This window comes from Megalobrama amblycephala, linkage group LG19 (genome assembly GCF_018812025.1).
Source record: "Megalobrama amblycephala isolate DHTTF-2021 linkage group LG19, ASM1881202v1, whole genome shotgun sequence".
Taxonomy (NCBI): domain Eukaryota; kingdom Metazoa; phylum Chordata; class Actinopteri; order Cypriniformes; family Xenocyprididae; genus Megalobrama; species Megalobrama amblycephala.
The window spans coordinates 3,734,475-4,010,006 of record NC_063062.1 but is presented as its reverse complement, the minus strand read 5'-3'; the positions used below and the strand labels follow the sequence as shown (position 1 = coordinate 4,010,006).

Genomic DNA, 275,532 nt, shown 5'->3' with positions numbered 1-275,532 from the left:
GGTTATTAAAGGGTCAGTTCACCCAAAAAATGAAAATTCTGTCATTAATTAATTCAACACCCGTAAGTCCTTCGTTCATCTTCAGAACACAAATTAAGATATTTTTGATAGTATCCGATGGCTTAGTGAGTCCTCCATTGACAGTAAGACAATTAACACTTTCAGATGCACAGAAAGCTACTAAAGACACATTTAAAACGGTTCATGTGACTACAGTGGTTCAACTTTAATATTATAAAATGATGAGAATACTTTTTGTGTGCCAAAAAACAAAACAAAATAACGACTTTATTAAACAATATCTAGTGATGGCCGATTTCAAAACACTGCTTCATGACGCTTCGAAACTTTACGAATCTTTTGTTTTGAATCAGTGGTTCAAATCAGCGTGAATCAAACTCACTGAAATTTACACTTATGATGTAACGAAGCCTGAAATCCCGTGACTTTGGCAGCTTTTGGGTGAACTAACCCTTTAAAGTACCCTTATTATGCTTTTTCGAATATATTACCTTTTTATTGCAGTGAAGCTGTTCGTAAATATAAAACGTCTACAAAGTGCACAACAAATTAAGTTAATGCCTCCTAAAAGCAAGAATTAATTCTGCAATTCTTCTTCTTCTTCTTCTTTTAGTTTCTTGGCAGATTGCATCGTTTATGTGTTGCATACCGCCACCTACTGTACAGGAGTGTGTAGAGTGTTGCAGTAAACCTTTGGTTATTCAATCAAAAAGGGGCAAAAAAAAAAAACAACTTTTCAATTCTTCTTAGTAAATCAGTCTTTAAGGAAAATAAATAAGGTTCTAATCCATCAGCAATTCAATTACAGTCTTCCGTATGTAGATTTTTTGTAACAAATTTGCATAATGCCAGCCTATGATCTTCATTGGCTGCCCACGAACATCGTCTACTTTGTCTCACCCTTAAACACTTTAATTGGTTAGTGTTGAATACATGTCAAAAATCGATGCCATCATTACTGTCCTTACATTGTGTACAATCGCAGAGAATTGAGGAAGCCTCTGGAGCTGAAATTCAGTTATGGTAATGTGCGTTTAGTTTCCGAGACTGGGTCGTATGACCAATCAGAGGAGAGTATGCTTGTGGGAAGGAAGGGTTTTGAGAGACCGAATCTTTGAACAAATTGTTTCAGACTCTTTCAAGCCCTGGTTTTTGGTTGATTTGGTTTTTGGTTGAGACACATTCCCGTTTACACCACGAGGGGAGAGAAGACGGAAAAACACAGAGCAGCAGCTTTCGTTTCTGCTTCAGGACCATGCCGAACGAACTAAGTGCATCAGGAATGGTGAGAGAACATTGTGCTTAGTAACGTTTTTAGTCTTCAAACCAAACTTAGGTCTTCTACATGTTTAAATCCCGTCTGGCTAGTGCACTTCCCATAATGTTTACGCATTAGTTCAGTAGGTGGTCTTTTGTGGCCGTTTGAACACATTCAACTACATGAGCATTTTCAACCTCCTCTGGAAGTCAAAAGTGGACAAGCTCAAAACGTTTTAAAGACTCTGATTACAACTGTATTTAGCATCATCCACTTGTGATCTGATTGACCAATGCATTTTAATACTACGTGTAAACAGGGCCTGAGAAAATAGATGATGCGCAATGGATATTATGAGAAAATTGTTTTTCACCATTGATGCATGTAAACTTATTGTAGGAGACCTCCAGAACAAAACTAGGAACCTTTAAAATAACATAATGGGGTGGTTTAAAATATTCTTAACACTAAGTGGGAAAAATATGCTCTTATAAGAACTATGCCATTCACTGAAAGGTTCTTTGGGGAACCAAAAATGTTTCGTCAATGGCATCACTGAGAAAACCCCATTTTGGCACTTTTATTTTTAAGAATGTAGTGACAGATTATTTTCAGGGTTCTAAAACCAAATAAATTCGCTACTATTTTCCCAGTCTGCTGTGTGATGATGAGTGATCATTCACATAAAATATTTCTAGAAAAAGCAAAGATGACAGCCTGAATGTTGCTTATTTCCAGAGGCAGACAATCAGACACTGAGATGAATGGAAATGCATCATTCTCTTCAGGTATAAACAGTAACACTGTGCTCTGAGGAAATGTCTCCATCTGGTGGACTATCTTAATCTTAGTGATTAACATGAGCCATAGATATTGACACGGAAACAAAGCAGGCTAATAAATAATACGGAATAAACTAAACAAATGTCTAGGCTTGAATTCATAACAGCCCATTTTGAGAGGTCAAGGCACTGTGATAAAACAACGCACTGAAAGCATACAGACATCCAACATAAAACAGGATAAAGAGAAAGCCACATGATGAAATCAAAGTTCATATCAAGTAAATACTAATATCTAGAAAGTGCACAGTCATGCACACAAATACAAATATCAAAATATCAAATGTAGGCAAGTATCACATGTCACATGGGGAATTAAATCAATTAACCAAATAAGTTTTTACTGTTGCATTTTTACAGTCAAAATCATTGTTTACATTGTATGCAGTTCTGTCAAACCGACCAACCTGTCACTTGGTCGTATGATTAGTGTGGAGGCAGATGTGTCCCACACACTGCTGGCATAAGAAGTGTCTGTTCTGTGACTCAAAAGGGACAGTGTTGGTGGACAGCAAACTGCTAGGCATGATGCCAATTGCATGACACACACACACACACACACACACACACACACACACACACAAAAGCAGTAGTTAAGGTCAGGTTTTTCTCAAGGCAAAACAGTGGAGTGTGCAGAGGCTTGGGAAAACTGCAGAAGAATGCGCGTTTGTGTACTCAGAAAAAAGTTGACCTAGTCATTTAGGTCACAACACAATGTAACTCGAGGCAGCCCCTATTATACAGCTGACGGTCCAGAGACCCACAAACTTAATTGAAGAGTAAATTACCTCTTATACAATACACAAAAAGACTCCTAGACCATGAGAGGCTCATTTACCTTCAACAGAAATCACTCACTGCGTGAGATTAAAGACAGTGAATGTATGAACACAAAAAGTAGGAAGAGCGGTTTATAATAGGTTTGTGAATGTACAGCCATAAAACAACCTATAACTCGAGAGTTTTACAAACAGGGATTTGCGAGCTGGTAAAAAAAAGCTAATCATGATTTAAATAAAAATGTAAAATTTTAAAATAAATTAAAAATAATTTAGTTAAAATAAAGACAAACTTACTTCCAAAAAAAAGAGCATATTTTAAATATTTTATATTTACCTGTATGATAGGTGATCATTAACAACATCAGCGAACTGTGAAAATGCAAATGTGTTGTTAACCCCTTAACCGTCACCACCCTTTTTGAGCATAGACTTGAAAATGCACTATCAAGACTTAAATTGGTGTAATTCAAGAATGCTTTGGTATATACATATAGTTTTTAAAGTCTTGTTTTAAAGAAAACATTGTTACAGCAGATTGTTACTCAAGTGAAAGCACTTTAAAAAAAAAAAATGAAAGTATGAAAGTTATAGAAGTTTAAATTTACTGTAAATCAAATGTAAAATACATAAAATATATTAAAAAAATATTTTTTACTCTAAAACTGATATAAAATCAAAGCCATATGTCTAACCAATTTGTGTTCCAAATTTGAAGTTGATATCACAAAAAGTTCCCATGAGATTTTTACCAAAAAAAGCCACCGGGTGTCACCCACTTTCCATTGAATTTTTTTTTTGATGCATACTCCTGTAATAAAATTAAAGTTCAGTACATGTAAATGACATACAGTGAGTCTCAAACTCCATTGTTTCCTCCTCCTTATATAAATCTTATTTGTTTAAAAGACCTCCGAAGAACAGGCGAATCTCAACATAACACAGACTGTTTCGTAACAGTTGAGATCATTAATATGTACGCCCCCAATATTTGCATATGCCAGCTCATGTTTAAGGCATTACACAAGGGCAGCCAGTATTAACGTCTGGATCTGTGCACAGCTGAATCATCAGACTAGGTAAGCAAGCAATAGCGAAAAATGGCAGATGGAGTAATAATAACTGACATGATCCATAATATGATATTTTTAGTGATATTTGTCAATTGTCTTTCTAAATGTTTCGTTATCATGTTGCTAATGTACTGTTAAATGTGGTTAAAATTACCATCGTTTCTTACTGTATTCACGGAGACAAGAGCCATCGTTATTTTCATTATTAAACACTTGCATTCTGTAGAATTCATAAACAACTTCATTCTTTATAAATCTCTCAAACAGTGTGTAATGTTAGCTTTAGCCACAAAGCACAGCCTCAAACTCATTCAGAATCAAATGTAAACATCCAAATAAATACCATACTTACGCGATTAGACATGCTGCATGACGAACACTTTGTAAAGAACAATTTTGAGGGTTATATTAGCTGTGTGAACTTTGTTTATGCTGTTAAAGGCAAGCACGAGCTCCGGGGGCGGGGGAGCACAAGAATTTAAAGGGGCCACAGCCTAAATCGGCTCATATTTAATGATGCCCCAAAATAGGCAGTTTAAAAAAAAAAAAAACACTTCACAGACACATTCAGGGGACACCTTAGACTTATATTACATCTTTTAAAAAGACATTCTATGGCACCTTTAATAAATTTCTATTCAAATATCACTTCAATCACAAAACAGACGCCAAATATGGAAGCTTGAGATTCAGACCTTTCCAACGATATGTTATGTCAAGATTAGATAAGTTGACTACAAAGTAGTTAAAATAAATTTTGCTTTAGTTTCCTTCTAATCTCTAACCGTTTCTCCTCCTAATCTCCTCCATAGCGCTTTAAAATACAGCATTCTTTGCAGAATTCAAATAGGTCCAATACGTTTGTGCTCTGTGCCAACATGTCTCTGGACCGGAGCAGACTGTGCTCGTGCTGCGTCAGTTCACGTGACACTAACGAGAAAACGGACTTGATTTGCATCAATGGAAAGCATAATTTACACTGTCTGAATCATTCCTTATGAATGATACCTACTTTATGATGATTACGAAAATATGTGATGCAAAAAAAGGCAATAAAAACAGCGCCAAGTGTCCTGTCAGCAGGATGGTGACAGTTAAATTATTGAAATCTATAAAATCGCGGAGGCACTTCAAGTAAATATTTTTATACAAAGAGGATCGACTGACAAAAACCATTTATAATCCCTACTATAACTGATTCATTTCATTAGAGAGCAAAATGTTTCTCATTCACCTTCATTATCTGGAGGTAATGGATTTGGAGTTTGAACAGCACAAATGAAAAAAGAGAGAATTCTTAGTAAACACTCACAAGTTGAAGCCTGAAGCTCAATAAATCGTTTACATCACGTACAGAGAGTGTAACGTAGACTTGCGTAGGCATGATCTGGGCTGCTTAAATTTTTACAAGGATTTTTGATTCTTTGATGTCAAAGGAATGATGGTGCCCTCATCTCCCTGTCCATAAGCCAGTTTGGCTGTAGACTGTCACTGAGATGAGAAGAGAAGATAACCTCCCATGAGCTTGCTGGCTTCTACTTCAAAAGGAGGAGTGACAGACAAGGACAACCACAAGTAACAAGGACTGGCACTGGATACTGTGCTCATACACTAAAGAAAGACACAGGCTCATGCCTGACATCTTCATGAACTATGGTGATTTCAGAGGAAATCATCGCTGCTATGACATCATGAACTGAATTTTTTAAATGCATGTGAAAAAGAGATGTGTCATGAAGTAGTAGACAGAAAAACCGTAGAAAAGGATGATATTGAACGAATTTTGCAAGCCCTTGCCTAACACACAAAACAAGCACTTAAAAAAAAAAAAAAAAAAAAGCTGCAATTATAGGTTGTCTAAGTTTTGCATTGAATTTACACATTTGACCAGCAGGTGCCGCCTCCCTGCAGTGTTTTTGGTGCACTTTGCATTATATTGGTTCAGTTTAAAAAAAAATAAAAAAATCTTTCTCCCATCATTACTCCAGTCTTCAGTCACATGATCCTTCAGAAATCATTCTAATATGCTGATTCGATCAATTTAACATGTTCTAAATCCTGACCCCAATAGCAGACTACTCAAACAGAACAATAAAGCAGAAAGTATACTTTTTTTTTTAAAATGCACAGCCTTGCAAAGTATACTTCACTTGACTCATTTACACGTACAGGCATTCGACGCATGCGCATTGCGACAAATTGCAATACCTCTACGAGTTACAACAACTTGTAAACATCTTAGTATCCTTTCATGCTAGAGTTGTATAAATGTGGGTACTTTCTAACCTCTTCGCACAATCTCTCGCTTGTGTACACCTGTATTGTTGCTGTAGCTTGCATGTGTTCCGTTCATGCATGTTTTCTTCGACTACCTTGTGAATCGACGTCACCAGGGCACGGTTGCCACCTTGTGGACAAATTAATTACTACAAAAAAATAATAATTGTAAATGCGCATGTACACACGGTTACAAAACTTTGGCGATGCTCGATCAGTATGCGTGTACTATTCTGATGCCGAAATTTTGAAGTGAAGTATACTTTGGCCTTAAAGGGATAGTTCACCCAAAAATGAAAATTATCCCATGATTTACTCCCTCTCAAGCCATCCTAGGTGTATATGACTATCTTATTTCAGACACACACAATCTGAGATATATTTAAAAATATCCTGGCTCTACAAAGCTTTATAATGGTAGTGAACAGGGGCCTCAGAATATTTTTAAATATATCTCTAATTGTGTTCATCTGAAAGAAGATAGTCATACGCCTAGGATGGTTTGAGGGTGAGTAAATCATGAGATAATTTTCATTTTTGGGTGAACTATCCCTTTTAAGAAAATATCTTGAAATAAAAAGGAAAGGACAAGCAGAATGCAATAAGTAAAACATTGCCATTTAATAAAAAACAAAGCTCCAGGTTCAATGTCTGGGGACCAGACTCTGGGTGCAATGCTTCAGAATACATAATTGGATTTAAAAAAAAACCTGCATACTTACAAACTCACCAAAGCCGACCATCTCAGAGAAGAGGGAATAAAAGTAAAAGGATAAAATGGAGGAGAAAGAGGGGGGGGAAAAAAAATAAAAACCTTTCCATTCACTCCTTACCTTGTATTGTGATGTACAAAACTAACTGGCACAGCTAGGCAAGTCACATTAAATAAAAACGTACTTTTCATGTCTGGACTTTTTTTTTCTTTGAATGGGTTGTGTGTTCTTCTTCTATTCAGCCATTAAACACCCTGAACCATTCCCAAAGGTCTCTAAACGCAGGCCTGTGTATAACTGGCATTTGTCATAGAAGTCGGATATATGCGAGTTATTTCTTTGCAAAGGAGATTTTCATTGCATTGCTCTGTGTGATCTTAAAGCCTTGCAAAGCTTCTCTGGCTGCACCCGCCTGCACCTCATTATCGAACTCCACAAAGGCGATGTCGTGACGACCGGGGACAAGACGGACTTCTTTGAATCCAGGGAACCTAGGAGAAGAAAGCAACATTGTAATTAGCAAAAGGAGATCTTATGTTTTAAAATGACTGAACTGAACAAGGTTCAAAAGGAGGGTGAAAGCAAACAAATTCTCACTGGTTGAACAGCATAGACAGCATGAGCTCGTTGGTCTCCTCCGGGAGATTGGTGAGAAACAGGATGTGGTTGGGAGGGTTTTCCGACACCTACAAACATAATGAATGTTGTTAATAAAGTCTCAAACCAAATATTGAGCCTTTATTCTCATCTTAATGCATACCTGCTGTGGCATCTGGCCAGGCATTTGTCCTGGCATCATCTGACCTGGTGGCATGGCACCTGGTGGCATCTGTCCGGGTGCCATGCCAGGTGGAGGCATCATGCCAGGCGGAGGCATGTAGGGAGGCTGACCGGGCATTGGCATCATGCGAGGAGCTTGGCTCATTGGTGGCATTCCCTATAAATGACAAAATAAATAAACAACAGCCTTAAAATAGGTCACAATGGAGCAAACACACCAATTCCCAAAGATGATCCCAAATATACTAACTGGCATAGCTGCAGGTACTCCGGCCATAGCAGGTGTGGCAGCAGCACCACCCTTTTTCCCAGCACCTGGTTCTGGGGCTTTAGGCTTTTTCTTCTCTTTCTTACGGTCTCGCTCCACATATGTGCCCTTCATTTTCGCAATGATATCAGAGTCCTGCTTTGCATACTGAATACGCTGTGAAGAGATTGAATTTTAAAAGCATTTTAGTGCATATTGTGGTTTAATTAAAGATAAATTATTTCAAAATATATAAATAAGATTTTGGTAAGATTTTTAAATGATTTTGAAAGAAGTGTCTTATGCTTTATTTGATCAAAAATAAGAGTGAAAACTAATATTTTTAAATATTACAAATTCATGTAACTGTTTTCTATTTGAATATATAGTAAAATGTAATTTATTCCTGTGATCAAAGCTGAATTTTCAGTATCATTATTCCAGTATTTAGTGTCACATGATCCTTCAGAAATTATTCTAATATGATGATTTGCTGCTGAAGAAACACTTCTGATTATTATCAATGTTGAAAACAGTTGTGCTGCGTCAGATTTTTGTGGAAGCCAATAAAAAAATATTTCAGGATTATTTGATGAATATAACGTTTAAAAGAACAGCATTTATTTGAAACAGAAAACTTTACTCTCACTTTTGAACAATTTATTTATTTTTTATACTGAGCCCAAACTTTTGAACAGTAAGGTAACAATACCATTGAAAGGTTTGGTGTGTACAGTGGAGGTCAATTTTACATACCCCTTGCAGAATATGCAAAAATGTTAATCATTTTAACAAAATATCATTAAAAGGATCATTAAAATTGCTTATCTTTTAGTACTGCCCTGAATAAACCATTTCACATAACAGAGCCCCTAACAGGACTCAAACACAAATATTAAAAAAAGGTTCAAATATTCACTGATGCTCCAGAAGGAAACACAATGCATTAAGAGTCGGGGGTGAAAACTTTTGAACAAGATGCACAAGTTTTTCTTATTTTGTTTAAAGATCATATTTTTTTCATTTAGTACTGCCCTTCGGAAGCAACAGAAGATACTTACATGTTTCCCAGAAGACAAAAAAAAAAAAAAAAAAAAAAAAAAAAAAAAAAGTACAATTTATCCTGTTCATCCAATTCAAAAAGTTTTCACCCCCGACTCTTTAATGAATCGTCTTTTCTTCCGGAGCATCAGTGAATGTTTGAACCTTTTTTAATAGTTGAGTTTGAGTCCCTCAGTTGTCCTCAGTGTGAAGAGACGGATCTCAAAATCATATGGTCACTGCTGGAAAGGGTTCAAATACACAAAAAAAAAAAAAATAAATAAATAAAAATAATATTGAAAACTGAAGAATTTGCAGGACCTGGAGGATTTTTCTGAAGAACATTTTAACTGTTCAGAACAAACAAGGGACTCATGAACAGGGTCTTTTTTATAAATGTAGCTTTTTTGTCTTGTGGACTTTATGTAAATATCTGTTATGTGAAATAGTTTATTCAGGACAGTATTAAAAAAAAAATAACATGCAGTTTTCATGATCCTTATTTTGTAATAATAAAATTAACATTTTTGCATATTTTGCAATAGGTATGTAAACTGTATAAACTATATAACAGTTCACTCAGTTTTCACACACACAAAACTAATATATATATATATATATATATATATATATATATATATATATATATATATATTTATTATATTATATTATATTATATTATATTATATATATACACACATACACATACACATACACACACACACACATCTCACAAATCATACCATGGGTTTATCATAAAAAGGGAAGCCTTGCATAGAGCGGAGTGCATTGGAAGCACTGTTGATCTCCTTGAAGATCACAAAGGCCTGACCCCTCATTTTCAGTGTAGGAGAAACAAGGATGTCCAGGATTTGTCCAAACTGGGAGAATATAGCATACAACGACTTTTTCAGTTCTATTAAAAACAGGAGAGAAGGAAAAGAGTTGCAACATGAACAACGTGCAAAAATCAATGCCAATGATAAACAAACAGAACAACAAAACCATACCATCTTTTTTGATCTTCTCATTCAAGTTGTTAATGTAAATAGTGTGGTTTAGCCGCATCTCCTGACCAGCCATGATTCTGGAAAGATAAACAGAGATAATAAACCATCTAAAAGAAACGAAATTTCAACATGTGCCCACACAGAAACTAGAAAGTGTGTAGAAACTTGGGTAAAGTTGGTTTTATATTCGCACATTCGGACATCCGTATTCAATAGCCTTGTTAATCACACTACATTGGACATTCAGTGGACATTCACAAGTAAATATGCCATTAAAACAATATTTGTCTATTTTGATCGACTGTGAAAAATGTTGTAACGTTAAGTTGACAATCGTTGGTTGTCAATATGTCGCTGCTTAAAATTCGCAAACATTAGTTTATTGCACATTTATTGGAAAGCCTGAAATTATCAGAAGTCCGAATGTGCGAATATAAAACCAACTTTACCGAAATTGTGTAGAAAGGGGGGGGGAAGCGCTTATTGAGCACGATGAAGAAGTCTGCGTGCCGGTAAAAGTCCTCAAGATGCAAAAAATACCTAAGCAAATTATTTATTTCTTAATGAACACTATAAAGCTGTGAATGACTGACCCACCTCGTTGTTTAAACGAGAGCTAGTCAGTTAGCATCAACTAATTTAACAAAGAATTACAGTGGAAAACACATTTTTATATAATAAACTAAGCCGTTAACAAGAACAAAACAATAAACATTAATATATATATATTTAAAAAAATCAACTTACAATTATTTGACGAGCTTCGACCGAATAAAAACCTGAATGAAAATCCACACGGGGGAAGAAAAAAAAAGAGCGTGCAACTTCCGCCTGAAAAACCGCCTTCTCGAAGATGTAACGATTCGATTGGACAGCTGGTCTCCCGACGAACCTACCAACACGCATTCTGATTGGATACTTTAGAGCGTTGATCGTGTTACGCTGTTTTCTGCTCGGGTGTCACGTCGCTGAATATAATCTAAAATGCCGCTTCTAATATTGATTTTGTAATCATTTTGATTTGTTTAATTAAAAAATATCGGCATTAAAAAATATGATCAATCGGGATATTTTGTATTTTGATTGACGTTCACGACCACATGACCTTATTTGGTATTCCCTAAGTAGGGAACACTACCCAGACTTCAACTGCAGTTCACAGCAGACAGTGAAATAACTTCTTGGATTTTCGAATGCTTATAAGACAACTTTTACAACATTGTTTTGATGGAGACAACATTGTAACGTATATGTACACACCATACTCAATATGTCTCACATGTTGTCATTTGTTTTTCATCTACTATCTCTTCTGTTGCAGCAGAATGTCAATGGAGAATATTGCAGCACCTCCTCCACCTCCTCCTCCTCCTCCTCTATCAGTGTCCAGCAAGAAGAAGCTTTACCAGGCTTTAGCAGAGGGACGGGCCCCTGTAGAGGGGGACCATGAAGAGGCGAGGATTATTATAGGACAGAGAGAAAGCAGGTGAGCACAAATAATGCACAAATAATACTCTCAGAAAACCTTCTCTCTCCAGTCATGTTTTCATCACAGCATTTCTCAATGAAGTTTTAGGAAGGATCTGCAGTGGTTGCTGTTCAATAAGTACGTGCCTTCACTCATTCAAGATGGTCCACAGTAAGTGTCCATAAAATTCCTATTAGTTGACTGATATGGATTGTTTGATGGTCGTTGCCGATGTCTTAGGGGGGCTTATTATTATTGACTATAAGGCTAAATATTATTGTACATTATATTTATTTATAAAAAGGAAAAACTTGATTAAAAATAAACCTGTAAAATAATCAGGTTTATTCTTAAAATGTGACCCTGGACCACAAAACCAGTCATACGTCACATGGGTATATTTGTAGAAATACAGTATCAAATTATCGATTTTTCTTTTATGCCAAAAATCATTTGGATTTTAAGTAAAGATCATGTTCCATGAAGATATTTTGTAAATTTCCTACCGTAAATATATCAAAAATGTATTTTTGTAAGTAAAATGCATTGTTAAGGACTTCATTTGGACAACTTTAAAGGTGATTTTCTCGATGTTTTGATTTTTTTGCACCCTCAGATTAATTATTATTGACTAAGTATTAGGCTAAATATTATTGGACATAATATTTATTTATAAAAAGGAAAATAAACAGGTTTATTCTTAAAATGTGACCCTGGACCACAAAACCAGTCATAAGTCACACTGGTATATTTGTTGAAATACAGTATCAAAATGATCGATTTTTCTTTTATGCCAAAAATCATTAGGATATTAAGTAAAGATCATGTTCCATGAAGATATTTTGTAAATTTCCTACCGTAAATATATCAAAAATGTATTTTTGTAAGTAAATTGCATTGTTAAGGACTTCATTTGGACAACTTTAAAGGTGATTTTCTCGATGTTTTGATTTTTTTGCACCCTCAGATTAATTATTATTGACTAAGTATTAGGCTAAATATTATTGGACATAATATTTATTTATAAAAAGGAAAATAAACAGGTTTATTCTTAAAATGTGACCCTGGACCACAAAACCAGTCATAAGTCACACTGGTATATTTGTTGAAATACAGTATCAAAATGATCGATTTTTCTTTTATGCCAAAAATCATTAGGATATTAAGTAAAGATCATGTTCCATGAAGATATTTTGTAAATTTCCTACCGTAAATATATCAAAAATGTATTTTTGTAAGTAAATTGCATTGTTAAGGACTTCATTTGGACAACTTTAAAGGTGATTTTCTCGATGTTTTGATTTTTTGCACCCTCAGATTAATTATTATTGACTAAGTATTAGGCTAAATATTATTGGACATAATATTTATTTATAAAAAGGAAAATAAACAGGTTTATTCTTAAAATGTGACCCTGGACCACAAAACCAGTCATAAGTCACACTGGTATATTTGTTGAAATACAGTATCAAAATGATCGATTTTTCTTTTATGCCAAAAATCATTAGGATATTAAGTAAAGATCATGTTCCATGAAGATATTTTGTAAATTTCCTACCGTAAATATATCAAAAATTTATTTTTGTAAGTAAATTGCATTGTTAAGGACTTCATTTGGACAACTTTAAAGGTGATTTTCTCGATGTTTTGATTTTTTTGCACCCTCAGATTAATTATTATTGACTAAGTATTAGGCTAAATATTATTGGACATAATATTTATTTATAAAAAGGAAAATAAACAGGTTTATTCTTAAAATGTGACCCTGGACCACAAAACCAGTCATAAGTCACACTGGTATATTTGTTGAAATACAGTATCAAAATGATCGATTTTTCTTTTATGCCAAAAATCATTAGGATATTAAGTAAAGATCATGTTCCATGAAGATATTTTGTAAATTTCCTACCGTAAATATATCAAAAATGTATTTTTGTAAGTAAATTGCATTGTTAAGGACTTCATTTGGACAACTTTAAAGGTGATTTTCTCGATGTTTTGATTTTTTTGCACCCTCAGATTAATTATTATTGACTAAGTATTAGGCTAAATATTATTGGACATAATATTTATTTATAAAAAGGAAAATAAACAGGTTTATTCTTAAAATGTGACCCTGGACCACAAAACCAGTCATAAGTCACACTGGTATATTTGTTGAAATACAGTATCAAAATGATCGATTTTTCTTTTATGCCAAAAATCATTAGGATATTAAGTAAAGATCATGTTCCATGAAGATATTTTGTAAATTTCCTACCGTAAATATATCAAAAATGTATTTTTGTAAGTAAATTGCATTGTTAAGGACTTCATTTGGACAACTTTAAAGGTGATTTTCTCGATGTTTTGATTTTTTTGCACCCTCAGATTAATTATTATTGACTAAGTATTAGGCTAAATATTATTGGACATAATATTTATTTATAAAAAGGAAAATAAACAGGTTTATTCTTAAAATGTGACCCTGGACCACAAAACCAGTCATAAGTCACACTGGTATATTTGTTGAAATACAGTATCAAAATGATCGATTTTTCTTTTATGCCAAAAATCATTAGGATATTAAGTAAAGATCATGTTCCATGAAGATATTTTGTAAATTTCCTACCGTAAATATATCAAAAATTTATTTTTGTAAGTAAATTGCATTGTTAAGGACTTCATTTGGACAACTTTAAAGGTGATTTTCTCGATGTTTTGATTTTTTTGCACCCTCAGATTAATTATTATTGACTAAGTATTAGGCTAAATATTATTGGACATAATATTTATTTATAAAAAGGAAAATAAACAGGTTTATTCTTAAAATGTGACCCTGGACCACAAAACCAGTCATAAGTCACACTGGTATATTTGTTGAAATACAGTATCAAAATGATCGATTTTTCTTTTATGCCAAAAATCATTAGGATATTAAGTAAAGATCATGTTCCATGAAGATATTTTGTAAATTTCCTACCGTAAATATATCAAAAATGTATTTTTGTAAGTAAATTGCATTGTTAAGGACTTCATTTGGACAACTTTAAAGGTGATTTTCTCGATGTTTTGATTTTTTTGCACCCTCAGATTAATTATTATTGACTAAGTATTAGGCTAAATATTATTGGACATAATATTTATTTATAAAAAGGAAAATAAACAGGTTTATTCTTAAAATGTGACCCTGGACCACAAAACCAGTCATAAGTCACACTGGTATATTTGTTGAAATACAGTATCAAAATGATCGATTTTTCTTTTATGCCAAAAATCATTAGGATATTAAGTAAAGATCATGTTCCATGAAGATATTTTGTAAATTTCCTACCGTAAATATATCAAAAATTTATTTTTGTAAGTAAATTGCATTGTTAAGGACTTCATTTGGACAACTTTAAAGGTGATTTTCTCGATGTTTTGATTTTTTTGCACCCTCAGATTAATTATTATTGACTAAGTATTAGGCTAAATATTATTGGACATAATATTTATTTATAAAAAGGAAAATAAACAGGTTTATTCTTAAAATGTGACCCTGGACCACAAAACCAGTCATAAGTCACACTGGTATATTTGTTGAAATACAGTATCAAAATGATCGATTTTTCTTTTATGCCAAAAATCATTAGGATATTAAGTAAAGATCATGTTCCATGAGGATATTTTGTAAATTTCCTACCATAAATATATCAAAAATGTATTTTTTGTGAGTGGATATGCATTGTTAAGGACTTCATTTGGACAACTTTAAAGGCGATTTTCTCGATGTTTAGATTTTTTTTGCACTCTCAGATTCCAGATTTTCAAATAGTTGTATCTCCTATCCTAACAAACCATACATCAATGGAAAGCTCATTTATTCAGCTTTCAGATGATCTCAATTTAAAAAACAATTGACCCTTATCACAGGTTTTGTGGTCCAGGGTCACAAAGAGAAATTTGTGTGATCATTTTATAGTATTTTGCACAAATGAAGAAATTGTTAGAAACAATAATATAAAAGTTCACTCAAGAATATGGTAAGTAATTTAAGCTAATTTTACATAGAGTACACAGTGAATATGACATGAATATTCTGACACTTGATTTCAGGTGTGGCCTTGTGGCCTTATGGATGGCGGCTCATCTGCTGAAGCCTCCTCAGACGCTGGTCCTGGAGACGCTGGTCCAAACCGCAAAAAACAACGGCTACACTGAACAAGGAGAAATGTTTTCTGGTACTAACATCTGCTTTTAAATCTAACTGTCATACATGTACAGATGATCTCAATTTAAAAAAACTGACCCTCATGACTGGTTTTGTGCTCGTAATGAAGGTGGATGTAATGAAAAGCAAAGTATTGTTTTGATGCAATTGCAGATTGTTCTTCTGTAAAGACCTCTGAATGCTATAGTTTGTTATACTAATGTATTTAATGTATTTTTTTTTTCTGTTTTGAATTAGCCAGTGACATGGCCAAGCTGGCGGAGGAAGTGTGTGGGTGCAGAGTTCAGAGGTTATCAGGAGGCATGATGGGAGAAAACGCCGCTGTCATTCTTAAACACCTCGCTGGCGGACAGCCTGTTCTTATACCGTATCTTTACTGCCTATATGTTTGATCAATGTTTTCTGAAGTCATTTTATTATTTTCTTTTATCACTTTTTTTATCACTGTTTTCTGGAGTAATTTTTATTTCATTTTATTTACCACTAGGATATTTTTTGATCACTGTTTTCTGAAATTATTTTTATTTATTTTATTTTTTTATCACTTTTCTGTTTTTTTATCACTGTTTTCTGAAGTAATTTTTTAAATTTTATTTACATCTTGGTTATTATTTAGTTTGATCACTCTTTTCTGAAATTTTGATTTTTGATCAGTTTTAAATATATATATATATATATATATATATATATATATATATATATATATATATATATATATATATATATATATATATATTACCACTAGATCATGGTTTTGTTTGAAGTGTACACTCTTGTCTGAAATTATTTTATTTATTTATTTATTTATTTTTTTACTGCAAGGCCAAATTTTTTGTTTTGCTCACTGTTTTCTGATGTAATCTTTATTTGATTTCATATTACTTTATTTACCACTAGGTTATTCTTTGTTTATCACTTAAATTATTATATTTTATTTTATTACTAATACTTTTTTATCACAGTTTTCTGAAATATATATATTTTTATTTTATTTTATTTTTACCACTAGGTTATTTTAAGTGGTATTTTATTTTTAGTTTAACCACTCTTTTAAAATTTAAAAGTTTATTTTATTTTATTTTATTTCATTTTATTTTACCACTAGGCTAATTTTTTTGTTTAGCTCAGTGTTTTTTTGATAATTTTTTTTATTTTATTCACCACTAGATTTTTTTTATCACTGTTTTCTAAAATGTTTTTTTTTTATTTTATTTTATTTTATTTTATTTTACTAGGCATTTGTTTTTTGATAATTGATCACAGTTGTCTGAAATATTTTTATTTTATTTGCTGCTAGGTTTTCTTATCATCATTTTCTGAAATTATTCTATTTAATTTTATTATTTCATCACTAGGATGTTTTTTGTTTGTTGATTTGATCACAGTTTTCTGAAATTTTATTTTATTTTATTTTATTTTATTTTATTTTATTTTATTTTATTTTATTTTATTTTATTTTATTTTATTTTATTTTATTTTATTTTATTTTATTTTATTTTATTTTATTTTATTTTATTTTATTTTATTTTATTTTATTTTATTTTATTTTATTTTATTTTATTTTATTTTATTTTATTTTATTTTATTTTATTTTATTTTATTTTATTTTATTTACCACTAGACCAGTTTTTGTTTTTCTCAGTTTTTCTGAAATAAGCCATATTTCTGACACTGTTGACTAGTTTTCAAATCCTCCAAACTGCCAACTATTTATGAAATTTCTGACTTAATCAAATCTAATGACACAAAGACACATATTCATAGTCATGTGCATATTACACATATAATTAAATAGACTGTATTGTGTCCCTGACTGCTCTGGTACAGATACGATGAGGATTTTAATCATGAGCCCTGTCTACGCAATGGTCACAAAGCCCACTGGGCAGTCATCTCAGGTGAGACTAAATAATCAAGAATGAATTAACAAACTCTGCAAGTTATATAAGGGAATAACTCTTCAATCTAATAATTTCTGTCATTTTCCCAGGTATTTTACTAGGTTTAAAACAGGGGTGTGTGGACAGCAAACACTTCCCTCCTGACGTCACACTCCCCTGGCTGCATCTCTCTCAGAACGAGGCGTCTGTCTCCTGGCCGATGGATGGCATTGAAGAGGTGTTTGTTCTGGCTAAGCAGGGAAAGAGTCTCCGTTACCAGCTGTGGAGGTTTGAGTTGGTTACACAGAGCAACAGCCAACTCAATGAAATGGCCCCTCAGAGAGCCAGCGACGGGACGCGTTACGTGCTTCCTGTTGGTGGCGTACAAGAAGGACTGGCAGGACAAGTGCTGCTGCTTCACACCGACACACAGATCAGCTGATCAAGAACACCAGAGACTCAGAGTCGTTTCTGGAGTGGGTTGCACACCTGTGTTTTCAGTCTTCATCCACTAGGTGTCCTTAAAGTTTGAGTGTTTGTAAAGCTGCTAAAGCTAAATATGAAGTGATCAAGTTACTTTATGTAAAACTAAGAAACTGATGCAGAATAACGTAATTATATTACATGCTCGTTACAGGCTGTGTGATATAATTTGACACCTATAATCTGCACACTTTATGAATGATAGGTGATCCTGGTCAAAACGAACTGTTATATAACTGTTTTTCAGGATTAATTTATGAATAAAAGGTTAAAAAGAACAGCATTTATTCAAAATATAAATCTTTTCTAACAATATAAATCTTTACTATCATTTTTTATCAATTTAACACATCCGTGCTGAATAAAAGTATTAATTTCTTTCAAAAAAAAAAAAAAGAAAAACAATTACTGACCCCAAACTTTTGAACGGTAGTGTATATTGTTACAAAAGATTTCTATTGTAAATAAATGCTGATGTTTTTTAACTTTTTATTCATCAAAGAGTCCTGAAAAAGTATCACAGGTTATAAAATAATATTAAGCAGCACAACTGTTTCCAACATTGAAAATAAATCATCATATTAGAATGATTTCTGAAGGATCATGTGACACTGACGACTGGAGTAATGATGCTGAAAATTCAGCTTTGATCACAGGAATAAATTACATTTTAAAGTATATTAAAATAGAAAACCATATTTTTAAATTGTAATAATATTTAATATTTAAATTTTGTTTTTTTCTGTATTTATTATGAAATAATAAATACAGAAAAAAACAAAATTTAAATATTAAATATTATTACAATATATATATATATATATATATATATATATATATATATATATATTTTTTTTTTTTTTAAATTTGAACACAAAAAAAGCAGCTCGAGATTATGGTAAAGGGTGTTACATTTCCGACACACGCTTGAGTTGATTGGTCAATCACAACACACTGGGTCAGCTGGCCAATCAGAGCATTTCAGACAGATGGGAAATAGAGGAAAAACAATGGTTTTATAAATAAAATCTGTCTGAAATGCTCTGATTGGCCAGCTGACCCAGTGTGTTGTGATTGACCAATCAACTCAAGCGTGTGTCGGAAATGTAACACCCTTTACCATAATCTCGAGCTGCTTTTTTTGTGTTCAAATTTAAAAAAAAAAAAAAAAAAAAAAATATATATATATATATATATATATAAATATAATGAGCGAGTACATCATGTATCCATTTTCCAAACCGTGAATCACTACGCTACACCTAATGTAATTATTTATATTCGGACTATTTTAGACTGGTTCGGGTCGTACCACTGCGGAGTAGCACAGTACCTGCGTGACTTGTCATAGACATAAACAGAGAGAAGTAGCTCCGGCTAGTGTTCTTCCGCAAGACGCATGCACTTCTGTTTATTAACCGCAAGAGCGCCATTAGTGACGGACTGCGGTTTTACCGTATCAGTTCGGATTCTGCAGATGCTGCTAAAGACTAAACTGTCTTTTCAACTTGTGGTTAAGATGCTTCTCTTTTCTAAATGTGGTATCTGCTGGCGCAAAACTTTGTGCAACAATTCAGTCTGTTTTAACTGTTGTGTTTGTTTAACCAGTGTGAGGTAATCCTCTTGACTAATCTGAACTTTAAGTTCCGTTCAAACAAACAAACTGAGCTGAGGAGGCCAGTCAGATGTCATACTGACGACCATTAGCGGTCGATGTCATCAGAGTTTTCAGAACACTTATAGTCATTTGTTGTGCAACTTTAGGAAGAACTGCTCTGAACAGGAAATTATGACAGAAGAAAACATCACTTGGCAGGAATAGAACATTCACAATAGAGAGCAGTATCCTTGTAATCCAAATAACTTCCTCCTGACGCACAGGAATGTTTTATTCAATTCAATGCATTTGTTTTGGGGTCAGTAAGTTTTTTTAAATGTTTTTGAAAGAAGTCTCTTCTGCTCTCAAGGATGCATTTATTTGATAAAAATACACATAATAGTGTGAAATATTATTATTACAATTTAAATGCACTGTTTACTATTTTAATATACTTTAAAATATAATTTATTCCTGTGATCAAAGCTGAATTTTCAGCAACAGTCTTCAGTGTCACATGATCCTTCAGAAATCATTCTAATATTCTTTAGTATTATTATTTAGTATTAGTATTATTAGTATTATTATTAGTATTATTTTTGGACGTACGTCGAATGCATATGGCTGTTGCACCGGAAGCTTATTTTAATTTATAATGTTTTAAATATAATGTTTTAAATATTAAATATTTGTCTTACACAAACTCATCGATTCACTTCAGAAGGCCTTTATTAACCCCCTAGAGTCGTATGGATTCATTTTTTTTAAGGATGAATGTTTTTTTGTTTTTTTTTGTCTTCAGAATTTGGGCCCCCATTCACAACCATTATAAACCTTGGAGGGCTACGGATATTTTTAAATATATCTCTGATTGTATTCGTCTGAAAGAAGATGTCATATACACTTAGGATGGTTTGAGGGGGAGTAAATCATGAGGTAATTTCCATTTTTTGGTGATCTATCCCTTTAAAGTCTCCCTGTAGTTAATTATTATATTCCTTAAAACTCATCTTTGATCACCAAAAATGACATATTTAAACATTTTTTTCCTGTGATGCCTTCATGCCTTAAAATAGCTTCAATGTAACTCTGCACTCTTCCCTCATTTAATATATGCAGATCAATGAATATGCAAATTAGCCCCGCCTCCACTCACTCGGTCAACTTACTGAGGTAAACGCTGCACAATGGTATCGCTCTTTACAACGTCAGACACATAACGGTAATTAACATGATTTGTCACCATTTGCTTGACTACGTTATCAACAGCTAATAATGTGTTGCTAATGTCACACAAAACATGTTTCCATTCGCCATCTGAGTCAGCTACCTTCTAACAATCAGCATCCTTCGAAACGCTTTAAACAACTCAGAACGTCAGTGGAGAAAGGCATATAGTTCATCATGTTGACGTGATTGGTTACAAGGTAGTTTGTGATGTCAGAAACACCAGCGATTTTTAGATCACTGCAGTTTTAAATAGAAAATACTCAGCAATGGTGTTGACCGATGAATTTGCACATGGTTAGTCTTAAAGCATATTAAAAACACCACAGGGGTCTTTAAGTAATGGTCAATCAGAAAATGAACAGGAGAAAAACAGTATATTAAACAATAACAGTTCCAGTTTATTGTATTGGCTTTCAAGACAACGATGATTCAAGGTGATGAGAGTACAAATGCTCAGCGTGTCAATTAAACTGCCGTCTCAAACTGTATTAAATGGGCTGAAACAACTCAAAAGGGCAACGCACCATCCAGTTCTCTTTCCAATATAAAACAAGTCATCTACAGTAGTTAGAAACCAATTTCAACAAATTGAACGATACATAATACTTTACATAATCTGTAAACAAGTAAGAGGATCTCCAGAGGAACGGGTGACACTTTATGTTCGCAGTCAGATGAGGAAATACTGACAGAAGGAATGCTGAGAGACACACCAACAGACCGTGTGCAGACCCGCCCGAGATGGAAAATACAATCTCTGAAGCTGTAAGATAAACACATACACACATAGTGGTAGAACATTGCGTTCTGTAAACTAACATCAACTCAAAGCGTCCAGGCGAGGTAATCACTTTAACACCATGTTTGTGATCTTGAAGAGGATATTATCTATATATGTCTATCTCTGAAATGAGTAAACATGAAGTGATGATGGAAAAAAGTTTGGTTTCTGTCTTTTTTTAAGCTGACCACAGCATCTAATTTGAGAACTAATGCGTTCCGGCAACAAGATGACATCAGTGGCCATAACTCATATAATCTGCTTATAGGCACCAACAGAAATTTTCCACCACAGTTTGCAAGATCAACTATCTCAACCTGTCAGATTTGTTCTTCGTGCATGCGATATGTCGTGAAGCTGCTGAACTCCACAGCGCCTGCTATGATGTGGAAAGAGCTGAAGGTCGGAGGTCATTCTGGTGTGGGAACCAATATAAAAGTTCAAAAAATATTCTATTTGTATTTAAAGAGAAAAAGAATCAGGTTAATGGTTGTTGGGGCAGATAAAGGAGTTTAACTTCTCAAACGCATGTTTGGCTAACCTAGAAACTAAACCATATGACTAGCACTGCAAACAGGTCAGTTACTGATGGGTTACCTTAAAAACCAATGAGGGAACACACAGATCAATCCATTCCATCAACACGTGTATATAAATATCTGTTACACTTACGTATATTTGTAACTGTGGCTAGTTTTAAAGGGACAGTTCACCTAAAAATAAAAATTGTCATCATTTACACACCCTCAAGTTGTTCCAAACCTGTATGAATTTCTTTCAATGTTCTTTAAAATATCTTCTATGGTGTTCAAACTCATACAGGTTTGGAACAACTCGAGGATGAGTAAACGATTTGACAATTTTTGGGTGAGCTGTCCCTTTAAGAAACACTGCATCTCATTCTGATCAGTAAATAGAAGAAACACAATCTTGGTAGAGTCTAACTATCCATGGTTAGTTGAGTGCAAAATGTTTGTGTCAAACTTTACCTCTGACCGAGCCAATCTGTTAACTCTTTTCAACTAATTAAACCTCTTCTCTATAGACTGAATGGTTTAAAAGAGTGGAATCATCAAAATATCACACACCATCAAGATTAGAAGACCACAGTGGGAGAAAAAAAGATGACGTTCTGCCTGTAGTTTGGCAGTTAGATCACCTTTCAGAAATAAATGAGGTACTAATTAGATTACAGAAACAAAATCAAAGCAAAAACCTAAATTATTATAAAAAAAAAACATTTAAATACACACTATTTACATAACCGTGGAACCCCAAAGAGAAATTTACAAGGGGAAAAAACATAAACCAAGGAAAGCACATTCTAGTGTGATAGTGTTATCATCAAACCTGTAGGTAAAAAAGAGAAAAAAGACTAGCAAATATTCTTCAAAGAATAATCATGGTTGTGCGTCCTTTAAAAAAATGATAGTCGCTTCTCATCTGTTGCTCCTCACCGTCTGTTTGGGTTCAGTATCAGTGTATTTTGACTGTTGTGGAGCTTCTGTGTATCTGTAAGACCACATGTCCAAAAAAGGAATGTCTAACGTGAGTTTGTGGAGCACCGAGTCAACAAAATGAGCTTGAGTTTTTCCACTCGTGCTTTGTTGGCTTTCCATCTCTCCCTCAGCACAATTTCAGGACTGATCCTGTTGCACACCTCCTATCAGAAGAAAGGATCCTTCCATCAACGTGTCCCTACACGTGACCCTTCGGGCATGTTCGGTGCATCCATCAGGGTGAGGTCGAGTCCTGCAGCATGTCACCAAAGATCTGAATGAGGTTGTCCAGACCCCACAGGTACCCGTCCTCACGGTTTCCTTCGGCCCAGGGCGTTCGGTGGTCCAGGGTTTGGGGTGGCGGCAGTGGGATGGTCTTACCAAAGTCAATCATCCAGACTCGGGCCAGGCCTGAAGCATCGTGCACGAACAGCAAAGAACTCCCAACCACCTAGAGAGAAACAGGGCGAAGTTTTGAGCTTATGAAACATGATTTGTTGTGTTCCAGAGATGACATTGATTTGGCCCAGGAAGGAAAGGATTTCACAACATGGAAAGAACAGATCCCTCACCTCGTGTGTTCTGAAGAACGCTGACGTCTCTAGAGCACTGCGCAGCTCCTCCAGTCTCTGCAGATAACTCCTCTGAAGAAACATACAACACACAGCTGTAATTATCCATTACCAGATCTCCTGGATTCTGATTGGTTAATACAGCTTTCCAGCTGTGCAAAAATACACAATATAGCAGTACTGCAGGAAACGACTATTAAAAGGTGCAGTAAGCATTGAAAGTGGATCGGACCGAGCAGCACAACACATTTGTAGCCAATCAACAGTAGGGGGCGTATACACTCATGATGGGGGAGGAGAGAGAATGAGTTAAACAGCAGTAGGGGGTGTGTTCTCATGATTGGGGAGGGGAGAGAGTGAGCCAATCAGCAATAGGAGGCGTGTCCACTCACGATGGGGGAGGAGAGTGAGTTAATTAGTAGTAGGGGGTGTGTCCTCATGATTGGGGAGGGGAGAGAGTGAGCCAATCAGCAGTAGGGGGCGTGTGCATTAATGATGGGGGAGGAGAGTGAGTTAATCAGCAGTAGGGGACGTGTCCTCGTGATTGGGGAGGGGAGAGAGTGAGCCAATCAGTAGGGGGCGTGTCCACTCATGGTGGGGGAGGAGAAAGAGTGAGCAAGAGCGAGATTTGAAGAAAGACTGTAGAAAGAGAGATGGCTGAGAGACATTACAAAAGAGAAAAGATCAGAGAAATATCACTGGAAAAAGAAGGTGATCAGGCAAGAGCTTTAGGACCCGCGTTAATATTAGAAAAGCTTTCCAGCACTGGCGAGACCTTGCTTTATTTTTATTTTTTCATTAAGCTTTATTTTGCTTTGCTTATGCTACGATAAAGAGACATCCACTCTTGCATTGCATGTTTGTGCATTTTGGGGGCGGAGCAATGAGGGAAGGGGCGTGTTTGTTTGGGTTGATTTCAAATATCAACAGTGTTTCTCAGAAATCGCTTACTGCACCTTTAACTTGTATTGTTTAAATAATATATAATATATATTTCCTTGTTTCAGTGTAATTACACATTTAAGTACTGAGTAATATTAATGAACTAAATGTACTCAGGGTTAAGGTTAGTTGCATGCAATTATGCATAATTTACTGTTATTATCAAAGCAAGTACATGTAACATGTTCAGACATGATAGCACTTTATTTTAGTCTTGTTCTGCAGATGTACTTATTTTAGTAATTATAATAACTAGGTACTAACCCTGAACCTACCCATAAACCTAACCTCAACCTATGTAGCTACCTTATTATTACCCAGTACCCAGTACACTTAAGTGCACATACTGTAAAAAAAAGTGCAACTAAAGACACTAAAATAAAGTGTTACCAATGTATTAATGTCAGAAAGATTCATAATTGTCTGCAAACATATAGATTTTAACAAAACCAGAGAAATTTGAATGATCATATAATAATGTAGAAGGGGCTCTTGTCATGTATTAAGGTCACTGAATGTCAGAACAGCCCTTCACAGAAATCTATTAGAAACCCCTGAGGACGAAATCAACATTATGGATTACAGGGTTCATGTTTTTATTGTTGTTGGTTTTGTTTTTTCACAAATATAATAATAAAATAAATCAGGAAAGCCACTGACTCAAGCTAATGAAATAAAACCTCCAGTGAAGTTAAAACAGTCCACTGAAACAACATACCATTAACTGTGTGTTTCCATCCACAAAGTCACCCAAAGCCTTCATCACCTGCTCCTTATGTTTGGTTTTTTTAAAGCTGGTGTTGCATGTGCCATCTGCCTTCTAAAATAAAACACAAAGTTAGTGAAAAGTTTCAGAATTCAGGATGATTCAGGATGAATAGAAAGTTCATCCTGAGTGACCAGATCAAGTAATATCTCTATTTTTTATCAGCACCCGTTTTGAGCTCCCACCTTGATGCCCTCTATGCGGAAGCCAAGAGTGGCGGTGGAGCTCAGCGTCTCCCTCCACTGCATGTATCGAGGTTTGAGAACGGCCTGCTGGGCTCTCTCCTCCGGACTGGGCGCTCCCGGGTCCACAGCCACCATTTTCTCATACATGTCCTTCCTGAGACGAGGACGCTCACGGGCTTTTACCAGCTCTTCCTCCAGGTATGTCCTGTGGTAAAACAAATTCACCAATCAGTCACACCATTCACAACCCATTCTTTTATGAAGACCTCACCAAGCCACATCCTGCACCTCATCATGTGGTAATGCACATGTGTACGATACATCTAGTTTGTTTGGTTTGGGCTGGTCTTTTGTTTCTCCTTCTCACCTGCTTCCCATCTTGCAATCCATGATTGAAGGAGAGTCGAAGTCGGTCAGCAGATCATCCATTAGGTTGTAATCTTGGTTGTTCTGCTGCACGACACCATAATAACCAGGTACAAACGGCCGGAGGTTGTCATTCATCAGCTTCTCGAGACACTGATGTTCACATTCACAATACTTCTTCAACAGTTTCCCATACTCTCCTGCCTGGAAACTACCTATGTACAAAGAGGCAAAAACCATGTTCATTTCATAAGTCCAAAATGATGGGTCAGATGCAAGTTTTTCTCCTCCATTCAGCAATGAGTTTTTACCTGCGTGGCCTGCAAGCTGAACCCAAGGATATATTTTCTTAAAGGAAACCACAAATGGAGAGCAATGCACCATGGTCTTTAACTTCCTCCACGACTTAGCCTGAAATGAAAGATCACATATGCTCAGATCAGATGAGATCAACAAATTGCAAATCATTTTTATCTCACGTAATTGAGGGACCTTTTCACAAGATGTAATAAGTCTCCAGTGTCCCCAGAATGTGTCTGTGAAGTTTCAGCTCAAAATACCCCACAGATCATTTATTATAGCTTGTCAAATTTGCAAATTTGACGAGCAAAAACACGCCATTTTTGTGTGTGTCCCTTTAAATGCAAATGAGCTACTGCTCCCCGCCCCCTTTCCAGAAGAGGGCGGAGCTTTGACAGCTCAACAACAGCAAAGCTGGAGAATCTCATGCAGCCAAAATGAGGATTGTCAATAACGGTGTTCAGCCTTACATTGTTCAAACCGGAGTCGACAATGATGGAGAGACTCAGGAAGAAGTTACAACTTTTAGACGTTTCTGAATGGTTAGTGGATAAATTTATGTAGTTGCTGTGGAGTTGATTCAACTCATCCACTAGCATGTGCCGTCATGTTCATCTTTTGTGCAAATCCAGCATTGAATTGACCCTCGTTTGTGAAGCAGTCCGGCGTAAAATGACGGCATGACAACAACACTCTACTACAACAACTCTTCCTCCATGTTCTCGGGGGCGGGGTTTATGTAAATTTTAGGGTTGTGATGTCACCAACCTGGGAAGAAGCTCGTTGAAGCCATTTGTTGTAGTCCTTAAAAAGCAATATCTGTAAAAGAAAATATCTCCCTTTGCATTGAACTTTGAGCGTCCCAAATTTGTCTAGATATATAAAACCAATACTGATCTGTAAAACAACCCACATCTGTTTTCTCTAAACAAACATAGACTGAGTTTCTGTAAAAACACTGACACCTTTCTTCTCAGACATGGGAACTAAAGTTCCAGAGGGACGACTTTATCAGCGACACAAGGTCAACACAGCAGCCGTGACGCACGCGGTCTACAGATTACAGGTTATTGATTAGAAAGCTCTGATCAATGAGGAATGTGTGAGTGTGGGAAATGACATAACTCAGCTGTTTGTGGGAGAAAAATCTCCTCATGACATCCTAGAATGCCTTTCACATTCACAACCACTGACAGCTTCCTTTCATAATTCCTTAGATGTTTTTCACTTGCTTTGACAGGAATACGGAAACAACATAATCCCTGCCCGGAACGAACAGTTTCCAGAATAATCTGTTTTTAGAATCTGACCTTACGTAACTTAAAAATATGACACCACATTGAAAATACGGTGCTTTTTCCCTCTTCATTTAAACCTGAAAATAAACAAGGTTTTAGATTATAATAATTATATATGATTATTATTATATAACTACAGCAACAATTTGTAGTCAAAAATGATTTTGTATTACATTAGAAAGATGCAGTATTTTCTCACTTTCAGGTCTCTTTTTCTCTTCTTCATTTCCCTGTATAATTCATACATTCATTCAGTTCTTCCAAACCATTCCCCCTTTTCAACATGCGCTCTGTGAAGTCGACAGCTCGCTCTCCACACTTAGATGTAATTCAGTCTGTCCTCTCTGTTCCTGACCCCCTTCGACGACACTATAGCCAGCAGGGGACAGACGACACCTCACAAAAGGCCCCTGTCTTTCTTCCTGTCTTTCTGCCTCGTTATACACACTTCTTGAAACTTCAGGAGAGAGGTATGACATTTCATTTCACTTTCAAAACAGGCACCATGTTCCCAAAACAGTACTACATATAGCCTATTTAGACACGAACACTTTCTGTCTGAAATGCCTTTATCTATTGAGAAACGTTAAACAGATGATATATCCACCACTGTTAAATAATTACAACATTGTTTAATTCTTACAATAATACCTCATATCTCAGTTGTGATTGCAACACATGCTACTGATTCACGACTGCCGCTCCTGTCCTGATCATTCTAAAATATGAACTGCTGTCATGGTGATGCCGGCCGAGCCTTGTGGAGTGTCATAATGAGATCCACTTATGGGTCAAAGGTCACACCCACCCTGGACAAACAGAGCCGCTGTATCTTCATGTCTGACTTATCTCAAGGACTTACACACACACACACACACACACACACACAGAGGGTTTAATATTTCAGGCTCATTTGTCAGGTGACCGCTGTTATTGGACCAATCTGCTTTATTACAGTAGATCTGACATATAAACCCCAGCAGATTTTGGGTCAATTTTCCAAATATTAGCAAATATGGTTTTTATTACTGTTGAAAAGTCTGGGGTCGGTGAGATTTTTAAAAATGTTTTTGAAAGAAGTCTCTTGTGCTCAGCAAGTCTGCTTTTATTTGCAGTAAAATGTGGTGCAAAAAAAAATAAAATAAAAAAAATATATATATATATAATAAAAATAAAATAATAATAATAATAATAATAATAATAATAATATTGTAATAATATTATATATATATATATATATATATATATATATATATATATATATATATATACACACACACACACTCACATATACAACATTATACATTTTTTCAGGATTATTTGATGAACAAAGTTTAAAAGAACAGCATTTATTAGATATAGAAATCTTTTGTACCACGATAAATGTCTTTATGCCACTTTTGATCAATTTAATGCATTCTTACTGAATAAAACTATTGATTTCTTTTAAAAAAAATTCTGACCCCAAACTTTTGACCAGTATTGTGTCTTACCCTCCAAAAAAAAAAATCTAATCAAATTCATGCACTGCAACTAATATGCAAAAAAAAAAGAAAACCAAAAACTGGCAAAAAAAAATCATGTGGTCTGACTCATTGATATTTATACATTAATATGAATTTATGATATGTGTAAGAAAAAAATTAAATAACAACATGAAACATGTATTCAGGAAGAATTAAGGAACATATGTTATTACATTTGACTTCATGGTTACACCACATGACATTTTAAAAAAATATTAAATCAACTTTCCATGAAAATAATGTAAAAACTTCAAAACATGAATCCAACATGAATACGAATTTCCTTTAACATGGACACTCTTATTTATCATTATCTCTTTTGACAAATCAACCCAACAGCATATGTGTCTGTGTGTATATATATATATATGCCTCCTACCTGGCAAGCAAAACAGCAGACAGTCACTAATTTAAAGGCAAAAACAAGCATGCACAACCACACACTTAAAACACACAAGTGTGCAGAGACCCACGACTCCCGCACTGCCCTGCAACCACACACGCATCCGGGAAGCAGACTGAGCCTCCACACACTGATACACTCACAGCTGAGACAACTCTCTCTCTCTCTCTCTCTGTTGATTCCAGATCTCGCTCACATGGACTTCTCGCTGTCTCTGTAACTCATCAGTCCTCTGTCTCTCTCATCAGTCAATGCTTTCTCCCTCTCATATGACCCCCTTACACACTCTTATCTCACTCCCCCTCCCTTGTCTGATCCTAATCCATCTTCTTTCACTAGCTCTCATGGATCACATGCACTCGTCCTGCCTCATTCACTCCCTTCTTGCTAAACACTGACAAGCTTATAAAGAAATGTCAGTGAAGAACACGTAAACAACGTCAAGACAGAATGTAATGCGGTTGGGTGTTCTGACTTCAAGGCAACCACTCATTGTGTTGTCAAAAGTACAGAGTGAAATTTTAAAAATGCAACGCTGTTAAGCAGATTCGTAAACACGTCTGATTGGCCACAGAGTGCTTACACGGATACACACGGGAGAGTTTGACAACTGGACGCCTGCTTTCAAATGCTTCCGCTCCCATTTTCAAAACGGTTTCAAATTCAAACACTTCTGTGTGCTTATTTTGATCATTGTAGCCATCACAGACATATCTGTTGAGGGTGTGAACACAAAGGCCAATCAGAGGTGTTTACGAATCCGCTCAACAGCACTCAAATTTTTAACATTTCATTACTGACTTGGTATGGTATCATGGTCAGTACATTTGACAACACCAAAAGAGAGCTCATATTTTCATGTACATTTGCTTTATTCCATATTTATGTCAATTGCAGAGAATGATTTTTAATAGTTATGGTTTTAGTTTCAGTTTAACTCAAGAGAACAGATATAAACGTTGTGATGCAACCCTCCCTACACATCTGTCAATCATGTGTTAAAACATAGGTTTTAAAGTTCACAGGTTTAAAAGAGAATTCCCATCTGAATTCATGGATTTTCTCCTGCCATGAAGATGCAAGAATGCAGATCATGTAAAATACATTCAATAAATCATTTTAATAAGAAATAATGATTTATTTTTAATAAGTAACAATGATTAAAATTGAATTATAATGGCGCTCGCCTCGGCAAACACCACTAATGTAATAAATGTGCTTTTCTGGTCTGTTTGTGTTTGAACACGCTGTAAAAACCCCACCCACCCCATCACCCACCTCTCAGCTATCCATTTTCCACTTCTCCCTCCCTCTCGATCTTTTCATCTCTCTCTCTCCCTCCTTTCTAAGAAGCTCTTAAAGCATTTACATAAAAGAGAAACCTGTCCAACGGCTTCACACCCTGAGAGCCACTAAAGTCAGAGAGACGGCTAGATGTCTTGCATTCTTCCTGTAAACTGTTTTCAAGTTGAAATCTTGCATGGAGTGTTTCGCTTTGTCTGAGAAGTGGTGGAGCAGGCTTATGAATGGTTTACATCGTCACAAAGTGCTGTGACATGAAAAACCTCCTGCAGGAAAGGAGTCAAGAAAGTATTTTGCACACACAGCTGTAAACAAAGCAGAGAATATAATCTGCGTCATGATCACTGAAGTAAGGCGCGACACAGATTAAGAAAGAGATGAAGAAACAGAAATGAGAAGCAACACCATATATGGATTCATGGTTACTTAGCGACAAAGGAACCGCCCACAACTCAGTTTTCCATGACACAGTGTGAGGCTAGTGATGGTTACGATGGCATCAGAGCGTGCGTCTGTGTGCACCGGCCTGTGGATGTCAGCAGCTGATGGAACAGGGTCAATCTGGTTTATTCAAAGAAACTGACATAAATTTGAATATGCTGCTCAGATGACTTTAATGTACAGCAAACGCAAAGGAAAAAGACTTCTAATGATAACACACTAAATAAAGCCTGACAGGGGGATCAGGATCTTTTTTTAGGGCTTATTACAAGGCGACTTATCAATATTTTGTGCCATTTATTTGGAATTATTTTATTATGCAAGAAGACTGGGGAGTAATATGTACAGAAGCTTGTTTGCGCCATGAAATAAAAAATAAAAAAGGTAATTGAGACATTTTATCTAACAATTCTGACTTTTTTTCTCAGAATTGCGAAAGAAAGTCAGAATCTTAATAGTTTATATCTTGCAATTGAGAGAAAAAAGTAAGAATTGCGAGTTATAAAGTCAGAATTGTGTGATATAAAGTCAAAATTGTTTATATCTTGCAATTGCAAGAAAAAAGTCAGAATTGCGACTTTATATCCCGCAATTCTAACTTTATAACTTGCAATTGTGAGAAAAAAATTCACAACTGCGCAATAAAATTCATAATTACCTTTTTTATTTTTTATTTGGTAGTGGAAACAAGCTTCCATAAATATGAAAGACTAGCACAGCGTTCAAAAGTTTGGAGACAGTAAGATCTTTTTTTAAAAGAAATTAATACTTCATGCAAGGATGCATTAAAATATAGCAAAAGTGACTTTTATATTGACTTTCAAAAGATTTTTATATTGTTACAAGAAATTTCTGTTACACTTTTGGTCCAATTCTCACTATTAACTATGACTTTTGCCTTAATAAACTCCTAATTACTGCTTATTAATGGTAAGGAAGTCAAGTTAAGTTAAGGTATTGGGTAGGATTATGGGATGCAGAATAAGGCATTAATATGTGCTTTATAAGTATATGCATGGTAATAAGCAAATAGTTAATAGTGAGAATTGGACCATAAAACTAAAGTGTTCCCAAAATTTTTATTTCAAATAAATGTTATTCTTTTAAACTTTGTAATATCAAAGAATCCTGAAAGGATCCTAAAAAAAAAAAAACCAGCACAACTATTTTCAACATTGATAATCATAAATGTTTCTTGAGCACCAAATCAAAAAATAATTTCTGAAGGATCATGTGACACTGAAGACTGGAGTAATGATGCTGAAAATTCAGCAATGATCACATTATAAATATATTACAATAGAAAATTTATTTTAAACCATAATAATATTTCACAATATTACTGTATTTTATTACATAGTATAATGTACTTTTGATCAAATAAATGCAGCCTTGGTGAGAATTAGAGACTTTCAAACATTACAAAACTCTTACACATACCAAACTTTTCAAGGGTAGTTAAGATCAGATGTATGAAGGCAAAAAAAGAGATCCGGAAAAACAATTAGTGCGGGAAAGATGGAAGGATTATAAGGAGCCAATGAACTTCCTGACAGTCATTCTCTCCGGACTGATTCATCCTGATTCATGGATCAGACAGACATACACAAAACTAGCCGTAATCATTTGGATAATGGGAGATTGAGTGGGAAATTGGAGATTAGCACAGAACTGCTGATGAAATGCCCACATATGCCTAAGTAATGTACAATATCAGGCTGTTTTTGCTGACTCTGGTCATGGTTTTGTTCTGCAGGGACATAAAAAGCAACACCAAAACACCCTGTAGACACATATCAAGGTGTAAGTCACACTTATTTTATTCAAACTGACTCAAGGCACATTCAAAGTAGAATATATTTTATCAGAAAGTTTGTTTAAGTCCATGACCTTGGTGTTGCTACTAGCGTCATGCTTTAGAAGGCATTTAGTTTTGGCTTTTTATGTCCAGCCTACTCTGTGCACTGATCGCTAGGTCAGGCTGTGAACGAGAGTTTCTGTTCAGGTCAAGGTAAACAAATGTCTCATCAGAGATATGGAGTCACTCAAAGCTTCAGCCTGAAACAGAAGCAAGTAAACGCCACCCAGTTTCAGACAGATTATTCATTCAGACCAAAACTGGCTGAGCACATTGTCTAACCAAGATTGAGGTGGCAGACACTCGGGATTTGGGGGATTTTTCCAGCTTGGAGTCTCTGATATTATCATTACAATGAGTTTGACTCCGCCGTTAGTCATCTATGCATGACTACAGTGAGTGTTTTATTAAATCAATCAGTGACCTTTGGAAATAATGTCACAATTCTGTTTTTCTAGTTTCCAGAAATTAGAATAGTTTCTATTCTTCAGCGTTTCGCTCATACTTAAAAAAAACCAACAACAACAAAAAAAAAAAACATCCCCATTTACATTAGGTTTATCTTACTCACTTTTGTCTCGAACACCTAAAAGGCAAATATATTGCGTAGTTACCAACTTTCCACAGAAAAAAAATACAAAAAAAAAATCACTCCCATGGGTCTCAGCAGTCAACTGTTCCAAGAGCCAACAAATACACCAACATTATGAGTCTGAAACTGAAAGTCTGCCACACTAGAAATTCTTTGTCACAAAGAATGAAACTACAATATTTCAGTAACCTTTTTGTTAATTTCTAAAAGCCCGATGAGTTATATATAAAATAACAGATTAATTGTGAAGTTGGAGTTATACAGATACAAAGCTAAAAATAGTTGTAATTTCTAATAAATAGTTTCACTGTGACTCAGTGCTCAAGCATCCTCATAATCTTCATTCTTACATGCCTAATCAAGCTTAAGTATCACTTTACTGTAGATCAACAACAACTCAAACACAACAAAGCTGTAAATATAATGCTGAGAAGTTCCTTACTGGAAAGCATAAACTCCTAATCAATGCATTTAAAGGAACATCAGTAGATAAAAGCAGCACATGACCTCATGTCTTGCAGTTATAAAGTTTTGGTGCACAAACACTTATCAAGAGCCCTTCCCCTAACCTTTGAGACATGCCCTTTGAAAAAGAAGTACACTTTAGCATACTTATTACACTTAAAGAGAATATATTTAAATGCAACCTGAACACTTTTTGGACACTTAATTGCATGATATTTGGATTAAGAGTGCTTTTATTGACATTCTTAAGTAGGCCTTAAGTACATCTTTATATGTAATTTCATAATTTGTTGTTTTTTTTGTTTTGTTTTTTGCAGTGACTCCAAATTTTGTTTGATTCTTACCAAAATTGTCAAACAGAAATGGCTTAAGAGAATTTTGATATTCCTTAGTTTTTGTCGAAAAGTTATGAGGATGTGAAATTAGCAATGTTAACTCAAAATTAGATTAAATGCAATATTTTGGCAATAGTTTGCTCAATCAGAACGAAACTTGGTACACTTTGTTAGAAACATGATTTGAGGGTACATGCCAAATTTGGGAATAGCGCCACCAACAGGTCATGAGATGATCTGAAAAGATTATTCTGTTTGCCAGAAAATCGTAATGCCTACAGATTTCTTTGTGTCATGCCGAATCTATCGATACTGATTTTGTCTGCCATTTTGAAATTTGTCGTAAACTGCAATATTTTTTATACATTGCAATATTTTTTTATACATTTTTAAATGCTTTGACACACTTTGACAAATGCTTTATAAGCACGAACATTGGTGTACATCATCATCAGCATATCCTGAAAGCACCTGAAACGTTCAAAGACAACACCACCTAGCATTAAGATGATATATGGATTTTAACAAAAATGGTTGTGGGTCCCCTATTGTTGTTAATAGTCAGGGGCCAATTACAGAAGGTGCCGTTTTATTTTTTTATTTTTTTAGCTACTCTTTAAACTCACGGAACCCTTGGCCCCATTATCGCTGCTTGCAGCTATATTTACTTCTTTTGCCATTGAAATATGTTTAAAGTGTACTATTTTAATGTCATTTGTACTGAAACGTGCATGTCATGAATATAAATATATTTGTAACTTACACATGTAATAATGGATTTGCAATTTAGTACACTGAAAATATATTAACTTTAAATGTAATATTGGTTCTAAGTTAAAATCAAAATCAATAAATTTATGTTTTTTTAGTAAAAGTCAGTCAACAACACGTCAAAATAAGTGTACAAAAACGTAATGATTTAAAATATTTAGGTTTGTTAAGAAACAGCCATTAAAATGTGCTCTCATAATTAAAGTGTAATTGATATTACATCACCTGCAGGTCCTGTATACTTCTATTTAGTACACAACAAGTGCACGTTCAAAACAATTAAAGGATTGGTTCACTTTCAAATTAAAATTTCCTGATAATGTCATCCAATATGTTCATGTCTTTCTTTCTTCAGTCGAAAAGAAATTAACGTTTTTGATGAAAACATTCCAGGATTTTTCTCCATATAGTGGACTTCAATGGAGCCCAAACGGTTGAAGGTCAAAATTACAGTGATACCAGACAAGAAATAAGGGTCTTATATAGAGAAACCATCGCTCATTTTCTAAAAAAAAAAAAAAAAAAAAAAAAAAAAATTACAAATTGTATACGTTTTAAACATAAACGCTCATCTTGAACTAGCTCTCTTCTTCTCTATTAGAATTCTGGCAGTGTAGACACTGCTAAGTGTATTACTGCCCTCCACAGGTCAAAGTTTGAACTAAATTGTCATATACAACATGCTAGTGCAAGTATATAACAATTAGTTTAAACTTTGACCTGAGGAGGGCAGTAATACACTTAGCAGTGTCTACACTGCTGGAATTCTAATAGAGAAGAAGAAGAAGAAGAGAGCTAGTTCAAGATGAGCATTTTTTTTTTTTTTTAGAAAATGAGCGATGGTTTCTCTAGAAAAGACCTTTATTCCTCGTCTGGGATCATGTAGAATGCTTTGAAGCTGCAATGAAACTGTAATTTTGACCTTCAACCATTTGGGCTCCATTGAAGTCCACTATATGGAAAAAAAAATCCTGAAATGTTTTCATCAAAAACCTTAATTTCTTTTCGACTGAAGAAAGAAAGACATGAACATCTTGGATGACATGGGGGATGGGGGTGAGTAAATTATCAGGAAACTTTAATTTGAAAGTGAACTAATCCTTTAAGTGCACTACCCAGCATGGAAAAACACATATGCAACATGTAAATCTATATAGTAGGATCTCAAGAACTTAATAAAGACTCAAATAAAGCATTTCAATTGGGAAAACTGGACACCTACCCCTGCAAGTTCATCAGGACTGCCGAACATACTAGGGGACAGACTGGTGGGCTCAATATCACTGCCTGTGAAATCATCCTCAGACTCCTCAAACGATGAAGCAGAGGATAATCCAGCTGAAGAGGAGCTGGAAAGTTTCCTATGGAACAGAGAGGGCGCAGGCGAGCCTCCACAGCCGCTGTCCGAGCAGGGCGAGTCCTCATCGGGATGCAGGTCCAGCGAAAAGCCGCCCATGCTCAGCGTCAAATCAGTGATGTGCGGACTGTCCTGACCAGGACTTAGATCATCATGGGTGACTATTAGTTTGGGAATAATCCTAGGGAACGGGTTTGAAGCTTGTGGCTCCCCTTCTCCACCCCGCCGATCAGACAGAGAGGGTTTCAATGCACTTTTAGTCATTTTGTGTGTAGCTAACGGAGACGAACAACTGAAGTCTGCTAGAAAGTCTGGCGTGTTCAGGCACTGGGTCACATTTTCCTCCGAAACTCTGCCAGGAGTCACGGCACCTTCTGACACTCTCTCCATGTCCCACGGCGAGACGCAACACTCATGGTTCTCCTCACGCACTTCTTTCTGTCCGCCTCGGGAATCCGAAACTTGACTCTCGAAGTCCGTCGCGCGACTCAGAAATATCAAGTTTTCAGGCGCATGTTGATTACCGGAAGAACTCGCGTTTAAAATCAGCTTTTTCGGCTCACGTACTCTTGCATCCACAGACGTCTTCCCCTCTTTAAAGTCGTCCCTCCAACACTTCTGAACAGTCGGCAGCTCCTTAGTTTTCATCGGATTCTCGTCTAACCTGTCAGCGGTATGTGGCGAACAAAAAACTCCTCGCACGCGCGTTCGTGTGCAGCTCGCGAGTGCTGCGCTGTTACTGCAGTGTGAAGAGCTGCTGCCGCTGCTGGATGTTGATTGGCCCATCCTGCATACCGTAGAGATCACTCACGCAGCCCTTTAAATGCCACGCCCACTACTGAAGGCAGCTGCTCTGGCCAAGGCAAGGTCTTTAACCCTGTAAAGCCTGACATATAAAATAATAATAGACAGAAAAATATGTTTTATGTGATACTTCAAGCTTTTATAGCCCATATAATATCATATTAGAGAAAATGGAGCTCAAACTCCAGGAGGAAAAACAGTTTTTGTGCAGATGTTGTTATTCGTATAACTAAAAAGTAAGATAAAATTTTGATAGCTTAATGTAAATTATGATATTTTTATAATCGTATACCAGTTATCACTCAATATCTCCTAAAACTAGCCTATGTCTTAGTAAGATGATATTTAAATGTTTTGTTTTATGATCAAAGCTCTTTAGTTTTAATTGTGGGGGACAAAACATAGCTATAATAAAATGTAATACAATAAATACATACATAAATACAAATAAACATTCCTCAAAAGCATGTTGTATCACAGCCTAAAGTTGCTTAAGTCCAGTAAATGTTCATCTTGAAATATTAAAGGTGCAGTAAGCAATTTATGAGAAACTCTTGCTAGTATAGTACTCTTGTGTACTGTATGTTATCGTCACTTTATTTTTCGCACAGCATTATTTTGCTTCGCTTCATCTATGATAAAGTGACTTGGGCTGCATTTAACTCCACTTTTATGGGGCGTTCACACCAGATGCGACTTGCGCGAATAAATCGCACTATTCGCACGTAGTTTGGCGCTTGAACATTTTGAGTTTACTCGCTTCATTCGCGCGTGAAATTTACTTACTGGGAATATATGTGTCCCTCAGACTCTTCCACTTCTTTCTGCACACTTCCTCTGAATAATCGCATCAACTCGTCAGCGGAAAAGTAGTTGTAAAATACTGCGAAAAAGCTAAATTTACCAGCTTTAGCTAGCTTGTAGTCTCAGTATGTATATATATAGCTTAAATTGAGTAAAGAGCGTTTTTTTACAACTTACCAGATTGTCCGACCTTTCTTCCAAGCAAGATCCTTTTTAATCCTGTTTCTATAAAAGTACGAAGATGTATCATACAGCTCCTGGTATCCACATACAGCGACAATAATTTTGTCCTCCATTGTTGTTTCGGATTTCTGCCTCCGCTCACTACGTCGTAATCACGTCACTACTAGAGCAAGCTCCTGATTGGTTAACGTGGCGCGAATATTCGCCAAAGTTCAGATTTTTTTTTTTACTCGCTCGAATCACGTTACGCACGTCAATCGCCCGAAACGTTCAGTTCGCGCCACCTCATTCACGCGAATCACGCCGCAGGATGTCTATTGCATCTTTGCATTGACTTAACATGTAAATCACTCGCGTTTAACGCTTCATTCGCGTCTGGTGTGAACGCACCATTAGACATACACTCCCGAACTTCCCTAAGCACTTTCCCTCAGGGGAATCAAGCCCAAAGAATACTTCACTTTTTACACGTACGTGAGGGTCAGCAAACAGTGTGTGCGTGATGCGAATTTCATCATCAGAAGAGTACACGTGTACTGTACACGTACCGCCAGATTTTTGTAACCGTGTGTACTTTGAACGCGCAGGTTGCACATGTGCATTTAATTTTTTTTTTGCAGTAATTAGTTTATCCACAAGGTGGCAACCGTGCCCTGGGGTCGTTGATTCACAAGGTAGTCGAAGGAAAAACTGCATAAACAAAACAGACCGGAACACATGCAAGCTACAGCGACAAATGAGGTTAGAAAGGGCCCTCATTTGTACAACTCTAGCAAAGATAGAATACAAAGATATTGACATAGGTTGTAACTTATGGCGAGAGTTTGCTGTGCATGCGTTGAACGCCTGTGTACGTGTACAAATCAAATGAAGTGTACTTTGCAAGGCTGTGAGTTTGACTGCGCGAACGGGAGCTTATGCGTAAAAAACAAAGTATATTTGGTCTTCAGCCATGCATTCTTGCATTGCGTGTTTGTGTGTTTTGGGGGTGGAGCAATGAAGGGAGGGGTGTGTTTATTTGGGTTGATTTCAGATATCAACAGTGTTTCTCAGAAGTCGCTTACTGCACCTTTAAGGACAATATAATGTAAAAGTATCATGTTGATAATTAAGAGGCCTTAAAAATATAATGTATCAAATATGATGCAGTAGGATAGGGTTAAAGTGAGATTCTGTTGAGGGAATAAAACATTTGAACAAATCATGAACAAGGAAATAATTACATGGCTAAGAAAAGATCTCAGATGTGCTCATTTTGATCACCTTAAAAACATGTACACATGGACATAGCACATACTTCTGCTGTCGTTATTTTTTTAAACACTTCTTAATAAAAATTATCATAGCTTTACCTAACCATAAAAGAATATTATAGGCAAATGAATCCCACCCCCTGTACACACATCAATAAATGTCAATCAGTCGATCATAACAAGCATGCTAAACAAGGTTATAAAGTTTAATATGTGACTTATAAGAGATTCCATTACTTACCAGAAGTGCTCTTCTTCAATAAAAATCACATATAAATCATAGAGGGAAATGTTTAACTAACATGGTCATTTGATTCAACTAGATAATGACTGTGTTACTGTATGGTAAACATTTTTGTGTCTTACTCTGCGTCTCAATCAGCTCCCTAGCTCCCTAGGTTGTGAATCAACATATCGTGAAAATGACTGTGGCTGATTCCTGAACTAGGGAGCTGATTGAGACGCAGCCCATTGTCTTAGAGCTTTTGTTCTCCCAACACATGGATTGTCTCCCTCCAGTGTTTAAAGAGGGAAAGTACAGCGTCTGAAGCTTGAACAAATTTAATGATAGCATTTTATGATTTTGTTCTCCCACACAGAAGAAAGAAGGTCATATAGGGTTGGAAACGACGTGTGGGTGAGTTAATAATGGTGGAATTTTAATTTTTGGCTGAACTATACCATTAACTAAACAGCATTTGTCAAAAGTTTTTACAAAAACACTATACTGCAGCCTAAGATTATTTGGTTTGCTCAGCTTTCCAACAAACTGTTACAGTAAGTCTAACAAAGCATGACACAATGACCACATGACACTGCTCAAGACAAGACCACATTCACCACAGTTACGAGCTATTCAGTATAAACCACAAATAAGCAAGAATTGTTGCATTATTAAAGATGTTAAGTTTACTTAATATTGAACATTAACAAAATTAAATTAAATGGAGTGAAAATCAGATTGTACCAAAGTAAAGAGTTCGGTAAGCACTGATATATACAGGTATAAGGCTGTATTATTGTGGCACAACATACAGGATACAGGAAGTGTGATCTTAAGTGACAACAGCTCTTGCTTTGAGGCTGCAAGACAGACCACAATGGTGACGAGCCATTCTGCATTCTCTATGTCTGATGCTGGTAAATAAGAACTACATAAGAAGAACTAAATAAGACTACATCAATCAAGTATTTCTGGTCTGATAATCATTGAGATCTTTTACCCTCATCTTTCCTATTTAAGGAATTAGCAAATAAAGAATAAATTAAAGGGGACCTATTATGCCCCTTTCACAAGATGTAATATAAGTCTCTGGTGTCCCCTAAAATGTGTCTGTGAAGTTTCAGCTCAAAATCCCCCACAGATCATTTATTATAGCTTGACAAATTTGCCCCTATTTGGGTGTGAGTAAAAACACAGCGTTTTTGTGTGTGTCCCTTTAAATGCAAATGAGATGCTGCTCCCAGACGCTTTCCAGAAGAGGGCGGAGCTTTAACAGCTCAACAACAACAAAGCTGGAGAATCTCACGCAGCCAAAATGAGGATTGTCAGTAACGGTGTTCAGCCTTACATTGTTCAAACCGGAGTCGACACTGATGGAGAGACTCAGGAAGAAGTTACAACTTTTAGAGTGAAACTGGACGTTTCTGAATGGTTAGTGGATAAATTTATGTAGTTGCTGTGGAGTTGATTCAACTCATCGACTAGCATGTGCCGTCATGTTAATCTTTTGTGCAATTGATCCTCGTTCGTAAAGCAGCCCGGCGTAAAATGACGGCATGGCAACAATACTCTACACTCTCTTAAAAAGTGATTTCTGTAAAAGAAAATATCTCTCTTTGCATTGGACTTTGAGGGTCGTAACTTTGCAGATGTTGTTTATGCTCAAACAGCAACATTACACACTAACTAAAGTTAAAAAAGTGAAATCATAATCAAGGACCCTTTTAATACAAGGATGCATTAAATTTAACCGCAAAAATATTAAGCAGCACAACAGTTTTAAAATGTCATAATAAATGTTTCTTGAGCAGCAAATCAGCATATTAGAATGATTTCTGAAGGATCATGTGACACCGAAGAATGATGCTTTGATCACAGGAATAAATTACATTTCAAAATATATTAAAATAGAAAACAGTCATTTCACCATTACCGTTTTAACAGTTTAATGTTACAAAACAATCTATTAAACACTCATTTTGAACTTACCGGTTTCACCAATATCAGACACTCCTCCTCAGTGTGTTTTCCAGTATGAAGGCTGAAGTTTCTTACTCATTAGTATTGAGTCACAAAGCTCGACTGAAACACACCCTTCTCAACCTTTGATTTAAACAGGAAAGAACTGGACACCTGAATCATTTTGAGGTTTATGAACATTTATGAGCTTAATAAAGTAAAAGGTTACTATAGGAGAAGAGAGTGAATGAAGCAGTCGCTGATGAGGTCTGCAGGCCTGTTTTAGCATGTTTGTTTACTTCTCATTGTTGCTATTGTGTCAGGATGAGCTCATGGACAAAATGAGAAACTGTTAGGATGAATTTTGTGTGATGATTACAAAAACTAAACTAATGTGGAAAATTTCACAGGTTATGATAAAGTGGACCACACCTAGATGATTAAACAGTATTTTAGGGATTGAACAGGTGCGTAATTACAATGATCCCAAATTGCTCAACAAATACAGTCATCAAAATAGAAATGACTAATGGAGGATGATAGTCATACAAATGTGACATGAACCTATTATTTGGTGATACTGTACATTGTACTTCCTCAAATAAGTACTGAGATATACTAATGGTAACATGTTAGTATAGTACATATAAACTATTAACTAACTTTTCTGTCCTACGCCTTCCCTATTCTACTTACGGAACGAACGCGGCGCCAGTTTCGTTTTTTTCCGTAACTTGAATAGGGAAGGCGTAGGACATTCAGCGTAAGCGTTATGAAGAATGCGGAAGCGGAAAGTACGTTCAAGGCGATATTTTGTTTATAAAGCATAAACGGTTGTATTTTTTCCGAAAATGACCGATCGTTTCGCTAGATAAGACCCTTATTACTCATCTGGTATCGTTTAAAGCCTTTGAAGCTGCACTGAAACTGTAATTTTGACCTTCAATCTGTTGGTAGCCATTGAAATCCACTGTAAGGAGAATAATCCTGGAATGTTTTCCTCAAAAACCTTCATTTCTTTTCGACTGACGAAAGAAAGACATGAACATCTTGGATGACATGGGGGTGAGTAAATTTATCAGGAAAAGTGAATTTAAAAGTGGACTAATCCTTTAATATGTGCTTAATAATTACTAATAAACAGCCAATATTCTAGTAATATGCATGCTAATAAGCAACTAGTTAAAAGACCCTAAAATAAAGTGTTAGCATATTAATTAACTACATGTACTTACTATAGATTTAGGTTACGGTATTCCTGATATTGATGACAAGAATTTACAATAATATTAGTATTAATTTATAATATGATTTTATGAAAATTAATGAACTATTTGTTTCATCTTTGGGGTGTTTAGAGTGAATGTACTGTAGAGTATCTGTTCATTCACAAACACCTTCACTTTCCACAGTGAAAGCAGATCTGAAAATCAAAGTGTGGGCTGAAGTGGTGGGCAGTATATGCACCAAAGCACCTGGAAAGTAGAACCAGGAGCAAAACCGAAAAAGAGATGCTGAATAATGTTGTTCCACAAATGAATCACTAAATGATAATACATGTTCCGCTGAATCACTGAACTATGAATAGTTTAAAACGTATCTGGTATTAGCAAAGCCATGCCCTTCTCTGAGATACAGTGAGAAAATAAGCACTGACATGTTTGAGGCATTTGTTTCTTCAGGAGCCCTTTGGGAAGATTTCAGAAAGGCTTGTCCAAATCATCAGTTTGATTCTTTTATTGTTGTCATGAGTCAGCGAGTTATATAACAGTTTCAACACTATAATGTAGCTATAATAGACAACATTCCCCAAAATATGTGAATGTAAAACAAAGTAAAACCTTCATATGCTGAGCATTTGGTTAGGACCAGCTAGCAACACTGAATAATATTATTTATACTATATTAACTGACTTATGACATGTGGTGTGATGGTATAATAATATACTTAAGCAATATCACACAAGCATGATTTGGCAAGATAATTCTTTTTATATTCAAATCAATAAACATGAAGTTAATATTAAGTAACGTATTTCCGCCAATGAAAATAGTTCCAAACGAAGCACCAGCAGAATCATCAATTCATCATTTCATACAAAGCAACACACAGTAGTGGTGGTGTTTTATTTCTGAATGAATCGGTGGGTTTGAACAAATTGGTTGAGTGAATGATTCAATGACATACTCATTAACATGGGCACTTGTTTTGTTCCCGAATGAATCAGTGGGTTTAAACAAATAGGTTAAGTGGATCATTCAACGACTCGCTCCTTAACAGTCACTTACATTTGTTTCTGAATGAATCAGTGTGTTTGAACAAATCAGTTGAGTGAATGATTCAGTGATTCATTGATAAACACAGTCACTTGTTTTGTTCCTGAATGAATCACAGTGTGTTTGAACAAACTGGTTGAGTGAATGATTCAATATTTTGTTCCTGAATCAGTGTGTTTGAACGAGTTGGTTGAGTGAATGATTCAATGACTCAGTATTAAACACACGCTGAATTCGGATATCGTATACTAACATACAGCTCTTACTACTTTTGCCATATCTTTCTATGGCAAAAATAGTAAAAGTAGTAGTAACAACAGTGGCAGTGTTCAAAGTACTCAGAAATATTAATTCTGTCCAAAGAGACATATTTAAGTCATCTGATGAAATTGTCAATATCACAATATATATTGCAGAAAAACAAAATATTGCAATGTCAGTTTTTTCCAATATCATGCATCCCTAGTTTCGAATTAAGAAACAGTCATTTGATTTGTTCCTGAATGAATCAGTGTGTTTGAACAAATAATGAATGATTCAATGACTCAATCATGAAGACAGTCACTTGATTTGTTTCAGAATGAACCAGTGTGTTTAAACGAATCGGTTGAGTGAATGATTCAATGACTCACTCATGAAGACAGTCACTTGATTTGTTCCAGAATGAACCAGTGTGTTTAAACGAATCGGTTGAGTGAATGATTCAATGACTCACTCATGAAGACAGTCACTTGATTTGTTCCAGAATGAACCAGTGTGTTTAAACGAATCGGTTGAGTGAATGATTCAATGACTCACTCATGAAGACAGTCACTTGATTTGTTCCAGAATGAACCAGTGTGTTTAAACGAATCAGTTGAGTGAATGATTCAATGACTCACTCATGAAGACAGTCACTTGATTTGTTCCAGAATGAACCAGTGTGTTTAAACGAATCAGTTGAGTGAATGATTCAATGACTCACTCATGAAGACAGTCACTTGATTTGTTCCAGAATGAACCAGTGTATTTAAACGAATCGGTTGAGTGAATGATTCAATGACTCACTCATGAAGACAGTCACTTGATTTGTTCCAGAATGAACCAGTGTGTTTAAACGAATCAGTTGAGTGAATGATTCAATGACTCACTCATGAAGACAGTCACTTGATTTGTTCCAGAATGAACCAGTGTGTTTAAACGAATCGGTTGAGTGAATGATTCAATGACTTACTCATGAAGACAGTCACTTGTCGCCACCTACTGGTATACTGACACTACTATACTCATCCATATAATTCTGTAAATACCTTTAAAATTTACAATGCATATTAATTAATTGCACAGTAGTTGATAGTTATTGAAGAGATGTATTTTACAGTAATGCCTAAAAAAAGCATAAAATATAAGAACATACAAGCACTGATCAAGCACAAAAGACACAAAGTTAAAGGGATAGTTCACTCAAAAAATGAAAATGCTGTCATCATTTAGTATGAATGTTTAGTATGTAGTAGGATAAAAACATACTATGGAAGTCAATGGGGTCCATCAACTGTTTGGTTACAGACATTCTTCAAATATCTTCTTTTGTTCAACAGAAGAAAGACATTCATACAGGTTTGAAACAACCTGAGGGTGAGTACATGATGACAATTTTAATTTTTGGGTGAACTATCCCTTTAAGAGAGTAACTTTCATGGTAAACAAAATAGAATTCAGACAAAAATGCTCTTAAAATATTGGAATCTGTTTAATGTGCATCGAAACACAGGATTCAGCCTGATACACAGTCAGATCCAGACAAGTTGATTACTTTCCTCTGCGAGCTCAACAAAAGACCTCGACACACGCTCTTAATGTGCAGAACACACGAGGTGGAACATGCATGTGTGAGTTTGTCTCAGTCTCTTCAAGACGTCTGATGCACAAATATCAGATACCTACGCCTACACACTTCGTCTATATTCAACAAAAATAAAGTATGAGATTTCGCCAAAAAGAAGAATAAAAATCTAAAAGGCAAAAACACATCGTCTTTGTTACCTCTACGTTAACTTAATCTATCTCACATTCCGTTTCCACTTTTCTATTAAATTCTGTCCTAAATCCCCCTCACCAAAAAAAAGTACATAATAAATACTCAGTTGTGACACGATGAGTTCAGAGTATCTTAATTATTTGGAGCTCCAACAAAAATATATCATCTATGTATTTAAGTGGATAAATTAAGTTGCAGTCTTGCTATCTGAACGACACAGCAAAGTTCACGTCAAGGTCTTAAATGACAGAATAGCAACAACAATATTACTGTGTAATATTATTACATATAGACACGATAGTGCTTCTTTCCATAATCAGAGTGAAAGGACATCGTCTAGTAAATCTAGAGAGGACATTTTCAATAAAACTCTCTTCACCTCTCTATATTTGTAATACAGCATTATGTAGAAGTGTGTGCTTGGCATAGATACAGCATCCCATTATAAGACTCTAGAGTGCAAAACAGGTGGTTTCACATTTTTACAAGGTTAAAAGTTCTCATGAGACCATTTGTAATTCTCTGAAACTTGAAACAGAGGCAAGAAAGAAATCTTGATGTTCTAATACTTTCCTCTGGAGAATAAAATGGTATTAAGATATTTCGGTTGCACGCATTCTCACATTCGCTCGATATACCAGGGAAAAAGCCTGGCTTGATATTTGTCAAAATGCTCTATATATAAGTCACAGAGCAGGATGCGCCCGCTCGTATGGCTATATTTCTGTGGTGTACGTGAATAAATAAACATAATATTAGATCTAGACAGCTACTCTACACATAAAAAGATCTATCAATAACTACACATAAAAAAACCATCAATAAAATCATACTTAAATCCTCACCATACTGTTAAGATTCAACATTAGGCACTGAGATTTTTTTAGATTCATAGTGACACAGACAAAACAGAGAGGAAAGGAAGGCTTTGTTTAGGGGTGTTTGTTCGTTTTGGCTTGATTTGATTCAAAAAAGTCCTTAGTGGAGAAATAAAGGCCATGTAGTGTATATATACAGTTTAAAATACTTTCTTCTAATGAACGATGTTTGCTCATTTCTCTCTCGTTTAGTCAAACACGGGGAAATGAAAGGTTTTAAGTATTATAAGCGAGTTTGTCTGATCTGTTGACTGAAGACGAAGGTCGTGAGAGTCAAATCAAGGCTACCGTCGGTCGTTTATCTCTTGTTCCCTTCTTTTGGCTATTTTTCACAATTTTCTCTTTGATCTTAATTCCAGAAATGATACTCTTACACACAAACACACACTTTCCAGGCTTCAGAATTAGCTAAGTTGATCCTCATACTGCTTCCTGAAACAGTCACCAGCAGGGAAGAAGTCCCAGCATCGTTCCTGATACATTTTCCATACATATGACTCCTAGAAAGAGAGAAACATCTAATGTTGTAAATGTAAATTGAGCAAAGTATTAAAAAGTGAAAAATATTTAAATTAAAATTACTATATATACACACACTTTTTTTATATAAACACAATTGCAAGTTATAAAGTCAGAATTGCATGATATAAACTCGCAATTCTGACTTTATATCATGCAATTGAGTTTAAATCTCGCAATTGTGAGAAAAAAAGTCTGAATTGTGAGATAAAAATTCGCAATTACCTTTTTTATTTTTGTTTCATGGCAGAAACGAGCTTTTAGATAACTCAATTTCTTATGTTGTTACAGTTTATTTTTTACTTTTATTTGGATAAGAAAATAAGAATAAAATGACACTGACCTGTCCTGTGTGCTCCGTTTCGTCTTTATTGATTAAATACATCAGGAAGAACCTGCATGGTGTAAAAAAAGACACAGTTTCAAAATAAGGAAACAAAATATTAGCTTGCACTGTTTCTGAATAATAAAAAAAAAAAGTACAGTACACTTACATGTAGTTGGCTAAATTGTGCTCCTCCATCGTATGCGTTTCGAAGCCATGCGGAGTCGAGTCAAAGTAGTCACTTCCAATTCCACAGATGAAACACTTAGTCTTTGGAAAAACAACAAAAACATCATATCATGTGTCAGACTGTAATCCATAACGCATAACCTGATATTGTTGAGTTCAAATCATTGAACTCAAATCAACCAATCAGATTTCAGGGACAAGTTTACAGATTCTGTCAAGTTTAGGCTTAAAATCATGAATTGGTGCTTCTACATCAGTGTTATTCATCTAACATTTCCCTCTGATTTTTGGGATAACTCATGGGTAGGGTTAGGTTTAGGGGTAGGAATAGGGTTAAGACTAAATTTTCAGACTAGAATGTTGTTCCAGGATCAACAAAATACGTTGACCCAGGAACGCATCTAACTCAGCAATATCAGGACGTGCAATCCATAACACAAGTACACATTGCAGTCTCAGGATTGTCAGAAGGGGGTGCTGTGGCAAACATTAGCAAAAACTTCTTCACCAGTTTTCTCTTTGAGGTCAACCACTGTCATGGTGAAGCAACAGTTTGAAGAGGATCTAGTTGGGAAAGCTAGTTAAAGTTAATCCCAGTGTAGCCAGATTAAGTGGGTTCCCACCCAATTGGGCTTCTTTTGAATGGGTTGGACCAGAGAAAAAGACATTGGGTGGGTCTACAAAATTTGGGCTGTTTTTTACAATAACTTGCATTTTTGCCCCCTTTGTTTTTATGTTTAGTCTTGTTATTTTAATGTTATGTTAGAAATATGTATAATAAGGAAAGTATCACAGAAAAATAATGTGTAGTGTACATTTTTTTTGTTGTCGGATTATTGTACAGTATGCATCATTTTTGGTGTGTGCATGAACGTGTGAAATGCCTGCTAATTACATGGCTTTTTCCAATCACTTATATTGGGCACTTTTTGTGCTTAAATTGGCTTATTCTTACTGCTGACATTGAAAATGATGCATTTGTTTTTCCGAGTGTTAAAGTCATCTGTTAATTCCTTTATTTATTGCCATTTTAACATAGTTTCAACCTGGACATTTTAGTCATATTTGCTAATTCTCTTTAATGTATTTGTAATGTAATGTATTTTGATCCATTTTGATTATTTTAGGGATTGTCATCATTGTTTTGTTTTAAGGAGATAAAAATGGTCCTTATCAACCTTGATTGACATGGTAATAATCACATTATTTTGGCTGTTAATGTTTTAGGTGGGTTTGTCTTTGAGTGGGCAGGTTTTGGTGAACTTTTCTGGAAATCGTGGACACAATCTGGCAACACTGGTTGATCCCTATATCTGAATATGCTACTTCCCTACTACAAAGTAGGCAAAAAACTGTGTGTGAAATGAGTAGTATCCATAAAAAACAGCGGAAAAAGTATCTTGATGACCTACGACTTCTGCCAAGATTCCAAAGTGCACATCTAATGGACGCTTTCCTATCCCATGAGGCCAAAGGAGAGAATTTCTGAAGCGACGCAAATGAACAATGGACGATTCTGTCCAAAAAGTCCCCATTTAGCAACAAAGAGAATTGATTTACACATAAAGTGACCTGTCATAGTTTGTTTTGTTTCTACGTTCCATTTAGGGGTGGGCTTATGTGAAAAAGATTATACAAAAAAACCCCAAAGAAACCCCGAGGTTGGTTACTGCCAGCGCAAAAGATCTGAATGACATTTTGCGTACTTGAGTGAAGTATGCCAATATATAAAGAGCAGTTGTACCTCCATGTCCTCTCGGACCTGCTCCTGCTGATCTCTCAGCTCACCAAAGGCATCAATGATCAGACCTGCACACAACACAAACATCATTTCATCATGACATAATATAATGTCGAAACCTTTCAAATATTACATTTACAGAGTACTAAATTGCCCACAGGGTCTAAAAACACAATCCTCACCTTGAATGATGGCCAACAGGATTACAATGACAAAAAAGAAGAAGGTGATGTCAAAGACCACACGATACAGTTCATACTCGTCTCCAGCCGGATCCTCGATCTCATCTCCAATACCGCCACCGGCTCGCACACCCACATACATGTGGAACAGATAACACTGAGAGAGAAGACGTGATCACGGTCAGGCGTGAAATGAGAGAGCGTAATTCAACCAAATGAGACACTTACAGTCATCATGTCGTCACACTTCATGTCCGGTTCATCTTCATCCTCACTCATGTTGTAGAACTTTCGGAAGAAGTTGAAGGCCAACACGGTGTAGAGGTAGACCACCACAGCCAGCAGACCCACCGTCATCAACAGCTAAACCACAGTCACCATCAAGATTAATATCCAGAACAGATCGTAATCACAAATACGATGATCTCTGAGAGCTGTACCTGTTTTCCATTGTGGGTTACAGAGGACAGGATGGTGCGCAGGGTTTTGACGCCCATGGCGATGTCCAGCAGATGACAGGCGAAAAAGAAGTTGTTGTAGTGGCCAAGCAGTGACATGACTGAATACCAAACCAGATACAGGAACGTCTAAGAGCAAAACAGAATCCAAATGATTGATCGTTGTTATGAATATCCTCAGCGTGATGAAATATATATACAGAAACATCAGTTTTGTCTTTACTGAAACTCACATTATCAGTGAACACCACTCCAAACTTCCAGATCTGGTATTTGATGTCGATAGATGTCAACCTGTGGATTCATGATATTTTATAATGCAAAACAGAATCTCCATTCTATTATACCATCATGTTTATGAGTAGTTCGATTCTCAAACAAATGACTCTTATGAACAGGTTCATTTAGGGAATTAAAAATAAAAAGTAGTATAGTCCAACCGATTCCCAAAATGAATAACTTTAATGAGCTGTTGTGAACTATAGCTCTAGTGAATCATATATATATATATATATATATATATATATATATATATAGATAGATAGATCAAAGATTTAAATCATGTAGTCATTATTTTTTTAAATCATGTCGTTCCAAACCCGTAAGACCTCCGTTCATCTTCAGAACACATCGCTGCTGATGTAAGACGCTGTTGACGTGTTATCCGGTGCGCCTGAGCTTCGTTTACAGTCTGAGGGAGACGCACGCTGTATTCAAGCTATTCTACATTGTTTGTATTTTGGTATTTCTATATTTTTTAAAATGGTGCATAAGTGTGCATGTCGTGGATGTCCTAATCGCCAAAAACAACCACGGCGACGTAAAAGTGCATTACCAACGCCGACAGATGAAAGGATTCAATGGAATCAATTCAATGGAATCAGTTCAATGGAATCAATTCAATGGAATCAATTCAATGGAATCAGTTCAATGGAAAGGATTCCGGTAGAGAAGACAATGCCGAATAAAGTCGTAGTTTTTGTTATTTTTGGACCAAAATGTATTTTCGATGCTTCAACAAATTCTAACTGACCCACTGATGTCACATGGACTACTTTGATGATGTTTTTATTACCTTTCTGGACATGGACAGTATACCGTACATACATTTTCAATGGAGGGACAGAAAGCTCTCGGACTAAATCTAAAATATCTTAAACTGTGTTCTGAAGATGAACGGAGGTCTTACGGGTTTGGAACGACATGAGGGTGAGTCATTAATGACATCATTTTCATTTTTGGGTGAACTAACCCTTTAAATTTACATTATAGGTTTTATTATTAAAATGAATAAAAATATGTTAATTTCTTTGTTTATTTGTTAATTTCTATGCTAATTTATTGCATTTTTTGTTTATTATTGTTCTTAAATCTATTTACTGGATATATTAATCCAATCTATTAATCTAATTATGGGATTGCATCTAAAAAAGACTGTAAAAAGTCATTATAACATCTGTGTAAACACATAATTCATTTATTACTTTTTACGTTTATTTATTATTTAATTTACTGTCTCATCATTTGCATTTTCCAAAACACCTGCATCAAAAATCATCAATGAAACTGTAAAAGGGATAGTTCCCCCCAAACTTTTAATTCTGTCATTATTTAGTCACTCTCACTTATTTAGTCACTCTCAACAACACTCTCACTCTCAGTGACTCATATTTAGTCACTTCCAAACCTACCCTTTGACATATTTGTTTGCTGTGGTATTGAATCAATTCTTGTTACTTTATATTGAAATTTTGGTGACTTATGAGTGTGTCTTGCATCTTTCTGTACCATGTGAACATTGAAGGATCAGGCTGAGGCTTCTTCTCGTGTGTCATAGCGCTGACATCAAGAGACGCTAGATCCATGCCCAGCAGCTCAGCGATTCTTTCTCTACCGTAGATATCACCATACTTCTCTAGCACCTGCAACACAGACACACCATAAACACGCTCAGACTTCAACATCTCTCAACAGACGAAGGGAAACATCTGCACACACAAGTATAGCACGCCCCTGACCTTTCTCTTCACAAATTTATCCCAGTAGTTGTTCGGGAAGCTCCTAAGTGTAAAATAAAAGGGAATGGCATTTCAGATAACAGGGATACATCTTTATACATTTATAAATAATAATAATAATAATAATACAGTAGTATTACGGTGTATTGAGGACAAGTCTGTCCCACTGGCCCTTGATGTCATCATCTTCTGGTTGTTCAGTTACATACAGACCGTCAAACTCCAGTTTACGGGCCAGCTCCTTCTCTCTCTTAAAGATGACCAAAGGAACCTGGACATGCACAAACAATGTTAGCAGCTCACACTAGCTCAAACACCTCTAAAAAGGAATATTTCACAACAAAATTACATTTCTGTCATCATTTATTCAATATATGGATGAAGGGAAGGATTTCAGTGAAAAAAATTTTGATCTGTTCCTCATACAAAGCTGTGCATGGCTTCAGAAGACTTCTAGAATATAGTGCAAGACTCATATGCACCACATTTATGATACTTTTATGGTGCTTTTTGGTCCTTTTTTTCATGCTTTCACTGGAAGAGCAGCGTTGACATTCTACTAAATATCTCACACGGGTTTGAAATGACATGAGGGTGAGTAAATGAGCCCCTGACCTTCAGACAGTTGTAGCCGATGATACAGAGGAAGGAAATGATGGTGTGTAAGATGGAAAAGAAGGTCATAGCAGGCTCCATATATCCAGTGCTCTCCTCCAGGAAGTAGTAGACGAACCCTTCTTCCTCCTCTTCTTCTTCAGCAGAGCCCTCAAACACGCCAGAGCCCTCGAACACACCGGAGCCTTCAAACATACCAGATCCCTCAAATACACCAGAGCCCTCAAACAGGGCTGAACCCTCAAACTCCTCCTCCTCCTCTCCAGGCAGGCTGTCGGACACCTAAAGGAGGAAACAGCTGACTTGAGTCAAATTTGTTCTTGAAACAAGTTATTGCAGCAAATCACATGGCTGTCAAGCGGAGCTACACAATTCTGGATAAATTGAGAATCACATTTTTTGTGTTTAAAATAGAGATCCTGACTCTCCTACGATTCTGAATAGACAAAATAACGTCATTTATAACGTCATAATTGCTGAAGTCAATTTAAAATTAAAAAAAGGTCTGAATGAATGATTCAATGACTCACTCATAAAGACATTACTTATTCCATTACTGTATGAATCAGCATTTTTGAACAAATCTCTTGAATGAATGATTCAATGATGAATATATTTTTTAACAGCCACTTGTCGCCACCTGCTGGTGTAACGATGTAATTGATACAATCTTTATTTGAAGCATCAAGTTACTTTCAAAAGGTGATTTACTCTATTTTGATTGCTACCGTAGACATCAGTGTTTATATCTGAACTAAACTTTTACCCCAGTACTTCTGTGATGATTTGAATTATTGTAAGACATTGTTTGTGAAGCTGTTTTATATCTATATATGAAAACAGCTCTGTCTGGGTCAAACAGCAGATCTGAATGTTCACTGTGATCGTACTTGTCAATAGACATAGTCGAATGGTTGTCAATTAGGAATAAGATCGTGTGGGCATTTGAATCGAGATTGCAATCTATTAACGAAAGATCTACTGTCAGGTATTGTATTGCAGGGGTTTTTGACTTTTTAAAGGGTTCGTTCACCCAAAAATGAGAATTCTGTCATTTATTACTTACCCTCATGCCGTTCCACACCCGTAAGACCTTCGTTCATCTTCGGAACACAAATTAAGATATTTTAGTTGAAATCCGATGGCTCAGTGAGGCCTGCATAGGGAGCAATGACATTTCCTCTCTCAAGATACTAAAGATACAAGGTACTAAAAACATATTTAAATCAGTTCATGTGAGTACAGTGGTTCAATATTAATATTATAAAGCGACAAGAATATTTTTTGGAGCACCAAAAAAACAAAATAACGACTTATTTAGTGATGGCCGATTTCAAAACACTGCTTCAGGAAGCTTCGGAGCACAAATGAATCAGTGTATCGAATCTGCTGTTCGGAGCGCAAAAGTCACATGATTTCAGCCGTTGGCGGTTTGACACGCGATCTGAATCATGATTCGACACACTGATTCATTTGTGCTCCAATGCAGTGTTTTGAAATCGGCCATCACTAAATAAGTCGTTATTTTGTTTTTTTGGCGCAACAAAAATATTCTCGTCGCTTTATAATATTAATATTGAACCACTGTACTCACATGAACTGATTTAAATATGTTTTTAGTACCTTTATGGATCTTGAGAGAGGAAATGTCATTGCTCCCTATGGAGGCCTCACAGAGCCATCGGATTTCATCAAAAATATCTTAACGGATAATGGAACGGCATGAGGGTGAGTAATTAATGATGGAATTTTCATTTTTGGGTGAACTAACCCTTTAATGCCAAGGACCCCCAAATATTATGACCCCCTTATGAGGGACCCTTTTCCTAAAATACAAAGACAGTTTTATATTTTCATGTATATGAAATGTGTGAAAAAATAAGTGTGACATTACAAAAACAACCAAAATAATAAAATTAGTTTCCAAAATTAAATAACTGTCATTGTACTCAAGCATGTTTTTTAAATTGTTTGGAAAATATTTTGTTTTTATTCTTTTGACAGCACATATGAGATTAACACAAAAAACTATTGCTGTCAGTAGAATAAAAAAAATCTCACAATTAATCCCATGATTAAACAATCCTTACAAAGCAAAAAAAAAAAAAAAAAAAAAAAGTAATATCAAATTTGGTGAATGTTACTGGGGGGAAAATGAAATACGTTAAAATTATTTCAATAACATCTAAAGTGCACACATTGACTAAAAGCACATTTTGTAAAATGTTTTTAAAAAAATATATTTTCACATACCACCCTTGTGGCCCTGTGGGGGTCCCCAGACCCCAGTTTGAAAACCCCTGTTTTATAATCATACTGACCTTGTAGAAGAGCAGAATAAAGTTGAGTGCAAAGGAGACAAAGAGAGCCAGGAAGCGCAGGTTGTAGAAATTACGAGACAGATAGTTCTAGAAGAAGAGAAAAGTATTTTTAGATGCAGTTAAAATCAAAAGTGATGAATTAATAATATAATATAATATAATATAATATAATATAATATAATATAATATAATATAATATAATATAATATAATATAATTTCTATATCTAACTGTGAATGATCAGAAACAGTGTACCATGAATTTGATTCTTTGGATTTCAAGCTCATTCCAGAGTTCAAAGCCTCCTTCCTCTTCCTTCTTGCCTTTCTTTGCTTTAGCCTTTGCTTTTTTCTCCTCTAGCTCTTCTTCTTGTTTTCCCTCAGGCTCAGGTTCTGCTTCCTTCTCGGCCTTCTCTCCGTTTTCAACACTAGACAGAAGGATAATCAAAGAAACAACAGCATGGTGTTTATATTGTGATGAATATGACTTTACAGTTGTTCTCGAGTGAAAAACTTTGATCATTTGTTCTCCATTACTCACTCAGCTTTTTCGGGTTCTGGGGCTGCTTCTTCCTCTACTTTCTCCTCTTCTACTGCTTCTCCCTCTCCTTCTTCGGTCAGCTGAAATAACAATGAGGAGAAAACAGAGAATATGTAAGAATATGTAGATAAAGAGATTTAGATTATGAGTCTACAAAGCAATGGTGAGAAGTACCTGTAGTTTGTATTCGACAAACTGAAGGAGAATGATATGGTTTACACAAAAAACATGGTAAGGAACAATCCACATGGATTTTCACTCTTAAGGCCCGTTCACACCAAGAATGGTAACTATAAAGATAAGCGTCCACACCAGCGGACGATATTGTTCTGTTTATTCTAAGTGCGTTCTGTCACTTTAAATGCTCAAGCTTATTACAGTAGCATGGATTCTGATTGGCTGTCAATGTTTTTATCATTCATCAGCTGGAGACATTTTTTATCCCTCAAGCGAAATTCCTGACTGCATGGATTCATATTGAAATGAAATTGGACTTTTCCGGTAAAAATATGCCGAACAACAATTAAAAAAAGAATCAATAAGCATTAAACTCTTTTACTCACCAGTTTCCTCTTCAGCAGTGGGCTGCCTTCTGGAGTTGGAGGCTCCTCTGGCTCAGTTTCTCCCATGTCTCCAAGACCACCATGAGGACCAAAACCAGGCCTTCCACCATCATCCTCTTCTCCCTCTTCTGCTTCCTCATCTCCTCCTCCTGCTCCCTCCTCTCCCTCACCAGCTCCACCGGATTCTTGTACTTTTCTTGCTCCTGGCTCTGGAGGAAGGTCACCGTGCACCTCGTCTTGAGTTGGGTCGGGCATGCTAGTCAGAATCTCTGTCAACGTCATCTTCTTTGCTCCCTCCACCAGACCTCCTCCAAAGAGGGTGTTCCAGATGAGCATGAAGAATCCTCTGCAGACGCTGTAGATGAAGTGCAGGATGCCAAAGAGAACAGTATAAAGGAACGTCACCAAACCGACAATCATTTCCTTTATGGTCATCTTCCTGACTTTGCGGTAACGGCGTCTGAGATTGCGGAAAGTGAAGAGGCTTATGAAGTTCACTACGCTCTTGATGAAGTCAGCAAAGGCTGAGCTGGATTCAGGTGGTGCTTCTTCTCCATTCCCTTCCTCTCCTTCTCCCTCTCCATTTCCTCCACCACCGCTCTCCTCCTCATTTTCTTCATCCTCATCTTCAATCACCTCCTCTTCCTGCTCGGAGATCTGTGAGGCGATGTTCATCTCAAAGATGGTGTCCTCGCAGAAGTTCACAAAGAGCTCCATCTTCTCAGATTCACCACCCTCATTGACAACATCAAAGATGAACTGCCGCTTTGACTCTCTGACCTGGGGCATCTCCCACTGGTTGCGGTTGGCTTCGCTGATTTCAAAGTATATGCGCTCGATCCTCTTGCTGGCACCCATGATCTCGATACGACCCAGGAAGGGGCGGAAGTAGTTCAGCACGCTCTCAGCTTGCTCCAAGAAGTTCTGCAAGCGGGTGTCATGTGGAACATGCTCCGAGAGGTTGGTGAGTAGCACGGCAATGTTGAAGCCGATGTCTTTGGCTGGCTCTTGGAAGCGATCGGCGAACTCCTCAAAATTGATCATCTCGTTCTCATCAGCCTCAGAGCAAGAGAGCAGGAACTGGATCTCAGATGGCGTGTACTGTTTCTGACTGTCCATAGCCTTGGAGAAGTCTTTCTTGGAGATGAGGCCACGAGGGTCCGTCACATAGTCACGGAAGGCATCCGATGCCACAATATCCTTCAGTTTGAGGAACATGTCGAAGAACTTGAGAATCATCTCTACGTTGCTGGATGACTCAACCAGCATGTCAACCATCTGGCGAGCAATTGTACCATTCACAACATTGCCTGTAAAGGGGCAAAAAAACAGATAGTACATCATGACTTGAGTGTCTTTACAGGTTTGTAGGTCACCTGTGAAAGTTAAAACTAGGGATGCACTGATACCGATACTAGTATCGGCCCGATACCAAGCTCATGTACTTGTACTCGTACTCGTAAAAATACCCCCGATACCAAAGACCGATACCTCACGTGATGTAACCGACAGAATTGTCCGTGCACAGAGACACTGGCGGCAACAGAAGAAACAATGTCAGCCTCAGAGGTGTGACATATAGGAAATATAGGTCTTGGCACCTGATTAGCTGGGAGAGCGCGGTGAATGTTTTAATTAGCCTCAGAGGTGTGGAAATACTTTAAAATGAATGATGACAACACAATTCGTTATCGATTAGTGAATGACACAAACCAGAAGCGCTCACTCTCTTTCTTGCGCGCGATCAGTTCTCCTCGCGCTTGAATGGTCAAATGCGCACATAGTTATCAAAATGTCCATCCTATGGAGTATCTCACATAAATACAGTCGGTTACAGCTTAGGTGGACCTAAACATTTGGGTGAAAACAGGATATGTGTCAGTATCCATGGATTCGGTCTTAAAGGGACCGTAGCCTATATTTGTCATTAATGTTAATAAAACAAAATATGTTAAATAAATGTATGGTAACACTTGAAGGGGTGTGCATAAGACTGACATGACACCTTCATAATCATGACATGACACATGTCATGAATATGAAGGCGGTTTTATGAATGTTTATGACAACTGTCATTAAGTGTCATTCGCTCAATTATGTCATTTTTAATGCAAAGATGACATTGTTTGAGATGCCCGAGTTATGACAACTTGACATAAACCAATACATCATAACCTGTCAGTGTCTTTGTCATGACAACTTGACATCATTTAGCTTTATGGGTTAACATTACATTAAACTGTCATGTCGTTGGTTTTGACATTGGCTGTCATGAGGCCATTATAATAGTGTCATAAATATGTATCTTGAGCTCAAGTACAGTGGTACAAATTGAACTTGTCATTAAAATGTCATTAAGTGACAATACTCTGACAAATAATTTTATAACAGCGTCATGACTATTTTTCATTTCATGTTTTTTTTTTTTTTTTTTTAAGTTTCCTCCAACAGAAGGTCAGATAATAGACAATTTCAAATTTCGTAAAAAAAGATGACACTGTTATAAAATAATGGTAACACTTTATTTTAGGGTCTTTTAACTAGTTGCTTATTACTATTAGCATTCATATGGCTAAAATATTGGCTATTTATTAGTACTTATAAAGCACATATTAATGCCTTATTCTGCATGATCTTATTCTACATTCTTAATCCTACCCAATACCTAAACCTAACAATTAACTACAATAAGCAGTAAATTAGGAGTTTATTGAGGGAAAAGTCATAGTTAATCGTTTATATATGTGTTCCCTATACTGAAGTGTTACCAAAATAATGTAATGTAATGTTAACCCATAAAGCTAATTGGTTTTTTAAGTTTGATAATTAATTGGCTATGTCATGTTTATGACAGGTTATGATGTTTTGCTAATGTCAAGTTGTCATGATAAAGACACTGACAGGTTATGATGTGTTGGTTTATGTCAAGTTGTCGTAACAAAGACATCTGAAACAATGTCATCTTTGCCTTAAAAATGACATAACTGAGCGAATGACATTTAATGACAGTTGTCATAAACATGCATAAAACCTCCTTCATATTCATGACACGTGTCATGTCAAGATTATGAAAGTGTCATGTCAGTCTTATGCACACCCCTTCAAGTAAAGTGTTACCAAATGTATACATAGGTTAGCCACTAGAGGGCACTCCAACGGACTATTGCTTCACCACTTTTGGACTTCATTTCCCATAAACCACTTCCCGGACTCATTATCCCGTAATTGCATTCAGCTGTTTTGTGTTTGATCATTTGTGTCTGTCTATTTATACCTGGGGCCTGTACCATGAAGCCGGATTAGCTGGTTAGCCAGGTAAGTTTCAGATTAGTTTGCGCCAATCCTGGGTTTTGGGTACCATGAGAGTGACTTGGCTTTTAGCGGTGTTCATCGCCATAGTAACTTACACTCCACGGCTAACCTGCTCCGGGGCAAGTTATGTTCTGGTTTAGAGATCTCAAATTTGAAATTGGACCAATCAGATGTAAGCTAAGTGACACTGACACACCCAACACAATAAAGTCACTCCCCCAGTTTATCTTCCTCCAAATTAAAGGGCACTATACAGTAAAAACAAATATTTAACGAAGAAATAGTCTAGTTTTAATGATAATTACTTAGAAATATTTTATGATTTATATATGATTTGTTTAATTATATGATCTATATTTTTATTAATCCATTACACACACACATGTTTAGTTTAACAGTTGTTATTAAGTATTTAGTTTCAATTAATATTAATATATATAGATCATATGTAATATAAATAAGGTGTAAATATTAAATATGACTACATGTGACCTTATATGTTTGAGTCTATATCGCTATATTTTATCAACTATATAAACTAACGTCACAACTTTCACCTGCACTGATAGAGCAAGATCATTTTATTTGTCCTCTTTCACAGACTAGTATTTCCCATTAGTGTAAATGTGTTTAAATTCTTCATTTTCAGCAAAGGAGTTTTGAATCACACTGGCTCTCTCGCGAGAAGTGAATCATAGTTTCTCTCTGTTGCAAGGCATGTGATTGGCTGTTCACCACTGATGTCACGCATTCATGTGCACGTGCTCCACAAACTCAGGATCAAAGCCTGAGTTGACAGAGAAAGTTGATGATCAGCATCATGGTACCAACAAAGCCGGATTGGAGGGGTTTGGTTTTGTCAACTCGAAACTAATCCTATAACCCTGAGTTTGTTCAACTACCATCATGGTACAGGCCCCTGGTTTGTTTCTGCTTTTGTTACTGAGGTTTCATTTATGGTCACTGGCTTTTGTTTTGTTTTTCTTGTGTTGTATGGACTGTTCTGTGGATTCTGACCCTTGCCTGGCTGTGACTACGATTTTGGATTGCCCAATAAAAGCTGCATTTGGATCTTACCTTCTTGTCTCTGTGCCATCCGTGACAATTTGTTGTATTGTTTGTAATTTGTACATTTCTTTTTTATATAACAATTATATATATTTGTAATTATGCCCTTTGAAGGTTATTGGACACTGTGAAATTTTTGTTCTTTAAGTTTGTGAAAAGCACGTAAAAAATATTACTTTTTTCATTAGAGTAATAATAACATTCATTAGTCTCACTGTGCTTGGAAAACTGCAACATCACCAAAAAAAAAATAAATAAAGAGAGAGAGAGAGAAATTAATAAATGTATAGCCATCGGTATCAGTGAGTACTAGAAAAAAAGTATCGGTACTCGTACTCGGTCCTCAAAAAATGAAATTGTGCATCCCTAGTTGAAACTGATGGACAATTTCTCTTACCCTCCAGTAGAGAGAGAAGCATCACCACCATGTCCTTCTGCAGATCAAGAAGCTCCTTCAGCAGACCAATTTGACTGGAGTCCTGTGTTTACACAACCAATTCAGACACGACAAAATAATAAAGCGTTATCCACAAAATGTTTCAAACTCTCACTTTCATATAGTAATAATAAATACCTTTGGATTCACATATATTACACATAGTTGTTTTTTTTTTTTTTTTATGATATGCACCATGAGACCAAGAAAAAAGTATCCTGATCAGGCATAACTGATTTCAGTGGCATAACTAGCATCTCTGGCATGAGTTGTGTTTTTAGGGGGACGTTGGAAACAGCACTACTGGGAAAAAAGCCCACCTACTCTCAGCTTACCTCAGAATGTGTTCTACTCCAGAAATGATCCTGGGTTTGCGTTTATAAACAGACACAAACATAGCATCACATACTGTATCCTATCATCTAACACAGGGACAGTACAGACGGATATGTAGATTAAAAAGCCAGAGAAAGACGTCAGATCCTGGCATAGTCTTTGGCATTTGCAAAATAAAATAATTTCTAATTTTATCATTATATTTCCAGGTTCTTTGCAAGTACATTTTATATGTGCTTAGCTGATGGTCTAAGCATACTGTGAAGGAATGCCAGCAGACACATAACAGTCTTTCATAGTCTTTCAATGTCACACACACACACACAGTACACTTACTAACATATATAAAGACAAAAGAGCACAAAGACCTGCACATATACATTAAGAAATATTGAATGAATCTCACAAAACCTTATTAAGATAGCCTTAGATAGCCACAAAACCTTATAATAATAAGAAAGCTTACTATTATAATCTAATTTAATATATAATTCTATTTTATATATACACTTGCATCACTCAGTTGTTTCTGCCAGATTTATACAGGCAGCCTTTCTCACAGCGAGCGTCAATGGTGGAGGAGCAAACCCACTATAATTTTACAAAAACTACTCTTATTGTGTCATGGAACCACAAATATGTGATTTATATATATATACATAGCGCCTATTTGAAAATCTGAGATGTCATCAAACAAAATATATAACACAATATTTTCTTTTTAAAATATGACTCGGACATGATCTTAGCAGGTTTTGTGAGATTTGCACAGTACTGTACAGATTTTCTTGAAGAATGTATGTGTGTAAGAAAAGCATGATATGGTGCAGGTCGAGGGAAATAAATTTCCTCTAGAAGTGAGCAACAGCAGGAACAAGGCATAGTGACACCTCCCTCAGCTCCAATATATCAAAATGAACCCAACAAGGTTACGAATGCTTTCAGAAATTCAACAGTGATACAGTGAGAACAGAGGGGATGTCCATGACAAGAAATTGCAAATGGTCTAATAAGAATCTCAATAATCTGACTAAATAATAAATGATTCCTGCTAGAAAGCAATATATTGAGAAAACATTTGGAAACGTGCCGACACATTAGCAATATGGCGGAAACAGGAAGCAAATAAGAGACAGTACTGTGTAAGTGTGTGGAAAGCAGTGCAAAAGTTCTAAGACTGAAGCAAAAACAAATATGCTTACGCCATTTCGGAGTCCTTGGTCAGGGTGCATCTGGCAGGGTTACACATCAGAATAAAAATGTTACCCATCAACATTTTTAATACATTTTTGTATTTGATCTCGTCTCCCACTCTGTTGGACACATCCAATCATTCCGTGTTTTAATTAGTATCTCACTTCTGCTTATGCACACAACCAGGAGCAAATTTTTTTTTATATTCAAATTAAGTTTAGTTTAAATACAAGCTCATTGCAGTTAAGATGGCCTATTTTAGCCCTCGCCAAACTATGTCACGTTGATGGTTACGAACCAACTTTGACAGATGGGCACTGATTTTTCAACAAACTGGAGACAACTAAATGTTTCATTATAATCATATTCTCTGAGTTTTGAGGCCTGAGAGTGGGAGAGATTCTCAATATTGAGAAATACAAAAATGCAGTACACAGGTACCAGATGTGTAACAAGTATTAGAACAAAATCAAACCCCACAGCAGAGAGGTTAAGAGAAATAACACTTGATTAGAGATCACTAGTGCATCAACATTCACATCACACTACGAACTTGTTCCACATTCATGGATTAGTGGCAATATTGGACTAAAGATTTATTTAACAGAATGACTACAGAGTGAAATAAAATTGGTTTTTGAAGGAACCAATTACTCAAATATTACACTGTGATGTAAATACTAACACACCACCACAATCAGACGATTAAATTTACAGCACAATTAAAATCTTAATTATAATTTAGAAAAGCTTCCCATAAAATATATGAGACTTCCAAATAAATTCATGTTTTAATAATTCCAATAAGGTTTCTTCTAAATGTATAATTCATGATATGAAGAGGCAGAAACTGAATCAGGGGGTTAATAACACAGTCAACACCAAATTAGAACATGGTCAGTAACTTCTACAAAAAATAAATACTATAATATAATATAAAATAAAATATAAATAGGTTATGCATAGTTACAACTAAGCATTAGTTCTGAGAAGAAAAAAAATGCAAACTCCAAGAGAAAATATTCTACCGTGATCATACTTATATAGAGTATATAAGTATGTACATGTCTGACATGCGTTTGAATTCTATTCTGTTGCACGAATTATATGATCATTGCAGATGAAACATTATAAAAAAGAAAATTTGGAACATCTGGGAAAAGCTTTTACTTTCAACTGATTTAACATCCTATATACCTGATCTTACATGTCTTTGTGCACAGCAATGCTTAGTGACGACTACAATTTTCTTTTTGAATTTTTTTCTCTGATTTTCTCTGAAGTTTGTGAAATTTTGTTTTGCTTTTAAATTAGGAAAACTAAATGGCAAGTATTTCAATGTTGAAATAAAACAACATACAGATGATAGAGTTTCAGTGCTGTTGGAACCTTTGCTGGAAAAATCCGGGGTCTTCTAGATGCAATAAAATCGATCAGCATGGTAAGATTTATCAGTCATGTTAAGGGTTTGTGTGCGCTCAACGTGTGAGATCCTACCTGTGCTAGCTTCATCATCATGTGTGCAAACACGTGCAAGAAGCCCACCACGGCATCCCACAATCTGCTGTGAGCCAGAGACTGCTGATTACCGGTGCAAGGGCCCTATGGTGGAGAAGCAAAAAACCATGTTGGAGAAATGTGCATGTCTGAAAGAGCTTGACTTCACATAGCGGTGCCATCAGTACCTGGATATATTCTGTCAGGCTGTTGAAAACCTGTTTAGCAACCGTCATGGCCTTTGAGAAGTTCCTCTTGCCTGGTTCATCAATGATATCCTTCCCAGAGTAATACCAGTAGAAGTCACTGATAGACTCCTGAGAGCAAAAAGAGAAGGAGAGACCACAGAGTGCACTTAGAGTCAGTATTAGGGATACACCGATACCGGTAACGGCCCTGATACTGCGCTTGAGTAATCATACTCATTATATGCTCTGATCCCAAGCAGTGTTTGTGTCCAGACAGAGAAACACCAATAAGAGAGCAGAATGAAGATATCAGAGATTAAGGATGTCTATGAAGTAAATGTATATCTAATTAATAGCATATTAAACATGAATTAAATAGTCACGCATATATAGCTTAAGTGGATTATGCATCCTTTTCTCACAGACATCGCTGAAAAGTTTGTTTGATGGGATAATTCAATAGCAAAGAAAGTAAAATGAGGCACATATTACTAATGTTAAGTGAAGGTAAGGTAGAGAGTACGTGTAGCTGTACCTGCAATCTGAGCAGATAGTCAACAGTGCAGATGATGATGTTGATCGTAGTTGTGCTGCCTGTCTGTGTGCGCAGATAGTTCTGGAAATCTGAAAAGAGATGGTATCTCAAAGCAGGCTGTTCTTTTAAATAATTATTTTACAGATTTACACTACTGTTCAAAAGTGGGGTCGGAAGAAGGCTCTCATTCCAAAAATTATGTCTCTTAAGACAAAAGGTTGTACATAGTCTTCATCCGCTGCATTTATTTGATCAAAAATACAGTAAAACAGTAATATTTTGAAATATTATTACAATTAATAATATATGTATATATATATATATATATATATATATATATATATATATATATATATATATATATATATATATATATATAACATTCGGAGAATGTTTTTCCTGAATAACCGTTGGGTGTGAATAGTGCTCAAAAAAACGTCACCTCATCTTCTCTGACAGGCACCCTGCACGTGCAGCTGACATAAGCCACACTTTCAGTAAACAAAAAGAAAGTCCTATCCAGTGGTGAAGTGTTTTCTGTGTTGACAAATCTTTTGCGATGTCCTAATAACAGTCGCGATTCGCACGCAACGCGTCAACGTCTGCTAATGTCCAATTTGCGACCTAATGACTCATTTGAACAGATTCATTTTAATGAATCATGACAACAACTGATCTGTCCACACGGTCTATAATGAATCATTTACTCGAACAACTCTGAAATGAGAACATAAGTGTGCTTACCCCATTTAGCAAGAGTGGTTAGTAAAATTAGCCTTAATAATCCACAGTATTTTCAGGTTATTTAAATGACAATGTGTAGTAAATTAGGCCTACCTATAAAATCAGTTAGTTTAGACTGGAGTGTGGTGAAACCAGAACAAAGCAAGTTGTTGTTAGCTAGGTGCATTCAATTGTATATGGTAGAAAATTATATTATTAGTTAATATAACTTCTAAATGCTACTTTTTAATATTTTTCAGATTTAGCAAAAAAGCATCTTCTCACAAAGCTATAAAATCAGTTTTGGTTTTTTTGCAAAGAGGGCAAGAAAGAATTACAGTGAGAGTGACGGGTACTTTATTGTCAGTATCGGGCTCGCAGATCACATGGGTAGGGCACTTTTTACTGTCTGTGTGGATGACCATGTCTGTCTTAACCCAGGAAAAACCCTGCATTGATTCATTTGAATTGAAATATTTAATACTTCCACAGCAAAAATTATGTATGCGATTAATTTAGATTAATTAATCACAGAGTATGTAATTAATTAGATTAAAATTTTTAATTGATTGACAGCCCTAATATATATTTATATATATATATATATATATATATATATATATATATATATATATGGGAATATTATATAATATGCAATAAATATATATTTAATAATGTAACTTATTTTTGTGGAAACCATGATTTTTTTTCAGGATTCTTTAATGATTGGAAAGTTTAAAAATTCTAAATTTATTTGAAAATTATTGTATTTGAAAATTGAAATAGAAATCTTTGCTGTCACTTTTGATCAATTTAATATCAATTTAATGTGTCCTTGCTTTTTAAAGTTTATTTCTTTCTTTCAAAAAAAAAAAAAAGTGATAACCCAAAACTTTTGCTTTGATTTTAGCTGAGATGTTCTTATTTTTGCAGCATATCTTTTTATTATTCTCTGCCGTCTTGTGTTGTTCAAACACTAGAGAGAGTACACAGAAGTGGTGGTAGAAGTATTCAAAAGCATTTATGCAGGAAGCTCACCGTTGTTGTGGCCTTCACAGAGAAGCTGCAGGAAGCGGAAGAGGTCGCAAGTGAATTCATCATCTGCCATCACTTTCTCTTCTAAACAGGGACACACACAAAAACAGCATGAATGTGGGGAAAGAAATCCTGTACAGCGCTTTACTGTGTGCGAGTGTGAATTACATTAGACTTCGAAATACAAAGTTAATTATTAGACAGATTTATTATTTTGAAAGATTAAAATGGTTAATGTGTGAAAAACAAAGATTAAAAATAGCTTGTTTTACTCACCCCAAACTTTTAAACAGTAATGTACATTTATCAAAACGTACACTACAGCATATACAGGTTTGGCACGACACAAGGGTGACTGAATAACACCATTTTGAATGAACTGCCCCTTCAGTATTCAGGGTGATTAGGGTGTGTTTTCCATCAACACTTTCTTACTCTCAACTCATCACATATAACCCCCCCCCAACCTCAGAACCCCTTGGCATCACTTTTTAATGCACAGAGTAACTCTTTACCGTCATTTTTCGACAAGCAGGGTACGCCATTGCTTTCAATGAGAAACCTTTGGCATCATACACTCTAAAAAATGCTGGGCTAAAAACAACCCAATTTGGTTTGAAAATGGACAATGTTTTAACCCAGCGGTTGGGTTAAATGTTTGCCCAACGTGCTGGGCAGTTTTATTTAACTATTGTCTAAAAATTACTGTATTGCTTGCTTAAAATGAACCCAAAATATGCTGGAAATTAACATTTATTAATATGTTTAATAAATAAACATTTATTATTAAGTTTAATGAATAATAATTAAACAATACACATTATTAAATTGCTTATTAATAAATGTTTACCTTCTGATTATTATTGTTGCATCTAATAATTATGTGTCTGATTTTTAAGCCAGCCATATAGTGATTTTTAAAGAATAGTTGAGTTAAATAAAACTACCCCGCAAGTTAGGCAAATATTTAACTCAACCGCTGGGTTTGTCCATTTTCAACCCAATTTGGGTTGTTTTTAGCTCGTTTTTTATATTGTTGGGAAATGGTGAGATTTAGGCTAGGACTGGGAGTAGGTACTTCAAAATATCTATGAAAGTATAAATATTTATAAAATCATTTCTGCTTTTACAAATGCATGCAAAGAATTAAATGTGTCTTGATCTGTCGTAGCCGATAGCCTCGTGGGCAGCACCGCCATATAGCTCCATTGTGGTTCGGGTCACCCGAGTTCGAGTCCCAGCTCACGGACCTTTCCTGATCCCGTCCCTCTCTCTCTCTCTCCCTCTTCACATCCTGTTTGCTTACTGTCCTATCATAATAAAGGCAAAAACGCCAAAAATAAATCTTAAAACAATTGTGTCTTGATCTGACACATAAGGCAAACAACTGAAAGCAAGAGAACCCTGCATTTCAAAAAATGTGATTAAATTAAAATGTGATGCTAAGGGGTCCTGACCAAGTGTCAATATGTGATGAATTGCGAGTGAGAACTTGTTTATTCTGCGAGTTTAATCACTTCATAGCACTTCAGCTCCCATTAGCATGTTAGTAGAGCCACAAAGACCAGCTGTGGCACATCTGTTTAGTTGTTTACTGCAGAGCAGACCATGGAAAGATGGAAAGGGGAGGCAGAGACCTGACATCCACACTGAATCCACAGATTAAAGGGTAACACTTTATTTTTATGGTACATTTTGTTGACTATAAGTAACGTTGCACCTATGGCCCTGTTTACACCTGATATTAAGATGCATTTTGGTCGATCGGATCACAAGTGGATGATGGTAAATACAGGTGTAAACGGGGTCTAAAACGTTTTGAGCTTGTCCACTTTTGACCACTTCCAGAGGTAAAAGCTGCTGCTCTCCGTATGTTTTTCCATTGTCTCCGGGCATTAGATCCGAAGATTTGAAAAAACTCATACATTTACCCGCCCCATAGATGCTCCACTCGAATAATCAGGACAGAAGTGGTCAAAAGTGGATGGATTAAAACATCAGATGAAAAAGGGAGTGTATTTCCCTCATCTACTTGTGATCTGACTGACCAAAACGCATCTCAATACCAGGTGTAAACAGAGCCTACGTGTCGATTACCAGTCATTAGTAGACTGTCTGCTTAATATCTGCTAACACTTTACTTTGATGGTCCCTAACAGACATGCTACTGACTATAAGTAACTTTGCAAGTACGTCAACTTATTGTACTAACCCTAACCGTACCATTCTACTAATGCTCTACTAATACTCTAATGAGAGTTAGTTGACATGTAGGTGCAACGTTACTTATAGTCAACAGAATATTTAAAGGGGACCATCAAAATAAAGTGTAACCGATTAAAGCCCTCCCCTCTCCCAGAATGGCAACACTAGTAGACACATGAAAACACACACATAGTCTGATAGATCACACATTGATGGCACAACCACTATGAAGGGACAAACATTAATACACTGACTGAAAGAAAAACATCAACGTGTACAGAAATGTTCAGGGAACACAGACATGAAACATTGATAAATAACACAACTGACATTGAAATGACACGCTTCACTGTGAGATCTTCATGGATGACACACATGGAGAAGAGTTTTGACAAGACCTTGACAAAAAAACAACACACAGACACACAATCATGCATAACAGATCTACTGCACTCCTAGAGACATGGAAGAGGAGGGGAGAGATGAGCCAGAAGAAGTTGGGGCCTTGGTGGATTATGGGTAATGTGCTATGAAGTATTTGTAATGGAATAAGATGCTATTTGACAAGAGTAAAGCTAAGAAAAAAGAAAAAGAAAAATATCATTGTGAGGAGAAAAAAAGGTAAAATCCTATATAAATAAAGCTGCTTTTTCAGAATAAAATACATACAAAGATATTAAGAAATGGGAAGAAATACATATCACACAAGTTTAGAGCACAATATATATCAGTCCGATAGTAAGTATCTGGAAATGAGGTTAGCTAAAAAGAATTAAACAATTAAAATAAAAATATGAAGTCATTAAAACACAATACAAATTATTACCATATCCAAATGTATAATTTATAACATTATATACAATTATTTAATTAGTTTATCATGACTTATATTAATAAAAATATTGTTTTGTCACAGAAATCATGCATTACTTTTTGGCCATCTAGTTTTAGGATGCACTGAAGTAGGATAATAAGCACTGTGACAAAATAAAGCATGAATGAATGTTTAATTAGTAAGTTGTTATTTTAAGCTTACTTCCATTTACTTGTAGAGCTGTTTAAAGGGGGGGCTGTATGTAGAATTCAGAAACCCTTGCTATTACTGACACCGGTGGCCGTTAAGTGAACTGCAGTCAGCAAATTATTCCTCGCACTCGTGCACACGTAACGTATACGAGACTGAACGTGATTCAAAGCCTCGATATACTCACAGCAAAGTTCTTTTTCATTCATCGCTTAGAAGTAAAAAGAAGTTTGAAAAACATTTACAGCGATATACTGTTAATGAAAATCCGGACGCCATCCACGCTGCTGAGAGCAACGTTTAGATGAATATGTAAACAGCAGTTAAGAAAGCATCTGATCATAGCCATGTGAATTTGTTTGCACCAACTCTGCAATTCAACTCTGCAATTTAAAATTACACTGTAATGATAGTTTGATTATAGAGTATATTTGAGACTACAGACTAAGTGAGACTATAGTTTGAGTGAATCACTGTTTTTTGCATGACACATTGATATTACAGTACATTTCATGTGTCATTGAACGAAAGACAGGCTTTCGGAAGCGCGAGTAAATGTCACATGCCTTAGATTTTCCCAGCAAAAATAAGCTCTTCACATAAAAATGCATCTACAGGCTTTTATAGACAACCTAGGAAGTCGGGGAAGGTCTAATTTTTAAGATATGTTACAAGCCGTTCACACGTTGGCAATAAAAAGTGATTAATACATGAAAATTCTTACATATAGCCCCTTTTACCCTTCAAGGTGTTCACCTAGAAATGCTCTCCATTTCAAAACTAGATCCCTCCATTGGGTTTTGTTTAGTCAGTGTTATTAAGCAGTTGCTATAATGGCCGGATTCACAAAATTCCTCGTAAGAAAGAAGTTAAAGATTTTTTAAAAAAAAATGTGCCAAAGTGCAATTCCTGAAAAGTCCTTTAAAAGTTCTCAAATATGTTCTTACAAACATTTTATAATTTTTTGCTTAAGAAGAAATAATAATAATCATATTTTTTTCCATTGCAATGTAGTTTAGCACTCTGCATCACATTTTTTATTGTGTTGCATATTTTAAATAGTTATTTTTAAAGAGCCTATTTCAAGATGGAGCTGTCATTGGTGCTACTTCTTTCTTGCATGATCGAGTGAATGCATCCTGTGTATGGGCGACCTCAGACTTTTTCATATTTTCCGTCATAGCGTTCTCTCCATATTTATGATTCTTTGCAGCCTTTATCCACTGCCTACAACTTCACTGGAAACTGAACTCACTCCTGCTAAACGTTTACTCTTTGAATTCTTGCACCATTACATGTCAACACCATTATGACTAAAAGTTTGCTAAGAAGTACTTCCTACTAAAGCATGGAGGTATTTGACTCTGGTAAGAGTATCCATAGCAGACTGGTGGGAGTGGCCTTGGATGGCAACATGCCCAGTGCATTATGGGTGTTGATGTTTTCCTACTTGTTTGACAACAGCCTTTTTTAATGCATATGCATACAAGTTTTATTAAAAGCTAGGGGTGTAACAATACATCGATATAGATCGATACATCGATCTAATGTCTATCGATCCGATGCATCGATGCAATGCGTAAAAAATCGATACCTGTGGGCTAATTATAGAGGCACCTTTGTTTTAACACTCTCCACATTTTCACACAATATCAGTCTATGCATTATCGCCAACGCGTGCATTCTCATTTAAACTACCTTTCAGAACTTGTGAAAGACACTCGGGACAGTAGATGGAGCTGTCACTGAAAGAATATGATCAATAAACTGCCGCATAGGAGCGTCGCGCGCTGTGACTCTGTGTTGCTTCAAGCACTTCATTCTGCACACGGGATGCACGCAAGTGCTTTGCGCCGCTCTGTATTAGAGCCTTTATAATACATTTGCACAATGAAAGAATATTAATAGCCTGTCTTGTTTTGTCCTACCTATAATATGTTGTTGCTTCATTAAAAATGTGTGCTATACATGTGTGTGTGTATATGTATTCCCTGTTTATCAGTTTTTTGACATTACACATTTTTTTGCACAGAACTAAAATACTTTCTTGACTGTTGTCATGTCATAAGCTGTCATTAGATTACTGTGTGAATTTTTTATTTGTGGATGTCCCAATCAGGGTTCAGGATGTGAAATTTTGAAATAAATGTTTGTTATATATTTTGGTTGCAGTTGTGAGTTAATAAAAATTTAACTGGTTGTCTAAAATAGGCTCAAAATATCGAAATATTGATCGAATTGAATCATAATCGTATCACAGAACTTTTTGAGGTATCAGAAAATATCGAATCTCTGGCTATGAGAATCGATATTGTATCGAATCGTGATGAACTGTCCGATTTACACCCCTATTAAAAGCCCATTTTGCCAGTGGTGAAGTACACTTTGAAGAATGTTTCATGAATCCGGCCCCTGGAAGGATCTTAGTAGGTTGCAAGATAGTTTCTAGGGTATTTTTGGTGGTAGCTATGTGGCTCAGGTGAAAACTTGAATTGAATGTCCATCATGCAAAAGTCTGTCCAATTCACAAGTCTGATTACCTAAATACCTCTACTCGAAAAGAAACATGATTTAAAGTATAATTTCCAAATATCATGTCTAATAGTAACAGTGATGTTTGCCTTAGCAACCAACACTAAAATGGAGAGCAAATCTGGGCAAATGTCATAAAAATGAAATGGAAGATGTGTTTTGTTGATGTTATTGATGACCACTAATGAAGGTTAAAAACTACTCTACAAACTAGAAACTAGATCATTTCTATAGTGTACTACAACACTGCCATGTCAGACACTTTTGTCCTTCTAAACATGGCAGCTCATTATTTGAGGGAATGGTTCAAATAATGCTAGATGGCTCATTTCAGTGGATAAAAAAAACTTTGGGGAATTTTCTGAATCTGCAAATCATTTCATGTTTTTGGTGACAGCGGTCACCACAGTTCTCTGTGATCTCCTCAGAGAAAACTGATCAGAAAAGAAAGGACAAATGTCTTTCTTTGCTCTCAATCAGTCAATGAATGTTGGAGTTACAGTAGATCTGTGACAGAGCACTCAAGGGCAAAGTGCAAAGAAACTTTACAGCCATTGCTGACATAAAAGGACAAACTGTATCAAGAAAACAGATCATAAAAATGTTTCATAATGTGGAATTGCTTTTAAAGAACCGTAAAGGAGTTGGCTGCCCCAAAACCTTTGCAATGACTGAAGAGTTATCTTTTAATTTCCCTTGAGTGCGAAATGAACTGCAGGTAAACTACACGCCAACGAAAGGAGAACTTCACAATGTAAGAGGTGGAAAAAGGAGGAAGACAGCAGGAGATGGGACAGAAGGAAAGAGAGAGTGACGATAAATATATAGAGGCAAGATTATTTACCACGTTCTAGCTTCATGTCTGAAAAACAAGAAGGAGGAAAGAAGGAGAGGAGAGGCATATACAGGGAGGTTGGGGATGGAGTGATGGTGGTGGGGAGAAAGAGAGAGAGGCAGTGAGTTGGACACTGTAGGATTGTAGGTTTCCGGCATGGGAAACGTAACAGACTAACATGAACAGATAAACTTTGACGGTTCTGTAAGAAACAAAGATAATGCACATTAAACACTCTTACACGTACAGAGTGGAAACATCCCCTGTGGGACAAAAAATTGTTATGCATTTGCATGAGTACAAAAAAAATAAAAAATTTCTTAATCAGAATTTTGTATTGATTTCCAGTAAAAAATCTAAATAAGATCTTAAAATAAGATACATTTAGAAGCAAAACTGAAATAGTAGCATTTGTTTTCAATTTTTCTTATAGCAATGGCAAATTGTTTTTAAGAATAAACCTCACTACATTTTGTTAAATTTATGCTTAAAATAAGTTTTAAAAAACTACTTTGCAAAAGTGAACTATATGTTCAGAAAACAAGTCTTCAATTTTTCTTCTCAAGTTAGATTTTTACTAGAAATAAGACTGATTAAGAAACTGATATATTGTGGCCATATGATAATCCAACAATCTTTACAATAATTGTGAAAACATTTTACTGCATTTATGAAAATAAGAACATTTAACACACATACACATATACACACACACACATTCACACACATACTGGGGTTGGGTACCGTTCACATTTTGTCCGGTACCGGTACCAGTATCAGTACCTGGAATTCGGTACCGGTACCCAATGGTACCTTTTTTCGGTGCTTTACTCTCTGTATAATAACAAAAACACTTATTTCAGTGAAATAAGTCCAAACCTCTCAATTTTAACATTTTCTAAAATTTATTTAGCAATTTTACACACTAGGCAAAATAAACTGTTACGTGAGGGCTGTAGTTTGCATGAGATGCTTTCTCAGGTACCGAAATTTGGCACCGATTGATTTAATGTATGGGCCCCTTAATATATATATATATATATATATATATGTATATATATATATATATATATATATATATATATATATATGTATATATATATATATATATGTATATATATATATATATATATATAATTATTATATTTTTATCTTATGTCACACGTTTTTAAATAATAGTGCGCAATTATACACAGAGCACTCACTGATAGAAAAACAGTTGTACTATATATCATGTAACACTCTTGTGTTTGAATTGTGCTATAAATACAGCACCCAGACATAAAAATGACAGTTTTTTGTTTTATTAACAGACATTGTGCCTTGTATTCCAAAACATTACAATCTTTCTAAATTATTTAACATTGTAGGTACCTCTACAAGCATGATGAACACAGGATTGATATTATCGTGAGCCATATATTAGGCTACATGTCTGATATTATGCTATTATAATATGTGTACAGTTTAAGAATAGATGCTGAATAGTATACATGGTAGAAATAATGACACTTGTGATATTACTTTAATCTTCCATGACTGTTACTGAGATGGCCAATTTTTACATATTTTAAATATTTTTTGTCATTTCTGTAAATGTTAAAAGTATGTTGGATTTGTAAAAAATAACTGCCTGGATCTTGTGATGAATTTTGTGAGTGTTAATGTTTTTAACTGTTTTTGATATACATTTTTTTTTAGTTTATTATCATCACACTATCTTAAAATTATATGACTAAGTTTGCTCATATTAATATAATGCAAGATACACATAAACATCATTTACATATTGTTTTCCATATTTAGGCTACAATTTATTTCTAAAGATTTGTCACACACTTTTCGTGTTACTTCGGTGTTTAGAGTACGATAAGAGCGTTTATTACCGGCTTAGAAACAAGTTGTTTCTCATTATGTTGGAAAAGGCAGACTCCTGTTCAGCAAGCATCTATTTACACAACGCCATCTCCTCGCTCGAACAATATAGGTTCTCACTTGGTCTCTTTGGAAAAAAAATTATAAGGAATTGTTTTCCCTTACTGTTTACTTTTTGCCTGATCTTAGCTTGAGCTGCAGCGCGATTCGAAGATCACCACACTCCCTCACAGCCATTTAGCGCTTGCAACGTTCCTAGACAACCAATCAAATCATGCGAATTGCGCAGTCACAGTATATATGCGCACAATTTCAGGATCGTTGAGGGCCCCTCACACGCCAGGGCCCTATGCACTCTATCACACTTTTCCCCCCACTTACGACTTACACATACATACATACACACACACATACTTGCGCATACACATACATACACACACACGCATACATACATACATACACACACACAAAATGATGTAGCCTATGAATAAAAAAACCCCACAACAGATCGCCATAGTGTTTCCATCCACCTTTTTTATGGTCATTTTGGGATATCGCATAAAAAAACTGCATGGAAATGCCAAGATGTGCATAAATTCTAAAAAATGTGCATAAAACACGTATGCAGTCAATTATCCAATAAGAATACATGTGCATAAACTATGATTGATAGAAATTTACCAAATAAATCCCTCGATGCGCAACAAAACACATGTGACTGGATTACTGGACTAACCAGTGGACCAATCGCATCACAGCATCTCAAATGATCATTCTGAAATGCCTGAGCTTAAGTATGCCATCAGAATGATTTTGTTCTCTTGAACACAAGGGATGAAAACGCTGCTTTATTCGCAAATGTTTTATGCGACATTCTAATTTTGCACATAAGTTAAATGTGCAACTTTGGATGGAAACATAGCTATTGTGAAGGAGTTTATATATTTGTTTGAATTTCAAATCTTTTCATTCATTTTTTCATGCTGAAAAGACTTGGTGTGAACAGTCTTAAACTCAAGGATATTTTTCATTTTTAAAACATGCTGTCAAGAGACACGAGGACGCAAAGGGGAAGTGATTTTCTGGCGTGTGAATAGTGACTCACTTGAGCCTTCCTCTGACACCATCCCAAGACCCTCAGCCTTATTCTGCCTCTCGAATGCATTCAGGTCCAGAACACTGTCAACAAACAAAACACCATATTTATGTCATACTGTAGATCTGCTATATAGGTAGCACAAATATTTCAATAGTTCAACATAATTGTGAAAGAAATAATATATACATATATATTTCTCAATTTAACAAAAAAAAAAAAAGAAAGTGATGTCCATGTACCTGCAGGTTTGCATTAAAGCCTGCAAGCTCAGGAAGAAGCCTACATCTTTCTTGTCCTTCAGGTAGTCCAACATCCTCTGTCACAAAGACATGAACAGAGTGTTGTCGATGTTGCATTGAGTTAAACTATCTGTTCATGCAATAAATTGTAGCCTAGCAACATTGTTTATGGAATTAAACAGATACATTATTTGTCAGCTGACCTGTTGAACATCACTGTTGCCACCGTTGAGGATGGAGATGCCAAGTTTGAGAGTAGAGGACACCATGACTCCTGTTTCACCTGAGACAACACATTATGAGGGACAATTATGTTTGACCAAACTTGTGTGATTGTTTGTCAAACTGGTAAAGATATTGATATTCTTTTTTAAAGAAGTCTCTTTTTCTCATCAAGGCTGCATTTGCTTGATTAAAAATACAGAAAAAAGTAATATTGTGAAATATTATTACAATTTAAAAGAACTGTTTTCTATTTTAGTATATTTTGAAATGCAACTTATTCTTATGATGATAAAGCTGAATTTTCAGCATCATTACTCCAGTCTTCAGTGTCACATGATCCTTCAGAAATCATTCTAATATTCTGATTTGCTGCTCAAGAAACATTTCATATTGACATACTGTATATTAACATTTATTTATTTTTCTTCATTTTGAAAACAGTTGTGCTGCTTAATATTATTGACATATCTTTCAGGATTCTTTGATGAATAGAAGTTCAAAAGAAAAGCATTTGTCTGAAATAGAAATCTTTTATAACACTATAAATGCCTTTACTGTTGTTACATCCACCAGCTAGAGTGCCCATGATCACCACCAGAGGGCACTCCTCCTGTCTCCTTTGTTATCTCATCATGAACTACATTTCCCATAACCCAATGCCTGGACTCATTATTGTCTGATTACTTCCACCTGTGAGTCATTTTCTCATTTATGCCTGCCTATATAAGCCCTGTGTGTTCACTCACTCTTTGCGAAGTCTTGTATGTGTTACACTGCATTTCTGGTTTTCCATGTCATGGTTTTGATCTTCTGCCTTTCTTCCTGGATTGCCTGTGTCTTGGACTCACCTTTGCAGGCACTAATCATCTGCAGCACCATCTCAGCCGCCCCGCGGTCATGCAGGCGGGATTGCTGGTACAAAAGCCTCTGCTTTTCCATCTCCTTCTCCTGTTAGATAGAAATAAACAATCCTATCACAATGATGCCCGACTCTAAATACCCCTGCCCCACGATCATCCAACACACACACACATTCATACACCAAGCACTATACTATATATGAGAAGGAGGACCATGAAAATCTTATCTAGTAAAGATGCTGTTATGCTATTTAGAGTTTATGCTATTTACACCTGAGAAAATGTCTTAAAATTATTAATGAAAAAAGTAGTGTACTTACTGCTGTTTATACAAGTTCTTACTTCATTCATCTACATTCACACATCTCACACACTCTTTTCATCCACAACATAAGTGCTATTAGTCATGTGTCCGTTATTTGAGCCGTTCACGTTTGCTGACTGGCACAAACGTTAGACTACAGCAAGCAGACCTGCTCTCCCTGAACGGTGAGACACATCTGTATGATTACACTGGCTCTTCCCTCTGCTTTAACCACATTACACAGCTGGGTGCCGCACTTTCTCACAAACCCTCACACCACGACTGCTGCATCAGCTCTCGACAGCAGGGTGTGACATAAGAGAGGCGTTTTCAAATTTTAATTAAAAAGTATAATAATATGAAAAATACACTACCGTTCAAAAGTTTGGGGATTTCAATGTCTTCAGGCTGCAATTTTTTGATCATAAATATAGAAAAACAGTAATGTTGTGAAATATTATTATACATTTAAATAACTGTTTATTTAACAGTCATTATTCTAGTCTTCAATATCACATGGTCCTTCAGAAATCATTCAAATATGCCATATTCTTATTATTATCGATGTCAGATAAATAGAACATTAAAAAAACAGCATTTACTTAAAATCTTTTGTAACATTATAAATGGTTTTACTGTCTCTTTTGATCGATTGAATGAAAAAAATCTTGCTGACCCCAAAACTTTTGAATGGTATTAGTCTATAAAAGATTTGTTAATATATAATAAATAGGATATAATCGTCCCAGTGCAAACCTGAGCTTCAAAAATAAAAGCATAAGAGTATACTGCAGTATTGGCTACTTTACTGTATTGCGAATTCTTGTCTGAGATCGTTATTATTGTCAATGTCTTAGGGACTATTTAGGATATTGCATTAATGTAACACATTGTTACGGCAACAGCATATTCACAATAATAATATATCTCACAATAAACTGAAGAAATTGTTCTCTGTAGTGTTGAACATTTATCGAAGTAAGCCATTTGAAATTTGGTGGTGATGATACCCTGTTGACAAAAAGGATTATACAAGTACATACAATGCATGAAGCGCGCTGATTTTTAAGCTGAACCCACCCCTAAAAGCACCCAAGCGTCCCGCCCCCAAACCCCAGCAAGAAGCCCCACCCAATCCCACCCCGCCCTGAGAGCCAGGCCATGTCCTATAACATATGTGACTTAATAGTGTATTAAAAATCTTTGTAATGAATCACGTTTTTCCTGTTTTCTTTCATTTTAAATGGAAAAAGTGTGTTCTTTTTGTAATGTGAAGTTGTGTTTGTGTGTGTGTGTCTGTGCAGGCTTTTACTGTAGTCTTTAGTGAGTACAGAGAAAAAGAAACCAATTCGAAACAAAGACATGGAGACACTTTTGGAGACATACAAGGTTATCACATACTGGCCTGATCTAAATCCAGAAATTTATAAAACCTTCACCATACACATATTCAAAAATCTGGCATAATTTAACTGCTTTGTTTTATTGAGCTCTCTTCCAAAACCTACTGAGCCTACATAGGCACCTTTAGAATTTAGAATTGTGTTTCTATGAACTCTATTAAAGGGGTCATGACATGAGAAATCAACGTCACATGTGCAAATACGTTTGCATATGACCGCTTCCAGAGCAATACATCGACAAATAGTTATACATCATTGCATCATAGGCCCCGCCCACTGGCGTTCAGTCACTTAAAGGATTAGTCCACTTTTAAATACACTTTTTCTGATAATTTACTCACCCCCATATCATCCAAGATGTCCATGTCTTTCTTCAGTCAAAAAGAAATTAAAGTTTTTGATGAAAACATTCCAGGATTTTTCTCCTTATAGTAGACTTCAATGGGCACCAAACAGTTGAAGGTCAAAATTAGTTTCACTGCAGCTTCAAATTGTTCAACACGATCCCAGATGAGAAATAAGGGTCTTATCTAGTGAAACCATCGCTCATTTTCTGAAAAAAATTGAAAATTATATACGTTTTAACCAGAAATGCTCATCTTGAACTAGCTCTCTTCTTCTTCTCCTCTATTTCCAGCAGTGTAGATGCTGATAAGTGTATTACTGCCCTCCACAGGTCAAAGTTTTGAACTAGTTTTTATATGCAATATGCTAGTTCAATAGTATATAACAATTAGTTCAAACTTTGGCCTGTGGAGGGCAGTACTACGCTTAGCAGCATCTACACTGCTGGAATTCTTATAGAGGAGAAGAAGAAGAGAGCTAGTTCAAGATGAGCATTTAAGGTTAAAACTTATATAATTTTAGATTTTTTTCAGAAAATGAGCGATGGTTTCACTAGATAAGACCCTTATTTCTCATCTGGGATCGTGTTGAACAATTTGAAGCTGCAGTGAAACTAATTATGACCTTCAACTGTTTGGTGCCCATTGAAGTCTAGTATAAGGAGAAAAATCCTGAAATGTTTTTATCAAAAACTTTAATTTCTTTTCGACTGAAGAAAGAAAGACATGGACATCTTGGATGACATGGGGGTGAGTAAATTATCAGGAAAAGTTTATTTAAAAGTGGACTAATCCTTTAACAGCTGACATTTGCCTACACTGGATGTGAGCGTCGTGTCGTGTCATTATAATCACTGACTCTGTCTACACTGATACAGTATACAGATGTGTTTTCAGTTTCTGACATACTCCACACACTTAAGTCTGTCGACAACAGGACAAATGGAAAAGTGAAAGAATGTTTACTTTGACAAATCCAGTTTAAACAGCGGGTTTGTGTCTCTGTATAGACTTCTGAAGGATCCCAGCATTGAAAACCAGTGGATAGTTTATTTTAATGGCGTCCTGGATTACGTTGGGAGGATTATTTGTTTGTTCGGAGCATTTTGTTTTGTAAACGAGGCTCAATGTAATGGGGAGTTCGCAAAGAAACTTTCGTTGAAAGATGAATCCATTAATAATAGTTGGTTAATTATAGGGATTATTAAACAGAAATATTACAAAATAACTGCTTACATTTTACAACTGAAGCCACTGCCGTTTTCAACCCGATCTCACAGGAAAACATAAATATTTTATTAGGTGGTGATTTTGTATAAATGTGTAAGATGTGAATTGTATGAAAAAAACAGAAAAAAAATCCACCATTGCAATGTATTCTGGGTTTTCAAAACACTTTTTCGAAGCTTTACGAATCTTTTGTTTCGAATCAGTGGTTCGGATCGCGTTTCAAACTGCCATAGTTTAAATTTCGCAACACTTATGATGTAACGAAGCCTCGTTTACTGAAATCACGTGACTTCGGCGCTCCGAACCACTGATTCGAAACAAAAGATTCGTAAAGCTTCATGAAGCAGTGCTTTGAAATCGATCACCACTAGCTATTGTTGAAAAGTCGTGAATTTGTTTTTTTTTGCCACACAAAAAGTATTCTCGTCACTTGATAATATTACAGTTGAACCACGGTAGTCACATGAACTGTTTTAAGTATGGTTTCTGTGCATCTGGAAGAGTTAATTATCTTTCTGGCAATGCAGGCCTCACCAAATTTTATCAAAAATATCTTAATTTGTGTTCCGAAGAGGAATGAAGGTCTTACGGGTTTGGAACGACATGAGGGTGAGTAATAAATGACAGAATTTTCATTTTTGGGTGAACTAACCCTTTAAGTATTGGACCTCAGCACTACTTCTGCACAATTAAAGTGCATTAAGTTCAAAATTAGCTGTTCCAATTTAGCAGACTTTAAGTATACAAGTTTAGTGTACCAAAAGGACAATTGCAGGGTATTTTTATTTATCACATAAATATGTAAATGTATTTGTAGTATACTTGGCACAAAATAAATGTAATACATTTTAGTATATTTTTTTCACTAGGGTATTAAGAGCACCCCTTAATGATGCCTTAAAATGCTGTATAGTTAGCTCATGGAATGGACCAACTGAAACTCCCTCAACCTCAATCTTTGTGGCGAGGCGAAAAGGTGAAGATACATTTTCTGAATTTAAATCATAACAGGAAGTCAAAAAGTCCTTAGGGTTAGTAGGTCAGTAAAGCTGTAAGATACAAACGATGCAGACGGAATGTGAAACTACAGGCGACTGCCTACAAACTCAGAGAAGAAAGGGTTCTGGGATTGGTAATGTATTAGGAGACCAGTTAAGGGCGTTCGTTGAGTGTGTGTATGAGTGCGTACTTGAGTCTCACACACAAACACACACTCCAGATATCATCAACAGCACTAATAATACACTATTCTAAGTAGCCAGAGAGAGAACAACAATGCAGTTTTGAGGCCTGAGTTAGCAAATATTTCACATTATTGGTCTCCCAGCTTGGGGGGAAAGTGCTAGAAAACTTTTCACACCTCTATTATTATGGGTATACAAAAGAAGCCAAATTGGTCAAAACTGATGTGTTCAGCATGTCTTTTTCTGTTTTTTGTTTCATCTGTTTTGTGTGCAGCCATCTCTCTGCACTCTCTCAAGTCATGCAATAAACACGAAAATAAACTGTTAAAAAGACAAAGACTCAGATTCAGCAAAGGAGTGCACAGATCAGTCCACAACAGGTATAGAACAAAGAGAGAAGGAGAAAGAGAGACAGAGAAGAGGATGAGAGACACAGCGAGAGTCATCGAGTGTGCGGGGTGCAGTGGTTCTGGACGTGTTCACTCAGTGCGTGGCAGGAGCTGTAGCTGTAGCTGTTGGCTCCGCTGACTCCCATGGCCCCAGCCCCAGGCCCCCCCATACCATCTCTGTCTGTCGCACCTCAAAGGATGGCTCCTCGCCCCCCTCCTCTCCCCCTTCGTCCTCCTCACCAATGTGGCAGCTCTGCATGGAGAGATATGTACGGTTAGCTTGCATTACACATACAAACAAAGACATAAGATCTTAGAAAGTTACATTTAAGACTTACTTTTGCCATAATATCAGCATATGACATGTACAGATGATCCACTTCAAGTTTACTGCAGTGGGGATGAAACAAATGTGAGAAGTGACAAATATTATCAATTTAATTGCACTGGATGAGAACAAAACTTGAAGCTGGATAATAAAAATGACTGTCTTCAGTAGTGCTGCCATTGAAGTTGTTTCGGAAATTGATGAACTTCTGCAACATCGACATTGTCATTGACTATGTTTACATGTGCACAGGGCCTAAAATTAACACTGACCAAGCGCCAAATGTGAGTAAAAATCGATGTTGGCAAGTATATGAAACTGTCTCAGTCGCCAGATGGGCGGTAACATTTTTAACAATGCAATGTTATAAGAACAAACGTGAACAACGCTCTGTACAGTTGATGGGTCAGTGCTGCATCATTACAAAATTTAAGCCTTTCTAATGTAAATATTCAAGCGCTGAAACATGCGAAAGGAAACGCTATGTGGGAAGTTCAACATCTGAATCATCCGAAGGGCGAGGCCTGAAAGCAGCGTCTCAGACAGTGAGCAAATACTACGTTGAGATCGCTTTCATGCCTTTCTGTGCTTAAACGGACAAATTCACATAAAATTATGTCAAAAAATGCCCGTCTCGATGAGTATTCTAGTAAACATAGTCAGTTATGTCTTCAGTTGAGAAAGAAAATGCATAATCTGTGCACGCTATATATACAGTCAAACCAAAAATTATTCAGACACTAGATATAATTTTTTATATTTTTTTTACTACTGGGTGCAGGACACTATAGTTCATTTATGTAAGTGAGGATAGCAAAATAAAGTAAACTGTGATATATTATACCCAAAAATTCTTAATACAGTGGACTAGCAGTAAAACTGATAAAAGTTTGGAACCAAAAATTCTTCAGACACTTTGACCTGACCATGTTTTGCTGTAGTGTTATCTGACATAATTAAGATTAATGTTTTCTGACACAGTTTAACTCTGAGATCTTGTCATATTTTATTACAATTTTTTTAAACTATAGTGAATAAACTGTATTAATGAATGAAATGTTCAAGATGTCTGAATATATTTTGGTTTGACTGTGTATATATATATATATTTATATATAAATGTGAGTTGACTTGACAAGAAATACTGTGTCAAGACATCCCGTTCACCAAACGACGGAGAGACTTGCTTACATTTTCTCGGTGAGAGCAGTGCGGCTGAAGTGAAGGATGAGCTGATGAAGGGGGTCTGGTTTTGTTTCGGTTTCTTCCTCTTCTTCCTCTTCCTGCTCCAGCGCTTTCTGCAAAAACCGACGCTATGAACAAACTGCGCTCAACAGGATGCAAACAGGGAGCAAATATACAAACTTACGGATAAGTCATCTATCATCTTGTCTTCAAACGAGTAGCCTTCTTTTTCAATCCAGTTGCGCTTGTAACCGTCAAGGAACAAGTTAGAGGCCCGGTGCCTGGAGTGAAATGAAAATCACATTTGTGCAGCTCAATTTACTCCTAATCATGAAACTAAGGTTATGTGTGTCTTCATACTTGGGGAGGTTGTAAAGTGGTGTCATTCTGAAGCAGGCCACCACTGCCTTGCGACGCTGTTTGGACAGAAGCTTGTGCCAAACTGTCTTCTTGCACTTGAATGCATGCTCAATCTGATGAAAGATAAAGAGCATGAAGAAATGGCTTAACACTAAGGAAAAAGAGTGTGGAACTGTATGTATATGTGTAAACAGGCCTCACCAGCTCAATGTAGTAGAGAACAGCTGAAACTTCCTGAACTCTCTTCACAACCTTCTCTGGTGCATCAGCATCTTCAGCTTGACCTGAGGTCTCTTTATATAGAGCCATCTGCCAGCGCATGGACGGGTCATCAACCTACAGACAGACAGAGGTGTATACATGCACACACTTACATTATACCAAAGACTTTAGATATACAATGACAGTGCACTCACATTACTATGAATGGGAGAAAGTGCAACACGCAATACGAAGGAATAAATAAAAGAGCCAAATGGCAATTGGTAAAGTCATTGCATCACTGCAGCTGCCGCTAGCTTGCTTTAGAAACAGTTCTGAGACGCACTTATGACTGCATATGCACATTGACTGGTCTAGCCTGAAAAATGCATGTTTTTTGTCATGACTTGAGTGTTTAGAAACATAATTTATGAGACAGTTGATGTCAGATTTCATTGTTCCTTTCAAATATTAAATTTAATCCAGACTGTCCTCCAAAAAAAATGACCCTATAAGGTCGTTTTTCAAGCACCTTATTATGACCTATATTTACGTTTTGAAGTCATGCGCCCTCTAGCGGGCGTAAAAATAATGACAGTGTCGTGTTACGTCTGTCGTCATGAAATGACGTATGACTGTCGTTACCAATCAAAATGCGTGTTCATTTAAATGCAGTGTGTGGACTTTTTACACCATTTCTCCTATTTCCATTTAGCAAAACTAATGTTTTATTAACGACTACACCCACCCCATCCCTAAACCTACCCTTAGTGATTTATAGTGTATATACTCTTTATGAGCACATGCGTTCCCTGGGATCAAACCCACGATCTCATGATCACATGATTGCATATTGTTATTGCAATGCTCTGCCAATTGAGCTATGTGAAACCTGAAAAATGACATAGATAAAAGGGAACAATGCATTAAAATGAAAGTGTCCTGTTGTCGATAGGGGCGCCACTTTAGTAAACGCTCCTATGGGTCGTATTTCAGGGAAGTGACAAACGACCTATATGGTCGTATAGGTTGGAGAACATGTTGATTTAATCATATGCTTGGTGAACAGATTTGGAGAATTGGATGTTTTCCCATTCAAAGATATAGGAGTGTATTTGCGTTAATGAAACAGCGCTTTAAAGATGCCTTGCCTTAGAGGGTCTTTGATTACATTGAAGACGTTTTCTTCACTTGACTGAGTCTGTACTTACCTTGCCCTGTAGATGCAGGTTATTCTGCAGAAACTCCCTCACTTCCTCATCTGTGTCTTTCTGTAACATTCAAATCATCAAAAAGTCAGCAAAAATGATACTTTTTAACAGTGTTGGGTGTAATGCATTACTAAGAAATTCAGTACTGTAATTTCATTATTTTTCCCTTGAAAAAGTAAAGTAAGGGATTACTCTTAGTTGTTCTGTAATTTAATTAGCTGCATTAAATGCTGTATAGACTACAGAGCAATTCTACATAAAACAATAGTGAATTTAACATCTAATGTTAAAATATATGTTTTTAATGTAACCTTCTCCCTTAAAATACTTTGGTCAGTTCGAGAATAAATCATTCAATTTTATATTATTTATTTGAAAGAATAGAATAAGTTTCATGTCTATCCTTGTATTGTTCAACTGGTCGAGGTTTATATGGTTTATATGATTTAGAAAGTAATTTGTAGTAAGTAACACAATATTTTTAATCTAATTACACTGTTAAAGATGTAATTACAGCTAGTAATTAATGACTATTTCAACTTACCCAAAAATGCTATTTAATATACACTACCGTTCAAAAGTCTGGGGTCAGTATGATTTTTTTTTTTTTTTAAAGAAATTAAGACTTTATTCAGCAAGGATGCATTAAAATGATCAAAAGTGACAATAAAGACATTTATAATTTAAAAAAATATATATTTTTTAAATTTAAATTAAATGCTGTTCTTTTGAACTTTTAATTCATCAAATAAACCTGAAAATATTAAGCAGCAGTTTTCAACATTGATAATAATCATAAATGTTTCTTGAGCAGCAAATCAGCATATTAGAATGATTTCTGAAGGATCATGTGACACTTCCATCACAGGAATAAATTACATTTTAAAATTTATTCAAACAAAAAACAATTATTTTAAAGGGGACCTTGATTATGATTTCACTTTTTTTTAAAGGCTGAACACCGTTACTGACAATCGTTTAAAAAAAAATTTTGTCTGTGTAAGATTCTCCAGCTTTGTTGTTGTTGAGCAACCGAAGCGTGAACTGTTAAAGCTCCGCCCTCTTCTGGAAAGGGGGCCGGGAGCAGCAGCTCATTTGCATTTAAAGGGACACACACAAAAACGCGTGTTTTTGCTCACACCCAAATAGGGGCAAATTTGACAAGCTATAATAAATGATCTGTGGGGTATTTTGAGCTGAAACCAGAAACTTATATTACATCTTGTGAAAATGGGCATAACAGTTCCCCCTTAAAATGTGTTTTTGATTGAATAAATGCAGCCTTGGTGAGCAGAAGAGACTTCTTTCAAAAACATCACACAAACTTACTGACCCCAAACTTTTATAGTATAAGAGAAAAACAAAATATTTTGCTACATGTTGTTGTATGGCAGTAAATCAACCATCCTAAGCATTCTTATATGGCTTTAACATATGGCTAAGTACCAGAGAGTAGCGGATCTTGGCCAGATTTATGAGCTCCTGGTCTGCAGGGGAGCACATGTTGAGGCCGATGGGGAGCAGTTTCTTCAGAGCCGCTACGATCAGCGAGGTCTGCACGGAATAACGGTCCCCGCGACGCTTCTTCTTGGTCCTCTCAACATCTGAGCCTCCACCCTAGAAAAATCCTGTCGAGTTAGACTAACACAACGATGCTCTTACCTAGAAAGTCAGGTTTGGCCACAAACGGGCTGTTTTGGGAAATTAATATGGGTTTGTTTTAACAAAGAACTTTGAGATATAAAAAATATATAAAATTAAGATTATTATTATTATTAAAAAAGTTTTATTAACAAAACCCATCTTTAAAAGGAGTGAATAATGTGAATATAGAAACAATTCTCTGTAAACATCTCCCTTCTGTAAGTGTCTTGTTTTTGTGAATAGATTATAATTAGCTACAGCTTTTACATGGTTAAATAACGTGTTAATGGTGGCTATTTTCTATGTATTGGGGAAATTTACCAAACTAGCGTTGAGGGACAATAACATCATGATTCAAGGGCATGTCAGTTTATTAGGAAATGTTAGTGCTAAACATACAGCATTCTCATTGTTAGTAGTGTAAGGTTGCCCACCCTCTAGCACAGCACACTTAAAAACATCACTAGGCTTTGGGGCCGCTCCATCCCTCACACACACTCTCTGAATCTGTGCCTGTAAGACGCCATTAATGGCTGTTGCCTTCTACAGCACGAGCTCCCTCTTTCAGCATGAGATGAGACAAAAGAAGAGGAAAAATGAAGATTAGACTAGAGAAAAGAGAACAGACTAGACTAGAGGAGAAGAGAGATGAGACTAGGGCTGTGCGATTAAAAAAAAAACTGTGATTCGATTTTAAAGGTGCAGTATGTAATATTGAATCTAGTGGTTGAACTGGGTACTGCAGTCCAAATTCAAAATATTGGAGAGAGTTGTTTTCCTGCCCCCTCCTCCTCAGACATGATGCACATGCGGGTTGCCAGATTGAGGACGCGCATCGAGCCTTACACTGTAAACGCATCTCCAATATTTATCCACATTTTATTATGCCTTTTGTCATAGAGCTTTTTAGATGGATGCCGAGGCTTTTTTAGATTGGGTAGTATGTGCGATCTCTGACCTGATTTGTTTGCTGGCTTCCATAGCTGCAATACGCTGTGTTTTCTGCTGGCAACCCGGAGTGATGAAATTGACAGTGGGCGGGATCACCAAGAAGAAAAACAAAATTACGACATTCCGACACGGAACGCGCATTTCAGAGTAGAATAACTGGCTGTAGCACTGTTTTCCAGAGAAACAAGTATTTGAACTTAACATTTCCTAAATCTCTGCTAAAGTATTATGATATTTTTATGCTTTAGTACAGTCAAAAATAAATAAATAAATAAAATAAAATATCACTTATATATGATATTTTATATATATATAAATATATATATCATATAGCACTTTTAAATACATTTTTTTAAAGAGTTCCAGGTTTGCTATTATTATTATTATTTTATAGTCATATTGATATAATCACAACATTTTAGACTAATAATAATAATTATTAGGATATGATATTATCTATTACAGGATTATAATGTTATTAATTAATAATAATTATTATTATTATTTTATAGTCATATTGATATAATCACAACATTTTGGACTAATAATAATAATTATTAGGATATGATATTATCTATTACAGGATTATAATGTTATTAATTAATAATAATAATTATTATTATTTTATAGTCATATTGATATAATCACAACATTTTGGACTAATAATAATAATTATTAGGATATGACATTATCTATTATAGGATTATAATATTATTAATTAATAATAATAATAATAATTATTATTATTATTATTATTATTATTATTTTATAGTCATATTGATACATAATCACAACATTGTGGACTAATTATTATTATCATTTTAAAAAAATAAACAAAATAAAAAATATACTATTGTAATAGGATATTATATTATATATTATAGGATTATAATATTATTAATTAATAATGATGATGATTATTATTATTATTTAATGGTCATATTGATATATAATCACAACTTTTTGGACTACTAATAATAATAATAATAATTATTATTATTTTTATAATTTTGAAACAAAAATATTAAACAAAATATTGTAATAGGGATACTTTACTTTAAAGTTAATAATAAGTATTTAAGAAAAATATTATAATAAAAATTACAACTGTAAAATTAAATTATAGTACTAATATTTGTCTCTTTCTTCATTTTTCAACTTTAATTTTTGGAGGAAAATGTAGGATAAGCAGGTTTGTAAACGCTTCTCATAAAAAAATCTGGTGAAATGTTTGTCATGTGTTGTTTAAAATGCATGTTATAAGCAACACAAACTTGTTTATTTAATGTTTAATAAATAGCAGCCTTTGTGATTGATAATTGTACTAATCCATATCACGATTTTCGATTATACTGTAGTCTTATTAATCATCCAGCCCTACATGAGACAAGATGAGATAAGTCAAGAGAAGAAAACAAGAGAGGAGGCATGAGAAGAGACATGAAGGCACAAGAGACAAGAGGAGAGATCAGTGGAGAGGGGGAACCCATGGTGAGGAGATAACAGATGGTGCTACAGTAATGGCCGTCTCACAGCACAGAGGAGGAGGTGCTATCCTGAAAAGTCAATAATATCATTGTGCTAGCTAACACCTAACAGAGACAAACTTTTTAGGGAAGTGAGCAAGTGAGTTGGGTTTGGGTAACATGTCAACAGAATGGACATATTAATCAAATTAAAGGAACAGAAAGTACTGGATATAGTGAATTAAACAAAGGGAGGGAAATATTAGATGAGAGATGTAATGAGAACTGTTCCCTGATAGGAAAAGCCATGTTACCAATGTGCTCATACAATTCCCTGAAATCTGTGATGGGTAATGGTTTGATTATGGAGTATTTTTGCTCCTAGTGAGGGAGCATCACCACCAGAGCTTCTGGGTGAAAAAAGGTCAAACATTAACATCAAACCGGACAACAGAAGTAAAAGAACAAGTCTGCAAGAACTTCCATCAGAGGCACATCAATCAAAATCACTGTCAGGACGATGGAACTCCGATCCAGCGGGAGTTAAAGATCCAGCTGAAGAGGGTGCCATGATCCTGAAACTAAAGTCTATGGCTGAGGGCAAACACACCTCACACACACTGGCAGCGAATGAGGGTTTGGACTTCTGGTTGGTGTGTTTATGTGTGTGTGTGTGTGAGTATTTGCCAGTGTGTGTGGGAGATCGCCATGCGATCAGCATAGCTCTTTTTTTCGTGCAGAAACACGGTCTGACCTCTCCGTCTCCGGCCTACAGACCCCGAATCCACAGCGAGACAGGACACAAAGAGAGACAGCACTGTTAAAACTTACACCCTCACAGACAGGAAAAAACGTCAATGGATCTATAATCCCACTGTGAGAGCAACAACAGTGTCTGTCCTCAACAGGACACGAGGTCAGCAGTCGTCTGAAGAAATGAGTTTCAACAAATCTAACAATTTTCATTTCACTTTAAACAAAATCAATCATTAAACAAAAACTATTTCATATGTTGGAGATGGTAAATAAAAGAACACAACATTTAGATTTAGACCCAGTTTTGTGCAGATGTCAGTGGCATTAAGTGGACAAACTCACCTTGCTCATCTTGCTTTTGCTGTCAGCAGTGAGGAAGGACATGTTGTTGATCTCATTCATCACCACAAAGTTCTGTTCCTCACGCTTGAAGTTCTGCAGATTGAAATAAAATAGTTATTAAGAGAGAATTATGTTGAATAACAAAAGAAAAAAGTGGAAAGAAACAAGAGGCAAGAGGAGATTAGAGCCATGAGAAGAGACAAAACAAACAAGAAGACATGAGATGAAAAGAAGATATGAGAAGAGAGGAGACAATATGAAAGGCTAGCATACTTTTCCAATTGTTTTCAATGGGAGCGCCGCGTTTTTTAAAGGGTTAGTTCACCCAAAAATGAAAATGATGTCATTAATGACTCACCCTCATGTCGTTCCAAACCCGTAAGACCTCCGTTCATCTTCAGAACACAGTTTAAGATATTTTAGATTTAGTCCGAGAGCTTTCTGTCCCTCCATTGAAAATGTATGTACGGTGCACTGTCCATGTCCAGAAAGGTAATAAAAACATCATCAAAGTAGTCCATGTGACATCAGAGGGTTAGTTAGAATTTGTTGAAGCATCGAAAATACATTTTGGTCCAAAAATAACAAAAACTACGACTTTATTCAGCATTGTCTTCTCTTCCAGAATCCTTTCCATTGAATTGATTCCATTGAATCCTTTCATCTGTCGGCGTTGGTAATGCACTTTTACGTTGCCGTGGTTGTTTTTGGCGATTAGGACATCCGCGGCATTTTGAAGCATCGAAAATACATTTTGGTCCAAAAATAACAAAAACTACGACTTTATCCAGCATTGTCTTCTCTTCCGGAATCCTTTCCATTGAATTGATTCCATTGAATTGATTCCATTGAATTGATTCCATTGAACTGATTCCATTGAATTGATTCCACTGAATCCTTTCATCTGTCAGCGTTGGTAATGCACTTGTCACCGTGGTTGTTTTTGGCGATTAGGACATCTGCGACATGCACACTTACGCACCATTTTAAAAAATATAGCAATACCAAAATACAAACAATGTAGAATAGCTTGAATACAGCGTGCGTCTCCCTCAGACTGTAAACGAAGCTCGGGTGCACCAGATAACACGTCAGCAGTATCTTACATCAGCAGCGTCACTGCAGAGTCGTGAACCACACTCCGGAGCAGAAGGGGGCGGTAATGCACCAATAAGCTGGATGCCAACCGCCGTAAAACAGGAAAGAAGAAGATGAAGCGGAGTCGTGAAGGCGAATTGACAACAGACCCGGAAGAGAAGACAATGCTGAATAAAGTCGTAGTTTTTGTTATTTTTGGACCAAAATGTATTTTCGATGCTTCAAAATGTCGCGGATGTCCTAATCGCCAAAACAACCACAGCGACGTAATAGTGCATTACCAACACCGACAGATGAAAGGATTCAATGGAATCAGTTCAATGGAATCAATTCAATGGAAAGGATTCAGGAAGAGAATACAATGCTGAATAAAGTCGTAGTTTTTGTTATTTTTGGACCAAAATGTATTTTCGATGCTTCAACAAATTCTAACTAACCCTCTGATGTCACATGGACTACTTTGATGATGTTTTTATTACCTTTCTGGACATGGACAGTATACTGCACACACATTTTCAATGGATGGACAGAAAGCTCTCGGATATAAATCTAAAATATCTTAAACTGTGTTCCGAAGATGAATGAGGGTGAGTCATTAATGACATAATTTTCATTTTTGGGTGAACTAATCCTTTAAGCGCCACGAGTGTAACGAGGTGCTGAGTGTCTTTTTCACACTGAAGCATTTTTTCCCGGTCACTTCGAGTTGAAGAACGTTCAACTTTAAGTAAAACACTGCACTCATCACTGTCACTTTTTATCCAGGCGTCCAATCAGAGTGGAGGAGAGGCGGGACAAATACTACACCAATCAACTATCACAACATTCTTGCTGTACAACGACATCAAAGGAACAAAATGGTTGAGAAATTAATATTGCTGGTCTCCGAACATATATAGCAAGTACTCTACATTGTGTCGACATTTTTAGCCTGAAACAAACTATCTGCTAAATCAGCCACAGATATTCCATATCATAGCAACAAAGCATCTCAACTGAAAAAAAAAACGCTGCGATGTCGAAGCGCTCTCAACCGTTCACAGATTGTCTAGCATTTTCAGCTGGATAAAAACGCTTTGGTGGACACACGGCCTAAGGGTATGTTTTACATGACAACAATGCATTGAAAACAAAAAAGTTTTATGTACAGATGACAACATGGTCAAAACAATCCCCGTTCACATGGATGCACAAAAACGACTAAAATATTACGACTGCTGTATTATGCATGGCAGGTCAAACAATGTTGAACACGTAACACACGTGTGCATGAGTTTTCACAAATTGGAGTTTTTGTAGTTTACACCGAGACGATAACGATATCGTTTTCAAAAACCAGCACTTTGAAACCCGTTTTCAGACCCCAAAACGCCATTTTCATGTAAATGAATGGCCAAAACACATTAAAAGTTTTCCGTTTTCAGTTGAAAACGGTGTTGTGTAAATGCCCCCCAAGAGATAAGAAAAGACTAGTGAAGAGACAAGAAAGAAACAGACTTACGTGAGATTTGGACCAGAAGATGAAGACTTCTCCAACCATCCTGAAGAGGTCCTCAGCATCAGGGTCAGGACAGGTCAACCACCTCGCCCTTTAAACGACACAAAGACCCAAATCAGAGAAGATAATCTTCCTCCTGACGATCTTCTAATAAAAATAAAGGATGCGGATGAGTGATACCTGTTGTTGTCCACGTATCGGATGAGTAGCGGGTAAAGAGCATACAGATCCCTGCAGAGCACAGCGAACTCATCGCGAATGGTTCCCTCTTCGCTGTCCACCTCTGTCTTTCCCTCCATACGCAGCTGCTCCTCCTCGGCCACCACCTTTCCACTGCGTTTCTTCAGCTTCTCCATGGTGGGGATAAAGTGGGACTTGAGCATCTCCGGCTTCGCTCTGCTCACGATGGGCTGAGCAAACACTGCGAAGAAGAAGTCCATAAGTAAATCATCAGTATTGACTGCTAAGACTGGTTTGAAAATAGCATTTTCTCGATTTCAAATGATTCTCATTTTGATCAACCGATATTGATTCTTAAATCCCAAGAATAGATCCAGGGCCATAGAGGGGGCCAATTTCAGATCAGGATTTCATTCCCAAGACCCAACAGGAATATAGATCAATAAAAAATAACTTTTTAAGCAAACATTCAAATCAAACTTATTGATAGGTACTAACGGTGTTGAAATGAACCATTTCTAGGATGCATCACGATGTGGACGTGGACCATTCTGCATCGATGCAGTAATATACCATAATCGATTATAGCCTACTGACGTTCCTCTGATGTCATTTGTCCTCAAGCTAGCATAAAATGGTGGAGGGAATCGAGAACCGAACTGAATCAGATTGCAAGCTTGTGAATCAAAATTGGATCGAAATGTGAAATTTGTGTCAATGTCAATGTCATTCACTGCCGAATCCAAGTTTAGCTTTTTCTCACCTGCCAATCTCTTCATCCAGGAAGCTTCGTCAATGCCCAGGTTGTTGACAACAATCTTCATGATGCTACCCAAGAGCTGATTGAGATGTTCGGAGGTAACGTCAGTGCACAGACAGCCCTCCTGCTCGGGGAAGTTCTCCGGGCCCCTCTCCCACCAGCGGGGAAGGTAGTTGCACAGCATGGGCAGGGCGATCTCAATCACGTGGGGCATCTCTGTGTAACGGGCCCCGGACTCTGCCAGATCCCCGATCTCTTTCATCAACACGTCCAGTTCAGGAATGTCCAGACACAGTTCCTGCACTTGACTGGGCAGACCCAGAACTAAAACATGGACGATAAGGGAGTTAAGGAAGCGCTAGTTGATCGCAACAACCATTGATGTTCAGAGCGAGCTACTGACTTGTTCTCTCTCGTGGGGTTTTGGTGGTGTACACAGAGTATGCGTTGAACTCGTTGAGGTTAGGCTCCAGGAAGGCAACAGGCATGGCAGCAGCCAGATGAGCCAGACACTCTCCTAGAGCTGGTCTTTGGCTGTGTGGTACCACACCATAACATTCATTAACATGGTTCATATAGAAACAAACACTCATACATAAAGCTGTTTCCTTACTTCTCAACATGAGGGGTCTTTACAGTGCCCAGGGAATAGATACTGCACATGATACGGTAACAGGATATCTGCAAGTCATCCACTGAGTGATGAAGGAAAAGAGAAAAAAATGAGGGACAGTGTGATTTTCCTTGTGTCTCAGTGGCTAAAAACGGGAAACTTTGTATGCGATTTGGCCGTTCATTTACACGACAATGGGGAGGCTGAAAATGCAAACTTTTGAAAATGGGTTTCAAAGTGCACGTTTTTGAAAATTATACCGTTATCGCCTTCATGTAAACTACTAAAACGTGAATTTGTGGAAACGGTGACGTCATGCGCATGTTTATTACCTGTTCAGTCTACAGACGAGCAGTGTTTCTTTAGAGAGAGACATCGCCAATTACTGGCCTGGCATGAATAATAATTGTTTTCGCGAATCCGTGTGAAAAGGGATCATTTTGACAACATTGTCATCTTTGTGTGAGAGAAAACTTGACAGTTTTTAGTACATCGTTGCCGTGTAACTTACAACTACAATATCACAACTATTACCACATTTATTCTTATTTTGCATTTATTAACTCTTGATTAATTGTTATTTATTGTTATAATGTTATTTGTTGAAGAGTTTTCAGAACAAATTAAATTAAATACTACTGATTTACACACTTTTCTCTATTTGTATTCATTTATATTTTATTAATTTACACTATTAAATTAAAACTTATTTACAACATTTTCACTATTATTAAGTTACATTAATTAGTACTACTTGCTTATGCCATTTTCATCATTATAAGTTTAGTTACATTAAATTAAATGACACTTATTTATGCCATTTTTTTATTTTTGTTATTTTCACTTTTTTATGTTAAATGAAGCACATTAAAGGGATAGTTCACCCAAAAATGAAAATTATTCCATGATTTACTCACCCTCAAGCCATCCTAGGTGTATATGACTATCCTCTTTCAGATGAACACAATCAGAGATATATTTAAAAATATCTTTAGTCCTCCAAAGTTTATAATGTTTGTGAATGGCTGCCCAAATTTTGAAGACAAAAAAAATGAAATGACAAAAAATGAAACACAAATGCATTAATTCGCTTCAGAAGGCCTTTATTAAACCCCCTGGAGTCGTATGGATTATTTTTTTTATGGATGGGTGCATTTTGTTGTCTTCAAAATTTGGGCAGCCATTCACAACCATTAATTTTTGGGTGAACTATCCCTTTAATGCCAGATACAGATCTCAATCACGTGGGGCATCTTTGTGTAACGGATCCAGGACTCTGCCAGATCCCCGATCTCTTTCATCAACATGTCCAGCTCAGAAATGTCCAGACAGTTCCTGCACGTGACTGGGCAGACCCAAAACTAAAATTGTAACACTGTATGATTTTAGCCCTGATTTCACTCGCCAAAAGTGTTGAGGAAAAAGTAGACAAATGCCCGAAATCTGAGGCAAATCAGTGTTCGTAATTGTGAGTGTGAAAGACACAGAGAGAGAAGCGCTGAAGCGTCGCCAATGCCTGTGAAATATTTAGCATGCTAAATATCTGGACAAAGTCAAGAGTCATGCAGTGTGAAACGCGTTTTGACTGGAAATTGCATCGGAAATTGACATGGAAATCACACAATAGCAACTAAATGGTACCCCAGACAGTCAACTAGTGTTCAATTTAATTCCTGCCACCAATTAATTAATCTATTTATATATTAATTAAATGTACTCTGCTATATAGGTTAAATTCAGTCACTTTAAATGACTCTCATGAAAACCTATGAAAATATCTCACAGATGACATCATCTCCAAACTGGTGCTGGGCGATGTGGTCGAACAGAGAAGTGAGCACTGGCAGAAGAGCAGTGGTGGTGTAGCTTATGTTCTGAGATACACCTTTCACCTTTCAGAGGGGAGAGACGGGCTCAATTTAGAAACTTTGACAAAGAACAAAAGAACATCTCAGAGAACAGGACTATATTTACATCTGACCTGGTTTTTGGTAGACACCTTCCCCAATTTGAGGTTCTCAACCATTTTTTCAATATCATCGGCAGCACTCTCAAAGAAAGAGCGCAGACCAGCCTTCACAATCTCAGGCCCAGATTTCATCACAGTCCTGGAAGAGAAGCAAAAAATAAGCATTTAATACATAAATATGGAAGCCCGTTTCCGCCACAAAAAAAAAAAAAAAAAGATTAATTGCGACTTTTTTTCTCAGAATTCTGACTTTTTTTCTCGCAATTGCAACTTTATATCTCAGAATTGTGACTTTATATCTCAGAATTGCGACTTTATATCTCAGAATTGTGACTTTATATCTCAGAATTGTGACTTTATATCTCAGAATTGCGACTTTATATCTCAGAATTGTGACTTTATATCTCAGAATTGTGACTTTATATCTCAGAATTGCGACTTTATATCTCAGAATTGTGACTTTATATCTCAGAATTGCGACTTTATCTCAGAATTGCGACTTTATATCTCAGAATTGTGACTTTATATCTCAGAATTGCGACTTTATATCTCAGAATTGCGACTTTATATCTCAGAATTGTGACTTTATATCTCAGAATTGCGACTTTATCTCAGAATTGCGACTTTATATCTCAGAATTGTGACTTTATATCTCAGAATTGTGACTTTATATCTCAGAATTGTGACTTTATATCTCAGAATTGTGACTTTATATCTCAGAATTGTGACTTTATATCTCAGAATTGCGACTTTATATCTCAGAATTGTGACTTTATATCTCAGAATTGCGACTTTATCTCAGAGTTGCGACTTTATATCTCAGAATTGTGACTTTATATCTCAGAATTGTGACTTTATATCTCAGAATTGCGACTTTATCTCAGAATTGCGACTTTATAACTCAGAATTGTGACTTTATATCTCAGAATTGCGACTTTATATCTCAGAATTGTGACTTTATATCTCAGAATTGCGACTTTATATCTCAGAATTGTGACTTTATATCTCAGAATTGTGACTTTATATCTCAGAATTGCGACGTTATATCTCAGAATTGTGACTTTATATCTCAGAATTGCGACGTTATATCTCAGAATTGCGACTTTATATCTCAGAATTGTGACTTTATATCTCAGAATTGCGACTTTATATCTCAGAATTGTGACTTTATATCTCAGAATTGCGACTTTATATCTCAGAATTGTGACTTTATATCTCAGAGTTGCGACTTTATATCTCAGAATTGCGACTTTATATCTCAGAATTGCTACTTTATATCTCAGAATTGCGACTTTATATCTCAGAATTACTACTTTATATCTCAGAATTGCGACTTTATATCTCAGAATTGCGACTTTATATCTCAGAATTGCGACTTTATATCTCAGAATTGTGACTTTATATCTCAGAATTGCGACGTTATATCTCAGAATTGCGACTTTATATCTCAGAATTGCGACTTTATATCTCAGAATTGCGACTTTATATCTCAGAATTGTGACTTTATATCTCAGAATTGCGACTTTATATCTCAGAATTGTGACTTTATATCTCAGAATTGCGACTTTATATCTCAGAATTGCGACTTTATATCTCAGAATTGCTACTTTATATCTCAGAATTGCGACTTTATATCTCAGAATTGCGACTTTATATCTCAGAATTGCGACTTTATATCTCAGAATTGTGACTTTATATCTCACTCTTGCGTGTGTTTGGTTATCAAAGTTTATATGTGAATAAAAGCCTAAAGAAATATGTTCTTCATATAAACTGATTGTGTCTTTTCAGATGACTTGGATTAAACTGCTCGATTCATATGGATTTATTTTATGATCTCTATTTGAAGCGTAAAGAGTTTTGGGTGAATAGACTTTCAATGTCAAAAGACATACCTGGCGTCCAGTGAGCGGGAAAGAATATGAAGGCAGTTGACCACTGCGGTTGCATCAGTGCCTGCACACACAAACATTCAGAGCATGACACAGGCCTTAAACTATCACCTACAATTAGCCTACAACATATGGACTGAGGCTACTATGCTACGATATATGACACTGATATAGAATGAAGAGGTATAATAAAAGCCAAAGCAGATATTCTTCTGAAATACCGAGCCAACACTGCAAACAATGCACCAACTTAAGCAAAGCACTGCAAATCATTAGAGAACCACTCAGAGAGAGAGAGAGAGAGAGAAAGAAAGAAAGAAAGAAAGAAAGAAAGAAAGAAAGAAAGAAAGAAAGAAAGAAAGAAAGAAAGAAAGAAAGAAAGAAAGAAAAAAAGAAAGAGTGGAGGGAGATAAAACCATCGAGACCTATTAGGAACGGATAAATGGAACAGCAAATAAATGCAACTATTAGGAACGGATGTACCGATGGTGCGAAACATTAAAGAAAAAGGGAAAGACGATGGAAAAATTAAATGTGCAATCGGGCCATCATGCAGCATTCTTACCAAAGAGGGAAACCCTGTGTCTCACCAGACCGGCCAACTTACAGAAGATACTGAGATAGAAGATACATAGATAGAAAAAGAAGAAAAAAAGAGGGGTGGAGGGTTGGGAAAGAGAGAATGGCATGAAAAGGAATAAAATGGTGAGGTTAAGATGATGGAAAGTAGGAGTAAAATAATGTGATCCAAAGAAGATAGATGTAACAAAAGGATGAGGGGACCCGTGGGAAAATACTCCAGGAGGGGGCAGAGAGAAAACCACAGGCAAGAAGAAGTGTGAGGAACAGAGAGGACGTGACAGGTCAAAACTAACATCATTAAAAAAAGTTCTGTAAACGTCATCAAATTAAAATTTTTAACCCTCTGGTGCTGTTCTGTCATTTTTCCCGTCAATTTTAAGTTTTTACATTTAATTTTGTACTTCATCAGAACGGTGCAAAACTTAGTAAAGGTTCTGGCACTTGCTATGTGAGAAAAAAAAATCATGGACATGATTTGAAAAGGTTCAAATGTTCCTGCAAAAAATAGCCTGTCACACTTGTATTCTTCGCCATCAAAAATGACCGCATTGGAAATGAATAGGAGACGAATTTCATCTAGTGGAAACGTTTGGTACTGCGCTCAAACAAAATCTTACTGAAAGCTAATTTTTTGAGATATCAACCTCAAATTTAGATTTATCTTTGATTTTCTCACAATTTTAGAGTTAAATTTTTGGTAAAATATATATTTCATATAAAATTTAAAAAAAATTATTTTTGTACATTTTTCATAATAATAAACTTAAAGTTCTATAACTTTTTTTTTTTAGTTTCACTTTTTAACTTTTATACATGTCAGCAATAATCTGTCACGTGTTTTCTTTAAAGAGACCAAACTTCAAGATTTACAACACTTTAAGTTTCGTCTTCAGGCCTATGCCCAAAAAGTGGTAAACAGGTAATAAATGGATTATAACTATTCCATAAATATAATTTACTACCATAAAATCCCCTAAAAATCCAAAATATTAAATAAAAAAAAAACATTATCGCACTAAAATATAGTACTTTCATTTCATTTAAAGGTGCCCTAGATTCAAAAATTGAATTTACCTCAGCATAGTTAAATAACAAGAGTTCAGTACATGGAAATGACATACAGTGAGTCTCAAACTTCATTGTTTCCTCCTTCTTATGTAAATCTCATTTGTTTAAAAGACCTCCGAAGAACAGGCGAATCTCAACATAACACCGACTATTACGTAACATTTGGGATCATTAATATGTACGCCTCCAATTTTTGCATATGTCAGCCCATGTTCAAGGCATTACACAAGGGCAGCCAGTAACGTCTGGATCTGTGCACAGCTGAATCATCAGACTAGGTAAGCAAGCAAGAACAATAGCGAAAAATGGCAGATGGAGCGATAATAACTGACATGATCCATGATATCATGATATTTTTAGTGATATTTGTAAACTGTCTTTCTAAATGTTTCGTTAGCATGTTGCTAATGTACTATTAAATGTGGTTAAAGTTACCATCGTTTCTTACTGTATTCACGGAGACAAGGCTGTCGTTATTTTCATATTTTCAGTCTGTATAATTCATAAACACAACTTCATTCTTTATAAATCTCTCCAACAGTGTAGCATTAGCCATTAGCCACGGAGCATAGCCTCAAATTCATTCAGAATCAAATGTAAACATCCAAATAAATACAATACTCACATAATCCGACGCATGCATGCAGTATGCATGACGAACACTTTGTAAAGATCCATTTTGAGGGTTATATTAGCTGTGTAAACTTTGTTTATGCTGTTTAAGGCAAGCGCGAGCTCTGGGGGCGGAGAGCGCGCGATTTAAAGGGGCCGCAACCTGAATCGGCGCATTTCTAATTATGCCCCAAAATAGGCAGTTAAAAAAAAAATCTATGGGGTATTTTGAGCTGAAACTTCACAGACACATTCAGGGGACACCTTAGACTTATATATTACATCTTGTAAAAAAACATTCGATGGCACCTTTAAATTATAAAAAAGGTAATTTTTGACCACCACTCAAGCAGCACCAGAGGGTTAAGGTACATAAAAATATGACTAAGCCAGTGGTTCCCAACCCTGGTCCTGAAGTACCCCAAACAATGCACATTTTTAATGTCTCTCATATCTGACACACCCATCTGAGGTCTTGGATTCTTTGGGTGCTTCTCAAATGGAAAGCTGCATCCTAGTAAGGCTGCATATCTTGGCTGACACATCATTAAGCATCGCAGAAGGCTGTCTTGATTTGAAGGATCATTAGCCTTTGTTTTGCGCCCTTCATGCAGCTCACTTTGAAGTGAATCCTATCCGTCCTTCAATGACCCACAATCCTTTGGACACATTTCAATTCACAAGAAAGAACTGCGGGAACATGTGTGACGAAGCCATGCTCACTTACTAGACCGTCTCATTCTAGCGGGCTAAGGAGGACTCTAGCGTACATTCCTCCAAAGGCCTCGACTAGGAAGGGCACAACCTCACTAGAATGCAGCCTTCCATTTGAGAAGCATCCTTTACTAATGAACTGATGAGTTGAGTCAGGTTTGTTTGATTAGGTAAGCATAAATTAATGTGCAGTGTTGGGGTACTTCAGGGACAGGGTTGGGAACCACTGGACTAGGGTACCACAGAAAAAATGAAGATCTGTAGCATTAGTTACCTAGCAATCATCTCCTTCTCCTTGTTGGAGGCATGACCACCACTGCCCAGCACTTTTGCAGGTGTGGACAGGAAATACAGGCAGTGATTCTTAAAGTACTGGTTCACCAATGGAAGCAGAATCTACATGAAGAGAATATAAAGAGGAAGAGGAAAGTGTGAGAGGCTGTGATCCGTAGGATGGAAAGTCTGTATCTCTTCCAACTAATTCCACGAGCTCCGTTTCATTTAGCATGCACTCATTGCCGGTCAAAGGTGTCTCACCTTGGCAAAGAATTTAATCTCCTGTTCGTGAGGAGATTTCTCCACTCTTCCACTGCTCACAACGGCCTCTAGAGTAACAAACATGCAGAAAATTAATCAAAAACACCTACATCAAGAATTCTTTGGATTTAAGAAATTACTGCTATGAATGTATACCAAGATGAGCAATAAACTCCTGCGCGATCTCCATCCACTTCAACAGCTTCTGCAGGAACCCGTAAGCAAAACGCTTCTCAATGGAGGAAATCTCCTGCTCCATGTCCTTCAAACCCCTAAAGAAGAAAAATACAACATGAGATGAGTATATTTTTCCACCTCATTACATTTTTAACATATGCATGAGGGAAGAACTAAACTTGGTTAAGGTATTTATCTGACAAAATTATTTTGAAAAAAGGCAAACTACAACTACATGTTTTATTTTACAATGCAAAAAGAAATGCATTGAATAACAGGCTCACAGGAAAAAGCATACACTGACTACAGCATAATCATTAGTTCTCCCTTGTTTTGCGAAGTAATTTCTTTGTATGGCAGCATGGTAAAAAATTATATCCACACAATTTGGCATGTTTAATTGCACAATTCACAAATAAAACAATTGACTCCAAAGCACAACTATGCAATATGCTTAGAAAATATTTAACACATTTTTCTTATTTTTGAATAAAGGGTGAAGATGTCAATTTTCATCACTTTTGGCCACTACCGTATGTATACATGATCGATGTTTGGAGATAAAGTTTTTGGGGTATTCTTGTATATTTGTGGGAAATATTATTGCTTTTCTTGTTTACAGACTTTCTGCTTAATGCATAATGACACCTCTGGATCTTATCACATTAACATCGAAGGACAGCAAAATTTCATTTGTGTTTTAAGCCATTTTTGTTGTACCTGGTGACAGCATATCCATTGAGCTGGAGGAATTTGAGCAGGTCTTGGGCTTTCTCTCTGTCTCTTGCCTTCTCTTTGGCCGTCAACGTATCATATGGTACCAGCAAAGGATGGGTGCCACCACCTATAAACACAAAAAAACACAAAAACTAGCATGGTTTATGTTATGAGCATTATTTTGTGCAGTCATACGGTGAACAAAATAAACAATCTTACCCTTGGATTGTAGCTCCATCTTCTTCTTGCGACCCCAGGTGTTATGATAATTCTCAGCAAGCTGTTCTGCCATAGACTGAACAGATGGAAACATGAGGAATGATGCAATCACAAGCGTTTCTGAATGTCTTATACTGAATGAATATAAATAATATATACCTGTAGCTCTCTGGACAAGGCCATGCCTGTCAGTTCCACGGGCTGGGGAGAGTATCCCTGGCTGGGATCATAGGTGGCCTGCAGGAGATGTATATATAGGTAGAATATTGGGTTTCTACAAACATACAATTTCCTTCTTCTTTGTTCCAACTTTCTGTTACCTGAGCAGTCTGGGAGATCTTCCTGGTGGTCTTCACCTCGGTTTTCTCAGTCTCTCCGTCTCTGGCTTTCTCCAGAGTCCATTCCCACGCCAGCATGGCCTTGATGGACTCTTTAATGGGCCAGCGATAGATCTCCTTATCCTAGAGAGAGAATACAAAAGGGAGGCTGACCTTGACTTTGGGCAACCAACTGTCAAAACAAAGCCAATAGACAGCTTTTAATAAAGATATGTTTCAAAGAAGATCCATTCAGACCTTCTCAGAGAAAGTCTTGTATGGCCGCAGCATGGGGTGAGTTTTGCCGTTCTCATCTAGGACCTCTCCATATGTCCAGTTGTTTTGGATCTGGAAAATGGAAACAAAAGGTTAAAAGCCTATTCTCAATCCTTCAACGCATTTGGCTTTCAAAAAATGAGCACAAGTGCTGATACTGACCTTTTCAAAAGCCCATCTATCATGCGTGTGCTCAGCATATTTGTTAATGAAGGCATCAAGTCTCTCAGGAATGATGGTGCTGCAAAGAAACAAAAAGGAAACAGAATTGTCTGTTGTTGTTGTTGTTGTTGTTCATTTGAATACAAATCTTTTAATGACTCCCTCAAAAGAATTCTTTGTGTTGATCAGCTAAGGAGGAAAAAAGAGAAAATCTGTTTCTTCCATTCAATAGGACTATATTGAAAGAAATAAAACATTTATATGATTATTATTTAAATTACAAAAATTAAACAAATCCATAAATAAATATATTACTATTGCAATAATGCTATTGTACTGTAAAATATTTTTTTAAATATTTATTTTAATATTAATATTATTTTTATTAATATTTAAGTATTAAGTAATAACAACAATTCAAAATAATATTTTATTTTTTATTATTATTTAATTTATAAAAATTAAATAAATCAACAAATATATTACTATTGCAATAATAACATTGTATACTGTAAAATAAAAATAAAACAAGTATTTAATAGTAATAATAACAATAATAATAATTTTACAGAACAACAGTAAAATTATATTCATTACAATTCTAATATTTATGGCTTTCTTAATTTCTTTGGTTTCAACAGTTAAACAATAGAGCTTTTATTTTGGCAGAAAAAAACACTGGGAGACCTTAAATTCTATAATTCTATATCTTCTAAAACTTCTATTTTGCTGCCATTTTTACAAATGATTCTCAAATCATCAAATTTGGGAAGATGTTTGGTGCATGCTGCAGTTTCAAATGAATACAGATACCCTGTATCTGTATAAATACAGAAAAAGCACATACCTGAAATATACAAATACAGTGGCATGAAAAAGTATGTGAACCCCTTACAGAATCTGTGAAAATGAGAATTATTTTAATAAAATAAGAGGGATAATAAAAAATGCATGTTATTTTTTGTTTAGTACTGTCCTGAGTAAGATATTTTACATAAAAGATGTTTGCATTTAGTTCACAAGACAAAACAATAGCTGAATTTATTAAAATAACCCCATTCATAAGTATGTGAAGCATTGATTCTCAGTACTGTGTGTGGTTACCTGATGATCCACGACTGTTTTTATGTTTTGTGATGGTTGTTCATGAGTCTCTTGTTTGTTCTGAGCAGTTAAACTGAGCTCTGTTCTTCAGAAAAATCCTCCAGCTCCTGCAGATTCATCAGTTTTCAAGCATTTTTGCATATTTGAACCCTTTCCAGCAGTGACTGTAGGATTTTGAGATCTGTGTTTTCATACTGAGGACAACTGAGTGACTCAAACACAACTATTAAAAAAGGTTCAAACATTCACTGATGCTCCAGAAGGAAACACGATGCATTAAGAGTCGGGGGGGTGAAAACATTTAAACAGGATGAAGATGTCCCAATTTTTCTTATTTTGTTTAAATATCATTGTTTTTCATTTAGTACTGCCCTTCGGAACCAACAGAAGATACTTGCATGTTTCCTGGCAGAAAAATTAAGTACAATTTACCTTGATATTTGAATTCAAAAGTTTTCACCCCTCGGCTCTTAATGCATCGTGTTTCCTTCTGGAGCATCAGTGACTGTTTGAACCTTTTTTAATAGTTGAGTTTGAGTCCCTCAATTGTCCTCAGTGTGAAAAGATGAATCTCAAAATCCTACAGTCACTGCTGGAAAGGGTTCAAATATGCAAAAATGCTTGAAAACTGATGAATCTGCAGGACCTGGGGGATTTTTCTGAAGAACAGAGCTCAGTTTAACTGCTCAGGACAAACAAGAGACTCATGAACAACCATCACAAAACATAAAAACAGTCGTGGATCATCAGGTAACCACACACAGTATTGAGAATCAATGGTTCACATACTTATGAATGGGGTTATTTTAATAAATTCAGCTATTGTTTTGTCTTGTGAACTAAATGCAAACATCGTTTATGTAAAATATCTCACTCAGGACAGTACTAAACAAAAAATAACATGCATTTTTTATTATCCCTCTTATTTTATTAAAATAATTCTCATTTTCACAGATTCTGCAAGGGGTTCACATACTTTTTCATGCCACTGTATGCACATACTGTATATTAACCCAAAAATGTGGAACTAATACTACAAGTGAACTATAGCTGATCTTTTTCTCACTTTGTTGTCTCCACTGGTTTGGGGTCAAAGTTGCCCTCAGCGTCGACAGATGCTTTCTTCTCAGTCACAGATGAATAGCTAGCATCCACGTAATCTGGAGGGATGGCACCCGCAATGGCACAGATGCAGGGCATGGCGATCTTAAACAGCTCTGCATCAAATTTCTACAGAGATGAGATGGCAACAACTGTAAGTGTTCTTTTTTTCAATAAGAATTCATCTGTTGAGACATGTTTGTGTGTGTCAAACCTTGTGCGCGAGGGACTCAAAGATGCCCCAGAAGAGTTTGCGAGAGAGATGCAACTCCTCCTCTGATGAGACTCCAAAGTTTGCCCATCCATTTGGCAAGCAATAATACTTCCAGCAGCGCTCATAGTGGTTGGTCAACAACTAAAAAGAAACAGGATCAGCTTAATTACACAAAAATATGACCCAAAATCGCTCCAACGAATTAAAATAACTATACTTGCATACCTTTAGGGGCATCTTGGCGTACTCGTTTAAGATCGGCACATCAAATACCAGCCTTCTCAACAGATGCTGCAACATAGATGGCCGCAGATACCTACAATTCACAAATATTACTTTATTAGCTCCAATATTTTAAGTTGGCATTTCTAGTATTGATGTCAGTACAGAGTGGATAACTAACTTGACAAGAGACATAAGGCAGTCCTCGATGACGTCCCTCTGGGCCTTTGTAAGTGCACGGCCACGGGACAGTCTGTAGATGGTGTGCAGCATAGAGTCGATCATGATAGCACGGTGGTCGGTGCCAGCGAACAGTGGGGCACACTTCGTGAGCAGAGGCAGCACAGCTGAGCACAGGTAACGGTTCAAAGCTAGAGCCATCTCTGTGGTGCTAAACGCCACCTGGAGGAACATTACAATTAAGATCACGATGTTATGATAATATCATGTATGATACGATATGAGATATATAATATATATGATATGATGTATGAGAAATTATATGACATATGATATTCCGTCCGTCACATTGGGGCGGAAACCTTGTATGTCCAAAAACGTATGTACGTACTTGTATGTACTTTTCAGGAAATGGAAAAAAATACTGGATTTTTGAAATTAAACACTGTGTTGTGAAAGTTGATATCAGACACTTGCATGTGTCGTTATATTATTGAAGGGTTAGTTCACCCAAAAATGAAAATTCTGTCATTAATTATTCACCCTCGTACGACTTTCATTCATCTTCAGAACACAAAAAAAGATATTTATGATGAAATCTGAGAGATTTCTGTCCCTCCATTGACAGCTGACACTTTGATGCTTCAATAGATTTAATTTAGGCTTTTATTCACATATAAACATTCATCAACTCACACATCAGATATGGTTGTTTGCATTTTATTTTATACGTATTATCTTTTTGTTCTTTTAATTCCTTTTCCTGTTTTTAGTTCATTTTTAATGTACTTTATGTATCATCTTGTTATTTTTGACTTTTAATGCATTTTAAATATTGCTGTCTGGTTGAAAGAGCTGGGAGAATTAGGAAGAAAGCATTTGTGATTAGGTAAAAATTTGGTAAATTTGGATAAGGGGACAAACCATGGGGAAATTTGAGCTTTGGTGCATGGTTAAGATATCTCTGGATTACAGTCAGGACACTTTCCAAAGGGGGAAATTACCAAAGGGGGAATTTGAACTGTGCTGCATAGGTAAAATATCTCCGGAAGGGATATTAGGGCTGTGTGGCGCAGTTTGAGGTGTCTTGGCAAAAGGGGAGATTGAAACTTTGTTTATCAGTTTGAAGTGCCTTAACAGGTAGCAGTCCTGTCATGTGAGGAAGATCCATTTAGATCTGCTCTGATGGACAAAAAAACAAAAAAAACTCCCTAAGACTTCCTAGCTCTTCCATCCAGATAGAAAAATTCTCTGTTTTTACTGTTATTTCTATTCCTTATGTTCTATTTTTATTCTTCTTCTTTATGTAATGCACTTTGAATTACCATTGTGTATGAAATGTGCTATACAAATAAAATTGCCTTGCCTTGCCTTACCTAAACAGAAGCTCAAGCATGTTCGCTAGACGAATGCGAACCACTGAGGTTCATTCTGGTGTTAAGCATCATGATTGAGCTTTCGCAAGAACCAATGAGGTTCATTCTCGTATTACGCAGCACATTTGAGCTTCAGCAAGAACCAATGAGGTTCAGGGTGAGTAATTAATGACAGAATTTTCATTTTTGGGTGAACTATCCCTTTAAAATTTTAACAAAATCAAGCTCAAATGAAGTTATGAGGTATTTGACCAGAGAATGTTGGACATATGCGTTTTGTCCACCAACAGAACAGCCGCATCTACGGCAGTAAGTGCATCGCATTACGTTTTCACCAACTTCCACATTATAAAGTTTATTGGAGCTATTTGGGCTCATTTTTTTCTGTCATTTGGCTAAAAGCTTAAGTTATAAAAGTTAAGTTATAAAACTTACGTTTTTAAGTTATAAAAGATGAAGTGCTGGACTTTACAATCGTGCACACGTGGCAGCCATTGTAAGTCCACAAGGCTGTAAGTGCATATGAAGTGTGCCATTTGGGACAGGGCCTAAGACACTTATCCCCGGCACAGGTGGAGTTATGTGGTTTTACCAACAGTTTGATGATCCAATCCAAAAAAAAAGACTAAATATATAGATATGAGGTTTCCACAATATATTATATTAATTATATTAAATTATGAAAGGTAAAGAAGTGATAATAAAATATGAATGACAATATTAAGAGCTTACCGTATCTAGTGAGGCTGCAGCTCTCATATCGGGCAGGAAGCCCACCTCTAGCACATGCAACAGGAAGTCCTGGTTTTCAATGCCGTACACTCTGTCCAGGAAAAGCACCATGGAGGCTTTGTGGTCTGGCACGAAACTCGCAGACATTTTTGGCTCAACGATCTGACCGTCTATGAAAAGTGTCATAGACAAAACAAGAGTTAATTAGAAGTGAGTTTTATGGAAGCCAGAGTAAAAAGTAAAAAAGACTGAAAAATAAGGATTAAAATAAGATAGATGTTCTGTACCTTTGCCTAAGGTGGGGATCTGAACAGGAAGGCTGATGACTCCCACCAAGTCTTCAATGGGAACGAGGGACCTCAAGATGGCTCTGATTCTCAAAGCTTCACCTTTACCTGCTTGGATCAACTGTGGATAAAGAACAGGTTGAAAATTAAAGTCCACAGGAAATCTGTTGAAATGTGACCTTCATCTTATACACTACATTTCAAAAGCTTGGGGTCATTTTTTTTCTTTAAATTAATACTTTTTTTCATCAATGATGAAATAAATTGATCAAAAGTGACAGTAAAGATGTTTATAATGCTACAAAAGATTTCTATTTTAAATAAATGCTGTAAAACTTTTGATTAATCAAAGAATACAGTGTATCACTGCTTTTTTTTTTTTTCATTTCAAAATATATTAAAATAAAACATTTAAATTGTAATAATATTTCACAATACTATTATTTTAATGTATTTTTGATCAAATAAATGCACCCTTGGTGAGCAGAAGAGACTTCTTTCAAAAACATTTTGAATGTATGAATGATTATGCATTATGTTTGTCATGGACTTCACAGGTAAATTATTAAAGGGTTAGTTCACCCAAAAATGAAAATGATGTCATTAATGACTCACCCTCATGTCGTTCCAAACCCGTAAGACCTCCGTTCATCTTCGGAACACAGTTTAAGATATTTTAGATTTAGTCCGAGAGCTTTCTGTCCCTCCATTGAAAATGTGTGTACGGTAGACTGTCCATGTCCAGAAAGGTAATAAAAACATCATCAAAGTAGTCCATGTGACATCAGAGGGTCAGTTAGAATTTGTTGAAGCATCGAAAATACATTTTGGTCCAAAAATAACAAAAACTACGACTTTATTCAGCATTGTCTTCTCTTCCGGGTCTGTTGTCAATCCGCGTTCACGACTCCGCTTCTTCTTCTTGTTCTTCTTTCCTGTTTTACGGCGGTTGGCATCCAGCTTATTGGTGCATTACCGCCCCCTTCTGCTCCGGAGTGTGGTTCACGACTCCGCAGTGACGCTGCTGACGTAAGACGCTGCTGAGGTGTTATCCGGTGCGCCCAAGCTTCGTTTACAGTCTGAGGGAGACGCACGCTGTATTCAAGCTATTCTACATTGTTTGTATTTTGGTATTGCTATATTTTTTAAAATGGTGCATGTTGCGGATGTCCTAATCGCCAAAAACAACCACGCGACGTAAAAGTGCATTACCAACGCCGACAGATGAAAGGATTCAATGGAATCAATTCAATGGAAAGGATTCCAGAAGAGAAGACAATGCTGGATAAAGTCGTAGTTTTTGTTATTTTTGGACCAAAATGTGTTTTCGATGCTTCAAAAAATTTTACAAAAAACTAATCCACTGATGTCACATGGACTACTTTGATGATGTTTTTATTACCTTTCTGGACATGGACAGTCACCGTACATACATTTTCAATGGAGGGACAGAAAGCTCTCGGACTAAATCTAAAATATCTTAAACTGTGTTCTGAAGATGAACGGAGGTCTTACGGGTTTGGAACGACATGAGGGTGAGTCATTAATGACATAATTTTCATTTTTGGGTGAACTAACCCTTTAAGTTGTTATACTTACATGCATCTCAGGAGCGCAGCGACCCAGCAAGTCAATAAGAGCACAGTAAAATGACATGATAGCATTTCCAAGATGCACTCTGTTCTCCTCAGGCTGCTCCTCCCCTCCAAACCTGTGAACCAATCACAAGGGGTAATTTTATGTCAAAACTGTTTAAATAAAAAGCTAAATTCAAGCATCACATTCACTGTAGGATCTTACATGAAACGTCTGTCCTTTTTAGGAGTTGGCCCATCTCGGGCAGGGTCCTCAGAGATCTTAATGGCCTCCTCGATGGCGGCTAACAAACCCGCACCACCCTCTCCTCTCAGTGCGGGGCCAAAGCACTCAGGCCGACGAATCAACAGACGAACAACCACATTAGCATTCTCCTCTACGCTCTCACCTGCAGGGGGAGACAAAAAAACACAAAGTTTAATTATGAATGCCTTCAAACACAGGAGTCAGAGACAGACGTACACTAAACATGCTCACCATTTACAAACACTGCAAAGCGCAGGAAGTCTAGATATCTCTCTCCTCCACTTGGATTCCATCCTATGTCAGGGTAGCCTTTAGCCAGCAGCATGGGGCACATCCGAAGACCACAGCCAGCCAGATACGTCACCACCTAGCACAATGAAGCAATGCATTTTTATGCAATGGTACATTATAAATCTGTCCAAGGTGCCTTTCCCTGCATCTGGCCTAGGAAACTAGGATTGGCTCCAGCCCTATGACTTAGAAGGTCATATAAGGAATAGAGAGAGAGAGAGAGAGAGAGAGAGAGAGAGAGGTTCTGACTTCTGAGCATTACCATCTCAAGATCTTGCTCTTGTAGAGCCAGGGCCAGCTCATTGTTGTCAATGCAGGACGCAGCAGCAACATCCAGAGGAGTAGATCCACGCACCCCTAAAAAGACACACAAAGATTAAAAATCATTAAAAAAACAACAATAATACCAAGATCTAAATTGTTTTATTTTAATGTTATTTAGTTTTTTTTTAACTAACTAAAATCTAATGATTGTCGGCGTAGTCTAAATTACATTACGACTAATGGTGTATTTTTATAAGGTTATCAAATATCACATTCCCTGTTTGTTCTTTGAAAAGCTTGTATATGTGTGTTTTAGACGTGACTATAAAACACATCAAGTGAGTAAGGCTCAACTTTTTTTTTACCCTGTCCACACACAAATTTGATGAAAAATAATATGGAATATGTTTCCCATAAACATGAGAAAAAGTAAAAGTACATATATGTTTAGAAGACTATAATATACAATACAAATTGTTAGGCCAAAGGAAGCTTATAAAGGAAAAACAATAAAGGTCCCAAAATGGATCCCTGGGGCACACCACACGAAAGAGGAGCAGATAATGAGGGAAAAATTCCCAAATTTACAGGAAAACCACTGTAGTGCAGTGTCCTGTATACCTACCATACATTTAAGACATTCAAGAAGAATTATTTTGTTATGGTCAATGGTATCAAATGCCACGCTCAGATCTAACAAAATACAAGTGAGTGAATCCTGAGCAAGCGAAATATCATGTGTATAGATATGTTTGCAAATATGTAGGTTTAAATGATTGAATTATTATTTTTAGTCATATGTTTTGTGTGTGCTCTTACTTATTCAGAATAATGGAAACACTAAAAGACTATAATGTGGAAGAAGTACAGTTTATTGATTTGATCTGAGTAATTGTATTCTTGTTTTTATCTTCATTTAATTATACAGCTTTTTGTCCTTGTATTGTTTTGTGGACCCAGGAAGATTAGCAACCACTTTGTGGAAGCTAATAGGGATCCAAATAAATAATAAAGAATACAGAATTTTAATATTCTGATGAATATAAGTTCTGTCAGGACCACTATCATCAAATATGATAGATAATGCATAGAGTTTGTATTGGTGGTATGGTTCTGTTCTGGGCAAGAACTTCCTGGGCATCCATGCAGCCTAGCATGGATAAGAGCAGGGAGAGCAGCAATAAACCCCCTAGGGTAAACAGAACAGGACCAACATACAGATATCATTAAATGTCACGATTTAACGTACACATATTTCGAGAATTAGTCTGATTCAGGGGAAATAATAAGGCCAATCCTAACTGAAGAGAGGAGGAGCTGGGGATGGAGGAGGGTAATTTGCTCCTGAGAAATGCAATAGCTGCTGATAATACTGAGGAGCTTATATATACAGTAGATGCCATAATAGGCGTCGTATTCCTATAGGTAGACATAAGTCACCTGGGAGTCAGCTGATGCAAGCTTGACTGACGTGACCTGCCAGAACTGACGCTAACGCTAGATTTTTACAAATTTAACAAACCAAAATCGAAATCCTCCTGAGTTCAAGTGCTGTACCTCTGGTTGGAAAAAACTACTTTAAAGTGTCGCAATAGACTAAAAGCACGTTCACATCAATGATAATTATGATGATAATTAACAATAATGTATATGTGATCACTCTAATTCTATGCTACAACGATAATGACATATAGGTATGACATAATTGGAATCAATGTCAGAATGATTTTTTTCCAGCTAATTAATGATAAAAACACTGACAGCCAATCAGAATCCACCCTATCCATTGTACATGGGTGTGGACACTAATATAGTCATTGTTATAGTTTTCAGTCTTGGTGTGAATGGACCTTAACAATAATAAAAATATGCTATCTGTGTCAGGTACATTTTACAAAGCAACCGACCCAGTCCAATGCCACTGTTCTGCAGCAAGTATGAGAGGTGGTCGAACATGGAGCGCTGGTTCTGACGGCTGATCCTGCAGAAGTAGCACAGGAAGCGACAGCAATTGGTCACCATTTGCGGGAATCGAATTTCCTATAGACAAAAAAAACAAAAAAACATCAGTTTCAATTGCAGAGATGTTTCCTTGTCCAGGAAAAACAGCTTTAAATTTACAGTATGTGTATAAGAAAAACAGGAAAGCACCTTAGAGTCTCCTCCACCTCCCAGCACGTTGACCATAACCTCCATGACCGTCTCATGCATGCCCAGCGCACGCATCAGGTTGGGGTGCTGGTAGAACAACTTGTTGTTCATGATGTTCCTACGAGGCAGGAGACAAAATGCATTTGAAATACCACAAATGATGCAAAAGATATGATTTTCAGCTAAACATAAATGACTCTAAAGAAGTTCAGGACAAAGAGAACAAAGTTTTTTTTTTTTTTTTTTAATGAAAATTAATAGAAAGACAATACTTTCAGGAAAGACATTAAATTGATCAAAAGTGAAAGAAGAAAGACATTTATAATGTTACAAAATATGTATATTTCAAATAAATGGTGTTCTTTTGAACATTCTATTCATTAAAAAATGCATCAAATCTGCATATTAGAATGATTTCTGAAGGATCATGTGACCGTGAAGACTGGAGTAACGATGCTGAAAATTCAGCTTTGCCATAATAAATTACATTTTAAATTACAGAAAACAGTTATTTTAAATTGTAATAGCATTTCACAATATTACTGTTTTACTGTATTCTTTTATCATGCACCCTTGGTGAGCATAAAATTCTTCTTTTAACAACATTAATAAATCTTACCAACCCCAAACTTTTGAACTGCAATGTACATCAAATATGGGCTGAGATGTCAAGCACTGTACTGTATCTGCTCAGCAGTCATTTGATGTACTCACCCAATGCTCTGGATCATAAGCCTCTCCTCTTCCGGGCCCATTTGGACGATGAGCAGGGAGCGGATTTGACCCAGGCACTCCAGCAGGTCCATTGTGTCCTGTATGGACACGGCATTGATGGCATAAGCTTTTGGCAGGGCGCGGGTCAGCTCTCCAAGTGCGTCATATTGCCGGTGGAGAAGACTGAACATAAGCCGCACCAGCTCAGGGTTCTGAATAAAGGACTCCTGAGCCCAATGGATCATCGTGTGGGATATCAGCTCCTGTAAAGTACCTGAGGAATAGAATGACATCCAGAAACTTTAGACAAACACACAGTAAAAAAAGAACATTTTGATCTATAGTTGAGGAAAGTGGTGCAACCATGAGAGAGATGAATCTGAACAACCTTCTCAAGATGTTTTACTACATTTTCTCACCAGGTTTGGGCTCTTCCTCTGGTTCTGGCTCCTCTTCTTCCTTTTTCTTCCTAAAGTTCTTGACCTTCTCCACCAAACTGAGCAGTTTCCCTTTCAGAGACGCTTCTACCTCTTCTTCCTCCGCTTCTTCTTCAATGTGGACACCTGAGGTACAAAAACAAATATGGGTAAGAACCACATAGTCCAGATTTTTTTTGTCCAGACTTGGTCAGTCATTAAGGCTATGTTCACATCCGATAATTTGTTTATCCAATTGGAATCTGATCTAAATGACTCTGATCTAAATGACTGTCCACAATGTGTATCACAACTGTTCAGATCTGATTTGTGTCCCCCGCAAGCATTCACACTGAAAAAGATTTCCAAAAATGCAATATTTTGCCATTCACACTTGCTAAATATGATTGTATTCGCACAAAAATCAGATTTGGACTGATAGTCTGAACGCGGCTTAGGTCTTCTTCATCATTTTTGTGTGTCATAATTTGTTAGTTTGAATCTTCAAGAAGAAGAACTGAATCAGTTTTCAGGTGATTTTTCAGTGTTGTAATGTGGTCGTACAGTAATTTTGTGGGATGTTTTGAACACTGACCGCAGTGATTTAGGAGGTCATTGTGGAAATTCTGGAGGGTTTCCCGCACATCCTCTGGCACGGGGCAATCCTCATCTTCTGGGCTGTTCTTGAAGTTAGTCAACAGGAAAACCTACAAATATGCTCACAATCAGTAATCAGTCTTCCTGAAAGCAGTTAAATCATATGTGGGTTTAAAGGTGCCATCGAATTGAAAATTGAATTTATCTTGGCATAGTTGAATAACAAGAGTTCAGTACATGGAAATGACATACAGTGAGTCTCAAACTCCATTGTTTCCTCCTTCTTATATAAATCTCATTTGTTTAAAAGACCTCAGAAGAACAGGCGAATCTCAACATAACACCGACTGTTACGTAACAGTCGGGATCATTAATATGTACGTCCCCAATATTTGCATATGCCAGCCCATGTTCAAGGCATTACACAAGGGCAGCCAGTATTAACGCCTTTAATCAAATGTAAACATCCAAATAAATAGCATACTTACGCGATTAGACATGCTGCATGACGAACACTTTGTAAAGATTCATTTTGAGGGTTATATTAGCTGTGTGAACTTTGTTTATGCAATGACAGAGTCGACAGCTCGGGAGGGGGCGGAGAGCCCGAGCAATTAAAGGGGCCGCAGCCTGAATCTGCGCATTTCTAATTATGCCTCAAAATAGGCAGTTAAAAAATGTATTAAAAAAAATCTATGGGGTATTTTGAGCTGCAACTTCACAGACACATTCAGGGGACACCTTAGACTTATGTTACATCTTGTAAAAAAACGTTCGATGGCACCTTTAAAGAAGAGCTTAAAGTAGAAGTGCGTCTTATACTTGTTCCTGAGGAGGAGAGCGGAACTCTCTGGTCCTGCGAGCCGTCTCTGCAGCAGACATAGTAAATGCTCTCATTAGTTCGTTATATCGTTCACGTTGGTTTGACTGGATCTGCAGTACAAAATTATCAGAGAATGCCAAAATAGCCTCAACTCTGTGTCTGAGCTCACAGTCACAGAAATACTGTAGAAGGGTACACATCTAAAAGAGAGGGGGAGAGACAGACAAAGACAGTGTTAAAAAAGTACTAATGAGAGAAAAATGGACAGACAGACAGACAGATAGATAGATAGATAGATAGATAGATAGATAGATAGATAGATAGATGATAGATGGATGAACAGAAGGATGACTAGAAGGATGATGAATGGATGGATGGATGAATAGAAGGATGGATAGATTAAATTAGAGATTAAAGATTAAATTTACCTGCAGTTTTACAGACTCTGGCAGCTTCATTTGAAGTAGCCCCTCCTCTGGTGCCTCCTCTTCCTCCTCTTTGGCATCTTCTCCTACTTCCTCTGCCTCCTTTTCCTCCTCTGCTTTTTCTCCATCTACTTTCTCTCCCTCCTCCTCCTCCACCGCCTTCTCAACCTCTTTTCCTTCCTCTCCCTCCTCCTTCTTCAGAGCTTTCAGCTCTTCATCCTCCTCCTCCTCCTCCTCTCCAACTCCTTCATCCACGGCTTCCTCCTCTCCTTCAGCCGCTTCTTCTTTCTCCTTCACCTCCTCTCCTTCCTCCTTGGGAGCAGCTTCCTCTCCTGGTTCCTCTGTTTCTCCTGCCTCCTCTTTCTTCCCGAACACACTGGGATCAATCATCTTGAGAATGTGTTTGACGTCTTCATTGTTGAAGATGCCCATAATGAGGAGGGTGCTGATGAGTTTGAGAATGGGAACGAAGTGGAACTCAACGCTGCCCCCAACAGGATCACGCATGGCCTGGCTGCCATCAAACACGGCTTCTGTAAGCATGCTTAGAGCCTTGATCTTCAGCTCCTGTAAAAGCAGAAAGAGTGCACATATATTAACAAAGATATTGTCTATCAACAACTGTAAAATACAATGCTTTATTAACATTTCTTCATACTATACTGTATCATTAAAATGCTATAACAATGATCTTTACCTGCTTTTTAATGCCTCAGGTATTCTTAATCAGAATTCAGTTAATACTTAAATTTTTCTTGTTGGTCCTTAAAGGTCCATTAAGCAGTTTTTTAGAAACAGTGTTGAACACTGAAATCAACACACAAACAAACAATGTTGTGAATATTTGTGTGTGTCTGCTTAAAAATGTGTGTACGTATGTAGTCCTGGCTGTCTAAATAGGAAAAAACAACAAAGTGGATCGGACCGATCAGACTGAGCATTACAACTTGTACTCTTGTAGCCAATCAGCAGTAGGGAGCATGTCCAGTCATGATGGGGGAGGAGAGAGAGTGAGCAAGAGGGAGATTTGAAGAAAGACAAAGAGAGATAGCTGAGAGACATTACAAAAGAGAAAAGATCAGAGGAATATAACTGGAAAAAGAAGGGTTATGATCAGGCAAGGAATTTAGGATTCGTGTCCATATTAGAAAAGTTTTCCAGTGCTGGAGAGACCAAAGTGGGAAGGCCTAATGCATTGTTTCTCCTTGATACTTGAGTAACATTGGTTTGGCTATGTTTCACAGAACTGATATATGCTGTTGTTGTAATATTAATGACAATTTTGAGTGTCACTGTGAAGTGAAGTGACATGTAGCCAAGTACGATACCCATACTCACAGTTTGTGCTCTGCATTTCACCCATCCAAATGCAAACACACAGCAGTGAGTATTGAACATGCACCACCCGGAGCAGTGAGCAGCCATTTTTGCTGCGGCGCCTGTGAGTGATTGGGAGTTGCTCAAGGGCACTTTAGTTGTGGGTAATGAGAGTGGAAGAGAGAGCTATTCATTCACTCCCCCCTCCTATATTTCCTGCCGGTACTGAAACTCGAACCCGTGACCTTCAGGTTACAAGTCCGACTCTCTAACCATTAGGCCGCGACTGTTTGTCTGATTGTCTGCTGATTTCAAATATCAACAATGTTTCTCAGACATCAAGTACTGCACCTTTATATTCTTAGTGTATTATCTATAGGGCTTTTCACACTGTGCTTAACCCTGGGTTAACATCGTTCTAAACACTGCTTTTAACCCCAGGTAAAGGAACGTTTCAAACTTGTCATTTAGAAGCGGGGTTAGCACTGCATTTTACCAGGGTCATGCTTGGTGGTTACTAGTGTGTTGCTATGCAGGTGCTAGGGTGTTGTGAGTGGTTGCAGTTTCTAGGGTGTTTTGGGTCATTGCTACGTTGTTGCTACATGGTTGCTAAGGTGTTCTGGGTGTTTGCTCTGTTATGGGTTTGATAGGGTATTGTGGGTCGTTGCTAGCTAGTTTCTAGGGTGTTGTGGGTCATTGCTATGGTGTTGCTAGGGTGTTCTGGTTTTTTGCTAGGGTGTTGTTGTGTGGTTGTTAGGGTGTTTCCTGGGTATTTTCTAGGTAGCTGCTAGGTTGTTGCTATGCAGTTATAATGGTGTTCAGGGTAATTGCTTGGTGGTTACTAGTGTGTTGCTGTGCGGTTACTAGGGTGTTGTGGGTGGTTGCTTGGTGGTTTCTAGAGTGTTTTGGGTCATTTCTAGGTTGTTGCTATATGGTTGCTAGGGTGTTCTGGGTGTTTGCTCTGAGATGGGGTTTGATAGGGTGTTCTGGGTCATTGCTAGCAAGTTTCTAGGGTGATGTGGGTCATTGCTTAGTGGTTGCTATGGTGTTGCTATTATGTTCTGGGTTTTTGCTAGTGTGATGCTGTGTTTTCTGGGTATTTTCTAGGTGGCTGCTATGCAGTTAATATGGGTTATGAAACCCTGCTCCACCACTTTTAACCCCGCATTTGCGGGATTTGGACAGTTACAGAAACACTGCGCATTGTATATAAACAGGAAATTCATGGTTTGAGAGGAAAAAAGTCAAATGCTGACAGGAAACTTGACAATTTTAGTGAAGACTATTTCATTTTTACCTTTACAGTCCGAAATGTCTATTTAGTATAAACTCGATAGTACCAGTTGTCCATACGAGGATTTTATGTAAATAGCGGTTCGTCCAATCAATGACACTGACACCACAAACATGCAAATATGAATGTTAACCCAGGGATTAGGAATGTACAGTGTGAAATGTCATCTTATGAATACCCAGGATTAATTGTTAACCCCGGATAAATTATGAGCAGTGTGAAAAGTGAAGCAAGATAACCCAGGATTCCGTTTAGAATCCTGGGTTTAGAAAGACACAGGGTTAACTATTTTAAGTGTGAAAAGCCCTTTAATGTACCAGCAATCACTATTGGATGCCACTGTACCTGCAGAGGGATGATGGGGCTTAGAGTGTAGAGATCTGGGTCAGTGCCCACAAAGTTGATGGGGGAGAAGTGTAGCTTGGGTCTGAGGCAGGTCGTGAGGCCCACTCCTGGCAGGTCAAGGGCTGCCTCTGCATCTGGGAAAAGCTTAATACTGAGTGTCTCTTCTGTCATGGGAATGATGAACTCGCGGTTGGTTCCCAAGCGGTTGCGTTTGGCCGACTCCAAGTGGATACTGATGAGAAGGTCGTAGTAGCCGCTGCGGAGAGGGCCGGGCAGGTAGGTATTCTCAATAGCGTAGAAGAGCTGGGATTCGTCCACATGGCTGCAGAGGGCATGGGCCACACGGTTGTTGCCCAACGCGCACACGGCACAATAAAGCATCAGAGTGTGATAGTGGAACTTCAGCAAGTTGTGCTGCTCAGACAGTTCCAGGACGTCAATACACCTGCATATGAGAGGAATATGTCAACTATCAAACAATACACAATAACTAGACAAAAAAGATACAAATACTAGATAAATGTTGGCTTAGGAAAGCCTGTTCAGAAAGTTTGAAGTAATTTAAAGTCAGCATTAAACAGAAATTGCGACAGGCCTTTCTTCCTTATTGTGATGTATAACCAAATGAAAAAATGTAGGGCGGGACTTAAGGAGTTGATTGGATCATTGTGGTTTGCTATTGGTGGATCTCATGTGAGTGACAGGTTGTCCCACTCTTGTGCCTTGTCCCGCCCAGTAAACACGTCATCAGAGAAGAGAAGAGATATTGTTGCAAGAGGGAGGGTAAGTTATTTTGATTAAAGTTTGTGAGGGCACGTGAATTAAAAAAAATAATAATAATGATGTGCTAGGGTGTTGCTATGCAGTTGATAAGGTGTTTTAGTTGGTTGGTAGGCAGTTACTAGGGTGTTACTAGGTCATTGTTAAGGTGTTGCTATGTGGTTGCTAGGATGTTCTGGCTGGTTGCAAGGATGCTACTATTTGGTTGCTATGGTGTTCTGGGTTGTTGCTAGGCAGTTTCTATGTGGTTGCTTGGGTATTCTGCGTTTTTGCTAAGTTGTTGTTATGTGGTTGCTAGGGTGTTGTTATGTGGCCGCTAGGGTGTTTTCTGGGTATTTGATAGGTGGTTGCTAAATTGTTTCTATGCAGTTAATATGTTGTTCAGGGTCATGCTTGGTGGTGTGTTGCTATGCAGGTGCTAGGGTGTTGTGAGTGGTTGCAGTTTCTAGGGTGTTTTGGGTCATTGCTAGGTTGTTGCTACATGGTTGCTAGGATGTTCTGGGTGTTTGCTCTGTGATGGGTTTGATAGGGTGTTCTGGGTCATTGCTAGCTAGTTTCTAGGGTGTTGTAGGTCATTGCTATGGTGTTGCTAGGGTGTTCTAGGTTTTTGCTAGGGTGTTGTTGTGTGGTTGTTAGGGTGTTTCCTGGGTATTTTCTAGGTAGCTGCTAGGTTGTTGCTATGCAGTTATAATGGTGTTCAGGGCCATTGCTTGGTGGTTACTAGTGTGTTGCTGTGCGTTTGCTAGGGTGTTGTGGGTGGTTGCTAGGTGGTTTATAGAGTGTTTTGGGTCATTTCTAGGTTGTTGCTATATGGTTGCTAGGGTGTTCTGGGTGTTTGCTCTGAGATGGGGTTTGATAGGGTGTTCTGGGTCATTGCTAGCAAGTTTCTAGGGTGCTGTGGGTCATTGCTTAGTGGTTGCTATGGTGTTGCTATGAGATTGCTATTATGTTTTGGGTTTTTGCTAGTGTGCTGCTGTGTTTTCTGGGTATTTTCTAGGTGGCTGCTATGCAGTTAATATGGTGTTCAGGGTCATTGCTTGGAGGTTAATAGTGTGTTGCTATGTGGTTGCTAGGGTGTTCTGGGTGGTTTTGGGCTAGGCAGTTGCTAGGGTGTTCTTTTTTTGTTAGATGGTTGCTAGGTTGTTGCTATGTGGTTGCTAGGGTGTTCTAGGGTGTCCTGGTTGGTTGCTAGGTATGTAGATAGATAGATAGATAGATAGATAGATAGATAGATAGATAGATAGATAGATAGATAGATAGATAGATAGATTTGTTTTTTGATAAATTTGATAAATTTGTTTTGCTTTGTTTTTTCCCCCCAAATGATTGTTTTATTTTTTTTATTTTTTTGTTCTCAGCTCATCCTACAGTACCTGTTCTCTTCAGGTATATGCAGAGCCATCATGGTGAGAGGTTCTGTACATTCCACCATCCAGCCGTGCCTCTCGCTCACCCGCCCCACCTGTGGATTCAGAAAGTGGTTGGGCATCCTGCTCCAGATCACAGGGGTCAGCATTTGAACATCAAGCCGAGGAGGACACTGGGGCACCGGGTTCTTGCGCTCACTACGGAACATGGCTGCTGAAAGAGGCATGATATTCTACAGGATGGAGAAAAAAGTGAGAAAGGTAACTAAATCTTTAGTAAAAGAAAGCTGATGACTTTAAGGGCAGAAGCAAAGGATAAAGCTGACCTTGAGTTTTCCAAGTTCCAGTTGCAGCATGTTCTGGCTGGCTGGCAATACAAACACAGCTGGAAACAGCTTAGTGTTGGGTTCCACCTGAGAGGGCATTTGAGTTCAAATGAACAATATGCACTCCTAACAGTTTAGAAATTAAGACAGGTGCTAGGGAAAGTTAAAAACAGAATTTATAATTGCCACTAGCGCCTTTAAAGAGATGAGCTGCACTCACCTGATAAAAAGTGTTGATCTCCTTCCCATTTGCTGTGAAATTCATTAGACCTGTTGCCAGATCAACCAAGCAACCAATCACTAGATCCTCCTGGCTAAACCTCTGCTGGGAGCTGCTGCCAAACTCTCCTCCCCACACCATATAGCAGTTACTTCTCCTCATACTGATAAACAAACAGATTATTATAAGTGTCATATTCCTGAGTGATGAAAAAACGTCTCGGGTTACTGATGTAACCCTTGTTCCCTGAGTAAGGGAACGAGACGCTACGTCAATAGTTCCCACGAAAGGGAACAAATATTTATAGCTTAATCAAAGGGAAGAATACTTTTATTTTTATGTTAGATTTCTAATTCAAATAAATTCTGTAATAATTCTGATAAAAAAATACGAAGTAGCGCAGTTTTCAACAATGAATTATGTCTTGAATTAAGTTATTTTTCTCACTGTATTGTAAAAAAAATAGTGTTTCCTTAATTTAAGCATAAATCTGACAAAAAAAATTGTGAGGTTGGTCCTTAAAATAGAAAACAATTTGCCAAAGAGATGAGAAATTCAAAACATACTCTCTGAAAACAAGTTTTATTATTTTAATTTGGTTGTCAAATATATGCATGTCAGTTTAATGCTTCTTACATTTTCACCTTTCTTTTAGAAAATACTAAAAGAACATCTTTTTTTCTGTTTTTTTTTTTCCAAGTGGCAACATTTTTGAATGTGTGCTGTACATCCAAAATACTATACTATAAATATTATAAATGATAGGCATTACACTTTTTCAGTTTCACAGTAAAAAGAAGTTTCTTAAGGTAAAATCTCTCTTTTTTTCCGCTCTAAACTAGGCCACTAGTGCAGTGCTCTTACATCACCAAAATCGATATTCACCTACATCACCTCACTATACTGAACATTTATTTTTAACTACAAGCTTCTCCGCACTGCAGCTTCTTGTATTTATCCACATAGCCCATATTTCAATAGTTAGACATGACACATTTATGAGCTGAATCTCACCTGTCGTGTATGTTGCCCTTGTCGTCTCCAACTGTCACAGTCACAGTACGGACCTTAGACAGGTCGAAGTTGAGGTCATACATGTGGAAGTCTGGGGTAACCCAACCCACCCATACCCCGCTAGGTTCTTGCCCAGCGAAGATACGGACTGAATAATAGTACTGCACAGTGGACACAGAGAGAGAGAAGGATAAGTGATAAAACAAGAGCAGAAAGTCTATCATATACGACAGATCATGTAATGAAGACTGACTGTGGTTGTATTGAGGATGATCTCGGGGTCGTCACGATCATCGGGCACCACATCCTCCATCAAACGGGGCATAAGAGGTGGAGGTGGAGGAGGGGTAATCATGGCTGCCTTTTTAGCTTTAAACAGGAAGCTGAGGGAATAAATTTGAGTGGTCAAGCATGAATGAGAGACTTTCTTGTAAAAATGAAGTGTGTTTGTGTTGAATGTGCACTTGCAGTGTACTTTAAATCCTAAAAGAATAAAAAAAACTTCACTTGAGATAATATAATATTAATGAAATAAAAGGCCACTTAAGTGTACTTAAATGGCACACTTAAGACTTGCGGTCTCCCTACGAGTATGCACTTTCACTTGTAAAGCTCATTTTGTAATAATGTCAAATTACTTTAGTACATTTTAAATAATTGTTTTAATAATCTTTTGTCATGCAAAAGATCCTAAAGCTCATGTAACTTGATTATAATTTCAACTGTAGTGTGTTATGCAATATTATTACACATCTCTGTAGAATACTTGATTCTGGTTGGTCAATCACACCATCCAGTGGTATGTTATTCCCATATAACAACCGCTGAAAACAGATAACACAGGCTCATCCAATTTACTGAAGTCAGCAGTGCTATACGCTTGCTAGGAATGGTTTTTCTTCGTCAAAGTTTTGCGTTTGGTGAGCTAATAAAGTATTAAAACTCACTCAAATCAATATTTTGTGTACAGTTATTTGATTATGTCAACGAGTATCGTGGACTCGCACTCTCTTGTTTCATACAAAAGCAGCTGCTGCTATTTTGCGACTATTGTTTTGTACACTGTTGGATTATAACATAACAAACAGGTACGATTTTAAAACAGTTTCATCTCTTATCCCCATAATTATTTATGTGGTGAAATGGCATTTAATAAGTGATGTGACTGTACCGTATCCCTTAAATGTCCATTTAGTTTGAACTTGCCATGCTAGCAACTGCTCTCTCCGCAGAAGCTTTGCATTTAAAGAGCTAATAAAATATTTTGACTCTATTTCAAAAATAGATCAATATTTCATGTCTAATTCTTTATTTATGTGGAAAGTAGCCATGTAATAAGTGGGATAATGTACATCCAGCCAGTTGCTATCTCAGAATAAACCCTGACAGGGTGATCAGGACTCCGATATGAAGAGGAAGGGTCTTGTATCAGCCTAAACGGGTTTAAGGGATACTTCAGCAGTTTGGACTTTAAGGGATAGTTCTACCGAAAATTGACCTTGTTTTCCCTGATCTTGCCCATTGGTCTTCTGTGCACGACTATGCATTCGTGAGACTCTATCTGTACCACAGTTCACTATGACCTGCCCAGAAAAAGCACACAAGTTGTGAAAAATCAAGATGAACAAAAACGAAACATGAAATACAACCCATGTACCTTCTTCTCTGAGGTGAATATATCAGTTGTGTTTGTTGTAACAAGAAGTTATCGCGTTCACATTTGTCAACTCAGTGAAGAAAGTACACGGATGCTTTTTGGGGATTTCTAGGCATTATATTTCATGATGCATATTTATTAATCTTGATTTCTCACAACTTGTGTGTTTTTTTTGGGTGAGTCGGAGTGAACTGCAGCACTGACAGAGTCTCACAAATGTGTTTGTTTTTCACCAAACCCTATCATAAATCCCCAGAACACATGGAATATGGGACACGTGTTGCATGGGATCATTCTGTGATACTTATGCATCTTCAGGACAAATGGAAGATGCATAAGTATCATAGGATAAAAACTTCCTAAAAGTCCTCAGTTCTCACCCTTTCTTTTTTCCTTTCTCGGATGCAGTGTCTTTGTCATTTTCTTTACTGTTTGGGATATCTTTGGGCACGGATGGCTCCTTTTCCTTCTCCTCCTGCTCTTTGCGACTGGCTGACTTTTTCAGCACCTCAAATTCAGAGTCGGGGTCCACCTCCAGCACCTGGTCCTCAGGGATGGTGAGGGTCCGTGTGAGGGGAGTGGTGCCAGCAGGCACCTTGAAGGTCAGGTCGAACTCTACAGGCATGCTCAGTCTGAAGAACAGCATGTCTGTGTTGGCGTTTTGGGATCCGAAAGTTTTGTGGGTAATTTTCAGACAGGGGGCGCTGTCTACGGTCCCATCCACGCGAGAGACCTACAGGTCACGTGAGAACATTAAAACGGGTCCATATACTTTATATTTAACTTTAAACTCAAATAAATGTCACAAAGATACCTCAATGTGGTTGTGGTCGGTGGCAACTGGGACAAACTGGGGCAGGCTCTTACTGAACCACATTGTGATGTCTCTCTTCATGTTGATGGCGAATGGCTCAAAGCCTTCTTGGAGCCCACAGATGGCGAAGTAGCGTAGGCTGCTAACATTCTGACCTAGGTTAATACGGCCAACCTGAGAAAGACCCAACATGCAGACTGGAATAAAACCTGGAGAGAGAAAAATAAAGAAAATAGGCTGATTTAGAGCAGGGGTGGGGGAAAACAAAATCGATACAACATAGAATCACGATATTTTGTGTAGAAATATTGTTTTACAAATATAATATATCTGATACATGGTTGCCCAGTATTGATCTTCTTTGGGGACATTTGCAGTTGAAAAAGGAAATGAATAGCTATGTATGTTTTCACAATACTTGCCACAAAATGTATATAATTGCAATAATTTTGTATCGTGACTTAAGAATCATGATAATGTTGTGTCGTGGGGACTAGCATTAGCCTTAGCTATGGACTTCAAAGCTGAGGTTAAATCAGTTCCTCTGGGGCCATTTGCAGTTAAAAAAGGTAATAAATCGCAATATATTGGTGTGTTCATGTTATAATTACTGTAATTACCAGATTAAAACTTGTAAAAAAAGGCTCACGTCCTCATAGAACTCATAATTACAACATAATTAAACTGGGAATTTTCTGAGAGCTCCAACTTGTACCATGTGATCACTGCAGATTCAATTTGGCATTACTATAGAAATGCATAGTTCCGAGTCTGAGGATATGAACAGCTCAGAGAACGTCATGTGTTGTCATCTCGTAATTATGGTTATTACAACATAGCATGAATGCAGCATATGTTATCGCAAAACGCAGCATTTCACAAAATGTATAAAATATACATTTTACATATCGTATTGTAACTTAAAGCTGCATGCTGACCCCATTTGATGTCAAACGCCATTAATTCTTGTGCATTTTGTGCCAAAGATTTCATCAACATCTAAGGAGCCATATTAGATTTTGCAATTAAATTTGCATATTAAATTACAATGATGAATGGCTTTACATGTCTTAAAATGTAGCATATTAATCATATGGAACGTTTTTATGATATCTTTAGGTTGCTGCCAAGCCAGGCTATTCTTCAAAAATTAATATTTTGTGTTTGATGCAAGAAAGAATGATGAGTATTTTCAGTTTTGGAAGAATTATCCCCTTTAATACATTGAATCCCTTTCCTTAATACTAAAAACAACTATTCAATCAGAAGTAAATTTCCTATTACACAGCTTTTTAAATCCCAGACTAGGATTGATCCGAGTCTGTGAAAACAAACCTCTTGAGACTTAACCAAAAAGTATCTGCAGACTTTTCCTGACTGGCTAAACAACAAGGCTTAAAAAAACACAAACATTACCTCTAAGAACACCTCATTGAAACCCCACTGATAAACTGTGCTACAAAAAAAACAATATTGTTATAGCCCAAATCCTCACCGTCTCCAATCTCAATGTCTTTGAAGGCCATTTCAGAGCCAGAATCACTGATCAGCATCTCTCCGTTAAGAGTGAACATGATGTTCATTTCAGTGAGGTCTATCATGCAACCGACCACATCACCAGACTGCCACTGACGACCAAATGGCTCATTACCAATGTGCCATCGCTGAGCCTTCAGGGAGAGCAGAGGAGAGTCATTTAGCATTCATTGCATCTATACAAAATAGTCTATCAGCAACTTGTGCAGCACACAATATATGTTGGTCCAATTACTATATAACACAGCAGAATTAAATTAATATGACGCCACTGACCCTGTTTCCATTAAAGACATAGGCCAGCTCATCAGAACCAAGCTCAACATCAGAGCGGACGTTCGGTCGAGCCCAGCCCACCCTCATCTCTCCTGTGGTTACGGCCTCAAACTCAAAGTACCATTTTCCTGAGGTGATAGCGTACTGCTTCTCGGCCCTGAAGATACGCACTTTATCTCCACGTGTGTTCTCAACACCATGACCACCTGTGGGAGAAAGACATTTGAAGAATTTAGAACTGAATAAATGATACAAAACCAATCAAATATTTACAAACCCGATTCCAAAAAAGTTGGGACACTGTACAAATTGTGAATAAAAAAGGAATGTAATAATTTACAAATCTCATAAACTTATATTTTATTCACAATAGAATATAGATAACATATCAAATGTTGAAAGCTAGACATTTTGAAATGTCATGCCAAATATTGGCTCATTTTGGATTTCATGAGAGCTACACATTCCAAAAAGGTTGGGACAGGTAGCAATAAGAGGCCGGAAAAGTTAAATGTACATATAAGGAACAGCTGGAGGACCAATTTGCAACTTATTAGGTCAATTGGCAACATGATTGGGTATAAAAAGAGCCTCTCAGAGTGGCAGTGTCTCTCAGAAGTCAAGATGGGCAGAGGATCACCAATTCCCCCAATGCTGCGGTGAAAAATAGTGGAGCAATATCAGAAAGGAGTTTCTCAGAGAAAAATTGCAAAGAGTTTGAAGTTATCATCATCTACAGTGCATAATATCATCCAAAGATTCAGAGAATCTGGAACAATCTGCGTAAGGGTCAAGGCCGGAAAACCATACTGGATGCCCGTGATCTTCGGGCCCTTAGACGGCACTGCATCACATACAGGAATGCTACTGTAATGGAAATCACAACATGGGCTCAGGAATACTTCCAGAAAACATTGTCGGTGAACACAATCCACCGTGCCATTCGCTGTTGCCGGCTAAAACTCTATAGGTAAAAAAAGAAGCCATATCTAAACATGATCCAGAAGCGCAGGCGTTTTCTCTGGGCCAAGGCTCATTTAAAATGGACTGTGGCAAAGTGGAAAACTGTTCTGTGGTCAGATGAATCAAAATTCGAAGTTCTTTTTGGAAAACTGGGACGCCATGTCATCCGGACTAAAGAGGACAAGGACAACCCAAGTTGTTATCAGCGCTCAGTTCAGAAGCCTGCATCTCTGATGGTATGGGGTTGCATGAGTGTGTGTGGCATGGGCAGCTTACACATCTGGAAAGGCACCATCAATGCTGAAAGGTATATCCAAGTTCTAGAACAACATATGCTCCCATCCAGACTTCGTCTCTTTCAGGGAAGACCTTGCATTTTCCAACATGACAATGCCAGACCACATACTGCATCAATTACAACATCATGGCTGCGTAGAAGAAGGATCCGGGTACTGAAATCGCCAGCCTGCAGTCCAATGGCCCATCATAAAGAAGAAGATGTGACAAAGAAGACCTAAGACAGTTGAGCAACTAGAAGCCTGTATTAGACAAGAATGGGACAACATTCCTATTCCTAAACTTGAGCAACTTGTCTCCTCAGTCCCCAGACGTTTGCAGACTGTTATAAAAAGAAGAGGGGATGCCACACAGTGGTAAACATGGACTTGTCCCAACTTTTTTGAGATGTGTTGATGCCATGAAATTTAAAATCAACTTATTTTTCCCTTAAAATGATACATTTTCTCAGTTTAAACATTTGATATGTCATCTATGTTGTATTCTGAATAAAATATTCAAATTTGAAATTTCCACATGATTGCATTTTGTTTTTATTCACAGTTTGTACAGTGTCCCAAATTTTTTGGAATCGGGTTTGTAAATCTGAAGACTTTATTACTGTCTGTTCCATATTCTGGATCCTTGTATATGAAAGACACTGATAAGCACTAAAACACAGACTCACTGCTCTCCTGATCTGGTGGCTCGATGTTGTATCCATAGCCAATCAGAGTGCGTACAGCGTTGTTCACACTGTCTCTGTTGGTCTTCTTTGTTCTCTCGTCCAGCAGGTTGTATGGCACCAGACGAGGGTTACGTTTATTCAAGATGTCCTGAGGGTAAGTAATAAGAGTAAAAAGTTTGGGTTCCCTTTTAAGCTTTAATTGAATTTCAGTTCACAGATATTCAATACAGTCACACAACAAAGTTCCCATCCAATTCAATTATCAGCAAAATATGACTGAAGCCCAGATTGTTTAATTGTGCATTCGTGGCACGCGTTCACCAGCATGCTCCAAGATTTGCTCGAGCTGTTCCTATCGTGACGCCGATGATAAAATGTGCAACCCATATTAATTCTATTGAGAATTTGATTTAGGATGCACATAACTAAGAGACAGAGCGTCCATTGAAAACACAATTGTGATGAAGCAGAATGTCCAAAAGCTTGCCTAATCTTTTGCTACACACTCAAAAGCATGTACTTTTTCTTCACAAAAACAGTATGTTTAGGGCATAGTATATGTAGAAGAAATGGGACGCAGCACATCTTTTTTTGCATTCCAATTATGACATCCAAAGGCATTTTTTCTAGCCCTTTTTTCCTCCACCACTGTTTTTCTGCCACCACATTGACATAACTGTGATGTCTGCTCCCAAATGTTTTTTTATGACAGAGTCATCAGTGTCCACATCTACCTGCACAATGCTGTAGGTCCATCCTTGTCTGACTCTGTCCCGTGCCCAAACATTGTGCCCATTTTCCGCCAGCTTCTCCACCAGCTGGTTCTGATTGGGCGTCAGTTTGACATGATTGAGGTCCAGAGGAGCAGGTTTGTACCCACTGCTCATCACATAACTGACCAAGAAACAGAAAAATATGAAAACAAAAACCTTATACATTTACAAGATAAAAGTGTGTTTTTTAGGTTTACATACGTTTTGGGCAGTTTGATCTTCCTCAGATTCTCCTCCGCTTTCTCATCTCCCATGCCTACATGGCATCCCAGAGCTAAGAGGGTTCTGGAGAGGTCAAGCAGAAAAAGTTGATAAATAAATCGGATAGACAGACAGATGCATAAGTAATGAACTTCAGAGATTTGACACTCACTTCAAGGTCTCTCCAGACATCTGGAGGTTATAATTCCTCTCAGGTTCTGGAAGACTCTGAAAGTCCACTAGACACGGGTGCAACTTCTTATTATCATCCCTGAACTGAGAGAGAGTTCACATTTAACAGATTTAATAAAGATCTTGAGTTTATATGTATGTGTGTGCTTGAGTTGGTGTTTATTTGCAAAAAGCAGGCAGAAAGCGCTTACCACTCCATAAGTCCAACCCTGCTCAATGCGGGTCACGGCCCAGAGCTCGTGGATGTTTTCTGCAAGCTTCTCTCTGATCCGCTCCAAATGAGGAGGTAGCACAATCTACAAATGACATACACAACACGTACATGTACATTGACCGCTCAGTGAAAGTGTTTCTGCCAAGCAAAAATATGGGTAGTTTAGTTCACCTGGGCAGTGTCAACAGGACAGGGTGTGAATGAAGTGTGTGTGAGGGACTGCGTGGGGCCCAGTAGGTTTCTGACTCCATCAAAGTCATGTTTATACTCCTTAATGGGCTCAATGCGCATTCTGTCTTTGGGAAGAAGAGCTTCGTAACATGGTGCGTAACCAGGAGGGGGCAAGAACTTAAAATCCCCATGACGACCTCCCAAAAGGAAGCGAGCTCTGAGAAATGAAGGAAAACGCAGGTCAACAAGTGAGAAGACATTATAAATGTGCATGAATGAATCAAATTTCTAAAAAATAAGACTATTCATTTTAGTATTTAGCGTTTTTATTCATTATTCTTTGGTCCGTTAAGAGGTTTTTGGAAATAAGTCTTACAAAGGCTGCAATTATTTAACCAAACATACAGTAAAACAGTTGCTTTCTGAAATATTACAATTACAATTTAAAAATAACTGTTTTCTATTTTATTATATTTGTGGCTTAATTTTAAGCATCATTACTCCAGTCTTCAGTGTCACATGATCCTTCAGAAATGATTCTAATATGCTGATTTGCTGCTCAATAAACATTTCCTATAATATTTTTGTGAAAACCATGATGCATTTTTTCAGGATTCTTTGATAAATAGAAAGTTCAGAAGAACATTTTTACTTGAAATACAAAGCTTTTGTAATGTGTCTACTGTCACTTTTAATTTGATCAATTTAATGCATCCTTGCTGAATAAAATATTATTTTCTTAAATAAAAAAAAATAAAAAATAAAAAAAACTTGCTGACCCCAAACTTTTGAATGGTAGTTTATATTAAGTGTAAATATTAATATTCATAGAACCTTGTGACGTATATGTTTTTGGATTGGTTTCATGTCTTTTATTTTGTAATTTGTCATAGTCATGTTTCCTGTCATGTCATGTAATTTCCTTGACCCTCATGTGATCTTGTCATCTGGTTCCTTTGTCTCATGCATTATGTTTTGATTGTTTCATTGTGTTCATTACATACATATATATACATTCAGCTTAGGTCGGGTCAAAAGTCAAGTCAAATCCAAGTTATCGTCTGATTCTGTTTACTTTGTATTTGTTTAATATTTCAATAAACTGCATTCTCATCTTAACTCGCCTTCAGTGGACTACAATTGCAACCCTAAAATTATAAATATACTTAATGTGCATTGAATGTATCATTTATATATTATCCATAAATTATATACATATTAAAATAATTATTGGTTTAAGCCAGATGATTTAATATCAGCGTATCCCTACTACAAAGATTTTCTAATTAAGAAAAGTAACAAAATAATAATGTTAATTACTTCACTCCAGCGGAGAAGCTAATGACAGGGAAGAAGAGGCCGTCTACGTTGAAGTTCTCAAACATTCCCTGGACTGGATGGCCATTAATACGGAAGGAGATACTGGGCACGCTCAGATCCAGACAGCAGCTCACAACGTCATCTGCTGCCAGGATGTGCTGGTTGGGCGAAGCCACCTGACGTGGCACGTGACCTACACAGAGAAATGATGGTTATGTAACTCTCACACACCACTGTATATATAGAATAAACAAGATCACCACATTTACCTGACCACAAGTGAAGGCCATCAAAGCCATAAGAGTAGAGGTCATCGCCCACACCATTGCCACCCCAGCCCTCTCCTCCTCCTGGGTACGGACTGAAGCCCTCAGTCAGAGCCCAGCCGACACGCAGATGGCTAGCTTGGGCTGTCACAAACGGCTCCACATAGTCCACCATCATCTCGAAGTACCACTTCTTATACTGTGTGGATCCTTCACAAGTCCCCAAAAAGATATTGGGCCTCACGCTACAAGGAGAAAGTGACATTTATGCAGTAAACGGATAATAATCTTTTCGATTTCTTTGATGTAGCACATCGTCAGGAACAAAAGCCGCAGTGAATGGAAAAAAAGGTGCAATTCATTTTAAAGAGGACCTATTATGCACTTCTACAAAGACTTGATTTTGTTTTGGGGATCTGCTGGAATTGGTTTTCATGCCTGAATGGTTAAAAAACACATTATTTTTGACATTGTTGTGGCTCCTCTCTTCCCAGTTTGTCAGTAACACTCTGTTTAGTTCCTGTCTCTATGAAGCCCCTCCTTCTGAAAAGCACAATGTGCTCTGATTGGTCGACTAGACCAGTGTGTTGTGATTGGCCAACCGCTTCAAGTGTGTTTGGGAAATGTACCGCCGCTTACCATAACCGCGAGTTTCAACACACTCAGCCAGGCCCACCCCTTTATTTTGCACATGCCTTGGGTGTGAATTGTTTAAATGAGGAATATTGTGACACGTTCGTACCCGGGCGTTTCAGGGAGTTCAGAAACAGTGCGCACTGATATAGAGAATAACTCCCGCTGGAGAGACTTTGTGCTTGGTAACTTTACAGATCTTTACACACTAAAGAAAGCTGAACATGCAAAAAGCATAATAATATAAAACTTTACATCTCAACAAATATTACCTTGATACATAGTTAACGATGTTAGTCTGCAGCAGAAGGTCACGGCCCGGAAGCAAATTTTCTGTGATGAGGTTTTGATTGGACCTCACAGCAACACCGTTACACACACACAGAGAACGTAATACATCTAAAACCTGTCAGAGAAAAAGGCAGAGGAGAGTGAGATCTTGCTAAAATGCTAAATGTAAGTTGACCAAATCACGTTTATAGTTAGACCTTATGGTTTCGACCGTGTTTGTCCAGAAGAGAAATGATAGACTTGATGTGATTCTCCTGAATGATGTTCAGGACTTCAGGACTTTCAATCAAAACACAGTACAGCACCTCCAGAATGCCTAGAGACAAGGAGATGGAGAAAGACATGTAAAGGGCAAGATGTAGCAAGACATGTTTTGTGTTTTGTGCTGTTTGTTGACTGTGCGCCGGAAGAAGGTGTTGCAGATACCTGAAGAAGCTTCCAGACGATCCAGTTTACTGACCAACCAATCCAGGTTATCGCAAAACAGAGCACAGTTAGAACGGTTTCCTCTGATCAGAGACGCTGCAAAAACAGAGACCGTTTACAGATGTATGCTTCCATTTATTGAAATGTAAATTATTTAAATTTACACTACTGGTTTGGAATAATTGAGCATTTTTTTTAATGTTTTTGAAAGAAGTCTCTTCTGCTTACCAAGGCTGCATTTATTTGATCAAAAATAAAGTAAAAGCAGTAATATTGTGAAATACTATTATTACAATTTAAATAACCTTTTTTGTTTTAATATATTTTAAAATGTTTTTCAAAGAGACTTTATTTCAAAAACATAAACTTTTTACCACCTGTATATATTTATATTATATTTATTTATTTTTAAATTCAAATTTAGTCACCAAGCAGTTCATAGAGCAGATTGACAATCTCTTTCCAGGATTCGGCCGCTTCCTCTCCTGCAAACTCAGAGAAGTGTGCAGCAGTATTGTAGACATTCAGGCGGTCGATACACTCCAGAACGATCGTGATCATCCCCTGCAACATAAAAGAAACATTAAATGAATGGGGATCGGGGCTGATTTTCAGACAGACAGGCACAAACACACACATGCCGTACACAGACCTCTTCTTGGAAGAGGTTCTGTCGGTTGCGTAGAGAGCGCAGCTTGGTCTGTTTCTCTTCGTGTTCCAGCTCCTCCTCTGGATGCCGGAAGTAATGGATCAGATCCTGCAGGGACAGGATCACTGCGTCCAGTGGCAGGGACACTGGACCGGGAGATTTGTTTTTCCCACTCAGAGAGTCCAGACCTCTGACATAGAAGAGAGAGGAGAGGATGCAGGCACATTCAGACAACTGTCTACAAATTTTTAGGAATTATCAGTCTGAATAGGGCAATATTATAAATAATTATAGATTATTTTTTTCCATTTTAGTCAGTAAACTCTTGTTTTATGTGCCAAAAACAAAAAAGTTATATAGAAAAACTGAAAATGCAGTTTTACTCAATATTCAGTGTCACTGTATAACATACAGTATAAATGAATAATACGTTATAGTGTATGTGATGTACAGTCGTACTTGATGAACTGTGTAAAAAGGCCCGTCGTGCTGTAGATCATACGAGCAGCCTGAGACTCTTCTGTTTGAGAGCGAGAGCAAGTCAATGCATCATCCATATGGCCCTCTTGATGTAATATGGCCTAAGAGAAAGAAAGAAAAGATTTAGTTTGTATGTAAAATCATAAAAAATAGGTTTGAAGGCTTGACATCATTGGTATTATGTGGATTGATGTATCTCGATTCGTGGATTGATTCTGATATTTTCCGAATGCATTGCAATTCTCTCTCGAATCGATTCTAAGCTTAGTTTTTAAGCACACAATCAAATGCTCAAGAAGAAGAGCGCTCGTGCATTCGGCTGAGTCAGAGAATGTATTCGCACCTCAGAATGCTTTTATGATGCGAAATGAATGTAAACAGCCCACTGCAAACACCCTTGTAGTTCACTTCAACCTTTTTGAACATTATGAATGATTATTTTATAGAAGGTTCAATTGGTGTGTAATGAATTGGAAGCAAGCAGAGTATGGCTGTTTTTAAAGCACGCAGTGACATCTGCTGCTAAAAGCTCAGAATAGATTCGAGAGAGAATCGCAAAACATTCGAAAAATATCAGAATCATTCCTCGATTTGCAATGCAACAATATATTGTCCCAGCCCTAGTGGTTTGTATTTCAGCAAGCTTCATACCCTTCTCTTCATGGTTCCCAGACGAGCGGCTTTAGCATCTAAAGCAGCGTACGTGAGCCACAACCCTGTGGAGTGATGCTGCATGAAACACATGGACTCGCCATACTTGATCTCAGGAACACCCATTCCTTCCACATCTCGCTTCTTCTGAGCCCCCTCCACTTTCTCCTGTTCTCCGGGAATAATCACAACACAGGATAGTGGGAACAAACACATAGACAGGAAGAAAAAAATATAGAGAGAACAGAAATGCGATTAGGATTGAATAAAAAAACTGGCAAAATAGAGATTTTCGTTTTTAGATAAGTTCAAACAGACCTTCGATGCACGGAAACAGAAGGCAGACAGTTTGGTGTTTGCTTTCTCTGGATCCAGAACCATCAGACCTTTCTCCTCGTCCAGACACAGGTACCGACCCGTTGTGATGTGGCGGACACGGAAGGCCTGGCCCCACTTCATGTGGCTACCGCTCCAACTGCAGAGAAATAACAGACATATGAATTACCAAGTCAAAAACATATATTATCACAGTTATGAGATGAGAGATTGTCTCACCCGATTCTCAGAGGCTCAAGTCTCCACAATGAACGGGCCTGACTACATACCGCCCCACCTTCATACTGTGCAATCCTAGAGAGATTACAATCATGAGCACATTAAGATTATCATCATTTATATTAAGTATTGAGTGTGAAAAATACAGTATGCAGAGGTTTGTCAATCATAAGCAGAGGTTGAGCATAAGATACTTTCAGATTTTAAACTTTTGAACATTAATATGTATGGATATACTTACTTGCGCTGTTCCTCTCCCTGATCAGGTGTTGAGATGGCCAGACACTCATCCATGTGACCATGAAACAGTCTTAAGACATGACCTCCAGTTAAGTACCCTAAAATGAGCAAATACAAAGACCAGAACATGGTCATTTATAGTTTAAATTATCTTTACAAATTACAAAATTATTTGATTGTGACTTTTTTTCTGAACACGTACCCTCTGCCAGCTCACATCCTGAGCAGACTGGATTCATGTTCCATAAGGTCTGCATAAAGGAGGCGTCGACCATCAGATCCCCACTGGCATATGACAGATGCTGCAAAAGATATCACAGATACCAGCTGTCAACTGCATCATGTTTGATATTACTATTAGATCACTACGGATGAAGAAAGTCTTACCAGGTATCTCTCTGATGACACGCTAACCAGGATCAGGTCGTCTCCTACTCTGACCTTCTCACCCTCTGACCTCTGTTTGGATGCAGGATGGATGGTCCACCAACATGCTTCCCCTGAGCATACAGAGACACAAAGAATCTGTACAGTAAAAACAATTCTAACATACATGATATTACAAATACTGCTATAACATAAATAAATACATACAAATAAATTACTATACACACACGTTTAACAATAACAAGTCAAAGTCAAAGTTTATTATTATTGTAAAATATGCATCATTTAAATGCTATTACGAATATTAATAGTAGTAATATTAGTAATAGCAAATGTAGTAATAGTAGTAGTAGTTATAGTAGTAGTTATAGTAGTATTAATAATAGCAACAGTATTAGTTATAGTAGTAGTAGTATTTATAGTAGTAGTAGTAGTAGTAGTAATAATAGCAGTAATATTAGTTTTGGCAACAGTAGTAGTAATAGTAGTAGTAGTAATAGCAACAGTAGTAGTTATAGTAGTAGTAGTAGTAATAGTAGTAGTTATAGCAACAGTAGTAATTATAGTAGTAGTAATAATAATAGTAGTAGTAATAGCAAAAGTAGTAGTAATAGTAGTAGTAGTAGTAATAATAATAGTAGTAATAGTAGTAGTAATAATAGCAAAAGTAGTAGTAATAGTAGTAGTAGTAATAATAATAGCAACAGTAGTAGTTATAGTAGTAGTAATAATAGTTATAGCAACAGTGGTAGTAGTAGTAGTAGTTATAGTAGTAGTAATAGCAACAGTAGTAGTTATAGTAGTAGTAGTAGTAGTTATAGCAGTTATAGCAGTAGTAGTTATAGTAGTAGTAATAATAGTAGTAGTAGTAGTAGTAGGAGGAGGATGAGGAGCAGCAGCAGCAAAAGTAGTAGTAATAGTAGTAATAGTTATAGCAACAGTGGTAGTAGTAATAGTAGTAGTAGTAATAATAGTAGTAGTAAAAGTAGTAGTAATAGCAAAAGTAGTAGTAATAATAATAGCAACAGTAGTAGTTATAGTAGTAGTAGTAGTAATAGTAATACTAGTAGTAATAGTAGTAGTAGTAGTAATAATACTAGTAGTAATAATAGTTATAGCAACAGTGGTAGTAGTAGTAGTAGTAGTTATAGTAGTAGTAATAGCAACAGTAGTAGTTATAGTAGTAGTAGTAGTTATAGCAGTTATAGCAGTTATAGCAGTAGTAGTTATAGTAGTAGTAATAATAGTAGTAGTAGGAGGAGGAGGAGGAGGAGGAGGAGCAGCAGCAGCAAAAGTAGTAGTAATAGTAGTAATAGTTATAGCAACAGTGGTAGTAGTAATAGTAGTAGTAATAATAATAGTAGTAGTAAAAGTAGTAGTAATAGCAAAAGTAGTAGTAATAATAGTAGTAGTAGTAATAATAATAGCAACAGTAGTAGTTATAGTAGTAGTACTAGTAATAGTAATACTAGTAGTAATAGTAGTAGTAGTAGTAATAATACTAGTAGTAACACAGTCATTCATAGTTTAAAGTATCTTTACAAATTACAGATTACAATCAAAACTATTTGATTTCTGAACACGTACGTAGTAGTAGTAGTAGTTATAGTAGTAGTAATAATAATAGTAGTACTAGTAGTAGTAGTAGTAGTAGCAACAACAGTAGTAGTAATAGTAGTAGTAGTTATAGCAGTAGTAATAGCAACAGTAGTAGTTATAGTAGTAGTAATAATAGTTATAGCAACAGTGGTAGTAGTGGTAGTAGTAGTAGTAGTAGTAGTAATAGCAAAAGTAGTAGTTATAGTAGTAGTAGTAGTAGTAATAGTAGTATTAGAAGTAATAGCAACAGTAGTAGTTATAGTAACAGTAGTAATAGTAGTAGTGGTAGTAGTAATACTAGTAGTAATAGTAGTAGTGGTAGTAGTAGTAATACTAGTAGTAATAGTAGTAATAGCAACAGTAGTGGTTATAGTAGTTGTAAAAGTAATAGTAATAATAGTAATAGTGAGCCTGGTTTCTCCCAAGGTTTTTTAGTAATAGTAGAAGTAGTCGTAGTATTAGTTCAGCTCAGGAAAAAGAAATGCAACCAAAAAAAAAAAAAGATTTATTTGGTAGACTTTTTTAAATGAGATTTTTAAAATACAGTAAAGAACAACAGATTCAAATCTGTGTCCAACAGACTGGCCAACAGCCCTTACAAGTCAACATAAGAACAACCCATTACTCTTGACCAACAGTGAGGATTCAAATCTGTGTTCATTTGACCATTTGAAGAGTCCATCATGTGTACCTGTAGAGTCCTCCTGCAGGCCCACATCAAAGGCCAGCTTGTCTGTGAGTGAACGGGATGTCGTCAGGCAGCTGAGATACTGCAATTCAGGGCAACACACGCATCTTCTTAAAATGAATGTGCCATCACATTAAACATCAGTAAATGGCGAAAAAGAGCTGTCGTGCGTATCTCACCATGCTAGAGTGGTAGTGTCTCAGGAGGATGGCATGGCCATACAGCAGCGTTCGGTGTCCCCCTCCCTGAGATGACTGGAGATTGAGGAACAAAAGAGAACATAAAGTTAAAACAACAACTTTATACTCATAAACAGTGCTGTGAGGGGTCAGACAAGTCGATTGACCCTTTGTTGGATGGTGAATGGCAACATTTTACATACAGTAGGAAAACTGAAGAGCTCCATCTTTTTCACAAGGCGACAACAGAGAGACAAAAGTTGAGGAAAATTGAAAACAAAAAGAGTGTTATGAAGATAGAAAGAAAAAAGTTCCAAAGATTTCTTCACATCCGTTCACATTCACAGGACCATGGGGAGAGCATACAATAGGTACAGAAACAACCAATGAAGAGAAGAGTCAAAGGTCACACCAAACCAGGTGGATTCACATTCAGCCGTCACGAGGACAACAAACACATCCTGTGGACGGCTTACCTTTTCTCAACATCCAGTAAGGTTTAAAAGCAAGAGAACACGATTATTGTTGCTATTAGTGAGTTTCGTCTACCATCTCATACTGTTTATGAGTATGATTACATAAGCAAGAGAGATAGAGAGAGAGAGCACACCACAGCAGACCTTAAACAGATAGTTCTCCCAAAAAAGAAATTCTAACATTGTTTACCAACCTTATGTTGCTTCAAATATTTTTTATAATGTACTGCTTGCTCTTTGCCATGAAATTGGACCACTTTATGATAATTTTTGTGCCCCTTTTAAAGCTTAAAGGGATAGTTCACCCAAAAATGAAAATTTGATGTTTATCTGCTTGCCCCCAGGGCATCCAAGATGTAGGTGACTTTGTTTCTTCAGTAGAACACAAATGATGATATGACAATAATGCATGTCAATGGGAACTCCATCTATAAGAGTAAAAAAACATGCACAGACAAATCCAAATTAAACCCTGCAGCTCGTGATGTCACACTGATGTCCTAAGACACGAAACGATCGGTTTGTGTGAGAAACCGAACAGTATTTATCATTTTTTACCTCTAAAACACCACTATGTCCAACTGCCTTGAGCATCCGGTTGGTGAGGTCTGAATGTTTAATTTGGATTTGTCTGTGCATGTTTTTTTTTACTCTTATAGATGGAGTTCCCATTGACATTTACGACTGACAGACTGCAACGGTTGGAGTTAAAAATCATCATTTGTGTTCTACTGAAGAAACAAAGTCACCTACATCTTGGATGCCCTGGGGTTAAGCAGATAAACATCATATTTTCATTTTTGGGTGAACTATCCCTTTAAAAGCTCCAGGGTCCCACTTTATATTAAGTGGCCTTAACTACTATGTACTTACATCAAAAAATAAGTACAATGTACTTATTGGGTTCATATTGAATTGCAAAACACTTTTGCTGCTATTCAGGTGGGATACGGGTAAGGTTAGGGAAAGCTTTGGTGGTATGGGTAGGTTTAAGGGTAGGGCTAAGGTGTAAGGGATGTGTCAACAGTGTAATTATAAATGTAATTACAGAAATTAATTACAGAAGTAATTACATGCAGGTGTTTTTAAAATATAAGTACAATGTAAAAACATGTATTTACACAATAAGTGCATTGTATCAAATGATTAATTTAAATGTAAGTACATAGTAGTTAAGGCCACTTAATATAAAGTGGGACCAGCTCCAGTTATCATAACTGCACAGAAAAGAGCGAGCAGTTCATTTTTCAAAATCTCTCAAAGTCATACAGGTTTGGAACAACATGAGGGTGAGTAAATGATGACAGAATTTAAATTTTTGGGTGACAATTTGTGTTGAACTGGTATGGGTCAACGCGTTCCTCCCGTCTACATTAGCACTGGCTCAGAGGGTCTTCTCAGTCGCCCCGGTGCAAGATTCCCCTATTGTCCCCGATTTTGAAGTTGGAGAAAACGAGATGAAGTTTTTCACCCTACCGTGGTCACGCATGACCTTTCTGATTATGTAATGTGTGGCACATCCCAGAGCAGTGCAAGACGATCATTTGTGGATAAAAAGTATATAATTTTTTTTTTTTTTTTTTGAAAATGACCAATCATTTTGCTAGATAAGACTCTTATTCCTCGTCTGGGATCATGTAGAGCTCTTTGAAGCTGCACTGAAACGGCAATTTGGACCTTCAACCTATTGGTAACTTTTGAAGTCCACTATATGGAGAAAAATCCTGGAATGTTTTCCTCAAAAACCTTAATTTCTTTTCGACTGAAGAAAGAAAGACATAAACATCTTGGAATACATGGGGGTGAGTAAATTATCAGGAAATTTTAATTCTGAAGTGAACTAATCCTTTAAGGGAACAATCTGATCATTTAAATAAGGTAGAATTGTTATGCAGAGTTTGAAAGACTACATAATTGTTGAAAGCTAACAGTCAAATTAGCCAAAATATTTAATAAATAAACATGCTAGGGGCAAGGCATGTGTAAACTTTGTGAATGACATTTGAAATCTGCGGATCTGTGGGCCAGAATTGGCTGTACACTGAAGATCATATCCTTACCCAGGATTCAGTGGCACTGAGCTCATCTTACACTGGAATGCTCTCTCTCTCTTTCTTGCTCTCTTTCTTACAAATGTACACACTTATACACACGTACCAGGTGTCATTTGAAATGCCATTTGGAGAGCAAATGGGATTCCAACTCCAACCAAACCAGACACAGTGAGGAACAGATGAAAGTGGTCAAAGGTCAGACAGAAGTAAAGGTTTAGGAGTGAAGGACGGAGCTACAGCATTATTTCATCCACACCGGACACTGAGTAGGAGATTTAGGTACAGAGGAGAGGAAGGGTGCTGAGGTTTGAGGGAATAAGAATACGATGAGACATGAGACATACCCATTTATCCAAATCGACTGCCTAAAGTTGGCAGGAAAAGGAGATGAGGGGTCAGGAGAGAGACAAAAAGTACAGGAAATAAAGTTACACTAACAAATCTAGCCTCTAATGCCAGAAATACCTTTATTTTGATGACCTTATGCACCCAAAATATAACAAAACAGATTAAGAGCAGCAAAATACAAATCTCATTGGCTGGTTTAGAAGAGTAATGATGAAATGGGTTTAAACAGTTAATATAATTAATTAATAAATAATAAAATTATGTATTTAGAAAAATAAAAGCTTTTTTAATAGCGGTCTCAGACTTTTGAGCCCCACTGTATCATAAAATACAGAATAATAAAAGTCATAGAGGGCTCAACATTATGTAAAAACTCTTCCAAATTCTTCAGCACCCCCACTCTCTGTCTTTCCTATCACTAGTTTCCCACACCTTTAATTTTTAAAAACACATTTTCAGTGTGCATTTTCTTTATTAGCTCTATAGGCTACATATGCAAAAATGGAGCAATAATGGTGATTTATTTTTATTTATTTATTTATGTTTACTATTTTTAAATGGTAAAAATACATAACATTTTGGTATTCATAATGTTATTTTATTAATATTTCAAAATTCCTTTCTTTTCAAATATCTCTATATTTTTTCATCATTCCTTTTCTTTTAGACCCTCTCTGCTCTCCCCCTCTCCATCTTCTCTCTCTCCCTGTTTTTTGGAGACTCTCACCTCGCTCATATCCACGGTGTTGGCCAGCATTTCCTGCAGGGCTCGTACTGACAGCGACTGCTCCAGTACAAAGGCACAGATTGCCAGATCAGGCGGCACATTCTGCAGATGAAGGCGAAGAAACACACAAATGTTTAGACTCAACCATGATTAATGGCTTTAAGAACAACAAAAAAGGTTGTTTAATTGGCATTAATTTATGACCATACCAATTAATGGGGATTTATAAACAACATTTAATTATGAAAAATGTTGATTGCCGCATTTTAAAAAGCTAAATAAATCAGTTTGTGTGTGCTTTCACCAGTGTTGTAAATAAAAGCAGCACTAAGTTATCAAAAAGACATGGACAAACGCACACCGTCCGAGGTGCAGGTCAAGAGAGATAAATCTATAAGTATGAGATCTGAACCCAATTAATCCCTTGACAAAGACATTGTGCCGAAACGTTGGATAATAAAAAATGTTTGCAAATGAGTGTGCAGTCAGATCTCAACATTAATAAAATAACTATGTATATAACAATTTATTAAAAATAATTTATATAAATATTTTGAAAACAAAAATAATCTATAAATTAAAATAAAATAATGTATATAAATAAAATATAATTTAAAATAATAATTTAATATAAATTAAAGAATAAATTAATATAATTACAAATATACCAATTTTTTTCTTGACTATAATAAGCCAATAATACTCACTACAAAAAAAACTGAATAACGGTAACTAACTATATTGACCTAATATGTTTGGTATACTGTATATTTGTAATAAGGAATATTAAAATAAATAAAATAAAATGCATATTTCAGAAAATATATTTTATACAATTTCAAATAAAAATTTTTTAAAAAGTTTGGTAATCTGTTTTGTACAGAAGAGGATTAGGGCCAAGCAATAATAAAAAAATAAAACCATCTCGAGATTAAAGTTGTTAAATTTCGAGAAAAAAGTCGAGATAAAATGTTGAGAATAAAGTTGTTAAATTACGAGAAAAAACTCGTTAAATTTCAAGAAAAAAGTCAAGATAAAATGTTGAGAATAAAGTCATTAAATTACGGGGAAAATAGTCGTTAAATTACGAGAACAAATTTGTTAGATTATGAGAAAAATGTCATTAAATTTTGAGAAAAAAGTCAAGATAAAATGTTGAGAATAAACTCGTTAAATTACGAGAAAAAACTTGTTAAATTTCGAGAAAAAAGTCGAGATAAAATGTTGAGAAAAAAGTTGTTAAATTACGAGAAAAAAGTTGTTAAATTACGAGAACAAATTCGTTAAATTATGAGAAAAATGTCGTTAAATTTTGAGAAAAAGGTCGAGATAAAATGTTGAGAATAAACTTGTTAAATTACGAGAAAAAAACTCGTTAAATTTCGAGAAAAAAGCCGAGATAAAATGTTGAGAATAAAGTCATTAAATTACGAGAAAAAAGTAGTTAAATTACGAGAACAAATTCGTTAAATTATGAGAAAAATGTCGTTAAATTTTGAGAAAAAGGTCGAGATAAAATGTTGAGAATAAACTTGTTAAATTACGAGAAAAAAACTCGTTAAATTTCGAGAAAAAAGCCGAGATAAAATGTTGAGAATAAAGTCATTAAATTACGAGAAAAAAGTCGTTAGATTATGAGAACAAATTCGTTAAATTACGAGAAAAAAGTAGTTAAATTACGAGAACAAATTCGTTAAATTATGAGAAAAAAGTCGTTAAATTACGAGAACAAATTCGTTAAATTACGAATTTGTTCTCATAACTTAACGACTTTTTTCTCGAAATTTAACGAGTTTTTCCTCGAAATTTAACAACTTTAATCTCGTGATGGTTTTATTTTTTTATTATTGCTTGGCCCTAATCCTCTTCCGTAGTTTTGTAATGTGGAATATGACAATATTAATACATTAAAATAAATATAAAATATTTCATTTAAAAAATTAAAATATATATGGCATTCCTGATCAGAATATCAACACTTGTCACCTGACTGTACCTGGGCATTTGACGTTGTCTCTAGAAAGCACAGACGGTTCCCGAAGCCTTCACAGGAAAGGCATAGTTTGATCTGCTCCTTCAGGACAGTCGCGGTGCACTGGAGCACTACTTGATCTTCCTGTGAGTCAGAGCGGGTCGTGAGAAAGGAAGAAAAAAAGAGAAGGAATATGTGAGAGGATGAACAGAGCCAGGTGGCAAAGCCGACAATGACTTGTGACAATGGGGTCTAATAAATACCTATTCATAGTTAGACGTGCAAATATGTTGAAAGATAACTCACTGATTAGTGAGACACAAACAAACACATACACACACACACACACAAGGGCTGGTGCACATAGTGTGTAAATACAGCAATAAACACACCCGACACTCTCCAAACACTCTCCACCTGTCACGCAGCATTCTCAGCTGTTCCCTCCACTGACTCATGATGTAGCCATTGCGCTCCCCTCTCCAACCTCATTTTCTCCATCATTTGTTCTCCATCTCTTTCATATTTCACTGTGTCCTAGAGTCTGTCTTTGTCTCCTTCTGTAACAGCACTTTTGTCAACACCTCACAACTGATCTTCTTTCTTCCTATACAATGTGTTTTAGAGTCTTTGTGTTTTTTGTTGGCACATTCTGTCCCACATTCCCCTGCACAGAGGAAACTGGGACAGTCTATCCTTTGTCAAGTGTAGGGCATAGAGCTCTTTAAAAAGCTCCAGGTGTAAGATGTATAGCCAGCAAAACACATCCAGACAGAAAGATTCAGTATAAGCCTTCAGTATAAGATTAAGTATTAAAGCCTTCATGACTTATATGGTCAATGAAACAGTACAGATAAGCCCATATGATGTTTCATATCCAGAGATCACATGCTATTTAATTTAAAGAGATCATATTGACAATGACTTTCATAATAGGTCCAAGGTCACATTTTAGTTTTTTTTTAGTTTTTTTTTTTAAGTAGTTTAAATTGAACCATAAGTTAATCATCATAGGGCAGGATAACCAGGTATAATGTCTCGAGTTTGTTGTTGGAAGCAGACAGTGTGTGTGTGTGTGTGTGTGTGAGAGAGAGAGAGGGAGAGAGATAGAGAGACAGAAAGAAGGTGCGTCCCAATTTGTGTACTTATGCACTATTCTATGACGTTTTTAAGCATAAATATTGCAAGTAGTGTGTTCACACTGAAAATTCCAAATAGAAAAAGTGCCCTTTAAATACACGGATGATGCACTAAATTAACGGAATGTTGGACACTTCATGCACTCAACTGTCGCAGCTTTAATTACGTAGTGGAGGGAGAGAGCGATCAGACTCCAGTGTTTAATGACAAAATAACCTTATAACACTCACACTCTACACAGATGAGTACATAGCGCATAAGTACATAGTGTATAAGTGTATAGTGCGTCATTAGGGATGCAACTAGAGAGTACAACCCTGATCCTAACAGGTATATGAATTTTTAAAGTACCAAAACACTGGATGACTCACACTCCTTGTTGGACCATATACAGAACACAGAGACAAAAGCAACCAAAATGTTTCAAAAATGCTATATAAATATATATATGTAGCCAGTACATCACAAGGTTCTCATACACCCACATTCAAAGGCAATTTTTAGCTGTCAAATGTCTTTGGACTGTGGGGAAACCAGAGCACTCGGAGGAAACCCATGTGGAGAACATGCAAACTCCACACAGAATTTTCATTTTATGGCTGACAACAAATATGCTATTTTGTCTAACTAAATTACAAATAAAACGGTCCCACAAACAAAATATCGCCTTGAACGTACTTTCCGCTTCCGCATTCTTCATAACGCTTACGCTGAATGTCCTACGCCTTCCCTATTCAAGTTACGGAAAAAAAACGAAACTGGCACCGCGTTCGTTCCGCAAGTAGAATAGGGAAGGCGTAGGACATTCAGCGTAAGCGTTATGAAGAATGCGGAAGCGGAAAGTACGTTCAAGGTGATATTTTGTTTATAAAGCATAAACGGTTGTATTTTTTTCGAAAATGACCGATCGATTCGCTAGATAAAACCCTTATTACTCATCTGGTATCGTTCAAAGCCCTTGAAGCTGCACTGAAACTGTAATTTTGACCTTCAATCTGTTGGTAGCCATTGAAATCCACTGTAAGGAGAATAATCCTGGAATGTTTTCCTCAAAAACCTTCATTTCTTTTCGACTGACGAAAGAAAGACATGAACATCTTGGATGAATTTATCAGGAAAAGTGTATTTAAAAGTGGACTAATCCTTTAACTACTATGTACTTACATCAAAAAATAAGTACAATGTACTTATTGGGTTCATATTGAATTGCAAAACACATTTGCTGCTATTGAGGTGGATATGGGTAAGGTTAGGGAAAGCTTTGGTGGTATGGGTAGGTTTAAGGGTAGGGGTAAGGGGTAAGGGATGGGTCAACAGTGTAATTATAAATGTAATTACAGAAATTAATTACAGATCGAATTACATGCAGGTGTTATTAAAATATAAGTACAATGTAAAAACATGTATGTACACAATAAGTGCATTGTATCAAATGATTAATTTAAATGTAAGTACATAGTAGTTAAGGCCACTTAATATAAAGTGGGACCAATAAAACACTAAAACCAATCATCTTGAACTGTACAAGTGAATTTAGGCATTGCAACATTATAACAGATAGTATAACATTTTATTAATATTACATTTAATTACTATATAAATTGTTAGTGTTTAGATTAACTTTATGTGAGTGTTAGATGATAGCAAAGGTAATCTAAATGTAAAAATCGAGCACACAATTTAGCGTGCATTTCATGTGCGGGGCTCCGTAGTTCCTTGAGGTTCATTTATAATGTAAATAAATTTTAAATGTAGGAAAACTATTATTTTCACTCTTCATTCTGACCCTCTGCCTGATGACCCGTTATTAAGGCATGGCTCTCTTAATGGTTGTCAGTAAACAGCCACTATAATTGCATAGGAAACAGTATAAACGTCCAGCAGTGTTGCCAAGTCCACAGTTTTCCCACAGAATTGGGCTACATTTAAGTTGTTGCCGTGGGTAAAAATGTTTTCCGTGGGTTGATTTCCACCCTCATACTTATGATTTCTGCACTCCAACACCCCTAAAACACCCCCAGACCTACAAATTCAGTGGAGAATTCAGCCATCTGATGGAGAAAGGCGGCCATTGGGATAATTTTGCTGCACAGACCTGGCAACCCTGACATCCCTGAAATGGTTTAAAAACATTATCCATATAAAACCGTCATTTACAGATAAAGCATTATGAAATCATTTACTTATGGCTTGTGATGCAGCTGCTGTCAGATCCAATACAGTTGCTGCTTCATCTTTTAACAAAAGTTTCTCCATTACACTGTGCCTCGCTTACAAAACAAAATGCTCTGAACAAATGTATAATCCTCCAACGTGATCCGGGATGTCATTAAAATAAACCCTCCGCTTGTTTCTGATGCTGGGATCCTTCTGAAATCTGCACAGAGACACAAAAGAGCTGTTTAAACTGGACACATCAAAGTGAACGTTCTTTCAATCTTTCATTAGTCCTGTTGTCGACAGACTCAAGTGTGTGGAGTGTGTCAGAAACTGAATGCACATCTGTATACTGTATGCAGTGATTATAATTGGTCCTAAATTGCTTTTGACGTGGCGCCCACATCCAGTGTAGGCAAATGACAGCCATTAAGTGACTGAACACCAGTGCCTCCAGATCAAGACATCGACAAATAGTTATACAGATGTAAAAGACCTCTTATATGTCTAAAGATCAAGACAAATTTTATTTCTTATTAACCCCTTACTGACCACTACCAATATAACAACTCTACCAATATATTGTGCATCCCTATAAATACTGTTGAAAACCTGATGACGCTTTTGAGGATGACTAAAATCATACACAAATCTTTTATGAATGAACAAGAGCCATTAATAAGGTCTGTACTGAGCACTAAAGTATTCTGAGACTTGTCTGTCTGATATGCTGGTCTCATGGTAAGCTGCTGTGCAGAGCCGCATGATCTTCAGGATTAGCTCATCCCAGTATAAATAGGCCCCGAGCAGCGCTGGGATCTGGCAGATGCAGAACACTTCACACCACAGGACACAAACAATCAGCGCTAATGTGTTGCTTAAATGCTTCAGAGCTCATGCAGATTACAGTGAACAAAGAGTGTAGGAGGATGAACTTGGATGAACATTGAACTGAAAACCTGAGCCATATCAATATGTCAGACTTATTTCTGCCTCTTAAGACAGGTGTAAAATTACAGCCAAACCAAACTGGGGTCTAGATTCACAGCAGGACAACTTTAAATACTCTTATAGGGATTATTTTGTTATTAAATGAGTGACCAGAGATACTGTAGTTTCAACTGTGTAACAATAAACATCTTCAAATTGGATGTCACTTAATAATTTACATTTAATGTACATTTAAATGCACAAAAAAAGCTCACACAGCATTTCCACCAGCTTCACAACAGGTGCATAAACTTGCTCACAGTTTTTATATATGCAAATATAGGCATACATTTTGTCAGGTAATTTTTTTATTTTATTAATTGTTAGGAAAAATATAATTAATACATTTGTACACTCACTTAGTTATTCCATTTCTAATAATATATTTTAAAAAATAATTTTAATTGATAAAAATAATAAATATCATTATATTTTCACCTACAAATATTTATCCATATCAAAGTAAGATTTTCAAATATCAAAAAAGAATATAAGTTATACACTACCGTTCAAAAGTTTGGGATCTGTAAGATTTTTAATGTTTTTAAAAGAAGTTTTTTTCTGCTCACCAAGGCTTAATTTATTTAATTAAAAATACAGTAAAAACAGTAATATTGTGAAAAATTATTACAATTTAAAATAACTGTTTTCTATTTGAATATATTTTACAAAGCAATTTATTCTTGTGTTGGCAAAGCTGAATTTTCAGCATCATTACTCCAGTCTTCAGTGTCACATGATCCTTCAGAAATCATTCTAATATGATTATTAGTTCCTCAAGAAATATTTGTTATTATTATCAATGTTGAAAACAGTTGTGTACTTTTTTTCAGGATTCCTTGATGAATAGAAAGTTCAAAAGAACAGCATTTATCTGAAATACAAAGCTTCTGTAGCATTATACACTACCGTTCAAAAGTTTGGGGTCAGTAAGTATTTTTATTTTTATTTTTTTGAAAAGAAATTAAAGAAATGAATACTTTTATTCAGCAAGGATGCATTAAATCAATCAAAAGTGGCAGTAAAGACATTTATAATGTTACAAAAGATTAGATTTCAGATAAACACTGTTCTTTTGAACTTTCTATTCATCAAAGAATCCTGAAAAAAAATATTGTACACAAATATTTTGTACAATTGTAAACAATAAATGTTTCTTGAGCAGCAAATTGACATATTAGAATGATTTCTGAAGGATCATGTGACACTGAAGACTGGAGTAAATGCTGAAAATTCAGCTTTGCTAACACAAGAATAAATTACATTTTAAAATATATTCAAATAGAAAACAGTCATTTTAAATTGTAATAATATTTCACAATATTACTGTTTTTACTGTAGTTTTAATTAAGTAAATGCACCCTTGGTGAGCAGATGAAACTTCTTTTAAAAACATTAAAAATCCCAAACTTTTGAGCGGTAGTGTATATGTGGCATGCACAAAAATATACTAATACTAATAACAAAATATAGATATTGGCTTTCACTACAAACACTATGATACTTGCATTAGATGGCTGTTGTTTTTAGTTTATCTATAGCCTTGTTTCCTTTCACCTATTTTTTATTAACATTTTGGAATATTGCATAAAAAAAATGCTTGAATGGAAATGCCAAGATGCGCGTAATTTCTAAAAATGCACTCAATTGAGGTGGATAAATGTTTTATCTGACAATAAGACATGCACATAAACTATGATGGTAACACAATTATTGAATAAATCCCTCAATACTCAACAAAATGGATGTGACTGGAAAACTGGACAAACCAGTGGACCAATCGCATCACAGCCTCTCAGATGTTGGTTTGATCATTCTGAAATGCCTGAGCCAAAATCTGTCATCTAAATGATTTGGTTTAATTCCCTCTCAGAAGCGTCTCAAACACCAGCATCCGAACGCAAGAAAACAACAGCGTTTATTGCATTTCGTCTGAGATGCAAGGCATTTATGATGTAGTAAAAAAAGAGACAGTTTCTTCACCGACTGCAGTAACTTCCATTCTATTAGAGATATCTTGTGCCAATTTCCTGAGAAATTATGATTTTGTTCTCTTAAACACATGGGATAGAAGCCCTAGATTATTCGCAAATGTTTTATGCGATATTCCAATTTTGCGCACAAGTTAAATTTGCAATTTTGGGTGGAAACATAGCTTATGTAGATTTTATCTGTCCCTATTCGAACAAATAAATAAATAAATATTTAGCGCAGTGATCCTCAATACTGTGAGCTGACATAGCTGCTTTTAGAGTTGAATAAATTTGCTCAGCTCTCTGAAGAGGACAAACTGTGTTTACAGACGTACCGTGGCACCTGTGGGTGTCAAAGAGAACGAGAGGCACAGTGGGTCTCAGTGGGGTCAGGGGAAGCTGGGGGTGTTACTGGATGAGAACAAAGTTGTGCAAAACCACAGTAGCCAAATGATTCTAAGCTGTTACTTATTGATGCGTTTTCCCATTATACCGGTGTATATCGTCTCCCTTCAGGAACACAGCACTGAATATAGACTTTCTCATTACAGTGATATGTTGAGTCGCAATTCAGCAATAGGAACAGAAATACGAGACCACTGAACATAGTATTGTACAAGGCAGTCTCAACAGGATTTCACAGAACATCTATGACTGTTGAGGCCCAAAATGAATGAAATTGGAGTGGCTTTCTCAAAAATTCTGATGCCGTTTGTGACCTTTTTGCAATTAAAGCTTTCCAGTAATTATGAAATCATGTAATTATCGTGAGTGACAGTTGAGTTCAATTACCTGTTTAATGCATAACAAGTAATAAATACAGTATATATTACTGGCCAAAAGTTTTTTATGTTTTTGAAAGCAGTCTCTTATGCTCACAAAGGCTACATTTATTGGATCAAAAATACAGTAAAACAGTAACACATTTGAATGGGGTCATGATTTGCAACAAAAATATTAAGCAGCAAAAGAACTGTTCAACATTTGTTAGGAGATTTCAGACTCAAAACATTGATAATGTTTCCTGAGCAGCAAATCCGCATATTAGAATGATTTTTGAAGGATCATGTGACACTGAAGACTGGAGTAATGATGCAGAAAATTCAGCTTTGCATCACAGAAATAAAAAATGTATCTGAAATATTTAATGTTTACTACTTAATGTTTACTACTGTATGCGATTTCTCAAATTCGTTATTGAACACTGTTGATATTTGAAATCAACCTAAACAAACCCACCCCTCTCTGCATTGCTCCGCCTCCAAAACTCACGCTCCAATGCTAACCACCCTGCTCCGAGTCGGTCTCGAACCCCGGCCCAATCGCTGCTGGCATGCGAGGTGATGATGCTAAACACCTCATTCTCGAGCGATCGTCAGTGTGCAGTAAATTAAAGGTGCTCTAAGCGATGTCATGCGTTTTTAGGCCAAAAAATTTTTTTGTCACATACAGCAAACATCTCCTCACTATCCACTGGCTGCCTGTCCCCTGAACGCAGTCTCTGTAGTCGCCACAAGCTCCGAAAATGGCAATAAAAACAAACTGGTGCAGCCTAGACCACAAATCATAATAAACTTGCTCCAGCCAATAACCGACAAGAATGATTTTAAATGTGCGTTCATGACTGTTTCAGGAAGCACGGAGGGGAGGGGGAGGAGGAGGAGGAGGAGGGAGGGTCTAGCTAGCCTCTGTTTTGTTTGTCAACAGGAAGTTACTCCACCCAGGATCACTTAGAGCACCTTTAACTGCAAAAACCTCAATATCTGGCCACTGTTACACACGCAATGCGAGTGGATGTCTGTTTATCACAGCTGAAGAGCAACAAAATGTGAAAAATAAAGCGCAGATGATGAACGAATGACTAGGAAGCACAAAAAAATGAACGTACAGTACACAAGAGTAATCACTGGAACAGTCTATTAACCAATCAGCATCCAGGACTACAATCGGTTTTATAAACAAAAAACTCATATTCATTCAGATTTGTTCATGTTTGTAATCTACAGTTTGTTACAGTTTCAAGACTTCATTTGGTTTCACATTGACAGAAACCAGCCTTCATTATAAAGTGACGTAAGAAACAAAAAGCGTGGTAACAAACCTAAAAACTACCACCAAACCTCACCGACCAATCAAGCACATATAAACATACACTCTAAAATATGCCGGGATTAAAAACATCCCAAGTTGGGTTGAAAATGGACAAACCCAGTGGTTGGGTTAAATGTTTGCCCAATGTGCTGGGCAGTTTTATTGAACCCAACTATTGTTTAAAAATGACTATATGGCTGGCTTAAAATGAACCAAAAAATCAGACATAATTACTAGAGGCAACAATAATAATCAGGCAACATGTTCTCCAACCTATACGACCATATAGGTCGTTTGTCACTTCCCTGAAATAAGACTCATAGGAGCGTTTACTAAAGTGGCGCCCCTATCGACAACAGGATACTTTCATTTTAATGCATTGTTCCCTTTTATCTGCGTCATATTTCGGGTTTCGTGTAACTCAATTGGCAGAGCATTGCAATAACAATATGCAATCATGTGATCATGCGATCGTGGGTTTGATCCCAGGGAAAACATGTGCTCATAAAGTGTAAATGCACTATAAATCACTAAGGGTAGGTTTAGGGGTGGGGTGGGTGTAGTCATTAATAAAATGTAATTTTTGTAAACGGAAATAGGAGAAATGGTGTAAAAAGTCCACACATTGCATTTAAATGAACATGCATTTTGATTGGTAATGACAGTCATACAGACGTAACACGACACTGTCATTATTTTTACGCCCACTAGAGGGCACATGACTTCAAAACGTAAATATAGGTCGTAATATGGTGCTTAAAAAATGACCTATAGGGTCTTTTTTTTTTTTGGAGGACAGTCTGTAATCAGAAGGTGAACATTTATTAATAAGCTATTTAATAAATGTTTATTGTTTATTATTTATTTAACTTATTAATACATGTTAATTTCCAACCTATTTTGGGTTCATTTTAAGCAAGCAATACAGTCATTTTTAAACAATAGTTGAGTTAAAACTACTTGAAATAAAACTACCCAGCAGGTTGGCCAAACATTTAACCCAACCGCTGAGTTAAAACAGTTTGCCCATTTTCAACCCAACTTGGGTGGTTTTTAACCCAGCATTTTTTAGAGTGTATAATAATGCTGCCGCTACACAAACAATCTTCAGGAGGGAAAGAGAAAATGCAGAGCACTCCATCAAAACACACAACAAGGTTATTATTAGAATCAGTGTGGGGATTCCCCTTCTCCTCCAGTGTGCTGATAAAGACCTCTTCAAGCCAAATCCCGCCATAGTGACTACAGCCTTCACTGACCGCTGACACTGACAGATGGAGGGATGGTGTGGGTGGATTAACGACAGTCGATAGGGAGGAGGAGGAGGGGCTGGTGCATTAAAGACTGTCCCTTTTAAAATGCCTTTGTCTGTCCCGACCAACCTGGACCATAAAGGCACATCACTCTTTACACGCGGGACCCCCTGCAACTGTTTCCCAATACAAAATGTCACTTCCTCTCTAGGTGGGCTGCCTGTAGTCATGCAGGCACTATGGTATTTATGGGGGGGGACGGTTATTGTTTTCCTGTCGGCACAACAAAATTCCAAAGTTGCCCATTACATATAGGGCCAGATTTACTATCAGCTTATGCAGGCGCAAACTCTCTTTTGGCGCCTTTCAGACACGAAATTTATGTGAGGAGAGTATTTAAATTAATCAGCACGATGCAACACGATTTTCTAAGGTTTGCGCTACTTTAATGGTATTTGCACCGCTATTTAACACCCAAAAAATAAATGTCTTAAATCTGACGCTACACATTACCGATAAATTAAATGCTGTGAAAATCATCTGCTAATGTATATTGCAGATATAGATATTCACAGGTTGCAGATTCACAGTCAACTTGCTCTCAAGTGTTTACAGCCCAAATTTGACCTTTTCAATATGGCGGACAGCTTACGTATAATATATCTATGGCAAGGATGATGTATTTTTGTAGGCCAAAACCTGGAAAAGGGAGAGCATTTTAGCACTTCCAGTTCCACTGTCCCAAAATCAGACCTTCTTTTCTGCAATAATTCAAAAGCCAATGGAAAATACCTATTGGGTTATTGTCAAGGGAACCAGGGTGAAGCCAACTTCCGGGTTGGCCTACAAATTTCCGCCATCCCTGCATCCATAAACCCACCTGATGACATCATTCATTAGTCTTTAAAGGCATAGTTTAAATGCATAAACATTTAAATTATGTCATCATTTACTCACCCTCTTGCTGTTGATGTCATGATTTTTCTCTTCTGTGAAATACAAGATTTTTACGTTGGCTGAAACAGACTTTCATTGTTTTGTCAAAAACACTGCCTTTTGTGACATTTTTGAGGTGTTTTGCAATCAAAACTTACCAATAATTATGTAATTATGCAATTAATTAGTGACAGTAGAAGTGCAATTACCTGTAAATATTTTAATCCATAAGTAAACACTAAGTAATCAGGCAAACATTATGCTCAAATATGGATAATATATTTATGTGTGTGTATATATATATATATATATTGCATCTTAGTATACCTTGCATCATAGTTTTTATTATAAAACGAGGGTGAGTACATGAGACAATTTTCATTTATGGGTAAACTGTGTGGATGTTACTTTCTCCTACAACAACTAGACTATAGTTTGTCCACTTTAGTTTGTTTGGGAAAACTGAGTGAAAAGAGTTGTTATTTCTGGAATTGTTTTAGCAAGTAACCAAAGTCCAATGATATCCTGAAGGAAAAAGCAAGCAACAAAAAATATCTTTGGTGGCTCCATGCAGCACCTACTAACTCATCATTTCTACAGCTCCAGAAATAAGACACCTTTTAAGAGTGGCATTTATTTTCTAGCATCAGAGGAAAGTGTGCGCATGTCACTCCAAGAGAAGATATCACTTACCATGAAGACAGGACCACAGCAGGTGAAGAGAACGACAAAACGGTCCTACTTCACTGCTTTTTAATGACTGGCAGCTTTTTGACAGCTACATATACGCTCTAGAAACAGGCAAGGCGACAGAGATGATCTGCAAATAAGCCACTATAAGAATATTTTTAATGTCTGTATTCATAGGCTGGCTGTCCTAAAAGAAAATGTGAGGGGAATATGAGTAGATATACAAAGAACGAGCATGATTTTTAAATGTACAGTGGCCTCAAATAGTATTTGGACACTTTTAAATATGTAATAGTAAAATATCAAACCAAATGGCATCTATAAATAGCTTTTCTAAGATGTAATTTCAGTTTTTGTTGCTATTACTTTCAACCGACTGATGTCAAGGTGATTTTTAGTGGATGTATAAAGTCAGTTCCCCTCAAGTTCACACAGGTGTTATCATATAATAACCACAGTTGTAGTTCATCACATTATCTTTAAACTTCCACTAACATTTGACAACAGGAAGTATCTAAATAATTTGTCTTCAGCCCTATTCAGATGGTAATTGCTTCTCATAGGGATGTAATGTATTTTTCATATTTAGAGGGGTTATTGTTTGATTTTATTGCTATTTGAATAAAAAATGTTGATGTTTTACTCGCACCACCTGGGTAAAAATCCCCTGCCGAATTACCCTGTTTTTTGATGAACACCAAGGTTGTGTGGCGATTTAATTGACGTCCAAATCCACATCTCTGAGTTTACAAGAAGAGATCAATTCAAAATTTACTGCTTAAATCCTTTTTGTCCAGTGCCAAGCACTGTAGGGTCACATATGGATGCTTGTTTCCGCCACTGAATAAAAAATAAAAAAAGGCAACTGTGACTTTTCTCACAATTCTGACTTTTTTCAGAATTTTGAGTTTATAACTTGCAATTCTGACTTTATAACTCACATTTATGCATTTACGAGTTATAAAGTCAGAATTGTGAGATATAAACTCACAATTGCAAGTTATAAAAGTCAGAATTGCAAGTTATAAAAGTCAGAATTGCGTGATATAAGGTCGCAATTGCATGATATAAAGTCAGAATTGCAAGATATAAACTCAAAATTGCGAGTTATAAAGTCAGAATTGTGAGATATAAAGTCAGAATTGCGAGTTTATATCCTGCAATTATGAGTTTGTAACTCGCAAAATTTATTTTTACAGACGTCCACATGAGAAACAATTACCGCTCGATTAGGGCTTTAATTTTGAACAACATAAATACTTTTCTTTTTTAAAAAAGGGTGCTTGTGCTATCTTCCTTTAAAATAAATGCCACTTGGTTTGATATGTCATCTAATTCAGTAGCATTCATACATTTTAAACTATGACTTTACTGTCCAAATATTTTATGAGGCCACTTTGGTTATAACTCTACCTGACAAGAAACTTATGAGTCTCTCTCAAACTCACACACTTACAAACGCACCTGTTTCCGTCTATAATTTCCTTTTCTGGCATAAACACAACATTAACTTCACTTGAAACATTACTGCAGTTCTCTTGGTCCTAAACATGTTTTGCTGATACCTTCCAATTTCATCCATCTTTACACTTCTCCTGCTCCTCTCTCTCTTTCTCGCTCTGCCGTGGGCCTTCCCCCACTCCTCAGCATTGCTATTTTGGGTGAGTGCACCTGTCATTCTCACATTCCCCTCCACTGCTGACTGGCAGATAGTTCAGAGGCTCTTTCAGGGCAGAGGAAGGTCTCTGATCCCACAGCCACACAGAAAACCAAGCATTAACTACAACATCCCACATACAACTATTTCAACCGCTGAAACCTGTCACACACCGTTCTACGGAATGCATTATTAAGAAATTAATTGTTACAAAAGATATCTGTTTTAAATAAATGCCGTTTTTAACTTTCAATGAATCCTGAAAATTTCAGAATCAGATCCAATACAGTTGCTGCTTCATCTTTCAACAAAAGTTTCTTTGCGAACTCTCCATTACACTGTGAATCGTTTACAAAACAATCTGCAGTCAAATGCTCCGAACAAACATACAATCCTAAGACAGTGGGTGGGGCCTATGGTGTGATAATGCATAACTATTCGTCAATGTCTTGCTCTGGAGGCGGTCATATGCAAATTAGTGTTGTCAAAAGTACTGACTTTGGTACCAAGTCAGTATTGAAATTTTGAAAATGTGATGCTTTGAGCGCTGTTAAATGGATTTGTAAACACCTCTGATTGGCCTTTGTGTTCACGCACTCAACAGATATGTCTGTGATTGGCTACAACGATCAAAGCACTTGAAAGCGTTTTGAAAGCAGGAGCGTTCGAAAACAGCCGTCTATCAGCGGACCGGGTGTCTATCAGTGGGGTTTATTTACAACAAGAGTGTGAACACAATGGCCAATCAGAGGTGTTTATGAATCCACTTAACAGCGCTCAAAGCTTCACATTTTTAAAATGGTCTTGGTACCGAAGTTGGTGCTTTTGACAACACTAATGCAAATTTATTTGACCGTTATATGTCACAGATCCCGCGATGTCCAAACGAGTCTTTTTTGGAGCTTGATTAAATAAATGCTTTGTTTAGAATGAGGATGACGTTTTAAGCTGTGAAAATTGCAAGATGTTTTAATGGTACAAAGTAGGGCTGCAATATTTATCGCGATTAAACAGCACATGATTTGGCAAAGGCTGTGATTATTTTATGCGCAGCTTGTCAGAGCTGTACGACTCTGTGATCAGTAGTAAATGCTTCTCCATCTGAAAGCCAGAGGGCGCACTTGCGCAGAAACTCTAAATATGCCCTGCTGCAGAAGAAGATAACGCGTCATATCGCTGTAGCTGAATAAACAGAAGATTGAAACGCTTTGATTGATTAAACATGACTAATAAACACATGACTGCCTTATTCTGTGTAAGAAGCCACATCATCTCACAGAAGGATGCTCAACTGTCGTTATGAAGTGAGTTTGGAGTAAAAACATTATTAAATGTTGTCTTTTGTTAGACAAGATGTTAATAAATGTTTCTCATGTCTGGAAAGATTTTCAAATGTACATGATAAGCAACTAAAACTCGCAGTGCTTTTAGATGGATTAGCATTTGAAGCCATACTTCATTGACAAGTTGCACATAAAAACAAAATCGCAGCCTTTGCGTTTTCATAATCGCACTAAGAAACGCGTTTAAGTTCAATGTTATTTTTCGTATTGTGCAATAAATCGTGCAGCCCTAGTACAACGACCTCTTATATGTCAAAGGATCAAGGCAAATTTGATTTCTCATGTCATGACCCCTTTAAATATTTTTTTTCTAGTATATTAAAACAGCTCTCATACTTACAATTAAAGTAGAGATCACAAAAAAAGTCTAATGACGCGGCCCTTAGGAAACATATAATGGTCAAATAAAAACTAAATTAAAATCATTGCAATATTCACTACATATGAATATATTTGCTCAGCGAGTGGAACGACTCAATATTTTTGTTCACAATAAGTCTACATTTGCACTGTAACATCTGATAAAACTTTGAAAAAATCTTTTGATATTAAAATACTGAAAAAAATAAGACAAACTTTGGTTGATTAAACAAACAAATTGTGTACACTTCATTCTCAAAGCCTAATAACTGTACTATCTCTCTGTCCCAGGGGCCTATATAAGAGGCACTTATGAAGGTTCTCATCACTGATGCAGTTTCATCAACTGTTGAAAACATCTAGAGCCCTTAAACACGAAACATCCGCAGTTTTATGAGTCATAACTATGACTTCACCAACTGAATTTCAATAGTTTGACTCACAGAAGCTCACGTGCTTATGGGACATTGTTTAGATAAATATAACATAAGCCTAATGAATCTTGAATCTTTGTTTATCTTTAAGATAAATATCTTTAAGTGAATCTTTAAGAATTAGATTGCATTCATTTCCACAGAAAAGGCTCCTAAAGAGATGGTTCACCCAAAAATGAAAATTCTGTTATCATTTACAGTCATCCCAAACCTGTTTCCTTCTTGTGTAGGACATATAAGAAAATATTTTGAGAAATGTCTTAGTGTTTTTTGTTCAAACAATGGAAGTCAAGGGTAACCAAAACTGTTTGGTTCCCAACAGTCTTCAAAATATCTTCTTTTTATGTTCTGCAGAAAAACGAAAGTCATACAGGTTTGAAACAACATGAGGGTGAGTACATGATGACAGAATAGTCATTTTTGGGTGAATTGTCGCTTTAATGTTGTCAATGACGAGTACCAGTATTCTTTCTATGCAAGTAAGGCAGCTTTCAGTTTGTTCTGTTACTTTTACTAAGGACCAAAAAAAAAAAGTGAGCAAGACAAAGATCCAACAATCCAGAGAAACAATGAAACATGAAATCATATTTAAAGAGGAGAATATATAATAATCTCATAGTCTCATTTGAAAATTGGCCAGATAATATTGATGTTTACTCATGTGCTGTGACTGCAGATATTTGAGTGAATCCATTGTTAATTTCATATTCTGTTTATTCATTTCTGAAACCATTCATCCTCTTAATGTTTTTTGTTTTTTTATGAGCATCGATGATTAACATCCTCTGCATGACTCAATGCTTCATTTACCAGCATCTCACACTAAATTCTTTTCAATACTGAAGACAAATAAAAAAAGATGATCAGGGAGTCCATTCCAGTCTCACCACATCAACAATGAATCTTTCAACTTAAAGCTAGGGTAGGCAATGTAAAAAAAAACTTTTGTTATACTGGTTAAAACTCTCTTCACATCCAGATAGCAATCAATAATAGAAGTGGTCTAAATATTAAAACGTACATATATCTGCGGTGGAAGTCACAGGACCAAAAAATGTTCGTACAATCATTGCATTTGATAGGATGTCCTACCTGCCTGTCAACATATGTATTTCCATACCTCCGTGCACCTGTTTGCACAGACATCACACATCATCAGAGTGTTTCATGAGGCTATGCAGAGTTGTAGCCATAATTACATTTCCTCCTAAACCAAAACAACAAACTTATGCTGTATTCGTGCCATGTCATAATTGCTGTAATTAAAGGGATAGTTCACCCAAAAATGAAAATTTGATGTTTATCTGCTTACCCCCAGGGCATCCAAGATGTAGGTGACTTTGTTTCTTCAGTAGAACACAAATGATTTTAAACTCCAACCGTTGCCGTCTGTCAGCCGTATAATGCATGTCAATGGTAACACAATCTATAAGAGTCAAATAAACATGCATAGACAAATCCAAATTAAACCCTGCAGCTCATGATGACACATTGATGTCCTAAGATACGAAACGATCGGTTTGTGCGGTTACTGTTCGGTATAAATACCGAACAGTATTTATATCATTCATTCAAGTGATGTCTCGCACTTGAACGTCAATGAGAGCGAGACATCACTGCCGTTGTCAGAGCGCGATCAGACCTCACTAAGTGAATGCTGAACGCAGTTGGACATAGTGGTGTTTTAGAAGTAAAAAATGATATAAATACTGTTCGGTTTCTCACACAAACCGATCGTTTCGTGTCTTAGGACATCAATGTGTCGTCACGAGCCACAGGGTTTAATTTGGATTTGTCTGTGCATGTTTTTTTGACTCTTATAGATGGAGTTCCCATTGACACGCATTATACGGCTGACACACGGCAACGGTTGGAGTTAAAAATCACCATTTGTGTTCTACTGAAGAAACAAAGTCTCCTACATCTTGGATGCTCTGGGGGTAAGCAGATAAACATCAAATTTTCATTTCTGGGTGAACTATCCCTTTAAGAGATGGCAACCCGTGACGTTCTACTCTGAGCTGTTCTACAGCAACACTATCAACACCGAAATGAATCTGCAGCAGTCAGGTGGTACAAGTCAGAGGTCTTTAAGTTGTTTACGTTCATTATTATTGGAATATTATGTGGGACATGAGGTAATTTAACGCTGTCTCTTGTGACGCTTTGCAGATTCTGCTCCGGCTGTGTGCGTTCATGTGTTTTGGAGGAGACGTGGTTTTGGAGAGTGCGCTCTGATGGGAGGGTGGGATCTTAGGGTGAACTGACCCTTCGCAAAGACCCACCCCCCTCAGTTACTGTTGTTTTGTTCGACAAGCCATGGCGCTGTCACGCCACACAGAGTGAAAAATACATTGCGGAGCGAAGAGGACACTGACAACACGTCGACAGACGAGACAGAGCAGGTTACTTATGATATTAAACAAAGTCCCAGCTTTCAAATTGTGCAATTTTTTAAAAGAAATTCGAACAATAAAAACCGTTTTGTGGCTATTTAATGTGTCGTGACAGATTGCTGTAGCGCCTCAGCTCAAGCGGCTCGTGAACCGATCATCTCTTCCTACTAGTTAATTTATAGCATCTAATAAACATGAATGAACATGAGAAGGAATGTTGTTTAAAACACGGAAATATGTAAATACACACCATTTTTCAAGTTCAAGTCCACCGAGTTTAATCTTCTAACTCCTGACTGCTTTGTCGGACAAAATGGCGGATTCGGCGTTATGATTGGTTAGATCACTTGTCAATCAAACTCCCTGCAAAGGGTCAGTTCCAATCGGAAATAAGCATCCCTATGCCCTACTCACTCCGAAGGACAGAGCCCTTGATGTTGGGACTTTGGTAGGAGCTGGGAACTTGCGTGTCATAATGTATAGTCGTTTGAATAAATGTCTTATAAATTACATAATATTGATAAGTAGATAAAATATTCTACAATGACTGTTTTTAATGTCATATACTTATGTTGATGCCAAGATCTACATATATATTTATGCATTTAGCAGATGCATCTACTTACAATAGAGGAACATGAGAAAAGCTACGAAGCTGGTACGTCTGTGTTATAATTTAAGCCATGAGTAATTTTCCTTCACACATTACATTACAGTAGTGAACTCAGGGGTCAGTTAAAGTTTCTGGCTGACGTAAGCGATTCTTCTGCAGTGCTAACAGAGGGAACACCTGTTTATTGTAAAGATGAGGACATGACAGAGCACATGAATCTATGCCTATGAACAGATGGTCTGTTAGGGTTGAGGTGTAGATTCGATCATCTGTGGGCTAAGCAAAACATAAGCCCAAGGAAGACTGCTGCTTTACACACTCAAGACCCGAGGAATCTTCTGAAGAGCTCACAGTCTAATCCTCCATCACACACACACACACACACACACCACACACCTCTCTCTCTGCCCATGAAGAGTCCCCTGTGACGGACAAGCCCTTATTGTGGGCTCTATCTGCATAACGGAGCACTAAAATTAGTCCTTCTAGCTCCTTCTCTCCTCATTTCTGAGGCTGATTATCACAAAATTCCATCTTTATGGAGAAAACTTACAACATTTTAAAGAAGAAACAAATCAGAAATCCCCTTAATTCCCATATTTCTAAGAGTGAGAGATGTTCAAATGCTCATTATGTCACAGTAGCCAGTAAACTAACTGTCTTTCTCTTTCTCCACCCCCTTTTGTTGACTATTACTCATGCACAAATCAATCAATGATCATTTTTGAAGTGATTACAGGCTCCAATTCATAACACTTAGTTGCTTTTATGCCTCATGTGCAACACACACATGTAAAAACACACACATACTCGGTGTCCTCCCTATGGATTCAGGCAAAGATGAAGTAGGACACAGACTCTCTTGCTCTCCCTCCTGAGTGTCAGGCGCTTATAGTGGTGAAACTATAAAAGGAAAGGGCTGTTATAGCCTGGAACCCGAATACCCCCTCAAATGCACTCCAACACCACTGATGCTATTCTCTCTCTCTTTTCCATAGCTTTATTTTCAACACCTTTAAAGGGGTCCTTGATTATGATTTCACTTTTTTAACTTTAGTTAGTGTGTAATGTTACTATTTGAGCACAAACAGCATCTGCAAAGTTACGACGCTCAAAGTTCAATGCAAAGGGAGATATTTTCTTTTACAGAAATCGCTTTTTAAGGACTACAACAAACGGGCGGTAGGGACTACAACGAGCTTCTTCCCGGGTTGGTGACATCTCTAACCCTAAAATTTACATAAACCCCGCCCCCGAGAACACACAACAAAGGGGGCGGGGCCATGTTGGGCTGCTTTAGAGAAGAGGAAGAGTTGTTGTAGTAGAGTGTTGTTATCATGCCATCATTTTACGCCGGACTGCTTCACAATGAGGGTCAATTCAACACTGGATTTGCACAAAAGATTAACATGACGGCACATGCTAGTCGATGAGTTGAATCAACTCCACAGCAACTACATAAATTCATCCACTAACCATTCAGAAACGTCCAGTTTCATTCTAAAAGTTGTAACTTCTTCCTGAGTCTCTCCATCAGTGTCGACTCCGGTTTGAACAATGTAAGGCTGAACACCGTTACTGACAATCCTCATTTTAGCTGCGTGAGATTCTCCAGCTTTGTTGTTGTTGAGCAACCGAAGCACGAGCTGTTAAAGCGCCACCCTCTTCCTCTTCAGGAAGAGCAGCTCATTTGCATTTAAAGGGACAGACACAAAAATGGTGTGTTTTTGCTCACACCCAAATAGGGGCATCCGGACAGTATTAACTTGCATTTAATTCGCTTAAATAGTGCGCTTGGCTAGCTACAGAGAAACTACCCAGGCAATAGACAAGTGACCAATCCTGAGTGGCGACGTCACTACACCCATTCTACCAGCACGATTCAGCAAGGTTAGCAAACCATGCTGAGATTTCTAGGCAGAGAAGAGTTTGTAATCATGCTGTGCCGAACCAAGCTCAAATGGAAATATAACTGGAACCATTCCTTACCTTTCTTAGAAAAATTGATTGCCTAATGGCACCATAAGGGGCCATTCACAAAGAACAGAGATGCAAAGCAGTGGAACAGAAAGTCTTTTTCAAAAGTTGAACTTCTTTTAACTTGATCTCTGCATTTTTAGAATGCTGTGTCATGCACAAGATGTTGCAAAAGACGTGAGTGCAACGATCAAACACGATTTCATAGAGATGAACAATGGAAAAGTAGTGCAGAGGAACAGAAAAATGCATTGTGTGTGAACAGCACCTAAGAACACTATGTAACATTACCTTCCTTTCTTATTTTGAAAGAGTGGCATGGCATGTCTCAGAAACAGCCAGTAAAAAACCAAAGGGCTTTCCTGAAAGGATTCCCCCAAGGACACATAGTGTTGAGGCCTTCAGAAAACTGCCAGTTCTTGACTGCCCCACACATGCTGAGTCACTGTATGGATTACAGCAGTTAAACACACTCTCCACACAACACACAATATCTTGATTGCGCTTTGATTGGCTCTGAAATATATACAAATCTCACATAATCAACACACTTCATTACAATGGTGTTGGGATATTGTCATAAATGCAGATGAAGATTGAAAATCAAAAAATCATTTTCATATTTCTTAAGTTAATAAAGTAAAAAGCAGCAGAACTGATAAAGATGGATTGCTACAGGGTCCATAACTATTAATCAGTGACAGAATATGTTATCTCATACCTGTGAAGTGTGTACTACATATACTCTCCTCTTTCCCTTCCACTCATCCCTCTCTTTTCCAGTCCTCATACAGTGATATAAAAAAAAACAATAGAGTGATAAAGTGGGAGTGCTGAGAGGAAGAAGTGGGTCATTTCTACCATACACACACACACACACACACACACGCACACACAAATATAGTCAAAGAGTTCCTTCACACCAGATGACACTAAACATCAACCATAAAAACACAACTAACAAAAGAGACAAAATTGTCAAACATCACTTGTTAGCATTCATTTGAAATCTAATGATGCTTGTAAAAAATAGTCTGCATCCTTCCCTTCCCGACAACAATACAAAAATGTCTTTACGCACATGTGGGCTCAGAACAGTTGTGACACTTTGTTTTGGTGTCTCCGGAAGAATATACAAATTTGACCTTTGATCATAACAGCATGAGGGATTCTTTGCAGCATTGTCATCCACATAAAGCTCTTATTAGCATTCCTAAATGAGGCATGAGGGTGTATTATGAGATATCAGCTGATCCCACTGGCCAAATGGATTGACAGTCGTCCAGACAGACGTCTCAAAAGACAAACTTCAACATCTAGTGCATCAATTTATAAAACTGTTAGCTACAACTCTAAATTCTGATTGGATGCTACATTGCTTGGCAACTGTAAATAGCCTACAGATAGGCCATAAATAAATGTAAAATACATATAAATACACACACACACAGATATATATATATATATATATATATATATATATATATATATATATATATATAAATTTACTGTATATTAAAGGAAAAATTAAAGAATATTTTTAGTTTTTGTACTTGATTTTAATAAAACATTTTTAAACGTACTGGCTAAACTTGGTGTCAGATCCAAGTTACTCGAAATGAACTTCTTGTTTATAGAATTATCTAATAAAAAAAATGGAAATGCCACATATTGTTTAATAATGAATACATTTAACTGTTTATGGAACATTGGTGTCTTTCACTTTCTTCATATTACTTTTGGCACCATTTTAAAATCAATAATATAAAATATAACTTTGTGTATAGTGATTTTACCTGGTAAAGGGTTTTTAGAAAATAAGAACACCTCTTACCCTTGAGGGCCTCGTTTTGCATTAATAATCTATTATCTTGTAATAAACTCACGTATAAACTGTGACTTTTGACATTAGCTAAATGCCAAAATGGCATAATTTTCAACAAAAGAAAGAGCCTTAGGGTCCTTTATATATTAAATGAATTAACCATGATTCATTTTGTGATTCCAGAAGTTTCAGGAACTGTATGTTCTTCAATAAAGAACTGCTCATAAAACATTCACAACTAGGCTTAAGAAATATAACCAGTTTAGATGGAAAGGATCTCAAGCTGAAGACGTTACTGTAGCTTTACCCATTAATAGACACGGTACTTCCTTGAAAATAAATTCCAGCCCAGCGCTACAACAACCATAATGAAACAACCCTTCACAATAGATAATGCTTTACATTCAACTCTGTTAGAGAGCTACATATGGCAATTTATCTGTTCAATAAAAATGCCTTATTCACCTGTTGAGTAATAAAAACACCATCAACTCCACGCCACTCCTACAACATTTCAAATCCCTCAGTTCTCGCCAACTCTGAAAAGCAAAGCCAATGTTGATTCTTGTTTTATTACAAGCTCTGTCATGTTCTCTTTTTGCCAGCAGACTCTCCTCTGTTCATGTTTGTTTCAAACGGGTGATTCTCTGGAGCTTTTCTCATATTTACGGATATGACGAGACATGTACGCAATATGTACGCAATTTCCGATGGGTCTAAAATATAAACACTTATAATAGGCTTACCAAAGTGAATCAGGGTAAAAGATGTTTTGGAAGGAGCATTGAGGTATTGACTCATTATTTACATTTTGTTCATTTTGAACAAACAAAATCATAGTACTCCTTTAATTAAATGTTTTAAGCATTTTAATTCAGACTTAGATTACTTTAATATATACATTTTTTATAACTTATAAATCATCCAGCAGCCCACCTGGAAATTTGCTGAGGCCCCCTAGTAGGGGCTTCAAATTTTCCACTTCTCTCAATCTCCTAATATATGTCGCAAATGCTGTATAATTTCAATTCTGCATGTTCTTATTCTTCTCGCATGCCCTTTTCCCTGTGTATGTCCGACCTAATAGATCGTCTAAACTGTGCGCTGCTCAGTTTGAGAGATGAGGGGGCAGAGGCCAGCTGTCCCCCCTCAAGGAGCTGGCCTGCTTGTTGCGTCTTCCTCTCCACTTTTAAAAGTCTCTCCTTTCCTGAGGTAAAAATAGCTAACGATGCAAACAGATGCACCAGCCGCTGTCTATCCACACACATTCACATACATCCATTGAATGACAGAATCTTCTGGAAGAATATGTGCAAAAATGCAGCTTTTACAATATAAGTTCATAGTCAGCAATAATAAAAGAAGGACATTTCCCTGATTAGAGACGTCGTCCCTCACTGAGTTGTCAGGCAGACTATCAACTCCATAAGCAGGTCAAAAGACATGTGGGCCACCATAAAAATAGTCAACTTAATACAGGATTAGAAACAAAATTGTCCAAAACCACCATGTTAACAATTTAACCTAAAGAAACCAGGAGAGCGTGGATGGGAACAAAATATCTACTATGGTGTCAAGTGCTTGAGCATGCATGCTTAAAACAAACATTTCTAACAATTTACAACAGCAACAATGCAACCAAATGTTCAAGATCGAGGGGAACTAGATAAAAAAAAGTTTAAGAATCTCGCATTTAATATTTAATTACACTACTTGACCACTAGTTTAAATATTGGGGGGAAACATGAGTGTCTATAGTGAAAAAAATGGTTAAAACTCTTACGTTGAGATTCAACTTTGAGTCATCCCAAAAAACATAATTATGAAGTAAAAGCAGGTAAAGCAACACTTACTGTCCGTAGGAACTGTATCTCTTCATCTCCCCCCTCTCCCTCTGCCATCCTTCTCCGAGGGTTATTTGCAGCTCCTCAGGAGAAATCAGAAAATCCTTCCGTTTTGTCTTCAGTGTGTTTCAGTGTCTTCTCTCTCTCTCTTAGTGTGTGTGTGTGGGTGTGCTGGAGGACAGCGTGAGTCCTGTAGCTCTCACGGTGGAGTGAGAGAGAGTGACAGAAGATTCAGCACTGCTCCTCTCTCTCTCTCTCTCTCTCTCTCTCTCTCTCTCTCAGCCTCCTTGCTCTCAGATCCTGTGGATGGTGCTCTACCTTCTTACACACTCACACTGCAACCATATTTGCACAACTGGGCCACCCCCTTTGCCTAAAAATGATCCTTGCACAAGTCTAATGAGCTATAAATGGAAAATGTGCTTGTGTGTGATGATGTCTGGCGGAGAAGACACTAAGACACACATGTACTCATACAGCCATACAAGAAAACTGAAGTACATCAGAATTCATCAAGATCTACATTTGGTTAGTTTTTCAGAACTAGTGATGTCCTATAACAATATTTGTGCAATAACACGCAGTAAACAGCTTGAACGCGGCGGAGTCCTAATGTGAGCCGCACACAGCCAGATATATTGGGCACATATGTGTCCTCAGCACGCACTGTGAGTGAGACAGAATACAGTCGGCGAATTAACAGAATAAACACTGAAATGATTGAAATTTGTTTCTGGCACCGCATTTGAAATAAATATCAATATATTAATGAATATAAATGTTATGTTTTATATATATATATATATATATATATATATATATATATATATATATATATATATATATATATATATATGCGCTGCATATATAAAACTGCATATATTAATATCTGTTATAATTATATTAATTTGTAACCTAATTGCTACCTAGACAATTTATTATATTTATAATATATAGATTATATTTAAATAAATGAAATTAATATATTTAAATCAATGTGACAAATAATGTACATTTTTAAATTTTATAATCATATAAATAAATAGAAAAAATATATATAACATATATATTAATTAATATATACTTATTAATATATTAACTTTTAATTAATATATATTACCTAATTGCTGCCTAAAACAACTGATTATATATATATATATATATATATATATATATATATATATATATATATATATATATATATGAATAAGATATATTAATATATTAAATATTAATATATTTAAATACATGTAATAAATAATATACATTTAAATGTTATAATTAATTCATTTATATAATCATATAAATAGAAAATACATATATATATATATATATATATATATATATATATATATATATATATATATATATATATATAACATATATATTAATTAATATATACTTATTAATATATTAATTTTTAATTAATATATATTACCTAATTGCTGCCTAAAACAACTGACTATATATATATATATATATATATATATATATATATATATATATATATATATATATATATATAATATATTAATATATTAAATATTAATATATTTAAATACATGTAATAAATAATATACGTTTAAATGTTATAATTAATTAATTTATAAGAAAATTTGATAGGAAATGCATTTATGGCACTGTATTTGAAATAAGTATCAATATTGTAATGAATTCTGGTTATATATTTGTTTTATATATATATATATATATATATATATATATATATATATATATATATATATATATATTTGTAAAAAAAATGTTCTGCATATTAATATCTATTATCATTATATATATATATATATATATATATATATATATATATATATATATATATATTTGTAACCTTATTGCTGCTTAAACAATTTAACACTTTTATTTAATATTTAATTATTTTTAACCATTTTAATTAAACAATTATATTATTATTATAAATAAGATTAATATATTTAAATAAATGTAATAATTAATAGATTTTATAATACATTTATATACAATATTATTTTATAATTATATAAATAAATAAACTGTATTAAATTATATATACTGTAAATAATGTTGTATTATATTTATATATAATTTAACACATGTAGGATACAAATTGTGTTAGAATACAAATGGCTAAGTTCAGGATGAGGCTGTTTTGTCAAAATTTGGGTGCTGGAGTCACCAAAATAATCTAAATTCCTTGTATATAATGCCAATCTGCTGAAGCATGACTTTTGTCTGATGACCTTCCTCTAATGCAGATAATCTTCACGTTTGGAAAATACTGTATACATACACTATTCACATTTTTATGCCATTTTAAGTCTCTGAGGTAGGAAATCTAAGTGATGAAAGTCAAATCAACACAGCAATCTAACAGGGCACTGTGTCAGAATTAAACAAGCAATTAATTAGAGATAGATAGATAGATAGATAGATAGATAGATAGATAGATAGATAGATAGATAGATAGATAGATAGATAGATAGATAGATAGATAGATAGATAGATAGATAGATAGATAGATAGATAGATAATGTGCAGACACAGAAGTACAGATAGATAGATAGAAAAGGCTAATATAATCATATATTTACATGCACAGACACACACAGAGACCACCATTCGGCGAGACAGTCTGACAGCTGCATAAGCAACACACCCCTAAAATTACTCTAGGACAATCAGCCAACATGCTGCACTCAACCTCACACACACACCCTCATCCAGGACACAAACACATACAAAGATGACAGCTGGCATCACTCCTCACCTCCACAATCTCCATCTAAGTGTCATCTCTGTGCATGTCCCTCCTCTCTCCTAAGCCCAACTGCAACTACATCAGAGTATGGAGTAACAGGGATGCTGATGGATTTTGGGGGGTCTCCTTGGCAGCCGAGGACTGAACTTCAGAGAGCATGCTCAGACACCACGTAATGAAGACTGGGAACCTGAGTGCATTTGCTGCGTGCCATCCTGTAGTCCTTTAAAGTCACCGCTAGATGGCATCGTATCACCTCATAAACTCACTACGGAAATAAAATGGAAGCTAGAATTATTTACAGTAGGCCATATTTAAATATGAGATATGTATTAGGTTACTACAATACATAAGACTATGATGCATAACAATATAATACTCTTTATATGTTTTGCTATCATTAATAAAAAACGTCATTATGGCTTTTTAAATGAAAATCAAGAGAATGAACTGAAAGTTAATTAGATATTAATGATATTGATCATTTTAAAAAGCTATCCATGATTTTTACATTTAATTCCTTCCGCGAAACAAGATCTCCACTTCCGGTCGTACACGAGCATAGTGTGAGTAATCTTTTATTACTCAAAAAAGTAATAATAATTTTTAAAAAAACATTTATTCATTTTTTAAGAGTGTAAAAGATTGTATATATGTGGTAACTTGTCACCAATTTCAAGTGTTTCAACATTTTAATCACCTTGTGGCTGTTTTTTCATGATAAAGTGAACACGTCTGCGCAATAAATTAATTTTTAAAAGTAACGTTACATGTATTCAGTATAGTCTCAGTTAATATGAGTGCATAAAACTGCACATTTTTTTTTTAAATAAAATAATTTAATATATTTAATATGGGATATAGCCTAAATGAATCCATTAATATGAGAGCTCTTTCTAACAAAACGAAACGTTATAATAAGTCTATACAGACTGTTTCATAATACCAAGTTACCACATTTTTCTGTAGAAGAAATAACTATAGGCTAGTAACTATGGTATTTTTGGTGGAACCCATTGTTTGCTAATGATATTTGCTAAATTTGTGATGTGGCTGACCAACAACAGATGAAGCAATTAATAGCCTGTATAGGCTTGACAGAACCGGTTTCTAGTAAAACTCTTTTAGCTTTAATTTTCTAATACACGAATACATCACAAAACTGAAGGTAAATGACTCTGGTCGCCGATGTGGTTTCTTAAGTTATGTAATTGCAATTGCAGAATGTGCAGTGAGAAACTTACTGAAGATGACAAAAAGAGAAAAGCTACAGAGAAAAAAAAATGTTTACAAAGTCCAGCTCCACCTGTTACTGACAAATACACCATCCTCCCTCATATTTAACACAGTAAAATAAGCTAGAGCAAGTGCTTCCTTGCCATATGAAAGACTAGTTTAACCATTTTGAGGAAGTAAACAAAGGTGGAGTGATGAGCAAGGGCCCTGTTGCAAGCTCATTTGTGGTGGAAAAAAGTCAAAAAACAGTTTTCACACAACACATGAATGCTTCTGCAACAACCCAGAGATATATGTGTGCCCTTTAATACAGAGCAGATGAGCCACATTTCACAGAATTGATATTCAAGGTGTCATTCTGAAAGATGACGGTTGATTCATTCACACCCGTCCTTCAACCGACAGAAGCCCCCCTCGTCTGGTTTGTATGAGAATCCCACCTCTGTGTGAATACACACACACACACAGGTTCCCACAGAGTTTGCATGCAGACACACGCACAAACACACATGCAGCAGTCTTTCCTATCATCTCCCCTCTCCTCCATCTTCAACAAGGCATCCTTTCAGTGTCCCGCTCCAGCTGCACGTGGAGGGATTCAACCCTGGAGACACTACCTTACTGTTAAAGAGAGGAAAAAGAAGGGATGAAGAAGATTAAAAACGGACCCGAGGCTAACAAATGAACTGAAAACCGCAGGTACAGACACGCGACGATTATACTGTACGCGGAAATTCGTGGAAAACACACCCCGAGGCTCGCTCATTTACCTGTGGCCTGAAGGCAAGGAACTGGCACTGAAATGTGTGAACATACACACACACACACACACACACATAGGAAGCAAAACTCTGGACTTAATTCTCACTCTAATTTCAACCCTGTCTGTTTTCAATCGGCCTTTCAATGATTTTTCATTTGTATCACTCACTCTCACACTCTTTCCAAAGAGCTCAATCCCTCCCTCTCTTCTTTCTCGCTCACTTTTTTCCCCTCCCTCTGTCACACATGCACACAGATGACAGTTCCCCTATCTCTCAGAGCCAGTGCCTGTATTTTAAATAGGGACTTGTTTGTATTGAATGCAGTTGGCTGTTTGTTGTGATTATGCTCATTTTGACGAGCTTTTTTTGAGTCTACGGTTTTAGTTTTTTCATTTCTAATGCGCTGAATAGGGGTTGCTGAACTTTCATTTATTTATTGTTTTGGTAAGTCTTTGCCCTGTGGTTGATGTTCTCTGGTAATATTCAGAGAGAAAGAAACGAGGGGGAGTGCGTGAGAGTGAGTGAGTGAGTGAGTGAGTAAGAGAGAGAGAGAGAGAGAGAAAAGTCTGAGCCGCAACAGCTGGTTTGAAGTTTTGACAGCCGTGACTGAACAGCCACTGTTCGTCCCAGCCTGTAAGAGGTCACTTAGTACCTCTGGCTGGAGGAGAGCGACTGCAAGGTGCCTAATGGGACAAGTAAGGGTTTAATCAGCCCGGAGGGAAACCAACAGGACACCGGAGGCACCATGAATCGCAAGGAGTCAAAAAGGTACAAGACTTTCTGACTTTCTATTCCATTCTGACTGTGCTTTAACAGACACTGTTTGGAAATGATTTCATGTCGGCTCGAGACAAAACGCTGCTTTAGTTCTTCGTGTCACTGAGTTTAATGTGCACTTGTCGTTTTGCAGCGCACTGCAAAGTGATCACTGTGGTTGACAAAGCTGTGGTTTCTCCTCATGTTCTTCAGAACTTTGTGTTTAGGTTTCAGTTCTCTGTGAGAGAGACAGGCTCTCAAAACTGTTCAAACTGCACATTCATCATTCATACGCTCTCTTTTGGGGCTCAGATTATGTTTGCATTTGCAAGATTGTATAGATTCACATGAGTATGCTGTGAAGTGGCAGTGTCTCTGATCTTTAAGAGGGGATTTCGCACTAGGGGAATGAATTGCTTTTGACCTAGTTATTCTCCTGTGACCTGTTGTGGATAGAGGTATGTTCGCTCGTTGTGTTTACAGTACATAAGAGGCATTAGCTGGAATATACTGGTTGTGTGTTGTGAAGACACAATGCGATTGGCAACTCATTTAATACCTAATCTGTGAGTTAACTAATGCTACATATGGAGTCAGATTCTACGAGAGCATGCAAATTCTGCCTGTGTGTAATTACTGATAAATGGCATGAACGTGAGAATGGTAGAATCGATATTTCTGACGAGGAGCTTTTGGGGACGTCTGTTTTGTTATCTCAGAGGTCTTATCTGATTGCCTGGAAATGACATACATAGCAGCAACTACAGTGATGCTATCAGCAAGTCTCATTACAGCAAGTTTTTGCAAGCATGTACTATTTGATATTTAATGGTCAATAATTCATATTCGATATTGCAGTAAAAAAAATAAACAATGAATATTGAATATTTCATTTGAACATTTTATATACAGTCAAAACAAAATTTATTCAGACACCTTGAACATTTTATTCATTAATACAGTTTATTCAGTATAGTTTAAATAAATGGTAATAAAATATGACAAGATCTCAGTGTCAGAAAATATTAATCTTAATTATGTCAGATAACACTACAGCAAAACATGGTCAGGTCAAAGTGTCTGAATAATTTTTGGGTCCAAATTTTTATCAATTCTACTGGTAGTCCACTGTATGAAGAGTTTTTGTGTATAATATGTCACTTTACTTTATTTTGCTATCCTCACTTACATAAATTAACAATAGTGTCCTGCACCCACTAGTAAAAAAATATCAAAAATGTCTGAATAATTTTTGGTTTGACTGTGTATATATATATATATATATATATATATATATATATATATATATATATATATGCAATTATAACAAAAAAATATATAAATATATATATATATATATATATATATATATATATAATAATGTCTGAGATCTAAATATTAAATATATAATTACAACACATTTTATTTTTATATATATTTTATAAATGCTTGTAATATATATTTGAAAAATATCAGTATTTGTCAAATATTCATGTTTATGGTGACGTTTGAGATCTACAGGTACATGAAGCAGAGATGGAGAGGGTGCAGAGAGAGAGAGAGTTAGAGAGAGGGCGGCCTACAAACAAGATCATTAAAGGGCTCTGGCATCAATTAATCAATTAACGAAAGAAAGGGAAGAATTTGCATGTTCCCTGACTGTTTTTGTGTGTGTGTATGTGTTAGCGAAGAGAGAAAAAAGAAAAAGAGGGAGATGAGGAGAGAGCAGGAGGCAGGAGGGAGAGGGTTGGGGGTAGCGTAATGGAGCTGGAGATGTAGCCAGGAACTGGGAGTAAAACACTGGCTACTGTGGCAGGGAAGGGGTAGGGGGAGGTTGGGGGGATTTCCAAAGAGAAAGGAGAAGTTGTTTTCTGAATGACATGAATAGAGCAAAGGGTGCAGGAGGAGAGGAAGAGAAAGTGAGCCAGTAGGTGCTATGCATGGCTGAAACACTCATACACTGTATGATTGCAAATGTTTCATTGGATTATGATACTAAATGCCTGGGTGTCATGTGCGGACTCAAACCAAACTCAAAGAAGTTCACTGCGCTAAAAGCAGCACACTGCTTCTATAGGGGTCAGTATATTTAATTATAATTATCGATCATTTTTCACATGAATATTTGTCGTAAAATGAAGCAAGACTGAAACTTACAGTAGCATTAGATCAACTTGAGTGTCTGTAGAGGTTTAAGAAGCTGTTGTGTCGATTCAGTTTTATTTCGACTTTAGAAAATAAACGTGATCGCTCTCCTCACAAATCAACTGTTTCTTGTGTTTCACTGGCATGTCTCTTAGGTAGTTTTGCTCTGCTGTTTAATGTTTGATAATCGCGTTGTTTTACATGTGCGCAAGCAATGCTTCTATCACTTGTTTCTGCTTCTTCTTCATCAGTGTTTTGATCCGGAGATCAGGGTTGGCAGGTTTTCACAACAAAACTACTCAAAACTAGCCCTATCGCGTTTCAAGGGGGTCCCCCGGTAAAAATCGCGTCCCCTGGGGTAAAATCTGAATTTTTTGGAGGGGTTCCCCTGATAAAATTAGCATTCCAGGGGCCCAATATCACGTTATTGGGGTCATTTCAACCAAAGACATGAAAAACAAACCACGGCAATATTGTTAAAGCAGCCCAATTCTGCTAACTGAGATGCTGTACTCTTTCGAAGATGTGTAATAGCGCCCCCTACCTTATGACAGTAAAAACATGGCTTGCCGGAAATTTCCGTCAATGTATGTAATCCTAATATTATTGTATCAGGAGCCAAATTTTCGATTACCAGAACCCAGTTGATTCCCTACTGTATTTGCATAGACTTGTTTACGAATTAATTTACATTAACCAAGAGCATTTTCCCTCATTTGTTTACTGTATGTGCGTGAGTCTGTTTCTATGTGTATGTGTGCATTTCTCAGGCCTGCAGAGTGTGTATTGTGTATTGTCATCAGCCGTAGAGCAGGTTGATGCAAATAAGCAAGCGAGAGAGGAGAAAATGTGATGGGGAATTTGCATTATGCAGTCATGTCTAATATTTGGCCTGTCAAAAATAGAGAAGGAAATATGAGGTGTATTTTACCAGGTAAAAATAATAAGGCCGTATAGAAATGTCTTCCTGGTCTACAAACCTTAACCATTATGCTCTTGGCTGGAGTGTGTTTTTGTGTGGCCCCGATCTCAGTGGTTAGATTGGGTTTGCTTAATGAGATGAGAAAGTGAACGTCAGTGTGCATGTGTGCAGAGAGAATTGAAAACGAGTGTGCTGAACTGGACATTGGTTAATGAGGAAGGGAGAGAACATTTGGGAGGGGTTTGGACGTTCTAAGAACTCATCGCTACTTCTCTGCAGTCACGACCAGCTTCCTGTTCGTGTGTGTCACTGTCACAGACCACAGTGATTCTTGCTGATGCTGTCACAGACACAATTCGATGTCCAAGTCTGAGAATGACATCTTTAAATTTTAATTTATGCTTATAACTTATGCAGCAGCTGTGAATTTTACAGACTGGTACACTCATGTACAATGTTGTTGTTTTCTTTGTGTGACTGATAAAAGAGAGAGAGAGCAAAGCAGAGAGACAGAGATGCTTATCTACACTCTCTAACTGTCTCTCTTCCTGTGACATTGACGGCCTGAATAGTGACATCTACTGTATAGGGTGGCAGATATCAACACAGAACCTTACATATACTGTAAACATCAATATACCTGATCTACCGGTAGGACTTAAAGAGTGTGAACACAGGTGAACCCATTGCTCTCAGGTATAAGGTCAAAGGCTTCAGGGGACATAAAAACAGTGTTGGATTAGATGTAGATCTAAACAATATTTCATTTAGCACCTGTAGTAAACGTACAAACCTGCAGGTTTCCATCTGAACAATTTAAGCCACTATTTTTTTTTTTTTTTTATTATTATTTATTTATTAGCGTGCAATTCGATTCGATATCGATGCATTGGTCCTATCCAGTGCAAAGGTGCTAAGGTGGTTGCTAGTCGGGCTGGGTAGAAAAATATCGATTTCTCATTTTGAAGAACCGATTCTGAATCGATCTAGTCTATGCTGTTTTCAGTCGATGAATGAACTTTAGTGTGCCTAAATTGCAAATAAGCTATGTTCTTTGTTACATCTGATATGAAACAATGTCTCTTCTTTCAAATTATGTAAATTGTATTACGAAATTCAAACAATAATTACCGTTTTGGCGCTCATTAATGTGGCGCAGATCATTGCGCCTTCAGTTCAAGCAAAGCGGCAGCGCGCGCAAAGCGCACGTGAACTGATCGTCTCGTCCGCGATTTATTGCTAATTACAGCATGGAATAAACATGAATGAACATATGAAGGTATATTGAAAGATATTATACAACTTATGTCTCATGTAATCACTCAATCGGTGCTTCAACCGAGGAAAGACGTCAATAAAACAGCTTGTAAACAATATGTCATGTAATATACATTACCTCAGAAAAGCCATTCAATGTCCAAAAACTTGTTAGTCAGCTAGAAAAAATGAACTTAGAGAGGGGCAGTTTGATAAATATATGCACTATTGCATATGCATCGTATTTCTACTTAACCTGTTCTCCGATATTCACTTTTGCCATGTATATACAGTACCCGATAGGCCCCAATCGATATTGAATCAATTTGAATCGAATCACAAGCTTGTGAATCGAATAAATCGAATCCTGAAATTTGTGTCAGTGCTCAGCCCTAGTTGCTAAGGTGTTGCTATCCAGTCACTAGGTCTTCTGTGGGTTAGAGTGTACTGGCAGGTTGTTGCATTTCTAAGTGGTCAATAAGATGTTTATAAGTGGTTGCTAGGGCATTTCTATATGTTGTTCTGGGTTGTTACTGGGGTGTTTCTAAGTGGTTGCTAATGTGTTCTGAATGGTTTGTACGGTATTTATAAGTGATTGTGAAAGGGTAATGTGTGGTTGCTATGTAATTCCTAAGTTGTTGCTAAAGTGTTCTGTGTGGTTGCTAGGGCGTTTCTAAGTAGGTTTTGGGATGTTCTTGGTGGTTGATAGGTTATTTATATGTGGTTTCTAAGGTGTTCTACTTAGATTTAAAGTTTTTATTCAGCTAAAAGGTCATGGTGTGCCGTATCAGTCTTATATTGTTCAAATATCTTCACGTGATACAAATTCACAGGTCAGAGTTCACCAAGATTGTAACTCAGCGAAATGCAAAACTTCTTCGCTTGAGCTAGTGTTTCCTGCATCCCGCATTTGCATGCGTAAGAATGGAAGTCAGTGGAACGAAAAGTGTAGTGTGACCCCCCTTAAATAGTTGTTGGGGTGTTAAGGAGTTCTGGATGGTTGCTAGGGTGTTTCTAAGTGGTTGCTAGGTGTTTGCTTATTGGCCCAAGAAGTCAAAAGATCCGATGCCTCAAGTTTCTATGATATTCTCACACTTTAATATGACTCAGCTCTCTCCTACAGTGATAATCTTTTATGATGTATGCCATATGAAACTTTGTCAGACCTATGAGAAAAGAAAGAGGATTTTAGCATAAAAAGACAAGTTAGGTGCAGTACCTTTAGTGCAAATACCTACGGGTAGTTTTAGCAAAACACAATATTTCTCATGGCCTGATCATATATAACCTATGACACAGATGTTATCAAAGCTCCTCCATCACTGCTGTGGTTTTCAATGCAGCATTAAACAACCACAAATGAAGTGTTCAACATCAACAGCACATTTCATAATATTAAACAAAAGATCTAAATGCTGCTCAGCCTGGTAAAGGCAAATGGCCTATGTGATTTCATTACTGAAACTTCTGTGGTTTGATGGGCAGCTAAAACTACGTCTGTTGCTATAGATACTATGTTTTGTTTGTTTGTGAGAGCCAATTTGAATTTTAAATAAATGCTTGCCCATTTGTACTGTTGATCACATTGTTTGTACTTTGCACTTTGTTGGGTATTTTAACGGCATCAAGGACTTCAAAACTCAATCTTTTTTCACCTGTCTCCAGTAGCAGGAAACCCCGCCCGGAGGGGGGGTGTGTGATAAAGAGCAGAAGACCAGTACAGAGGAGGATGACTTGCCCTAGTCCTCAGGAGATCAGCCGGGTTCTTCAGAATCCACAGCCTCAGTCTTTCCGCTGTGCCAGCCTGGACGAACTCATCATCCGCTGCCTCCACAACTTCGGTCAGTGTCCGGCTCACCTGTATCTGTCTATCAATGTCAGCCCCACCCTACATGGCAGCCATTTGCATTCAAAAGGTTGCTTGTCCTGTTTTCATGAATAAAACATGACCAAATGATGACTTCCGAGTAGCAAGCATAGTTTACATCACTTGTCACAACAGAAATTCATACATCTCCCACTTTTCTCGGGTTCTCAGCCCTGTCTCTGGCCTCATGTGCCCATCATTCCCAGTCTCCATGTGCCTGCCAGATTATGTAAGTCTGCCGAGTAGTGTGAGGGACAGAGGGACAGCTGCTCTTGTCAGAGAGAGAGGGACAGAGAAAAAGAGAAACAGAGGGAAATCTTTTGGTTTACTAGCATTGAGGGCCTGGGAATGTGTTTGTCCCTCTATGCTAATGAGACAAAGCCTGATTGTGTGCCTCAGTTTCGCAGGCCTGCTCTCTCTATCTTTAGATGTCTCTCCCCCACTCTCTCAGTTGTTTTTTCATCATCCCCCTTTTGCTGTTTTTATTTGTAATGCACTTTGCATTTTTCTTACGTAAGTATTGAGCTAAGGATGCTCTATATATTAGTAGCATATCTGTTATTGATATCTGTTATTGGCCAATATTTGAGATTTTTTAATTCATCAGTATTGGTTGATACTAAATATGTCATGTTTATTTCCCTTTTTTTACATTTAGATTACATTTTCTCTCATTCAATTCTCACTTTAAAGTTGATTATTAAAAATAATTATAATTTAATAACAATGTTAAATGTAATCATTAGTTAACCTCAAAATTAATATTGATTTTCACACTGTATTTTAAAGGAATATTTACCCAAAAAATGAAAGGGGCTATATGTAGAATTCAGAAACACTTGATATTAGTGACACCGGTGGCCGTTAAGCGAACTGTAGCCAGCAACTTTCTGCTCGTACTCGCACTTGTGCACATGTAAGCTACAAGAGTACGGAGCCCCTCACATGACATACAAGGGAAAAAAAGTAAATCATGTGCACAATTTACTATTTCGTTCCCTCGATTTGCTAAATCACACGAATGCTTTACTATTTTGTTCCCTCGATTTGCTACATCACGCGGATGATTTACTATTTCGTTCCCTTGATTTGCTAAATTGTGCACACGATTTACTATTTCGTTCACTCGATTTGCTAAATCACACAAATGATTTACTATTTCGTTCCCTCGATTTGCTAAATCACACAAATGATTTACTATTTCGTTCCCTCGATTTGTTAAATCACACAAATGATTTACTATTTCGTTCCCTCGATTTGCTAAATCACACAAATGATTTACTATTTCGTTCCCTCGATTTGCTAAATCACACGAATGCTTTACTATTTCGTTCCCTCGATTTGCTACATCACGCGGATGATTTACTATTTCGTTCCCTTGATTTGCTAAATCGTGCGCATGATTTACTATTTTGTTTCCTCGATTTGCTAAATTGTGCACGCGATTAACTATTTTGTTCCCTCGATTTGCTAAATCACACAAATGATTTACTATTTCGTTCCCTCGATTTGTTAAATCACACAAATGATTTACTATTTCGTTCCCTCGATTTGCTAAATCACACAAATGATTTACTATTTCGTTCCCTCGATTTGCTAAATCACGCGGATGATTTACTATTTCGTTCCCTTGATTTGCTAAATCGTGCGCATGATTTACTATTTCGTTCACTTGATTTGCTAAATTGTGCACGCGATTAACTATTTTGTTCCCTCGATTTGCTAAAATGTGCACAATTTACTATTTTGTTCCCTCGATTTGCTAAATCACACGAATGCTTTACTATTTCGTTCCCTCGATTTGCTACATCATGCGGATGATTTACTATTTCGCTTCCTTGATTTGCTAAATCGTGCGCATGATTTACTATTTCGTTCACTCGATTTGCTAAATCACGCGGATGATTTACTATTTTGTTCCCTCGATTTGCTAAATCGTGCACAATTTACTATTTCGTTTCCTCGATTTGCTAAATCACACAAATGATTTACTATTTCGTTCCCTCGATTTGCCAAATCACGCGGATTATTTACTATTTCGTTCCCTCGATTTGCTAAATCACACAAATGATTTACTATTTCGTTCCCTCGATTTGCTAAATTGTGCACACGATTAACTATTTTGTTCCCTCAATTTGCTAAATCGTGTACAATTTACTATTTCATTCCCTCGATTTGCTAAATCACACGAATGATTTACTATTTCGTTCCCTCGATTTGCTAAATCGTGTACAATTTACTATTTTGTTCCCTCGATTTGCTAAATCACACAAATGATTTACTATTTCGTTCCCTCAATTTGCTAAATCGTGCAAACAATTTACTATTTCGTTCCCTCGATTTGCTAAATCACGCAGATTATTTACTATTTCGTTCCCTCGATTTGCTAAATCGTGCACATGATTTACTATTTTGTTTCTTCGACTTGCAAAATGGTGCGTGGTTTAGCAAATCGAGTGAACAAATTAGTAAATTGAGCGCACAATTTATAAATCGGGGGAATAAATTAGTAAATCATGCAAATGGTTTAGCCTACTATTTTGTTCCTGCATGTTCCTGCATGTCAAGAGAACCAATATAAGTAAAAAGAAGTTGGAAATACCTTTGCAGTGATATAATGTTAACAAACTTCCCGATACCGTCCACGCAGCTGAGAGCAGTTTAGAAGTTTAGAATATGTCAATATGTGCTGCGCACTTTCCTCTCAATAACAGAATAAACACAACAAAATGACAGCTGTGAGAAAACAGCATTTAACAAAGCATTTGATCATAGTGATATGGATATTAATGTTGGCCATTTATTGGTCATCGGTCAATAACATTAAAACAATACTAAACTCGTCCATTTCTGCCAAGGATGAATGATTCCTGAAATCATGCGGCATATTGAGAAGAAGACTTTCTAAGATGTGCAATTTTCAGATGGCAGACAATAAAATAGCCTAAGCAAAAAAACAAAACAAAAAACATATTGAAGGTGAAATCCAAGCCATGCATGGAGAAGACAGTATAGACACACACTTGGCGTTGGGGTCATTTGACTAGAAATCATTTTGACTAGAAATCCCCTTGCAACTGCATAGTAATGCCCTGGAAACCATCTTGTATCTAATTCTAACATGTTTTGTTTTGTAGACTCAGAAGGGAAACTGATCAGAGGGACGCAGTTCGTCCACATGACCCTGATGATGCATAACTGGGTTGTACCATCACACATCTTCGCCCATAAGCTACTTTCTCTATATCCTCCTTCAAGCACCACTGCTATTATTTTACCTCGACCTGAACCCTAATTGGAAAAGATAGGTTTATGCAGCTGATCCCAGAGCAGCTGAGTCCATCATTCATAGAATAGTCTTGGGTTCAGTCACAGCAGCATGCATCCTTAATCCCACTGACAAAGAAACAAGAGCTGCCCTGTTTTAGTTTAGCCTCTTTATTGATGGCGGATTATTTTCACTGAGTGTAATGTTTGTAGTCTCGTTTTTCTGTTCTTCCTCCTTGACTTGTGATAACATATAAGGATTGTCCTGCAGAGAAAAGGGGACAGAGGCGCCCACAAATCTGCCACTTTATCAGGTTGGTGGAACATTCACACATGCACCTAAAAATCACTGAATGAATGAAGAGATTCATCGGATTCGTCCGCTTCTTCTGTCTCTCAGGGAGTGGATTAATCATTTCCGGCTGATGTTTGAGGTGGACCCTCTATTAGAAGAAGCAATGGGAGATCTCTGGGCTCTGGTCAGGGTTGAAGGAACCGATTCACACTATCAGCTCTTCAATACACCTTACATGTGAGTGTTTTTATATTCGAGATTCAGTACTAGCTTTAGTACTTTGGCATGCCAAAAATGCGTTCTGCCATTGCCAGAGCGTTAAGGCCCATTCACACCAAGAACGATAACTATAAAGATAACGATAAATATAAATATATAGTTCTAAAAATCAGTCTAAATATAAAAGAATAGCACTGTCCACACCACAGCTATAACGATAACGATATAGAGAAACAATATCATTTGGATCACTTTCAGAATGATTTTTTCTATTTGTTGAAACACTGACAGCCAATCAGAATCCATTCTAATTTAAGAGCTTGTACATTTAAAATGGCAGACGACATTGTGGAGAAGTTAATCGCCGAGGTCCAGAAAAATCTACGACTGTTTGACAAGTCAAACCCCCTTTTCAAGGACACTTTAAAGAAAATGTATATACGGAAAACAATCGGTCATACCCTCGGAATAAATGTTGAGAAGTATTATCAATATATGCCAGGCTAGCAAACAGTGTAACATAAATTTACCTCAAGTATCCTACGCTAGATTCGACAACATTGTCTTGCTTCCTTTGAAGTTGCAGTGAAAAAGACTATGTTTTTATTCCACTATATTGACTTCGTCAGCTAAATTCATTGTTAGATTAGATCGATTACACTAGCTATTCACTCGAAACATTGCATGCTGAGGACATCTGCTGGTTAAAGCCATGTAAATGCAACAAGAACAACAAAAACATGTTGTACACACTAAACCGCAGCGCGGATAAACAGACCGTTATCGTTCATCGGTGTGGACGCAAATATAGTCATCGTTATAGTTATCTTTATAGTTATCGTTCATGGTGTGAATGGGGCTTTAGTAACCCTACATCTACTTCAAGTGAAAGTTTTAGACTGACTTATATTTATACTTTTCATGATTTATAAAACTTTTGATAGTTTTGATTTGTTTAGACACTGCGTAATTCAATTTGTGTTATTTCATAGTATTGATAACTGTACAATAATGCTGCTTGGATTTAAATAGGCAAATGCTTAAGATCTTTACCATAAATTGATGCACCTCTAATAAATGTTGTGATGTTATTTCCATCAAGAGGTGCATCAATTTTTGTTCAAGATCTTGTATTGACAATGCAAAAGTCTACTCCAGCACATCCCAAAGACTTTCAATGAATTTAAGGTCTAGACTGGAGGTGCCAATTCATGTGTGAAAATAACACCTCATGCTCCCTCCCAGCCATTCTTTCACAATTTGAGCCTGATGAATCTTGGCTTTGTCATCCTGGAATTTGGTCATGATGTGCCTTGTAGGTTGTTTAATAAATGAAAAGCTACACACTCAACAATTATGGTTAGAAGAACTGTTCCCAAACATATACTGCAATAATGATCCACTCATAGACTCTTAAGCATTTACCTATTTAAATGCAAACTTTTTTTTTGGGCTGGGCAGTGTATATAATACTATTAACAAACTATTAACAAATACTGATGTTAATAAAATGAAAATGGTTTATGGTTTTATGTAACGAGCTTCTGAACAGTATTTTGACTGTCTTTGTTTTTGACGACATTTTTGGCTTCACCAGTCTGATTTGTGACGATCTATTTGGTTTCTGTCTGTCCATCACTATGTCTGAAACCAGTAATCCTCCAGTGAATGTTTCCCAGACTCCCTCTCCCTCTGTGAAGAAAAGGAAGGTTTCGCTGCTGTTTGACCACATGGAGCCAGATGAGATGGCCGAACACCTCAGCTACTTGGAGTTCAAAAACTTCTGCAACGTCTCAGTAAGTCACCCCGAAGGCATATGATAGTATCGCTCACATCTGACCAGATTTTGCAAGGAAAGCTAGCGCAGTCTGAGTTTATGTGACTGTCTAACCTCAGTATAGCGCTGTAGTGACGGCACAGATAAGCTGACTAATAAAGCAACCACGATCACACCCGTTGCACTCATACCTGGACATGTCAATTCATATCAGAGGATTGTTATCTCTTGCCGATCACATTCGTGAGCGCTTGCATCTGGATTCAGCTGTGACTGTTGTTGTGTGTCACGATAGTTCCTGGACTACCGCAGTTACGTGGTTCATGGCTCAGTGAGGGATAATCCGGCGCTGGAGCGCTCTGTCATGCTCTGCAACGGAGTCTCCCAGTGGGTCCAGCTCATGATCCTCAACAGACACACCCCACAGCAGCGAGCAGAGGTCTTCACCAAGTTCATTCATGTAGCACAGGTAATTGCAAACAAACGCACACATTCAGTCGAGCGCAATGGTAGGGTTCCAGAAATACAGGTATCATTCATTTACTCCTGAGAAATTGACTTTTAGCAATTAAATATAAACATTTCAAGACACTTACAATGGGATCAGAGGTTGTTAAATGATGGTATATGATTCTGTAGAAGATATAAGTCCAAGTAATTTCAACTTAGTTTTTAAAAAAGTGAGCCAAATTCTCAATATAGAATATAATCCTGGTGAGGAATCAATATGAAGTGGCAACAAAGCTCTGATTACTTTGATATATACTTAAATTATTAATATTGATTTTATATATATATATATATATATATATATATATATATATAAAAGCTAATATATAAAAGCTAATATATAGCTAATAAAATGTCACTATATAATATATATTTATTACAAAATGTCACTATATATATATATATATATATATATATATATATATATATATATATATACTTACAATAATTTACATATAATTAATAGTTTATGTAATCAGCATATTATTCAATTAGTATATAATTAATAACTGATGTTTTGTTTACATCATTGCCAGTTCATTCATTCATACACAGTCACACTGTACTATTTTTTCCTGCTTCTAATCAAAGTTTGTACTGTTGTGATTCTTCTCAGAACTGGTTGGTTTGTTTTATGGCCTTGAACTCTTTATTGAAGAATGTTTTGAAATACTCTTTGGAGAAAATGAATTGGATAAACACTTCTAGAAACCAATGTTGCTAAAAAAAAAAATCACTGAGCAGTCACTGTTGTGTCCTGTTGTGGATCTGAAAATGAAAGAATTGTACATGTTGTAATATGTATGTTTCAGAAGCCTGCCCTAGAACAGTACGTCTGTAACTTTCCATGAAGACACTGACGTAAAATGTACTGTAGAGAGGCCCTTGCATGACAAAACATGTGGTTTGACTCCAACCCTGCGGCTATTCGTTTTTTAGGTTGCCTGTGATATCTGTCCGTGAGGTGTCTGACTCATCGTAAAACATTTTACAGCAGGACAATCAAGGCACGACATTTTTTTGATTACAAAATTTAAAATCGTGGAAATTCATCATATCGTCACTTATCACGACAGCTCACTTTGAGGATGCCTGAACATTTCATGAATTTGTTCAGAGGAAACGATTACATCATATGTGCTTTGTGTGCTGCCCTGTATTTAACCACACAAACATAAATGTACGAACGAGACAACTCAAAGAAAACACCTAGAACACACGCAAATGCGTCAAATGATTTGGCGGTGAGGAAATCTGATATAAGTGTGCCATTCAAGAGTAATGTTCCTGTATTGGGAAATGATTTGGGAGAACTGTTGCATAACTCTTGCTTTCAAGTGCTTTTTACAGGAAAGAGGATGTAAGCAACACAGTGTTGCCATGCGTCTAGAGAATGCAATGGTTTGATTCACTGCTTTTTTTCTCATCTGTACCCCTGTTTGAGCAGAAGCTGAGATCTCTACAGAATTTCAATACTCTGATGGCGGTGATAGGAGGTCTGTGTCATAGTTCCATCTCTCGTCTTAAAGATACAGCCAGCCTGCTGTCCTCTGATGTCACAAAGGTCAGTCTGACCCCCAGAATTGCAGAATCCTCTTTGCTCACACGCAACTATTTTTACAAGGGCTTAACTAATGGCATGATCTTAAGCCATTGATCTTTCAGCTATATATTGATTCTTTGATTAGTGCGAAACAGCTGCATCACAATAATTGCTAAGAAGTCCCAGGAGGTGAAAAGTAATATGCAATACACTCATATAAGTGAAATTATACTAAAGCTACCTTTAGCAAAGTTCACATTCTCCACAGCAAAGCAATTGCTTTCATTGTTTTCAGTGTTTAATATAAGTTCAGTTATAATATGCAGTTATTGCATCTAGTGGAGCAAAATCCACAGAAATCTAGGTTTCCCCCCCAGTTCATTGCAGATTTTTTGTGGGCCCATGTTACTCAAGTATACAGGCTCCTTACGTAAATGTTTTAGTTGTTGTCCTATTTTAGAAGGACAATTGAAATAACAATCCTGCTGTTTTGCCCTTGCACAAGGTACAGTACAGCGCAGGTTGTTTCAGGTTGAACTGTTTCTGCTAGCAGGATACTAAAAATCTCTATAAAAATAAAATAAAAAGTGAATGGAATTTGGCAGAGAGAAATGGCAAAGCGGAGTCTGATGAAATTGAAATATGAAAACGGTAAACTGTACTAAATTAAATAAATAATAGATACTAAATAACATAAAACACAACATAAAACAATGTTTTTATTTGTTAACATTAGTTAATGCCTTAGGTATAATAAACTAACAATGAACAATTATTTTTTAATGCCAATTTATGTGAAATATACTATTGTTCATTGTTAATTCTGGTTTCAAAAGTTTAAAGAAAGAAGTGAATACCTTTATTCAGAAGAAAATTTAACACAAAAGTAACATAATGCATTACTTTTCATTAAAAGTAACTAAGTTATGCAATTAGTTACTTTTTTAGGGAGTAACGCAATGTTGCAATATATTACTTTTAAAAGTAACTTTCCCCAAGTTACTTTCCCCCCTTTTGAACACTAGTGTACATTATGCTAATATTAATTTATACATCTTGAAATGTTGTAAAATGTATTAGTATATGTTGAAATTAACATTAACCAAGATTAATACATTTTGTAAAAGTATTATTCAGTGTTATTTTATGTTAGATATTACATTAAAGGTGCAGTAAGAGATTTCTGAGAAACGCTGTTGAAAGTGGATCGGACTGAGCAGCACAACACACTTGTAGCCAATCAGCAGTAGGGGGCGTGTCCACTCATGATGGGAGAGGGGAGAGAGTGAGCCAATCAGCAGTAGGGGCGTTTCTACTCATGATGGGGGAGGAGAGAGAGTGAGCCATTCAACAGTAGGGGGTGTGTCCACTCATGATGGGGAGGAGAGAGAGTGAACCAATCAACAGTAGGGGGCGTGTCCACTCATGATGGGGAGGAGAGAGAGTGAACCAATCAACAGTAGGGGGTGTGTCCACTCATGATGGGGAGGAGAGAGAGTGAACCAATCAACAGTAGGGGGCGTGTCCACTCATGATGGGGAGGAGAGAGAGTGAGCCAATCAACAGTAGGAGGTGTGTCCACTCATGATGGGGAGGAGAGAGAGTGAACCAATCAACAGTAGGGGGCGTGTCCACTCATGATGGGGAGGAGAGAGAGTGAGCCAATCAACAGTAGGAGGTGTGTCCACTCATGATGGGGAGGAGAGAGAGTGAGCCAATCAACAGTAGGGGGTGTGTCCACTCATGATGGGGAGGAGAGAGAGTGAACCAATCAACAGTAGGGGGTGTGTCCACTCATGATGGGGAGGAGAGAGAGTGAACCAATCAACAGTAGGGGGCGTGTCCACTCATGATGGGGAGGAGAGAGAGTGAACCAATCAACAGTAGGGGGCGTGTCCACTCATGATGGGGAGGAGAGAGAGTGAACCAATCAACAGTAGGGGGTGTGTCCACTCATGATGGGGAGGAGAGAGAGTGAACCAATCAACAGTAGGGGGCGTGTCCACTCATGATGGGGAGGAGAGAGAGTGAGCCAATCAACAGTAGGAGGTGTGTCCACTCATGATGGGGAGGAGAGAGAGTGAACCAATCAACAGTAGGGGGCGTGTCCACTCATGATGGGGAGGAGAGAGAGTGAGCCAATCAACAGTAGGAGGTGTGTCCACTCATGATGGGGAGGAGAGAGAGTGAGCCAATCAACAGTAGGGGGTGTGTCCACTCATGGTGGGGAAGAGAGTGAGCCAATCAACAGTAGGGGGCGTGTCCACTCAAGATGGGGGAGGAAAGTGAGCCAATCAACAGTAGGGGGCGTGTCCACTCAAGATGGGGGAGGAGAGTGAGCTAATCAACAGTAGGGGGTGTGTCCACCCATGATGGGGGAGGAGAGACATTTCATTCATTTCATTTATTCTTTATTTGACAGGGACAATGGACAATAAAATATTACCCCAGAATTAGCTACAGAGCTAAATTTCATCTGCTGTCCCTGGGCAGGAGTACATCAAATTATCAATAAAAATACCATAGAAATTAAACACAATAGAATACAAAAAGTATAAAAACATATTCAAAAATCATTACCTTGTATAATTAATGATCACAAACCTGACATGCCTTTAAAAATCTTTTCAAATGTAATTTAAACTGGACAAAGGTAGTACACTGTCTAATATCAGTTGGTAAACTATTCCAATTATTAACAGCTTTTACAGAAAAAGCTGAGCGTCCAAAATCTGTCTTTCTAAAATGCGCTTCACAGTCACCTCTTAAGGAGGCTCTTGTCTGTCTTAAACTTTCATTGCGCAGTGAAACAAACAGACACAGTGAACAAGAGGAAGAAAGACTGTAGAGTAATGGCTGAGAGAAAAGCTATATTAGAAAAGCTTTCCAGCACTGGAAAGACCTAAACAGGAAGGCCTGAAAACGGACGCCAAGGTTGCGTTGATTCTGTTCCATCCGTGAGCAACGTTGGCTTTGCTATGTTTCACAGAACCAAGAAATGCTGTTGTTGAAATGTTAGCTGTAGTAACAGGACAGTTTTGAGTGTCATTACAACTCTTGCATTGCATGTTTGTGCATTTTAGGGGCAGAGGAATGAAGGGAGGGGTGTGTTTGTTTGGGGTGATTTCAAATATCAACAGTGTTTCTCAGAAATCACTTACTGCACCTTTAAATAATGTTAAATGATACCAATAAAATAATAAAATGAGATCTAACTTCTATTATTATTAATACGGCATCTTCCCTCTTTCCCACAGACTCTCAGTGAGCTCACAGAGCTGCTGTCATCCTACAGCAACTATTCAAACTACAGGCGGGTGTACAGCGAATGCACTGGATTCAAGGTGCCCATCTTGGGTGTTCATCTCAAAGATCTCATCTCCCTCAACGAGGCATTGCCTGACTACCTTGAGGACGATAAGATCAACCTGGGGAAACTGCAGCATTTATACAGCAACATTAGCGACTTGTTGGCCATCCATGAATGCACCCCGCCGTTTGAAGCCAACAAAGACCTGCTGCACCTGCTAACGGTGAGACAGAGGGAAAATGGTGGTTTGAGAGTGATTTGTTAACAACAAATCCATTTTTACTGGAAAGCCTCTCTTCTCGGAAGTGTTTGTTGTGCCTCATGCTGTGGCCAGTACGTGGAATAATTGTACCTATTTAGAAGCATGTAAATATGTCTTTATGTCATTTCCATAGAGAGCCTGCATCTATTTATAAGCCTAAAGAGTATTTTTAAAATCTCACCGGGCAGCCCTCATCTTTGTGGTTATGCTCGGCTGTTTGTGTGTGATACTGAGAGATGTGGATTGCAAACAGTTGGCGTCCTCTCATGTGTAACGATTCTGCCCCACCTTGCCCACAGCTCTCGCTAGACTTGTGTTACACAGAGGATGAGATATATGAGCTCTCCTACGCCAAGGAACCCAAGAACCCCAAAATTCAGGTGAGGCCCTCAAAATAAACATTGTTATCTGTCTATAGCTCATGCTTAGGGTTGAAGATTCAATCAAGCCTCTAACACTAGATATTAGTGTCGATGGTTCAACATTGTTCTCATTATTATATATGTGACAAAATGAGTTGCAATGAGCACATTTTCAAAAATGAGTAATTCTCATATTCTCTATTCAAAAAACAAAATCATCTATCAACCATACCTTAAAATCCCTGGTAATACCACCAGATTTGGCACAAACCAAGTCAAAAACCCATATCTATAGGGGAAAAAAATATATGTATTCAACTTTTTTCCATGATTTCACAAATGTTTGATTAAATTAATGAAACAGACAGCCCATATCTTAAGACCTACTGTATCACACAGATCTAATATGATGTTACACATCAGATGTTTTTATCCAAACGTTCACATAAGACATAACAGATAATGTTTGCGTGAATACTCGCCAAGACAGATTTTTTGAAATACTGTAATTCTGTGTATATCGGGATCACGGCGTCTTTGTGCGCGCGCTTCGGATCTGTCAGGCAGCGCGAGATTGCTTTGTTTACATCAGCATGAGTTTAAAAATCACATTTCATTGGTTCAGACTCATGCCATCGAAAATTCACTATGAATATTCACAAAGTTTGAATGCTGCGCTTTACAACAATACTAAACTTATGCTGAGGAAAGCACCAGTCGCTTACTCCTCTCAGAAAATGTACAAATAAATTAGATGTTTAATTGCTATTTAGAGCATTGGGATCACTAGACGAGGGCTTAATGAACTAATTTTTGTGAAAACCTCAATTTTGACCAAAATTGACATTTTTCACTTGTTTTGCCTGTAGCTCGAAATTAACCTGTGCGCATTCCCATTTTGCCAGCACGGATCACATATTTATTTATATATTTCTTAAATATTAATTTATTCAAATATATTAATTTATAGATGCAATGATTTGAATATACATCTATTGTAAGCATTTTTTCTGTATTTAATCACCTTACCTTAAGTCATTTAACATTATTATTTCTTAGAAAGAAGTTATTTTAGCAAAACTGCTTCACTGCTTATTTTGCCAGTGCAAAGTCATGTGGTTCCAGAGAAAAATTCATTAAAAAAAAAAACATTAAATGATATCACACTATCATACTCTCATGACTGTGTGTCATAAGCCAGCAAGTCTCTTAAAATGTCACACAATTGGATATTTTTTTGAAGCTGAGAAGCTGAGCTGGTGCGACTCTCCAATATGGAGAAAAAAAAGGGTATATATTTATATATATTTATTTACATTTTATATATGTAACGTTGATTCAAGGAAGATGAAGTTGAGGCGTAACAGCTTTTCAAACAAAAACAATAACCGACCATGAACTGAAGAAACCAAGGAGTATAAATACACAGAATAATCAAGAATCAAACTAGAAACAGTAAAAAAATAAAAATGGAAAAATTTGCAATTTATGCATCAAGATATTCACAGGTAATTGTACTCCTATTGACACCAATTACAAATCTTTATTTTGCAATCAAATTTATTTGCAAAAGAGCTGAAAAAGGTCACAAATGGCATCACAAGCTTTGAGAAAGCCACTACAAATTAATTCATTTTGGGTCACAATAATCATAAACATTCTGTGAGCGAAAAATGACATATATGGACTATCATATCATAGAATTGGAGGTGTGCAACCACACCCTTAAAACCTCTCAGCAACCACATAAAAACACCCTGGTAACCTCCAACGGCACCTTGGCATTATTGGGAGCAAGTAGCACTCGAGATTTTTTTCATAAAGTATGAAAATGTAGTTGTCTCTAACATCTAAAAGACTGCATGAACATACTTTGACATGTATTACATATTAGAAATATTCAACAGGCTGATATTCATGACTTCAGCCAGTGTTTTCATATTGTCTGACCTTGTATGTGACCTGTTTATAGACAGGGAGTATCCCGATCTGTTGTGTGGGTACAGGGCTCAGCGCACTCCTCTTTGTGCAAGCACACTTCAAAGAAAACCACAAAAAAGACACATTGCTGAAAGACGCGCGATCGTTATCTTCGTTGCTTTCAGTGTGGGTGTTGTTACGTACAAACTTTTTTGATTATTTCCTATAATGCCTGTGACAGCATTTGCGTTTTACAAATAAACTGGCTTTGTTGGTATAGTGTTGCTGATCATTGCTGTTCTGATGCGAGCTGGCGTCGAGTGTCAAAACAAAACTGTCAGCTCTCTGACTGTACTTTTTCTCTAGCCCGTAGCTCCAGTGAAGCCCCCTGTGGTAGCAGAGTGGGGATCGGGACTGACTCCACGCCTGGATCCCGCCACCATCTCCAAACACGTTAAACAGATGGTGGATGTAAGTGAGAAACGTGCTTATTCCCACTCTTAGGGCCAGTTCCTTACTGCGACAGTGCGACTGCCGGTTCCTGGCTCGCCACTCTCACTTCCTTAATAGCGTGCAAGACCAAATGTCACAAACTGATTTCAGATGTCAGTCTCTCACATTCAAAATAACAATGATTGTGTTGCCCCCTGCAGTCCATCATGAAGAACTATGATTTGAACATGGACGGCTACATTTCTTTGGATGACTTTGAGAAGATCGCTGCAAATTTCCCCTTCTCCTTCTGCACGCACGAGAGCGATAGGTAAGACGAGGCCTTTTTATACTCTGATAGACGCAACTCCCGAGAACATAATGAGAACAGAAATGAAAGTGACACATTTCTTCGTTCAAAAGTTTGTAAGAGTTTTTAATGTTTTAGAAGGTAGTCTCTTAAACTCACCACGGCTACATCTATTTGATCAAAAATACAGTAAACATATCTGTTTACTATTTTAATATACTGTAAAATGTCATTTATTCCAGTAATCAAAGCTGTATTTTCATATATATATATATATATATATATATATATGTGTGTGTGTGTGTGTGTTTGTGTGCATATATATATATATTATATATATATATATATATATATATAAACGTACTGACCCTAAACTAGGGATTGCCCAGTTTTAAAGGAATAGTCACCCAAAAATGAATATTATCCCATAATTTACTCACCCTAAAGCCATCCTAGGTGTATATGTCTTTCTTCTTTCAGCAGAACACAATCTGAGATATATTAAAGGCACAATATGCACAATTTTTAGATTAAAACATCCAAAAACCACTAGAACAATATTATATATTTTGTTGACTTGTGTACTTATATTATCACAAATGTATTCAAGAATGTTTAAATCCAGAGAAATAAGCAACTTTAACCAGGACTCTGAACCGTGCCCATACGTCGCCTGTCAATGACATCATATCCGCGTTACCCTCGGTTTCCGGTTTTATTTTGTAGAATCCATGGAAACACCAAAGATGCTTTAATATTTTATGTGTTTTATTAGACAAGGGAACAACTGTTTGGATACAATCATTGACAGAAAACTAATCATGTTATATAGCTTAACACAACAAGTCTTATTGTTTAAAGCTTGTTTTCTTGATTTACCGCATGAACCATGTCTAATATCGATCTAGCTTACTGCAGTGCACAACAAATGTCTCATAGCAGCCGCCAAGCGAATGCAGAGTAGCACTAAAACAACTTCCAACACACAAATGTATCTAATATGATAAACAGTGCTGCTTTACCCCACATATACGCTTGACCGGAAGAAGCGGAAGCGCTCGTCTGCGGCATAATAAAAGCTCCACTGCTCTCGAGAAGTGTGTTGCGCTTGTCGCTCATTAGCAGTAGCTTCAGCAGATTCATTCCACTCCAACAGCTTTCAGCCCCACCCTGCTTCACATTAGCTCATCCATGGATATGATTTCTGCCCGAGTCCCGTTGGATTCTTTTCCACCGGCTGTAGACGTGAAGAAAACACCTCCCACGATTCCGCAAAATCAATGCGTCATCAAGCTACGCCTTTGTTTTGAATAAGTGGCGAAAATTACATATTGTGCCTTTAAACTAAATGTTTAAAAGTGTGATTACACTTCACTAGAGTCGATGCAAACAATTTATTAAATTAATCATGCTTTGTCCTTCATTTTTCAGAGAAGGCGAGATCAGCAGAGAGGAAATCACTTCATATTTCATGCGTGGGATGTCAGTGTGTGCTAAGCTCGGCTTCAACCTCCACAACCTTCACAACTTTCACGAGACCACGTACAAAAGGCCCACATTCTGTGACTCCTGCGGAGGATTTGTGAGTGTTTAAGCTGAGGACCAATGCATTTGTGCCATTCTGTCTTTGTATTTCATCTAAGTTTTTTTCCTCTATGTTCCAATAGTTATGGGGAGTCATAAAGCAAGGCTACCATTGCAAAGGTTAGAACATACTAATCAACTAGTTTCCTATATATTGGCACATCAGCACCATTTTAACCCTGCTGCCCTCCTCTCACTTTCAGACTGTGGAGTAAACTGCCATAAGCACTGTAAGGATGTGGTGGGAACGGAGTGTATGAAGAGGTTCCAGGTGACCAGTAGCTCATGTCCCTGCACCCCAGGCCCCATATCAGGCCTCCACACTAAGGGCAACAGCTGGAGTGAGTTTCTTATGCAAATCATGATACCGTATACAGTAAGGCAGCTGGTCAATATGGCAAAATAACCCCCAACAGGGTGATCATAGCATAGAGGGACTGTCCTGAAGAGGTTTATAATGGTTGCAATAATGACCTTTTGATTGTACACTACGCCAATTTTGAATGCTTATTTATCACATAAATCAGTTAAATGGATATGAAATATTGATTTGAGAATTATTATGCAACAATACAGAGACCGTGGTGTGATCATAAAACTAGCACAGCTAAGAGGAAGGAAAACCAAAACACTCTCATTGCAGTTTGTAACCATTTTACGAATTGGTGGCGATTTTGTATGATCTGTTTACTCTGCACTCAGGTTTTTAAGGGTGGACCTTCATGCTTACTTCATTGTAAGAAAACGAATCTCATCATGTGAAATCGTAACCTCGTAAATAGTTTTATACATTTATATATACAGTACAGTCCAAAAGTTTGGAACCACTAAGATTTTTAATGTTTTTAAAAGAAGTTTCGTCTGCTCACCAAGGCTACATTTATTTAATTAAAAATACAGTAAAAAACAGTAATATTGTGAAATATTATTACAATTTAAAATAACTGTGTACTATTTAAATATATTTGACAAAGTAATTTATTCCTGTGATGCAAAGCTGAATTTTCAGCATCATTACTCCAGTCTTCAGTGTCACATGATCCTTCAGAAATCATTCTAATATGCTGATCTGCTGCTCAATAAACATTTATGATTATTTTCAATGTTGAAAACAGTTGTGTACTTTTTTTTTTTCAGGATTCCTTGATGAATAGAAAGTTCAAAAGAACAGCATTTATCTGAAATACAAAGCTTCTGTAGCATTATACACTACTGTTCAAAAGTTTGGGGTCAGTAAGAATTTTTATTTTTATTTTTTTGAAAAGAAATTAAAGAAATGAATACTTTTATTCAGCAAGGATGCATTAAATCAATCAAAAGTGGCAGTAAAGACATTTATAATGTTACAAAAGATTAGATTTCAGATAAACACTGTTCTTTGAACTTTCTATTCATCAAATAATCCTGAAAAAAAATATTGTACACAAATATTTTGTACAATTGTACACATTAAATGTTTCTTGAGCAGCAGATCAGCATATTAGAATGATTTCTGAAGGATCATGTGACACTGAAGACTGGAGTAATGATGCTGAAAATTCAGCTTTGCTAACACAGGAATAAATTACTTTGTGAAATATATTCAAATAGAAAACAGTTATTTTAAATTGTAATAATATTTCACAATATTACTGTTTTTTACTGTATTTTTAATTAAATAAATGTAGCCTTGGTGAGCAGACGAAACTTCTTTTAAAAACATTAAAAATCTTAGTGGTTCCAAACTTTTGGACTGTACTGTATATATTTTACATACTTCCCTTACTATTTCATAATTAGTATAATCGTATGCTACCCCCCATAATGTCAAAGTGAAAGGGAAATTCAGTCTGTTTTCTGAATGCATCATATTGATCCTAATGATTCATCCATGCATATGTTTTATTTTTAAATGACTTTAATCTTTTGGTGAAATGACAGACTTCTGTCTGGTGTTACATGTCGGACTCCTCCAATCATTTAGTCTGCTTAAACCCCGCCCCATTCTTAAATTTGACCTCAAGCCTGCATTCAGATCTGCCTCCATCCAATGAACAACCGATAGACAGAACCAAGTCCCGCCCTACTTCTCTTCTCTGTTTCACTTAGATGTACGTCAAAATACTTGAGTCACAAGTCTTCACACTGTTCAAACTAACTTTCAGTTAGGTGTTAATTTCCCATTCAACATGCACTAAATCTACTCAACCATCGTCATTCTTCCATAACACTAGCAAAGATTGTCACATGCATCAGTGCAACTGCTGTTGTGCTCACTGCGTGAAGAGTTTCAAAACTGACCTAAGTATCGAGAAATGTGTCCTAGTGATTGTAAAAAAAAAACAACTTATGGCATAGACTTGAACTGTAATTTGCTGCTTGCTGTCATTTGTAAATTTATTGGGGGTGTTATAATTCTAGAAACTGTTTGATTAGACATTTGTGTAGTGCAGGATGAGTCATCAATATATTCTTGATCCGTTTTCCTGGAAGAGCAAGACTGTAAAATTGAAATGTGTATATCTGCTAAAAGTGAATCCATGTCAACGTCTATGAGTACACTAGCATACCTATGGCAATACACAAAGATTAAGAGCCACAGAAGTCCTTTAAAGGTGCTATATGTAATTTTTTGACTGTACAAAAGCATAAAAATACCTTATGTTTGCATACTTTACATACTTGTTTCTCTAAAAAACAATGCTACATCCATTGTTTTTACTTAGAAATATGCATTCCGTGTCGGAATGTCTGTTTTTGATTTGATCTGTGTGATCCCACCCACTGCTAATTTACCCAATAGTATTTCGACACCCCAGTTGCTGGAAAACACAGCATATTGTACCCATGGAAGCCAGCAAACAAACTGGGTCAGAGATTGCAGATTCTACCTGACCTAAAAAAGCCTCAGCATCCATCTAAAAATGTCCCAAAATGGCACTGACATCTTGTGCTGATTTGGGACCTGAGTCTGTGGACGGGATCACACAGACCAAATCAAAAACAGTAGTGAACTGAGGGACCCGATTCTGCGCAGTAATGAGCATGAAGTGGAGCCGTGTGCTATCAAGGCCCGCCCACACTCCTGCAGAATCGTTTAGTACAGTTTACTGCAGAAAAACTCATTATATAGGTGTGAAATAAACAGTTATGGAAATGTAGAAATTAAAGTTAAAGCTCCAATCTCCTCCCGAAAATCCCGGAAAAAGTCAGTTGGTGCATCAGTGACTACTTCTCTCAGCTGTCAATCACAGCTGTCAATCATGATATCACACCCCCGTTTTTATAGCATCAAATAACTAACTAAAACCAAACTTAAAAAAAATGAACACTTGAACTTACAACAGTGTGATAAAACTACATGAAATAACAGAAACCATCTTTGAAAAAAATTACTTGAAGTGTAATATAATTGTTCAGTTTGTCTCACGTCCCATTAAATTAAATGGAGAGGGCGGGGTTTATGACCTATTCTGGGACCAACCACCTGGGGGAAATCGAGACACTTCACTTTTCAGGACTTGTGTGGCACACTTGCCTCAATCTGGCAACCTGCGTGAGCGTCGAGTCTGAGGAGGAGGGGGTGGGGGAAACGACTCTCTCCAATATTTTGAATTTGGACTCATTTCAACCACTATCTGTCAATATTACATACTGCACCTTTAAGTTGGCATAAAACAGAAGTTGTGATAGGTTTTTGTTCCCTATTGTGACGTGAAACGCTTTTCAAAGACACAATGTGTGGCGGGACATTTGGGAATTGATTGAATGGTTGTGGTTTGCTATTTCTGTGATCTCACGTGAGTGACAGGTTGTCCCGCCCTCACGGCAGATAATGCATCATCAGAGAGGAGATGTTACAAGAAGGAGGGGAAGTTATTTTGCATGGATAAATCATTCATAATGAACTGCAAATTTCAATACATTTTTTTTAAAATGGTCAGTTTTGATTTCATAAGCCTTGTGTCCACTGCAGGAGCTTTCTCCAGGAACTAGGGTAAAAATTCCCCCTTCAGAAAGTCCCTGCTCACGAGGTAGTGCTTTTTCAAAGTTCAGGAACTGAACATGCTGCGATTGGTTGAGTTCACGCAGCATTTTATGTCAACCACCATTTTTAAAAGTCTGTTGTGGTGCGTGCAGGAAGAGTTATTTGCTATTCGGATCAACCAAAAATACGAGCGATAGACCGACGACGAGGTTCAGGCTTTATTAAGCTTGTATGCCGAGGACGAAATCCAGCAGGAACTGGAAAGTCACGCGCAGTCATACCAAACTAATCTTCACAGTACTTTAGACCGCGATGGAAACGCAGACAGCAACAGGTCTGGGGGGAAAAACGTTCCTGGGACAAACTGTTCCGGGTAATTTCGGTGGAAATTACCGCGGATATAATGACTTTAAGCTGCCGGATGATTTAATGGCTCTGTTTTCTGGCCTTTCAATCAGGTTCTGAAGAGGAAGCATTTGTCTTTCCTAATGGAAACAGATCTGAAAACTCCAAGGGCCAAACCTCATCAGACAGCGACGCAGAGGCGGCCACGCTATCCGACAGGTCCACTCAGACAGATCCAGGAGTTTGGACGCCGGTGGCCAAACGGAAAGATCGTCTTCATTCCCAGAAACAACATCCCCCCCTCGAAAAGGTATTACCATGAAGCACACAATGTTTTGTTTTCTGCATTTCTCACTGCGAGCATAGTGGATGTTTTCAAAATAGATTGCATAGAAAGCTAAGTTGGTGAGCGAGACTGGGTAACATACACATCTTGAGACTAACGCTACCTGCCTTATCATCCCAGAGTGCCACTCTACCAGCAAGGGTGCGAGGTTCATCTGCCCCTAGTACTGTCCTACAGGAAAAAATGGATGAACTGAAGCTGAACAAAGATAAACGAAAGGAACCAGACTGAAGTAGTCTGTGCAAATGGCCGTGTGTTTGTGTGTGGTGGAACTGTTAAATACACTGGACAGAACAGACTGAAGAACGTGTCCTCATCTTTCTCGCCAACTGTCTTGTTCTATTGTCTTCAACAGATTGTTCTTGACGTTCATTAAATGTGATGAAATTCAACCCGGAAGGGATTTTATTTAAGGAATTACAGATGGTCCGCTTCCTCAGGGCTCTTTGAAACCCTGCCGGTGGATCTGTACTGTGAGAACTCTCTATGCACCAGCGTCAACTGCCAGATCGATGGACCTCGCATCTCCACGAGTACTCAAAAGTGGACAGCTACATCATCAACCTCACTACCGCTCGTCTTCGTACGAGACCGACGGACTTTCTTGCCTTTCGTCACAAAGAGCGAGGTGCTTTCTACGAGAATTGTTCGATTGAGTACAAAAATGTATTGCCTTAATATTCACACTGATGGAAAATGTATACTGTGACCAACTGTATTGAACTTGAACAGGAAGAATGTACCTCCTCTGCTAAGGGACGTGATTTCGGTGCTGATAGAACACCCAGAATGCATCACTGTGCCTTATGTAACGAACAATTCATTGAATAGGAGACAAAGGGTATTATATCACTGTTTATTTCAGACAATAGTCCTGTCTCGGTTCAAAACGATCACAATCTGCTTCGTTAGTGCTCGCGTCCATCCGGCGTATTAAAGCTTGAGCATTAATGGAAAAAGAGCGGGAGAGTGACATCAAGGGTCAATTCAAACGAACACTGTGGACCTATTTTGATTGTTTTTCTAACATGTTTTCTGTTAGATCATCTCCAACTTGAATGTCTGTTTTACTAAATCTTGAATTTAGCCTATAGTTTTTTATTTATTGAGGAATGAAAAATCTTAAGTATTTTCCATAATAAAGCACTGCCTGATGTGATTAAAATAAAAATGAGAATATTGATAGAGATGTTTTTTTGTTTTGGTACTTATGCACTTCATGTTTTGAGTTTTAAACCATCAGAAGAGTCACAGTGGTGTTTTACAATTTAATTCTCAAAGCAAAAATGGATTGGACGGGACAGAACAAATAACGTCCACAAAGAACATCAAGTATGAACTAAACAGTTCAGAAATAAATGTAGTGATTCTCAGCCAGGATAGACATCAACACTTAAAACCGGCTTGCATTTTATATTATCAAATATTCTCAACTTACTTGTTTGCAATGCCAATGAGTATATAAAACATCGAACAACTACAATTCAAACAAAAAACATCATGTCTCGTGTAATTAAATTAAGACTTATAATAGTTATATGAAAAGCATCTACATTCCAAATTAAATGGAATTTAGGCAAATCAAAACAGCAATCAGTGTTGAGGAAGCATCTCACAGTTTCTACACCTGCAGGTTGTTTGAGGTACTGCAACACGAAGCACCTTCCGATAATACTATCTTTCACATATACTAGAAATCAGTCATATTATAGTCCTTTATTTCAACCTCAGGGGTTTGATTGTATCAGTAAATTTTATACCGAGTCATTTAGTTCAAAACAATCATTGACTTATAACAGTCTTGGAAAAACAAGATGCATGACAGAGAAAATTAAATGACGGTAGTTAAAGTGGAAGGATGTATTATAATAAGAGAAGCATGTATACGTGTGTGATTACAGAGGTGATGATGTCAGAGCGTAGTTCCTGTTCACTGTGAGCCCTGCTGTCCAGAGTAGTTCCCGTATTGACTGTAGTACTGGTTCCACTGGCTCTGATTCTGATAATACTGCTGCCACTGCTGCGCATACTGGAGAAAAACATCACGCTTCAATAAAATGAAGCTACCCGAAGCTGTTCACGTCCTCGTATTGGGAATTATGCTTTTCTATGGCAACACTATCAATGCCTAAATTAATCTGCAATGGTCAGGTGGTACAAGTAGAAGCTCTCTGAAAATTCCTAGCTTAATTACAAGCTCAATGAGGACGTGAACGCTTTTTACAAGCTGAAATCTAGTGAATCTCAGAAAGTGATTAGTACATTTTATATCCAAAATACTAATCCACTTGTATAGATTAGGGGTGGGCGATATGACCAAAATCTTATATCACAATATGAGTAATTTTATTTCACGATAACAGTACATATCACAATATAGTTATTTTTTGCTTTAAATAAGGTTATGATATCAAAATGTTTGATACCATTAAAATATCATAATTACCATTTTTAATATTTAAAAAACTAATATTAGTACCCTAAAAAAAAAAAACTCTCTCAAACTTACTGAAGACAAGCAAAGTGATAAAATAAGAGCAAAGAAAACAAACTAGAATAGAACTAAGACAAATGAAATAGACCTACCTGAAAAACTTCAGGCACTAGAAATACTGTATAATCAAATGTATAAAAAAAACAATGTATCGTCTTTACTGTGTAAATTAAATATACATTTATTCTTATTAAACTTACAAAAATGAATTAGTCAAGAGCAGTGAGTTTTTCTATCTTTTTTGTTGTTTGATTAGCATTAATAATGACAGCAGGTAAATTTGGATGCTGTTCCTTAACGACCGGCTGCACAGATCTCATGCGTTTTCTCTCTCAACTGTGAAAGTTCACTTAATGGTTCCGTTTACTTGCAAATACAAGTCACTTTGTAACCTAGGAATGTGTATTTAATCGTTCAAGCCCAATTGGGTGGCAAAAAGCTCTGTGTTCAGTTTTCACGTGCTCTATGAGCAGCAGCTACAGGGTTGCCAGGTTTTCACAACAAAATACGCCCAATTGCTCCTCAAAACTAGCCCAATCGCATTTCAGGGGGGTCCCACGGTAAAAATCACGTTCCGGGAGGCAAATTTTGCGTTTTTGGAATAGCTCCCCTGGTAAAATTCGCATTCCAGGGGCTAAATATCATGTTATTTTGAGTCGATTCAACCTGTGGACATGAAATACCACCCGTGGCAACAGTGTAAAAGTAGCCCAATTCCGCAGGAAAACCACAGACTTGGCAACACTGAGCAGCTTCATGTCGCGTGTCTCTCAGACGGCGCTGAGAAACAGTCTCTCAGAGAGCGTGCGCATTTACAGAAATGAGCTCTCTTTCGCTGCTAATTGTGCTTCAACAGTTTAAAATCACCTAAGCCTCTAAGCCGCAATGCTTAAAAACACATGCAAACCACAAGCTTTCGTGACTGCGCTGCACAGACGATAGTTCAAAATCTCTACCGTTTGACAAATTTCTACTGGTTAATTGTGTCTACCTGTATATCGCCCACCCCTAGTAGTGTTTTTAATCACAGAACATGCCTTGTAGCTCACCTGTTGATACTGCTGATTGTAGTTTTGCTGGTTATATGATTGTCCAGATCCTTGACTGTCATGGTAACCTTGTCCATAACCCGGATATTGGCTGTAGTTGCCATAGTTGTAGCCTTGGTTGTAGTTTCCTTGGCTATAGTTGCCCTGGTTGTAGCCTGGATTATAACCCTGATGATAGCTCTAAAAAAAAAAACAGAAAGGAAGATGAAACAAAAACAACAACAACAAAAATAAATAAATACACAAATATCTCATAAAGGCCTCAATATATTCCCAGCGAAGTTCATTTTTGTTCTCCGTGACTTTGGGGTACGAACATCCTGACGCCGCCCACACTACTGAAAGCGATGTTTAAATGAATGTGTAAATATATGTGTTGCATGCTTTCCGTTCAACAACAAAATAAACAACAAAAACGACAGCGGTGAGAAAACAGTAGTTAATCTTGGCTCATAAAATGATCGAGTTTAAAGTTAGCAGGTGCATGCTGCAATATTTGTGTCATATTTTCAGGATTTTTTCCAGTTTATTGGGGGTTTGTTCTTGTTCGCTGTTTTTATCTAGCAAGATCTGGCAACAAATGAGTCAAGGCTTGTACATCTTTTCCTGTGATTTCTTGCACCACACCCACAGAAGAGAGATACATATCTGATGCATGTTAAAATATATCATTAACAAGCAGTTGTTCAGTTCGGTTTCGTACAAACTGCGTAGAATTTTCATAAATGCAGTTTTTCGGGAGTTGTAGAATGCAGTTGTCACTCCTGTAAATGACTGACCTGTGTGTGTACAGGATTAAACACTAAAAGGAGAACTGACAACCGAATTTAGCCACGTAGTGTGTACGTGGCCAATTTATATAGCACTTTATAGATTGCTTTAAAGCAGCAGATTTACAGGATTAAACATAAATAAAAAAATAACAAACAGTATCAGTGTCTCTTTCAATTACAATTACAACTTCATTTTCTACTGCAAAGCGGCTCTCCAGTGCGTTCCTGTTTTTACTCACGCATACAGATAAGCAATTAGCCTGATAGCTTAGTATATACACGCATTTTCACTTACCCTCATGTATTCACAATGATCTTTAATGTAATTGTGTTAAATTAAGTGTTAAATGTCCAAATATTTAAAGGGTTAGTTCTCCCAAAAATGAAAATAATGTAATTAATTACTCACCCTCATGCCGTTCTACACCCGTAAGACCTTCGTTCATCTTCGGAACACAAATTAAGATATTTTTGTTGAAATCCGATGGCTCAGTGAGGCCTCCATAGGGAGCAATGGACACTTCCTCTCTCAAGATCCATTAATGTACTAAAAACATATTTAAATCAGTTCATGTGAGTACAGTCGTTCAATATTAATATTATAAAGCGACAAGAACATTTTTGGAGCGCCAAAAATTCATTTGTGCTCTGAAGCTTCATGAAGCAGTGTTTTGAAATCGGCCATCACTAAATAAGTCGTTATTTTTGTTTTTTTTGGCACTCCAAAAATATTCTCGTCACTTTATAATATTAATATTGAACCACTGTACTCACATGAACTGATTTAAATATGTTTTTAGTACATTAATGGATCTTGAGAGAGGAAATGTCATTGCTTCCTATGGAGGCCTCACGGAGCCATCGGATTTCAACAAAAATATCTTAATTTGTGTTCCGAAGATGAACGAAGGTCTTACGGGTGTGGAACGGCATGAGGGTGAGTAATTAATGACAGTATTTTCATTTTTGGGTGAACTAACCCTTTAAGTTATAAATAAAACAAATGAATGATATCCAATTATTCACTTAATAGGCTATTATTATTGTTATTTTTATTATTATTATTATTAGGCTATTTATTAATTAATAATTAATCAAGTGTAAGAAATTACGTTCACTTGGTTTTTTATGCACTAATGTGTTTCCGTACGTATTATATAGTAAATTATGTAAAGTATAGTATCATATGTATATACTTGGGATAATCATTAACTGACAGTTTGGGGAGACCCGATTTCGATTTTTTGTCATGACACCTGGGAAAACTTTTTCTATTAAGTTCGCTTAGGCAAGTGGTTTCGAACTCCCGAAACAAACTCCAAATGAACTTTGCTTTGGCCTGAGTTTGTTCATATTGATGACCAATTCATTCCTCAATTTCGCTTGAAGTATGTCGGGGCCTTAAGGCTAAACATTAGTCAAAGACACAAGGCTGTGTACAGCACTCACTTGGCTATATCCCTCTTTGTTATAGGAGCCATAGCGGTTATTATTGTAGGTTCCTTCAGACTGATGTCTGCTGCTGTATCCATCTCGCCCGTCTCTGTAATTACCTCCCCAGCGGTTCTGACTGTAACCGTCACGGTTATAACCTGACAAAGCACAGAGCAAGATGATGAAAACACAAATGACAGAATTTTTGAATAAGTTAGCCTGACACCCTAATAAGGTCAATTCACCTCCTCTATAGTTTCCTCCAGGTCCTCCTCTGTTCCGATGATCTCCTCTTGATCCTCCGTGGTTGTCGTACTGCTGGTATCCGCTTTCGCGTCTACGGTGTCCCCAGCTGTCGATGCGTTTCTCAGGCGGAGGCCCGGCCTTCCGGCCCTCCTCATTGTACCGTTTCACCAGCTCCGATGCCTCTTCTCTCTGCAGCTCAACAAAGCTCACTTCATTCAGGAAGTCTCCAACCTCTGGCAGCACAAAGTTGGCTTTTAAGCCATGGAAAGAGGAAAGAAGGTGAGACAGATTAAACCACCAGAAAAGAAAAACTAAACTCAAAGAGAGAATATTGCTATGAGGATGATGGAAAAATGACAAGAAAACATTAATATAAAAATCATATGAATAAGATGAATAATACTACTGCAAACCAAGTGCAATGTCTAAAACACTTTTTGAACTAATGTGTATTTATTGTGACTGGCACAATATTAGCATGAATTATTATTTTACTGGCATTTTTAAATGTTATTGCACTGTAATAAACATTGCTTGGTTTGCAGCATCTCATGTTTCATTAAGACACAGGGGTGAAAGTTGGACGATCAAAAGGACTCAATCAAATTGAGAAGAGGGTCCGAGAGATAAAGCTATTTTCTATGATGAAGTGGTACGTGCGTCTTAAAAGTTTAATTCAAACCAAATTAAGTGATCTTTTATGTTTTCTGATGTTGTTTTTTCCATAGCAGCGTTCCTACCTTTCATTTCTAAAACAGCATGATCGGGCACGTCCTTCCCTTCCTCAGCTTGCTTTAACGCTCGCTCTTTTAAATCTTCGTCCGTGGGACATATTACAATAGCCTTGCGTTGAAACCCTTCAAAAGGACGCATTTTTCGTCTCTGGGCTGATCCATATACGTTTGTCTAGCAATAGTGACAAGAAAGAAGTAGAAGCTGTTTATTATTGTTTCTTTTGCGTTGTGGTTGTGCTTTTCTTGGGAAAAAATCTGGAACCCTGCAATGAAGTAAGAGTAGTTTTTCTTACTTTCCCTGCACCTGCTGATGGACCCTTACAACACCTTCACTTACCTTACACAGGTGTCTGAGCGGACCTGGATCCAGGAACACAAACGTTTTTAGTAGAGATGCACCGATTGCAATTTTCTTAGTCGATTCCGATTTTTTTTTTTTTAAGTGTGACCTGCCGATTCTGATTTAACTACAGTTGACAGCATATACAAACAAAAATCTACTTTTTTTCAATGCAAAATTTTGCAAAATTTTACAAAAGTTATTCAGTCAAGAGCAGAATTATTTTCTTTGTCTTTTGTAGGAAAAGGAATATTAGGCTGCTGTCACTTTAAGAGCAAATGCACTGATCCAACATACTGTTACACAACATGCATTCTCTTAACTACTAACGTTCCAAAACTGACTGTTTAACTGAATTCTCACAGAGACCGGAATTTTTGACATAATTTTGTGTGTATTTGACAGTTTAAGAGCAGTAAGCCACTCATTTTGGTACTTGCGACTCACAAGCTGTTCGATATGTATCGAAATATCGATATTTTTGACAATGCTATTGTCTAATTAGGTTTGCTGTTCCAAACGTTGTCGTGGTGGTTCCCCCATGGTTTACTTTGGCCTTACAAGTATTACAAATTGTGAACTTTGTTGCTGCGTCCCAATTCGCATACTATCCATCCTAAATAGTATTCGAAATTAGAATTGTGTCTTCTTCACTTACGGTGAAGAACTTTCAAGCCAACAACATGTTTACATGCGGCTAAGTGCAAGCGTGGCTGTGACATTGCCTGTGTCGCTGGCAACAAAACGGACAGGCTCGGAATCGGAAAGACGTGACACTGACCATTCGCTCACGGGTCCGGGCTGATCATGCGGAAAAATCGTCTGATTCCGGTGCCTGGCCGGTCAATCGGTGCATCTCTATTTTTTAGGGAGCCTTGGGCCACGTTCACACAGCAGCAGAATACGGTTTTCAGTCCTGTATTTGAGTTCTTAAAGCGGAACTCAGTAAGATTTGCGAAGCTCCCCCTACAGGTTCCTTCAGTGAATCACACTCGTAAATACTCCAAGCGCAGCTCTGGACTACAACAACTACAACGACTACAACGCTCACCAGCGCAGTAGTTTTGCAAATACAGTACAAGAAATCTCGATAGAGGTGGGTAATTTTCGAAATAGTCTTATAAAGTCATAATACTTTCGCGTGAACGTGAACATGAGGCGAGATTGTGTCGGGTCGGCGCAGCTCAACTTGCAAGTGCTGTTTTCTGGCATAGACATACCAGAGGGGGTTAGTGCACGCCTCAAACACACCACTACAAGTCAATTAACCATCGTAAAGACTTAGAAAACTATTTATGAAGGTAAAAAAGTTACTTAGTTCTGCTTTAATACGGTTATGTTCACACACAGTTCGTTTATTTATGGGAGTGACAACCGTATTCTATAACCGAACTCACATCGGTAAATTCACAACTCACAACCGCATTCTCGGAAAACCCGCGCTGTGTGAACGTAACCGGACTGGACAACTAGTTGTCTGTCTCACCATACAGTCGCTCTGACATTCTAGAACTGTCCTGAAAAGCCAAAAAGGTTAGCTTTACAACCTTTTTACTGAAACAAACACAACAACAACCCACAGGATAACAGACTTCTCTTTAAAATCAATTTCTTTTAGAACTACCATAGCGAAACAAGGCTGAGAATACTTCTCTCAACATCTTAATACAGTCATGGGCTAATAATACTTTATCAGAGAGGCTCACAGAACAATTCAACGTAATTGGAAATGCAAGATAATTTAAATGCTAAAAAGAACATGTTTGATGTTAATGATGTTTCTGACACTTCAGTGCCCTTTCAATACCACATTCAATCAAAGGCTGCAGCTTCTACTCTATCATATGAAGGATAAGATAAAAGATGAAAGATCTTTATCCTGAAAGATAAATAAATAACAAATTAGAAGAACAACATCAGAGCTTACTCGCAGTTATGTCTTCGCTGGGAATCATAGGAAGGTGCTTGCAGTACCTGATCCAGAATGTAGTTCCGTTTTTTGCGGGCGGCAATCTGGAGCAGTCGGTTCAGACACTGAGTGGCCTGCTGAATCAGGATGTCCCAGCGCCCGGCGTAGTTTCGCTGGCGACGCAATCCCATCACCTAAAAGCATAAAAGAAAACTATGTTTTCTTGGTTTTTTTAGCAATATACACTACTGTTCAAAAGTCTGTAAGATTAAAATGTATAAACACATTTAAACCTGCTGATCATACCTTCATTTTCTCCATGATGGCGTTTGTGCCCAGGATGTTATACTTCTTCTCTGGGTTCATTCCCGCATACTTAGAGGCCCATGTGGTTTTACCACAAGCAGGAAGACCGACCATCATCAGGACCTACAGACAACAGCGATATACTCTTGATTATACATGTTTATTTGAAATCATATTCACTACTGTTCAAGTTTAGGCACAGTAAGATGTTTTAAAGTATATAATAGAATACCATTATTTTAAATTGTAATAATATTTCACAGTATTGCTTTTTTCTGTATGTTTGATATACACCATGATGAGCTTGAGACATGATCACAGAGGGTTTTTTCACAGCCTACCTGACTGAAAGAGCTCATTAATATGCCGGTCATTACAGGTCTTTATGCGATTCTTTTGTCTTCTCAGGTGTAAATGACCCATTATTCATGATGATTCACACCTCCACGCATACTGTGTTTCTTGACAAAAAGTGTCTTACAAAAACTAAATCAATATATTGTTTTATATGAACAAGTATGCAGGATAATTTTTACATCATTTTGAAGCAAAAACTCTAGTCTACAACCTCCAATACCCAGAAGTCTTGTGAACACATATATAATATTATTTTTTTGGCCTTATTTCAGTGACTTAAGTTTTTTGTTTTTTCAATAACCACGCATAAACGTTATTCCTTCAAAAACACAAACATGTACATACGTGTTCCTCACATATTATTGTAGCCTAGTTTATGCTGAATACAGTGCAATGACACTTTTTCCAACTAAAAAAAGCACAAATGTCAGGGCATGTCAAAACTTCGCCAGGGCCCAAAAATCCTCAGACCCCAGAGGGTTAATGTTTTTTTAAAAAAGTCTCATACTCACGGAGGCATTTATGTGATCAAGAATACAGTAAAAACTACAATATTATGAAAAAAATATTACCTCACAATCAGATTTGTTGGCAGGACCAACAGTGCCTCTGACCCTGTTCTCCATGTTGACAGCTCCGATGAATGTGTAGCCATCTGGCAAAGAAAAGAAAGGTTCCTCCCGTTGGCCAAAGTTAAATTGGACAGCGCAGTTTTTCACCAGGATATGAGGATACAGAGCACGACCAGCCAGCTCTTCTTTAGATACGTGAAATGCCACATCAAGCCACTTGCCGTTCTTCGAGAAAGCCATTACCACCTGCTCATGGCTATCAAAGTCCTGTAAAAGACACAAATGTATGAGGCTACAAGTTTATTCATCAAGTCAGATACTTCATTCCAACAGTTTCACGTTTGTTATTTTGGTTCTCTTTCATTAGAACGTAGTGAGCTGCCTACCTAAACAGCATTTTAAGGCATCATAGCGTCCCATCCCAATGCTGTTCAAACGCATTAAAATGAGAGCAATTTACACAATATTTATGCATTTTCATGCTCAGATTAGAGTATTAGAGTATCATGTCATTAGCTGAACAACATGCTAATGTGACAGTCAAATGTAATTAATTGTGAGTCAAGATTTTCCCTTTAAGGCAAGTAATTTCACTCGGCGGCCATCTTTGAAACGCCTCTCGGGCAGCTATTTCAGTCATGCAAGTGCAGCTCCTATCTCTTTGAATGGGGAAACATCAAATTCTCCAAAGCAGTTCACCAAGCTTGCTATTAAATTTCTTATTTGAAATCACCAATGAAGTCTGGCAACAACTCTCTCATAAATTTCATTTCTAAATGTTTGTTCTTTTATTTAAAAGGCGGGACTTATTCCACCACATTGTGCATTGCACTTTCTCAGATTCATATTAATATGAGTGCACCATCTTTGTAGTTACTTCTTGTGGGTAACCTTATTTATGCAAAACCTGGAATTGCTGCCTATGTATTGTGTTCAAATCAGTCATAAAAGGGGTTCGATTTCAGTTAAGATGATGTCATTAGGTGCAATCACATTTACCGCTTGCTCTGTGAAATTTCAAAGGAGAACGAAAATATGACCAGATGTGATAAAATATGATGAATAAAATGACAAAATAAACATCCAAAGCTATTTTACCAGCAGTGCCAGCAAGCAAATGAACCAATCCTAAATAACTGCATTCCAAGCAGCCTCTTTTTTATGCATCTATTTATAATATTAAAATGCAGTGTTATACAAAACTGTCTGAGTAGACACCACCAGAATGAACACCTCGTCCATTGTGAATCTTAAGTTTTGCTTTGCTACCAGTGCCAAATTAAGAATTTCTGGTCACACAGAGACCACTGATGAACCAGAAGTGTTGCTACTGGCCCATGTTGTGAATTTGTGCATCAAAATTCATCAAACTTGAACCCAACGTAAAATGCGAACGGCAAAATATCTTCGCCACTGAACATCCATCAGGCAAAATTCTTCATCGCACCAATTCACATTGAAATTACTGGATTTTGCTCTCGAAATTTTAGCAGAGCAATGGTAAATGTAATGGCACCGTTAGTCAATTGCCCAACTGGCAGTATACAGCAAGAAGTTGACTAACAACTTGACAGATTTCATATTAAAAAAACTAAAATAAATAAATAAATAAGAATAGCACTCACAATATAACATCCAATGACATCGCTTTCACCAAATTTCTCTCCGTAATCTTCAAATTTGCAACTGGTAGACTTTTTCCCTGTTCCGCCATACCCATAAGAGAACGGCTCCTCTCCTGAAACATAGTAATTCCCTACATAAGAAGGCAGAAAGATCATTTCTGTAACAAACCCTCATAGTGTACGTGTGCTTCCTCACCAAGCTGTGTGCTGCAGGAATCCAGAGACCACCCGACTCTCACGACATGCGGGTCAGGCTCACTGCTGGGAAGATGCTTTACGGATATATGCTCTATGACCTGGAAGAAAAAAAAACAAGACATAACTTATTCTAAATGATGACTAAAGATAAAAAAGTTATTAAATAATAGTCTTTTGGGGGGTAAACTATTAGAAGTGTGACTTTGTAACAATACAAAGTGGGTTGAAAATCAGCAATGTCGGAAGTATATGTAAATGGACAATGTTTACTCATTCTTCATGTTACATGGACGAGAAATTCATGTTTATTGGTCAACAAAAGTCCACTTGATGATGCAAAACATGTCACTGCCTACAACGCGCTGGATCCTTCACTGGAAACCAAAAGAAACTCACTCCCACTAAAAGTTTACTCTTTGAATTCTTGCAACATTCGTCAACATTATGACTAAAAGTTTGCTAAGAAGTATTTCCTACAAAACCAAGGCAGTATTTGACTCTGGTAAGTGTATCCATTGCAGACTGGTGGGAGTGGCCTTGGATGGCAACATGACCAGTGCATTATGGGTGTTGAAGTTTGCCTACCTACTTGGAAAAGGGGAAGACAAAAGCCTTTTTTCTCTGTTTCCTATAGTGAGGTAGCACCGATTTCATTTTTTTTTCGCCTTACTACTGTATAGACCTTATGTAGCCCCGCCCCTTTTCAGCGCTGTGCTCGTTGTCTTTTGACTTCCGGCTTGTATTTCCACAGCGATCTTATGTATTTATGAATGAACTGCTCATTTTAAAATCTTCCCGGTCTACTGACATTTGTTAAGACACCCGCTTTAAACATAACAATGCTCATGATAACTTTCATTAACTCTGCAACATGTAAATCCACTTCACCAGCTAATTATTCTTCAACCAATATGCCATAGAAATATACAGGGCTACCGCTAAAACGGAAGTTCAAAGACAATATTCTAAAGATGGCGGCGCGCTTGTTTCTCTGGTAAGTAAGGTCTATAGGCAGCCAAGTTTTATTTAAAAGCCCATTTTGCCATTGGCGAAGTACCTTTTTAAGTTGATTTAAAAGTTAACCATAAAGAAACAACAAAACTACACTACCCTTCAAAAGTTTGGGTTCAGTAATGTTTGAGAGAAATGTATATGGACGGATTAAAAGGACAATAAAGACATTAATAAAGTTACAAAATATATATATATTTCAAATAAATGCTGTTCTTCTGAACTTTCTATTAATTAAATAATCCTGAAAAAAAATTATTACAGTTTCCACAAAAATATTGAGCAGCACAACTGTTTTCAACATTGATAATAATCAGAAATGTTTCTTGAGCAGCAAATAAGCATATTAGAATGATTTCTGAAGGATCATGTGACACTGAAGACTGGAGTAATGATGCTGAACATTCAGCTTTGCATCACAGAAACAGTGACATTTTCAAATATATTAAAACAAACATTATTATTTCACAATATTATGGTTTTACTTTATTTTGACCAAATAAATGTAGTCTTGGTGAGAATAAGAGACTTCTTTTAAAAACATAAAAAAAATATTACTGACTCCAAACTTTTGAGCGATAAACATTACCTTCATCTCATAGCACACACGTCCCTTGTTCACACCATACGTGGCTCGCGCTCCAGACCACAGATAAGCAAACCCTTCAATGGTCAAAGGATATCCACTGCAGCGATCCCGAGAGACTTTGAAGTGCAAGTCACAGTTATCTGTTGAGGTTTACAGAGAGAATTACATGATTATATTTATTTAAGAGATATAATAAATCACAATTAAATAAAACAAGCCCTCACGTACAAGTGTCAATGGCCACTAGCGTGCCATCAAAGTCTTCCTCATCCTCTTCAGCAGGAGGCAGAGGAGAACGGGATCTGTGATCAAACAGAGAAAATCACAATGTAAACCTACAAGCACTTGTTAGTCAAAATCCCAATGCTGATACAGGATTATAACAAAAGCTCACCTCCTGTCTTCACGGTGTTCATAACAGCTGTAGCCGTGGCTCTCATCATAGCGCCTCTTGTGGCCATGATGTGCATGTCCGTCCTGTTCAGTCTTGGATTCTACAGTCTGCTGGCTCTCCAGATCTTCCCATTCACTACCAGGGTCAGATCGCTGCTGCTCCTGTTGCTCCGGCTTTATCTCATCTTCATTTTTCACCTTCACTGGTGCCACTTCATCTTCTGTGAAACAATCAATATTCAATATAAAGCAGTGGAGGCCGGGGCCCACTAGAGGGCCTCAGCAGACTTCCAAGTGAGCCTCAAGCAGAGCCAGGCACCAACATAGCATTGAAGAGGGGGTATCTGAAGTAACAAATGGGGCGGTGATGCAAAGTATCACCAGCTAGAAAAACATATGTGGCCCATTCATGTATTTGTTGGACTGTAAACAAACCTGTCGCTACTACAACTATGAAACTAAAAGCTACAGAGCAAATACAGATGGCAGAGCATTGAATAATATTACTATATAAAACAGGAAAATTGACAAGGTCAACATATTCGAAAATCTGTTTTTAGAACAGCAGATAAAAAAACATCTTAGATACTCAATTTCAGCGGCTTTACCCCGAATACATACAAAGACAAGTTACCATGATACCACCACCACCAAAAGTAGTCTACTTTACTATAAAACACACAGCCGTACTGACCGCTTCACACTACACACACACTTATTGCGACCTGTTTAACAGAAGATACAATGGTACTGATAACTTTATGGTATGTTAGAACAGCCTGAACTGCAACCAGTGACAAACATTAACAATACAGTGCAATAATCAATTAACTACAACCAATTATCTAGCCCTCTAAACATGAAAAATATACTGTACTTTTAGCCTACTCAATAAAGCTGTATTCTGACCAAAGAATTGCCTTACGTAAAATCTTTGGAGTGACTCCTGTCAGTTGTGACGAATGTCGATCTACAGTGACGCAAAAGATACGACTGTTTAGACACATTGCAAAACATCAGACTGATATATGGAAGTGGCCCAAATTAGAATAAAAAATGTGGTTTGTGCTGTTCACACTGTTATGGGGGGAGAAGGGGGAAAAAAACACAGATCTAAGTCACATATGTTCAAAAAAAAATAAATAAATAAATAATAATTCAGATTTTGCCTGGAGTATGAACTTAGTCATAGTGATTGTACATGTACCGTGGACTACTATTTGGCTATTTCAAGATTATAAAATAAATAAAAATAACAGGAAATGTTACTATATAATAACTATATAAATCTGCAACAACATTGAAGTGGTGTCGAAAATAATAGTGGTCCACCAATAATTCACCAAGGCAGATATATCAGCCGATATTTGGCATTTTTTAATGATCGACATTCAGTTGATAAGTTTTTCTGTTTGGCCAGTAAGTGTTGGAAGCAGAATTTTTACTTCCACAATGGCAAGAACATAGAAATTAGATGTGGACAGGAGAGATCTGTTGTCATACACAAGTGACAAACTAATTCTGAATTATGCTGCACTGTATCTGCTACACCATATTCACTGTGTACTCATTTACAGATGCTGGTCATATAATTAGAATATCGTGAAAAAGTTCATTTTTTTATTGTAAATTATTTTTAAAAATGAAACTTTCATATATTCTGGATTCCCTACATGTAAAGTAAAACATTTCAAAAGTTTTTTTTTTTTTTTTTTAATTTTGATGATTAGAGCGTACAGCTCATGAAAGTCCAAAATCCAGTATCTCAAAATATTAGAATATTTCCTAAGATCAATCAAAAAATGGATTTTCAAAACAGAAAAGTTCAAGTTCTTTAAAGTATGTTCATTTGTACACTCAATACTTGGTCGGCAGCACATATTACAGCAAATGACTTGCTCCTAGCACAAATTACAGCATCAGTGAAGTGTGGCATGGAAGTGATCAGCCTGTGGCACTGCTGAGGCACTATTGAGCCTTCAGATCATCTGTATATTGTTGGATCGACTGTTTCTCATCTTTCTCTTGAAAATATCCCATAGATTCAGGGGTCAGGCATGTTGACTGGCCAATAAAGCACAGTAATATCATGGTCAGCAAACCACTTGGAAGTGGTTTTTGCACTGTGGGCAGGTGCTAAAGTCCTGCTGGAAAAGGAAATCAGCATCTCCATAAAGCTTGTCAGCAGATGGAAGCATAAAGTGCTCCAAAATCTCCTGGAAGATGGCTGCATTGACTTTGCACTTGATAAAACACAATGGACCAACACCAGCAGACGTCACGGCCCCCCAAATCATTACTAACTTCAGAAACTTCCCACTAGACTTCAAGCAGCTTGGATTCTGCGCCTCTCCAGTCTTCCCTCAGACTCTGTGACCATGATTTCAACATGAAATGCAAAATTTACTTTTATCTGAAAAGAGGACTTTCGACCACTGTTCACTGTCCAGTTCTTTTTCTCCTTGGCCCAGGTAAGATGCTTCTGACGTTGTTTCTGTTTCAGAAGTGGCTTGGTAGTCCTTTTCCTGAAGATGTGTGGTGACTCTTGATGCGCTGACTCCGGCTTCATTTGACTCATTGTGAAGCTCTCCCAAGTGTTTGAATCGGCTTTACTTGACAGTATTCTTAAGCTTGCGGTCATCCCTGTTGCTTGTGCACCTTTGCCTACTCAATTTCTTCCTTCTAGTCAACTTTGCATTTAATATGCTTTGATACATCACTCTGTAAACAGCCACCACATTCAGTAATGACCATCTGTAACTTACTCTCTTTGTGGAGGGTGTCAATGATTGTCTCCTGGACCATTGCCAAGTCAGCAGTCTTCCCCATTAGTGTGGTTTCAAAGAACAAGAGATACCCGAAATGTATACTGTAGGGATGGTCACTTAATGAAACTCAAATGTAAATATTCTAATATTTTGAGATACTGGATTTTGGACTTTCATGAGCTGTACGCTCTAATCATCAAGATTTAAAAAAAAAAAAAAAAAAAAAAAAAACTTTTGAAATGTTTTACTTTACATGTAGGGAATCCAGAATATATGAAAGTTTCATTTTTAAAAATAATTTACAATAAAAAAAAAGAACTTTTTCACGATATTCTAATTATATGACCAGCACCTGTACGGATTAGTTCACTTCAGAATTCAAATTTCCTGATAATTTACTTAACCCCATGTCATCCAAGATGTTTATGTCTTTCTTTCTTCAGCTGAAAAGAAATTAATGTTTGAGGAAAACACGTGTGACCTTTCCAATGTGATTACGTAATGTGTGACGCATCGCAGAGCAGTGCAAGACGAGCATTTGTGGTCAAAAAGATGAGCTAGATAAGACACTTAATCCTGTCTGTGATCATGTAGAGCCCTTTGAAGCTGCACTGAAACTTACATTTGGACCTTCAACCCGTTGATAACTGCTGAATTCATAGAAATTAGATGTGGACAGAACAGTTTATTTAAATATGACTTATACACAGACTTACCATATTAATGAGTGCATTGTTGGCTGCAGTGTTTACTCATGTTTTTAACAATTTATTTATTTGTGAAAATAAGCTCAAATTATATTTTTCATATCGATTCACTTTCAAGTTATTTATTTCTAATTTAGTAAATGTTATAAATAAACATACATTTCATTGCAGCATGAGTTATTTGCCATCTTAAGTAGTGTGATGCGAAATATATTTCAGCCACCTGTTCTCGAAGATATCGGCCATCAAAAAAAAAAATCTATATTGGTCAAGGGATTGAAAATATAACTTGTAATTAATTGTATACGAACATGCAAGCCAAGTTGCACACCGGCGGGACACACACATCATTCAAAATTCAAAACTCAAAAACTCCAGTTGCAGTCTTACCTTCTTTGCAGATTGTCTCAACAGTTGCCTGTTGTTCCTCCACAATCTCAGATTTCGGATCACTATCAGAGCCCTGTTTCTCAGCATCCATCTGCCCTGGATCAGACCGCTCATCATTCACAGCCTTTGCAACACCTGTCACATGTAAACATGCAATGGGTTCATCATCATTAGCATGCATCAAATGATGCCATCTTCATGCACACAAACTCTAGTACCTGCTTCAGCCTCCTCATCACAGGTGGAGTCCTTTTCAGCATCCAGAACTGCCTGCAGACGCTCCACCAGATCTACTTTGAGGCCTCTGGTGTCCATCCCACGCTTCTGCAACTCCTCTTTCAGCTCGTTGACTTTCAGTTTCTTCACATCCACACTCATCATGCATGACATAACGTGGAGCTCTCGCTCCCAATCCTGCTGAATGGAAGACAGCTGTGATCATCTCCAAAACATCAATAATGCACATCCCACTGGAAAAGCTGGACACTGTGTTTTAGAATATGCCAGCTTGTTTTGAGATACTGATTGTTTCAAAAGCCAGCAAATGAAAAACTAATGACCAGTTCAGACTAGCAAGACACCAGTTGTGGCTCCACTTCAGGATCATGTGGTAAGTTAGCTGGTTTGTTGCTGGTCCAAGTTAGACCAGGTAGAAACCAGCTATCATTTATCAAAACACAGATAACAGGCAGGGCTGGTCATTCGCACAGCTAACTGGCTAAATCACGTGCACACTTAAGTTGTGTAGTAAAAGCATGGGTAAAAACGCACATCTACTGTAATTCAGTAAATGCTTTCACATCCAAGATGCGATATAATGAGAAATGACACATGCATTCGTCTGATTTGTCAAACTACGGATTCTATCTAACTGTGCTCATGTAAAATGTCCACTAATTTCTCTAATGCAAACTCTAAAATGCCAGTAAAAAAGGTGTCATGATGACTTACCAGAGGAAAAGCTCTTGTTTGGCTGAAGAGAGTGTTTGAGTGTTGTAAACACAGGACTACAGCTGCGCGCGCTTCAGTACAGTGCAGCAGAAGACATACTGAATGTTGTCCATTTTGTTTGAGTGCTGACACCTACTGGACAGATCTATAACACAGCTTTGAAGTCATGAACCGACAGACGTGCATTCCTTTACTATTTAGTTCATAATAAAATAATAATTAATAATTCTACCCAGCAATATATACAATTTAAATACATATTTCAAATATAAGTGATGCAGTTATTTTTGTAGGCAAAATTAAAGTCAGTGTTGGGTTAACGCATTAGAAGTAACGCGAGTAACGTAATGGGATTACTTTTCAAGTAACTAGTAAAGTAACGCATTACTTTTACGTTTACAGCAAAATATCTGAGTTATTTTTTTTTTTAAAAAGGTTACACAAATTAGTTTCTTTTACCATTTATTGACTGATAGATCTCCTGTCTCCATGCTGAGAGAAATCAGGAGTAAGTGCAGATGTGTTGTGTGTAAAAAACATGATGGTTATTGTAGTTCTACACTATATGTGAGCAGGCATTTGTGACGCTGGACCACAAAACCAGTCATAAGGGTCGATTTGAATAAATAAGCTTTCCATTGATGTGGTTTGTTAGTATTTGACAATATTTGGCTGAGATACAACCATTTGAAAATCTGGAATCTGACAGTGCAAAAAAAAAATATTGAGAAAATCGCCTTTAAAGTTGTCCAAATGAAGTCCTTAGCAATGCATATCCTCTCACAAAAATACATTTTTGATGTATTTATGGTAGGAAATTTACAAAATATCTTCATGGAACATGATCTTTACTCAATATCCTAATGATTTTTGGCACAAAAGAAAAATCGATAGTTTTGACCCATACAGTGTATTGTTGGCTATTGCTTCAAATATACCTGTGCAACTTATGACTGGTTTTGTGGTCACATTTACTCATCTCACTTGCACAAAAATAGATTCAGTATTCCTCAAAATGGATAAAAACAGTGAAATGAAAACTCAGAATTAAAATGTGTTAAATATTAGAAATATACTTTATGTATTTAATCTCACTTTATAAACCAATATCTTTGCTGCTGACCTTCGATGATCCAATTCAACCATACTAATAAGCAAAAATTACTTTAGATAAACATCAATTTTATGTTTAAAATGTTTATTTTATTTCTGAAGTACGGGGCTGCGTCTGAATCTCATACTCTCTTGAGTAGGTAATTACTTTGAATAGGTAACTAATTTAAGACCACTAAAAAGTATTCTATATAGTATGAATGTTATTCTGACATACTACATTCGCCATGCTGTCATTATCATGTGACCTGCCGAAAGTTATGTCAGAGTTCTGATTTTTAAGAGTACTTTTAAGAGTACTGTGAATTCTGACATATTTCTTTTGTCACATAGTGTGAACTCATGGTGAATGGGACACTTTTTGCCATTGAGATGACTTGTAAAAAGTGTCCCAATCAACCTGAATTCACCCTACTGTTTTTTTGCCTACTATATAGTAGGGAAGTATGTGATTTCAGATGCAGCCATAATCTTGAACTCTTTCTCCTGCATCCTATTCTTTTGTAATCCAGAATGTCAGCACAACTGAAAGGTTTGTTGAGCTGCTCCCTCTACTGTACAAACATGAATTTGCATTTCCTTCAGCCTGAAGCTTATTCAGTTCACTTTTGGTGTGAAAGAAAGGGCCTTTACATTTGCCAAAAGTATTTGTTGTTGTTGTTATTATTAAAAACAAACAAGCAAGTCCAGCACAGATGAGGAAAGTAATGTAATGCATTACTCTCCATAAAAAGTAACTAAGTAACACATTTACTTACCATTTCAGGGAGTAATGCAATATTGTAACACATTACTTTTAAAAGTAACGATAACACTTTAGTTTAGGGTCCAATTCTCACTATTAATTAGTTGCTTGTTAGCATGCATATTACTATGATATTGGCTGTTTATTATACTTATAAAGCACATATTAATGCCTTATTCTGCATCCCTTAATCCTACCCAATACCTAAACTTAACAACAAACTAAACCTATGTATTTATTCATTTAGTTTGATTTTAAAATGTTGTTTTAAAGTATAAGTAAACAACATTTTGTGCCTTATAGTGAAAATTGTGCTAAAACTTTCTTATGTGGTAATTACTTAAAAATGGCATTTCACAACCACAAAACACTTTCACAATTTTAATATAATCAAGATAAAACCCCAACAATCATAGAATATTTAACTTTATTTTACACTGAAATATACACCCATATACACTCGCCATTTTAAACACAGCAGTCTTTTGATGCGATGGGTATTTTCTTGCAGCACACACAGAGACAGGCTCTGTTTCCTATATCGAGGGACACATCCATACTTACTATATGGATTTTGTCATTCAAGTATTCACAATTCAAGTGCATTTTCAGATCATTAGTGAATGATGAATGCCCAACTCTGACAGCGTGTTACATTCAAGCTAAAACTGAATACCAATTTCATTAAACAATGGAAAAATGGAAAAGAATGACTGAAATGTTATGAAATAATGGTGTGCAGAATAATAAGTGGTCAAACGTTGGTAATGGTTTAACAGCGCCATCAAATAACCAACAACTTTCATTTGAAAACAGCATCATTCAACCAATCAGACAACGAATCAGAAGCTTTTATTATGTTATGCTGGAGGTCAGTCAATTATCACACACAAACTCTCTCTCTGTTCCTTCCTCTTTTTTAGAGCTTTGTGTATATGAGAGGCTTAACCAAGACTTTCTGTGTGTGTATAAATATGGCAGTGCTGCACCACAACTGAAACGTCCCCATAAACCAGTCTCTTTACTCTCCTTAGTAAGGACATGTTGTTAGTGATGCATATTGTTACTTGGTACTTGGGGCTGCTGGGAGGGACAACAGAAGTCTATTAACCTCTCTGATTTGGGCATCCAGTGTCTCTGTGGCTAGTGCCAGCTCTCCTAGCTGTGTCTGCAGACTGTTAATGGTTTGTGTGAGTTCCTCTTCCTTGCGTCTGGAGTTGGCGGCCTGACGGCTGTACTCGAGGACCATGCAACCTCCGCCGATGATGAAGATAATGGCCTCGCCGAGCAGCTCTGCTCCGAGCTCCGCAGCTGCTTCTTCGTTCAAGGGTTTGATGGTGGAGCCACGGAAACCCATGATTCTCATCTTTGTTTTCATCTCGATCCAGTGATATGCTATAGGGAAAACACAAGAGACCACATGGAATTACTTGACAGATTAATAGAAAGATGCACTTTGGTTTTACCTTCAAAGTACCCTAAGAGACTAGTCAAGTCATGTGACCTTTATTTATATAGTGCTTTATACAATACAGATTGTTTCACAGCAGCTTTACAGTGATAACAGGAAATTAATGATTAAATAATGCAAACAGAGTTTAATTCTGCTGTAAAGCAGATTTAAAATAAAATAGTGTCATTGTTCAGCTGAAGTCAGTTCAGTGTTGATTTGGTTACGTTGTAACTGTTATTAAACAATTATTAAACTGGTTTATTTAATCTATAAAGCAGTTGTGCAGAAAACAGTGAAGAAAAGTGTATAAATTATATTAAAAACATAAAAACGAGTAGTTTATAAATACTATAAAATTTAAAAATAACATTAAAAAAAGAGATTAGTATTTAAAAAATCTAATATTTAAAAATTAGACTAGTATGTAGAAAGTACACTATAAAAAATGACTAAAAAACAAAATAAACCTACACAGTAAAATACAGTTTTCCATTGAAACAGCAATATACCATAAAAACAATGCATTTTGGGTAATATTGTCATTTTAAGAAAAGAGGCCTATAGGTTACCTTCTTGAAAGCGACAATATTACCCAGAATGTATTGTAATATACAGAAATAATACACATTCTGGGTAATATTTGTTGTTTTCGAGAAAGTAGCCTATAGGTTAACTTCTCAAAAACTAATAATAATATTACGCAGAATGCATTGTTATTGTTTACGGTATATTACTGTTTTTTACAAGTTTTTTTTTTTTTACAGTATTTTACTGTGTACATTTTAGTTTTTTAGTGTTTAATATAAAAATTATAATATGAAAAAGATATATCTTTCCATCTATAAACTATTAGTCTATTAAAACTATTAATTATTAAAGATAATATTTAGTCAATACAACAATCATCAATTCAACAATTATTACATTAACTATTCCTAATATAAATACATTATATTTAATTACTTTATATATAATTAAATTATAATTAAGAAAATATATTGTTTATGTTATTTTATATTATATTATATGAACACTCAAGAAGATTTTTCATTATTGAACCTAATGAACAGAATACACATTTTATTGATAAATGCAAATATGGGTCAAATATTCATTCCTTCTTCTAATAATCCAAGGTTTCTTATTATTCCAGCAAATTTCTGGGCCTTTTTAGTTTTCATACATTGCAATGATGGAAATTCGTTACAAATAAAGTCTCTTTTAAATACAGAAAAATAAGGTTTCATCTTCATACATTTACAATTAATCAACATTACATTGATGGGATTTTTTTTATCATCCAACAGCATTCCAATATGTTTTGAAGCAAAAGTGGGCACTGACTGGATCTTTGACTCCAACCAACAAGACATATTTTCCCAGAAAATATCTGAGCACACACAAGTAAAGAAAAGAAAATCTATATCGACTGGGATATACAGGGATTTTGTTCGAAATTAAACCGTTAACAAATCAAGAAGTAGCAAAAGGCACTTTCAGTTCTACCCTCAATGACATATGAGTCCCGCCCCCTTTGAGCAAACTCGAACCTCATTCGTCTAAATGGAACTTCCTTTTAGCACCTTATTGGTCGCTTGGTAAGTCAGTTATTGAAAACACCCAATGACAACATCGCAGCAGTCGCGATATGCTAAACAGCAAATGCAGGCAAACGTCTATTGGCCAGACGTTTACGCCTTCAGACACCCTTAGCATGGACTGACATCATGTCGTTAAACACGAACAGCCAAATGTCAGCTTACCTTGGGCTGGAGGAAGGCAGATATAATTCTTAAAGAATTCACTCCTCCGCGCGCCTGCTTTTATCCTGTTAGCCACTGGTTTTCCCAATTGTCGCACGCCTAGATAGAGCAGCTTTGCAATCGGAAAGGCACCGACAACCATCTTGGCGGAAAATGCGTCATCTGAGGAGGCGGGATGATAAGAACGTCGTGCTCTTGTTTAATATTAATGACGTCGTATTAATATTCATGAGATTTATAACACAGATTTTTTTCCCCCACATTTATTAATTTATTTATTGTAGTTTAAGAAAAAAAAATATAAGCCTTATCGTCCTTTAGTTTTTTAAAGGTTTAGTAGCCTATATTTATAGTATACCGATTTATTTGTTTATTTTTTTTAATACACGGCAGCTCTTACAATGCATTCCAAATACCTCTAAAATAAATACACGATACAAATAAGAAACAAATAAAAATAAATATGTCTGCGCGCATCGCATCGCATTGTTTACCTGCGCCAGCTGTGTGTCTGAAACACCTGGGTCGGGTTTCAGAAGCAGTGGGCAGGACTGAATATCTCAGAACTTCACAGGCAAGAGTTAAACACCACTGAAATGTTTTCCAACTAGTCATGTAACACATCCATGCTCAGCGGAACTAAGTTCTAGGACTTTACAGCACGACAACTTCACAACTATTACAGCTATTCAAGGTACAGGAATCTATTTATGTTATTATTGTGCTTTTGACTGAGAGTTCAAGTAGCAGTTTTGCATGGCTTTGAGAAGGCGATGTGGATTGTACAGTGGACTCGGTCGTCTCCGTTATGCTAGGCCCTTTTTAAGTATTATATATTTTAAAATATGTACTTTGTCTAAAATTTTTAAGGCGCCTTTGTGTTGGAAAATGTAGGAGGAGGAGTCAGACAAGCTTTGATGGGAATCAGATGTCTTGAAAACGCACGCAGAATCTTTTGATGTACTCTGAACAATATATCATTCATTATTCAACGTGAATGAAGTCTTTGAATAACCCAAAAGTTGATTCGAGCTCTTATTTATTTAGTAATAATGTAGTTTTGTAGTACTTAATAAAGGCCTGTCAACATGAAAGCCAGTTGCTTTTTGTTACAGATGTTTGTTAGCGTTTGGGATACATGAGGACTTTTAACCCTATAAGTATCATATTTGATATATGAAGGCCTCTAAATGATGCACGTGATCAAAACTTTGCTGAAAAACCTGTAAACGATCTTCTAGCAAGTATAATTCTAAAAATCTTTTAATTAAAGCTGCTGTCCATAACTTTTTTGTGTTCAAAATTTACAAAAATTACATAATGAGCGAGTACATCATGAATCCATTTTCCAAATCGTGTTTTTATCTTATCCTGAATCACTACGGTAACTTACACCTATTATAAGTGTTTATATTCGGACTATTTTAGACTGGTTCGGGTCGTACCACTGCGGAGTAGCACAGTACCTGCGTGACTTGTCATAGACATAAACAGAGAGAAGTAGCTCCGGCTACAATGTTCTTCCGCAAGACGAACGCAGATCTGTTTATTAAAGGTGGCATAGAATTGAACATTGAATTTATCTTGGCATAGTTGAATAACAAGAGTTCAGTACAAGGAAATGACATACAGTGAGTCTCAAACACCATTGTTTCCTCCTTCTTATGTAAATCTCATTTGTTTAAAAGACCTCCGAAGAACAGGCGAATCTCAACATAACACTGACTGTTACGTAACAGTCGGGATCATTAATATGTACGACCCCAATATTTGCATATGCCAGCTCACTTGGGTAAAGTTGGTTTTATATTCGCACATTCGGACATCCGTATTCAATAGCCTTGTTAATCACACTACATTGGACATTCAGTGGACATTCACAAGTAAATATGCCATTAAAACAATACTTGCCTATTTTGATCGACTGTGAAAAATGTTATAAGTTGACAATCGTTGGTTGTCAATATCATGTCGCTTCTTAAAATTCGCAAACATTAATTTATTGCACATTTATTGGAAAGTCTGAATTTATCAGAAGTCCGAATGTGCGAATATAAAACCAACTTTACCCAAGTTGCCAGCTCATGTTCAAGGCATTACACAAGGGCAGCCAGTATTAACGTCTGGTAGCCTGACGTGGTCATACTCAATTCTAGTCAGAATATGAGTCTGATACTGCTCCATTGGGCTTTGATTATGGGGGCGTATTTCAACCGATCCAGGAAAGACCTCAATTGGATAGACCTACAACCAATCAGAGCTACAGAGTAAGTGACGTATGTTGAGCGACGCATAGTTGTCAACAGAACTCTTCTTAGCGACCATCGGGGCCAGCTGATAAATCAAACTTTTGCCGAATCCCGTAGGAAGGACGGCAAAGACATCTTTCCCATCGACAAATGCCTTGATCGCGGTCCTTTGTTCCTCTTTTAAAATTAATGCACTGTCGATATCTTCTATAACGGACGCGATGGCGGAATCTACACATCTCAGTTCTTCAACAGCCATCATTGTTGTAAACTAATTGACCTTTCGCAAAGACCCGCCCCCCTTAGTTACTGTTGCTTTGTCCGACAAGCCGTGGCGCTGTCACGCCACACAGAGTGGAAAATACATCGCGGAGCAAAGAGGAAACTGACAACACATCGACAGACGAGACAGAGCAGGTTACTTATGATATTAAACAAAGTCCCAGCTTTCAAACTGTGTAGTTATTAAAAAAATTCAAACAATAAAAACCGTTTTGTGGCTCTTTAATGTGTTGTGACCATGATCGTGACAGATTGCTGTAGCGCCTCAGCTCAAGAGGCTAGTTAACCGATCATCTCTTCCTACTAGTCCATTTATAGCATCAAATAAACATGAACATGAGAATGAATGTTGTTTCAAACGCGGAAAGACGTCAATATGCACAATTTTTCCAAGTTTAACTCCACCGATGTTAATCTTCTAACTCCTGACTGCTTTGTCGGACAACAAGGCGGATGCGGCGTTCTGATTGGTTAGATCGCTTGTCAATCAAACTCCCCAAGCGCTCTTTGATGACGCGGGTGGTTACGTAACCGCAGATAGCCTGTCCATCATCGATTAAAGCCCGCCCTGGCAATTTGATTGGCTCGGCCTTCTGGGAGCCGAGCATAATTACTCCACAATGGATCGAGTCCAGACCGAACTTCCCGTCCAAAAAATGTTGTGGGCGGGGTTCGGGCTGGTACCCAGGCTAAACGTCTGGATCTGTGCACAGCTGAATCATCAGACTAGGTAAGCAAGCAAGGACAATAGTGAAAAATGGCAGATGGAGCAATAATAACTGACATGATCCATGATTACATGATATTTTTAATGATATTTGTGAATTGCCTTTCTAAATGTTTCGTTAGCATGTTGCTAATGTACTGTTAAATGTGGTTAAAGTTACCATCGTTTACTACTGTATTCACGGAGACAAGAGTCATCGCTATTTTCATTTTTAAAACTTTTGCAGTCTGTATAATTCATAAACACAACTTCATTCTTTATAAATCTCTTCAACAGTGTGTAATGTTAGCTTTAGCCCGTTAGCCACGGAGCATAGCCTCAAACTCATTCAGAATCAAATGTAAACATCCAAATAAATACTGTACTTGCATGATCTGATGCAGCATGCATGACGAACATTTTGTGAAGATCCATTTTGAGGGTTATATTAGCTGTGTGAACTTTGTTTATGCACTGTATTAGAGTCGAGAGCTCAGGGACGGGGAGCGCGAGGATTTAAAGGGGAAGCAGCCTGAATCGCCGCATATTTAATGATGCCCCAAAATAGGCAGTTACAAAAATTAATAAAAAAAAATCTATGGGGTATTTTGAGCTGAAACTTCACAGACACATTCAGTGGACACCTTAGACTTATATTACATCTTGTGAAAAAGCATTCTAGGGCACCTTTAACAGCAAGAGAGCCAGAAGTTGTGTCAAATATGATACAACAGGCTTTTGAGGAACGTTTATTCGTACATCTCTCAAGCATAATTGTATTTGATTGTATTTTATAAATACAATAAAATTATAGAGGTTTGATCATAAAAATAAGGATTTTTTACATATTATTGGGAGATATAGAGTAATTACAGTAGCTTTATGCATTTTATGTAAGTTTGCTATACTTCTATAAAGATCTCATTGATTTACATTGTAAGCTATCAGAATTTTTGTACTTTATGGCCATGTAACTAACAACTTTTGCACTAGATTGCATATTTTACTCTGTTTGAGCCTCTGAATAACATTTTGGTGTTTTTTTCTGTCCTCCATATTCTTACTGCATGGGCTATAAAAGCCTGTTGTATCAAATATGGTACAAAACTTAAAACATATATGCAAACCATTTTTTTTTAAAGATTTTCCTTCGGTTCAACAAACTTCCGTTTCAGAAAATAGATTTTTCTGACTATTATTTCATATGTCAGGTTTTGCAGAGGTAAACATCTTTTGATCAGCACTGTGGTTCTTTCTGAAGAAGGTTAGTAATGACAACTTTCACATGATTTTTGAACGGTGTTGGGAATGGGTCCAATTTCAGCATTCAGCCTGATTTACCATGAGACTTAAAGCTGTCGGAACTAGCTGAACTGCATATCTGTCCAATCCTGTCCTGCTACAACTTGTTTGGAGATCTGGCTCCATTTTGCACTTTATAAACCACCATATTTGCATGTTGGTTCAATCACATGCCAGCCTGTCTTTGTGTGCACTGCGGTTATTAATGTTTTAAAGGTTGGACACTATCAGGGTGGATGTTAGTTATCTTGTGTGATTCACAAGGAATGTTAAGCTTGTAATTCTGAAGACTTGAGAGATTCCAGAGGCATATGTTATTTGAGACTCTTTGTGCTCTCTACACAGGGTTGCACATTAACAAACATTCCTTAGAAATACAGAAGTGACTAGTATCGTAGGTCAGAAAGAGTGTGAGTTTTATTAAAAACCCACCCATGCTATCAAGATGACTAACAGGATTTAGTCAGAATGCTCCCTGATGGCCATCATTGTCTGAATTTAAACCTGACACTCCCCAATCTTGTGTGTCAACCCAAAACGTTTAGCCAAACCTAATAAAATATCTTGATTTCTGAGTTTATTGTTTGTCAGGAGATACAGTAGACTCAAAAGGTGTTGATCTGTGTGTTTTTTGCATCTGTCTATGTGCTTTTGTGGCTATTTCAGTATAATAGTAGTTTTAATTTGAACCAGAAAATGAACATTTGATAATTTAGGGTACTTTTACATGACAACGATGTACTAAAAACTGATAAGTTTTTCCTCAAAACGTTCTCCGTTCATACTGATCCATGAAAACAATTAAAAATGCTGTATTATTCATGCCAGGGCAGTAGTTGGTGAAGTTACTTTATAAAGAAATACTATGTGCCTATAGAATGAACACGTAATGTGCATGACGTCACCATTTCCACAAATTTGCGTTTTTGTAGCTTACATGGAGACAATAATGGTAATTGTTTTCAAAAACTTGCACTTTGAAACTTCAGTTTTCAAAAGTTTGCATGTCGTGAATGGCATAAAATGTTTTCCGTTTTTAGTTGAAAATGGTGTCTTAGACATTTTTTTAAATATCTTTTTGTGGGTTCCACAGAATAATTAAATGCCCCTATTATGCCCCTTTTCACAAGATGTAATATAAGTCTCTGGTGTCCCCAGAATGTGTCCGTGAAGTTTCAGCTCAAAATACCCCATGGATTTTTTTATTATACCATGTTTTATCTGCCTATTTTGGGGGCGGGAGAAAAAAATGCACTGATTTGGTGTGTGTACCTTTAAATGCAAATGAGCTCGTGCTCCCCGCCCCCAAGCTCACGATTCCAATACACATGCATAAACAATACAGGAGAAGCTCACACAGCAAATATAACTCTCAAAATGGATCATTACAAACTGTTCGTGATGCAGCATATAAGATCACGTAGGTATGGCATGTATTTTGTGAATGTTTGCTAACATTCGATTCTGAATGAGTTTGATAGCGTGCTTCACGGCTAATGTGACTAAAGCTACACACTGTTGGAGAGACTCAAAAAGAATGAAGATGCATTTATGAATTATACAGACTGCAAGCATTTTCGGGTTAAAAGTCCAAAAATATTATAAAAAACAACTTTAGCCACATTTAAGATTACATTAGCAATATGCTAACGAAACGCATTCAGAAAGACAATTTGCAAATGTCATGAAATATATGAAATATCATGAACAGCTGGTATTGATCCATCTTTGAGAATCAACTTCTGTGCAACTCCTGTGTTTTACTGACCCTCGTGTGCAAAGCAGTCTGGTGTAAAATGACTTGTGCAAACTGGTATATGAATTTATCTGGACACATTCCCTTCATAAATAAAATTACACCACTGCGTCCTCAGCGGCTCAGATGCCAGGAGTTTATGGAGACTCATGTGTTTACTATTATAGCCGTTAACAGATCAGTGATAATGTTTACATAGCTGAGACATGTCATGGGCTCAGGGACGGTCGTTCTTGAGTGCTGCTGTCCTGCAGAGTTTTGCTCCGACCCAGTTCACCTGCCTTCATGTAGCTTTAGTAATCCTGAAGACAATCAAGTGTGTTTAATCAGGGTTGCACTAAACTTCACTTGCGAAAACAAAATGGTGGCACTGTGGGTGGAAACATGCAGATTAAGGGGCGGTAATATTATAATCCCCTTCCTTCGTCACAAAGGGAGCAAAATCTGAGCGGCTCATTTTTTGCAGAGAAAGGCTTACCAAAACATTGGGTTGTTACTGGGTTGTCCTTGTTCACGTTTTCTGGATTGCTAGATGCACCGGGGACCTGATTATAGCACTTAAACATGGAAAAGTCAGCTATTCATGATATGTCCCCTTTAAAAAAAAAAGTCAAACAGGTTTGGAACAACATGAGGGTGTGTAAATGTTGACAGAATTGTCATTTTTGGGTGAACTTTAGTCACAGGAACGTTCAACCCGCAGTTTTAGGAGTGCATGGTGACAGTTGGGCGATGTTCATAAGATTTGGATCTTTTGTGTCCAGTCAGTGGTCCTTGTCATGAGAAAGGTTGGTGAGAACAGAATGAACTGCTCGAGTATCCACTCCCCCTCAGAAGCAGCCTTTCAAGGTTTTGAAACAAAATCCTAAAAGCTTCACTACTTATTGTCATCTAAAATTAACCATGTAATCAATGCCATTCACTGCAGGAGTTCTGAGCTTTTGTACTTGGCCATTTTTCAATGGTTACATATTTGTGTAACTGATATTCTTCATCTGATGAGCTGCTCCATTTCAGCTGGTTATAAATCTATACACCTTCTTTTGGCAAGGTCCAACATGAATTCCAAACCTGTTACATGCTGTTTGAATTCATGGCTTAGTTTGTTCTTATCAGCTAGACTATAAAACACTTTTGTGGTCTCTACAATGATAACTTTTGTTGGTTTCAATGCCACGAGATAGCGTCATGTCTGAGATGTGTCATGAACGTTAACTTATAATTATTACTGCTACTCACTCAGTTTTTATGTCGCTCCATATGGTATGACTTACTTTTTCTGTCTGACACAAAATAAGTAATTTGGCTTCAAAATAAAAGTGAACTCCATTGACGTCTTGGACAAATAAAGTCTTTCAAAATATATTTGACTTCTACAGAAGTAAGTGAGTCAATGTTTGGAATGACATGAGGGTGAGTAAATGATGACCACATCGTCAATGTTGGGTGAACTATGCCTTTAATTAATCATCTGGAGAAGTGTGGTGATCTCAATGCAGCTTAGTTGGTACAAAATCTACCATTTGTTTTCACGTCTGTAGATAGTGATTGATCTGTATCTATTATTCTTTGGTTTTTGTAATAATTTGCCTACAAGATTAAGCTTGTCTACGTATTAACTCTTTACAAATGTAAATTAATTTTAATAATTTAGAAAGAAGTTATTCCACATCTTGCACAATGGTGTCCTCCAAACAATGTCTAAAAACAACCATTGAATTTACAACCATCTTTATATAGAGTTATATAGAAATCTAGTGGTTAAACCATGGCATTACAGATGTTTTTCTTTTTTTCCTCCCACCTGATGGCACTAATCTCCCTTAAAAAATTGGATTTTAAAGGCCTTGTCTCTATTTTAACATGAAATACAGTTTAATTGAAAAATAATAATAATAAAAAAAAAGAAAATAAAAACATAGTATTATTTTCAATGGCAAAAAACTGCTAATAATTATAGCATAAATATTAATTAGTAACATAAAATTCTCTCAAAATACAAAATAAAAAAATAAAAAATATTATTGAACAAAAATATATTACATTGATTTCACTAAAAATTAAATAAAAACTTTTATTAGGTGTTTAGTCACTTTTGACCGCAAACAAAATAAGTGTGACTCCCAATTGAACAATACCAGAGGGTTAAAGCAGAAGTTACAAAATGAATAATAAACAAAAACAAGCACAAACTAAATGATAACTGATAGAAGGAACACACATGCACTAATCTGGTGGATGTTTTCTATGCACAGTGCACAGCAGTTAACTGATAATCAAATCTATAATCAAATCTGATCGGTTGTTGCAGCCCTATATAAATCATAAATAATAAATCAAAGCCTATTTTTATATTTATAGGACAGAAGCCAAGATTAAACAATTTACAAGAAGCAAATAAATGATCTCAGAAAAATGCAGATCAGGTTAAAGGACAAGCGTAACTGATTAAGAAACTGTGTTGAGAGAGTTTCACCACACCTTAATTCATCAGTAGAAAGCGCGTCTGTTTTAGCCTTTTAGTCACGGTTTCCGCCCCAGGCTCAGAATGGGCTAGGTCTTCTTATCATCAGGAGGAGAGTTATTATTAACCTCTGTCACTCTTAACTTCACATTCCAGGTTCGCTATACCGATCTGAGTCCAACGGCACCGCAAAAGTGCTAAATTATCAGTCAAGCATAGCCTTAACCTCTCAATTGGCAAATGTACTGTATGTGGAGCAGTGAATGAGAGGTGAAGATCAGGGATTAAGATTAGATGAGGAACAAAAGAGAGTGTGTGAGAATACTGATAGGGGGGGGCTGAAGACTATTGTGCTTAGATGTCTGTCGCTAGTGCTGTCCTTGGAAATGTTCATTTTTTTTTTTTTTTTTTATGACCGTGATGCATTCAGAACAACGTGCAAAGTGAAATAACACCTAATGTGTTAGTAGATGTTGTTGCACATGCTTGTTAAAAAGAAGCATTATATCATTCATCACTGATTGCACAGTGCATAATTTCAATTTGTTTATATTAAGCTTTTAAAAAGGATGAGAAACTCATTGAATAGAAGGTAATTACATATATACTACTGTTCAAAAGTTTATGGTCTGATTTTTTTTTTTATACTTTTATTCAGCCAGGATTGCATTAAGTTGATCAGAGGTTACAGTAAAACTTTTACATCTATGTCAAATAATAAAAAAATCAATCATAGTTTCCACAAAAATATTAAGCATAACAACTTTCACATGTTTCTTGCAGTAAATCATCATATTAGAGTGCTTTCTGAAGGATCATGTGACACTAGTAATGTAGATAGTAATGATGCTGAAAATTCAGCTTTGATCACTGGAATAAATTACATATAATAATAATAATAATAATAATGGATAAAATATACTAAAATAGCAAAAAGATGTTTTTACTGCATTTTTGATCAAATAAATGCAGTCTTAGTGATCACAAGACTTCTTTAAATAAAAAAGTACAAACTTCTGAGCGGTTATCTGTGTATAAAAGTTACAGTTATTTACTAATTTCTGTCTCTTTAATTTATTGCATTTTTAACTCCAACCGTTGCCGTCTGTCAGTCAAATAATGGGAGTGAATGGGAACTTCTACTATAAGAGTAAATAAAACTTGCATAGACAAGTCCAAATTAAACCCTGCGGATCGTGACGACACGATCACGTCCTAAGACACGAAATGATCGGTTTGTGCGAGAAACCGAACAGTATTTATATCATTTTTAACTCTAATACACCACTATGTCCAACCGCATGCAGCACTCGTTAGTGAGGTCTGATCGCGCTCTGACAGCAGCAGTGATGTCTCGCTCTCATTGAAGTATATGCGCGAGACATCACTGCCGCTGTCAGAGCGCGATCAGACCTCACTAAGCGAATGCTGAACGCGGTTGGACATAGTGGTGTTATTAGAGTTAAAAAATGATATAAATACTGTTCGGTTTATTGCACAAACCGATCGTTTCGTGTATTAGGACATCAATGTGTCGTCACGAGCCGCAGGGTTTAATTTGGACTTGTCTATGCAAGTTTGATTTACTCTTATAGTAGAAGTTCCCATCCATTAGCATTATTTGACTGACAGACGGCAACGGTTGGAGTTAAAAATCATCATTTGTGTTCTACTGAAGAAACAAAGTCACCTACATCTTGGATGCGCTGGGGATAAACAGATAAACATCAAATTTTCATTTTTGGGTGAACTATCCCTTTAATGCATAAACTAACATAAATTAACAATGAGCAATATATTTTTACAGCATTAACCAATGTTAACAAATGAAACCTTATTGTTACAATAAAATTGATCTGGGGCATGAATTCAAAAAGCACGCAACATATTTGGAATTCCTGAAAATTAATTTGAGTTGAGAAAAACAATTAAAAACAACATCTGTTGTGGAAAAAGTCTTCGCAAGAAATCTCTTGAGTCATGGAGTTTCACATGCCAAAACTTTATTGGTGGAGGCTGTAAACTCGAGATGCCTGCAGAAGGCTGTTTTAGTAACATATGAAAGGTAGAGAATGAAGTAACAGTACATCCTTCTATATGCAGATTGTATCCGATATTCTGTGTACAGGTTTTTAGTCCAATAAGTAATACCTTGGTCTTGTCTGAATTTAATAGAAGAAAATTACTGGTCATCCAATATCTTTAACACACTCTGCCAACTTGGACAATTAGATATTTCATCTGGTCGAGTATCATCAGCATAGCAGTGGAAACTAATTCCATGTTTTCTTATAATATTACCAAGTGGCAGGCAAGCATATATATTGAAAACAACAGAGGGCCTAACACAGATCCTTGTGGCACTCCATAATTTACTGATGTTATCTTAGATTTTTTCCCGTTTAAATAAACAAAATGGTAACGGCCTGAAAGGTACTATCTAAACCACCTTAAAGGTGCCCTCGAATGAAAAATTGAATCTATCTTGGCATAGTTAAATAACAAGAGTTCAGTACATGGAAATGACATACAGTGAGTCTCAAACTCCATTGTTTCCTCCTTCTTATGTAAATCTCATTTGTTTAAAAGACCTCCGGAAAACAGGCGAATCTCAACATAACACCGACTGTTACGTAACAGTCAGGATCATTAATATGTACGCCCCCAATATTTGCATAAGCCCACGTTCCCAACATTATGAAAGGCATTAGACAAGGGCAGAACGTCTGGATGTGCATAGCTGAATCAACAAACTAGGTAAGCAAGCAAGAACAACAGCGAAAAATGGCAGATGGAGCAATAATAACTGACATGATCCATGATATCATGATATTTTTTGTGATATTTGTAAATTGTCTTTCTAAATGTTTCGTTAGCATTTTGCTAATGTACTGTTAAATGTGGTTAAAGTTACCATTGTTTATTACTGTATTCACGGAGACAAGAGCCGTCGCTATTTTCATTTTTAAACACTTGCAGTCTGTATAATTCATAAACACAACTTCATTCTTTATAAATCTCTCCAACAGTGTGTAATGTTAGCTTTAGCCACGCAGCATAGCCTCAAACTCTTTCAGAATCAAAACAATATAACAGTATACAATACTCACATAATCCGACGCATGCATGCCGCATGCATGACGAACACTTTGTAAAGATCCATTTTGAGGGTTATATTAGCTGTGTAAACTTTAAGGCACTGTTTAAGGCAAGCGCGAGCTCTGTGGGCGGAGAGCACGGGATTTAAAGGGGCCACAGCATAAATCGGCGCGTTTATAATGATGCCCCAAAATAGGCAGTTAAAAAAATTAATTAAAAAAAATCTATGGGGTATTTTGAGCTGAAACTTCACAGACACATTCAGGGGACACCTTAGACTTATATTACATCTTTTAAAAACATAATCTAGGGCACCTTTAATGTCTGTCCCTGAATATCGATGTAATACTGTAGTTGATCTAAGAGTACTTTATGATCTATAGTGTCGAACGCAGCACTGAGATCAAGTAACACTAGTATTGAGATACAGCCTTGGTCAGAAGCTCAAAGTCATTTGTAATTTTAACAAGCACGGTTTCTGTGCTATGATGAGGCCTGAATCCTGACTGAAATTGTTCATAGATATAATTTTTGACCCGGTCGGGCAATGCTCTCTAGATCTTGACAAAGTAAACAAGATGGAGAGCTTGAGTCAGTGCCCTGAGTACATGTTCTGTTTGGAAAGAGAGCACAAAAGCACGAGTACGGACATAAACAGTTTACTACACTGTGAAGTGTGAAAGTGTCAGAACAAAGAAGCTTATGGAAGTGAATGAGTCTTTAGGAAGCAACTAATATATTCCCATTTAAAGTTCACCAGATATCAGCTTAATGATATTTAGAAGTCATTGTTTCACAAAGGACAACATTTGCATGTTGTAGCATGTTGTTTAACTTTGTAAAACGAGTGATGAACTTCCATAATCGAAAACTGCACAAAGAACAGACAAATTACTAATACACATCTGTTTTTTTTAAATTTATTTATTTACAGAGGGTGAAATTCTAACAAAACATGTCTTATGTCACTCACTCAGATATGCATAAAATCAGTCTCTATGCACAGCACATGTCTATATGATCGTCTGTATGTTGGGTAAGTAGTGTCACTTGCCTCAGGGTTGTAGCTCTTGATTCAAAAGCCTTCAGTAGCAGACAGTTAATTACAGTGTAAAGAAGTAGATGTTGGAGGTTGCAGGGCGTTTCTTTGAACTGGAGGTGTTGGAATGCATTAGAAAGTCCTGCTGTATGTAAGTTTTAGTAGGTTTGGCTTGTTTTATTTCTTCACCATTGCAGAATAAATGCAAGGCTGCATTTGGGCAATTTCAGCGTTATGGATGTGACATTTGCAGTCAAAACTTGAAAAATAAATTCTCAGAGAATGCATTTAATACCAACATATTGAACCGTCTATTTATATATTCATAGTCCCTTATTAAAGGAGTCCAGACATTAGAAAAATTTCAGTCTATACAATCGTTTTATATTTTTGATCAGGGAAATATGCACTCATTATGGATGTGACAAAAGAAGTCACCAAGTTTTAGGTGTCAACATATTTTTTAGGAATTCTGTGAATTACACTGCGCAATCCAAAAGTAATACTGCCCACCGGATGAAGAAGGGTTGGCTCTCCAAAGAGCATAAAATAATAATTTTATTTAATTTTTCATGTTCGCATTTATGAGAAAATACAACGTTGCGGACGTAACCGCTCTGAAACCAGCTCAGAAGACTGCTTTAAAACTTTCACAGATACCTTAAGCAGGAATTTAAACCACCACATGCAGATATAATCAACTTTATACAACTTTATACCCTGTAGGTCTATTGCAAATGGTTATGGATTATTTCTCATGTTGACAAGCGTGTGCAATGCTTACTGTTGAAATACAGTTTAAAAAAGGGGGTCTTTGATCCCTTTTTTGAAAGCATGAAACATGGTTGGTTGAACATTTCATATGTGGTGGATAAACAAGGCAATTTTCTTAAAATTTGTGTTAAAGCACATCAATACAGTATATTACAGACCTAAATGGACAACTTAAAAAGTTTTTGTTCTTTTGGTAAAAACTTTTTTTTTTTTTCATGGTAAGGATGAACTTTGCATGGAATTGTCCATTTATTTAATCAAACTGCAATAAAAACAGCAATACTGTTTACATTTCAATATCATTACAATTTAAAGTAGTTGTTTTCTGTTTTCAAATATTTAAAAAATGTTCAGCATCGTTACTCCAGTCTTCAGTGTCACGTGATCCTTCAGAAATCATTCTAATATGCTGATTTGCTGCTCAAGAAACATTTCAGATTAGTATCAATACTGAAAACAGCTGTGCTGCTTAATATTTTTGTGGAAACCTACATTTTTTTTTATAGATTTTTTTTTTTAATTAATAGAAAGTTCAAAATAACAGGATTTATTTGAAATGGCGATCTTTTGTTACAATGTAAAAGTCTTTTCTGTCACTTTTGATCAATTTAATACAGCCGTAGTGAAAAAAATATTAATTTATTTCCAAAAAAACTGATGTATATAGTAATTTCTATTTCTTGTATAATTATTGCACACTTTTTTATGATTATATTATTTGGGAGACTATATTTTTACTATTTAAAATTAAATTGTCACACCGTTGGGCTACTTAATTGAAAAGCAAACAAAAAGAAAGAAAAATTTAGACAAAAGTAAAAGATGTTTTGTTGAAAAGATGGCTTGTGAGATTTAAATTAGTGTTGTTACAGACTGGTTCATATGACAATGTGTTTATGAGGTTCAACATAGTCAGAAGGACTTTAAAAGGGTAAAGAAGTGTTTACTGTCAGAACTAAATAAAAAGTGATTTAGCATCAAATAAGTAAATAATAGAATGGAGAACAAGTGATTTAATATTTCTGTTTTGAGTCCGAAAGCATGCACTTCCTAACAATGATACGACTGAATCAGGTATGCTGTTTAGATTATGATGGACAATGAAAGATTGATCTGATCTTCCTGTTTTCACTCAGGCTGTGTGTTGAATGAATTAGAGGTCACATCTACAGAAACACAAACACCATGAACTCCCAGGGCAGCTTTGGCAGCAACTTCTTGTGTGAGTATTTCAGTACACCAGCAGTTATGCTTCATTCCTATGCAGAGGCAATCTAGGACAGGACATGAAGCAGCAGTTATCTTAATATAATTACTTGTCTAAGCATGCTAAGATTTTTCAGTCCTTGTGAATGTTTACAAAATGGCAAATAAGGTGCCGCATAGTTCGGGAGTGACTTGTTACATCATGTTTGTCAGTTTGTCTGACTGCCTACAATCACTATTGTATATTTACTCAATGTTTGTGTGTGTATGTTGTAGTTCAGTCCATCAACGATGAACTGAGCGCATCTTTGGCCACAGCGGATGAACTGTCACGGGAGTTCAGCTCTCTCTTGTCGGAAGCCACTCCTGTTGTGCAAACCACTACAGCACAGGTACAGATCACAAGACTGAGCCGTTTTGCTATCTTATTTTGGTAGTTGACATTTCAAGCAGTGATAATAACATCTTGTGGTGCAATATGATACAAATATATAATCATTATTCATGCAGTTTCATGTTAATCAGGAGACTATATGGATTACATATTTTTACACACAATTTAAATGACCTGCAAAACAACTATAAAATATAATACAAACAATGTAGTAACCAATTACAGCTAGGGTTGGGAAAAGTAACATACATATTATATTTATATATCTTATGCTCTCCAAGGCTGCATTTATTTGCTAAAAATACATTAAAAACAGTAATATTGTGAAATATTATCACAATTTAATGTTTTAAAACGTAATTTGCATCGTGTGATGCCAAGCTGAATTTTCAGCATCATTACACCAGTCTTCTGTCACACATGATCCTTTAGAAATCATTCTAATATCCTGATTTGATGCTCAAGAAAATGTATTATTATTATTAATGTTGAATTAATTTTCCAAATCATAAATTATCATGAATTATTATCATTAAAGAAGACCTGTAATGCCCCTTTTACAAGATGTAATATAAGTCTCTGGTGTCTCCAGAATGTGTCTGTGAAGTTTCAGCTCAAAATACCCCACAGATCATTTATTATAGCTTGGCAAATTTGCCCCTATTTGGATGTGAGCAAAAACACTCGCCATTTTTGTGTGTGTCCCTTTAAATGCAAATGAGCTGCTGCTCCCGGCCCTCTTTCCAGAAGAGGGCGGGGCTTTAACAGCTCACGCTTCGGTTGCTCAACAACAACAAAGCTGGAGAATCTCACGCAGCCAAAATGAGGATTGTCAGTAACGGTGTTCAGCCTTACATTGTTCAAACCGGAGTCGACACTGATGGAGAGACTCAGGGACTTTAGAATGAAACTGGACGTTTCTGAATGGTTAATGGATAAATTTATGTAGTTGCTGTGGAGTTGATTCAACTCATCGACTCGCATGTGTCGTCATTTTAATCTTTTGTGCAAATCCAGCGTTGAATTGACCCTCGTTTGAAATGACGGCATGATAACAACACTCTACTACAACAACTCTTCCTCTTCTCTAAAGCAGCCCAACATGGCCACACCCCCTTTGTTGTGCGTTCCCGGGGGCGGGGTTTATGTAAATATTAGGGTTTGTGATGTCACCAACCCAGGAAGAGGCTTGTTGTAGTCCCTACCAGCCATTTGTTGTAATCCTTAAAAAGCGATTTCTGAGCATTGAGCGTCGTAACTTTGCAGATGACATTTATGCTTAAAAACAGCAACATTACACACTAGCTAAAGTTAAAAAGGTGTAATCATAATCAAATTTAAATAATATAAATCAATCCTTCATACCTGAAAATATGTCAAAATAGTTTATATCTACATAACACAGTTTTAGATAATGGATATGTGGCAAAATATTGTTCTAGTGTATTTTGAAACCAACATCATGATGTTTTCCTTGTTCTGTTTATTGTAGAGTTCTGACCCCAAACCCCAGAGCAGCAGCAATGGCAACAGCAGTTTGTACAGCGCAAACAAGAATGGAAATGAGAACATCAAGACAAGTGTCCCCTTCCCCCAGAGCACCACGAGCAGCCAGAGCTTAGACTCCACCAGCAGCAGGAAAGAATCCAACCTGGACAGTCCTCCTGCCTTCATGATGCGATCTTCATCTTCTGCACCTAGCCTAGACAACATGAAATTTAGGCCTTCATCTCCCGGTCCTTTAATCCAGCAGCGCTCCCCTTTCATGCAACGTAAAGACGTCTCAGATTCCCGATATTCCATCGATCAAAAGACACCCCCTAATATGTCTCCAAATACGATGAGACGAACGACACAGATGCCGGTGAGGCCGCAAGATCGAAGCCCGAGAGGATCGTTGAGCTATGGGGAACTGTCGCCCTTATCCAGCCCTACATACGACACCAAAACATCTCGCAACTTGCTTCAGCCCTCAGCTAGCTTGTCTCCGATGCACAGGTCACCAAGGTTGGATCGAGCTCCTTCCCCTCAGCCTTTTATTCAACCATCAGCCAATACTCTACCACGCAACTTCCAGCCATTCAGACCATTAGGTATTTGGGATTTTGAGTGTATCAAATGTATATAAATACACTGTATGCTCTTAAAAATGAAGACTCTTTACTGTCATTTATGGTTCCACGAAGAATCTATAGAACCTTTCCACTGAATAAAGGTTCTTTAAAGTGGAAAAGGTTCTTTAAATTTTTCTTCACACATTTTTTCTTCAAAAATGTGTTTTTTTTTTTTACTGAAATTATTTGGGAAACCCAAAATGATTCTTCTATTTGCTGTGAAAACCCCCTTTTGGAACATCTATTTTTAGGAGTATACAGTGGGGTCCAAAGGTCTTTGGTTGCAAGTTTGCTTTTTTGGTTTATTGTTTGTTCCCTCATCGGTTTTTACTTCCATCTTTCAGAGGAGGGAATGCAGAGGCAGAAGAACCCCTCCAAGTGGAACGAAACAGATCTGGATGTATCTTACGAGAGAAAGCCTCACAACACCTATGATAGTAAGTTCTGTTGCACAATTTGCATGCATTTTAAGGACTACAATGAGCTTCTTCCTGGGTTAGTGACATCACAAACCCCAAAATTACATGAACCCTGCCCCTGGGAACACACAACAAAGGGGGTGAGGCCATGTTGGGCTGCTTTAGAGAAGAGGAAGAGTTGTTGTAGTAGAGTGTTGTTATCATGCCGTCATTTTACGCCGGACTGCTTCACAAACGAGGGTCAATTCACAGTTACTGACAATCCTCAATTTGGCCGCATGAGATTCTCCAGCTTTGTTGTTGCGCAACCAAAGCACAAGCTGTTAAAGCTCCGCCCTCTTCTGGAAAGAACAGCTCATTTGCATTTAAAGGGACACACACAAAAACGGTGTGATTTTGCTCAAACATAAATAGGGGCAAATTTGACAAAGCTTTAATAAATGATCTGTGGGATATTTTGAGGTGAAGCTTAACAGACACATTCTGGGGACACCAGAGACGTATATTACATCTTGTAAAAGGGACATAATAGGTCCTCTTTAATAATATTAATAATATACAAGTACTATATGAGTACTTTTCAGAGTCATCTACACAATCATTAAAGATGTTTAAAATCCAAGCTATATTATGTAAAAAAACAAAAAACAAAACAAAAAGCCATTTTATTGGTTTATTCAAAGCCATACCTTCATTATTAAGAATTTTATCCCTATATCATGTGCTTGCGAAGTGAAGAAAATGGATTTGTTACCAAGAGGCAAGATCAGGCAATATAGGGTTAACTGTAAGCACATATCATCATCTGTAGTAGTCAAGTCATTGTCTCAATGTTAATTCTTCCTTAATTATATGTTTTCCTCTTTGTGTTGTAGAGAATGATTGGATCAGACCATCTGTACCCAACAGCAACTGGAAAGAATCGAACCTGGATGCACCTCCTTCCGTCAAGGTGTGCAATCTTTGGCGTGTGCATGAAAGTGGTTGTTGGTGCATTTGCCAGGCTTAATATTGCTCAGGGCAAATGTCAGTGAATTGTCATTGTTGAATTTTCTGGATCAACTGCTTTTTTATGTTTGTTTTATACTGAATACCATACTAAACCTTGTTAATACCATAACAACCAATGAAAAAAGTTTATATGTAATTATGTCTTAGGACTTAAGAAACAAGTTTAGACAATTCCCAAGAAACATTTCATTTTCTTACAAGCTCCTGTTCGTACCATATTGTGGTGCCAATTTAAATTTTTTGTACTTTATTCTATCAAAGCATTTGGCTACAGACACAAATATACAAATAACACACAAAAAATAGTGTAAAACAACAACAACATAATAGTAATAATACAGTATAACTGACTGAGAAAAATTATGTTGCATGTGAAAAAAATATACATCCTCTAATTCTCACCGTTTCTTTCTCTGTCATCAGGATACTGTTCCCCGTTCACTTCCATCATCTCACAGCTCGCTCCCGAGGAACACTCGTATCTCAGTGCCCCCTGACCTCACCTCAAGCGGCAGTTCACCTTACGCCCCTCAGCCAATCATTTCCCGTATCGCCATTCCACCTGTGAGCTCTGGAAATCGTCAGCACAAGCCCATCCCGCTTTCTGTCATCATGAGGCTTCAAAACCCCTACTATGCTGCAGCTGCCAGAAGATGCCCCCTTGGCCCAATGGGAGAGCCACAGCAAGGAATTTTCCAACAAAACCTTCCCCTGCCCAGAGAATACATGCGGCAAAATCAGACACCTCAACCTCAGCAAGCTCAAAGACAGCCTCCCTACTATAAAGAAGGTACCTGCAACCAGATGTCATGAGTGGGCCAGTGAGCACTCACTTGCATATGGGTCAATGACTTGATACACTTTTTTTGATCTGCATCTATTATTTTATTAAAAAATACCTTATAAATGCAGTTCTTACATATAGGGCCCTGATCTAAGCGCATGGTCTGAAGCGCAGGTGCACTCAGGGCGTGTCCGAATCCACTTTTGCTAGTTTAACAACGGAAAAAATGGTCGCAGTGCCAGGTGCATTGGTCCAAAATATTTGTACCTAGTCTCTTAATGAGTCATGGGTGTGTTTTGGGCGTAACGTTCAATAAACCAATCAGAATCTCATCTCCCATTCCCTTTAAAAGCCAGGTGCGCTTGCGCCATGGCGGATTCGCTATTTACATGGTGGTATAAAGACACCCTCAACCTGACGAGTCAGTTTAAATACATGTGTGTATTGCCATGATTGGTCAAATAATTAGCCAATTTCATTCGTCATTACTGCAAATAGGTAATTCTGATACATGCAATGACTATCCATTATGATATGCAGGTATGTCATCTTTGTGTTCTGCTGCACATCCCTGTGTTTGTAACCATTGGAGTGTACACATGTTGTGCACCCACCTACAGGTGCATATTGCTAACGCACACTTTAATTAACAAAAAAAAAAATACTGCACAGTCATTTTCAGTTGCTTCAAAATAGCAACACGCCAACAATGCACCTGAACACTCCTCGTTTTCAGACCAGCACGCCCATGGGCGAGTTCATTTGCTATTTAAACAACATGGGCACTGGATGTGAAAATCATGTCTGGCTGAAACTAGCGAAAAACACTTGAGTTGCGCCTTGTGTTGCATTGTGCCGGGGTTAACAAAGATTAATAAATATAATAAAAACAAATGTATTACTCATTGTTAGTTCATGTTAGCTAATACACTTTAACAAATGTTAACAAACGGTATCTTATTGTAAAGTTTAGTTTTAAAATGTCATGTTGTGCAACTTTCCAAAAAGTTAAGACATTTGTAAATTAATAATTTATTTGTAAAAACAAAAAAAATCCTTAATCTATTTACATTTTTCTTTTGAAAATACTGATTATGTGTGTAATCAAGAAAATGTGTTATTACTTTTAAATTAATGGTTACATAACATGACATTTGTAGTCATGTGATGTTATTAAATTTGGTCATTTAGTCAAATTCAGCATTTTGCATTTCACATACTCAGCAATTCACATACTCAGATACAAAATGTATAGTATAATGCAATGTAAGTCACTTTGGATAAAAGCGTCTGCCAAATGCATAAATGTAAATGTAAATTTTGAAAACCATTAATACAAAGATCACTTTTTAAAGAACTTGGCACATGCAGCTACATTTTTAAATGTTTACTATTATTATGGACACCATTATTTGCAATTTAAAATGCTATTTTGTTTGTTTCCTTATAAACAGTACTCCACCCTGGAGATGTTGATGCTGAGATTGAGAAACAAGACACAAGTAAAACCGAAGGCTCTGTGTACATGAAACCAGATGAAGAGGCTAAAGTGGAGGATTCAGAGATGCCTCCTCGCCCTCTCAGCCCCACACGTCTGCAGCCCGTAGTGGCTCCGCAGGCAGAGTTGGGCACGGACCTAGACGAATTGATGCGCATTCGAGCCGAGTTCCCCAGGGCCCTGAAGAGACGCGGCTCAGTCGATGTCCCCCAGACTCTGCATAACATGCCCATTTCCCAGTCCAACCATTACAAGCAGATGATGAATAAACTGTTTCGCAGGAAGACCATCCGCATCAAGGAAGAACCAGCTGCTGAAAGTGGCAGCTCTTCAGATGGAGAAGAGAGTACCAAGTCTCCTGTGACAGTAGATCCAATACCAATCACAGAGATACAGGTCTCTCCTCAACAGAAGGTGAGATTACATATTGCTCAGTAACAGTAGACACCAGTGACAGTTAAGAGGATATTTGATTTTAATCTGCTTTATTCAATCTTATCTGCTCTTATAGGGTATTCACTCAATCTTACGGAAGGGCAGCAAAGGCAATAAATCCGCCAGCCGTAGAGCTCACTTGAGCCCACTGGTTCTGATGTTGGATGGGTCCTTAGTAGGAGAGCTGGAAACTGTACAGAGGGCTGCACAGGAGGTATGTCTCACTGCTTTGGCATATAGGCTGGCATCCGTGCAGTATAGTTGCTTAGAGTTGCTGGCAACTTGCATCAGCACTGTATAGGGTTATTTTCAGTCTGGGGCAAGAACAAATAACAATAAATGCTAAAAAACAGACCGCACACAACTGAATAGTTTGGAACTCAGGGTCTTGAGTATGGGTGTCGCAATATACCCTCATTAACAATAACCGTAATATTTAAAAAATGAAATATTGATATTGTGATAACATTACACATAAGATAATAACGTAAATAATACAGCACCAGTTGACAATCCAGCATGGTAGGTGGCAGTATTGCACATTAACTCTGGTTTCCATCCATCGTAAAACAGAACAAAACTAATTTATTTTGGAAAAACATTTGACTGATAGCATTTTGAATTTTCCATTGATGGAATTTTCTGTCATTTATGAGATGACGGTTCATTTTCTGGCTTTCTGTGTTTTCACTGTTATATGGTAGGGAGCGCTACTACATAACTTCTGAAAGAGTAGAGAATCTCCAGATCAAAACACGGGCAAAAAAGGAGCAGAAACAAGCAATAAAAGCATTGCTTATGCATGATGTAGTCTTTGACAAAATGTTGCATTTGAAACTTACCCACATTCAAGTGTTGATTAAAAAAAAGAATGCATGAAGCTAGAATAAAGTTTTATTTTTTTTGTTTTTTAAAAAATGCTCAATTATTTCTTTTGATATATTGCTTGTTCATATAATCATACAACAAAATATCTTGGGGGCCATGAAATGTTTGTGGAAATTATCAAAAATGTTTGTGGTGGCTGGCAATTAAAGGTGCCCAAGAACGTTCTTTCACAAGATGTAATATAAGTCTAAGGTGTCTCCTGAATGTGTCTGTGAAGTTTCAGCTCAAAATACCCCATAGATTTTTTTTTAAATTAATTTTTTTAACTGCCTATTTTGGGGCATCATTAACAATGCACTGATTTACACTCGGCTCCGCCCCTTAAATCGCGTGCTCCCTGCCACACCAGCTGTCGACTATATTACAGCGCATTTACAAAGTTCACACAGCTAATATAACCCTCAAATGGATCTTTACAAGATGTTCGTCATGCATGCTGCATGCATGCTTCGAATTATGTGAGTAAAGTATTTATTTGGATGTTAAAAGTTTTATTCTGAGTGAATTTGAGGCTGTGCTCCGTGGCTAACAGCTAATGCTACACTGTTGGAGAGATTTATAAAGAATAAAGTTGTGTTTATGCATTATACAGACTGCAAGTGTTTAAAAAATGAAAATAGCGACGGCTCTTGTCTCCGTGAATACAGTAATAACCGATGGTAACTTTAACCACATTTAACAGTACATTAGCAACATGCTAACGAAACTTTTAGAAAGACAATTTACAAATATCAGTAAAAATATCATGCTATCATGGATTATGTCAGTTATTATTGCTCCATCTGCCATTTTTCGCTGTTGTTCTTGCTTGCTTACCTAGTCTGATGATTCAGCTGTGTGCAGCTCCAGACATTAACTGGCTGCCCTTGTGTAATGCCTTTTATAATGTTGGGAACATCATGAGCTGGCATTATGCAAATATTGGGGCGTACACCCCGACTGTTACGTAACAGTCAGTGTTATGTTGAGATTCGCCTGTTCTTCGGAGGTCGTTTAAACAAATGAGATTTATATAAGAAGGAGGAAACAATGGAGTTTGAGACTCACTGTATGTCTTTTCCATGTACTGAACTCTTGTTATTTAACTATGCCAAGGTAAATTCAATTTTTGAATCAAGGGCACCTTTAAAAAAAAAAAAACACTGGTGGGAAAAGAGTTCATGTATTTAAGTTTGAATGAAAATATTTGTATTTATTTGGACAAATTAAAAATGAAAACTTAAAGCTATTTGTAAATAAATAGTGCACTTGTGTTTCCCTGTACAGATGAGTGACCCAAGCCAGTCTAATGATGAAGGCATCACAGCCCTTCACAATGCCATATGCGGTGGACACTACCCAGTGGTGGAGTTCCTGGTGCGGATAGGGGCTAACGTTAGTGCTCCGGACAGTCACGGATGGTGAGATGATCAATTTAAGTGTAAGTGTATACATGTGCCTATGTATTTGCATATGTATGCACACTCTATATTCACTCTCATGACAGGACACCACTGCACTGTGCTGCATCCTGTAATGACCGTAAAATGTGTGAGTTTCTGGTTCGGAACGGAGCAGCAGTGATGGCCGTAACGGACAGCGATGGGGCCACAGCATCACAGAAGTGTGACCCATACGCTGAGGGCTTCGAGGAGTGTGAGAGCTTCCTGAGAGGTGAGGATGTTGTAATGAGGAAACAGACGTTACTTGTGTACACAGGTAAACTACATGGCGCAACTCAGGTTTTTACAGGCGTAACGCCTACATTTTTGTCAACTCCCAGCATTTAATTTAGCATGTCACAATAACCTGCAAATTCCTGAGTTAATTGCACCATCCGCTCATATGGGTTGGATTCGTTGGAAACAACGGTCAGTACAAGTCAGCAAATTCGTAAACTATTGGGTGGAGACGACATGCTGCAATACACCATTATTAACTCACAAACACTGAGTAGTTTGAGCACAGTCATGCATGTTGCAGTTTAATTTGCTGCAGCCACTATTGTGCAGTTTCATGTGTGTGTTTTTGTTTAGGTGTTGAGGAAGCGATGGGCGTAGAGAACAGTGGGGTTGTGTACGCTCTATGGGGATATCCTGCCCAGGCTCCAGATGAACTGAGCTTCAAAGAAGGAGACATGGTGACCATCCTGCAGAAGCCTGAGGGGGTGGACTGGTGGTGGGCTTCACTGTGTGGCAGAGAGGGCTTCGTACCAAACAACTACTTTGGGGTAAGAAGAGCTCATCTCTAAGAAAAATAATGGTCTAATACAATGGTTCCCATATAACGAGGCCACTTGATGACTTAAAATATTATTTAATTATATATAAAAAGTATAACTTAATTAAAATGCTGAAAACACAATCAGGATATTTCTTTTTCCCTTTCAATAACTATTGTTTTTTATTAATGAACACAGTGAATCAGAAACTTTGATCTTCTGGAATCACTAAATGAATTGTGATTATTCATTTAATGTAATACATCAACACTCCCAGTTTCTGGTAATTAAAACGTATTGTCTAAAAATATTTTAGATAATATGCAAGGGCATTTGAATCATATTGTTTACACTTTATTTTAATGCGATGTCATTACAGTGTAATTACATTGTAGGTAATGAGTAATATTAAATACATGTGCTTACTGTATGGTTATTGTTAGGGTTTGGTTTAGGGTTTGCTATGTTTAGTTTAGTGGCATAATTTACTGTTATTACTAGGGGTGGGAATCTTTTGGTACCTCACTATTCGATTCAAGTCGATTCTTGAGGTCACGATTCGATTGAAAAATTCAAAATTCAAAATTCGATTCGATATATGCATTTGATTCTTGTTAACTGTTTTTGTGTTACTTTTCCTATTTGACAGCGGTAGACGGTTTAATAGGTCTTGAATAAAAAAATCCCACTGAAATGAATGTGATCCTTGAAATTTATTTTGTTTTTCTTCCCATTTTAGTTAACCCAACACATGACTGGCAGTCTTCTGTAGTAAAGCAAGGCAGGCAATTTTATTTTATTTTTGATATTAAAAATATGAACAAAGAAGCAAACAATCGGACAAATACAATAAAAAATATACAAATTTATGTAAACTTTAAGATTTTCAGATACAACAGTCTAGGTTTATTTAACATGTAGTATGAAATACTACAGAAATTGAATAATCAAATGTAAAAATAAAACACTGTATACAGTCTTCACTGTATGAATGAAATATAAATTGATTCAAATTAAAGATACAAAAGTGATTCATTCAAAAGCAATAAGTGATTTCTTTTTTTAATTAACATTAATGACAGGCGGCAACAGTTTTTGAGGCTGCTGTCCCTTTAAGAACAAATGCACGGATCTAATAGACTGTTACACATCTGATTTCTGTTTACGTTCGCGTAGGACAAAACAGACTGTGTTTACGTGAATACTCCACACAGTGTGCATTTTGACATAATTGTGAGTCCTGTTCGCGGCTTATTGTGATTAATAACACTGTAACGTGTCAATAACTTTAAGTAGTTCTGCGAAGTATAACACTATAGAAAATCAATTTTTAAAATTTGTGATTTGATTTGAATTGGTAGAATGTGATTCATATGTGAATCAACCCCCCCCCCCCCCCCCCTCCCATCCATAGTTATTACTATAGTAAGTACATATACCACAATATTTCAAATGGCGGACTTTGAGTCAAAAAAAATTCTAAGGGTGCAGTCACACTTACTGATGTTTGGTGAACTTTTGCAGGATTGCAGGTGATACACAGTCATTTAAATAGGAATCTGCACAATCTGGAGTTTCGCCTGAAGGTGAAAAAGTTCCTCACGCAGATTTTGCTTGTGCTCAAGTTTGAATTCACCGCATTGATCAACAGAAAGCTGCTTGGTTTGAAAATGACCTCTGTCATGTTTCATGCATCCCTACACTATTGACAATAGACATTTGACCTTTTTGCCCACAAAATTTCACTGAAATGTTGCTAAAGTGACTGCACCTTAATAGTTTAGAAAATGTTCCAGTTTACCATTTATAACATTTATAATATTTTGTATGATACTGAAATAAACTTGCTACGAAATACGAAACTGAAATTGACCATTTTTCAGCTATTTAAAGATGCAAGTAAGCGATTTCTGAGAAACTCTCTTGAAAGTGGATCAGATCGAGCAGTACAACACTCTTGTAGCCAATCAGCAGTAAGAGGCGTGTCCACTCATTAGGGGGAGGAGAGAAAGTGAGCCAATTAGCAATAGGGGGTGTGTCCTCTCGTGATGGGGAGGAGAGAGAGTGAGCGAGAGGGAGATTTGAAGAACAACTCTAGAAAGAGAAATGGCTGAGAAACATTACAAGCTTTAGGACCCGCGTTAATATGCAATATGTAACATTTTCTGTCAGCTAGTGGTCAGTAGAGGCCGATTCAAAACAAAGGCTTAGCTTGATGATGGAAAGTTTGAGATATTTTGGATATTTTACTGCAAAAATTTTACATATTGCACCTTTTTTGTAAAAAGTTGTATATTGTAAAAGCTTTCCAGCGTTGAGACCTAAGCGGGAAGGCCCGAAAACGGACACAGAGGTTGCGTTGTATTTGCTCTGTACTTGAATAACATTAGTTTTGCTGTGTTTCACAGAACCAAGATATGCTGTTGTTGTGTTAGCTGTAGTAACAGGACAGTTTTGAGTGTCATTGTTTGTCTGGAGCTGCTGTCGGCGACTAACAGTCATCTCAGGGATGGGTGTGTTTGTTTGGGTTGGTTTCAGATATCAATAGTGGTTTTTAAAAAATCGCTTACTGTACCTTTAAAGCTAGTAGACCACCTTGGACTAGCAACAAACCAGATACCATGTTCCCAAAAAACAGTTTAAACTGGTACGGTATAAAAAAAAGTCTTTCTACAAGTAATTAAAACAAAACATGTGCTGGTTTCCTTTACTGCAATGTTTAAAATGCTGTTTTTCTGGTCAAGTGTAGCAACCTTTTGTCATTCATACATTCCCTTAATTTTTAAAGTTCTTTCTTGTTCTCTCTCATGCAGCTTTTTCCAAAAGTGCGGCCAAAGTCACTCTGCTGAACCCATCCTCTAACATCAGTGATCAGTGCATCTGAATCATGCCAACCAAGTCTGAACACAGGTTTCACATGTGTGTTTGAATATGAGTATGAGTTTTTTCACTTCTTTCTTCCCTTATATTTTGTATTATGAGATTGTAAACATGCACACTGCAGAGCAATTTTGTTTTCAATTTCAGTTTTTACTGTCACTTCACTGGGAATAGTGGATATATAGGTTTATATAGACTTTACTAATGGAAAAACTGTCATTAAGAACAATTTAGCTTATAAATCAGAGAATGCCACCTATTTCATTTGAGAATAGGGATTCAGTTTCATCGTATGAGCAAACTGGACTGGATTTGATAATACATGCATGAAAGTTCTCATCATTTGTTTGTTTGGAAAGGCTCATTCTCTGTCTTGACTAATGTTTTTCAGCACTGAGCAGAAAGGAATTCATCAGTATTGGTTTTTTATGCATATTTTGCATGTTAGTTTTATCAGTTGTTAATCAGTAATGTTACATAAATACAAAAAGGGTTTTTAGACATGCATTTGAATGGTGTCCTAACTCAGCTTCAGATTTTTTTTACAGTATTCCATACCAAAACGTTTTTTAAATGCAACTTTTAACTTGCTATTTCTATCTCTGTTTTCATAGTGACCTTTATGTAGTATGAAATATGAGAGAACATTTTCTTCTCATAACAATATGCTCTCCATGTGGGTTGTATATTAAATATTTGCTTTGATGTGAGGGAAGTTTGTTTTAGAGGTGTGTGTGTGTGCAAGTGTTTGTTTGATTAGCCTTGTTGAATCCACTGACTGTGACTGTTAAGAAGACAATGACAAATTGTTACTCTCTGTAATGCTCTTGCACAAAAGAAACATAAATAAATACTAATTGTACATTTGTGACTTGTTTGATTCTTTACAGGGCATTCATAATAATTGCTAATAAAGCTTTTGCACACAGGATTACACTGTGCATCCAAGCCACCAGAGGGCAAAGCTCAGTCAGTTTTGATATAACACATTTGCACCCATCACCCCTAGAGGTCACCCAAGCAGCATTTGTATTTTTTTTTATTTTATTTTTTTTTTTTTTTGCAAATGATATATGAGCCTAATTTTCTTCAACCTCTTGGTCAGGTATAAATCCAATGCATTTTGATTAATGAGTTTTAAATTCTATAGTGATGGGGGAATATATAATCTGAAGCACATTTAATTGATCAATTATTTAGCATTATTAAGTTTACTCTGCTTTAATTAAGGCTAAACAAGCTAGTAATTAATCTTGTTAATTAAGTTCCAGAGGATTCTTTTGATCATCCTGCTATCAGATAGATTCCACCACATTTAAAATATGTATACTGACATTATGCGATGAAAGAATTTCATATACTCATATGCAAATATAATTCTGGGCATAGCCTGTTAATAACACAAAGCCACCACCTACAGTGAACTGGAACTTCATCCAGAGCTGGAGTGTCATCCAGAGCTTTTATTTTCTATTTGCTTGTAATATCTTTATGCTTGTGGTAAGATTACATAAGCCTCGAGGGGCTTTGTTCTCCTGCATACAGTGTTCTGAGAGCCGTGGACTAAGTAAACATCACTGTGCACTATAATAGTCACAGCTGGGTACTCGTGTTTGGAGAGAAAGTATCTGTACTTCTATAACAAAGGCAGATGTCCTCAGTGCATGGTGAGATTGTTATATGCACAAATATAATAAATAAAATAAAATGTAAAATTTTTTTATTTATTTTTATTTTTATTTTTTTTTAAGATTCATGAATTTTAGCTGTATATTAAATTCCATCAAATTGAAATGAATGATCCTTACATATATATTTTTTTAATCCTTACATATTATTCGTATTCTAAATTAAGAAATATTAGACTTAGCCTAATGAAACAAGGGAATGGACCATTACCTTATGTTTTTGTGATTTGTAGCCTATTCGTAAATGTAAAAAAAAAAAAAAAAAAAAGAAAAGAAAAGAAAAGAAAATGTTTACATTTATGAATACGAATCATATAAACTAAATAGTGCATTCCCTTGTTCCATTAAGATTTATACAAAATGTTTTATTAAGCTCTAGTTTTTTGTTTGTTTGTTTTGTTTTTTACTCATTCAGAAGCGGAAGTCGATATAAACTTTTATAGCAGTGAATGAGAGACTTCATTAAATATATTTTTTTGTGTTTCAATTTGCGCAAATAGCAAAAGAAAAACTCCACAATAGTGTTTTAACAACTTTCAAAAAGAGGGAAAAATAGAGAGCGATTGATAACTGCAGTCAGATGAGAGAAAGATGTCATTTTTACCGTCTCCGCTGTAGAAACACACTCAGCTGCGTTTAACTTTTTTTTTTTTGTAATTTGAAGCAAAGGTAATATAATACTAATTATAGTGTTATAAATGTACATACACTTTTTAAAAAAATAATAAAATATAAAAAACTTTACAAGATCCGTGATACTGGTGATGACCGTTAAAATGCGTCATCACAATTTGTAAAAAAAAAAAAAGAAAAAAGAAAAAAAAAGGGGTCTATTTGATGGAATTTTAGTATACAATTTAAGGTTATTTTTTATCATGTGTGTAGTAAATATCATTTATTATTGTTTAAATATTTTCATAATAAATATATAATTACTCATAAGTACCGGTACTACTTTCATGTTTCTCATATCACTCCGCGATCTCGCTCTCGTAACTGGCGCCTTTTTTGCGTGTGAAAGGATTCCAGGTGCTGTTCCGATTTCTGACCCCTGCCAGATTATTACAGAAAAACACAAATCGGTAAGAGACATAAAATTATATATGAGAGAAAACTTAAGAGAAAGAGAAGAAAGTTGAATTCCAGGTTAATACTAACAGTATTGTTTACAGTGTTCGTTTTGTCACAAGGCAGAACGTTTTCAAAATGAAACGGAAGTTGCGATTGTGTTTTTTCCCTGTTGTAATGACAAAAAACAATTATGGCAATTATGGCAAAAACAGAATAAAAACAACATAAAATCGCTTTTAAAACAGCTGACGAAAAGGAGGAACGAATATATTATTACATAAACTTAATGTCTAACGATTTTTTGAGGTTGTTAAAGGGCTAGTTCACCCAAAAATTAAAATTCTGTCATTTATTACTCACCTTTATGTCGTTCCACACAAGTGAGACCTTCGTTAATCTTCGGAACACAAATGAAATTGAAATCCGATGGCTCCGCGAGCAATGACATTTCCTCTTTCAAGATCCATAAAGGTACTAAAAACATATTTAAATCAGTTCATGTGAGTACAGTGGTTCAATATTAATATTATAAAGCTACGAGAATATTTTTGGTGTGCCAAAAATAAACAAAATAAGGACTTATAGTGATGGCTGATTTCAAAACACTGCTTCAGGAAGCTTTGGAGCATAATGAATCAGCGTGTCGAATCAGCAGTTAATTGGAAGTAGGACTTGCCACCATCTTGGAAGTTACATCAAATGACGCGTCTCAGAGGTTGGGGTTGATCGATGTTCCCCGAGTTCACAGGTAGAATGTCCGACTTTGAGTGACGTTCTAGACTATTTCCAAGAATAAGGTGGGAAAAATCCAAATTTCAAGCTGTCTGGAACGCAGCATAATGTATGCGAATGAAACATGTAGGGTGGGGCTTGATTTTTGCCATGGGGAATTGATTGGATCATTGTGGTTTACTGTTGCTGTGATCTCATGTGAGTGACAGGTTGTTCCACCCTCACGTCATTAAACACGTCATCAGAGAAAAGGACATGTTGCTGCAAGTGGGACAAGTTGCTGCCTTTATGAAAATTTATTATGCCACTCTTTGGAATACTTGATTCTGATTGGTCAAATGCAGCAATCAGCGGTCAGTCGCTCATGGCAACACTGACCGTTCACCAGAGTAACTGAAGCCAGCACTAATTTCCCCCTGCGGATTTGTTCTCTCTTGTTTTTTATACAAAAGTGTGGAGTGCCTAAGGTAATGGAAAAAATAGTTTCACAAAGTTTCTCAAGGGAACGCAATCGTTTTGCGACCGAAAGCTTTGAAATATAAATTTTCCTCCCATCTAATTTTTCCTATTATCATCATGTCCCTATAGAGGTTTCATACTAACGCATCCAGTGCCATCTATCATCTCAGTTATTGACTGTAGTAAAAATTATCTGCGAATTTCAGTATTAATATTAGATATTACTGTTATAATGTCTTGTTGCTAGACAAACTAGTATTTTAGTAATGATAGTATTTTGTTACAAATTACATCTGATTACTTTCTATCCAGCAAAATCCAGCAAAAAAAAAAAATACTAAAACGTAATTAAATACATTATAAATTTAATAATAAATAATTTAACACCTTTATTTAACACTTAACACTACACTTGTATAGTTAACATAAAGCAGGGGTTTTCAGTCCTTTAGATGCTACAGACCCCCAAATATGATCATCCTCATTTGAGTGACTCCCCATCCTAAAGTTTAAGACATCTATCTTTTATAAACAGCCAATTTATACACTGAAAAATTAAAAATTTTTATAAATCTAAAATTAGTTTAAATTAAGTTACAATATTATATATTTTTTCTACTCTATGGTAATGTACTGTTAAATGCATTTCTTATTTCTGTCACGATCACCTGTGAGAGTGCCTTCAGCCTCTAGAGGGCACTCCTTCCCGGACTCATTGTTTCACTCATTTCATGAACTACATTTCCCATATACACTCCCTGGACTAATTACCATTCATCATTGCACCCAGCTGTTTTGTGTTTGTTAATTAGTGTTTGTCTATTTAATCTCAGTTGTGTCTGTCCCTGGTTGTGGTTCGTTGTATTTGTTACGTGCACTGTTTATATCTCTGGCTTGTTGTTTTGTGGACTGATTACCTGGATTTTGACCTCTTGCCTGCCTTGGATTACGTTTCTGGACTCCCCAATAAATACTTATGCTGCACTTGGATCTGTTACATCTTGTTCTTGTGCACCCGTGACAGAACGAACCACCACTATGCAAGGATCCAGCAGCAGGAGACTCCGGTCATCAGTGGGGGCTGAGGAGGCTCAGGCCCTTTTGGCGACTCTCCGCCAGAGGAGAATGGGAGTGCGGGCATTCGTCCAGAAGTTCTGGTCACGGGCGGAGGGGTATGGTCTCTCTGATACGGTCCTCAAAGACACTATTAATAACTGTCTGGATAGACCTCTGCCGCAGTGGGAGATGGAGCTGGTAAGGGGTTAAACTTTTGGAATTTCTCCAATTACCTGCATCTGCGTGGGAATGGGCCGCTTCGACTACCTCCAGCACCCGCTCCAGCCCGTGTGCCCGCTCCAGCCAGTGAGTCCACTCCAGAGCCCGCTCCAGCCAGTGAGTCCACTCCAGAGCCCGTTCCAGCCAGTGAGTCCACTCCAGAGCCCGCTCCAGCCAGTGAGTCCACTCCAGAGCCCGCTCCAGCCAGTGAGTCCACTCCAGAGCCCGCTCCAGCCAGTGAGTCCACTCCAGAGCCCGCTCCAGCCAGTGAGTCCACTCCAGAGCCCGCTCCAGCCAGTGAGTCCACTCCAGAGCCCGCTCCAGCCAGTGAGTCCACTCCAGAGCCCGCTCCAGCCAGTGAGTCCACTCCAGAGCCCGCTCCAGCCAGTGAGTCCACTCCAGAGCCCGCTCCAGCCAGTGAGTCCACTCCAGAGCCCGCTCCAGCCAGTGAGTCCACTCCAGAGCCCGCTCCCGCCAGTGAGTCCACTCCAGAGCCCGCTCCAGCCAGTGAGTCCACTCCAGAGCCCGCTCCAGCCAGTGAGTCCACTCCAGAGCCCGCTCCAGCCAGTGAGTCCACTCCAGAGCCCGCTCCAGCCAGTGAGTCCACTCCAGTCTCGCATGCTCTCCCTGTCAGTCCCGTGATGGCCAGGAGGGCTGTCTTCACTTTTTATATTTTGGCTGTCTTGCGTGCCTGGAGGATGCACTCAGAACAGCCCGAGCCCGCTTCAGCCAGTGAGTCCACTCCAGCCAGTGAGTCCACTCCAGCCAGTGAGTCCACTCCAGCCAGTGAGTCCACTCCAGCCAGTGAGTCCACTCCAGCCAGTGAGTCCACTCCAGCCAGTGAGTCCACTCCAGCCAGTGAGTCCACTCCAGCCAGTGAGTCCACTCCAGCCAGTGAGTCCACTCCAGCCAGTGAGTCCACTCCAGCCAGTGAGTCCACTCCAGCCAGTGAGTCCACTCCAGCCAGTGAGTCCACTCCAGCCAGTGAGTCCACTCCAGAGCCCGCTTCAGTCAGTGAGTCCATTCCAGAGCCCGCTTCAGTCAGTGAGTCCATTCCAGAGCCCGCTTCAGTCAGTGAGTCCGCTCCAGCCAGTGAGTCCACTCCAGAGCCCGCTCCAGCCAGTGAGTCCGCTCCAGCCAGTGAGTCCACTCCAGAGCCCGCTCCAGTCAGTGAGTCCACTCCAGAGCCCGCTCCAGTCAGTGAGTCCACTCCAGAGCCCGCTCCAGCCAGTGAGTCCGCTCCAGCCAGTGAGTCCGCTCCAGCCAGTGAGTCCGCTCCAGCCAGTGGCTCTACTACTGAGCCCGCTCCAGCCAGTGGCTCTACTACTGAGCCCGCTCCAGCCAGTGGCTCTACTACTGAGCCCGCTCCAGCCAGTGAGTCCACTACAGAGCCCGCTTCAGTCAGTGAGTCCATTCCAGAGCCCGCTTCAGTCAGTGAGTCCGCTCCAGCCAGTGAGTCCACTCCAGAGCCCGCTCCAGCCAGTGAGTCCGCTCCAGCCAGTGAGTCCACTCCAGAGCCCGCTCCAGTCAGTGAGTCCACTCCAGAGCCCGCTCCAGTCAGTGAGTCCACTCCAGAGCCCGCTCCAGCCAGTGAGTCCGCTCCAGCCAGTGAGTCCGCTCCAGCCAGTGAGTCCGCTCCAGCCAGTGGCTCTACTACTGAGCCCGCTCCAGCCAGTGGCTCTACTACTGAGCCCGCTCCAGCCAGTGGCTCTACTACTGAGCCCGCTCCAGCCAGTGAGTCCACTACAGAGCCCGCTTCAGTCAGTGAGTCCATTCCAGAGCCCGCTTCAGTCAGTGAGTCCGCTCCAGCCAGTGAGTCCACTCCAGAGCCCGCTCCAGCCAGTGAGTCCGCTCCAGCCAGTGAGTCCACTCCAGAGCCCGCTCCAGTCAGTGAGTCCACTCCAGAGCCCGCTCCAGTCAGTGAGTCCACTCCAGAGCCCGCTCCAGCCAGTGAGTCCGCTCCAGCCAGTGAGTCCGCTCCAGCCAGTGAGTCCGCTCCAGCCAGTGGCTCTACTACTGAGCCCGCTCCAGCCAGTGGCTCTACTACTGAGCCCGCTCCAGCCAGTGGCTCTACTACTGAGCCCGCTCCAGCCAGTGAGTCCACTACAGAGCCCGCTCCAGCCAGTGAGTCTACTACAGAGCCCGCTCCAGCCAGTGAGTCTACTACAGAGCCCGCTCCGGCCAGTGAGTCTACTACAGAGCCCGCTCCAGCCAGTGAGTCTACTACAGAGCACGCTGCCGTCCCAGAGCAGCCCCAGCTTGAGCACGCTGCCGTCCCAGAGCAGCCCCAGCCTGAGCACGCTGCCGTCCCAGAGCAGCCCCAGCCTGGGCACGCTGCCGTCCCAGAGCAGCCCCAGTCTGAGCCCGCTGCCGTCCCTGAGTCCTCCGCTCTCCCTGATACGGCCACGGAGACCGTTACCGAGCTGTCCGCTCCCCTTGATACGGCCACGGAGGCCGTCACCGAGCTGTCCGCTCTCTCTGATACGGCCACGGAGGCCGTCACCGAGCTGTCCGCTCTCCCTGATATGGCCATGAAGCACCCTTGGCCTACTGCCCTGCCGCCGTCCAAGCCTTCTGCTCTGCCGCCACCGCCCAGATCTTCTGTCCTGCCGCCGTCAACCAAGCCGTCTGTCCTGCCACCGTCGTCCAGGCTTCCTGCCCTGCTGCCACTGCCCCGGCCGTTGGAACCGTTGGAACCCGCCTGGTCAGTTCCGCCAGCACCGCCCTGGCACTCAGCCAGGATTCCAGAGGCGCTGGCACCAGCCTGGTCAGTTCCTCCAGCACCACCCTGGCACCCAGCCAGGACTCTAGAACCGCTGGAACCAGCCTGGTCAGTTCCTCCAGCACCACCCTGGCTATCAGTTGGGGACCCTGGATCTGGCCCACCATCCCTCCCCCTGATCCTCCTCCTGTCCACCTCCCTCCTGAGTTTTTTTTTTTTGTTGTGTTTTTGTTTTTTGTCTGGTGGAGCGTCTGGTAGCCGCTCCTTTGAGGGGGGGTAATGTCACGATCACCTGTGAGAGTGCCTTCAGCCTCTAGAGGGCACTCCTTCCCGGACTCATTGTTTCACTCATTTCATGAACTACATTTCCCATATACACTCCCTGGACTAATTACCATTCATCATTGCACCCAGCTGTTTTGTGTTTGTTAATTAGTGTTTGTCTATTTAATCTCAGTTGTGTCTGTCCCTGGTTGTGGTTCGTTGTATTTGTTACGTGCACTGTTTATATCTCTGGCTTGTTGTTTTGTGGACTGATTACCTGGATTTTGACCTCTTGCCTGCCTTGGATTACGTTTCTGGACTCCCCAATAAATACTTATGCTGCACTTGGATCTGTTACATCTTGTTCTTGTGCACCCGTGACAATTTCTTTATTTAATTTTTATCCATTTTATTTATTAAGGGTGCAGTATGTAAGATTTCTGTCCGCTAGAGGTCGCTAGAGGCCTATTCAAAACAAAGGCGTAGCTTGATGACGCCAAGTTTGAGCAAGGAATCTTGGGACATGTGGTCTCCATCTCAACGGACAGTGCAAAAAAATTGGGATAGGACTTGGGAAGAACTCATGTTCATGGATTATTAACGTTACTGTAGTATGAAGCAGAGCAGGAGCGAGTGTTGTGGGAGCTGAACGAGGAGCTGGAGCGATTGATCAACACACGCCTCACGAGCAGCAGAACATTTATTATGACACAGTCGCCAACGCCGCTTCCGCTTTTCCGGTCATGAGCATGAGGTAACGCAGCTCTGTTTATCATATTAGATACATTTGAGTGTGTTGAAAATGATGTTATAACGTTACTCTGTGCGTTCACTCGGTGCTGCTGTGAGACACTTGTTGCACATTTCAATAAGATTTTAGAATATCACATTAAATATTGGATGGCTTGTGCTGATAAATGGCTTGCAATTAATTTTAAAACGTATTGTATGATGAAAAAAAAATTGTATTACTGTTACTAAAAATAAAGCTGCATCTGATTATGCTATGTTAGCTACTTCACAAAATAGTGTTTTTCTCTGAGGCATGGTAAAGCATAATAAATCGAAAAAAAAGACTAAACGTGTTGAGCTATATAACAACAATTCATTTTCTGTCTATAAATATATCAAAACAGATAGTCTATTAAAATGTGTAATATATTAAAGCATCTTTGGTGTTTCCATGGGAAACTCGGAAACCGAGGGTAACGCGGGTATGACGCAATTGACAGGCGACTCCTCACACGTCCCGGAGCCTTGGTTAAAATTGCAATTTTCTCACGATTTACAAATAGTTGGAAACTTTTGGGATATTGTAAGTACTCAAGTGAACAAAATATATAAGACTGGCCTAATGGTTTTTGGATATTTTACTGCAGAAATCATACATATTGCACCTTTAATCTTAATAAAAAATTTATTTATTTTATTTAATCCAATTTATTTATTTACTTTTAATCTTATTTATTTCTTTATTTATTTTTACAGTTTTTCTCAAGACTTTTCCACGGACCCCCTGTCACTCCCTTGCGACCCTAGTTTGAAAACCGCTGACATAAAGTATGCATCTTCATATACATGCATAGAAGGAACCAATGTCCACCCCTCCCTGTGAGAGCTGTGTTTGATGTAGGACTGGTGCTGTTGTGATGGGGCTTTGTGCTGAATGGTGATTGTGTGAAGGTAGAACTCATTTGATGCCTCATTGGAACCCCATTATGATGGAGGATAGAGAGAAGTGAGTGCTTTGGAAAACTCGAACAGAGAGAGCGTGGCCCCTTCAGAAACAAACCAAACCTCATATCCACAGGCACACCTGAATGCTTTTCAGCTTTTTTTAGTCTCTCCCACTTTTCTGACCTCATCCCTTTATTTCCTATACCTCCTTTTTTGCCTTGTTGAGTTCCACTCCACTGCCAGGATCATCTGCTTCGTTCTCTCTTGATTCTCTCACCCTGTCTTGTTCCTTCTGTGTTTTTTTTTTCTTCTGTCTGTCTCTCCCCCCATTTTTCCCTTCCCCTTTCTCAGACGCACACTGTTAGTCTAGAGATGAGTTGGCCATTATTAGAGATGGCATTTTGGCCCATCAGCTCCTGACAGGCCCGCTTGACGTGACAAGATGGTGTACGTGCACCTCAAAACAAATAAATGTGTAATCAGCCTCCAACAGATGGGCTTTTCCGATGTCTCTAAAGGAAAAAAAAATAAATAAATTGAATGATTAGAGTGGAAAAATGGTAATGGAAAGGCTGTTTTCTTTCTTTATCTCCTTCTCCCTCTTCATGTGTAAATGGAGAAAAGGAAAGCTGTCAGCTGAATATGAAGATAATCCATATTTTAGTGTGGAAAATTACAAGTAGAAGGATAAATTATTGGTGTACATGACCAAATGCATCATAAAGTCTTAATTATCTGACATGTGCACATGACATGACCTCAGATAAAACTGAGACAGTGTACTAATGACTGATTTCAGAGGAACTGATTTCATGTCCATTCAAACTGGGAAAAAAAGAAAAAGAAAATCTGATGTTGCACATGTCCACTTAAATTATTTTCAGTGCAAAAGCAGTATCTTATATACACACAACACAGGCACATTCTGTTTAAAGCCAATTAACATTGCACAGCATCAAGCCCTCATTTGAGCAGTGTTATTTTAGTATTATTTACTCACCCTTGTGTCGTTCCACATTTGTAAGACCTTCATTCAACTTCGGAACACAAATGAAGATATTTTTAATGAAATCTGAGAGCTTTCTTTTCCTCCATAGAGATCCAATGCAGCTATCACTTTCAAGGTCCAGAAAGGTAGTAAAGACATCAAAGTCCTCTATGTGACGCCACTTTATTTACGAAAATAATGATCTGCAACGCGCATTCACAAGAGAGCTGTCTCTCGTGTCACGCGAGAGCTGATATTGTTGCTTTGGATAGTATTATTTTGTAAATAAAGTGGTGAATTATGTTTTTTGTTTTTTTTCGCGTCACTTCATAAAATTGAGGTTAAACCACAGGAGTCACATGGATTACTTTAATGATGTCTTAATTACCTTTTTGGGGCTTGAAAGTGGTAGTTACTTTAGATCTCTATGGAGGGACAGAAACAAAATTAAATATCTTAATTTGTGTTCTGAAGATGAACGAAGGTCTTACAGATGTGGAACAAAATGAGGGTCAATTTAAATTCACTTTATTTCAATTACCTAATGATTTTTAATAGTTTTAGTTTTAGTTAACAAAAGCAACACTGGCCCTCACACAAGCTATCATACACACATCATCACCCAGACGGCCCCTCCCTGCACCAGATCCCTGTCCCTGAAGTTATAAATGTTGAATGTTCATCTTTAAAGTATTAAAGGCCATGTGCTGAGTAATTACCGCAGAAGATATTGACTTTATAAGATGGACACTTGGGAGATCTTTCTGTAAACAAGCACATTTCTTAATGCATTATGCACAGGACAGACAATGCAGCCATTGGCACACATACATGTATGGATGGGGGCTGGTATGAGTAACAAAAACACACTGATTCACTGCAAATTATGCCATTACTAAATTTTATAATGCTTTCGTTTTCTTCTAAGTGCGTTTAATCAATGCTTGTGCCTCGGTGAACAAATTCAGTGAACCTAATTAAAAAATTAAATCAAATCTTGTTTGTTAAAAAGATGAACATGAAATGATTGCAGTCAGTAATTGTGGCAACACAAACCCTGTGATAAAATATGATAAACCAAAATTCAACAGCACAGTAACATAGCAGTTTAGAAGACTGCTATATATATATATATATAAATTTGTATTAGAAAGAAAGTCTTTAGGTAATTATTTAATTATTGAAATTTGTTGACATTTGTCTTCTAACTGGGTTAGCTAAAGGTCTAAATATTTCATTATAATATTTTGTATACACTTGTAATTAAATCTAATTGTATTTTGTATTTTGGCTAAATCCCTTTTGATAACCTTTATGGAAAGCACTTGTGTATGTGTTTGATGTACTTGTAATCTAATAGTTTGATACTTACTTATTGTAGTATTATGTATTTTCAGTGTTATTAATATCAAGAAAAATTAAATGCTTCAAGAAACAGTCATTTTTAAGAGATATTTTCATATGTTCAGTTCAACACTTCATTATTCTGTTGTTTGGCAGAATGCAATTACATTTAGATTATGAGATTCAAAATATTGCCTCTCCATATTTAATATGTTCTCGTAGTGCACCTTATGATTCATGAAAACACAGTTATTCATTCTTTATGCATGTACTAGCATTTCTCATTTGTAGGCAGCTACTAAGTAAATAATTATAAACACACCACTGTAGGCAACACAGTAGACAAATGAATCCTGCCACATGTCTGTTGGTTTTTTAATAGTTGACTGTCAGATTATTACATCTGGTTCACTCAATCCTTAAAGGGATAGTTTACCCAAAAATGAAAATGTTTTGAAGCCCCAGTATGGCTTCAGGGGGTTAATAAAGGCCTTCTGAAGCGAAGCGATGGGTTTTTGTAAGAAAAATATCCATATTTATAACTTTATTAACTATAATAACTAGGGTTGGGAATCGTAAGAAATTTTCCAGTTCCGGTTCCGGTTCCGATTCCGGTTCTGCCTAACGATTCCGTTTCCGGTTCCGGTTCCATTAAAATAATTAAACAACTAATAAAAAATGGTAGCAAGGGAAAAATGCACAATACTCGACTCAAACAGTCCTTTTTGTGTTTATTATTCTTTTAAAATGAATTGAATAGACAGCTAATCTCATATTCGCTAACACTTTACAATAAGGTTCATTAGTTAACATAAGTTAACTACATTAACTTGAACTAATAATGAACTGCATTTCTACAGCATTTATTAATTTTTATTAATGTTAATTTCAACTTTTACTAATACATTATTAAAATCAAGAGTTGAATTAGTTAGTATTAGTTAATGCACTGTGAAGTAACATGAACAAACTATGAATGGCTGTATTTTCATTAACTAACATTAACAAAGATTAACAAATACATTAACAAATGTATTGCTCATGGTTAGTTCATAAATGAACCTTATTGTAAAGTTTTACACATGTAAGATCCAGACAGGTGAAACAATATTTTTGTAAGTTGGATTCAGAAAGACTTGTTTCTGAAAGAATGATTCGGTGATTTTTGTTGCCACCTAGTGGCGTAACAATGCAATCAATACAGTCGTCATTTGAAGTCCAGTTACTTTCAAAAGGTGATTTATTAGGCTATATTTTGATCGGTAACATCGGCGTTTCTATCTGAATAATAAACTTTTGTATACTTCTGTGATAATTGGAATATTTGTCACACAGAAATAATGATACTGTGTGTTTGAAAAGATTGTGAAGCTGTTTATATCTAACGTTACACATGACAACTCTCTTCAGATCAACGGCAGCACGAACGCAGATTTGAATGTAGTGATTTTATTTTTGTCAAAGGTTTAATATACACGGGCGAATCGTTGTTATTTAGGAATTAGATCATGTGGGTGATGAAATCGAGAACGCGATCTTTTAAAGATTAATCGTGCAGCGTTGTGCATCTATCTCTCGCTCTCTCCCTCTCTCTCATTAATATCTGACGTATATGAGCGCGAGGGCTTTTCAGTGCATTCATTGCTATTCATGAGGTGAGGTGTCTCTATTAAAGGATACGCTTCCCGCACTTCGCCCACCCATCACACCAGAACCGTTTTCGGAACCGAAACTTAGAAATCTTGCACGGTTCCGGTTCTTTTCAAAAACCACTACCGGTTCCGGATGAAAACCGGTTCTCGGTTCCCAACCCTAATAATAACTAGGGTTGCAAAGGGGCGGAAAGTTTCCGGTAAATTTCCGGAAACTTTCCACGGGAACTTAACCTGGGGAATTTTGGAAATATTCCAATTTGGAAACTTAACAGGAATTCATGGGAATTTACGGGAATTTATGGGAATTAATTGGAAATTTTGGGAAATTTATACAGATATATATTTTACATATTTATAATATTTATATCAAATGTATCATATAAAACAAATATATACATTTTGTTTGGTCATAACATGAAATAACAGTTATTTTTCGCATTCAATCAATTCTAATTTAGTAAATATGTAAATTAAATATATTTTTATATATTTATATTCACATGATCCTTCAGAAATCAGTCTAATTTTGCGGATTTGATACTTATTTGTTATTATCATTATTGGAAACTATTTGTTAGCATTTTAGAATGATTTCTGAAAGATCATGTGTCACTGAAGACTGGAGAAATGATGCTGAAAATTCAGCTTTGATCACAGAAATAAATTATATTTTTATGTATATCAGTTATTATACCATTATTTTAAATTTTAGTTATGTTTCACAATATTACAATTTTTTCTGTATTTTTGATCAAATGTGCATGTTATGGACTGGGGGAATGCACAGTGCATGCAGGGGGTGTGTCCTCAATAGCCCTGCAGTAAGTAGTGTGCTGTGTGAGGAATGTGCAGGGTAAAAATTAAACTAAAATTGCATTAAATCTGGTTGTTTTAACCAAAATTATGTTGCAAGATGTTTTTTTTTTTCAACTACATTTAAGTACCCTGTAATAGGATAACCAGCAATTTTGCAAATTCCCTGTTTATTCCCATTAATTCCCGTCAATTCCCATATATTCCCGTTAATTCCCATGGAAAGTTTCCAGCTTTGAAAATTCCCGGAATTTTGCAACCCTAATGATAACTAGCTTTAGGCAGATGGCTGTACACATCAATTTGTGGCGGAAGAGTGACCTCTGATCCAATGGATGATGTAATGATGAATGCGGAAGTGCAGAGGATAGAGCAAAACAAAACACTGGTCATGAATTAGAAGTCTAAAATGAGAAATTTTAAAGAGAAATGTCGGAGGATTTCGATATAATAGAAAAGGAGCTTCAGTTTGTTGCACAGCCATATTTGTTTAAACTGCAAGAGGCGTCTAAGCTTACGATTCTCCTACATCCTACGTAATACATGCCGTCAGGGGTTACTCTTGTGGCGCAAGTCGACTTTCACAGTATGTGTACGGTCGTCTGGCGAAAGCTAGTTATTTTACTTTATAAAGTTTTAAATATGGATATTTTTCTTAAAAAAACCCATTGCTTCACTTCAGAAGGCCTTTGTTAACCACCTGGAGCCATATGGATTATTTTTATGATGGATGGATGCATTTATTTTGGCCTTTCACTGCCAGTATAAAGATTTGAAGAGCCAGGATATTTTTAATATATCTCCGATTGTGTTCGTCTGAAAGAAGATAGTCATATACACCTAGGATGGCTTGAGGGTGAGCAAATCATGGGAACATTTTCATTTTTAGGTGAACTATCCCTTTAATATTTGTTTATGGTTTTGGTTCCAGCCTTAATTAGTGGTTCAGACACCCCCCGCCCACAAACCGCCCTATAATTTGCTCTTTATGTATAGATGTTAAACATCTCATCTGTATGACACACATACACTCTCAGCATGCATGAGTCCATGAGGCTCTCAAAATAGGACAGAAGAGACAGTGAGTGCCATATAAAAATATCTTCCCATCTTTTTCCCTCTTCTTCTTCTTCTTCTTCTTCTCTCCACTCCCCCTGTTTTTCTCAGCTCTGCTCTTTATACCCTCCTGTCCCTCTCTCTGTTCCTCTGGAGTAATGAATAATAGAGGGATGCTTGTCTTCTCTCCCTCCTCCGGTTAATCAGGCCTCGCCTGGCTGCCCTCTCTGTCCCCTCCTTTCCTCTCTCGCAACCGTTCTTTAATAAATCATTCAGAGTTTCAGGACGACAGCAGTTGCAAGTGGAGGAGAACACCACTAAAGACCTCCACATCCACAAATATCCTCTTCCTGTGTCTCCATTTTCTTCTATGTTTCTCATGAGACACATTTCCATCTATTACTCTCACTCACCTGCTCCTACGCCAACCACGCTTCCCTCTTTATATCAGTCTCTCTTTCTCTCTCCTTGACTTTATAGTCCATCCTGTTGTGCTCGCATGAAGCATTGCAGTGATAGCATCATCCTAAAACACATATTCCCAGGTGCATTTATATAGGAAATTAGATATTGCTCAGGGATGATATGGATTTACACAGAAACTGGTTGATTCCAAGAGTGCTGTTATACAGTCCAACAGTATTTGAAGCTGTCTACGTCGGATATGACAAAGCGACACAGCAGCAGAATATGGCTGTTAGTCCTGTATTTGAGTCCTCAATACGGTTACGTTCACACGTAGTTCAGTTATTTATAGGAGTGACAACCGCATTCTATAACCGAACTCACACCCACAAAATGTTCAGGACTCACAACTGCTTTTTCGGAAAACCTGTGCTGTGTGAACGGAATCAGACTGGACAACAAGTTTTCTGTCACATCATACAGTGAGAGCATGTGTTGCGTGTTTTAATATGTGGTTTCGGTTACTTATAACGACAGAGATATTACACCGGAGCTGCTTCCATCTGTTTTCTGTTCTATGTGTGACTGAAATGCTCCACTCTCCACCAGATATAAACGCTGCTGTTGGTTAATGAAGATTTGACGGATGAACTCGCGGCTTCAATAGACTCATTTTGTCATGTCAAAAGTGATAAGACTTTTCAGTTTTATGGACGGCGCCATCTTTGAAATTACTTTGGTCACTATCGCTATGGTTACTGGTAAGAGAATATGGGCTTGACTCACATTCATTCACTTGTAAGTTAATGTGGTAGTCAATCCCAAAAACTGACAGTGTAAATGTAGCCTATTTGTTCTTTGTATTAGAAGTAGAGATGCACCGATTGACCGGTCAGGGACTGGAATCAGCCTGTTTCCCGGATCGGTGACCAGCCAGTCAGTGTCACGTCTTTCCAATTCCGAGCCGGTCCCTTTTGTTGCCAGCGGCTCAGGCAATCTGGGCTGAATCCCAAATGGCACACTTCTATGCACTTTCAGTCTTGTAGACTTACAATGGCTGCTGCGTGCGCATGTCCGTTAAGTCCACGAGACCGAAGGGTGTCCCATTCATCATTTCTGTCAGGACCACTATCGTCAAATATGATAGATAATGCATAGAGTTTGTATTGGTGGTATGGTTCTGTTCTGGGCAAGAACTCCCTGCGCATCCATGCAGCCTAGCATGGATAAGAGCAGGGAGAGCAGCAATAAACCCCCTAGGGTAAACAGAACAGGACCAACATGCAGATATCATTAATGTCATGATTTAACGTACACATATTTAGAGAATTAGTCTGATTCAGGGGAAATAATAAGGCCAATCCTAACTGAAGAGAGGAGGAGCTGGGGATGGAGGAGGGTAATTTGCTCCTGAGAAATGCAATAGCTGCTGATAATACTGAGGAGCTTATATATAGATGCCATAATAGGCGTCGTATTCCTATAGGTAGACATAAGTCACCTGGGAGTCAGCTGATGCAAGCTTGACTGACGTAACCTGCCAGAACTGACGCTAACGCTAGATTTTAGGTTTCAGAAGGGTGCTCGCGAGTGCTCCCTTTGCAGCCGCTATGCACCCTCGATGCACACTTTCAGCTAAGCCTGCAAGTTTGCGAGCAAAGCAGAGGACTTTACCCGGCAGTCAAAGCGGCATTAGGTCAGGAAAGTGCGGATTCAGAGGAAGGCCATGAGGGTTTAGGGTGCCATTTGGGATTCAGCCAACGTCAGCTGCGCATTCTTGCGCTCTTCTCTCCAACAGTGAAGTGACACACACTCGCCTCCTCTCACTGACTCGTCTCATTCACTCTGGTTAAATAGTGCTTGTATTGCTCATAATTTTACTAATTCTTGTAGGTTTTGCGCTCACACCAAAAGCTTGTGCAACACTGATCTATATTAGCGAAGCGCACAAGCTGCTTCTCAGTCTCAAACAGATTGTGAGTATCACTTAAACGGTCGAATACATACAAAATGATGTCAAAACGCCTGTCTTGGAGCGTATTCAGTTAAACACAGTCAGTTTTGGAACATTAAATAGTTGAGAAAGATAATGCAAGTTGTGTAACAGTATATTGGGTCTGTGCATAAACTCTTAAAGTGACAGCAGCCTAATATTGTTGCTGCTGACTGTCATGTTAATCAAAGTGTTAGTTCACCCAAAAATGAAATTTCTGTCACTAAGTACTCACCTTCATGTCGTTCAAAACCTGTAAGACTGTCATTCATCTTTGGAGCACAAATTAAGATATTTTTGATGAAATCCAAGAGTTTTCTCTTGGATTTCATTGAAAGCAACACAGTTACCTCATTCAAACCTCATACCCTTCGATAATGAACGTGATATTGCGTAGCTTGTCAGTGAACTACGGCTCTGTCTATTAAATGCCGCTCCATTTGAAAGCAGGTGATGGCGATTTAGCGGTAATCAGGGAACCGGCTTTACTGACGAAATGCGCATGACAATCGCATGCGATATATTGCCCAGCCCTACTATGAAGCGACGAGAATACCTTTTGTGCGCAAAAACAAAACAAAAATAATGATTTTATTCAACAATTTTTCCTCTCCCGTGTTAGTCTCCTACACAGTTGGCTCAGTGAACGCAGTGCAGGCTTCTGTTTACGTCCGAACGCCAGCTCAGTATTGGCCGACATGTTCATGTGAGCAGCACAACGCATGCATATGATGCTGACGCAGGAGCCGGCCAATACAGAATCGGCGTTCAGACGTAGTACACGGAAGCCTGCACTGCGTTCACTGCACTAACTGTGTAGGAGACTGTTCTTATATTTTAGTTCTTTTAGCTTTTAAGTGTTATTGCATTCTTCCACAGAATTCGGAGCAGACACATAGCCACCTCGGAGTAGCCTTAACTCAGCTGTGTAAAGTTGCCTTTGGAGACTATATATGTAGTGTAAAGAAAACAGACTTATTCTCTCTGATCCAACATGAAGGGCAAAAATCAGACTCCACCTCAGGGAGAGCGCAAGTCAGGAAAGAGATTCTTCTAAAGCAGAGACATCATTCTGTTTGAACTGTTCTCATTCTCCCTTTAATCACTCTGCTGGTCATTAAGTCCAACTCTATCTCTCTCTCATTCCCTCTATCTATATAGCGCCTTGATTTATGCCATCATTCTGTCTTTCTTTTCCTGCCTTTCTCTATGTCTCTTTTTCTTTATTATCTCACTCTGTCTGCCTGTCTCTCTTCTCCTCTCCAGGGTCAGGTTCTGTGACAATTACTTTTAATCTGCCTCCATTACCAGATCTCCCTTCCATTCCTTGGTTCACAGTATTAATCACTTTAATTGCCACAGAGTCTGAGACACACACCGCTTTCACCCTCTTCTGAAAGGTGTTCCCATTGTGAGTCTAATCCCCTTAAATGGCCACTTCAGCATTTATTTAATTATTTCTCATCTTCTTCACAGTCATCAGAATCCCACTAAACCTCACAAAATCCCTTGAATATTTGAATTCGGAAGGGAAGGATAATAGCACATACTGAGAACTCTACTTGTGTGTGTTTTTCAGGTAGACGGTAATAAAGACACACGTTGTACTCTGTGTGGGTGTGTGTTTGGGAGGGGAGGATAAGAAAACTTCATGAGTGAGTCTCAAATGCATATCATGTTAGAGCAGTGATAGAGCAGGTTTAAAGTGAGCTACAGTGTCACTTTGTGTCTCCTACGCAGTGAACGCAGTGCAGAGCTTCCGTATTTACATCAGAACGCCGGCTCAGTATAGCAGTTTTGTTTTTAACTGCTAGATGGCCAAAAGTTACATAGTAGAACTTTAACTGAAAGGGATAAAGGGATAGTTCACCCAAAAATGAAAATTATCCCATGATTTACACACCCTCAAGCCATCCTAGGTCTAGTATATGAATATCTTCTTTCAGACGAACACAATCAGAGATATATTTAAAAATATCCTTAGTTCTCCAAGGTTTGTAATGGTTGTGATTGGGGGGGTTGAAGCCAAAAATAATGCATCCATCCATAAAAAAAAGTAATCCATAGGTGGATAATAAAGCGAAGCAATGCATTTTTGTAAGAAAAATATCCATATTTAAAACTTTTTAAATTCAAATAACTAGCTTCCGGCGGACGACCATACACAGAATGCATTGCAATTAACATTCAGTTAAGTATGGATTTTTTAAAATATGCAATTTACTTAATAAGTTTTCTTTTTAAAAGTATGCTAAAGAGCTAAAAACTTCTTTTTCACAAGAGCACCTTCATGTTGTTTCAGATTTGTATGGCATGCTTTCTTCTGCTGGACATTTTTTTTGACATACGGTATTTTGGCTACTCTTTATGAAAGTGAATGAGGCCCAAAATGGCAAGTTTAGCCCTGGTATTAAGATGGTCAATCGGATCAAAAGTGGACAAGGGAGACGCATTCTCTTTTACACCTGGTATTTTAATCCATCTCTTTTGTCCACTTCTGTCCTGATTTCTTCGAAGGGAGGGTCTATGGGTGGGTAAATGTATGGGTATTTTCAGACCTTTCCATCTAATCGACAAAATATGGTTGCGGAATTTACATATGAACGTGCCCATGACGACGGAAAAACATACGAGAGCAGCAGCTTTTCTTTTCTGCTCTGACAGCCGCACTGAACGTTGTGAGTGTGTGTTAGAAATCAGGAATGGTGAGAGAACATTGTACTTGGTACATTTTTCATCTTCAAAAAACAGCCGATAAAGTTTAAATCCAGTCTGATTAGCATGCTTCCCATAACTTTTTACTCATTACGTCAGTAGATGGTCTTTTGCGGCTGTTCAAACACATTCGACCACATGAGCGTTTACACTACGAAAGCAATCTGGTCGAATGTGTTTTCGACTTGCTCTGGAAGTGATTGAAAGTGGACAAGCTCAAAATGCTTACACCTGTATTTAGCATCATCCACTTGTGATCCGATCGACCAAAACGCATCTTAATACCTGGTGCAAACAGAGCCTTTGATTCATAAACAAATCATTTGTCTGATTCAGATCTTTTCAATGAGTCAGTTGATCCACAGTAGTTCACAAAATAAGTCTAAATGATTGATTCAATAATGTGACTAACATGGTTCTCAAACTCACTGACTCAGTGATCTGGTTAATCTGGTCCTATGAACCAAATTTATGGTACTTTTATGGTGTCCTTGTTGAAGCTTGAAAGCTCTATAGTCCCTCCCTATTTATTGTTATTGCACAGAAAAGAATGACCAGTCTCATGTTCCAAATGTGTTCTTTTGTGTTCCACTGAAGAACAAACGTCATAATGAGGGTTTGGAACAACATGAGAGTGAAGAAATTATGACATTATTATTATTGGCTGAAATAATCCATTAAGCCGTCGTTCTCTCCTTGTTCTTAATGAGGTGGCTCACCGAGGCTAATAAAAAAATGGAAAGCAGAAAAACTGCTGTGCTAAGTAAAACTCGTCAGTCTTAGAGAGAGCAGAGGAGGAGAGCGCTGTAGAGAGTTGTATCATCATTGGCAGTGCTGACCCACACTAATAGCAGTATTGTCTCCTAAAGCATGTTACCTCGCCAGCATTTCTCAGCGATGTTTCATTCGGTCTCATCTGTTGTAATGCGATTATGTCAGCGTGAGAAGCTGTGTGTGACTCACGGCCAAATGTGTGTGTTTGTGTTTGTCTGAGAGACATTCATTGAACACTCATCCGAGAATGTGTATAAATGCTCAAGTCATTTTGATTTAACATGTTTGCTTACTACATAATTCCCATACTTCTCATTCATTACTATGATTCTAAATAGCAGAAAACAGCAATAAGAATGAGAAGGTGTGTCCAAAGCTCTGTCTGTAGTGTATGTGTTTGTGTGGGAAGAACTGCAGACCAAGAGCAGCTAAATAAATAATCATTAGCAGGCTCACTTTAATTTAGGTTACAGCTCTTGAGATGGCTAAAAGCACTCATGACTCAGTCCCCACAGGCTGTTTCACTGAAACCTTTTCTCTTTTCACTGTTTCTCCTCTGACTACATTGCTCTTTTCTCCCACCATTTGACCATTTATTTATTAGCGCCATTCATCCTCATCTGCCTTCTTTTTCTCATTTGGGTTTAAAGTAAACACATTGATTGACATTTTCTCTCTCTAATGTTTCCATCCCTTCAGTTTTAAGCTTATCTGTCTTTAGAGAAAGGGTGGGAGTATTTGAAAACAATCGTTTTTTGCAATTCTGTTTGATGCGAATGATGCAAAAATTATACACTTTAGCTTATGAATGAATCATAGCTCTTAGGAGAGATGCTGTTATGTTTCTAAGCGACCAGATTTACTGTTTTTTTTTTTTTTTCAGAACGATAAAGCGGGTTATTAAATTGAAGGAATCAAGCCATATTGACGATGTAAACTGATTTAGCTGGTTTTACTTATTGTAGAAAAAGTAATTAATATGACTAGATCAACCCAAATAAATTAGGTTGCAGCAACAAGTTATTTTTAAGGGTTTAGATAAAGTAAATATGTGTCTTTAAGGTAACAAACGTTACCAGCTTTTACTGCATAAAAAACAAAATATCATGGGACACCCTG

General features: G+C 37.1%; 9 protein-coding genes across 32 annotated transcripts in view; 4 read left to right on the top strand and 5 right to left on the bottom strand.

The window, feature by feature from the left end:
- Nucleotides 1-6,847: 6,847 nt before the first annotated feature.
- On the bottom strand, nt 6,848-10,927 carry snrpa (small nuclear ribonucleoprotein polypeptide A). 2 transcript variants are annotated; one of them, XM_048168976.1, is made up of 7 exons: nt 10,789-10,927; nt 10,042-10,118; nt 9,775-9,947; nt 7,994-8,167; nt 7,724-7,900; nt 7,561-7,649; nt 6,848-7,454 (listed from the first exon to the last, which is right to left on the bottom strand). In XM_048168976.1, exons 2-7 carry the CDS (start codon nt 10,112-10,114, stop codon nt 7,295-7,297), a joined length of 846 nt encoding a protein of 281 aa, XP_048024933.1. In that variant the 5' UTR covers nt 10,115-10,118; nt 10,789-10,927; the 3' UTR covers nt 6,848-7,294. The 2 variants fall into 2 exon arrangements, with proteins under 2 accessions (XP_048024933.1, XP_048024934.1); XM_048168977.1 differs by lacking the exon at nt 10,789-10,927 and adding an exon at nt 10,639-10,720.
- Nucleotides 10,928-10,990: 63 nt separating this feature from the next.
- Nucleotides 10,991-18,438, top strand: lg19h19orf54 (linkage group 19 C19orf54 homolog). 3 transcript variants are annotated; one of them, XM_048168974.1, is made up of 7 exons: nt 10,991-11,282; nt 11,363-11,527; nt 11,612-11,680; nt 15,587-15,711; nt 15,939-16,068; nt 17,529-17,599; nt 17,692-18,438. In XM_048168974.1, exons 1-7 carry the CDS (start codon nt 11,269-11,271, stop codon nt 18,021-18,023), a joined length of 906 nt encoding a protein of 301 aa, XP_048024931.1. In that variant the 5' UTR covers nt 10,991-11,268; the 3' UTR covers nt 18,024-18,438. The 3 variants fall into 3 exon arrangements, with proteins under 3 accessions (XP_048024931.1, XP_048024932.1, XP_048024930.1); XM_048168975.1 differs by having other exon boundaries at nt 10,992-11,282; nt 11,366-11,527; XM_048168973.1 differs by having other exon boundaries at nt 10,992-11,287; nt 11,366-11,527.
- Nucleotides 18,439-21,268: 2,830 nt separating this feature from the next.
- itpkcb (inositol-trisphosphate 3-kinase Cb) lies at nt 21,269-37,461 on the bottom strand. The gene is made up of 7 exons (XM_048168038.1): nt 36,516-37,461; nt 26,314-26,413; nt 26,004-26,217; nt 25,637-25,841; nt 25,404-25,505; nt 23,744-23,815; nt 21,269-23,622 (listed from the first exon to the last, which is right to left on the bottom strand). The coding sequence occupies exons 1-7, from the start codon at nt 37,434-37,436 to the stop codon at nt 23,407-23,409; spliced, it is 1,830 nt and encodes a 609-aa protein (XP_048023995.1). The 5' UTR covers nt 37,437-37,461; the 3' UTR covers nt 21,269-23,406.
- An 8,405-nt stretch (nt 37,462-45,866) lies between these two features.
- Nucleotides 45,867-169,486, bottom strand: ryr1b (ryanodine receptor 1b (skeletal)). Of its 15 annotated transcripts, none has more exons than XM_048168708.1 (108): nt 169,221-169,483; nt 145,557-145,676; nt 143,561-143,662; nt 139,956-140,030; nt 139,780-139,858; nt 137,490-137,602; nt 137,305-137,404; nt 137,104-137,200; nt 136,863-136,937; nt 136,626-136,782; nt 136,308-136,475; nt 135,636-135,757; nt 135,180-135,366; nt 134,956-135,091; nt 134,528-134,623; nt 134,299-134,417; nt 134,083-134,216; nt 133,181-133,422; nt 132,912-133,104; nt 131,592-131,808; nt 131,398-131,502; nt 131,187-131,290; nt 131,015-131,098; nt 130,775-130,934; nt 130,041-130,188; nt 128,114-128,319; nt 127,797-127,971; nt 126,302-126,510; nt 125,868-126,220; nt 124,084-124,213; nt 123,831-123,991; nt 122,817-122,979; nt 122,597-122,683; nt 122,277-122,503; nt 120,124-120,568; nt 117,171-117,734; nt 116,742-116,942; nt 115,918-116,029; nt 115,326-115,469; nt 114,907-115,180; nt 114,193-114,310; nt 113,949-114,081; nt 112,040-112,134; nt 111,718-111,853; nt 111,445-111,628; nt 111,244-111,355; nt 109,645-109,765; nt 109,358-109,527; nt 107,251-107,471; nt 107,073-107,163; nt 106,848-106,988; nt 106,599-106,762; nt 104,429-104,507; nt 104,249-104,338; nt 103,994-104,134; nt 103,833-103,910; nt 103,674-103,749; nt 103,458-103,581; nt 102,717-102,832; nt 102,561-102,628; nt 102,298-102,419; nt 99,613-99,662; nt 99,051-99,111; nt 97,168-97,294; nt 96,970-97,078; nt 95,187-95,268; nt 94,977-95,107; nt 94,577-94,897; nt 93,814-94,054; nt 93,637-93,724; nt 91,038-91,130; nt 90,694-90,708; nt 87,325-87,495; nt 85,879-85,938; nt 84,668-84,802; nt 84,467-84,579; nt 84,291-84,387; nt 84,113-84,219; nt 82,932-82,983; nt 82,766-82,846; nt 77,728-77,827; nt 76,858-76,937; nt 76,655-76,731; nt 76,422-76,495; nt 73,451-73,468; nt 66,849-66,929; nt 65,088-65,176; nt 64,553-64,681; nt 64,365-64,469; nt 64,228-64,281; nt 62,876-62,905; nt 61,299-61,380; nt 56,522-57,831; nt 55,959-56,038; nt 55,674-55,845; nt 55,420-55,506; nt 53,099-53,380; nt 52,624-52,754; nt 52,484-52,526; nt 52,254-52,387; nt 50,699-50,759; nt 50,448-50,594; nt 50,236-50,370; nt 50,008-50,164; nt 49,829-49,893; nt 48,065-48,165; nt 47,914-47,965; nt 45,867-47,551 (listed from the first exon to the last, which is right to left on the bottom strand). In XM_048168708.1, exons 1-108 carry the CDS (start codon nt 169,266-169,268, stop codon nt 47,456-47,458), a joined length of 15,318 nt encoding a protein of 5,105 aa, XP_048024665.1. In that variant the 5' UTR covers nt 169,269-169,483; the 3' UTR covers nt 45,867-47,455. The 15 variants fall into 15 exon arrangements, with proteins under 15 accessions (XP_048024665.1, XP_048024666.1, XP_048024669.1 ...); XM_048168709.1 differs by having other exon boundaries at nt 64,228-64,278; XM_048168712.1 differs by having other exon boundaries at nt 82,784-82,846.
- Nucleotides 169,487-174,278: 4,792 nt separating this feature from the next.
- rasgrp4 (RAS guanyl releasing protein 4) lies at nt 174,279-202,545 on the top strand. 4 transcript variants are annotated; one of them, XM_048167750.1, is made up of 17 exons: nt 174,279-174,734; nt 180,715-180,887; nt 184,051-184,156; nt 184,432-184,494; nt 184,581-184,712; nt 186,349-186,490; nt 186,767-186,940; nt 188,429-188,545; nt 191,782-192,057; nt 192,396-192,476; nt 194,745-194,849; nt 195,032-195,141; nt 196,552-196,702; nt 196,788-196,824; nt 196,908-197,045; nt 201,130-201,326; nt 201,483-202,545. In XM_048167750.1, the coding sequence occupies exons 1-17, from the start codon at nt 174,712-174,714 to the stop codon at nt 201,591-201,593; spliced, it is 2,136 nt and encodes a 711-aa protein (XP_048023707.1). In that variant the 5' UTR covers nt 174,279-174,711; the 3' UTR covers nt 201,594-202,545. The 4 variants fall into 4 exon arrangements, with proteins under 4 accessions (XP_048023707.1, XP_048023709.1, XP_048023706.1 ...); XM_048167752.1 differs by having other exon boundaries at nt 180,712-180,887; nt 201,718-202,545; XM_048167749.1 differs by having other exon boundaries at nt 180,712-180,887.
- A 71-nt stretch (nt 202,546-202,616) lies between these two features.
- hnrnpul1 (heterogeneous nuclear ribonucleoprotein U-like 1) lies at nt 202,617-220,363 on the bottom strand. Of its 3 annotated transcripts, none has more exons than XM_048167745.1 (17): nt 220,209-220,363; nt 219,476-219,671; nt 219,258-219,392; nt 216,318-216,362; nt 215,394-215,613; nt 215,228-215,301; nt 215,000-215,139; nt 213,398-213,497; nt 213,202-213,314; nt 211,577-211,843; nt 210,648-210,770; nt 210,407-210,535; nt 208,099-208,264; nt 207,358-207,609; nt 207,128-207,270; nt 204,906-205,085; nt 202,617-203,391 (listed from the first exon to the last, which is right to left on the bottom strand). In XM_048167745.1, exons 2-17 carry the CDS (start codon nt 219,645-219,647, stop codon nt 203,293-203,295), a joined length of 2,358 nt encoding a protein of 785 aa, XP_048023702.1. In that variant the 5' UTR covers nt 219,648-219,671; nt 220,209-220,363; the 3' UTR covers nt 202,617-203,292. The 3 variants fall into 3 exon arrangements, with proteins under 3 accessions (XP_048023702.1, XP_048023703.1, XP_048023704.1); XM_048167746.1 differs by having other exon boundaries at nt 219,476-219,674; nt 220,209-220,361; XM_048167747.1 differs by lacking the exon at nt 216,318-216,362.
- A 2,113-nt stretch (nt 220,364-222,476) lies between these two features.
- opa3 (outer mitochondrial membrane lipid metabolism regulator OPA3) lies at nt 222,477-225,453 on the bottom strand. Its single transcript, XM_048167903.1, has 2 exons — nt 225,283-225,453; nt 222,477-223,461 (listed from the first exon to the last, which is right to left on the bottom strand). Exons 1-2 carry the CDS (start codon nt 225,422-225,424, stop codon nt 223,130-223,132), a joined length of 474 nt encoding a protein of 157 aa, XP_048023860.1. The 5' UTR covers nt 225,425-225,453; the 3' UTR covers nt 222,477-223,129.
- Nucleotides 225,454-225,787: 334 nt separating this feature from the next.
- On the top strand, nt 225,788-253,646 carry ppp1r13l (protein phosphatase 1, regulatory subunit 13 like). Of its 2 annotated transcripts, XM_048167900.1 has the most exons (14): nt 225,788-225,976; nt 240,090-240,175; nt 240,436-240,551; nt 242,046-242,646; nt 243,012-243,104; nt 243,962-244,038; nt 244,521-244,887; nt 246,336-246,793; nt 246,891-247,028; nt 248,969-249,102; nt 249,189-249,355; nt 249,718-249,911; nt 250,642-250,683; nt 252,716-253,646. In XM_048167900.1, exons 2-13 carry the CDS (start codon nt 240,139-240,141, stop codon nt 250,672-250,674), a joined length of 2,415 nt encoding a protein of 804 aa, XP_048023857.1. In that variant the 5' UTR covers nt 225,788-225,976; nt 240,090-240,138; the 3' UTR covers nt 250,675-250,683; nt 252,716-253,646. The 2 variants fall into 2 exon arrangements, with proteins under 2 accessions (XP_048023857.1, XP_048023856.1); XM_048167899.1 differs by lacking the exon at nt 250,642-250,683 and having other exon boundaries at nt 225,790-225,976.
- Nucleotides 253,647-254,450: 804 nt separating this feature from the next.
- The window catches only part of tmem91 (transmembrane protein 91), a 63,108-nt gene continuing 42,026 nt past the window's right edge, over nt 254,451-275,532 (top strand). The window contains exon 1 of the mRNA XM_048167902.1: nt 254,451-255,552. The gene's annotated coding sequence lies outside the window, so the exon portion shown is untranslated. The remainder of the gene's footprint in view (nt 255,553-275,532) is intronic.

Bases quoted from the DNA above. Each gene is read 5' to 3' on its own strand.
- ppp1r13l (XM_048167899.1), top strand. From the start codon at position 240,139: ATGAACTCCCAGGGCAGCTTTGGCAGCAACTTCTTGT. The intron at 247,029-248,968 runs GTATGTCTCACT...TTCCCTGTACAG, and splicing joins TACAGAGGGCTGCACAGGAG to ATGAGTGACCCAAGCCAGTC. The intron at 249,103-249,188 runs GTGAGATGATCA...CTCTCATGACAG, and splicing joins GCTCCGGACAGTCACGGATG to GACACCACTGCACTGTGCTG.
- lg19h19orf54 (XM_048168973.1), top strand. From the start codon at position 11,235: ATGCTTATAAGACAACTTTTACAACATTGTTTTGATGGAGACAACATT. The intron at 11,528-11,611 runs GTGAGCACAAAT...TTCTCAATGAAG, and splicing joins ATAGGACAGAGAGAAAGCAG to TTTTAGGAAGGATCTGCAGT. The intron at 11,681-15,586 runs GTAAGTGTCCAT...ACTTGATTTCAG, and splicing joins CTCATTCAAGATGGTCCACA to GTGTGGCCTTGTGGCCTTAT.
- opa3 (XM_048167903.1), bottom strand. From the start codon at position 225,424: ATGGTTGTCGGTGCCTTTCCGATTGCAAAGCTGCTCTATCTAGGCGTG. The intron at 223,462-225,282 runs GTAAGCTGACAT...TTTTCCCTATAG, and splicing joins CTGCCTTCCTCCAGCCCAAG to CATATCACTGGATCGAGATG.
- itpkcb (XM_048168038.1), bottom strand. From the start codon at position 37,436: ATGGGCCAATCAACATCCAGCAGCGGCAGCAGCTCTTCACACTGCAGT. The intron at 25,842-26,003 runs GTGAGAAGGAGA...GTTTTACCACAG, and splicing joins GATTGCAAGATGGGAAGCAG to GACATACCTGGAGGAAGAGC. The intron at 23,623-23,743 runs GTGAGGGATCTG...GTTTCTCTCTAG, and splicing joins CGTTCTTCAGAACACACGAG to GTGGTTGGGAGTTCTTTGCT.
- snrpa (XM_048168976.1), bottom strand. From the start codon at position 10,114: ATGGCTGGTCAGGAGATGCGGCTAAACCACACTATTTACATTAACAAC. The intron at 9,948-10,041 runs GTATGGTTTTGT...TGTTTTTAATAG, and splicing joins TGAGAAGATCAAAAAAGATG to AACTGAAAAAGTCGTTGTAT. The intron at 8,168-9,774 runs GTATGATTTGTG...ATCTCTTCACAG, and splicing joins CTTTTTATGATAAACCCATG to CGTATTCAGTATGCAAAGCA.
- ryr1b (XM_048168708.1), bottom strand. From the start codon at position 169,268: ATGGCAGAGGGAGAGGGGGGAGATGAAGAGATACAGTTCCTACGGACA. The intron at 82,984-84,112 runs GTAAGCAAGTCT...TCCCCACTGCAG, and splicing joins ACTGCTCTCACCGAGAAAAT to TAAACTTGAAGTGGATCATC. The intron at 52,527-52,623 runs GTAATACTACTG...TTTTACACTTAG, and splicing joins AGACTTGTCCTCAATACACC to GAGCTTCCCGAACAACTACT.
- hnrnpul1 (XM_048167745.1), bottom strand. From the start codon at position 219,647: ATGTCATGCATGATGAGTGTGGATGTGAAGAAACTGAAAGTCAACGAG. The intron at 211,844-213,201 runs GTGAGTGCTATT...TGTCTTTTACAG, and splicing joins ATGTCATTGGATGTTATATT to GACTTTGATAGCCATGAGCA. The intron at 208,265-210,406 runs GTACTGCAAGCA...CACTATTGCTAG, and splicing joins GGAACTACATTCTGGATCAG to ACAAACGTATATGGATCAGC.
- rasgrp4 (XM_048167749.1), top strand. From the start codon at position 174,712: ATGAATCGCAAGGAGTCAAAAAG. The intron at 184,495-184,580 runs GTTGGTGGAACA...TCTGTCTCTCAG, and splicing joins CAAATCTGCCACTTTATCAG to GGAGTGGATTAATCATTTCC. The intron at 196,825-196,907 runs GTTAGAACATAC...TCTCACTTTCAG, and splicing joins GCAAGGCTACCATTGCAAAG to ACTGTGGAGTAAACTGCCAT.